The sequence below is a fragment of the Scyliorhinus canicula genome, chromosome 12, assembly GCF_902713615.1.
Source record: "Scyliorhinus canicula chromosome 12, sScyCan1.1, whole genome shotgun sequence".
NCBI classification, from domain to species: domain Eukaryota; kingdom Metazoa; phylum Chordata; class Chondrichthyes; order Carcharhiniformes; family Scyliorhinidae; genus Scyliorhinus; species Scyliorhinus canicula.
Window position 1 is genome coordinate 11,419,196 of NC_052157.1, and position 269,832 is coordinate 11,689,027.

At 45.6% G+C, this 269,832-nt stretch overlaps 1 protein-coding gene and 1 long non-coding RNA gene across 4 annotated transcripts; one reads left to right on the top strand and one right to left on the bottom strand.

Moving 5' to 3' along the window:
• Positions 1 to 123,338: 123,338 nt before the first annotated feature.
• LOC119975268 lies at positions 123,339 to 127,579 on the bottom strand. The gene is made up of 2 exons (XR_005462701.1): positions 127,469 to 127,579; positions 123,339 to 125,727 (listed from the first exon to the last, which is right to left on the bottom strand). It is a non-coding gene; the product is annotated as an uncharacterized LOC119975268 (long non-coding RNA).
• LOC119975267 (D-glucuronyl C5-epimerase-like) lies at positions 127,239 to 243,421 on the top strand. Of its 3 annotated transcripts, XM_038814972.1 has the most exons (6): positions 128,000 to 128,281; positions 174,821 to 174,860; positions 176,334 to 176,449; positions 208,958 to 209,583; positions 237,499 to 237,744; positions 239,138 to 243,421. In XM_038814972.1, the coding sequence occupies exons 4-6, from the start codon at positions 208,971 to 208,973 to the stop codon at positions 240,160 to 240,162; spliced, it is 1,884 nt and encodes a 627-aa protein (XP_038670900.1). In that variant the 5' UTR covers positions 128,000 to 128,281; positions 174,821 to 174,860; positions 176,334 to 176,449; positions 208,958 to 208,970; the 3' UTR covers positions 240,163 to 243,421. The 3 variants fall into 3 exon arrangements, with proteins under 3 accessions (XP_038670901.1, XP_038670900.1, XP_038670899.1); XM_038814973.1 differs by lacking the exons at positions 128,000 to 128,281; positions 174,821 to 174,860 and adding an exon at positions 127,239 to 127,479; XM_038814971.1 differs by lacking the exon at positions 174,821 to 174,860.
• The last annotated feature ends 26,411 nt before the right edge of the window (positions 243,422 to 269,832 follow it).

The following is a 269,832-nucleotide window of genomic DNA, read 5'->3' on the forward strand; positions in this document are numbered from 1 at the left end:
ATGATTGGCACATGAGAGTTTCCAAACTCCATTTTCAAAATCACACTTTAAAATATTATTTCAAAATAATGCTTTTCCTTAGCAGTTTGTATTCTGAAATCCTGTCCAGATTTTCCAAATTACACTTTTATACAAAGCTTTAGTTCCACTTTGAACAGAAAATCTAGTCCAGGATTTTACACCAACCCCTTTTTGGATGTCCTTGCCTTGACTGCTATATAAACTGTTCACAATTGCTTTAACTCAATTCACAGTATTCAAATGGCATCACCCTTTTGACTTACTATTGAGGTCTGCTGTCCCACTAAAATCTGGTCACTGAAATTTTCTCTTTAACTCCAAACCTTTTGTTTATTCTTCCTTAAATTCTTCTGAACAATACCTTGGTGTCTGTTCTCTTTACTCTAGTCATCTTAAACATTCTTTCCGTCCCAATTCCCTGGTTATCTGGATTGTAACTTGTTCCTTAGGAAGCTTGCAGCTTTTCAACTCCCTTGTCCTCTCCAGTTTCTTTTGGCAGAGTTTAGAGGTTCGCTCCTCAGTGTCCAGTCTCTGCCTGGCAACAAACTTAAAGCTTTTTTTATCCTTACAAGGGCCTCCAGTGGCTAAGCAACCCTGCTAATTCTATTTATTCTTCACGACATAACCCTCTCTAAGCACAATAAAATCACAGTTGGAATTGAAACCACGCATACATCCACTCTGACCTGTGTCTGGTAAAATTACGAGGAGCCAGCCTGACACCTTTTTTTGGCCATTTTCCCTTGCTTCAAAGGTGCTCTAAAAATCTCCCCCACACTGCCCAATGGCTGGGGTATAAATTTCAGCCAAGACTCCAGAACTCTCCCGCTTATCTTCAAAATTGGATGGGAATATTTTATACTTGCTTGATAGGCCATGCAGGGCCTCAGTGTGGTATTCTGGGTATTATGGTACCCAGGTTGAGGCTGTAAGATCATTAGTGTGGGAGGTACCTGAGACAGCAGGATCATCGGTGAAGCCTGCCTGCTGGTTCCGCCCAGTAAGGCAGGGTATAAGAGTCTGTGTCTCCCCAGCTGCTGCATTCTGTACCTGCGCTGCTGGGGGAAACATCTAGTTCAATAAAGCCTTTAATTGTACTCCAAACTCGCTTCGAGAGTTATCGATCATGCATCAATTTATTGGACTAGATTTTGAAGAATCGAGTTCCGCATCAAGCCGGAGTGTCTGCAACTTAGCCCCCATGCGGCAAACTCAGCGGCAACCTTTCAAACACTGGCTGGCGTGCTTCAATGGGTACCTCAGGACGGCCACGACCACACCCACGGAGGACCAGAAACTGCAAGTTCTCCACTCAAGGGTGAGTCCAGCAATCTACACCCTCATCGAGGATGCGGACGATTTCGAGGCCACAATGGCCCTGTTGAAAGGACACTACATTCGCCAAGTAAACCAGGTCTACGCCCGACATCTGCTAGTGACAAGGCGACAAATCCCAGGGGAATCGCTAGGCGAATTCTAGGTACTTCTGGTACTAGGTAGGAACTGTGACTGTCCGTAAGTTTCAGCCAACGACCACACAGAACGTTTAATCCGGGACGCATTCGTTGCAGGTATGCTGTCCTCCCAAATCTGCCAGCAGTTGCAAGAGAAAGGGTCGCCATCACAACTCTCTCCACGGGCTACATGCGGGCAGCGGGCGCTGCCATATTCATTTTCCCGAGCCACGTGCGGGCCCTAGGTGCCGCCATCTTGTTCCCCAGGGACCACGTGTGACGCGTGGGCTCCGCCATCTTGCACACCCCCAGCTATGTGCAACCCGTGGGCGCCGCCACCTTGGCTGGAATCTCAGGACCCCGATTCGATGACCACACACCGCCCGAGGAAAATCTTCAACTTTTACCACGACTCGCCTCGGTGACCCTGGACCAGTCTCGGCCCCAAACGCTCACGACCGCGATGACGACCGTGCTCATCAACGGACACAAAACACCCTGCCTGATCGACTCTGGGAGCACAGAGAGCTTCATACACCTCTACTCGGTAAGGCGCTGTTCTCTTCCCATACACCCAGTTAACCAAAGAATCTCCCTGGCCTCCGGGTCTCACTCTGCAGAGATCCAGGGGTACTGCATAGCTAACCTCACGGTCCAGGGAAGGGAATTTAAAAATTGCCGACTCTATGTCCTTCCTCACCTCTGCGCTGCCACGCTCCTAGGATTAGACTTCCAATGCAACCTCCAGAGCTTAACCTTTAAATTCGGCGGCCCTATACCCCCCTCTCACTGCCTGCAGCCTGGCGACCCTCAAGGTCGACCCGCCTTCCCTTTTTGCGAAACTCACCGCGGATTGCAAACCCGTCGCCACCAGGAGCAGACGGTACAGTGCCCAGGACCGGACCTTCAAAAGGTCGGAAGTCCAGCGGTTATTGAAAGAAGGTATTATCGAGGCTAACAACAGCCCCTGGAGGGCTCACGTAGTGGTTGTAAAGACCGGGGAGAAGCACAAGATGGTCATTGATTATAGTCAGACCATCAACAGGTATATGCAGCTCGACGCCTACCCTCTCCCCGCAGATCTGATTTGGTCAATCAGATTGCACAATACAAGGTCTTTTCCACGGTGGACCTCAAATCCGCCGACCACCAGCTCCCCATCCGCCCGGACGACCGCAAATACACTGCATTCGAAGCAGATGGGCAGCTCTACCACTTCCTGAGGGTTCCCTTTATGTGTTGGGAAGCTGGGTCTGCAAGGACTGTGTTTCCTGTAGCAGTGAGAGATACAGGCTTCCAACGCTTGAAGAAATGCAACTCGATTTTATTGAACTCTTAACTATCATACATACCTTAACTGTGGGTTGACACTATGCTGAGTTGACTGTAGACCTGAGGCTAACCTGACCAGACTATCTTGCTACAACATGCTGGATGTTCTAATTGTTGCTCACGAGCTCTGACTGTCTCAGAGGCTGCATCCCAACAGAGCAGGAAAACCAGTGCCCTCTGACTTTATAGTGGCTGTGTCCTGTCTGGTGATTGGCTGCTGTGTTCTGTGTGTTCATTGGTCATCCTGTGTGTCAATCAATGTCTGCCTGTGCACCATCATATACTTGTGTGTATATTATGACACCCTCGGTGTCACAAATTGAGTCTCGGTCTTCCAACAGTAGATGGACCGAATGGTTGACCGGTACGGTTTGCGAGCCACGTTTCCGTACCTCGACAATGTCACCATCTGCGGCCACGACCAGCAGGACCACAACATCGACCTCCATACCGCACAAATCCTTAATCTCACCTACAACAAGTTCAACACCGACCGTCTAGCCATCCTCGGCTACGTAGTGCATGATGGAGTTATAGGCCCAGATCCCGAACGCATGCGCCCCCTCATGGAGTTTGCCCTCCCCCACTGCTCCAAGGCCCTGAAACGATGCCTGGGATTTTTTTTCATATTACGCCCAGTGGGTCCCCAATTATGTGGACAAGGCCCGCCCACTAATCCAATCCACGGTTTTTGCCCTGTCGGCAGTGGCCCGCCAGGCCTTCAGCCGCATAAAAGCAGACATCGCAAAGGCCACGATGCACGCAATCGACGAATCCTTTCCATTCGAAGTCGAGAGCGACGCGTTCGACGTAGCATTGGCGGCCACCCTCAACCAAGCGGGCAGACCCATGGCCTTCTTCTCACGCACCCTCCATGCTTCAGAAATCCATCATTCCTCAATTGAAAAGGAGGCCCAGGCTATAGTAGAAGCTGTGCAGCACTGGAGGCATTACCTGGCCGGCAGGAGATTCACGCTCCTCACTGACCAACGGTCGGTAGCTTTCATGTTCAATAATGCACAGCGGGGCAAGATAAACAACGATAGGATATTACGGTGGAGGATCGAGCTCTCCACCTACAACTACGAGATCTTGTATCGTCCCGGGAAGCTAAACGAGCCTCCTGATGCCCTATCCCGCGGCACATGTGCCAACGTACAAGTGGACCGACTCCGGGCTCTCCATGAGGACCTCTGCTACCCGGGGGTCACTCGATCTTCCATTTTATCAAGACCCGCAACCTGCCCTACTCCATCGAGGAGGTAAAGACCTCCACCAAGATCTGCCAAATCTGCGCGGAGTGCAAGCCGCACTTCTACAGGCCAGAGAAAGCGCACCTGGTAAAGGCTTCCCGACCCTTTGAGCCTCAGTATGGACTTCAAAGGGCCCCTTCCATCCACCGACCGCAACACGTACTTCCACATGATTGACGGGTACTCCCGGTTCCCAATCGCCATCCCCGCAGCCACCGTCATAAAAGCCCTCCACAGTATCTTTACACTGTTTGGTTTCCCCACCTACATACATAGCGATAGGGGGTCTTCCTTTATGAGCGACGAACTGCGTCAATTCCTACTCAGCAAGGGCATTGCCTTGAGCAGGACGACCAGTTATAACCCCCGGGGAAATGGGCAGGTAGAGAGGGAGAACAGAATGGTCTGGAAGACCGTCCTGCTGGCCCTGCGGTCCAGAAATCTCCCAGTCTCCCGCTGGCAGGAGGTCCTCCCCGATGCACTCCACTCCATCCGATCACTGCTGTATACCATGGCAAACGAAACACCTCATGAACGTCTCCTTGTCTTCCCTAGGAAGTCCTCCTCCAGGACCTCGCTCCCAACCTGGCTGGCAGCTCCTGGACACATCCTGCTCCGCAAACATTTGCGGGCACACAAGTCGGACACATTGGTCGAGAGGGTCCACCTCCTTCACGCTAACCCTCAGTACGCCTACGTGGCGTACCCCGACGGCCGACAGGATATGGTCTCCCTACGGGACCTGCCGCCCGCTGGATCCCCCCCCCCCCCCCCCCCCCCCCCCCACCTACCCCACAGCCGCCCCCTTCCCAGGTGGATCAGTTCTCCCACTGGTCCCATCTAGGGGTGATGAAGCTGCCGAAGAAGCCAAAGTCACGCTCCCGGAGTCACGGATGCCCGAGCCGGCGCCTGCATCACCGCCAAAACTGCGACGTTCACAGAGGACGACCAGGGCCCCCGATCAACTAATTGCTTCATTTTGATATGTAAATAGTTGTGACATGTAACAAGGCAAAACACTATACCACCGACGGGTACCACCATAATCTCAATCTCCACCACTGTATAACGCGAGTCCACCACCCCCGCCGGACTCTTTTTTTAATAGGGGGTGAATGTGGTAGTCGGTATTAGGGGTATTATGGTACCCAGGTTGAGCCTGTAAGACCATTGGTGTTGGAGGTACCTGAGACAGCAAGATCATTGGTGAAGGCTGCCTGCTGGTTCCGCCCAGTAAGGCGGAGTATAAGAGTCTGTGTTTCCCTAGCTGCTGCATTCTGTACCTGCGCTGCTGGGGGAAACATCTAGTCCAATAAGGCCTTCAATTGTACTCCAATCTCGCTTTGAGAGTTATTGATCGTGCATCACTCAGTTCAATGTTTCATCTAAAAAACGGCATTGTTGATGGTGTAGCACTCCCACAGAATTGCGCTCGAGTGCCAGCCTGGATTGTACGCTCAAGTTTCTGCATTGAGACTTGGAATCAAACCGCTCATGGCTCACAAGTGAGAATGAACCTCACGTCTAGCATCATACCAGCTGTAAAACCATACTGTTATGACCTAATTGTATAAAGAGTAATACACAGATGTTGTTTCTTTTGATGCACATCTGGAAAACAGTAGGTAGGATTTTGTTCTCTGCTGACATTCTTAAATTAAAAACCCACTAGCCCACAGTGCTAGCAACAGGTTCCAAGCTATGCTTTTTTAAAATAAATTTAGAGTACCCAATTATTTTTTTTCCAATGAAGGGGCAATTTAGTGTGGCCAATCCACCTAACACGCACAGCTTTGGGTTGTGGGGGTGAAACCCACGCAGACAAATGTGCAAACTCCACACAGACAGTGGCCCGGGGGCCGGGATTCGAACCCGGGTCCTCAGCGCCGCAGTCCCCGTGCTAACCACTGTGCCACGCGCCGCCCCCCCACTTCCAAGTTATGTTGATGCCTGATTGACATGGGAGTCAAGGTTTGTGGGGGCTGGGCGAGAAAGCGGGGTTGAAGCCACAATTAGATTCACCATTATTTCACCAAATAGCAGAACAGGCTCGAGGGGCCAAATGGCCCACTCCTGCTCGAATTTCTTGTGTTCTGATAGAAACAGTGGGAAAAGAAAACTGACCAGGAAGAACGTGACCAGAATCTAAGAACTAAAACAGGCCTGCAGCATTTGGTTACAAGAAGGAACTCGAAAGGTTTGCAACAACCTTGATTACATCTGGGGAAGACAGAGGATATTTAGTATTGCGGTAATGCAATGGAATCCAATGATGTCATGAGGTAGAAGTACACAGTTTGTAAGTTCTCTGAAAACAATAATTCGCCAAGATGTTTCAGAATTTTGTTTCTCAAGGCATTGTTGAGGATATAGTGAGGTGAAATGAGACATACTTAGAATCATAGAATCCCCACAGTGCAGAAAGAGGTCACTCGGCCCATCGAATCTACATTGACACTTCGAAAGACCACCCAACCCAGGCCCAATACCCCACCCTGTAACGCCGTCCTAAGGGCAATTGAGCATGGCCAATCCACCTAACCTGCACATCTTTGGACTTTGGGAGGAAACCGGAGCACCCGGAGGAAACCCACACAGACAAGGGGAGAAAATGTCAATCCACCTAACCTGTACATCTTGGGACTGTGGGAGGAAACCGGAGCACCCGGAGGAAACACACGCAGATACGGGGACAGTCACCTGAGGCAGGAATTGAACCCAGGTCTATGGCACTCTGAGGCAGCAGTGCTAACCACTGTGCCACCGTGCCATCCTTCTTTACTTAAAGATATTTATAAAGTAAGAAAGTAGGTAGAGAGAGGATAGTACACGGCAAGGGTGGCACAGTGGTTAGCACTGCTGCCTCACAGTGCCAGGGACCTGGGTTCAATTTCGGTCTTCAGTGACTATCTGTGCAGAGTTTGTACTTTCTCCCTGTATCTGCGCGGATTTCCTCCAGGTGTTCCGGGAGTTGGCCGAAGTAGGGTACTCTTTCAGAGTTCGGTGCAGACTCGATGGGCTGAATGGCCTCCTTGTGCACTGTAGGGATTCAATGTTACAGGGGAATGGGACTGACTGGATTGCCCTACAGAGAGCTGATATGGACTTGATGGGCTGAATGGCCTTATTCTGTGTCGTAAAGCCTCTACGACTTTATGAGATTATGTCCTGTAACTCACTCCAGGGAATTATACACTTTGAGGCATGTTCCTGCTTGGGTCACTGTCTGTACGGAGTCTGCACGCTCTCTCCATATCTGCGTGGGTTCCCTCCGAGTGCTCCGGTTTCCTTCCACAAGTCCCAAAAGACTTGCTGTTCATTCTGAATTCTCCCTCAGTGTACCCGAACAGGCGCCGGAGTGTGGCGACTAGGGGATTTTCACAGTAACTTAATTGCGGTGTTAATGTAAGCCTACTTGTGACAATAATAAATATTATTGTTATGATTATTCTCGTTATTGTCCATCTCTCATGCATCTTTATCATAAATCTTCAATACCCGGATGCCGTGAAGCGCTCCATACATCAGAGGCATGGGATTATCTTTTCATTTTCTTTTCTGGCCACAATATATGCTGAGGCTGCACCTTGGAGACTGGCCATTAAACTCATTGTCTGTGTGAATTGTCTGATTCCAGAGCCAGACAAACAAAACAAATAGTTGCTGCAGAGGACATTGTGAGCGAACCTGAGAGGAGAGGGCAGGGAAGGAAATGAACAGGGAAGGCCCGGGCTTCATCTGTGACTCCCAACAATGCCGGCGGCTTACTTCATATTCAGCAGCCCAACTCTGATATTTATAGCCTTACTTGTGCTGGAGAGTGCGTGTCACTTTAAAGAAACAAAGACTTGCCTTAATATAGCGCGTTCCACAACCTCAGAATGTTTCAATGGACTAAGGGGCTGGTTTAGCTCACTCAGCTAAATCGCTGGATTTTAAAGCAGACCAAGCAGGCCAGCAGCACGGTTCGATTCCCGTACCAGCCTCCCCGGACAGGCACCGGAATGTGGCGACTAGGGGCTTTTCACAGTAACTTCATTTGAAGCCTACTCGTGACAATAAGCGATTTTCATTTTTCATTTTCATACAGCCAAAAAAGTACTTTTGAAGTGTAGTCACAGGCTCTGGTGTGCTTTCTTGGTCGTAGGGTCAATGTGGGTGGACCAGGACAGATTTTTGGTGATGTGCAGACCTCGGAATTTGAAGCTGTCAACCATCTCCACCTCGGCCCCGTTGATGCTGAAAGGGGTGTGCACGATACTTTGCTTCCTGAAGTCAATGACCAGCTCTTTAGTTTTGCTGAGGGAGAGATTGTTGCACCACTCCACTGGGTTCTCTATCTCCCTCCTGTACTTTGACTCGTCGTTGTTCGAGGTCTGACCCACTACAGTCGTGTCTTCAACAAACTTTGACATGGAGTTGTAACCAAATCTTGCCACGCAGTCGTGTGCGCATAGGGAGCAGAGTAGGGGTCCAAGTACACAGCCTTGTGGGGCCCCGGTATTGAGGACTATCGTGGAGGAGATGTTGTTGTTTATCCTTACTGATTGTGGTTTATGGGTCAGAAAGTCGAAGATCCAGTTACAGAGTGAGGATCCATGACATTTGCTTCTTTTGCAAATCTCTTTAAATCTGTACCCTTGCGTTCTAGATCCTTTTCCAAGGAGAAACAGTTTCTCCCTCTCTACTCTGTCTAGCCTCCTCATGATTTTGAACATCTTTATCAAATCTCCTCTCAGCCTTCTCCTCTCCAAGAAGAATAGATCCAACCTCTCCAATCTGTCCTCGTAACTGCCGAAGTGTGGTGAGAAACCAATTATCCCCACTTAAGCCGTATTTCCCTACAATTAATGGGAGCCACCCCATATCCAACGGCCTCCCGTCATTCAACCGCCTCCCCAGCAAGTGGTCACGCTGTCGCCGATTAGCATTCAACCTAGCGGACGGGCTTCTGTGGGGAGCTGAGGAGGTGAGTAGCCATCTTTGCTCACAGGTGAAGAGCCGGGGGCGCTGGGCTTGCCACTACACTGCTCGATGGGGGGGTAGGGGACCCTCGGCTGGGGGTAGGGGACCCTCGGCTGGGGATAGGGGACCCTCGGCTGGGGATGGGGGACTCTCGGCTGGGGATGGGGGACTCCCCCCCCCCCCCCCCCCCCCCCGCAGTGGTGGGCCATCATGGATGGATGGGGGGCAGGCACTGGGGTGGGGGGGGGGGGAACCGTGCCAACCCCTGGATCATGTGTACTCTCTCCGGAAGCAACCCCTGACCCTGCCCTTCTGCCCCACCGATCACCCATAACCCCCACCGACTGCCGAGGCCTCTGGCCATGGGGCTGAAGGTTATTGCTAATAGGGATTTGGCAACCGTGGTTACGTGAGCACTTCACACAGTCCAAGTGGATCCCTGTGTGTGGCTGGGCCATGTAGCATGTGGGAGTCACTGCCTAGCATTCTAATCAGACCACGATGCCCTGGACACTGTGCCTCAACACTGTGGGAGGCAACACTACACACGCACAGCAGCCAACATCTGAACACCCAGGAGACGGGACAAAGTCATGTCCATGGCTGGAGGGTGGTTGGGTGCCACGGGGAGGGGGGGCCTGAAGAGATGGGCCAAAGGTTTGGAGATCGGCCCGCATTGTGGAAGAAAGTGATAGAGGCATTATACTGGTTGTGCACAAACGGTGTTTATTTTGTGTTTAACAATTCCACACTCTCCCAATGGCGTCGCCCCCTTCACCCCCACCCCCCTACCTACTTCCCACCATCTTTCCCGGTGCTCTCAGTGATTCCTCGATGTGCTTTGCCTTCCTAGCTCTACCGCTAGGTCTAGTTGTGCCCCTAGGATACACATCAGAGGTGGAGGTAGCCAGCTGTGTCCCACGTCCCGTGGCCTTTGATGTCCCTGGCGGGTGTCCTCTGGGGGTTCTGGGGACGGAGGGTCCCGGCTCACTTGTGAGCGGCACGTGTGCAGCCGTGCCGTCCTGTCCCGTGTGCTGACTGTGAGATCCGGCCTCATCATAGATACGTAGATCAGAGGGGTGGGACTCGGGGGAACTGGTGGCCACTGTCACCACTCCATGGAATGAATCTGGGTTGGCACCCGGCGCCCCCTCCTCCCGGTTGGTACCTATAGGGCCCTGGGGTTCACCTTGGGGCGGAGGGGCAGCTGGTTCGAGCCCTGCCTGCCCCTGCATCACCTGGCTCTGCGAGCTCTGGTGGTTCCCTGATGTCTGCACCATCATGTCGATGCCCTCGCCGATGCTGCTCAGTGATTGGACCATGCTTTGCAGCGCCTCAGCAATGCCCACCTGCAACTGGGACAAGCTCTGCAGCACCTCGGCCATTCCCATCTGAGAGCTGGACATGTCCCGCAGAACCTCATCTAGGTCAGCCTGGTACTGGGTCACATCCCCCAGTGAGGCGGACATTATGTCGAGGCCCTCAGCCATGGCTGTCACCGACTGCGCGGCGCCTTGGACATTAATGGTGCTGACATCGTGCATCAGTTTCCCCACTGCGGTCACCACCTGAGTGCTGGCCTCGGTGCCACTTATTGCCGGCGACATCTCCTGCGCCCGTAGACTCTGGGACACCTCCAATCGGCTATGGACCTGATGGAGTGTCGCTGACATCTCCCTCTGAATGTCCTGGCAGCTCCCTAACATCGCCATCAGCTCCGGGATGACCTCTTCCACAGGCTCAGCATCAGGCTGGGACCCAGCTGGGTCCTGGGATCTAAGAGATCTCTGCCTGCTGTCTCACTTGGGGATTCCAGCCTCCACCTGATGTGCATCAACAGCTGTGCTGTGTTCACCAGATTGTGCCCCAGAAGCCTGACCACGAACATTTCTGCGCTGGTGGAGGGTGTCTTCCTCAGAGCTCCCCTCCGAGATGGTCGCCTGGGAGGCTGGAGTGAGTGCCACCCGGGATGGGCTGGCGCCGTTGGCTGGAGGACCTGCGGGAGAATCAGTGGGAGGGATGGGTCAGTCAGTCAGTAAGGCAGTAACAACTCACGTTTGACAGGTCCTCAGGATGGAGCCTGATGGTTCCTCACTTCTGTGACATCCACCAGCCTCCGTGTTGGTGACTGCCCTGTCCTTGCCCTTTCCAGTCACCTCCAGGACCCATTCCTCAAAGGAGGTGAGGGTTCTTAAGTCCGGCACCTCACCGTCCCGTCTGGGCCCTCTCCCGGCAGCTTCCCCTGAGGAGACACAGAGAGGGCATCATTTGCCACATGCGAGGTTCATAGTGGTGGTGGGGTGTGAAGGAAGGGTTGGGAGGGTTGGAGGGTCACATGGAGAGTTGGGGGATGGATGCTCGTGTGGGGGTAGAAAGGTCTCGGGGGTGGGGTGGGGGTGGTGGATGGTTTTGGTGTTGACTCACCCGTGCTGCCCGATGTAGATCGTTGACCTTTATCCGGCACTGGAGGTCAGGTCCCCTGGTCACACTCCCGGCGCTCACAGCCGCTGCCACCTTGTCGCAGGCAGCACTGGCTGCCCTGTGACTAACCCCCCCCCCCCTCCCCCCCCTCCCCCGGGACCCTCAAGGGAATGGGATATTCCTCCTGGCCTCCACTCGTACAGAAGACGCCCCCAGTCTGCATCCCTGAATCTTGGGGCCGGTCTGTTGAACAAAGAACAAAGAACAAAGAAAATTACAGCGCAGGAACAGGCCCTTCGGCCCTCCCAGCCTGCGCCGATCCAGATCCTTTATCTAAACCTGTCGCCTATTTTCCAAGGATCTACTTCCCTCTGTTCCGCCCGTTCATATATCTGTCTAGCTGCTTCTTAAATGATGCTATCATGCCCGCCTCTACCACCTCTGCTGGTAAAGCGTTCCAGGCACCCACCACCCTCTACGTAAAAAACTTTCCACGCACATCTCCCTTAAACTTTCCCCCTCTCACCTTGAAATCGTGACCCCCTTGTAATTGACAGCCCCACTCTTGGAAAAAGCTTGTTGCTATCCACCCTGTGCATAAAAGAACAAAAAAGAACTCTTGGGCACCATTGTTGCGAGCTGGCTGGGGTTCACTGAGCAAGTGCTGCTCGACCTTGTTAGCAAGGCGTTGAATCGGCTGGCGAGCCTTCATGTGGGGCAAGAAACACGTGGGGCCTCGTTGTACGTGAATTGCTTTGTGTACACTTTGGCAGTTTTGTGCTGTCGGACCATGCTCACTAACAATCAGGCTAAGTCTGTCCAATTATGCCTGGAATATAAATCATAGCAACAGGCTATCTGGCCCACCTGGCCTCTGCAGGTGCTTATGGCCCACATGAGCCTCCCCGGACCCAAACCTTTCCAACCCAATTCCTCTCTCCCTTGTCTGTTAATCAGTTTCCCCTTAAACAAATCAGTGTTATTTTCCTCAGCTGTTCCTTGTGGCAGTGAGTTCCACACTCACACCATTCTCAGACTAAAGGAGTTTCTCCTGAAATTTCTATCAAATTTATTTGAGACGATCATATCTATGACCTTTAGTTTTGAGATCCCTCGACAAGTGGACCCATTTTCTCTGCTGAGATAGAATCAATACAGTCAATATGCAGCAGGGACTTTGAGGTGACCCTGTAACTACTGTTGGCTCCTATTAGTAAATATAAGCATTACCAAGGCCCCCTTGATCGAGGGTTTAATATCAATTGCTCCATAAAGGAGATTGTAGCTGACAAATTGTTCACTTAACTCCTGTTACACATGAAAGTGCTGGGATTTATGTTACTATCGGTAATCATTAGCAATGTCCAGGCGCTTTAAGATTTGTAAACAATCTCTTCGTTTCACAAGCCGCTCTGGTGATGAAAGCACATGGTGCCCTATGCTTTGGGAATGGTAAGCAATATTTGAAAGGAGTAAATGGAATCCGATCGGAATAAATCCATTGGACCGAGATTAGCATGTACTCACTCAGCACCTGAGGACCTCAGAGGTACCTGCGACAGACTGTTCTGAAAAGCTCGTTCCGCAACCTGGCAACACAGCTTCCATTATCCGGATACTATTCCCTTTTTTAAATCTTAAATCCGTAACTCTTTCGTGGCAAAAAATAGAATTCAGTGAAAGAGTGGTTTCTTGCTCAACAAGTAATCAGTGAAAAAAGTAAGCGAAAGTTAAGTACTTTGGTAACTTTTCCACTGCTGCCCTTTCACGCTATTTTGAACAAGAAATACTTGCATTTTTGGAGCACTTATCAGGACCCCTGGACATTTCCGGGCCCGATGCAACTGACGTCTTTGAAGTGTAGTCACTGTTGTTAATCAGGAAATGCAGCAGACGATTTAAGCATAGCAAGCTCCCACATACAGCAATCTCACTTTTGTTTTTACAAATTTAGTGTACCCAATTACTTCTTTCCAAATTAAGGGGCGATTTAGCGTGTTCAATCCACCTACCCTCCACATCTTTAAGTTATGGGGGTGAGACCCACCTGACACGGGGAGAATGTGCAAACTCCACACAGACAGTGACCCGGGACAGGGTCGAACCGGGGTCCTCAGTGCCATGAGGCAGCAGTGCTAACTACTGCGCCACCGTGAGCAATCTGACATGACTGTGTATTTTCACGATGTTGGTGAAGGAACAAATATTGACCAGGACATCAGGAATCAACTCCCCTGCCCTTCTTCAAAATGTTGACTTTTATGTTCATTTGTGTGAGCAGGCAGGGCCACACTCAGTTTAGCATTTCATCTAAAAAGGTTCTGGGCAACTTTTAGGTCCGTCAGGGAAGACAGTTCTACTTTACAGGCTATTTACACCCCCCCCTCAGCACCTTCCCCACAACCCACTACCCATCCACGCATTCTTTAAATATTGCTGTCAGTCAGGGTTCGTGATTGGCTAGCTCAATAGGCCCGGGATTGCTTTTGGTGTACCTCATTTCCACAGTTAGATAAAAGACACATATTGATGAATCATTTTGTCTGTACCCACGATGAGGAAGTCATTGTTATTCACACACCGAGGTGGTGAATGCAGTGTGTAGTCTGGGGTCGAACCATCCAGAAGGTGCTGACCCCTATAGATGGGAATACCTTTCCAGAGAGACCTGTAGTGTGTACGGAATAGTGGTGATGGCTGCAGTACTGAAATGAAAATCGCTTATTGTCACGAGTAGGCTTCAAATGAAGTTACTGTGAAAAGCCCCTAGTCGCCACATTCCGGCGCCTGTCCGGGGAGGCTGGTACGGAAATTGAACCGTGCTGCTGGCCTGCCTTGGTCTGCTTTCAAAGCCAGCGAATTAGCCCTGTGCTAAACAGCCCCTGAATGATGGTCAGGGAGAATTTCTCTCAATCACCAATGTGCCAAATCGCTCATGTTTTGGAAGATTGAATGGGCAACTTTTCGGCATGAAGTTTACGCCCATTAAGACGAAAAATGTTGGTATATGGCAAATCGAACACCATCCATTTTGGGAACCATGAACCCTGGCGGGTGCGTTCATGGACATTTTCAACCTTTCCTCACTCCATTCCGAGGTTTCCACCTAATTCAAGAAGACCACCATTATACCGGTGCCAAAGAGGAACGAGACAACGTGCCTCAACAACTACCCTCCGGAGGCCTTGACATCGAACATTATGAAGTGCTTCGAGATGTTGGTCATGAGATACATCAACTCCACACTCCCAGAACGCCTTGATCCACAGCAATTTGCATACCGCCCCAACCGGTCCACAGCAGACGCCATCTCGTTGGTCCTACACTCATCCCTCGAACTTCTCGAAAACAAGGACCCCTACTTCAGATTCCTATTCATTGAGTACAGCTCCGCTTTTAACACCATAATCCCAGCCAAGCTCATATCAAAACTCCAAAACCTATGACTTAGCTCCTCCCTCTGCAACTGGATCCACGACTTCCTGACCCATAGACCACAATCAGTCAGGATAAACAGCACCTCCTCCACGATAGTCCTCAGTACTGGGGCCCCGCAATGCCGCGTACTTCGCCCCCTACTGTAGGATGTGGAGATATATCGGAGACAGGATATATCGCCCCCACAACTGTGCGGCAAAATGTGGCTCCAATACCATCTACAAGTTTGTTGATGACACGACCATAGTGGGTCAAGCACAAGAGGAGATAGAGAACGTAGTGGAGCGGTGTAATGACAATAATCTCTCCCTCAATGTCACCAAAACTAAGATGCTGGATATTGAAGCGAAGTATCGTACACATCCCTGTAAGTATCAGTGGTGCCGAGGTCGGGGTGGCTGACAGCTTAAAATTCCTTGGTGTGCATATCACCAACAACCTGTCCTGGTCCACCCACATCGACGCTATGACCAAGAAAGCACAACAGCGCCTATACTTCCTCAGGAAACTAAGGAAATTCGGCATGTCCGCATTGACTACAATTTTTACCGATGCACCATAGAAAGCATCCTATCTGGCTGCATGGCAACCTGGTATGGCAACTGCTTGGCCCAAGACCGTAAGAAACTTCAGAGAGTTGTGATTGGAGCCCAGTCCATCACCCGAACCTGCCTCCCATCCATTGACTCTATCTACACCTCCCGCTGCCTTGGGAAAGCGGGCAGCATAATCAAAGACCCCTCCCATCCGGGTTATTCTCTCTTCCAACCTCTTCCATCGGGCAGGAGATACAAAAGTCTGAGAACACGCACTAACAGGTTCAAAAACAACTTCTTCCTCGCTGTTACCAGACTCCTAATTGACCCTCTTGTGGACTGAATTTGTCTTTTAAATTTAAAGTACCCAATTCATTTCTTTCCTATTAAGGGGCAATTTAACGTGGCCAATCCAACTGCCCTGCACATCTTTTGGGTTGTGAGTGTGAGACTCATGCAGACAATATGCAAACTCCACATGGACAGTGACCTGGGGCCAGGATCAAACCTGGGTCCATGGCGCCGTAAGGAAACAGTGCTAACCACTGCACCACCATGCCGTCCTGGATTGAACTGATCTCTCTATGCATCTTCTCTACTGAGTAGCACTGTACTCTGTATGCTTCAACTGATGCCTGTCTCTGTGTATTTCCATTGTGTACCTATCCTAAGTCCTATGTTTTTCATGCATGGAATGATCTGTCTGGACTGTACGCAGAACAATACTTTTCCCTGTAGCTCGGTACACCTGACAATAAACCCAAATCCAAATCCAATTCAAATCGCCCTAATTTTCCAAGTCAGGTCAGAGAAAGGGGAGGGTAAAGTTCACTCTACATGAAAACACTGCTGTAATCTGGCTGCCATGGGTGTTTGTAGCCTCCCTGCCAAAGATTGCTAATAATAGTGGGCATGGGAATTAACATCCAACCCTGATCTGAGGTCACCTATAGCAACGGAGCATACTCAGTCGTACCCAAGTGCAGCAGCACTGGATTGGTTTCCGAGGTTTCTAAGGTCAAGTTGATTGACTTGGGCTCTCGCACTGGCTGAACAGATTTGAGCTATTTCATCATTATTAAGACTGCCACAGTCCTGGGGCTTTTGGTGGATTGTTAAGCTGTGGGGAAGCCAGCAGAGAATAAGGCAGGGGTCATGTTTGAGAAATGGTAGAGTCAGGTAATGGGGTATATCTATTTTTCAGAATCCACGACATTCCTGCAAAGCAGCATTTTCTCTCTGTCAAAGCACAGTCTGCATTGCGAGTTGTAGACTGGTTGGAGGAATGTGGTAGTATGGCTAGAGAGATCATATTACCGGAGAACCAAGCTGCCATTGGTACAGCAGCCTCGCTGCCCATTGGCCCAGGCACGTCATGTGCCTCTCTGCCAATTGGTTATGGCTGGTCATGTGACTCCCCGCCGATTGGCTGAGAGGTTGGTAGCTCCGCCTACAAGGTGGGTTATAAGAGCTCGTGTTGGCTGGCAGTCGGCCTTTCTCTATACGACCACTGCCAGGCTCACATCTAGCGTATTAAAGCCTGTTGTTTGGAACTTCACTACGACTCGAGTCCAATTGATGGTGCATCAGGGAATAAGTGTAAATGATGCTGTTTTAAAACTCACCGGGCAAGCAATCAATAATCCATTCAGAATTTTGGCAGTATGCGCCAGTACTGAATGAGATATGCATTGGGAGAAAAAAATGATTCAGTCATACATGCACATGCTGTCATGGTATGCAAACATGCAGATAATGAATACATACAATAGGACACGACCAATGAGCAGTCGGGACACTCAGGGGTGGTATCTCACTATAAAAGGGATGAGGCGCTCACACCCCGCCTCTTTCCACAGACCAACATCTACAGAGTGAGACAGGGTGTATCCTCAGCATCACACCCCAGCACGTGGCTTAGAGCAAGGCTGGTTCAGTTAGACTGAGTTACTACATTTAGATTAGCAGAGAGTCAAACTCATTGAGAACTGTGCTAATGGTTCAATAAAACACATTGAACTCACTTCAAAGTCTGGAGCTTCTTTTGCTCAAAACTGCATCGAGTGGCAGCTTGTGTTATTCCAAATTACATAACACAACACTTGCCAGCCATTTTAAGTGGGCTGTCAGCAGCTGGGCCTGATACTTGCTTGTCTATGGTTGCAGCTGAAAATGAAAGACCGAATGTTAGGCTGGGGCTGATTTTTCTCTCGAAAAGAAAAGGCTACAAGCTGACAAATGATGAAGTGGTTTGGTACAGTCGGTGCAGAGAAAATCCTTTCATTTGTGGGCGGTTTAAAACTTGGGCTCATAAGATAGACACCTAATCATTCCAGTGTGGGTTTCTGGAGAAATCTCTCTACCCAGGGAATGTTTGAGAACGTGGAGCTTGCTACAACATGGAATACCAGGTTAAAGTCCAACAGGTTTGTTTCGAATCACTAGCTTTCGGAGCGCAGCTCCTTCCTCGGGTGAATGTTTTAAGACTTCTTACTGTGTCCACCCCTGTCCAACGCCAGCATCTCCACATCCTACGACATGGAATAGTTGAGGTTTTAGCAAAGATGTATTTAAGGTGAAGCTAGATATGTAGACGAAGGAGAAAGGAATGGAGGGATTGCTGATGTAATGAGGTGAAATGGGCTTCAAGTGGAGCACAAAGGCCAACATGGCCCAACTAGGCTGAAAGGTTATAAATTGCACTGCACTTAAGTTTGCACCCTCCGTGGACAGTGCCTTATGAGTCACCAAGGTTCAGCTGTAAAGGTCCTGCTACAGTACCTGATTTGCCTCCCTGCCGCACCTTGCTCCACCCCTCACCTCCGCCTCCAGCTAGTATCGGATATCGCTTGGCTCCAGAGATCAAACTCTGTGTCCTCTGTGGGATGGGAGCAGCTGCCCGTACACTCTGCAGGACAGAGTATGGATCCTCGAAGAAAGCAGCAGCAGCATAGAGGATCCAAGTTGGACCAATTGGCAAAGCCTGAATTGAGGTGGAAGAAAGTGTCAGTGTGTAATTGAGGATGAGGGGGAGGAGAATGGGGGAGGAAGAAGAGCGAGACATCATGAATTCACCTTCCCAGCTGTCTTTGAGCTATCAGTACTTTGGTGATATGGAGACGCCGGTGCTGGACTGGGGTGGGCACAGTAAGAAGTCTCCCAACCCCAGGTTAAAGTCCAACAAGTTTATTTGAAATCACAAGCTTTCGGAGCGCTGCTCCTTCATCAGGTGAAGTGGAGGCAGGTTCACAAACACAGCATATATAGGAGACACAATTGCAAAATTAATACAGATTGGAATGTGAAAAATGGTTGGAATGAGAGTCTTTACAGGTAAATAAGTCTTCTTTTTTTAAATTTAGAGTACCCAATTATTTTTTTCCAATTAAGGAGTAATTTAGCGTGGCCAATCCACCTAGGCTGCACATCTTTGGATTGTGGGGACGTGACCCACGTAGACACGGGGAGAATGTGAAAACTCCCCACGGACAGTGACCCGGGACCGGGAACATGTAAACAAGTCTTTACAGTGAGAGTGGAGTGAGGGATAATCACAGGTAATCAAGGTGTGAATTGTCTCAAACCAGGATAGTTGATAGGATTTTGCAAACTGGGTGGTATGGTGGGTGTTACAAGTAATGTGACACGAACCTGAGATCCTGGTTGAGGCCGTCCTCATACGTGCTACCAGTTTCTGCTTGGCGATTCAGTTTTGTCATGTGTCTTGAAGGCCGCCTTGGAGAATGTTTACCCAAAGATCGGAGGCTGAATGTCCTTGACTCCAGTGTTCCCCGACTGGAATGGAACGTTCGTCCGTTGTCGTAGCATCTGCATGGTCTCACTGATGGATCACACCTAGGGCCATCCTTTCCTTAGACAAAGTTGCCCGAGCCACATGAGTATGTACCGTGTCCTTATGGTATGTACCAGGTACACAGGTCACATGCTCATGAGACTCGGCCAACATTGTTATGGTAGTATCCATGTCAATGATCCGGCATATCTTGCAGAGGTTGCCATGGCAGCGTTGTGTTGTGTTGTGGTCACTGTTCTCCTGAAGGCTGGGTAGATTGAGTTCCGACGCAGCACAGCGAAAAACCACACTGAAGAAGACACTGACCCCACCCAATACTAAGGGCAATCTTGGACACTGTGGGCAATTTATCATGGCCAATCCACCTAATCTGCACATCTTTGGACTGTGGGAGGAAACCGGAGCACCCGGAGGAAACCCACGCACACACGGGGAGGATGTGCAAACTCCGCACAGACTGTGACCCAAGCCGGAATCGAACCTGGGACCCTGGAGCTGTGAAGCGATTGTGCTATCCACAATGCTACCGTGCTGCCCCTATGTGGTAGAGGGAGTGACAATTTGTGGAAAGGGTGCCAATCAAGTGGGCTGCTTTGTCCTGAATGGTGTTGAGCTTCTTGAATGTTGTTGGAGCTGCACTCATCCAGGCAAGTGGAGATTATTCCATCACACTCCTAACTTGTGCCTTGTAGATGGTGGACAGGCTTTGGGGGATCAGGGGGTTAGCTACTTGCCGCAGGATTCCTAACCTCTTGTATCCGTGGGATTTATACATGGTGAGCCCAGTTCAGTTTCTGGTCAATGGTAACCCCCAGGATGTGAGATCCTTCCTGCACCTAGCAATCCTTGAGCTGTTCCCCCTACTGGAAACTTAGCTGAGGTCACCCAAGATCAAGCCAATTGCAAATGCCCAGAAAGTTCTTCAGCTTCAGTACAATTATTGATTCATTATCTTGTCAAAATATGTCATTAAACAGATTGGGCTGAATCTTAACTCCCAGAAACAGGGGTTGTGGTCGCGCCGGAGGTTAAAATGCAAACAATCTGGTACAGAAACCCTATTCTGGTTTTAACGGAGGTGGGAAAAGGGCGGCACAGTAGCAGAGCGGTTAGCACTGTTGCTTTAAAGCTCCAGGGTCCCAGATTCCCGGTTTGGGTCAGTGTCTGAGTGGGGGTCCTCCGGGTGCTCGGATTTCCTCCCAGAATCCACAGATGTGCAGGTTAGGTGGATTGGCCAAGCTAAATTGCCCCCTTAGTGTCCAAAAGGGTGAGGAGGGGTTACTGGGTTATGGGGGCAGGATGGAAGTGTGGGCTTAAGTAGGGTGCTCCTTTACAAGGGCCGGTGTAGACTCGATGGCCCGAATGGCCTCCTTCTGCACTGTAAATTCTATGATTCCATGGTAAGGGGTGGGGGCTAACCAGCTGGCCATTTTTTTTTGGAAAAAATTCAGAGTACACAATTCTTTTTTTTTCAATTAAGGGACAATTTAGCGTGGCCAATCAACCTACCCTGCATATCTTTCGGCTGTGAGGATGAAACCCATGCAAACATGGGGAGAATTTGCAAACTCCACACGGAGAGTGACCCAGAGCCAGGATCGAACCTGGGACCTCAGCGCGTGAGGCAACAGTGCTAACCACTGTGCCACCGTGCTGCCCCTAGTTGGCCATTTATAACAGTCTTTCCATTCTATAACAACAGGTGGCCAGTTTTCCCAGGCCTCAAGAAACTCAGAAGCTTAAAAGAGATGAGCAGGGCTTTAATACCTGTGGAAAGTGTCTTTACAGCACTGCTTGTGGGCCAGGAGGATCAGAGATTCTTTAGATATAGCAAACAATCACATAAATCACAAGTTTGCTGAAGATACGACCATAGTGGGCCTGATCTCGAATAACAATGAGTCAGAATACAGGAGGGAGGTAGAGAATCTAGTGGAGTGGTGCAGCAACAACAATCTCTCCCTCAATGCCAGAAAAACTAAAGAGCTGGTCATTGACTTCAGGAAGCAAAGTACTGTACACACCCCTGTCAGCATCAACGGGGCCGAGGTGGAGATGGTTAGCAGTTTCAAATTCCTAGAGATGCACATCTCCAAAAATCTGTCCTGTTCCACCCACGTTGACGCTACCACTAAAAAAGCACAACAACACCTATACTTCATCAGGAAACTAAGGAAATTTGGCATGTCCACATTGACCCTGATATACCTTCAATTCACCATGAGGCAGAGAGAGCAAGTGAACAGTAGGCTTTATCACTCATGAACCTGCCTAGCCAGAGTCAGTAGTACAGATGAATGCCGCCCACAAGAGGCCGGCTAAAATATTGCCCCAGTGTGGGCGGAGCCAGAGGCGGAGCCATGCCGGGGTTACAGTACAGTACCTGGAAGCAGTTCATATCACCACTTCCAGGTCACAGGTTACAGGTTATGGTATCATGCATATATTATGGTGAATACATTCACCACATTCACCCCCTGTTAAAAAAATCAAGTCCAGCGGGCGTGACGTGGGGTCGTTACATATTCAGTGTATCCGGATGGCGGATCGTTCTCTTCAACCTCCGCAGCTCTGGCGGTGCGGCGGGCACAGTTGTCGCAGGTGGTGACTCCAGGGGCGTTGTGTCTGGAGCTTGAGCCTCAGTCTGGGGTGTCGGAGATGGTTGGGGTGTGGGGGCAGGGTTGGGGGAGATGGGTGGTGGCAGTGTTGGCGCAGGACAATACAGGAGACCCAGGGAAGCATATGGGGCGCTGTGAGCGGCGGCGGGCAGCGGGAAGGGGGGGATGTAGGCAGTGGGGGCGCATTGGCAGGGGAACAAGCTGGCACCAGGTCCCGTAGGGAGACCGTGTCTTGCCGTCCGTCCTGGTGCGCGATGTAAGTGTACTGAGGGTTAGCATGGAGAAGCTGGACCGAAGTCGGTCACCTTGCGTGCTGGCGCATGTGCCGCAGGACAGGGCATCTGGGGGCTCATTGAGCTTCCCAGGACGATACTTGATATTGTAGTTGTAGGTGGAGAGTTCGATCCTCCACCTCAAGCTTTTATCATTTTTTATTTTGCCCCGTTGCACGTTGTCGAACATAAAGGCGATCGACCGCTGGTCGGTGATGAGGGTGAACCTCCTACCGGCTCGGTAGTGCCTCCAGTGCCGCACGGCTTCCACTATGGCTTGTGCTTCCTTCTCGAATGAGGGGTGTCAAATTTCGGAAGCGTGGAGGGTCCTAGAGAAAAATGCTGCTGGCCTGCCCACCTGGTTGAGTGTGGCGGCCAGTGTGACGTCTGACGTGTCTCTCTACTTGAAAAGGGATGGACTCATCCACCGCATACATTGCAGCCTTGGTGATATCGGCCTTGATGTGGTTGAAGGTCGCGCGGGCCTCATCCATCAGGGGAAAGGTGGTTGTTTGAATAAGTGGGCGGGCTTTGTCCACATAGTTGGGGACCCACTGGGCATAGTACAGGGAACAGCCCCAGGCATTGTTTTAGGGTCTTGAGGCTGTGGGGAGGGGGGAGTTCTGTGAGGGGGCGCATGGGTCGGGGTCGGGCCCTAGGACTCCGTTCTCTACAACATAGCCGAGAATGGCTCATCGGGTAGTAACGGAAGACGCATTTTCCTTTTTGTACATGAGATTGAGGGATTGGGCAACCTGGAGGAACCTCTGGAAGTTGGCGTCATGGTCCTGCTGGTCATGGCCGCAGATGGTCTCATTGTCCAAGTACGGGTATGTAGCTCACAAACCGTACTGGTCCACATTCGGTCCATCGTTCTCTGAAAGACCGAGACCCTGTTAGTGACGCCGAAGGGGACTCTGAGGAAGTGGAAGAGTCGGCCGGCTTCCTCGAAAGCAGTGTAGTGGCGCTCTTCCGGGCGGATTGGGAGTTGGTGGTAGGCCAACCTCAGATCGACCGTGGAAAACACACGGTACTGTGCGATCTGGTTGATCATCTCCGCTATGCGGGGGAGGGGGTACACATCGAGTTGCGCGAATCGGTTAATTGTCTGGCTGTAGTCCACAACCATCCGATTCTTTTCCATGGTGTGGTAGTATGACTAGGGGTATTACGGTACCTGGGAGTGTGAGCTGCCATTGGTGCAGATGGCTCGTTGCCCATTGGCCCAAGTATCGTGTCCTCTGTATTCTCATTGATCGAGAGGAAGGTAGCTCCGCCTATGAGGCGGGGTATAAGAACCCGTGTTCCCCAGCAGCCAGGTCATTTCTGTGCTCCTGCTGCTGGGCTCACTTCTTGCTGATTAAAGCCTTTCGTTTCGGACTATACCTACGATAAGTGTCCATTGATTGTGCATCACCCGGTACGGACGACCACCACTTGCGCTCTCCAGGGGCTTTGCTGGTCTCGATGATCCCTTCACTCAACAGTCGCTGGACCTCCGACTTGATAAACATCATGTCCAGCAGACTGTACCGTCTGCTCCTGGTGGCTATGGGCTTACAGTTAGGAGTGAGGTTCGCAAAGAGTGAAGGGGGGGAGACCTTGAGGGTCACGAGGCTGCACACCGTGACGGGGGGGGGGGGGGGGGGGGGGCAAGGGTCCGCCGAACTGTGGGGTTAGGCTTCGGTGGTTACATTGAAAGTCCAATCCAAGCAGTAGGGGGGCGCAGAGGTGGGGGAGGACGTAGAGCTTAAAACCCGCGTACTCTGCGCCCTGCATTGCGAGATTGGAGATACAGTATCCCCCGGATCTGAACCGAATGGGACCCGGAGGCAAGGGAGATTGTTTGGGAGGCTGGGTATGTGTGGAGGGAGCAGCGCCTTACCGTGTTGGGGTGGACAAAGCTCTCTGTACTCCCGGAGGCGAAAAGGCAGGGGGTCTCATGCCCGTTGACCCTGACGACCATCATGGAGTTCTTCAGCTGTTTTGGTTGCGACTGGTCGAGGATGACTGCGCCCAGCTGTGGGTAGTCTGTGTGGTCAGTGAGGTCACAAGATGGCGGCCCCCATGAGTCGCACGTGTCAGGCTGGGGTGAAGATGGCGATCAAGATGGCCGCCCCCATCGGTCGCACGTTTTGGTCAGTGCCGGGGCCGGCAGCCAAGATGGCCGCCCCCATCGGTCACACGTGTCAGTCGGTGTTGGGGCCGGTGACCAAGATGGCGGCCCCCACGAGTCGCACGCTGCCGATGACGCATCGGACCGGGGCATTCCGGGCAGGCACGCAGCCGCATTGCGGGGTCTGTGGGGCTGCGAGTCCATGGGTCGGGCCTGGAGTGCTTTCGATTTCTGGGCCTTAGGCTGGCACCAGACAGACCCTAGCGAAGTGCCCCTTTTTCCCAGAATCGCTACACGTTGATGTGCGGGCTGGGCAGCGTTGCTGGGGGTGTTGGCCCTGGCCGCAGAAGTAGCGCTGCAGTTCCCCGGGCTGGGCTAGCAGACGCGCAGCACAGGCCTGCGACGTAGTCGGGTCCGACGGGGGTCGCGACGAGGGCGTCCACGAGGGGTTCGGCAGGCCCGCGGGGAACGCGCTGAGGTTCTGGGAAGCCACCTCCAGTGAGGTCGCTAGCTTTACCGTTTCCCACAGGTCGGAGGTCCCATTTTCCAGCAGGCGCTGCCTGATATAGTTCGAGCGGATCCCCGCCATGTAGGAGTCCCGGATCTGTGAGTTCATATGTTCCTCCGCCGTCACATCTCGATAGCTGCAGTTCCTCGCGAGTAGAATCAGGGTTTCGAGGTACTTGTCCAGCGATTCTCCAGCGCGTTGACGGCGAGTAGTGAGGAGGTGTCTAGCGAACACCTCGTTTACGGGCTTCACGAAGTGTGCCTTGCGAGATGCGACTGCCGCCTCGTATGTGGCCGCTTTTTCAATCATTACATAGATTTGATGGCTCACCTGGGCGTGGAGGAGTCGCAGCTTGAGAGTCTCTGTGGGAGGTGCTGTGGAGGAGTCGAGGTAGGTCTCGAAGCATCGGAGCCAATGTTCGAATATTTCCTTGGCTTCGGACGTGCGGGCGTCAAGTTCGAGTCTGTCAGGCTTCAGAGCGACTTCCATAGTGCTGTCTATGACTAATAAATTGATATACCTTCAATTCACCGTGAGGCAGAGAGCATGTGAACAGTAGGCTTTATTAGTCATGAACTTGCCTAGCCACAGTCAGTAGTACAGATGAATGCCGCCCACAAGAGGCCGGCTTATATGTGGCCCCAGTGTGGGTGGTGCCAGAGGCGGAGCCATACCGGGGTTACAGTACAGTACCTGGAAGCAGTTCATAATCACCTCTTCCAGGTCACAGGTTACAGGTTATGGTATCGTGCATACATTATGGTGAATACATTCACCACAGACCCTTACCAACTTTTACAGATGCACCATAGGAAGCATCCTATCGGGCTGCATCACAGCCTGGTGTGGCAACTGCTCGGCCCAGACTGCAAGAAACTTCAGAGAGTCATGAACACCGCCCAGTCCATCACACGAACCGGCCCCCCATCCATTGACTCCATCTACACCTCCCGCTGCCTGGGGAAAGCGGGCAGCATAATCAAAGACCCCTCCCACCCGGCTTACTCACTCTTCCAACTTCTTCCATCGGGTAGGCGATAAAGAAGTCTGAGAACACGCACAAACAGATTCTAAAACAGCTTTGTCCCCACTGTTACCAAACTTCTATACGACCCTCTTATTGACTGACCTCATTAACACTACACCCTGAACGCTTCCTCCGATGCCGGTGCTTATATAGTTACATTGTATACCTTGTGTTGCCCGATTATGTATTTTCTTTTATTCCCTTTTCTTCCCATGTACTTAAGATCTGTTTGAGCTGCTCGCAGAAAAATACTTTTCACTGTGCCTCGGTACACGTGACAATAAACAAATCCAAATCCAATCCTAAATCATTACCTCCCCATCCAGTAATCTGCATCTCCCACCCAGTCAACGGCAAATTCACCCTGACCACTGTCTGCTCCCCAAACCACCATCCTATCACCGCCAAACCCCCCCCCCCTCCCCCCCCCCCCCTCCCCCCCCCCCCCCCCCCCCCCCACCGCCAATGATCACAATCACTGACACCATCATGCGATCCTCAACGGGCAACTTGGGGCAGCGGACCACCATTGGATGCTCTGCGAAATTGGAATCCTACCCTTATGCAAACAGGAACTCACCCCACTCCCTGATTGCCCTCACTCCCTGATACCCCTACCTCATCTCGCAGGCTAGATGCCCAAGAGGCCTCTGAGCCCTTCTAGGCAGGAATCCACAGGAAAAAAAACGAATGGAGTTCAATTCTGCGGGAGGTATGGGGGGGAAAATTCTTCTGAGGATTTTCCAACGTTACACAACGCCCCCCTCCCCCCCCCCCCCCCCCCTCTCCCCACCCCTCCCCTCCCCCAACCCTTGCACAGAAATCGCTGCCAGGCTAAAATCCCGGCCATAGTTTGGCCACTCTTTCCTTCCTTTAATTATTGACTCTAATAACTCACTGCAAGTTTTTAAAGCCGCTGATGATTGTCATCCACGCTGTAATATCCCCCCCCCCCCCCCCCGGGGTTCCGCTCATTCTGAAACTGGCTCATAATTGTTCACAGGCCCACCAGATCCTGCATTTCGGGATTTTTTTCATCTGGTCTGTCTGTCTCGTAATAGGCACTGAGCTGAGACCATCAACCGTTTTAAGTGCTGTAGCTCTTGATTCTAGGTTAGTCGTTAGGTTATTTTGTTGGGGTTTTTTTCCTGCTCCCAATGGAACAGATGCTGTAATTACCCAGCTTTGTTTGCAGTATTAGACAGAGCAAACCTGCCATTTACCCACCAATCATTGTTCCTAATACAGCAAAAGCACAACACCCAGCTTAACTGATAGCAGTGTCGGAGCAAGGCCTCACTGTTTTGAACAATCCTTTCTCCCTACGCCATGCAGATATAACTGCCAAGCTCAACACGTGAAGGAAAGAGAACTTTGAAACAAAAGCGCAGCACTGGTAAATCTGTTTAAAGAGTTGTTGTTGCCATGGTAATGCACCTTGTGAGACAACTTATATTTTTGTTCATAAGGGAAGATTGGAGCTGAATGCATAGGGCACCGCCCAGTTAGGGAAGAAAAGGATCAGGAGCTGAAGCAAATCAGGAAGGCAGTGTGCCAAATTAATTTCCTCAAAAACCTGTTGGGTGTAAAATGAAGGAAAGTATGGGCAGTGCTGAGGAGTTGAACAATTTTGAGTTGCTGGGAAAAACAAAACGTTTTTAAATGTCTTAACTGTCAGGCATCGTCAACTGGTGCATTTTCCATGGTAACACCTCTCTCAGTCAGAGTCCTTGCCAACCAATCAGCACCCACTTCTCATACAGTATAAAGTTGTCGTTTCCCCCTGACATTGGTATTCTTGGGATTGTCCTGATGAGTCCAAGGTGAAAAACTTCGACAAAATGTATTTTTTCAGCAATGCTCAAGAGTAATCTGGCCGAATGTGAGTGAATCTCCCTTCCACTCAGCTGCACCCTTGAGACTTGGCTGAGGTTACAGAGCTGTACTGAGGGGGTGCTGAGTTGTTTGGAGGTATCTCCCCTTCAGATGAGTTGTTGAACCAAAACCCAGTCTGTCCTCCCAGGTGGGCCATGAAAGATCCCGTGGAACTATTCGAAAAAGAGCAGTGATGTCTCTCGGTACCATGGCCAATGTTCATCCACGTGCCAAAATCATCGGAACAGAAATCGGTATGGCTGATCCCATTCCAGCGACAACTTAAGTTTAAAATTCCGAACCTTTGTTTTCAAATCTCCCCTTGGCTTTGTCCCTCCCCATGTCTGTAACTTCCTTTAGCCAGCCAACCCTCTTAGCTCTCTACATTTATCCAATCTTGGACTCTTGCACCTCAATTCGCTTTCCTGTACCATGCCTTCTGGGTGCGAGGATTTTGAATTTCCTTCCTATTTCAATCTTTAAGACACTCCTTAAAAGAACTCACAGCACAAATCCACAAGTAAGGTTATACAAACAACAACTTGCATTTATATAGGACCCTTAGCAAGGAAACACATCCCAAGGCAAAACACAGGGTCGTTTAGGGCAGCACGGTAGCATGGTGGTTAGCATAAATGCTTCACAGCTCCAGGGTCCCAGGTTCGATTCCCGGCTGGGTCACTGTCTGTGCGGAGTCTGCACGTCCTCCCCGTGTGTGCGTGGGTTTCCTCCGGGTGCTCCGGTTTCCTCCCACAGTCCAAAGATGTGCGGGTTAGGTGGATTGGCCATGCTAAATTGCCCGTAGTGTCCTAAAAAAGTAAGGTTAAGGGGGGGGGTTTTGGGGGTATAGGGTGGATACGTGGGTTTGAGTAGAGTGATCATGGCTCGGCACAACATCGAGGGCCTGTTCTGTGCTGTACTGTTCTATGTTCTATGTTATCAAAAACGTTTGACACTGAGCTACATGTGAGGTATTAAGGCAGGTGACTAAAAGCTTGGTCAGAGAAGCGGATTTTTAAGAGTGTATTTTTTTCCAATTAAGGGGCAATTGAGCATGGCCAATCCACCTACCCTGCACATCTTTGGGTCGTGGGGATGAGACCCACGCAGACACGGGGAGAATGTGCAAACTCCACAAGGACAGTGACCCGGGGTTGGGATCGAACCCGGGTCCTCGGCGCTGTGAGGCAGCAGCGCGAACCGCTGAGAATTTGACCAATAAAATCAAGGAGACCAGAACTGGAGGCAGACAGAGTTTTTTGAGGGGTTGTCAGGCTGGGGGATATTACAGACGAGGACATCTGGAGGAGGTGGGGGTGAGGACGGGGACAAGGATGAACATTTTAAAATTGAGGTATTGTCGGAATGGAGACCAAAGTAAACTTGCAAGCACAGGGCTGACAAAGTAATTAAACTATGAAGATATTTTAATCAAATGCGACAAAATAACAAAATGCAATAAATGTGTTTTGTAGGATTTCATAATAAATGATGATGAATCTCTCAGTAAACCTGCAAAAAGTGCATCACAGGTTTTAATCCTTCACTATGACTGTCATCACAGATCAATGTCACAGAGCAGATATGTTATCAGTTTCATAATCTGCAGCAAGGCACAAATAAAAGTGTACAATGCACGGAAAGAAATATTCTGGAGATAATTCAAAGCTTCTTTTTCATCTTGCTGGAACTTATCTGGAATTTATCAACCACTCAAGCTTCCGCTTCTTTTTTTCTCAATTCCCCTTTTTTGCCGATTTGTAAAACGAGACACTAAAAATCCCAAAGGCCTAACTACTGGGTGCACTGCCCAGAACAAAACTGCTCATTATGAAGCTGCAATGTCCAGATTTAATTTCTAGTTTTATTGTGCTGCCTTAGCTGACTTAATGGGCTGGAAATAATTTGGAGTCCGTGGACTAGGGAAATAAGAAAAGGAAGGGTCTGCATTTATGTCGGGCTTTTCACTACCATCGGACATACCAAAGCACCGGTTTCTCCCCAATGCATATTTGTGTTTTGCTGTAATATAATACTAGGAGACTTGAGGCGAGAACAGCAATTACCAGGAACATGTTGAAGCGTGGTTGCTACACTTCAAAGAGCATTTTGCATTCAGTTCTTCACCTGAAGCACACAGCAGACGTGCTGCTGCATGCAACACAGTTGTTGGCTTGCATCAGGTTCAGTTTTGTTTCCCCATTGCCTCTCCATCGAAAGCAAAGTGAGAGAATTCAATTAGTGTTATCAAGTTCAATTTCCTGCACCAGCGTGTTAAGGGCCCTGGAATGCCCTCTGATTTGTACTGTACATCAGATTACCTCAGCTAATCTCACTTTAGGCTCTTGCCAGCAGATAATGCAGCCTGGAACTCCAGCGCTGTGCATTGTTGGCCTTCATCGCGACAAGTCTGGAGTGCAGGAGTAAGGATGCCTTACTGCAGCTGTACAGGGCCTTGGTGAGGCCGCACCTGGAGGATGTGTTGTTCCTCGTGTCTTAATAAAGCTCGTAGTCTCAAATGTGGAGAAGATGCTTTATTGTGAATTTGTTCTCTGAGGCTGCTGCTACATCATTAGCTATGATATATAAATCGAACATTTGTTTAAACATTTTCCAGACATTTCTTACATTGCCGGTCGTGTCCAGCTGAGGTGGGGTTCCTTGAATAAGCGATGTCTTCCCAAGTCCAATGTCCAGTAGGAGATTTCCATGCCATTTTGTTCTTTCTGTATCTGCAGCTGAGTTGTCCTGTAGTAAGCGCCTGAAGCCACTCTTGGTACCATGTGTTGTTCCTCGTGTCTTAATAAAGCTCGTAGTCTCAAATGTGGAGAAGATGCTTTATTGTGAATTTGTTCTCTCTTCAGAGCTTAACATACGGCTACCTCAAATGCTGCCTTCCTGTGTCTGTGTCCTGCTAGGAGTTCTGCCTTCCGTGAAGTGTGTCGTCACTTCCTGTCCCTGTGTATATATAGTTCTCCCGTGCTCCCTCTAGTGCTTGCTCAGTTGTATTGCATCTACTCAGATCTACGATCACCACAGAGGATTATGTGCAGTTCTGGTCTCCTTATCCAAGAAAAGATAAACTTGTCATTGAGAGAATGCAGTGAAGGTTCACCAGGCTGATCCCTGGGTTGGCAGGATTGTTGTATGAGGAGAGATTGGGTTGACTGTGCCTGGATTCACTGGAATTTCGAAGAATAAGAGGGGATCCAATTGAAACATATAACATTCTGACAGGGTTGGGCAGACTGGATGCAGGGATGTTGTTTCCTCTGGCTGGGGTGAGGGGGGCCTGGGGGATTAGTCTAGAACAATGTGGGGGGGTGGTCACAGTCTCAGGATATAGGGTAGGCCATTTAGGACTCAGATAGGTGAGAAACCCCTTCATTCAGAGATAGAGGATCACAGAATTCACAGTGCAGAAGGAGGCCAATCGGCCCATCGAGTCTGCACCGGCCCTTGGAAATAGCACCCTACTTAAGCCCATGCCCCCCTCCTATCCTCGTAACCCAGTAACCCCACCCAGCCTTTTGGACACTAAGGGGGCGGTGAACCTGTGGAATTCCCTATCACAGAAATGAAATGAAATGAAAATCGCTTATTGTCACGAGTAGGCTTCAATGAAGTTACTGTGAAAAGCCCCTAGTCGCCACATTCCGGCGCCTGTCCGGGGAGGCTGGTACAGGAATCGAACCGTGTTGCTGGCCTGCTTGAAAAGCCAGTGATTTAGCTGAGTGAGCTAAACCAGCCCCCTGTGGACGTCAAATCACTGAATATATTTAAGAAGCAAATAGGTAGATTCTAAAGGTGTCAACGGGTATGGGGAGAGAGCTGGAGTGTGGTGCCGAGATAGAGGATCAGCCGAGATCATGTTCAATGGTGGAGAAAGCTTGAAGGCATGAATGGTCTATGCCTGCTCCTATTTTCTACATTTCTGTGTAATGATAAGGTTGGTCTCAACTGTCTGTTGTTGAGGCAGTATATCTCCACCAACTAATACCACCAAACAACCAGGCTGACTGGCCCTCAAACATCATCATTTTGTTGCAACATTATTGGCATAGAACATCTGATGCATTTGCCTACATAGCGGCAGTCACTGAACTCCACAAATAATATCTTGTTTGCTACATTTGGACATGATTTGGTGCCTTTAATTCCAGTGGACTGGTAATCCTATTCATAATCCTGACTCATGCTCTGACCTCAAAGAGCCTGAGTTGTGAAATAGGGGTAGTGTATTTGCCACCTGCTCCCCCCCCCCCCCCCCCCCCCAAAAAAAGAGGATGTATTCACACTCGGGTTCTGCTGCCGAGAAGTTTGATGAGGGTTTCTGTGGGAAAGCATGCATGGGTGAGCTGATTGCCAAGTGCAAAAGGGTGCTGGCTGCATTGTCTGCTTTGCTGCTGTCAATGAGCATGGAGGGGTCCAGCTCTACGTTGGCAGAGAGAATGGCATAGTGCTTGTCCATGCTGCTGACCACTACCTCCCCCAAACCCACCCCCCTACCACCTATTGCTGACTTTGTGTGAGCGGGTCATCTAGTCCTCTGCCCTCGCGCTGTTGATGCGGCCACACTCTGCAGCAGGTCCAGCCCCTCAACGAGCAAGAGCTCCAGAAACACGCCAGTGTATTTCCAGACACGATGCCACAGAGAAAGTGGTCAAACACTACATTACCTTCAATTCGGGTTCCCAGTCCTTTAAGGAACGCTAGTGCATGTCTGATCTTTGAAAGGTGTTGAACAAACACAGGAAGTACATGGTCCATGTTTGGAACCCTGCTGCATCAGCCAGTTGGGCTGTGTGATGTCAGGATAGTGCTGATATGCGACCTTCCAGTGTTGCCGACGACACCCTCGCATGTGTCCCTCTCCAACTGCAACGCAGTGCCAGCCATGCAGCCAGTGATTCATGGTTAGATTGCCCCCCCCCCCCACCCCACCCCGTGCATGACCAAGTATCCAGACCATAATTTCAGCAATGCTAGGAAATTAAACAAGAAAAAGAAACGTCGTTTCATTTTTTTTAAATCGAAGCAGGTGGTGAAATCTGACTACCTCCCACAGATTGTCACCGGATATGTAGAAATACAACTCATCAACAAATAGCAGCCGAGAGTAAGTGCTTTGGCCAACATCGAGAACATTTTAATTAATCATCTTTAAACATCATTAAAAGGGACAGTAAGTAGCTCAGAAATATCAGCTAGAGACCATTCTTTTTAAAAGAAATGCTGTGTTTGGAGCTGACGTTCGAAAAAGATGCAAAAATAATTAGCGTCAGGAAGACAAAACAGGCCATGAATGATTTTAAAACCGCGAGGTCAAGCAACACATTGAACGTTGAACAACAGCCATTGCTTTCCTCATCCCCACGGACAGTTCCTGGCAATTTCCCTCATCCACCATCTGTATTTTTCACACAGTCTGAGAGTTTCTAACCTCTTGTAACATCTTAATTGGCTGATTTAGTAACTTGAGGAAGTTGGTGATAAACTAACATTGATTAATGAACTGTTTACATAGTTCTGCTCAAAGCAGCGTATCACTCCCAGTACAGTCCTTGCTGGGAGGATTAACCTCACCAGGCCCTGTTTCGGGCCAGCTTTTAAATTAGTGCATAACAAGACCCATGCGGGTGGCCTCCACCCCCTACCTGGGGAGCTCTTACTCCATGGGTCCTATGGGGCGATCAGTGATAGTTTCCCCAGCCGCCAATGGTGGGGGCCTTCTGTGCCGCTTTGCCCGTGGCTGGGCCTCCACCTGTCGCGGCGCTGGGTCAAGTGGATTGTATCGATTTGTCGACCGTCATTTCCTGGCCGACCACCGAAGTGTTATCTCTGGGACCACCGGCCGCGAACCCCCCCCCCCCCCCTTCCTTCTTCTGCCGGGGTTGTTTCTTCTGCATCCATGTCGGATTCAGAGTCATCCTTCTCCTGCTGTATCGGGCGTTACGACCCGGATGGCTGAGACCCCAGGCTGAGGGCCCGGTTCCTGACACGGTGGAGAATCCAATACTGCCAGTCAGGTGTCGAGCTGTCCTGATTCCCGCCCCATCAGGTGGTCCACGTGTTTGCAGTGGACCTTGCCTTGAATCCGGACCTTATAAGAAGCTAGACCTTTTTGTTCCAGTACTACCCCTGGGAGTCACAACGCTCCAGCACCAAAATCACAAGCGTAGACCACATCTAGAGGGCAGCACCTTAGCACAGTGGTTAGCACTGTGGCTTCACAGCGCCAGGGTCCCAGGTTTGATTCCAGCTTGGGTCACTGTCTGTGCGGAGTCTGCACGTTCTCCTTGTGTCTGCGTCGGTTTCCTCCGGGTGCTCCGGTTTCCTCCCACAAGTCCAGAAAGATGTGCTGTTAGGTGAATTGGACATTCTGAACTCTCGCTCAGTGTAGCCGAACAGGCGCCGGAATGTGGCGACTAGGGGCTTTTCACAGTAACTTCATTGCAGTGTTAATGTAAGCCTACTTGTGTCAAAAAAAATTATGATTATTATCTCCAGAGTGAAATGTGCGCCCAGGCGTCCACAAGTCATGGTGGTGTTTCTGCATTTCCTGTTGTACCTCAATCTTCCTGCCAAGACTTGGAAACTCCAGACTCAGCCAGGTTTGTGACCCAGCAACAGGTCTGCCGGGTTCATTTCGGTTGTCACATGGGGTGTTGTTGGATAATTAAAAAGGAATCGCACTAGATGTATGTCCATCGACCCTGTGGATTGCCTATTTAAGCCCTTCTTGAGGGTCTGGACTGCTCTTTCTGCTAGATTACTGGAGGAGGGGTGCTAAGGAGCAATTCGAATTTGCCAAACGTCATTCCTCTTCTTAAATACGGCAAATTCTTTACTAGCGAATGGCGTCCCATTATCCATCACCAGGAGTTCAGGGATTCCATGGGTGCTAAAAATGCCCCAGAACTTCTCTAACATGGCCCTGGACATTGTGGAGGCCATCATATACACCTCTAGCCACTTTGGATGAGCATCAACAAGCATGAGGAACATGGAGCCCAGAAATGGTCCCGCAAAACGAAAGTGTAGGTGTACCCATGGCCGAGCCGGCCATTCCCAAGGGTGAAGGGACGCTGCCGGTGGACGTTTCTAATGCTCCTGGCATGCTGAGCAGCTGCACAGGACCCCCTCGATCTCCACAGCGATACCGGGCCACCAGACATAACTGCGGGCCAACTATTTCATTTCATTTATTTATTCTTTTCAATTAAGGGGCAATTCAGTGCAGTCAATCCACCTACCCTGCACATGTTTGGGTTGTGAGGGTGTGACTCACGCAGACATGGAGAGAATACACAAACTCCACACATTTGCATTTTAGATGCTCCTGGGTGGCCACTGTAAATGTCCTGTAACAGGCTCCTGGGTCCTGTGGAAGGACCCGGTCTCCACACAATGGGACGCCGTCTTCCACACTGAGCTCGACAAACCTCTGGGCGATAGGCTGTATGGTTATGGGAAGGACCTCCTTCTCCCCACTGCTCAGCAGCATGAGGTGAAACTTCGCCAATCCCAGGTCCCGCTGTGTCGACGTGCGCACCTGAGCAGCCGTCACCGGCAAGGAGTCCAGGAAATTGAGAGTCGCAATTACTTCACCCACCACATTGGGGGATGGGGTGTTCACAGGCAATGGCTGATGGAGGAGGACATCCACATGACTAATTTGCTTGCCTGGGCGGAGCTTAAATGAGTGCAGGTACACAGCGAGCAGGAGCGCCCAACGCTGGATCCTAGCCAATGCGATTGGAGGGATTCCTTTATCCTCCCTGAAGAGACCAAACAGCAGCTTGTGGTCGGTTACAATGACAAAAGATCAACGCCAAACCCCCTTTCTCTATCTGAGCGTAATGTCACTGGGTCCGCCAGAGTTCTCAAAGCGAATGCGGCGGGGCATTCCGCGCCATCGCCCCATCCGTGGGCCACACTGCCCCGATACCGTAGGGGGAAGCATCTCATGTCAAGATTAGGGGCCTAGCTGAATCGAATGTGCAAGAAGTGGAGGACAGATGCTTTTTAACAGCAACAAACGCTTTCTCCTGCGAAGGGCCCCAGCACCACTCCTGCTCCTTCCTCAATAGCACCATAGAGCGGAGCTATCAGAGTGACCAATGGGCAGCACGGTAGCATAGTGGTTAGCACTATGTTTTCACAGCGCCAGCGTCCCAGGTTCGATTGCCGGCTTGGGTCACTGTCTGTGCGGAGTCTGCACATTCTCCCCATGTCTGCGTAGGTTTCCTCCGGGTGCTCTGGTTTCCTCCCACAATCCCCGAAAGATGTGCTGTTAGATGAATTGGACATTCTGAATTCTCCCTCTGTGTACCCAAACAGGCGCCGGGCTGTGGTTACTAGAGGTTTTTCACAGTAACTTCATTGCAGTGTCAATGGAAGCCTACTTGTGACAATAAAGATTATTATTATGAACCCCCTTTGACTCGGCTTAAATATTACCAGAGCTCAGTGGGGTTCTTTGGGGTCAGGGCCCCTTTTATTGCGCAGACATCACCTTCCACTGGGTGTAGACCGTTACTGCCCATCCTGTAATGGAGATAGGTCCCTGCTCTAGAGCGGAATGCATGCTTGCTCCTCTTCAGCCCTGTGTCGACATGGGAAAAACACTGGAGTGCATTCTGTTGGTTATCCATGTGTTCCTGCTCTGTGGATCCTGTGATGAGCATGTCATCCAACTAGATGGCCACCATCGGTAAATCCTGCAAGATGTTCTCCATCACCCGCTGAAAGGTTACCGGGATCGTTGAAACCCTGAATGGTACGCAGGTGTACACAAACAAACCCTGATGGGTATTGATGGTGGCAAACTTTCTGGACTCCCAATTGAGTTCCACCTGCAGTTATGCCTGGCTCATAACCAACTTTGTGAAGGATCATCCTCGAACCAATTTGGCATATAAATTCTCAACTTGGGCCCCGGATAACGGTACAGTCGTGAGGCCCTGTTCCTGGAAGTTTAAATTCGCCAGGGTGATGGACTGTTTTCTCAGGTTTCATTACAGGCACCAGAGATGCAGCCAACTGAACTGGGTGTATGAACCCCCAGATCCTACAGGCGCTGAAGTTCCATGTCAAATATCGGGGTTGAGTCTCCGGATCCCTTTGGCCCCCTTTTTCCTAACCCGACCCTCCTGGAACACCTTGGGGTATTTAGCCATCACACCATACAGACTTCCGGTGCCCACGCCAGTCAAAACAGAGGACTCTTAACCAGTCTTGGCCCAATATGTTTGGCCCAGGCCCCTGCACCACAACCAACAGAAGGTGAACCGACTGCTTCCCATGTGTCACCGGAATCACGGAGGTCCCCACATCCTTTAAAGGCTCCCCAGTGTAGGTTTCCAATTGCACCTCGGTATTGCAAAGTGTCAGTAGCATGGTTCCTGCACGAAGCTGCAGTGGCCATTTCCAAAGTCACCAGATGACCATTAGCCTGTAGTGTGACCCGGATCAGTGCTACTTTTGGAGCAGTGGCATAGCCCTGGGTGCACAGTCATCCTCATCCAGGGTGCACAGCCCTGGTTAGCGGCGATCTAGGTGTTTGTCGTGGACGGCGTACTCTGCATCGAACCTGGTGGCCCTGATCGCCCCCCACACAATTGGTAATGTGGCTGGCTGTCCCCGTTGCCCTTGGGGGAGGTGTCCCACCGGTCAGAGGTAGCACCCGAGATCCTAACCCTGATGTGAAACTGCCTTTGAGGCTGCCCTTTTGGAGGAAGTCTGGCCAGACCAGCACCATCCCATGATGCCAAGGGGGTTCAGAAGGAAGGGCGAGTCAAACTATGGACACCATAGTCCATGGACCCCTGCAACTCCTGTATTCCTTTCTCCGCATGCTCTCAAGTGAAAAAATCAATGACCCATTTGAAATCAAAGTGGGTTCCGCTAATATCTTCCTCTATGTGGCCGTATTGTTGATGCCGCAGCATCCCAGAGAGGTACGGCCTGAACACACAATGTTCAGCCAAATGTCTTTAATGGGTCAAGAAGTCCTTAACTTATTCGCCCAGAGACCACACTGCTGTGATACTGCTGAATAATTATGGAAGGCTTTTGGTCAGAGCTTCCCAAAACCAATGCGATTAGCTCATCAACAGATTTGGAGTCAGGTGCCACCAGATAAGTCAGACTCTTTATGATTCCAAACGTCTGGGTCCCGCAAGCAGTCAGGAGGAGGACCTGGAAAAAATATCGCATGCGCTCCCCATACTGGTTCCAATCTTCCATGCCTGGATCTAAGGCTTCTAATTTTCAACGGCATCTCAAATGGTTACGGCGTGACCTTCCAATCAGCAACTCCAGCAGTCAGGCAGTTCTACAAGCGAGTCCAGAGTTTCCTTTATTCCTTGTCACCAGTTTAGTATCTTGAGGGCGCTGGTGATAAACTAACATTGATTTATTAACTAATTACATGGTTATGCTCAAAGCAGCATAACACTCCCAGCACAGTCCTCGCTGGGAGGGCTAATTCCCCGGCCCTGCTTTGGGCCGGTTCTTGTACGAGTACATAACCAACCCCAGCCGGGTGCCCCCCTCCCTCCTCACCCCTCTGGGGAGGTCGTGCTCCATGCGTCCCTCGGGGAGATCAATGATACCTTCCCCGTGGTCTTCGTGGGGGTTATGAGAGCCGAGAATAAAGATATAGGAGAGATGTTCAATGCTTTGCCAGTGATTCACATTGGGTTAATACTAATGCTACAAACCAAGATAAGTATAAAGTGCACTTTAACAATTGCAGCATGAATGCTCCATCATAGTCCATTCAGTTATGTGAAAGGAGTGTGTAATAACAAGTGTTCTTGGAAAATAGAACATTTCAAGTACCCAACACAGGTGTCCAGATCAAGTGCTACAAGGTTAGTCCCAAGATATGCCAGATCAAAATTCATACTAGTCACTTATACTTACTGCCAGAAACACTAGATGGTAATTTTAACAATGCGCCCAGGCGATAACGGAATAAATTTAGTTTCCTTTATTTCTCGTCACCAGTTTAGTAACTTGAGGGCACCGGTGTTAAACAAACATAAATTCATTCCACCTTGGATTTGGTGTTTGCTTAATGTCTGCATGGAGTTAAATGTCTGCTACCATGGTGGATTTGGTGAGGGAAGGGCTCAGGTGGGAATGTGGCAGGTAGGGACCCCATTGCCCCAAGTATGTCCATGGTATGAAGGTCCAGTCTGTCTTCCTGCCCCACCACCAATTGAGGCCTTTAAGCAGGCATTTAATACTCACTTAAGGGGTCATCCTGCCACCGCTGATATGCACTCAATGGCAGGTGGGCAACTCAACATGTAGGGAGCCTGAAATGCAGAACCTAACCTGTTTGCTTGTGGGCACCTGGCAGGGCTGGGGAGGGGGTGTTGTCAGGCATTCAGTGGCTGATCGAGGGAGCTGGCATCAAGAAGGGGGGCAGCCTGCTGAGAACCACCCTTCTGCCCTTGCAGCTCAACCTACCACTCCCCCCCTGCCATCACTCACCTGTGCCTGGAACCAAGGAGATCCTAAATCTCGGCTGCATGCAGTACCGGCAGCATGCACCTCATCCCTGGGTGGCGCTGCTAACCAATGAAGAGCTGCCAACCTCTGATTGGCTGGGAGCTCTTGATGGCTGGGACTTCTGCCCCATCCCACCCCCAGGGCCTTTAGTCCCAGGATAGGCCCCACCATTGCTGCGTATTAAATGATATTAATTTAGCAGGCCTTCCCAAAGAGTGACAGGGCTATCTTATCACCACCATTAAATACTGCCCTTTGTTTCAAGAAGCATTTCCTAATTTCCCTCATGAAAGGGCGGGTTCTAATTTCTGGACTATGCCCCCTATCCCAGACTCTGCAGCTAGCCGAGGAACATGGGGAATATCTTGGAAATTACATTTTGTACCAGACTGGAGAATTTTTAAAATTCTCCTTCACAGATTCAACAACACCTTCAGGACTTTTCCATTCACTTCAGCACTAAACAAGTTTCAGCATTTCTCCACCATACAGGTGTACAAGTCAACTCTTGTTAAATCACATCTTAGCGCACGGGAAAGGTTAGAGAACATCAAAATTAGATTTGCGTCCTATACTCCAGTGAGCCATCGAAAGGCACAAACAATCCTGCTTGTATAAACTATTAACATTGTCGTTGTATGATGTGTGTGACAATTCAATCACCAGTCGTCCTCAACACTTCCATACCTATTACGGTTTCTGTGATTGGGTACTGTGCTACGTTTGAACAGAGCAATACCGTTTAGCGTCATCCAACATTCAATCCCAGTTTTTAGCTGAGTCAAGGAGATTTTAGCTCAGCGGTTGTGAATCAGTACAAATGGCCTTATGCGGAGGGTAAAGGTCAGCCGGCGTTCCTTTTCCGGCTGACATCCAATTACTCTTGCTGGAAAGTGTGTTTCTGTGGATGAAAGGTGAAGCCAGGATTAGACCGAGTTCCGTGGTGATGCCCACTACAGTTGAATAGAACTCACTGTCTAGGCCAACGGACAAAGGGTGTGATTCTCGAGACTCGTTACGCTCTCGCTCAAGCAAAATGAGGCCGATGAATAGCAGGAGAAGCCAAAAACGAGATCTGCGGCAGGCACCAAACAGTTTGTGATGCAACTGGCCCGCTCGTGTAGGCAAAATCGGGATCTTGCCATAGCGTGGCGAGAAGCCATTCACTTAAGCCGTATTCCCATACAATTAACAGGAGCCACCCCATATCCAACGGCCTCCTGTCATTCAGCGGCCTCCCCAGCAGGTGGTCACGCTTGGGTTCCAGCAGCCCCCCGACTGCTGTCTCGCCTGGGGGGGGGTTCCTGCCACCAGCTGATGTGCATCAGCATTTGTGTGGTGCTCACTAGATTGTGCCCCAGAAGCCTGACCGCTAACATGTCCCACCGAGGTGTGTGTATCTGCGCTGGTGGAGGGTGGGGATGTGCCGTGACTATAACAGTTGCATCCTCGGAGCTCTCCTCCAAGGTGTTCTCCTCAGAGTCAGGAGAAGGGGCCGCCCGGGACAGGCCAGCGCAGTTGGCTGGAGGACCTGCAGGAGAATGGACATGTGGTCAGTGGGAAGGATGGGTCAGTCAGTAAGGCAATAACAACTCGCGTTTGACAGGTCCTCCGGGTGGAGCCTGGTGGTTCCTCACCTCTGCAACGTCCGCCAGCTTCTGCCTGGGTGACTGATCTGTCCTCGGCCACCCACTCACCTCCAGGGCCCGCTCCTCGAAGGAGGTGAGGATTCTTAGGTCCGGCACACCTCCACCAATCTGGGCCGTCTCCCCCGATGATTATGGGAGAGCTTATCCTGAGGAAACACAGAGAGGACATCGTTAGCCACACAGGTGGTTTACAATGCTGGGAGGGGGGTGTGGAGGGACGGTTGGGGTGGTGGGGTTGAAGATGGGGCTGAAGGGAGAGGGTGGAGGAAGGGTTGGGGACCACCTGGGGGGGGGGGGGTTGGGGATGTGGATGCTCCCTTTGTAATGGGTGTGGAGGGGGTGGGGGCATTGATGTCTACTCACACGTGCTGCCCGGTGTAGGTTGTTGATCTTTTTCCGACTGAAGCCAGTCGTCCTGGTCACAATCCCCGAGCTGACAGCTGCCGCCACCTCATCCTAGGCAGCATTGGCTGCCTTGTGCTTCACCCTCCGGGACCCTCGGGGGAACAGGGCATCCCTCCTGGCCTCCACCGTGTCTGGCAGGCTCCCCAGGCTGCAGGCCTCGCAGGGCTGAGCGCCGGGATGCTTGCGGCAACTCCCGCTCGTTACCTCACATAAAAATCTTTCTGGAGAATCATGCCCTAAGAGTGGCCATTTTAAGCATGAACAGGGCAGCGGATGCCTTTTGGACCAAACTTTAGCAATGGGGCAACATCATTACGAGAGAAGGGAAGAAAATGGGGGTAAAAGGGTGAAAAGAGCTTTTCTACAAATAACATTGTCAACATCAAAATAATCCCTTGAAGTTGACTTCTGACTCTTTCTCAACATGTTCCTTCAGTTAAATTGTAAAATTTCCACACAAAAAACGTGGCTCTCAAAAACCAAATTGAGTGCAGTATCAACACTCACAAATGGTGGCAACACATGTTTGAAGACAGTAACACATTAAATAGTTGCAACGGCTTTGTTCACTCAGGCAGCTTATGAACAGCATACTAAACATAAGGGGCTGGATTCTCTGCTCCCCGACGCTGAAATCGCATTCGGCGACAGGGCGGAGAATCCGTTTTGCCGTCGAAAGCGGAAGCGCTGCCGGTTTTCAAATTCTCCCCCCTGAAAATCAGCATACTCGTGGAGTACGCCGCACCGAGTGGTTAAGCAATGGGTTAAGGGACATTCCAATTAGATGTCTCATTGATGGTAAGTATCCAATAATTCAGTGTTTTTCGAACTTTTTTTCCGGGGACCCATTTTTACCAACAGGCCAACGTTCGGGACCCAACCTGGCCGACCTTCGCGACCCACGCCGGCCGACCTTCGCGACCCACGCCAGCTGACCTTCGCGACCCACGCCGGCCGACCTTCGCGACCCACGCCAGCTGACCTTCGCGACCCACGCCGGCCGACGTTCGCGACCCACGCCAGCCGACCTTCACGACCCACGCCGGCCGACCTGCGCGACCCACCATTTTCACTTACCTTGTTTGTTGCTGACAAAAATGGAGGAAATGGGTTTGGGTCCCTTTGGCCCCAATGGTCCCTTTGGCCGCCCCGAAATTGAAAAAAAAGGGCTGCGACCATATAAAAGAAATGTGGCCGCACTGCGCATGCGTGCCCGTGATCGATGCGCATGCGTAGTACAGCCGAATTTTTAAACCTGTTCCTGGCCATTTTGAAGGCCACTCGCAGCCGGCGTTATTAAAAGCCGGCTGCTGCGGCTGTTGCGCGCGGATTTGCGTGATCAGGAGCGCGGTGACAGATGGCTCCGCGACCCTCCTTACACCAGTCCGCGACCCACCCAACGGGTCGCGCCCCTGAGTTTGACAATGCCTGCAATAATTGACAGTAATATGTAAAGAGGCTGTAGGTGGCCTTTGGGACACGTGATGTGATGATAGAGTTTTTGTACAGGGTGTGTCAAAGGAAAATAAAGGTGTTGGTGAAAAGGAGCAGAACTCTTTACTCTTTACACAACAGCAGCCAGAGGCGAACAGTGGTAGCAGAGGACGGTTGCTGTGAAAATGTGAAGGGTTGAAAGATACAACTTTTCCAGACTCAACCAAGGAGTGAGTGAGAAGAAAAAAAAATATATGGCTGGACCTAGGATAAAGATGGCCGGATATGACTATCCGCCATTATTTTCTGAAAGGGAATCGTACGACCAATGGAGAAGGGCAGTTGTTATGTGGACTAAGGTAACTTGGGAAAGAGGAAACAAGGTATGGCATTGGCTCTTTCTCTACATTATGAGAGTAAAATCCGAAGCAAAGTGTTTTCTGAACTGGAATTGGAAGAATTAGATTCAGGAGGAGGTCTGGAGACTCTATTACGTATTATGGATAAGGTTTATCAAAGGATGACTTGTTAAGTGCATATGAAGCCTGGTCAGAATTTGATAGATTCCGGTAAACAGCGGATATCTCTATTGAGGACTATATAATGGAATTTAGCAGACTATACAGAAGGCTGCACAAACACCGTCTGGAATTTCCACAGTCTGTGTTGGCATTTAAGTTACTGGACTGTGCTAGAGTGATCAATATGGATAGGCTCCTGGTTTTGACAGGAGATAAATTTGCGGATAATGATACCTTATTCGATCAGATGACAGAGGCCTTAAAGAAGTTTCTGGGGAAACATTCAATTCTTATGGCTCTTATGAAACAAATGGGTCAGTCAGCAATACAGCAGACTATGGAAGATACACTACTGACAGGGTGGCGTTATTGTACGGCTACAAACAGGTTACGAGAGTATGGGAGGAGATCGGGACCCGGAGATTATGAGGACAGAAACCCATTTAAAATCTGTTGAAGAAATTACAAGTCAGCACTTCGAGATTTCGCCAAAGGTCCTTTATTTAACACGAAGTTCGTGGGGGGATTCGAGAGACCACAGATATTCCAAATGTCCCCGCTTTACAAAGGTAAGGCAAGCAATTTATATGACACAGTAAGCAATATCTAGAACAAAAGGCATTCTTTAGATTAGCAAAAAGCCAGAAAAGTGAGCAGGCTGGAGTTAGGGTTTAATAACAGGTCTTGAGTTTCTCGTCTAAGAAAAATAATAATTGTCTGCTGTCAGCAAAACAATGTGCAGCTGTATGCTTGTTTACATTGTATGGCCTTCTGACTGTTTCATACAGAACATCTTGACTAAAAATAAGGCTAAATATCCATCATGCTTTGCAAAAGCCTATTTCCATGAAATATAGGCAAGCAGCTGGTTAAAATGAATACAGTGTATTAAGGCAACTAATCCGCCAACTAAAGTCCCTTCTACAATTCCCTATGATCAACACATTGTTGGTACATTACAGTGTCCTCAGCAGCAAAGGCTGGGCTATAATGTAAGGGGAATGGGTGTATGACAGGCACCTGATTGTTAAGTGGCTGCGACCATGGAGGCAATGCTGACATACTCGCCCCCCCATGCCCTGACAACATGTAAAATGTAAATGTAAATCACTTATTGTCACAAGTAGGCTTCAATTAAGTTACTGTGAAAAGCCCCTAGTCGCCACATTCTGGCGCCTGTTTGGGGAGGCTGGTACAGGAATTGAACCGTGCTGCTGGTCTGCCTTGGTCTGCTTTAAAAGCCAGCGATTTAGCCCAGTGTGCTAAACCATCCCGAGCAACATTTAAACAGTAACCATTCGACAGTCAGGAGTACAACGATGATCATAATCCAAATCACAATCCTCTGTCCTAATGTTCCCAACCACCCAAAGCCAAAGTCCCATCCCCCATCCTCATGCAATCCTGCTACCTCTCTTCAACTGTGATCCACCAGGTTATCAATTTTCTCTGAGTTATCAGGGGTGTATGTGCAGCAGTCACTGCCAATCAGGGCACAGGTACCTCCCTTTTCAGCTAACAAGAAATAAAGGGCCATCCTATTCTGCAGGGCAACCGCTCTTATAGCAACCATCTCAGTTTCTATCTGGTTAACAGCTTCTGCAGTGTCATTAGCTGCCTGCTCAAGGCTGTCTCGTAGTTTGTGTAGTTCATATGCATTAGTGACTATTCCTAATGGTGGCATCATGATTCCCAGCATTTGTGCCCACGTCAGAATACTTCAGGTCGTCCTGTGATGGGGATGGTCCTGCAGTTGCTGAACGTGATGTTCATAAGAGACTACATATCCCAAATATCTGGAGCCCTCCCAATTTTCTGGTAACCACGGGTACGCCTTACGTCCACAGATAGAATATGTGCCATTATATGCAGTCAGGTTTCCTTTACTATCAGTCATCATTAGTCTAATTGGATCCCCTCCCCAGGGGCCTCTTCTAGTTCGATTTTCAACCACTGACCAGTCAAAGATGAATAGTCCTTTCACTGTAAGGCGGAGCATAGGAGGTTGCCAATTCAAGGTCAGGTCGCACTGACTCGTGCCGACTGAGTAGGTCCCATATGTTTTATGTTTCCTAAAGCATATACTACCCTTTGGACTCCAGTATAATTAGGAAGGATCAAACAGGGCGACTGGCATGTCACATTTAATCTAGGCAACCACCATCCTTTAAACCTATTTATATCGTATCCAGCTGATCTCCAATCTAACATATCCTGTGTATCTTCCCTATTCCCTGTATTATTCCGTCTTAGGGCCCATTCTGCTATCTCGTTACTGGTGAATGGGATGGGTCGCACGGGAATGCCCTCCCCCGAGCATGTGGTAACTTGTGTACAAACCCAACAATCGAATTTATATACCCTCTCTGCATATGAGTGAGACATGTATATCAAGGTGTTAGTCTTCAGTTTACCCTCCATATGATGCTGGAATAATATGATAATATGTAAAAACATCAGCGCTGTCATTCTCTTCAGGTCAGCGTTTCGCTAGTACTCTCAAAGTTGTGTATGATGTAGTTTGCACGAGTTGCGTGGATCGCATCTGGCTTTTCTTTTACTTTAACGGCTGTTCGGGTTGTTAGTAGCACTTGGTAGGGTCCTTTCCACCTAGGAGAAAAAGAATCTTTGTTTAGTGCTTTTTGTCTGATTTCTCATGAGTATGGTATCTGGCCATAGCAGCCCATTATGTTGACATACTTCTGTAACTGCAGTTTTATTATTCCATTCACCCATTTACCATACCTGAGGATTGTGGCTGATATGGGCTATGCAATTTCCAATCAAATCCCATGGCTTCTGTTGGGGCTTTGGTCAATTTGCTAGTGAAATGAGTTCCCCTGTCACTATTAATACCCATCGGTATTCCAAACCTAGGTATTATTTCCTTCAATAGAATATTTACCACTGTTCTAGCATCATCTCTTTTGGTCAGAAAAGCCTCTACCCACCGTGAAAACATGTCCACTATCACCAGCATGTATTTCAATCCCTTAGCCATTGGGATGTGCACAGAATCTATCTGCAAATTTTCAAAAGGCATTTTGGGCTGTGGGAGATGATCAAAGACAGCGGGTGTTTTGCCCCGATTATTCCTCTGACAAATCATACATGCGCGGGCTACTTTTTAAGTTGTTACCATAATACCTGGAGCATACCATTGTTGACATACGGCATGTGTCATCTCTCCTTTGCCCACATGAGCCTGCCCATGGGTAAGGCGACATAGTGGCAAAAACAGACTTCTGGGGCATACTGCGCGGGTATCTGGGTGGATCCAGATTTGATGATTGTCTTGGTAGCAACCGGATTTTAGCCAAGAGCGATGCTCCTGTGGGGAGGCTTGCTCCTGTGCCTGTTTTAACTCTGGTTCTGTTATGGTGGACGGAAGTTCTACTACAGCAGCTTACAGTTGTGGCTGCTGTTTGAGAGCCACTTCTTTTGCTATTTTATCAGCAAATCTATTACCACTGGAGACTTCATTGTCTGCAGCAGTATGCGCTTCACAATTTAAAACGGCTATCTTGCTGGGCGGCTGAACAGCATCTAGTAAACTTAAAACCAATTTAGCATGTTTAATAGGTTGGCCGGAGAAAGTTATGAACCCCCTGTTTTTCCATAATTGGCCAAAATCGTGTACTACCCCAAAAGCGTATTGAGAATCAGTATAAATATTGACTGTTTCATTATTAGCTAGAATACATAATACATAATAGAATACATACGTAAGGGCAAACTCTTTGGCTGCTTGAGCAGACTTTCCCGAAGGCAGAGCAAAAGCTTCCACTACCTTGAATGGAGTTACTATTGGATAGCCAGCCAGGAGGGTCATATTATTTGGGCGGTTTGCTGACCCATCGGTGAAAAAGATGATGTCTGGATTTTGGAGTGGGTAACTCAATAAATCAGGGTGAGGGGTTGTGGTGGCTTCAACCAATTGTACAGTCATGATGAAACAGATGTTCTGCTTCCGAGGGCGTGGGTAAGGGTGTAGTAGGGTTGATAGCTGGTGCTCGCTTGTAGGTAAAGTTAGTCTCAGAGAGAAGGATTACCTTGTACCCAGTGCGTTGAGCCGCAGTAAAATGCTGCTTTGTGGATGAATTAAGCCCAATGGGACAATTTCCATCCAGATGCCTTGCTATTTCTTCCTTGATGATAGATTCCAGCATCTTCCCTACTACCAAAGTTAAGCTCACTGGCCTATAATTACCCACTTTCTGCCTACCTCCTTTTTTAAACAGTGGTGTCACGTTGCTAATTTCCAATCCATCAGGACCACCCCAGAGTCTAGTGAATTATCACTAGTGCATTTGCAATTTCCCTAGCCATCTCTTTTAGCACTCTGAGATGCATTCCATCAGGGCCAGGAGACTTGTCTACCTTTAGCCCCATTAGCTTGCCTATCACTACCTCCTTAGTGATAACAATCCTCTCAAGGTCCTCACCTGTCATAGCTTCATTTCTATCAGTCACTGGCATGTTATTTGTGTCTTCCACTGTGAAGACCGACCCAAAAAACCTGTTCAGTTCCTCAGCCATTTCCTCATCTCCCATTATTAAATCTCCCTTCTCATCTTCTAAAGGACCAATGTTTACCTTAGCCACTCTTTTTTGTTTTATATATTTGTAGAAGCTTTTACTATCTGTTTTTATATTCGGAGCAAGTTTACTTTCATAATCTATCTTACTCTTCTTTATAGCTTTTTTAGTAGCTTTTTATTGCCCCCTAAAGATTTCCCAGTCCTCTTGTCTTCCATTAATCTTTGCCACTTTGTATGCTTTTTCCTTCAATTTGATACTATCCCTTATTTCCTTAGATATCCATGGTCGATTTTCCCTCTTCCTACCGTCCTTGCTTTTTGTTGGTATAAACCAGTGTTTTTCAAACTTTTTTTCCGGGGACCCATTTTTACCAACCGGCCAACGTTCAGGACCCAACCCAGCCGACCTTCGCGACGCATGCCGACCGAACTTTACAGCCCACGCCGGCCTACCTGCGTGACCCACCATTTTCTCTTACCTTGTTTGTTGCTGACAAAAATGGAGGAAATGGTTTTGGCCCCAATGGTCCCTTTGGCCCCCCGAACTTGAAAAATGCGGATGCACTGCACATGCGTGCCCGATGATTGGTGCGCATGCGCAGTGCGACCAAATTTTTTTATCTGCTCCTGGCCATTTTGAAGGCCACTCGCAGCCGGCATTATTAAAAGACGGCTGCTGCGGTGTTGCGCGCGGATTTGCACGATTGGGAGCGCTGCGACGGATGGCTCCGTGACCCTCCCGACACCTGCCTGGGAGCCACCCACGGGTAGCACTCCTGAGTTTGACAATGCCTGGTATAAACCTTTGCTGAGCACTGTGAAAAATCACTTGGATAGTTCTCCACTGTTCTTCAACTGTTTCACCATAAAGTCTTGCTCCCAGTCTACCTTAGCTAGTTCTTCTCTCATCCCATTGTAATCTCCTTTGTTTAGCACAAAACACTAGTGTTTGATTTTACCTTCTCACCCTCCATTTGTATTTTAAATTCCACCATATTGTGATCGCTCCTTCCGAGAGGATCTCTAACTATGAGATCATTAATTAATCCTGTCTCATTACACAGGACCAGATCTAGGACCGCTTGTTCCCTCATACGTTCCATTACATACTGTTCTAGGAAACTATCGCGGATACATTCTATAAACTCCTCCTCAAGACTGCCTTGACCGACCTGGTTAAACCAATCGACATGTCGATTAGAATCCCCCATGATAACTACTGTACCATTTCTACATGCATCAGTTATTTCTTGGTTTATTGCCTGCCCCACCATAATGTTACTATTTGGTGGCCTATAGACTACTCCTCTCAGTGACTTTTTCGCCTTACTATTCCTGATTTCCACCCAAATGGATTCAACCTTATCCTCCATAGCACCGATGTCATCCCTTACTATTGCCCAGATGTCATCCTTAAATAACAGAGCTACACCACATCCTTTACCATTAAATCTGTCCTTCCGAATAGTTTGATACCCTCGGATATTTAACTCCCAGTAGCAACCACCCTTTAACCATGTTTCAGTAATGGCCACTAAATCATAGTCATTCACGATGATTTGCGCCATCGTCTCATTTATCTTCTTCCGAATACTACGAGCATTCAGGTAAAATACACTTATGTTGGCTTTTATACCTCTATTTTGAATCTTAACACTTCGATCAGTAACCTCTCCTAAGTTATATTTCCTCTTAACCTTTCTTCTAATTTTCCTTGTCGTTGAACCCATTTCTTCATGTAACAACTTGCCGCGTTGCTTACTGTTTATGTTTTTACTTCCCATTTTATTCCTTTTAGTATTACTTGGCCTATTCACTGAGCTCCCCTCAGTCACTGTACCTTGTACTGTCGCCCTTTTTGATTTTTGACTCTGGCTCCCATTCTCCTGCCACATTAGTTTAAACCATCCCCAACAGCTCTAGCAACCCCCCCCCCCCCCCAGGACATCGGTTCCAGCCCTGCCCAGTTGCAGACCGTCCGGTTTGTACTGGTCCCACCTCCCCCAGAACCGATTCCAATGCCCCAGGAATTTGAATCCCTCCCTCTTGCACCATCTCTCGAGCCACGCATTCATCCTATCTATCCTGACATTCCTACTCTGACTAGCTCATGGCACTGGTAGAAATCCTGAGATTACTACCTTTGAGGTCCTACTTTTTAGTTTAACTCTTAACTCCCTGAATTCAGCTTGTCGGACCTCATCCAGTTTTTTACCTATATCGTTGGTGCCTATGTGCGCCACGACAGCTGGCTGTTCACCCTCCCCCCAGAACGTCCTGTAGCCGCTCCAAGACATCCTTGACCATTGCACCAGGGAGGCAACATACCATCCAGGAGTCTCGATTGCATTTGCAGAATCACCTGTCTATTCCCCTTACGATTGAGTCCCCTATCACTATAGCCCTGCCATTCTTCTTCCTGCCCTGCTGCGCAGCAGAGCCAGCCACGGTGCATTGAACCTGGCTGCTGCTGCCTTCCCCTGGTGAGCCATCTCCCTCAACAGTATCCAAAGCTGCATATCTGTTTTGGAGGGAGATGACCGCAGGGGACACCTGCACTGCCTTCCTACTCTTGCTATGTCTTTTGATCACCCATTTTCTATCTCCCTCAGTAACTTTCACATGCGGTGTGACCAACTCGCTAAACGTGCTATCCACGACGTCCTCAGCGTCGCGGATGCTCCAAAGTGAGTCCATCCGCAGCTCCAGAGCCATCGAGTGGTCTAACAGGAGCTGCAGCCGGACACATGTCTTGCACGTGAAGGAGCCAGGGACAGTGGACATGTCCCTGAGCTCCCACACTTCACACGAGGAGCATGACGTGGGTTTGGGATCTCCTGCCATGTCATAAACCTTTGGTTAACTTATAGAACTACAATTCCAAAAAAAAACAAAAGAAAAAATAAATACATAAATTAGACAATGAAAAGAAAGATAAAGGACAAACTACTTACCAGTCACTTACCAGGGATAAAAAGCACCTCCTCCCCACCCAGCTTTGAATTCCCAAACTCACTCTTGGTTGTGCTTCACTCTGGCTGTCTCTTCTCTGGCTCACTGGGAGTGAGTTACAAGTTTCTCTTTAAAATTGGCCTGAGTTGACTCCCCCCCATCCCCCCCCCCGCCCTGCTTTTAGATCAAAGTAGATTAAGGTGACTGACACTTAACTGCTCACCAGTTATGTGAGTGGGTGGGGCAGCCCTTATTAACCTTCACTGCACAATTCTAGATTAATTTAAACTCCTGAAATTTAAAAAGGAACAGTCTTACCGATTGGATTCAATTCCCACCCAGCTTCAAATTCCCAAACTCACTCTTGGTTGTGCCTCACTCTGGCTGTGTCTTCGCTGGCTCACTGGGAGAACTCCAGTACTGTACACGGGTGGAACCAATACTGTACACGGGTGGTCAAGTACAAGGGTAACTGATTTTTCTACTATGGCTGCCGTGGCTGCTACTGCTCTTAAGCAACTTGACATACCCTTTACCACTGCACATGGGGCGAACGAGTAATAGGCAAGGGGTCTTTTCCCTCCTTCATGCTCCTGCACCTGGACCCCTTTTGCAAATCCTCCTGCTTTATTCACATAAAGAATAATGGGCTTGGTGAAATTAGGAAGTCCCAAGGCAGGGGCGCTAATCATGGCTTGTTTCAAGTTACAAAATGCTTGCTCCCTCTCTGGGGTCCAGGTAACAACTGAAGGGGTGTCCTGTAGCGTAGCCTTGCGCAGTACTGCATCCGTCTCTCTATAGTCTGGTATCCACTGCCTGCAATAGCCCACCATGCCGAGGAAGGTAAGGGTTTCCTTTATCGTACGCGGAGTTGGAACCCTTGCCACAGCCTGTATCATTTCAGACCCAAGCCTTCGCTGTCCTTGCTGCAGCTCAATCCCAAATACTGAACTGTCTCCTGACAGAATTGCAGCTTGTCCATTGAGACCCTATGCCCTCTTTCTGCCAGATGTGATAATAACAAAAGGGTATTCTGTTGACAAACTGTCCCTCCCTCTGAGGCTATCAATAAATCATCATCATATTGAGGGAATGTGGAGCCTGTAGACAACTGGCACTCGTGCAAGTCTTTTTTAATACTGTTGATTCCGATTTGTAAAGGCAAATAGATATTGACTTTCTGGGTGCAATGGTATGGAGAAAAAGGCTGAGAAAGTATCCGTTGTTGGTTGTATAGAAGACAAAATGACATTTGTGTCTGGCACCAATGGAGCAATAGTGATAACAATTTTATTGATGGCTCTGACATTTTGTCTAAACCACCACTTGTTGGGTCTTCCTACCTTTGCAATGGGGAGTATAGGGGTGTTACAGGGGCTTTGTGTTCTCTTCAGCACCCCTTGCTGTAATAGTATATTGATCACTCCCTCTATCCCTTTTTCTGCTTCCAGTGCCAACCTGTATAGTTTTAAGCAGGGCAGGGCGACGTTCTTCTGTAACTGCACCCTATGCGCTGGGGCAGAATGTACTTTTCCAAAATGATTTTTATGTTGGGCCCATAGATGTGCCAGTATCTGGGCCAGGATTGAAGGGAGTAAATGATGGCTCTCTCGTGGAGGTTGTTGTCTTTCAAATGTAGCGGGCCCTTGCTCCTCTTTCCAGGTCACTTTGTCCTCCTGTTTGTCATAAAATTCTATCAGGCAATTTTGTCCGTCCATTTCAATATAAATCCCATGTCTTTCCTTTTTCTTTTGGCTTCTTTGAACAGTTCTCCTATTTGCTTTGCCTTTAGCCAATGTTGAATGGGGTTCCGAAGTTAAACCCATCCTAAAGAGGTCCCTCTGACTATCGGTCAAGTGTACTAACATTCCTAATCCCACAACACCGAAAAATAAAAATGGGGTGACATGCAATGTCTGCTTTCCGAGGTGACATTGCGCTTCTAAATTGTATGTGGGCTCATCCTCACGAGCATACCAAGCCGTGCAATGGGTCGCTATATTCTCTCGTCTGGACTCTATCAAATATTTTAATAGTTGTGCCCAAGGGTCATTAACCTTTTGTAAGACTTCCTGCAGTTTAAAATTTTTAAAATTTATTTTTTAACAGTGGTACTGTAAGGGTTAACGTTCAGCTGCCAGCATAAAACACAGACACAGAGCGATCGGGCGCAGGCTCAGAAGTTATTAAATTTTGCAGCTGGTGAGCTTGTATTTGAGACAGTTCGATAAACATTCCATTATCAATGCAATGTATGACCGCTCCTAATTTGCAGAGTGTCTGCCTAATAGGAGAAGGTGTCGCTAGGTGGGGTACATCCTTCTTGGGGGTTAAATGCTTCTTGGCCCCTTGCATGATAACCTCTTTCCCTCTATTTGCTAACCAGTGTGCGAGGGACTCATTTTCTTCATTCAAATGATTATCATTATTTGGAACCCAGCCCCCATTTATGCCGGGTGGGACTGCAATCCCATCCTTCAATCTGGCCAAGATGCGCCATAAGAGTATTTTAGAAGCAGCAAAACATTCCCTGGGAGGGGCTATAAATACCACACATTGAAGTCAATTTCCAATGACTGATTTTATAGGCATTAGCTATTCTTAGAGACGTATATTTTTCTTTGTCAATTCAGAAAAGGACAACTGTCTGCTGAAATGGTTAATGTTTCCTGCAGAACCTAAGGGGGCGGAGAACTTGGAATGATGCGATTTACGTCTTTTCACGTAATCTATAAATTTATTCATATGCAATTACTTTTATTCGTAAAGGCATTTTCTTTCTTTTAAACTGATTTTAATTTCCAATGTCTCAGTGCATTAGAGAAATCTCAACAAAAATCACTTAAGTTATAAGCTCAGACTCACAATGAAAGACGATAAAAAATACAACCCACTTAGCACTTCACGCTTTGAATAAAATTAATTGGTTAAACAAAACACACAGATTCTTACAGCTCACAAATATCACAGTTAACCGTTAGCCTTATCTCACGGCTACAGACACATCTGAATTCCCTTTAGATAGGAACCCATCTGTTACGCTTTTACCTTAATCTTCTATTTACTCCAGCTTTTTTGTTTCGAGAGGGGGTCAGCTTCATTAGATTCCTATGCATGACATATAGGTTTTCCTACCTCATTCCGTTGCTTTATGATTGTTTCTTTTCATTTTCTAACTCATTTTGACTCCCTTATCTGTCTTCTTTAAGGGGTTCACCTTCTTTCTCGCTCCGGATGTTTTTACCGAGGCTTCGGGACGAACTGTGAGGGGACATCGAGTTTATTGCTCATCGTTCCTTCTGAAAAATACTTTAGCGCATATACATATAACAATATCGACTGCGGAAATCATTTACAAATACTACAGGTACCGCACACTGGTGTTTGTCCTTTTGCGAATCTCGAAGCCTGTTGATTGTTCAGGTTTTTTTTTGGTCTCTAAGGCAACTTTGTTCTTCTCATGCAGCTATCAGTAATTATACTGCCGAGCGGCAGACCCCCCTTTCAGCTGGGGTCCCGCTATGGCTCTCTCCCTTTCAGCTGAGAGGGTCCTGTTTAGAGATTCGTTTCGGGGTTCACTTCCCGTTAAATTAGGGAAACTGCACGACTATACCGATTTGTTGAAGAAATTATAAGTCAGCATTTCGAGTTTTCGCCAAAGGTCCTTTAATAAACACGAAGTTCGTGGGGGGATTAGAGAGACCACAGTCATTCCAAATGTCCCCGCTTTACAAAGGTAAGGCATGCAATTTATATGACACACTAAGCAATATCTAGGACAAAAGGCATTCTTTAGATTAGCAAAAAGCCAGAAAAGTGAGCAGGCTGGAGTTAGGGTTTAATAACAGGTCTTGAGTTCCTCGCCTAAGAAAAATAATAATTGTCTGCTGTCAGCAAAACAATGTGCAGCTGTATGCTTGTTTACATTGTATGGCCTTCTGACTGTTTCAAGCAGAACGTCTTGACTAAAAATAAGGCTAAATATCCATCATGCTTTGCCAAAGCCTATTTCCATGAAATATAGGCAAGCAGCTGGTTAAAATGAATACAGTGTATTAAGGCAACTAATCCGCCAACTAAAGTCCCTTCTACAATTCCCTCCTTGTTGATCTTATGATCAACACATTGTTAGTAAATTAGAGTGTCCTCAGTAGCAAAGGCTGGGCTATAATGTAAGGGGAATGGGCGTATGACAGGCACCTGATTGTTAAGTGGCTGGGACCACGGAGGCAATGCTGACATACTCGCCCCCCCCCCCCCCCCCCATGCCCTGACAACATCCCGAGCAACATTTAAACAGTAACCATACAACAATCAGGATTACAACGATGATCATAATCCAAATCACAATCCTCTGTCCTAATGTTCCCAACCACCCAAAGCCAAAGTCCCATCCCCCATCCTCATGCAATCCTGCTACCACTCTACGAATGTGATCCACCAGGTTATCAATTTTCTCTGCGTTATCAGGGGTGTATGTGCAGCAGTCACTGCCAATCAGTGCACAAGTACCTCCCTTTTCAGCTAACAAGAAATCAAGGGCCATCCTATTCTGCAGGGCAACCGCTCTTATAGCAACCATCTCAGTTTCTATCTGGTTAACAGTTTCCACAGTGTCATTAGCTGCCTGCTCAAGGATGTCTCGTAGTTTGTGTAGTTCGTATGCATTAGTGGCTATTCCTAATGGTGGTATCATGATTCCCAGCATTTGTGCCCATGTCATAACACTTTGTGTCGTCCTGTGATGGGGATGGTCCTGCAGTTGCTGGACGTGATGTTCATAGGAGACTACATATCCCAAATAGCAGGAGCCCTCACAATGTTCTGGTAACCACGGGTATGCCTTACGTCCACAGATAAGGAACGCGGGATAATAGATGAAGACTATACTAAGCTGATAGACCAGGTTAGTAATCACTATGTGGTTTGTAGTGTCATGTGAGAGTACCTTTAAGAAATGGGTGTTTATCTGTGATGTCATAGTGTGGGTGGAGCTGGGCTGTCTGTCAGCTTTTTACTTTTGTTTTAGGCTGTTTGCTGCAGGGTGTTTTTTAGTTTCGTTTTCAGAGCTGGATAGCTGCAGTCACAGCCAGAAGGTGTATTAGAGTCTCTCTCTGTAATCTAAAGACTGTGAATCGATCCTTTGGTGATTTAAAACTAATAACTGCTCACAGTAGTAACTTTAACCTGATATGCTTCTGTTAAAAGTTATTTTTTAAGTCTGATGGATGTTAAAAGGACAGCTTGAGGATTACTTAGTGTTTTATTCTTTGGGGGTTGTATTTAAATTAATGGTTGCTAAGATGTTCACTGTATGTTTTAAAAATGTTAACTTGAGTTCATAGAATAAACATAGTTTTGCTTTAAAAATACTTTTCCGTTTCTGCTGTATCAGACCTGTAGAGTGGGCTGTGTGCTCCCCATACCACAATCTATTAAAAGTTGTGGGTCAGGTGAACTCCATGATACACTTTGGGGTTCTCTAAACCCTGGCCTATAACAGTAGGAAGTACAGAAGGACACCATCACGTCCAATAGTAACCGTACCTTTGGCCAAGGATTTTAATAACACTGTAGCCATGGACCTTAAGATCTGGGATAAAGCTAACAATGGGCGGCACAGTAGCACAGTGGTTAGCATAGTTGCTTCACAGCTCCACGGTCCCAGGTTCGATTCCTGGCTTGGGTCACTGTCTGTGAGGAGTCTGCATGTTCTCCCCATGTCTGCGTGGGTTTCCTCTGGGTGCTCCGGTTTCCTCCCACAGTCCAAAGATATGCAGGTTAGGTGGATTGGCTATGCTAAATTGCCCTCAGTGTCTAAAAAGGTTCGATGGGGTTACTGGGTTATGGGGATAGGGTGGATATGTGGGCTTAGTTAGGGTGATCTTTCCATGGGACTGTGTATACTCGATGGACGGAATGGCCTACTTCTGCACTGTAAATTCTATGATTCTATGATATTTATTTAGCATTTTGTAGATTTACCAACCATATTTAGTCAATCAACCATTGTATGAAGTAAAGAAAAGAGTAACCCTGGATCAGATCATGGAATAATGGATAGGGACAGGAATGGGCCGACCGCCAAAATTCCTTAAAGACAACGGGGGAGAATTTGCTAATGATGAGTTTAGGGAAATGTGTGAAAACGTGAATATCAGTTATGAATGCGGCTGCAGAAAGCCCATTTAGTAATGGTGTGTGTAAAAGAAACCATGCAGTAATAGATGACATGCTCCAGAAAATATTGGCAGATAGAACAAATTGCAAGTTAAATTCAGCCTTAGAATGGGTGGTACATGCGAAGAATTCGTTGCAGATGGTTGGGGGCTATAATCCCTATCAATTAATGTTTGGTTGAAATCCTAAAATTCCGTCCATTTTGGATGGCCAGCCTCCAACTTGGGAAGGGACTACAATCAGCTCTGTCTTTGTTGAGCATTTAAATGCATAACATAGCAGTAGAAAAGCCTTTTTGGAAGCAGAAGTCTCTGAAAGTATTCGCAGAGCATAATGTACGGTCATAAAATACCGTTTTTCAGCAAGGAGACATAGTATACTGTAAGGAAGACAATTTTAATAAATGGAAATGCCCAGGGAAGATCATAGGCATAGATGGCAAAACAATTATTTTGCAACATGGCAATCAGACTGTTAGGGTACATTCATCAAGGATAATGGGTACAGATTACAAATTTTCAAATTTAGACAAAGCAGACAGACATGATGAGGAACCAGGGTCATCATTACAGAATGTGTTGCAGAACTATGAGTACCAGTTAACTGATATAGACAGGGTTTCTGTCGAGGAACATAATACTATTGATGAATTAGAACAGGCCATTTTTCCTAAAGGCCAACTGCCAAAAGTTGGTACAAAAGTGACATACTTGCCTGAAGGGTCTAGTCAATGGAAGGAGCAACAGTTATTGGTAGAGCAGGGAAGGCCACTGGAAAGTATAAACACTGGTAGAATGTACAGCATACAGGGAGGGTGTCAAGACAATGGATTGGGAACACAAAGTTCAAAAATTGAGGGCACAGGAATGCAGTGCCAGTTCAGATAGTACATCAGATAGTGAACAGGTTCACAGGAAAAGGGCGAGAACCATTGAAAGGACATCCCACAGCAGAAGGGAAAGATCAAGCAGTAGCAGTACAGAACAAGATACCAAGCGGGATAGGGGACGTAATTTGTCAAGGTCTCGGAACATGAAATGAAATGAAATTCGCTTGTTGTCACAAGTAGGCTTCAAATGAAGTTACTGTGAAAAGCCCCTAGCCGCCACATTCCAGTGCCTGTTCGGGGAGGCTGGTACGGGAACATGGGCAAGACTATGAATGCCACTAGACATAGAAGCCCACATGCTCGTGAGATTTTGGTGGCCTCCAATAAATTAAATGAAAAAGTTATCAAAGACGCCAAACAGCAATAACTGCATAGTTGGAGTGAATTTGGGGTATACACGGAAGTACCGGATAGGGAACAAAGAGCTCTATCCCACAGATGGATTTGCACGGAAAAGGTTCTTCCAGGCTTGTGGCAAGGGGATTTGAAGAAAACTTAGAAGATCAGGATTTAAGGGTAGATTCAACTACGTTCTTGGTTCTATTAGCCATAAAGGCATGGGAATGCAAATCTATAGATATAAATGATGTGGAGATGCTGGCATTGGACTGGGATGAGCACAGTAAGTAGTCTTACAACACCAGGTTAAAGTCCAACAGGTTTGTTTCAAATCACTGGCTTTCAGAGCACAGCTCCTTCCTCAGGTGAATTCACCTGGGGAAGGAGCTGTGCTCCGAAAGCTAGTGATTCAAAACAAACCTGTTGACCGGACTTTAACCTGGTGTTGGAAAACTTACTGTCGGTATAAAAGCTGCCTTTTTGCAGAGGCATCAGCTTCAGAGAGACATTTTTCTCCGTCCTCCCAAAGAGGCAGTTAACACAGAAGGGATACTCTGGAAATTGAACAAATGTGTATATGGATTGAATGATGTGTCTAGAGTCTGGTATTTTTCGGTAACGTCAGTTTTGTTAAAGTTAGGCTGTTGCCAGTTGAAAGCAGATCCGGCAATGTTCTACTGGCACTATAAAGGAAATATTTCTGGCATCTTTTATGATGCATGTCGATTATTTTTTGTGTGTGGGGGGGGGGGGGGGGGGGGGGACTAGTGATTTTGAAGCTATTGTAATCTCTGCGTTGAGGAAAGAATTCAGGGTTGGAAGTCAGGTTTCCGGTGCATATAAATATATTGGACTGGAAATCAGACAGTTAGGGGCAACTTTATGTCAGCAATCTTTTTTGGAGACCATCATCCCAACAGCAATTAGTTGTGGTCGGGTTTCACAGAAAAACGCAGTGGTTTCAAAGATGGAAAAAGAGCAACTGCGAAGTTTAATTGGGCAACTGAATTGGTTAGGTAGACAGACTACACCGGACGTTAGTTTTTATGTCTTAGAGTTGAGTACAAACTGAATGATCCTGAAGTGGAAGACATAATGAGAGCATATAAAGCATTGGTCAAACTAAAAGTGCAGGAGTGTGTTTTGAGGTTCCCGGTTTAAGGTGATCTGAGGCACTTGAAACTCATAGTTTATAGTGATGTGTCGTATGCAAATTTATGTGATGGGGTTTCAAGCGAAGGAGGTTTTATAATTTTCCTTTTGGGGAACAATGGTAAATGTTGCCCTCTTGTGTGGGAAACAAAGAAAATAAAGAGAGTGGTCAAAAGCACTTTGGCTGGTGGGACGTTAAGCTTTGTAGAGGCAGTGGATATGGTCTTTTATATATCTCAGATATTAATAATAATAGCTTATTGTCACACGTAGGCTTCAATGAAGCTGTGAAAAGCCCCTAGTCGCCACATTCCGGCGCCTATTCGGGGAGTCCGGTACAGGAATTGAACCCGCGCTGCTGTCCTTGTTCTGCATTACAAGCCAGCTGTTTAGCCCACTGTGCTATATTGACAGACACTTTGGAATTAGGGGATTTGGGTAACATACCCATTGAGTGTCACATTGACAATAAATCCCTGTGGGAAAATGTGCACTCTACAAAAAGTGTCAATACGAAAAGATTAAGGGTAGACATCACAAGTTTGAGGCAGATGTTAGAGAGAGGGGAGATAGCAAAAATTAAATGGGTCGGCAGTAGCTATCAATTGTGCGACTATTTTACGAAAAGAGGGGTTAGTTCACAGAAACATTTGGATACTGTTAATGAAGGGCGCCTGTTTCTGTGACTTTTTTTTCTTTAAAAAAAAAGAAAAAAAGGGGCGGGAAATTGCAGGGTTTTTTTGAGTTTCTTGTAATTTTGTTGTCACCAAATTATTTTTTTCTCCAAGAAAGGGGATACTGTTACAGAATGGGTAAAGAGACAGTCCAATTAGATGTCTCATTGATGTTAAGTATTCAATAATTGACACTGATATGTAAAGAGGCTGCAGGTGGCCCTTGGGGAAGATGATGTTGTGATAGAGTTTTTGTACAGAGTGTGTCAAAGGGAATAAAGGTGATTGTGAAAAGGAGCAGAACTCTTGACTCTTTACACAACAGCAGCCAGAGGCTAACATTTTTTTTATAAATGTTTTTATTCAGTTTTCATATTTTATATTGAACAAATTACAAATTGTTAGGAGAGAAAAAAAAAACAAACACGCAAAAATTAACATACATATTTACAGGTAAGCATCTTCGTAGTAGTAACTGCGCCCCCCCCCCCCCCCCAACATGTTTATTTAGTTTGGTTTTGGGCCTTAGCTAGCCATCGAACCCCCGTAACGAACCTGTAGCCCCCCCCCCCCTCCCGCTACCTTCCCCCGACTATTCTTCCTCTTGTACATTGGCCACAAATAGGTCCCGGAACAGTTGCATGAATGGCTCCCACGTTCTGTGGAAGCCGTCGTCCGACCCTCGGATGGCAAATTTGATTTTCTCCATTTGGAGAGATTCCGAGAGGTCGGACAGCCAGTCCGCAGCTCTGGGCGGTGCTGCTGACCACCAGCCAAACAGGATTCTACGGCGGGCGATCAGGGAGGCAAAGGCAAGGGCGTCCGCCCTCCTCCCCAGGAATAGATCTGGCTGTTCTGAAACCCCGAAGACCGCCACTATCGGGCATGGCTCCACCCTCACTCCCACCACTTTGGACATAACCTCGAAGAAGGCTGTCCAGTACTCCACGAGTCTGGGGCAAGACCAGAACATGTGGGCGTGGTTGGCCGGGCCTCTTTGGCACCGCTCACATCTGTCTTCCACCTCCGGGAAGAACCTACTCATACGGGTTCTTGTTAAGTGGGCTCTATGTACCACTTTTAGTTGCGTCAGGCTGAGCCTTGCGCACGTGGAGGTGGAGTTGACCCTATGCAGTGCTTCGCTCCAGAGTCCCCACCCTATCTCCATCCCCAGGCCGTCCTCCCATTTCCTCCTTGTTGCGTCCAGTACGGTGTCGTCCCTATCTAACAGTCGGTCATACATGTCACTACAGTTCCCTTTCTCTAGGATACTTGCGTCCAGTAGGTCTTCCAGTAGTGTCTGTCGTGGCGGTTGTGGGTACGTCCTCGTCTCCTTTCGTAGGAAGTTTTTGAGCTGCAGGTACCGTAGCTCGTTCCCCCCAGCTAGCTGAAATTTCTCTGTCAGTTCGTCCAGTGTTGCGATCCTGTCGTCCATGTATAGGTCCCTGACTATCAGTGTCCCCCCGTCCTGCCTCCACCTTTTGAAGGTGGCGTCAGTCAGTGCTGGTGTGAACCTATGGTTGTTGCAGATGGGAGCCCTGTTCGACATTTTGGTCAGGCCAAGTTGCTGCCGCAGTTGGTTCCAGGATTGGAGGGTGGCTGTCACCACTGGGCTGCTGGAGTGTTTTTTGGGTGGGGATGGGAGTGCTGCCGTGGCGAGGGCCCGGAGGGAGGTTCCCATGCAGGAGGCCTCCTCCGCACGCACCCACTCAGCTTCTGGCTCCTGGATCCATCCCCTTACTCGCTCGGCTGTTGCTGCCCAGTGGTAGAATTGTAGATTCGGGAGGGCTAACCCTCCCCTGGTTTTTGTTTTTTGTAAGACCTTCTTTGGGATCTAGCATTTTTACCCCCCCATACGAACGCCATGATGAGTTTGTCCAGCGCTTTGAAAAAGGCCTTGGGGATGTAGATCGGAATGGATCTAAACAGGAAGAGGAACCTGGGCAGTACGTTCATTTTGATCGTCTGAACTCTCCCCGCGAGGGAGAGTGGGAGTGTGTTCCATCTTTGCAGGTCCTTTTTAACTTCCTCCGTCAGGCTGGTGAGGTTCCATTTGTGGATCCCTTTCCAGTCATGGGCTATTTGGATCCCCAGGTAGCGGAATTTATGTCGGGCTTGTTTGAACGGCAGCCCCTTTAGTGCTGCCCCCCCCCCCCCCCCCCCCCCCTTGCGGGTGTACTGGGAAGCCAGAGGCTAACATGAGTATCCACTACCTCAGGCCACTGCCTGAGACCCGCCTTTCGATGCTCCATTGCCGACCGGCCGAATTCCCAACAGCATGGTTCTGACATGGTCCCACCATCCGTGATCCTCGCATGGCGGCTGCGGACATAGTCCGCTGCCGCCACAGTTGGGGGAGGGCCGATCGGCGGGCAGGGTGGGGTGCTTCATTCAGGGCTGGGGGCAATGTGGGCGGGCGGTCCGGGGCGCGCAAACGGTCGGAGGGGGGCACTAATTTGCCGGTCCAGGTCCGCGGGTTGAGTCCGCCATGGAGCTTGCATGGCCGCTATAGGCTGATGCCGTGCGGATGCACGGCCTCTGACCTGGAAGTGCGGGGGCCGTACCAGCAGCTAGAACTGCGAGCCCTATGATGGCTGTCATAAGTTGTCCTGGCGTAAAAGACCACAGTTTTCCCGACAGCGTGGGGGCGTAGTCCCAAAAACGGAGAATCCAGCTTAAGATGTGTACAGTAACTGCCTTGAAGCAGCACTCTAACCTGTACATCTTTATTATCTCAAATACATGCCATAACATAGCCAATTCCTGAAAGTTTTCAATTCTTCCTTCCAACCTTGCTTCCCTTCTGAAGGTGCTCATGCAAAATACTACAGCAAAGAAATAGGCCATTCTGCTCTGCATGTCCACGTTGGCCTTCTGAAAGGTCTTTCTAATCTGTGTTGCTTCCTCCCCCTTGCTCCAAAGCCCTGCAAATGTCCCCAAATATCCAATTCCAGAATCATGGGATTATTAGACCACACCTGGAATACTGTGAACAGTTTTGGTCCCCTTGTCTAAGGAGAGATATACTGGTAATGGATGAAATCCAGAGAAGGTTCTCTGAGTTCACCCCGTGTATGGAGGGATTTTCTTATGAGGACAGGCTGGGCCTGTACTCATTGGAGCTTCAAAGAATGAGAGGTAACCTTATTGGGTCATACACTGCAGGATTCTCCGTCGGCGGGATCCTCCACTTCACCGGCAGCACACCCACGCCCGCAGGTTTCTCGCCGACTGCGAGAACGGAGAATCCCTCTGCCAGCGTGGGCGCGCCGGTAGCACGGTAGCATTGTGGATAGCACAATGGCTTCACAGCTCCAGGGTCCCAGGTTCGATTCCGGCTTGGGTCACTGTCTGTGCGGAATCTGCACATCCTCCCCGTGTGTGCGTGGGTTTCCTCTGGATGCTCCGGTTTCCTCCCACAGTCCAAAGATGTGCAGGTTAAGTGGATTGGCCATGATAAATTGCCCTTAGTGTCCAAAATTGACCTTAGTGTTGAGTGGGGTTACTGGGTTATGGGGATAGGGTGGAGGTGTTGACTTTGGGTAGGGTGCTCTTTCCAAGAGCCAGTGCAGACTCGATGGGCTGAATGGCCTCCTTCTGCACTGTAAATTCTATGATCTAAAATGGGGATGACGAGACGGAGAATCCCGCCCACAGGATTCTCAGGGGGTTTGACAGTGTAGACACATAGATTGTTTCCCCTTGTGGGAGAGTCTAGGGCCAAAGGGCATAAACTCAGAGTAAGGGGTCATCCATTTGAGACAGAGATGAGGAGGAATTTCTTCTCTCAGAGGGTAGTGAATCTGCGGAATTCTTTACCACAGAGGGCTCTAGTTTGGGACTTATTGCATCAAAAATATTTCTCCATACTTCCCCCACTGGAATTTTTCCCATTATCTTAAATCTGTAGGTTCTGGTTACTGGACCTCCCGCTGGTGAGATCAGTTTCTCCCTACTTTCTCTATCAAAACCCCGACCATGTAGCCATATGATTCACTTCTAGAGCCTTGCCCACACCATGTAGGGATGGGCATTTATTCTTTTGTATGAATTGTTAGGTCAGGAGCAAGCCACCTGTCTGACTTTTTCTCTCCTTAATTCCTTAAAGCTTGTTGTACCACCTGTGCCACTTATCTGACTAAAATCAGCTGAGGTGACACAAAGTCGAGATTGACCTAGGCATGAGATCCACATGGGTGGAGCCGTGGGCTCTAGCTAGTGTTGAGCCTGGAGGCAGGTAGGGCATGTACTTAGGTGGGATGCTGGCATACCCAAAGTCTGCCATCTTCCCGGCAGTCCCTTAGGGTTACACTATTACTGGATGGTGAATGGGGAGAAGGTGCGGGGCTGGAGTAAGGAGATGGAGGCTTTGTGGGTGCGGATGGAGGCGCGTTCTTATAAAGGGTCGGGGCTGCGGGCGCAGGTGCCGCAATAGCGCCACCTCCCTTTCGCCCCCAGGAATTATTTTGGTAATCCTGTAGTGGTAGCCATGCTGAAGATTTGGGGGAAATTCAAACAGTACTTCAAGTTGCGGGCAGATTCAAGGGTGACGCAAGTAGGAGGGAATCATGGGTTCAGGCCAGGGAGGATGGATGTGAAGTACAGGATGGGGGAAGAAAGGGGTAAAAGAGATGAAGGATCTGTTTCTGGAGGGGCGGTTCGCAGGTTTGGAGGAGCTGGGGGTGAAGTATGGGTTCAAGCGTGAGGAGGGCTTCAGGTATATGCAGGTGCGGAATTTTGCAAGAAAGATCTTCCCAAACATTCCGGTGACACTGCCCTCTTCCTTGTCGGAGGATTGGATTTGATTTGATTTATTGTCACGTGTACCAAGGCATAATGAAAAGTATTGTTCTGCATACAGTCCAGACAGATTATTCCAGTCATGAAAAAACATAGGACATACATAAAATACACAATATAAATACATAGACATAGACATCGGGTGAAACATACAGAGTGTAGTACTACTCAGTATAGAAGATGTACGAAAAGATCAGTTCAGTCCATAAGACGATCATTCAGGAGTCTAAACAGGAGGTGCTGTTGGTGGGGGGACGGGGGGACGGGGGGGCGTGCTGGAGAGTGGGGTAATTTCAGCGATCTACAGGGGATCATGGAGGAGGACAAGGAGTCTATGGAAGGGATTAGGGCCAAGTGGGAGGAAGAGTTGGGGATTGGGCTAGAAGAAGGATCATGGTGCGAAGTGCTGCAAAGGCTCAATGCCTTTTATAATAATCTTTTCTAATCTTAATTATTGTCACAAGGAGGGCAGCACGGTGGCCTAGTGGTTAGCACAACCGCCTCACGGCGCTGAGGTCCCAGGTTCGATCCCGGCTCTGGGTCACTGTCCGTGTGGAGTTTGCACATTCTCCCCGTGTCTCCGTGGGTTTCGCCCCCACAACCCAAAAATGTGCAGAGTAGGTGGATTGGCCACGCTAAATTGCCCCTTAATTGGAAAATCTAATTGGCTAATCTAAATTTAAAAAAAAAAAATTATTGTCACAAGTAGGCTTACATTAGCACTGCAATGAAGTTCCTGTGAAAATTCCCTAGTCGCCACACTCCGGCGCCTGTTCGGGTACACCGAGGGAGAATTCAGGATGTCCAAATGACCTAACAGCACATCTTTCAGGGACCTCGTGTACGAGGGTGGGGTTGATTCAGTTAAAAGTAGTGTATAGGGCACACTAAACAAAGGTGAGGATGAACTGGCTGTTTGAGGGGGTGGAGGATAGCTGCGAGCGGTGTGGGAGGGGCCCAGCCAATCATGTCCAATGTTCTGGTCCTGCCCGATGTTGGAGAAATATTGGGGATCATTTTTCAGCACCAAGTCCGAGGTTCTGCATGTGTACTTGGAGCCAGGTCCGCTGGAGGCCATATTCGGAGTGTCAGACCTGCCGGAGCTGCAGACTGGAGTGGGGGCAGACGTTTAGCTTTTGCATCATTGATTGCTCGCAGGAGGGTTCTTTTGGGGCCGGGGGTCAGCTTCTGCCCCCCCCCCCCCCCCTCAATGCCTCGGTGTGGCTGGGGGATCTAATGGAGTTCTTGTATTTGGATAAGGTGAAATGTGCTCTAAGGAGGTGGACGAGGGGTTCCACACGAGATAGCTTTAGTTTGTTTTACATTTAGGGGACCCTGGTCGCTGTCAAGAGGTGGGGGAGTGTGGGAAGGGGGGCCATTGAGGGAGAGAGGCTTTTGTATCGTTGTAAAAATGTTAAAATGCTGAAAATTTGAATTAAAATATTTTTCCAAAAAAAACATTATGCAGAGCCGATTTTCTCTCTGAGTCACCTGGCAAGCCGACAGCTGATTGGTCAGCCCACTGTCAGCCAGCGGGTTCACTGGAGGTGGGAATCTGGTTACATGGACCTCTACTCACTGTATCTGGAGTCTTTGCACATCCCTTCTTCCAGTAAACGATTTTTGTGAACTCTTCATGCAGCCTTCTCAGAGTCCAGTTTCCCTCCCCTCAGTCTTTTCCTTTATTCGCTCATCAGATGTGGGTGTCGCTGGCTGGAGCAGCACTTATTGTCCATCGCTAATTGCCCTTGAACTGAGGGGCTTGCTCGGGCATTTCAGAGGACAGTTAAGAGTCAACCACATGTAGGCCAGACCAGTTAAGGTGGGAGATTTCCTTCCCTGAAGGATTTTTACAACAATCGACAATAGTTTAATCGGTAGATTTTTGGCCTCCATCGCAAGGCCCCGTTGCACCCGACTGGGTGATGCGACGAGGCTGGTAAATCTCATGAGAGGCTTCTTGCGAGATTTACGATGCTCGCAGCGCCTCATGAGATCTAACGAGACCTCGTGAGACATCGCAAGCTGGATCCTTGCCCTCAAAGAGTGGGATTCAGATTTGCCTATTTAAGTGCGCTGTTAGGCTCCCTTAACAATGTTGGCATTGGAGTCTCCCAAAGCGTCTTGGAGACCTCACCAGGCGTAATGGCACTTGCTGGGGGGGGGGGGGGGGGGGAGAGCACTCCTCGGCATCTGATTAATTAATGTTGTCTTGTCTCCTCCTCTTCATAAACACGGTGACATCCTGTACTATACTGGCCTTGGCCCTTATTTTGACTTGTTTTAAGTGATTACATTGACAATAAACAACAATGCCAGCCTATTACTCTGCTTGTTTCCCTTTTGCATCATCACACATTTATTTATGAAGAAAATAAAAGTTTTGTAAGATACTAGCCTAACAAGTTGTTAATATTAGCCAAGGTCACATGTAGTTCAGATGTTAACCTATTTAATATGAATGGGATAATGCCTATGTTAAAACGGGAATATGGCACCAAAACTGTTAGGCATTCACCTACTGATGTTCTTGGTGTTTAAATGTGTCTCCTGGTGTTCTGATGAGATTGTGACTGCATCAAAATAGAGTCGATGGCGCGGAGGCAGGTGACCAGACTAAACTAGACTGCACTTTCAGAGACCCAGTGTACACCTGATGGGCTGAATGGCCTCTTTCTGCACTGTAAAGATTCTGCAATTCTGACTAACCAGCAGGTGGGACTGGGTCATGGGGCTTTAATCTCCGATCCCCCAGCCGGGTGTTTCTTGGTGGCGCGCCATTCGCTGGCGGCGGGAATCTCCACTCCCGCCACTTTCATTTCATAGAATTTACAGTGCAGAAGGAGGCCACTCGGCCCATCGAGTCTGCACCGGCTCTTTGAAAGAGCACCCTACCCAAGGTCAACACCTCCCCCATCCCAATAACCCAGTAACCCCACCCAACACTAAGGGCAATTTTGAACACTAAGGGCAATTTATCATGGCCAATCCACCTAACCTGCACATCTTTGGACTGTGGGAGGAAACTGGAGCACCCGGAGGAAACCCACGCACACACGGGGAGGATGTGCCGACTCCGCACAGACAGTGACCCAAGCCGGATTCGAACCTGGGACCCTGGAGCTGTGAAGCCATTGTGCTATCCACAATGCTACCGTGCTGCCCACTTGTCAATGGGATTTCCCTTTGAAGGCGTCCCACACCGCCGGGAAACCCAAGGGCGGGAGGTATGCTGTCGCGGGAACCAAGAATTGGATTGGATTTGTTTATTGTCACGTGTACCGAGGTACAGTGAAAAGTATTTTTCTGCAAGCAGCTCAACAGATCATTCAGTACATGGGAAGAAAAGGGAATTAAACAGAATTCAAGAAAATACATGAGAATACATAATAGGGCAACACAAGATATACAATGTAACTACATAAGCATTGGAATCGGTTGAAGCAGACAGGGTGTAGTGTTAATGAGGACAGTCCATAAGAGGGTCATTTAGGAGTCTGGTGACAGTGGGGAAGAAGCTGTTTTTGAGTCTGTTCGTGCGTGTTCTCAGACTTCTGAATCTCCTGCCCGATGGAAGAAGTTGGAAAAGTGAGTAAGCCAGGTGGGAGGGGTCTTTGATTATGCTGCCCGCTTTCCCCCGGCAGCGGGAGGTGTAAATGGAATCAATGGATAGGAGGCAGGTTCGTGTGATGGACTGGGCGATATTCACGACTCTCTGAAGTTCCTTGCGGTCCTGGGCCGAGCAGTTGCCATACCAGGCTGTGATGCAGCCCGAGAGGATGCTCTCTATAGTGCATCTGTAAAAGTTGGTAAGGGTTAATGTGGACATGCCGAATTTCCTTAGTTTCCTGAGGGAGTATAGGCGCGGTTGTGCTTTCTTGGTGATAGCGTCGACGTGAGTGGACCAGGATAGATTTTTGGTGATGTGCACCCCTAGGAATTTGAAACTGCTCACCATCTCCACCTCGGCTCCGTTGATGCTGACAGGGGTGTGTACAGTACTTTGCTTCCTGAAGTCGATGACCAGCTCTTTAGTTTTGCTGGCATTAAGGGAGAGATTGTTGTCGCGAATCCCAAAGGCCGTAAAATTCCGGCTCTTATCTAAAACAATGTTGTTCTTTCTTCCATATTTCATGAATCGCATCAGAGCTTTTTACCTAATACTGTGGCTGGGATTGTCCGAAATGGAGGCAGAGTGTCCGCGCCGTTGTGAACGCCGTTGCGATTCACGACGGTGCGAAACGGGCGCGGCCACTACCAATTCTGGCCCCCAGAGGGTTCACGCCGCTCCAACCACCCTTCCCAGCGCCAACTGGGCACTGCGCCAACCCGCGAATGCGCGAGGGACTTCCTCAACGTGCCGGCCCCGAAGCAACAGGGGGTTCAGGGGCCGGCCGCGTAACAAAATAGGGCCGGGGCTGGAGAGGCCTGCCCGCCGATCGGTGGGCCAGACCCCATTGGAGGACCCCCTCCCCCCCCCCCCCCCGGTGAAGGATCCCCCCCCCCCTCCCACGGGCCGCCCCCCGACCCTGCGTGCAGAGTTCCCGCTGGCTGTGAGCAGATGTGGACGGCGCCGGTGGGACTCTGCCGTTTCCGCAAAGCCGCTCGGACCATCAGGGCCAGAGTATCGGCGGCCAGGCCGCGGACAGTGGCCTGCGACGGGCGCCGTGCCAAACACTCCTCAGAGAATCGCGTGCCGGCACCGGGGTGGCGTGGCACGGTTGCGGCGATTCTCTGGCCCGCCTCTCGGCTCAGAGAATCCCGCCCAGAATCTTTCTTACATCTACATTCCAATCTCTCTTGTACTCTTTCTTCTCTCTCTTATTTTATTGACACTGGTGAATCCTTGCTCATCTGTGTTCCTCTGTTAAAGTGTGACAGTTCAGTAAGAATATGTGGAAATTTTAACACCACAATTAACCCAGTATTGTGTGCAGATCACTCTTCTCTATTGCTTATTGGGTAGCACAGTGGTTAGCCTTGTTGCTTCACAGCGTCAGAGACCTAGGTTCGATTCCTGGCTTGGGTCACCGTCTGTGTGGAGTCTGCACGTTCTCCCCGTGTCTGCGTGGGTTTCCTCCCACAAGTCCCGAAAGACGTGCTTGTTAGGTAATGTGGACATTCGGAATTCTCCCTCCGTGTACCCGAACAGGCACCGGAGTGTGGCGACTAGGGGCTTTTCACAGTAACTTCATTGCAGTGTTAATGTAAGCCTACTTGTGACAATAAAGATTATTATTATTATTTAAGTAATCTTAACTCTTTTGATGTAAATTGAATTCCATTATCACCTACAAATTGTTCCGAATTTTGCAAATATCACATCTAGTCTCTCAATGGTTTGTTCAGTCGCAGTGAATCTCACGATTGTGACTTCTGGCCATTTTGAGTGTGCATCGACCAAACTAGGAACATATGTTCCCCCAGCATAGTCTATATGTATTCTCTGCCATGGCTGTGTCGACCAATCCCACAGTTGGAAGGGATGCAGAGGTGGAATATTTCTTAGTTTGCTCAGGATTGTCATTACCCCAACTTCCTCTCAATTTGGGCATTTAATCCTGGCCACCAAAAATAACAGCGTGCCAATTACTTCATCTCACCACAAGGATGGGCTTCAAAATAAGCGATTTTCATTTTCATTTTCATGTAGCTGATCAAGGATTGTGTTCCACAGGCACGGAGGGATAATCACTCAAATTCCTCATAGCAGAACTCCACTCTGGAAGAACAAGGCCAGCGGCGCGGGTTCAATTCCCGTACCAGCTTACCCGAACAGGCGCCGGAATGTGGCGACGAAGGGCCTTTCACAGTAGCTTCATGCTTGTGACGATAAAAGGTTATTATTATTCTGGGAACCGAGTGCTGTGAAACAACAGTGCTAACCACTGTGCTACCATGTCAAATCTACTCCTTATCAACCTGTAACAAATAGATTGGCCAAATGATGTGTGAAATCACGCAAACGGTTGAGGTGTCTAAAGTTGTGTAGAAATTCTGCTCATGCAACAATGCAGAGCTCACCAACGATGCTATTCTTCAAGAGGAAATTGAAAATGACACCAACAAGCACAAATTACTAGGAGAGAGCAAAACTTAAAGAATAACGTCTTCAACCGTGGAGAACAAGTATCAGCTAGGAGCTATCCAGCGAGTGAAAAATGGACACCAGCCATCATTCTAGCAAAGACAGGCCCAATATCTTAAATCGCCCAGGTGGATGGTGAAAGAGTTTGGCGAGGTCGTGCTGACCAATTACTAGCTTCATGAAGTGAATGTGAGTCTTCACCAGAAGTACTCACATTGGAATGTATGGACAGTGATGTATCCGAATCGAGATCTACTACAGGGGAAATTACAGAATCTGACGCTGCAGAATCGTCACTACCAACAGAGACAGATACTGAGTTAATTTCTCAAGGTATACCCCCAACAAGTGAACAGGAAGGCACATCCGTGATCTCACTGATGCACCATCAATTATGACGAGATGAGAGTGGAGAATAATTGCGGCTTTATTAAGCAGAGGTGTTGCCTCCCGCAGCTGCTGCCGAAGTGGCTGAGCTCGGTGAACACACACATTTATACTCCGCCTACTGGGGGAAGCCAGCAGGCAGGGATCTACCCCCGTACCTGTAGTACAGGAGCCTTACCGTATTACTTTTCATATGCGTAATATATACAAACAGTGGTGACTACCACACTCACAAAGTCAAATTCCTGAATGTTGAATATTAGCTAAAAGAGACAAATGTCCTCCAAAGGGACTGTCTAACTAATGTATATATGTACAGATAACATAATGGTGTAATGTAAGGAATATTTAGTTGGGTCCTTTGCTGAACTGTTTAAAAGAAAAGTTGTTTGCACGAAAGGAGTAAAGTTACCATAGTCCCAGATGACCATAAACTGCTTTCCCCTTTCAGGGAGAGAGCTGACTGGTGATGATTTAATCTGAGGATCACCACACCTCAGGTGAGGACAAGGTTGAGAAGGCGGGGCCTTCTCTAAAGGAATAAATGGGGATTGGTGTCATGTATTCAAGTGATAAAGCCTGCTGGCGGAAGGTCTCATGATCTGCAGTGACATCAGCAGAGTATTTATGCGGGTTTTCAGTCCATCATTTTCCCCTGTTGAAGCAAAACCTCTTAATAAACCCGGCACTATGTTTTTTACGTGCCTGGAGCGTGACACCTCGACTTCTTTTCTCTTTGAAGCAAACAACAAAAATACAACAACAAATTTTCACCCTTTTGAATGATTGGTAACAAGCTCCTTCCGGACATGAATGCCAATGATGCCACATTTCAAAAAGAGCTTCTGAATGTCTTTGAAGCTTTTCCTTTGTCCTCCCCTAAACAGGGGCTGTTTAGCACAGGGCTAAATCGCTGGCCTTGAAAGCAGGCCAGCAGCACGGTTCGATTCCCGTAACAGCCTCCCCGAACAAGCGCCGGAATGTGGAGACTAGGGGCTTTTCACAGTAACTTCATTTGAAGCCTACTCGTGACAATAAGCGATTTTCATTTCATTTTCGTTTCATTTCATTCCCCTGGAACATTGGCCATTTGAGGGTTGAGAAAACAGGACCTGGCAGGAGAGATGGTTTTCAGCCATCCAGAGACCAAGTCCAGTGCATCCAAGTTGATTTTGTAGGAGTTTTTCCTGAATGCTTGGGTAGCTGGCTTCAAGGTGAACACTGCCACCTGTTTAACATCCTCCCATTGAATCAGGAAGACACGGTGAAGGCGTTGCTGAGAGATTTTCTCTCGAGTTATGTGCACAGTCCACTACAATACAGAATTGTGTTGTCGATAACTGTTCTTTGCAGTGGACGTTTTTGTTGACTTGGGAAGGTCTTTGTTGTCAAACATTCACTGCCATTACTTGCAGAAGGCTGAGCTGACACAGCTGATTCAGCATTGGATCTGCTTGTCAATAATGGTGGCCATTTGTGAGAGGTGGCTGGCAAGGTGTGGGAAGAGTTCAACTTTTTACACATTCTCTCCTCAACATAGATGGCTGACCAGATGTGCGTCTGCAGAATTCAAGGACAGGCTGAATTTCTTGCATGCAGAATTGAAGAAATTTAGAGCAGTTTGCAAGTTCACTGTCCTCAACCTCACTAACGTCATCAAGCCAGTGGTCACAATATCATCATTAACACTAAGTAACTCCCCAAAAAAGTGGAATAATTATCAATGGGGCGGCACAGAAAAGAGCATTAGAATTTTAAAGGTAATCATGATTCTTTGAGCAATTTTCTTTTTAAGGGGACTACTTTTGCTTCCAATTTTCTAGGTTTTCCTTTCCCGCTGAAGGTGACTGGGGTTATGGTAATATATGTGTCAACACCCTCTAGTATCTCATCAAGTGACCACCCTTCAGCTTTAAACTCAGGCAGTGAAAATTGTTGCTTAATTAGCTCAGGGAGATGGTTCCCTTTGAGCCTGCTGGCATTTGAAAGGTCAAGTGAGAGCTGGTGAATAATGAAATATTTAAAAACAGAACTGTTTAGGTAAACTGTTGATTGATTCACATTTGCAAAGGTCAGAACGGGAGAAATTAATCTGTTGCTTAAGCATCCATGGAAGAGCAATGCTGTTTGTTATGGAAGTAACCCTCGTTATTCGACAGTTCATAAGATAAAGAGTAAAGTGTGTTTAAAAATTCATTCACAGGATGTGGGTGTCGCCGGCTATGCCAGCATTAATTGCTCTTGAGAAAGTGGTGCTGAGCTGCCTTCTTGAATCGCTGCAGTCCTTGTGGTGTAGATACACCCACTGTGCTGTTAGGGAGGGGGTTCCAGGATTTGACCCGGTGACAGAGGAGGAACGGCAATAAGGTTCCAAATCAGGATGGTGAGTGACTTGGAGGGAAACTTCCAGGCGTTGGGATTTCCAGATATCTGCTGCCCTCATCCATCTATATGAAAGTGGTTGTGGGTTTGGAAGATGCAGTCTAAGGAGCCTTGGTGAGATGCTACTGTGCGTCGGTGGTGGAGGGAGTGAATGTTTGTGGATGGGGCGCTATTCAAGTGGGCTGTGCGGCACTGTGGCGCAGTGGTTAGCACTGCTAACTACGGCACTGAGAAGCCTGGTTCAATCCCGGCCCCAGGTCACTGTCGGTGTGACGTTTGCACAGTCTCCCCGTGTCTGAGTGGGCCTCACCCCCACAACCCAAAGATGTGCAGGCTAGGTGGATTGGCCACACTAAATTGTCCCTTAATTGGGAAAAAAAATAATTGGGTCCTCCAAATTTATAAAAAATATTTAAAAAAAAAAAAAATTCAAGTGGGCTGCTTTGTCATGGATGATGTAATGGTTCTTGAGTGTTCTTGGAGCTACACTCACCCAGGAAAGGGTAGAATATCCCAGCACACTCCTCACTTGTGCTTGTAGATGGTTGGAACCTCACCTGAGGAAGAAGCAGTGCTCCGAAAGCTAGTGTTTGAAACAAACCTGTTGGACTTTAACCTGGTGTTGTAAGACTTCTTACTGTGATCAAATAAAAATAGCTCTACAATTAACAGTTAAATAAACCAGGAAACACTTTAACTACTAAAGCACACCTTCTCTATTTCTAATTAACCACAGCCTATCACAGGTCAAAAGCCACTTGGAAATAAAGGTAGCAAACACAGGGATACATGCTGTGCTCTTGCATAGAGAGACCCTTTCAGGCACAACCCTGAAATCTTGCTGTCCTTGTCAGATTATAAAATCCTGCAGGCAAAACTGCTTGTTTCAGACCACGTTCTTCCAATTAATTACATCATCTCTATCCCACTCAGACCCCATGGCCATCATAACTAAGGCTAACCACAACCTTTCTAATTATCTACACCCCAGGGAATCGTCGGACAAAGTTCCATTAATCCCATATAGGTAAACAAGTACATGGTTGGACTGAATGATTATCTCATTGTTATGACATCTTAAATGGCAGACACATCATCTACCCTTATGTTCAACCAGGATTTTTAAAATCTACTGCAACGGATATATAATATAACCTGTGTAAAAATGTCCGACATTCATCACACTGGAGCTTGATGGTCATCAGACACGTAGGTATGGAGCTGCTTTCTGTGCACCAGTGCAACCTGAGCAAAGCATCTGCTTTGCTGGTTTTGGTGAAGGATAAACATGAGGCAGAACACCAGCAGAAGTCACATGCTCTTCTTCAATAATGGGCCTTTTACAATCAAGTTGGGGCTGTAGTCTAACGTCACAATCAAAAGGGCTTGAATCCTTTTGGGGCGGCATGGTGGCACAGTGGGTAGCACTGCTGCCTCACAGTGCCAGGGACCCAGGTTCAATTCCAACGTTAGGTGACTCTCCATGTGGAGCTTGCACTTTCTCCCCGTGTCTGTGTGGGTTTCCCCCGGGTGCTCCAGTTTCCTCCCACAGTCCAAAGATGTGCAGGTTAGATGGATTAGCCACACTGATATTAGCCAAAAGGTTAGGTAGGTTTATGGGGACAGGGGCGGGGGATTGAGCCTAGGTAGGGTGCTCTATCGGAGAAAGGGCCGGTGCAGACTCAATGGGCCCACTGACCTCCTTCTGCACTGTAGAGATTCAATGATAGCCCACAACAGAGGCAAGAGTTTAGGGCCAAGTCTGTGTCAGACCTTTCATAGTCAGCCTGCTGACACTCACTGCCTTTAGTCCGACATGAAGGATGGATTCTTCAAAGAGAGACTGGCTTCATGTGGAAACATGTTCGAGATTTTGGTAGAAGAGATAGGGTGGAGAAAAAGGGGGGATTGGTAATCTGAGGACACAGATTTGAAATCATTTAAGAAAAACATGCATTTTTTATGACGCTTTGCATGAGCACCAGATGTCTCAAAACACTTTACATCCCATTAAGTACTTGTACAGTGTAGCCACTATTGCCAACAGTTGAACCACTGCAGCCAATTTGTACATAGCAAGATCTCGCAAACAGTAATGTGACAGTGACCAGATCATCTGTTTTTGTGATGTTGACTGAGGGATAAGTATTGAGCTGGATACTGGGCATAACTCACCTGCTCTTCTTTAAAATAATGCCTAGGGATCTTTTACATTTGTCCAAGCAGGCACATGGGGCTTTGGTTGAATGGAACATCCGAAAGACAGCACCTTCCGCAGTATAAATGGTTAATATTAAACACGTAAATATATAGTCTGCATCATCAGTGACTTAAGACCACATGACAGGGGCAGCACGGTAGCATGGTGGTTAGCATAAATGCTTCACAGCTCCAGGGTCCCAGGTTCGGTTCCCGGCTGGGTCACTGTCTGTGCGGAGTCTGTACGTCCTCCCCGTGTGTGCATGGGTTTCCTCCGGGTGCTCCGGTTTCCTCCCACAGTCCAAAGATGTGCGGGTTAGGTGGATTGGCCATGCTAAATTGCCCATAGTGTCCTTAAAAGTAAGGTTGGGTGGGGGGGGTTGTTGGGTTACGGGTATAGGGTGGATACGTGGGTTTGAGTGGGGTGATCATTGCTCGGCACAGCATCGAGGGCCGAGGGGCCTGTTCTGTGCTGTACTGTTCTATGTTCTATGACAGCACAGCATAGAAAGTGATAGTGTCATGTGAGAGTATCTTTAAGAAATGGGTGTGTAAGAAATGTACCTTTAAGAAATGGGTGTTTATCAGTGATGTCAGAGTGTGGGTGGAGCTGGGCTGTCTGTCAGCTTTTTACTTTCATTTTAGGCTGTTTGCTGCAGCATGTGTTTAAGTTTCATTTTCAGTGTTGGAGCTGAGGCCAGATAAAGCAGGAGTACTGCTGTTCTCTCTGCCATGAAAAGACTATCTCTTGATCATTTGGTGAATTCAGAATTCTAAATGTTCTCCATAGTGAATGCAAACCTAATGTGCTTCTGTTAAAAGGTGTTTCTTTTGTCTTCTGGATGTTGTTTGGGAAGTTATTAAGGATTAATTAGTGTTGTATTCTTTGGGGGTTGTATTTGAGTTGATGGTTGCTAAGATGTTCACTGTATGTTTTAAAAAGGTTAACTTGAGTTCATAGAATAAACATTGTTTGCTTTAAAAACTACTTTTCCATTTCTGCTGTACCGCACCTGTCGTGTGGGCGTGTGCTCTCCATATCACAATTTATTAAAAGTTGTGGGTCAGGTGAACTCCATGATATACTTTGGGGTTCTCTAAACCTTGGCCCATAACAAATTGGGGGCTCGTCCAGGATAAAGGTCTACCTATTGGATTGGCTAAGTGAACTTAAAGAGAGTGAGGGGTGAGTATATTGTTGTTGCTTATCAGGTGTGGTATTCTAGTTTAAGTGGGGAGTGTGTTGTGGACAATGGCTCTTTTAGAGGCTCTGAAGTTGTTTAGGGTGGAGATAGTCACACGCAGTACCTTACGGACAGAGACTAAAACCAGACTGTTAGATTTGGCAAAGAATAGCCCTAGCAGAACAAAAAGAAAGAGAAAGGGAGATACAGATCATGGAAAAGGATAAAGAGAGAGAGTTTGAACTTCAGAAAATAGCCATGAAACATGACAGTCAGTTAAAATTGGCAGGCGTAAAGGGAAATGCACAGTTTGAAGATAGTGATGAGGATAGTGAGAAAGCGCGTCAGAGTCAAAGACTTGGTGGGAATCTATTTAAATATGTCCAAGCATTGCCAAGGTTTGATGAGAAGGAGGTAGAAGCCTTTTTCATTTCATTTGAGAAGGTAGCTATACAAATGAAATGGCCACAGGACATGTGGGTATTACTGATTCAAACAAAACTGGTAGGTAGGGCTAGTTAAGTGTTTGCATCACTACCAGAGGGGGTATCTCGGATGTATGAGGAGGTGAAAAAATCCATCTTAGGTGCTTAGGTAACAGAGTAATTTTGATAGGTGGATAAGGGCTTTAAAAATAGATCAAACATATGAAGCTTTCAGAGAAATTATGCTTTTGGAGGAGTTTAAAAATTCAATTCCTGATGTCGTGAGAACTCGTGTGGAAGAGCAGATGGTTAAAACTGCGAGGTTTGCAACAGACGATTGTGAATTTGTGCAGAAATCAAAATTTGGTTTCCGCCATCAGTTTCAACCGGTGAGGAATAGAAACTGGGGACATGAGAAATACTCAAGTGTTAAAGGTAAAGGTGATCTGATGGGAGATAATAAGGAGAGTGTACCTCAGATTGAAAAAGAAATCCAGGAGGGTGGAAGAGACTTGAAAAGTTTGAAATGTTTTCACTGTAATAAACTAGGCCATGTAAAGTCACAGTGTTGGTGGTTGAAGAAAAGCACTGGGAAGGCTGATATGGTAAAACAGGATAAGACAGTGGGGTTTGTGAAAGTGGTAAAGGAAAGCCCAAGTGAAGTGAAGGAGGTGCAAAAGATTGTACAGCCTGATCAAGAAATGATTGATAAGAAGGCGTCAGATTTCTTTAAAGAATTTACTTGTGTGGGGAAAGTTTACTCGTGTATCAGGAGGAGAAGGTAAAGAAGTCACAATTTTAGGAGTTACGGGAGCTAGTCAATCTTTAATGGTAAGAGATGAGGAGTTATGTAGTTTGGAAATATTATCAGAAAAGGTGGTAATATGTGGAATTCAGGGTGAGAGGAGTAGAGTTCCATTATATAAGGTACGGTTGAAAAGTCCAGTGAAGAATGGTGAAGTGGTAGTAGGAGTAATAGAGAAAATATCTTGTCCAGGAATACAGTTTATCTTGGGTAATGATATAGCTGGATCGCAGGTGGGAGTGATGCCTACTGTGGTTGATAAGCCAGTGCGAAATCAGACAACTGAAGTGTTGAAGGACGAATATCCTGGGATTTTTCCGGAATGTGTAGTAACCCAGTCGCAAAGTCATAGGTTAAGACAAGAGGAGAAATCAGAGAGTGAAGGTGAAGTTGAAGTGCAATTATCAGAAACGATTTTTGATCAGATGGTTGAAAAAGAATAAGAACAGGTGGCGGATGAGGCGGATATTTTTAGTTCAGGAAAATTGGCGGAGTTACAACAGAAAGATGTAGAAATAAAACGGATGTATCAGAAAGTATATCCGGAAGAGGAATCTGAGTGTATACCAGAGTGTTGTTACCTCAAAAGTAATGTCTTGATGAGAAAATGGAGACCCCTACATATGCAGGCGGATGAAAAGTGGGCAGAAATTCATCACGTGATATTGCCAGTAGGGTATAGAAAGGAAGTGTTGCGAGTAGCACATGAGGTACCAGTGGGAGGTCATTTGGGAATAAGGAAAACTCAAGCTAAAATCCGGAAACATTTTATTGGCCTGGACTACATAAAGATGTAGTTAAATTTTGTCAATCATGTCACACATGTCAAGTGATAGGGAAACATTAAGCAGTGATAAAACCAGCACCCTTAATACCCATTCCAGCATTTGAGGAGCCTTTACAAGGGTCCTAATTGATTGCGAGGACTGCTTCCTAAAACGAAAAGTGGAAATCAATATCTTTTGACTATAATGGATGTGTCTACTAGGTTTCCAGAGGCCATTCCAGTACGTAGTAATACAGCTAAAAAGATTGTGGAGGAGTTACTTAAATTCTTTACTAGATATGGACCACCCACAGAAATACAATTGGATCAAGGATCGCATTTTACCTCAAGGCTATTCAAAGAAGTTATGGATAGCTTAGGAATAAAACAATTTAAATCAACTGCGTACCATCCAGAATTGAAGGGAGTGTTAGAAAGGTGGCATCAGACATTAACGACGATGTTGAGGGCTTATTGTCACGATTATCCAGAGGATTGGGATAAAGGAATTCCATTCGTATTGTTTGCAATTAGGGATACACCTAATGAGTCAACAAAATTTAGTCCTTTTGAACTAATTTTTGGTCATGAGGTAAGAGGACCACTTAAATTGATGAAGGAAAAATTGGTGAATGAGAAATCAGAACTTACATTATTGGATTATGTGTCAAATTTTAGGGAATGATTAAATAGAGCAGGTGAATTGGCTCGGCAACATTTAAAAGTTGCACAAAATGTGATGAAACGGGTAGCGGACAAGAAATCCAAAGTTCGTAGTTTTGCCCGTGGAGATAAAGTTTTAGTATTGTTATCAGTGGTAGGTGAACCTTTAAAAGCTAGGTTTTGTGGGCATAATCAGATTGAAAGGAAATTAAGTGAGGTGAATTATGTGGTAAAAACTCCGGATAGAAGGAAAATTCACCGAGTGTATCATGTTAATATGCTTAAAAGGTACTTTGAAAGGGAAGGAGAGAAAAAGGAGGAGGTTTTAATGATTCTAACTCAAAGTGACGAACCAATCCAGATGACTGTGAATTTGACATACCTCAAATTAAATTGGAAAATGAGGATGTTCATTAAAAATTGGGATAAATTGTTGTTACCTTCCAGAGGAAAAACAAACTGACCTGAAAGAGTTATTGATATCACATGGGCAAGTTTGTGGAGATAAATTGGGAAGTACTAAAATGGCTATACATGATGTAGATGTGGGAAGAGCTGTTCCAATCTAAGAACATCCAAAGAACTTAACCCTTTAAAATTGTCACAGGTTAACAAAGAGATTGAGAGTATGCTTAAAAATGGCATAATTGAAGTGGGTTGCAGCCAATGGAGGTCACCCATAGTGATGGTACCTAAACCAGATAGTACCCAACGGTTGTATGTGGACTATAGAAAGGTTAATGCAGTTACAAGAATGGACTCTTATCCTGTCCCACATTTGGAGGATTGCATTGCGAAAGTGGGACAATCAGCTTATATTTCTAAACTGTATTTACTTAAAGGAAGGTACCTTTATCCGAAAGGGTGAAGGAGATTTCTGCTTTTGTGACTCCAGATGGTATGTACCAATTCAAAGTTATGCCATTTGGCATGAAAAACACACCAGCCACATTTCAACGGGTAACTAACAAAGTCGTTTTAGGATTACCCAATTGTGCGGTATACATCGACGATCTGGTAATTTTCAGCCAGACATGAAAAGAACATATAAAACATCTGATGGAGTTATTCGATCGACTTCAGGAGGCGAGGTTGGTGATAAACCTAGCCAAAAGTGAATTTGGAAAAGCCCAAGTCACTTTCCTTGACCATACAAATGGACAGGGTTGAATGGTCCATGGGATGTGAAGACAAGAGTTATTGAGGAGTTTCCGATACCCTCAAGACGACGGGAAATAATGCGATTTCTTGGCATGAGTGGATTTGATCAAACATTTGTGAAAAATTTTTATTGCATGGTTGCTCCACTGATGGACTTGCTGTAGAAGCGTCAAAAATTTCAGTGGACAGCGGACTTTCAACAGGCATTTGACTGCCTGAAAACGGTGATAACCAATGCTCATGTGTTGGAGAATTGCAAGGGTCTCTGTGATCAGATTGAACTAAAGTATCTGACTTTAAAGAGAAATGCCGAGACATAGAGAAATGAATGGATAGTGCAGTGATGTTCTTGTTCAAAGAGGCTGTCAATTGAGAAGGATTTCAGTTGCAGGAACAAAAAAAAAGGACTATATTATTATACCTTTTTGCGTGTGTTGTTTTTTGAAACTAAAGAGAATATTTACTGTGTGCATTTCTTAAAGGATAGTGAAAGGCTGGTTTAGCACACTGGGATAAATCGCTGGCTTTTCAAAGCAGACCAAGGCAGGCCAGCAGCACGGTTCAATTCCTGTACCAGCCTCCTCGAACAGGCGCCGGAATGTGGCGACTAGGGGCTTTTCACAGTAACTTCATTGAAGCCTACTCGTGACAATAAGCGATTTTCATTTCATAGAATTTACAGTGCAGAAGGAGGCTATTCGGCACATTAAGACCGCACCGGCTCTTGGAAAGAGCACCCTACCCAAGGTAAACACCTTCACCCTATCTCCATAACCGAGTAACCCCACCCAACACTACGGGCGATTTTGGACACTGAGGGCAATTTATCATGGCCAATCCACCTAACCTGCACATCTTTGGACTGTGGGAAGAAACCGGAGCACCCGGAGGAAACTCACGCACACATGGGGAGGATGTGAAGACTCCGCACAGACAGTGATCCAAGCCGGAATCGAACCTGGAACGCTGGAGCTGTGAAGCAGTAGTGCTATCCACAATACTACCGTGCTGCCCATTTCATTCAAAAGGTGAAAAATGAAACCATCTTGACTTTGATGGGGGGTTTTTTTCTTGAGGTACATGTGAGAGTACCTTTCAGAAATGGGTGTTTAAGAAATGTACCTTTTTTAAAAAATATTTTTTATTGAGTTTTCATATTTTATATACAACAAATTACAAATTATTAGATAAAAAGAAAAAAAAACAAAAAAAAAGCACGCAAAAATTAACATGTATATTTACAGGTAAGCATCTTCATAATAACAATTGTGGCCGCCCCCTTTAGCCGGCATACATATTTTACATTCCCCAATATGGCCGAGGCACATGTTTATAGGCAATTATTTACAGTTTGGTTTTGGGCCTTAGCTAGCCATCAAACCCCCATAACGAACCCGTAGCCCCCCCCCCCCCCCCCAACCCGGCTACCTTCCCCCGATTCCCATCCATTTTCCCCTGATTCTTGGCCACCCGACTATTCTTCCTCTTGTTCGTTGGCCACAAACAGGTCCTGGAACAATTGCATGAATGGCTCCCACGTTCTGTGGAAGCCGTCGTCCGACCCTCGGATGGCGAATTTGATTTTCTCCATTTGGAGAGAATCCGAGAGGTCGGACAGCCAGTTTGCAGCTCTGGGCGGTGCTGCTGACCGCCAGCCAAACAGGATTCTACGGCTGGCGATCAGGGAGGCAAAGGCAAGGGCGTCCGCCCTCCTCCCCAGGAATAGATCTGGCTGGTCTGAAACCCCGAAGACCGCCACTATCAGGCATGGCTCCACCCTCACCCCCACCACTTTGGACATAGCCTCGAAGAAGGCTGTCCAGTACTCCACAAGTCTGGGGCAAGACCAGAACACGTGGACGTGGTTGGCCGGGCCTCTTTGGCACTGTTCACATCTGTCCTCCACCTCCGGGAAGAACCTACTCATACGGTTTCTTGTTAAGTGGGCTCTATGTACCACTTTTAGTTGCGTCAGGCTGAGCCTTGTGCACGTGGAGGTGGAGTTGACCCTATGCAGTGCTTCGCTCCAGAGTCCCCACCCTATCTCAATCCCCAGGTCGTCCTCCCATTTCATTCTTGTTGCGTCCAGTACGGTGTCGTCCCTTTCTACCAGTCGGTCATACATGTCGCTACAGTTCCCTTTCTCTAGGATACTTGCGTCCAGTAGGTCTTCCAGTAGTGTCTGTCGTGGCAGTTGTGGGTACGTCCTTGTCTCGTTTCGTAGGAAGTTTTTGAGCTGCAGGTACCGTAGCTCGTTCCCCCCGGCTAGCCAAAATTTCTCTGTCAGTTCGTCCAGTGTTGCGATCCTGTCGTCCGTGTATAGGTCCCTGACTGTCAGTGTCTCCCCGTCCTGCCTCCACCTTTTGAAGGTGGCGTCAGTCAGTGCTGGTGTGAACCTATGGTTGTTGCAGATGGGAGCCTTGTCCGACATTTTGGTCAGGCCAAATTGCTGCCGCAGTTGGTTCCAGGATTGGAGGGTTGCTGTCACCACTGGGCTGCTGTAGTGTTTTCTGGGTGGGGATGGCAGTGCTGCCATGTCGAGGGCCCGGAGGGAGGTCCCCATGCAGGAGGCCTCCTCCGCACGCACCCACTCGGCTTCTGGCTCTTGGATCCATCCCCTTACTCGCTCGGCTGTTGCCGCCCAGTGGTAGAATTGTAGATTCGGGAGGGCTAGCCCCCCCCTGGATTTTGTTTTTTGTAGGACCTTCTTTGGGATCCTAGCATTTTTACCCCCCCCCATACGAACGCCATGATAAGTTTGTCCAGCACTTTGAAAAAGGCCTTGGGATGTAGGTCGGAATGGATCTAAACAGGAAGAGGAACCTGGGCAGTACGTTCATTTTGATCGTCTGGACTCTCCCCGCGAGGGAGAGTGGGAGTGTGTTCCATCTTTGCAGGTCCTTTTTTACTTCCTCCGTCAGGCTGGTGAGGTTCCATTTGTGGATCCCTTTCCAGTCATGGGCTATTTGGATCCCCAGGTAGCAGAATTTGTGTCGGGCTTGTTTGAACGGCAGCCCCTTTAGTGCTGCCCCCCCCCCCCCCCCCCCCCCCCCCCCCCCCCCCCACCCTTGCGGGTGTACTGGGAAGATCTCGCTTTTGCTCATGTTGAGTTTGTAGCCCGAGAAGGCTCCAAACTCTTTCAGGAGCGCGATGATTCCGTCCATGCTGCTTTGTGGGTCCGAAATGTAGAGGAGCAGATCATCTGCATAGGGTGAGTCTCTGTGCTCTCTGCCTCCCCTTCGGATCCCCCTCCAATTTTTTGCTGCCCTGAGCGCGATTACTAGCGGTTCGATTGCTAGTGCGAACAGCAGCAGGGACAGTGGGCATCCTTGTCTGGTGCCCCTGTGCAGCTGGAAGTATTGGGAGTTGGTATTGTTGGTCCGTACACTCGCCATGGGAGCGTTGTATAGGAGCTTTACCCAAGCGGTGAACCCTGTTCCAAGCCCGAACCGCTCCAGTACCTCTATGAGGTATTTCCATTCGACTCTGTCGAAGGCCTTTTCTGCGTCCAGGGAGACGATCACCTCTTGTGTTCTCTCCCCGGAGGGGGGTCATTATCACGTTCAGCAGGCGCCTGATGTTCGAGGTAAGCTGTCTACCTTTGACGAAGCCCATCTGGTCCTCTGTGACCATCTCAGGTACAAAGTCTTCTAGCCCTTTGGCTAGGATTTTGGCCAGTATTTTGGCATCTGCGTTCAGCAGAGATATGGGTCTGTATGACCCACATTCCGTTGGGTCTTTGTCTTTCTTAGGTATCAGCGAGATTGAGGCCTGTGCTAACGTGGGTGGCAGTGTGCCCCTAGCTAGCGAGTCTGTGAACATCTCCCGCAGGTGCGGGGCCAGCACTGTCGCGAATTTTTTGTAGAAGTCCGCCGGGAATCTGTCCGGTCCCGGCGCCTTCCCCGTCTGCATGGAGCTAATGCTCTCCATGATCTCTCCCAGTGCTAGTGGTGCTTCCAGGTCCCGTTTTCTGCCCTCTCCCATGACTGGTATGTCCAGTCCATCAAGGAACCAGTTCATCCCAGCCTTCCCCGTTGGGGGCTCTGAGGTGTACAGCTCTTGGTAGAAGGCCTTGAAGGTTTTGTTAATCCTCTCTGGTTCTGTTTCCAACGTGCCTCTGGTACCCCTGATTTGCGCATTTTCTCTGGTGGCTGCCTGCTTTCTCAGCTGGTGTGCCAACAGGCAGCTGGCTTTGTCTCCGTGTTCGTACAGGGTCCCACGCGCCTGGCGGAGTTGGTGCACTGCTTTCCTGGTGGAGAGCAGGTCAAAGTTCCTTTGTAGTTCTTTTCTCTCCGCCAGGAGTTCTACGATCGGGGCCTCGGACTACCTCCAGTATGGAGTTGACCAGCTTCTGCCTAGCCACCCTATCCTCCCTATCTCTTTGCGCTTTGAAGGCAATGATTTCCCCTCTTAGTACGGCCTTAAGCGCTTCCCAGAACGTGGAGGATGAGACCTCCCCATTTTAGTTGTTCTCCGTGTACTCCGCTATGGCCCGCGCTATCCTTTCGCTGAAGGCCTTGTCAACTAGTAAGGCACCGTCCAACCTCCATGTGGGGCGCTGGGCCCTTCCCGTCTCTAGCCGCACGTCCATGTAGTGTGGAGCGTGGTCTGATATTACAATTGCGGAGTATTCCACTTTGTCTATCCCTGGAAGCACCGTTTTCCCCACTACAAAGAAGTCAATTCTGGTGTACACGTTGTGTACTGGGGAGAAGAAGGAGAATTCTTTCTCCCCCGGGTGGGCGAACCTCCAGGGGTCCACTGCTCCCATCTGCTCCATAAAGTGACTGAGTTCCCTTGCCATGTTTGAGGTTTTCCCCGTTTTGGGGTTTGATCTGTCCGTCTTTGGGTCCTGTACACAGTTGAAGTCCCCCCCCATGATTAGTCGATGCGTCGCTATGTCCGGGATTTCTGCCATGGTCTTTTTGATGAAACTCGTGTCGTCCCAGCTGGGCGCGTACACGTTGACTAGAACTACCGGCGCCCCATCCAGGGCCCAGCTGACCATGACATACCGCCCCCCCTGGGTCTGTAACCGTCTTTGTCGCCCTAAACATTGTCCTCTTGCCGATCAGGATCGCCACCCCCCTGGCCCTTGTCCCATAGCAGGAATGGTAGGTTTGTCCCACCCAGCCCTTTCTCAGGGAGTGGTAGCTCTTTTAATGAGCCAGCAGAGGCATGATAGGATGAATGGCCTTCTTCAGTCTACTTGGGTTTATGAACGAGAAGGGGAAGAAAGGGTGAAAACGAGTGGAAAGTAAGGACTGAATATGTGATTGCCTGAGGCAGGTTGAAAAAAAAATACATTGGACAATAAGGATTTTTTTTTTAAAAACACTACAATGTCAGAATTTCCGACCAAGCACAAAACCAAATGTAGAACAAGGTATAAATCTACGTGCTGTCCAAAGTGCTGTTGCTTCCAGCTGAATGTTTTAGACGCAACACACTCTGCTAAAATGATTCCATCAGATTCTTTGTTTTCTTCATTCCAGTGGCTTCAAGCATGACAGAGAGGTTAATAACAGATACAGGACCTAATAAGTTAAAGCCTGGCACTGCAACACATCACAATGTGACAATTAGAAACCCGTTCTGAATACAAATCACCAGCAACCTGATAGACTTCAAACCAACCCACTGGATTTTTACATTCTCTCTCCCTGACTCATTTATCATTTTCCTGACAGCCTACAAAGCTCACACTGAACATTAGGATCACTTCCTAACTCCACTGTGAATGATCTATGCAATAAGAAAATGGGATAAAATCAGTTCTCCTCTATTGAATATTTATTACATGCTTTTTTTTTCTTGCAGCCTAAGGGCCTTTAAAGGAAGGAGGTTATGAGGGTTATGCTGTGGCTATCTGTCTTGCAGCTATGTCTACTGATTGTGTTATTAAGACCATCCATTTATTGTGAGTCATTTTGCAAATGCAGATAAAAGAACAGCCTGCTATGCGGGCGACTGTATGAAATTCTCCTGATTGTCAATAAAATAATACAAGAAGGAAATTATGAAAGTCAGGGAGATGTTTGGGGGAAGCAGAAGAATGAATTATAGATTTTTGAAAAATCGATCTGCGTTTAGGTGTGGCTTTCGGACATGGTTCTCCGAAATGCCATTTTTCACACCGCAGTGTTAAAAGTTGCTGTCGTGTCTGACGTTTGAACTGCCCACCGAGGAAATGATGAAAGAGTTGGCTCAGTCGGGGCAACAGCTGGGGCACTGACGTTGGCCTCAGGACCTCTGTGTTAACAAGGAGTGGGTGGCGTAGGAGTTGGGGAGGATAGGGGGGGGGGGGGGCGATGAGGCAGCGATGGAAATCAGCCAGCGTGCTTCTTTCTGACCTGCCTCAGGTATAATTAAAGATGGGGATCTTATCAATTGTGACCCTTTTTTAAAAAATGAGATGGTCATTCGATTCAGCATCTTCTTGGTTCTTTACCTGATTGTATGTGGTGTATGCTATTTTGCTGTTTAAAAGTAAGTTTTTAAAAATTAAATTTAGAGTACCCAATTTTTTTGTTTCTAATTAAGGGGCAATTTAGCGTGGCCAATCCACCTAACCTGCACGTTGTGGGGGTGAAACCCACGCAGATACGGGGAGAATGTGCAAACTTTACACAGACAGTGACCCAGGGTCGGGATCAAACCCGGGTCCTCAGCGCCGTAAACAGCAGTGCTAACCTCTGCACCACCGTGCCGCCCTTTTTAAAACCAAGTTGTTGTTAGGTCTTGAGTAAAGTGTGTGGTGTGTGGTGATGGGGGGGGGGGGGGGGGGGGGAGGGGGGTGTGGAGGTGGGGTGCGCAGTGAGGGGGCGACCTCATGATCCCAGTAACACGAGGGAGTCAAATTACCTTTACTCAATGTAGTCATTAAACTGGGGTGCTTCAGCATTCTTGTCATTTCAACTGTGTGCATGTTAATTCAGCTCCATCATGCTGTCACGCCTTAGGATACTGCTTTCAGCCTGTTTCCATGATGATAGGAGTGGTGCTCATGATTTACATTTAAATAATCTCTTGTTTTTTTAATGGCATTTAAGCAAGATTTGTAAAAAAAAATGAGGCCAGAAAGATTGGAAGATTGGATTGAAAGATGAGTTTTGGATCTGACTTTTTCAGTTATGTTCCCAACCCTCTCCTCGAAAATGTGCCTCTGCCCTAACGTTGTTATTTTACTGTCCCTCAGAGTAAGGCACGGAATGTGATATCAGACTATGTGCTCGAAACCCATTCCCACAAAGAGCCGGACTGGAGCTCCCTTTATGCCAATGTTCATGTCAATTCAGACGTGTTCATAATCTGTTTCACACAGTCAGTGCAGGCAATGAAATATTCCTTCGTTTTTATTCCCTGACTCCACAGTCTCCCTCTGCTACAGTCTCACCTGTATAAACTAACGACACATGTTTAGCATTGTTGGCCTGGATTTCCTTTCTGTCCACAGCGATTACTGTCATTTCGTGGGGATGCTGACCATGGGTCTTGCAGTGGATTCCTTTCGCAGAGAGTGATACAGCAAAGAAAGAGGCCATTCAACCCACTGTGTCTGTGCCAGCTCTAAACGAGTTATCCAGTTAGTTTCACTTCCTTGCCCTTTCCCCAATTGTCCATCTGATTTTCCCCTTCAATTCCATTTTGAAAATTACCATTGAACCTGCTAGCATCACCTTTTCGAGCAGTGCATTCAGTGGGATATGAACATCCTGAAATTCCCTCTCTGGCAGCACAGTGGGTGTACCTACACCTCAAGGACTGCAGCGGCTCAAGAAGGCAGTTCACCACCACCTTGTGAAGGGCAACTAGGACGGGGGCAATAAATGCTGACCTAACCAGCATTGCCCAGATCCCATAAATGAATTTGAAAAAAGAACATACTGGGTGACATATAGCCTTGATGCCTTCCATTGCTAAATAGCCATTTACTACTCAATGCCTGACATCGCTCATGGAGATTGACCACAATGTAAATATTGGAAATACTCTTTATCAGACAGCGCCTGTGGAGAGAAAAACAGTTTTATGTTTTAGATCAATGACTTTATCTGAACTGGAAAATGTCAGAGATGCAATAGGCTTTAACCAAGCACAGAAGCAAGGAAGGATGTTAAGTCTTGTGCAATTGAAGATTATCACATCAGATCGGTCATGGGAGTCATGATCTCATTGCATGGCAGTGCAAACTTGATGGGCCGCATGGCCTACTTCTGCTCCCATGTCTTATAGGTCTGTGATAGGGTGGAAGGCAGGAGAGATTGAACGAAAAATGGGAAGATGGTGCAAGGCAAAAGGAGAGCTAGTACAAGTAAAGAAACAAAAGATGGGTCCAGAGGAGCAGAATCATCATTAACACCTCCTGTCCAAAAACATAGGTGCGATGGTTCGGATCTGAACTTGTTAAATTCAAAAGCTGTCTCCATTTTTAGGCCTGTACGCGTCTCTGCTCAACTCAACACTGACTCTATCTCTGGGTCATGTGCCTTCTTACATCACAGTGTGGGTGGTGCTCTACTCAGTCCCACATTAACCCAAATGTGCCAGACGATGAAACTATACCTCCTGCCTAAGTCATTGTCGAATGCATTGGGAGTTATACCAGTTTACATCATGTCATTGTTATCAGCCTCACACATTTATATTGCTGTTACTACATTATTTCTCATATTAAATTATCACTATCCCATCTCTCCCATTGAAATCCTTCAATTTAAATGTGCAGGCAGTCCGGAGGCCTTACAGCCCTTCCATTTCTCGTATGTAGTTCTGTCGGACGATGGAGCTGTTGTCTAGAACTGGCATCTGGCTTCCATTCTTCTCTTCTATTCCTTGGTGTTGAAGTGCACTTGGTCAGTCCGGTTGTTGTATTGAATGGTGGTTCCTGCGACTCTAATCTGTCGATGCACAATGTGGTGTTTGTCTCCTTGTCGCTTCTTTCCATCATCGTGTGGGTTGCCTCAATGTCTTCTGTGGCTGAGAAAGATCATACCTGTGGATGAGGAGAGGGCTCAGTGGCATTATTTTCCTTGTCAGCCATAGCCGGCTGCTACCAAGTTCCAAAATCTCTTGTGCCGTTGGCATGCTAGCTAGGTGTTGCAGCGTACGCACGGTGATTGGAGCATTGACCATAAGGCCACAAGGCGCAGGAGCAGAATTAGGCTACTTGGCGCATCGAGTCTGCTCCACCATTCAATCATGACTGATATTTTTCTCATCCCCATTCTCCTGCCATCTCCCCATAACCCCGATCCCCTTATTAATCAAAAACCTATCTATCTCTGTCTTAAAGACACTCAGTGATTTGGCCTCCACAGTCTTCTGTGGCAAAGAGTTCCACAGATTGACCACCCTCTGGCTGAAAAAATTCCTCCTCATCTCTGTTTTAAAGGATCGTCCCTTTAGTCTGAGATTGTGTCCTCTGCTTCTAGTTTTTTCTACAAGTGGAAACATCCTCTCCACGTCCACTCTATCCAGGCCTTGCAGTATTCTGTAAGTTACAATAAGATTCCCCCTCATCCTTCTAAACTCCAACGCGTTTCAGGGATCATTCTTGCGAGCCTCCTCTGGACCCTTTCCAAGGCCAGCACATCCTTCCTTAGATACAGGGCCCAAAACTGCTCACAATACTCAAAATGGGGTCTGACCAGAGCCTTATCCAGCCTCAGAAGTACATCACTGGTCTTGAATTCTAGCCTTCTCGATATGAATGCTAACATTGCATTTGTCTTCCTAACTGCCGACTGAACCTGCACGTTAACCTTAAGAGAATCTTGAAAAAGGACTTCCAAGTCCCTTTGTGCTTCTGATTTCCTAAGCATTTCCCCATTTAGAAAATAGTCTATGCCTCCATTCCTCCTTCCAAAATGCATAACTTCATACTTTTTCACATTGTATTCTATCTGTCACTTCTTTGCCCACTCTCTTAGCCTGTCCAAGTCCTTCTGCAGCCCCCCTGCTTCCTCAATACTACTTGTCCCTCTACAGATCTGTATATCATCTGTAAACTTAGCAATAGTGCTTCAGTTCCTTCTTCCAGATCATTAATGTATATTGTGAAAAGTTGTGGTCTCAGCACCGACCCCTGAGGCACACCACTAGTCACCGGCTGCCATCCTGAAAAAGACCCCTTTATCCCTACTCTCTGCCTTCCTCCAGTCGGCCAATCCTCTATCCATGCCAGGAAGTTACCCTTAACACCATGGGCTCTTACCTTATTTAACAGTCACCTTGTCAAAGGCCTTCTGGAAATCTAGTTGGACTGTCACCGGGGCCGGAGGTTAAGGCTTCACAGTCTGCCAATCATTCTCTTCCACCTCTTCCACTACAGCCATCCTGATTACCTCCTGGCTGGTAAGTTAGTTTGACTGCTGAGGGTCCGGTGACAAACAATGAGTCAACTTGGACATTCAGCGTGGAAAGGATTTAGTTCAGATGTTTCCACTCCAAATCGTCGAGAGTGTGAAGGAAGTGTGATGGTTCAACTGAAGCATTCGAAAAGGAATTGGATTATTATCTGAAAAGGAAGCATGTGCAGGGTTACGGGGAGATGCCGGGTGAAGCTGACGCCAGATGAGGAGGGGATACGCAATGGGCTGAAAGGCCTCCTTCTGAGCTGTAACAATTCTGTAATACTGTGATTTTCTGTGGATGTTTGCTGTCTAGTTTCACGCATGAAGGATAACTACTGAGGTGAGGAGCTCTCTGAGGACTGCTGGCATCCTCGGGTTAAGGGGCACAATTCAGGATAGGTCAGGGAAATAAATGGGCAAAAAGTGCATTAATTTATTTCCAAAAAATATATATATTACGCAGCGTTGAAAATTATGGTGGTTGGGGGTTACGGTTGGAAACCGATATCAAAATTCACTGGTTTCATCTCATTTACTAGTTATATATTATTCAGAGGAACTTTTATTGAGGCCACATCAATCTTATGAAAATTATATGAGATGAAGGTTTTCAGACTGTACCAGATGCCATTCGCAGATGTTGGTAAAAGAGGTACATGGACCAGGTCTTATGACTTTCATAAGAAACAGGGTTCAGTGAAACCTTGTGTGTCCATAAATCTATCAATTTGCAAGTTAAATTATTAAAGGCTGATTAGGAGTGATTTAGAAGGGTAGGAGTTTACTGGTGGAAAGTGAAATGAATAACTGTAATCTTAAAGTTTTTTTGCAATGTTTCTGCTCACTGCTCTTTTTAACCTCATTGCATGGTCTTTCTGTTACAGGAAAACTGATAATTAGTCAGCCTTCTACTTCCCACAGCTTCCCACACCAGGTCTGCTTTGAAATCTGTTGGTTAGGGTGTGCTGACACAAGGAAAGAAAATAAAATGATTATTCTCTGTTCCTCCTCCACATCATGAGCACAGCTTGTTGTTCAGTTCTTGTACATTGAGTCAACCATCATAATTGGACGATGCTCCAAAAATACTTTAAATGATGGAAATCTGAAATAAAACACAAAAATGCTAGAAATGGACAGCAGACCTATCAGCGTCTGAAAGGAAAGTTAAGCTGGAATCAGATGATGATGTTCTGTCTGAAACATCAGTCTGCCTGCTCTGGTTCATATTACTTTGGTCTGCTTGCATTGGTTTTTTAAAAATTAAATTAGAGTAACTAATATTTCAATTAAGGGGCAATTTAGCAAAGCCAATTCACCTATTCTGCACATCTTTTTGGCTTGTGGGGGTGAAACTCACGCAGACATGGGGAGAATGTGCAAACTCCACACGGACAGTGACCTGTGGCTGGGATCGAACCTGGGTTCTCGGCGATGTGAGGCAGCAGTGCTAACCACTGCACCACCAGTGTACCCAAGTAGGCCCAATTCCACAGCACCAAATTGATTCTGACTGTTTAGCCCACGTTATTCCCTGTTTATTGTCATAGCATTGTCACTGAAGACATTAATACATTTATATCTGTTACAATGACGGGATTCCCTCCAGGTCCCTGACTACCCTAACCTCGTAGTGTTATTACGCTGGGATGGGCAAGGACTGGGATATGAAGCCCTCTTCTGACCAGCAACGTCCACCGCTTAAGGTTCAGTGACCTCTGGACTTCCTTCCCCCCCCTCATTTCCCCGGCCTATCCCTTGAGACACTGATTGCCCCCCTTGCCACCGCCCCCCCCCACCCAACCCACCCGCTCTCCCCAGGCCTTCCCTACCATCCCTGTCCTGGGGACTCCTTACACTTACCTTGGTGTCTGGTTCCTGGGACTTGTTCCAGACAGCTGTGTGCAGTTCCTCTTCTGGCCACTGCAGCGCCATTACTGGAGGGATTGGGGAGCTGCCAGCCAATTAGGTTGGTGCTTGTTAGGGCGGCATGGTAGTGCAGTGGTCAGCACTGCTGCCTCATGGCGTCGAGGACTCGGGTTTGATCCATGTGGAGTTTGCACATTCCCCCGTGTCTGCGTGTGCAAGGTAGGTGGATTGGCCATGCTAAAAAGATTGGGATACTTTTAAAAAATGATTGGTGCTTGTTGGCCGACGTTGGCTCCACATTTAGCCGCGCCGAGATGACAAAATTCTCATCCTGTTTTCAAATATCTCTATGTCCTCAAAGTTCCCTATCTCTGCAGTCTCCTCCAGCCCCACAACCCTCTGAGATCTCTGCACTCCACCAATTCAGGTCTCTTGCGCATCCCTGATTTTAATTCCTCCGCCACTGATCGCCTTCAGTTGCCAAAGCTCGAGTTTGGGAATTTACTCCCTAAACTTCTGCCTTCCTCCTCCTTTATGACGCTCCTTAAAATCCACCACTTTGACCAAGCCTTTGGTCATCTGACCTAACTATTCCTTTTGTGACTCAGCGTCATAACGCTTTTGTGAAATATCACGGGATGTTTTACTGCCTGAAATACTTTATAAACTCAAGTTGTTGTTGGGTCGCTGTGCAAAATCTGCTTGTTCAGCGAGAGTGATACGAACACCCACTAAAACAAGCATAAACTCAGCTGGTGTGGCAATAAGTCTGTAGTCAGCTGCTGGGAAGACTCATTTTAATTTCACTTAGTCCTGCTTGACCACATCCAGCAGGTGTGCTCTGGGTTTTCCCCCAGCTGAATAGAACCTGCGCACTGGGATTAGGCAGCACTGTCTTTGCAAAAACTAACATAAAAGCAGCTGGCTTCAATATTTTGTCCTGCTCTGTACTCTCTGATATTGTTCAGTATAAGAACGCAACGTAAGTGCTTAGGCGGTACCCCGGGTTCAATCCTGGCCCTGGGTCACTGCCCGTGTGGACTTTGCACATTCTCCCCGTGTCTGCGAGAGTCTCAACCCACAACCCAAAGATGCGCAGGGTAGATGAATAAACCCCCCAGAATGCCCCTTAATTGGAATACAAAATTGGGTACTCTAAATATATAATAAAAAATTTAAAAGAATGCAAATAATTGCAATAATGGACTGCAATGTGAGACTGATCTTTGCGCTCATTTGGCTGAAGATTGTCTAATTTTACAACTGTCTTAATTGTATTAAAGTCTCCAGTGCTAATGCTATGAAATTAAGCAGGAATTGACGAGCACTAAAACGACAGAATCAATTTGGCACTGTAGCAGTGGATCTGGTTGATTCACAACTCTTCAAATTAATCAATCAATTTTTTGTTCTGCATTTTAAGTTTTGCATTTCATGAAAATGGTGCAGTCAGCTGTCTTAAATCTCATTGATCTGACAGTCAGATCGGAAGAGCAAGTCTATGATAAAACAGATAATTTGAAGTTGCATCAATAGCTTGTACGCATAACTTATTTAATTCTGCAAGTTAGCTTAAATTAATGCAAGGAGAAAAATCTGAAATGAAGACCATGGTTAAACAGGTGGACTTATGGGCGCAATTTATTGGCGGCGTTACGCCCTTCGCGGATCTGGGCCTGCTGATTCAATCGCGGGAGGGGCCAAAATCAGGATCTGGGCCAGGCCCAAATTTGTTTATGATTTAATCGGCCCTCTCCCGTTCGCAAGTCCCAGATCCCATCCAGACAATTAACAGCAATCTCCATCTCATGAATGTGATAGAAGCCCAATCTAACAGCCTCACGGGAACTATCCAGTTCCCCAGCAGGAGGTCACGCAGGTACTATTAGCACTCCTATTTAAAAGTGGGAAGTTTATTTAAAAGTGGGAAGTTAGCTCAATGGCTGCTGAGGGGAGGTCAGTAGCTATTTCTAATCCCTGGCATGCTGCTCCAGAGTTCGGAGCTGGGGGGGGGGACACCTCAGGGTGGGATGAGCCTCTGCAAGGGGGTGGGTGCTATAGACCGGGGTCGCCCTTGGCCTGGCGGGTGAGGGCTCAGCATCTGCAGGGCCTAAAGGGCCGTCCTCCAATATGTGCATACCCATAACTGGGGCAACTACAGCTGCTACCTGTCTGTCCTACTGAACACTTCCAGGACAGAGCCTTGTTCATGGTTATATGCTGTTGGTCTGTGGTAGTCACCACTAGCAGTATCATATGTATTATGGTAAGACACGTATAGTAGAGCTACATGGGTAAATCCCTGCCTGCTGGTTCCGCCCAGTAGGTGGCGTATAAATGTGTGTCCTCGCCGGTACTGCAGCCATTCTGGTTCCAACTACAGGAGGCACAACATCTTTGCTCAATAAAGCCTCGATTATTCCACTACTCTCGTCTTTGTGGTAATTGATAGTGTATCAATTTATTGAGCAAAGATTTTTAAAATGATGGATTTTCGCATCAAGCGTGATCGCCTGCAGCTGAGCCCTCAAGCAGCCAACGCTATGTCCGCTTTAGACCACTGGCTAGCCTGCTTCGAAAGCTCCCTTTGAACATCCGCTGAGGAACCCTCGGACTCAGAGAAGCTTCAAGTCCTTTATTCATGGGTGAGCCCTGACATTTTTCCTCTCACCTGGGATGCGCCCACTTACTCCAAAGTGATGGAGCTCCTGAAGGGACATTACGCTCGACCAGTCAATCAACTATACGCCAGGCACCTCCTGTCCACGAGACAGCAACTCCCGGGGGAGTCTCTGGACGACTTCTGGCGTGCCCTGCACATCCTGGGAACTGTGACTGCCAAGCAGTTTTGGCAGTCCAGCACACAGAACTTTTAATTAGAGACGCTTTTGTTACAGGCATGAGGCCTGCGTACGTCCGCCAGCGGCTACTGGAAAGGGGTACGCTTGATTTTGTGGGAACTAGGCAGCTCGAGAACCCATTAGAAGTGGCCTCCCGTAGCGTCCAGTCGTACGCCCCCGATCGCACGGCACCCTCATGGGCATCGTAGGCCCCACCAGCTGCCGACTCCAGCTCACTGAAAGCCTGCACCGCGCGGCAGCCAGCCAGCCCTCGGGGGCCAAGTGCTATTTTTGCGGACAGAACAGACACCTCAGGCAGCGCTGCCCGGCACGGAGCGTGACCTGCAACAGTTGTGGAAAGAAGGGACACTTTGTTTCTGTTTGCCAGGCCCGGTCGGACGCCGCTGTTTCCAGGCCCAACGTTCCTGCACCCCCCACGTGCGACCCAGGGGCGGCTCCATTTTCCTCCTCGCAAGCCACGTGCGGCCCTTGGGTGCCGCCATCTTTGATGCCGCCGCCATCTTCGGCGCTATTTTGGATGGCGCCTCAGGACCCCTGCTTATCTGGCCATTCATCGCCTGCCGCTACCTCCACCACTGCTGACCAGCCCGGGACCTCCCAGCATCTGCTGCATCTCGCCTCGACCACCCTGGATCAGTCCCGGCCCCGCAACCTCACGACCGCAACGACGACAGTGAAGATCGATGGGCACGAGATGACCTGCCTTTTTGACTCCAGGAGCACAGAGGGCTTCATCCACCCCACGACGGTAAGGCGCTGCTCCCTCGCGGTACACCCCGCCATCCAGAAGATCTCCCTGGCCTCCGGATACCATTCTGTGGAAATCCGGGGGTACTGCATCACGACCGTCACCGTCCAAGGCGTAGAGTTTAGCAACTTCAGACTCTACGTCCTCCCCAACCTCTGCGCTGCCCTGTTACTCGGCCTGGACTTCCAGTGCCACCTCCAAAACTGAAGCTTAACATTCGGCGGACCCCTACCCCCCCCCCCCCCCCTCAGCGTATGCGGCCTCACGACCCTTAAGGGCGATCCTCCTTCCTTGATTGCGAACCTCATCCCAGGTTGCAAACCCGTCGCCACCAGGAGCGGACAGTACAGTGCCCAGGACAAGACCTTCAGCAGCTCGGAGGTCCAACGGCTTCTGTGGGAAGGGGTCATTGAGGCCAGCAATCGCCCCTGGAGAGATCAAGTGGTAGTAGTAAAGACTTGGGAGAAGCATAGGATGGTCATTGACTACAGTCAGACCATCAATCGGTACACGCAGCTCGACGTGTACCCCCTCCCACGCATATCTGACATGGTCAATCAGATTGCGCAGTATCAGGTCTTTTCCACAGTGGACTGAAGTCCGCCTACCACCAGCTTCACATCCGCCCGGAGGACCGCCGATACAGAAGGCTGCCTCTATCACCTCCTTAGGGTTCCCTTCAGCTTCACTAATGGGGTCTCGGTCTTCCAACGAGAAATGGACTGAAAGGTTGACCGGTACGGACTGCGGGCCACTTTACCGTACCTAGATAACGTCACCATCTGCGGCCATGATCAGCAGGACCACGATGCAAACCTCCAAAAATTCCTCCAGACCGCCAAGCTCCTTAACCTCACGTACAATAAGGAGAAATGCGTGTTCCGCATAAATCGCTTAGCCATACTGAATTTCATCGAATTTACAGTGCAGAAGGAGGCTATTCGGCCCATCGAGTCTGCACCGGCTGTTGGAAAGAGCACCGTACCCAAGCTGACACCTCCACCCTATCCCCATAACCCCGTACCCCACCCAACACTAAGGGCAATTTTGGACACGAAGGGCAATTTAGCATGGCCAATCCACCTAACCTGCACATCTTTGGACTGTGGGAGGAAACCGGAGCACCCGGAGGAAACCCACGCACACACGGGGAGAACGTGCAGACTCCACACAGACAGTGACCCAAGCTGGGAATCGAACCTGGGACCCTGGAGCTGTGAAGCAATTGTGCTCACCACAATGGTACAGTGCTGCCATCCTTGGCTATGTCGTAGAAAATGGAGTTCTAGGACCCGACCGCATGCGCCCCCTCATGGAACTCCCACTCCCCCACTGCCCCAATGCCCTGAAACGATGCCTGGGGTTTTTCTTCTACTATGCCAGTGGGTCCCTAATTATACGGACAAGGCCTGCCCACTCATTCAGTCCACAGCTTTTCCCCTGACGGCTGAGGCCCGCCAGGCCTTCAACTGCATCAAGGCAGACATCGCCAAGGCCATGATGCACGCAGTCGACGAGTCCCTCCCCTTTCAGGTCGAGAGCGGTGCATCAGACGTAGCTCTGGCCGCCACCCTCAACCAGGCGGGCAGGTCCGTCCCCCCCCGGTTGCCTCATTCACCCCTACGCCACTCACCCTCCCTCCAGCGATCCCCACCGCAGCCCCCACCCCAGGAGGATCCGTCCTCCCACTGGTTCCACTCAGGGGTGACAAAGACGAGGACAACACACTCCCGGAGTCACAGGTGACCAAGTCGGCGCCCACATCACCACCAGGACTGAGGCGATCGCAGAGGAGGGTCAAGGCCCCCGACAGACTGAATTTGTAAATTTTTTTCCACCACCCCCTCCAGACTCTTTTTTTTAAACAGGGGGTGCATGTGGTAGTCACCACTAGCAGTATTATATGTATTACGGTAAGACATGTATAGTAGAGGTACATGGGTAAATCCCTGCCTGCTGGCTCCGCCCAGTAGGCGGTGTATAAATGTGTGTGCTCGTCAGTACTGCAGCCATTCTGGTTCCAGCTACAGGAGGCAAAACATCTTTGCTCAATAAAGCCTCGATTATTCCACTACTCTCGTCTTTGCGGTAATTGATAGTGCATCAACGTCACTTTAACTCCCTTTGACTGAAGGAGCTGAAGGATATTGCTGATAAGGAACTGGCATTGTTAGTTGTGAGAGCACTTGTGAGAGCTCTTCACAGCTGCAGGTTGTTCTGGACGTGACGGCACATTCTCAGGCTTATCGTCTGTTTCTGTTGAAGAACCTGCGAGGGGTGATACTGTTTGTCTAGGGTATTTTGTGATATAGCTTTGTATGGTACCAGTACGGAACGGTAATGTTTCCTTGTTGTTTAATGGTTAGTGTGACATGTGGAATGTTACATAGTTGATTTTTACAACTTTGTTACCATTGACCATTTCATAAACAAAATATTTTTAAGTGCATTCTCGTGGGTACATGTGCCATGTCTCAGATGAGTGTTATTGCCTGACATTCCAATGAAACTGAGGCTAGGACATTTTGCCTGTTATCCAGCTGGGTGAGACTGTTCACACCTCGATCCATTCTTCTCTATTTAAGTAAAGCGGGAGAATCACGTGCCGTGGCTTCTCTTCATTCTTCTGCATTGTTACCTCTTGTGTCTTCCAAGGACATCTACTAGCACTTGGCGTCATCATCCAAAAGCACATTGTTAGTTTTTGTTTTTGCTGAAAACTAGCTTTACTTCACCACTAACACTGTCAACTCCTCTGCTACCTCTAAATGATCAACTTGTCTAGCACAGGTATCTTGGAGGGTTGTGGGGGGCTGGAAGAGTTTGCAGAGTTGGAGGATGGCAAGGCCATGGAGGAATTAAATCACATAGATGCATTTAAGGGGAAGCTAGTTAAGGACATGACGAAGAAAGGAATCGAGCGATATGTGATAGGAAGGTGTTGTGGAGCATAAACAATATGATGAGTCAAATGACTGTTTCTTGTTGGCGTTCTGTGTAGATCATCATAGAATTTACAGTGCAGAAGGAGACCATTCGGCCCATTGAGTCTGCACCGGTCCTTGGAAAGAGTGCCCTACCTAAGCCCACACCTCCACCTTATCCCCGTAACCCCACCTAACCTTTTTGGACATGAAGCGCAATTTAGCATGGCCAATCCACCTAACTCAATACTGTACTTACTGTGAAACATTAGTCTAAAGAAGGCATGCTCCAACCGTAGCTCCTTGATACTTACAGCACTTCAATCCTTATAATTCGACCCACAAAACCCAGGTGGTGGTCTTTTCTTTAATTGATTTTTTCTACAGGATGTGGGTGTCACTGGTTAGGCGAGCATTATTGCCCATCCCTAGTTGCCCTTCAGAAGGTGATGGTGAGCTGCTTTCTTGAACTGCTGCAGTCCATGTAGCGTAGGTACAAACATAGAAATGTAAAAAATAGAAGCAGGAGGAGGCCATTCGGCCCTTCGAGCCTGCCGCACCATTCATTATGATCATGGCTGATCATCGAGCTCAATACCCTGATCCCACATGTGTTGGCTAATCTTAACTCGTAGTCCAGGCATTCTGAGTCAGAGACAGGGCTTAAACATTATCCTTACATTGCTAAATAGTGACCATGTTTAAATTTCATGGGTTTTATAAAGCAGTTTTCTGAGAGTTGCTGCCTCAATTGGGTGGAGTAATCTTACATTAGGACACCAGTACCTGTTACTGTTAGTAATTTGAGAGACGTGAAAACTAATGGGAATATTGATTCAATTGATTTGTGGCCCTTGTAGTTCCACATAATGGGCCTACTGAAATGGCACACAAAGTCACAAAGTGGACACTTTTGGCCGAAGGCACTCTTGTATAACCCACCTTACTTTGAAGAATCGAGAACAGCTAGGAAGTAGCTGGAATATGGTATTGACTAATTCAATAGAACATTCGGATTTCTTGGAACAGAAAAACATTAGACCCAACTAATCTGTCCCTTTTGATAAATCAAAATAGCACGCCACTGAATGATGAAATTGGTCATGCTTTCCATTCATGACAAGGGCCTTGAAATTACAATCTACAATGTACACATAATGCATCTGTATGAAACCTGTATTTCTGCTGTTTGAACTGAGGTATTAAACCATTCAAAATTAACAAATTATTTCTTCCATTAAAATGGAGAAGCAATTACATACGAATGTATTAAGTATTCATGTACTAATATTGTGCAGTGTAATTTCAAGGTCATATAGCATTTCTAATTTAAGTGAAGCCATTGGGAGGGAGTGTACAATAGAGATAAGATTCTTCCATCAAAAGGAAGGGTGAAAATCAGAACGAGAGTCAATTCACTTTACTGTGGCATAGCAGGTAATTGCAAGCCAAATATTGTTGGTGAAGGACACAGAGTTGCCTGCCAACTTCTTGCATTACCAATGGTGTATCTGTTGAAGCATGTTCTAAAGAGATAATAGAAGACAAATAAAAGCTTTATTGGTGTAAAATTTATTTTGAAAACTGTGTTGGCCTCAACCAGAAACCAGAAATCACACTCCTAACTCTCTGAAAAAACATTTTGTCTCGCCATCAAACGTCCTGTAGTAAATGTGAAAATGTGTAATCAGGATGATTTTGTTTGATTCTTTCACAGGACAGGGACGTCGTTGCCGAGGGAGCATTTTTATTGTCCATCCCCTGATGCTAAGTTACTGTATTTGCTTTCATTGCCATCACAAATCTACAAAATAGATTATTGCTATGAATGTACAACTGACTCCTGTTAATTTCTATACATATTATTACTGGCTCACAAAGTGTCAACATGCTGGATTCAGCAGTAACATTTCAACCTTTAGCAGTAGTTGGACACCAGAAATGTTTAAATTTAGCACCTCACATTGTTATAATAAAGTATGTAAAACGACACAGATGTGAAGTGTAATTTTGTTCCTGTGCTCTAGTGTTTTAGCTGTAACAAATTTAGGAGATGTTTAGCCTCGCATTTTACAAAACCTTCATCCCAATAGTTCAGCTGACTAAAATATTCAGGAGCAGAGCTGTCGAAAGATCACAGGCTCAATCCCTTGTCTGGGCTGAGTTAGATTACTTTATTCAAGAAGCAGTTGGGGATACTTGATGGCCTTCAGGGATGGGAGAATAAGACACCGTTCCAATCCCTTATTGCTTTACAATCAGGAAATGTGTGTGACCGTGATCCAGTAAGAATCATCACCTTCAGAAAAGAAAAACAGAATTCAGAAAGTATTCACACAATTCCAAATGCTGATCTCAGTCAAAATAGCGCTACTGCACCCAACCTCCAAGAAGGGAGAGAGCATGGTGGCCAAATCTTCAATTATCACTAAATGTTATAAATAACACAGCAGGAGATGTATGGGGAATGCTGCTCTTCTGATACCCCAGGGGGGCAGATTCAGAGCAGCTTTGTTGAAGATTTGAGAGATTTTTGCGCAACACCCCCCCCCCCCTCCCTCCCCCACCTTGTCCAAGGATAGTATGTGATTCAGTGAAACAAATCTGTCAAGAGAAATCTTGCCCTCAAACAGCAACACTCCTGAAAAGAAACATTCAATGATTTTTTTTCCCCCTCCCTCAAAGTGTTAAGTCCCTCAACTGCAGCTCCGACTGAAATCAACTCATCCAGCAGAAACCAGGGATTTGTGATCTTCCTAATCTGTGCAGCTTTACTATTCACTGCCATAATCAGCTGAGCTATTTGAGGTAAGTGGTTGCAAAATGTCATCTTAGACACAGCTATAAGTACGAGGCACAAACAGGAACAAAATTGCACCTAATATCTGTGTAAATTATATATTTTCGCTATAGTGAGTTTTTGTCTAAGTGTGAACATTTTGGGCATCAAATGACTGTTTCCATTTAAATATTAGCATTATGAACTCAGCAAATTCACACTTTGTGAATGCAGAACATTACTATGGTGCACATTATACTACAGTAAGAATTAGAGTGCTGAGTTCCATCAGCGCCTCCTAATACCTGAAATACAGTATACTTCAAGTATAGCCAGCGACAGGAGGTTAACTAGCTTTAAACGGAACACTTTCATGTGCAGACCTTTCAAGGCATATAACAGGCAAATCATATTAGCACCAACACCCCCATATAAGTATGAGGACTGTATATAGAAAATAAAATCTCAAGTGCAAATGGATAGCATTGGTTTTGCAGTCTTCTGGAGGTGAATTAGTGTTAATGAATGTAAGTTAATAATTTAATCAAGTAGTTCAAATAACAAAAAGCATTCACCTGAATCTGTTAAGGTTCTGATCGATGATGTATAATTTGATTGCACTCAGCCAGTATTTATTGAATGTCTTGACTAACCAGGGTCTCAGTATTCAAAATAATGGCTAAAGTGTGATTTTAATTCCTGTTCTGTCCGAGGCAGATGTAGGACCTGCCTCCTTATCCTGTGCCAGAAAGTGGAAGGCAAATTCAAATCAACACCGACAAAACACAGCACGGTAGCACAGGTGGTGAGCACTGTTGCTTCACAGCGCCAGGGTCCAGGGTTCGATTCCTGCTTGGGCCACTGTCTGTGCGGAGTCTGCATGTTCTCCCCGTGTTTTTTTTTATAAATGTTTTTATTGGGGTTTTTTTTGAGCAAGGTATAATTACCGTTATGTACACAGAATAAGAAACACATATATATACACACATTTAGAGGGGAACGGCACACCCCAACATAAACAAAACCAATAACATATGCAATGGAATAACTGGTGGGGTATTGTGCACCAGCTCGACAGCGGCATCTCTGTACATCTGGCAGAAATTCCGCACCCACAGAAGTAGGCGACTGCCTGTGGGGGGGGGGGGGGGGGGGGGGGGGGGGGGACTGGGGGGGCAAGCACACCTTTGGGTGCCGGGGAGAAAATCACAGCATGCGATATTTGGCTGTGCTGTGTGCTGCTGTCGCCCGCCCTTCCTGGATGGGTCTCGCTGCCGTCCCACGCTCGCCCCCGCTTCTGCCGCTCCTCCGTCCTCCATCTCCAGTTTCCTCTTTTCCCGCTCCTGGAGATGTCATGCACGTTTTGGCATCTCGTGTCCTCCCTCCGGCTCCCACTTGCCTGCCCCCCCCCCCCCCCTCCACGGTTCGTCTCCCTCTCCCGAGGTTTAGCTGTCTTCCCCCCTCCCCCCCCATGGTTCACCCCTCCCTCCTCAGGTTTAGCCCCCCTCCCCCCCTCCCTCCCAGTCCATCTCTCCCCTCCATGCCCCGGCTACCTTCTCCCGACTCCCGACCATTTTCCCCTGATTCTTGGCCACCCGGCTATTCTTCCTCTTGTTCGTTGGCCACAAACAGGTCCCGGAACAATTGCATGAATGGCTCCCATGTTCTGTGGAAGCCGTCGTCCGACCCTCGGATGGCGAATTTGATTTTCTCCATTTGGAGAGATTCCGAGAAGTCGGGCAGTCAGTCTGCAGCTCTGGGCGGTGCTGCTGACCGCCAGCCAAACAGGATTCTACGGCGGGCGATCAGGGAGGCAAAGGCAAGGGCGTCCGCCCTCCTCCCCAGGAATAGATCTGGCTGGTCTGAAACGCCGAAGACCACCACTATCAGGCATGGCTCCACCCTCACCCCCACCACTTTGGACATAGCCTCGAAGAAGGCTGTCCAGTGCTCCACAAGTCTGGGGCAAGACCAGAACATGTGGGCGTGGTTGGCCGGGCCTCTTTGGCACCGTTCACATTTGACCTCCACCTCCAGGAAGAACCTACACATACGGGTTCTTGTTAAGTGGGCTCTATGTACCACTTTTAGTTGCGTCAGGCTGAGCCTTGCGCACGTGGCGGTGGAGTTGACCCTATGCAGTGCCTCGCTCCAGAGTCCCCACCCTATCTCAATCCCCAGGTCCTCCTCCCATTTCTTTCTTGTTGCGTCCAGTATGGTGTCGGCCCTTTCTGTCAGTCGGTCGTACATGTCACTACAGTTCCCTTTCTCTAGGATACTTGTGTCCAGTAGGTCTTCCAGTAGTGTCTGTCGTGGCGGTTGTGGATACGTCCTTGTCTCCTTTCGTAAGAAGTTTTTGAGCTGCAGATACCGTAGCTCGTTCCCCCTGGCTAGCCGAAGTTTCTCTGTCAGTTCGTCCAGTGTTGCAATCCTGCCGTCCGTGTATAGGTCCCTGACTGTCAGTGTCCCTCCGTCCTGCCTCCACCTTTTGAAGGTGGCGTCAGTCAGTGCTGGTGTGAACCTATGGTTGTTGCAGATGGGAGCCTTGTCCGACATTTTGGCCAGGCCAAATTGCTGCTGCAGTTGGTTCCAGGATTAGAGGGTGGCTGTCACCACTGGGCTGCTGGAGTGTTTTTTGGGTGGGGATGGGAGTGCTGCCGTGGCGAGGGCCCGGAGGGAGGTTCCCATGCAGGAGGCCTCCTCCGCGCGCACCCACTCGGCCTCTGGCTCCTGGATCCATCTCTTTACTCGCTTGGCTGTTGCCGCCCAGTGGTAGAATTGTAGGTCTGGGAGGGCTAGCCCCCCATTGGATTTTGTTTTTTGTAGGACCTTCTTTGGGATCCTAGCATTTTTACCCCCCCATACGAACGCCATGATTAGTTTGTCCAGCGCTTTGAAAAGGGCCTTGGGGATGTAGATCGGAATGGATCTAAACAGGAAGAGGAACCTGGGCAGTACGTTCATTTTGATCGTCTGGACTCTCCCCGCGAGGGAGAGCGGGAGTGTGTTCCATCTTTGCAGGTCCTTTTTAACTTCCTCCGTCAGACTGGTGAGGTTCCATTTGTGGATCCCTTTCCAGTCATGGGCTATTTGGATCCCCAGGTAACGGAATTTGTGTCGGGCTTGTTTGTGTTCTCCCCGTGTTTGCGTGGGTTTCCTCCGGGTGCTCCGGTTTGCTCCAACAAGTCCCAAAAGACATGCTGTTAGGTAATTTGGACATTCTAAATTCTCCCTCTGTGTACCCGAACAGGTGGCGGAATGTGGCAACTAGGGGCTTTTCACAGTAAATTCATTGCAGTGTTAATGTGAGCCTACTTGTGACAATAAAGATTGATGTATTAACACTCCATTGCCGTGCAGAGGGAGTGCTTCCTAGTCAAAATTCAGACAAGTTGTTAAACCAAAGCCTTGGCTGTCAGTAGTCCAGTGAATGTGGGACTATTCAAGGAAGAGTAAGGAGTTCCCAACAATCCTTTCTCAAAGAACACCAGCAAAAGAAATGATTGATAGGGCAGCACGGTGGCGCGGTGGTTAGTGCTGCTGCCTCACGGAGCCGAGGGCCCAGGTTCGATCCCTGCTCTGGGTCACTGTACGTGTGGGGTTTGCACATTCTCCCCGTGTTTGCGTGGGTTCCCCCCCCCCCCCCCCCCCCCCCACAACCCAAAGATGGGTTAGGTGGATTAGCCACACTAAATTGCTCCTTAATTGGAAAAAATAATTGGGTACTCTAAATTTATAATAATAAAAATAGGCCACTACTCTAATTTATGTTTGTGACACCGTGCTGTGTACAAATCCTTTTGCATTTGCCTAAGGTAACAATTGCATTATGCAATTAATTCTACATGAAGTATTCATGTTCATTGTTTCTAGTGATCACATTCTGTGCTGAGTTAGCTGATCTTCGCAAGAGCAGCAGTTGGTCATAAAACTAGGAGTACAAAAGAGGGCCTCAGGTCCATCGTGTCTGCACCACAAAAACTGGACTAAATCTACACTAATCCCACTTTTCAGCACTTGGCCCATAGCCTTGAACGTTATGACGTTTCATATGCTCATCCATGTACTTGTATTTTGTTTTTGAAAAACATTTTACTGAGGCATTTATAATTTTATAATAATGACAGTAAACAGGACAAATACAAATATAAACATAGTGCAAAGACCGTCTACCTCCCTCACAGGTCCCACCTCCTCTAAACAATAATCCAACTCCCCCCCCCCCCCCACCTTTGCTGACACTTAGCTTTCTCCAAAGAAGTCGACAAACGGCCGCCACCTCCGGACGAACCGTAGGATTGACCCTCTTAGGGTGAACTTTATTTTCTCAAGTCTGAGAAACCAAGCCATGTCACTGAGCCAGATCTCTGAATTTGGGGGCGTCGAGTCCCTCCACGCTAACAATATCCGTCTCCGGGCTACCAACGAGGCAAAGGCCAAGACGTCAGCCTCTCACCCCCTGGACTCCTGGATCTTCCGACACTCCGAAAATTGCCACCTCTGGATTCGGCACCACCCTTGTTTTTAACACTGTGGACATGACCTCCATAAAACCTTGCCAAAATTCTTAAGTTTCGGACATGCCCAAAACATATGGACATGGTTCGCTGGCCATCCCGCACACCTGTCCTCTACCCCCAAAAATGTGCTCATCGGGGCCACCGTCATGTGTGCCCGGTGGACCACCTTAAATTGTATCAGGCTAAGCCTGGCACATGATGAGGACGCGTTGACTCTGCTTAACGCATCCACCCAAAGACCTGCCTCTATCTCCCCCCCCCAGCTCATCTTCCCACTTTTGCTTTAGCCCTTCTGTCTGCGTTTCCTCCGACTCCATGAGTTCTTTATAAATATCTGAAACCTTCCCCTCTCCCACCCCCGTTCTGGAAACTACCCTGTCCTGTATCCCCCGTAGCGGTAGGAGCGGAAAGGGTGAAACCTGCCTTCGCTAAAAATCCCGCACCTGCAGATATCTGAATCCATTTCCTGCTGGCAGTTCAAATTTCCTCTAAATCCTTCAAACAGGGGAAGCTGCTATCTATAAATAGATCCCCCAATCCTCTCTCACTGCCATCTCCGAAACCCCCTATCCAGCCTTCCCGGTACAAATTGATGGTTACTGCAAATCGGGGCCCAGAGCGATGCTCCCTCCACTCTCATATGCTTCCTCCACTGCCCCCAGACTCTCAGGGCCGCCTGGTACAGGTACATGTGGAGTACCGGGCCAGCAAGAACAGTTTTGATCCCCTTACCTCAGAAGAATATTATTACCACAGAGGGGGTGCAACGAAGGTTCACCAGACTTGCTCCGGGGGTGGCAGGACTGCCTTATGAAGAGAGGTTGGGGAAACTGGGCTTGCATTCTCAAAAGTTTTGAAGAATGAGATGTGATCTAATTGAAATCTATAAAATATTTAAAGCAATAGAGAGGGTAGATGCAAGTAAGATGTTCCCCTTGTTTGGGGTGTCTGTAACCAAGGGTCACAATTCCAGAATAAGGGGGATGCTACATGGGATCAAGATGAGAAAACATTTCTTTCACAGAGGGCAGTGAATCCTTGGAATTCTCTAGCCTAGAAGGCTGTGTAAGCTCAGTCACTGAGTATGTTTGAAGCAGGGATTGATAGATTCCTGATTAGCAAATAACATAAAGGGTTATGGGAATAGTGGGTGTAAAAGGCATTGAAGTGATCGTATTGAATGGTGGAATAGATTCGACGGGCTGAATGGCCTACTCCTCTTCCTATATTCCTACATGAGGTACGGGTGGGCAAAGATGTGATGCTTCCTGTGACTAAGTATCCTTCTGAAAGTCACTCTCAAGGTTCACTTTGGAAAATTGACACTTGCTGTTGGCACCATTGTCGTAAGAGCAAAAACTCCCACTTGCACAGCGGCTTCAATGAAGTAAAGATGCTTCACAGGAATATTACCAAACAAAATCTGACACTGAACCACATAAGCAGATATCAGCTCAGGTAACCAAAAGCTTGGTCAAAGATGTAGGTTTAAGAAAACAGAGGGAGAAGTCGAGAGACAAGAGGTTTAGGAAGAATATTCCGAACTTAAGAGTGGAGGTGATTGAAGGCATGCCATTAATTATGGAGCGATGAAACTCAGGTTGGTGCATCAGGCCAGAACTGCAGGAACGAAGATATCTCAGAGTTGTGAAAGAATACATTTTGTACTATATGCTCAATAATGCCCTCAAGTATGGATGAAGGCTAATGTAAAGGCTTTTCCTGTTGATTCCCTTATTTCCTATTTCTTTTACTTTGTCATTATCATTTTTAATCCATGGATATTTAATGGACATATAACTTTCAATCAAGCAGAGGAAGTGAGGAACTCAAAAGTTGAAAAATAGTACATTGTGGCTTGAAGATTTAAAGTTTGAACAGAAGAGCTGCGACTTTCTAGCCACTGAGAGATCAGAGGGAATTGGTTCGATTGGTTGGCTGGTGGCCAATGGATTGGATAAGGACCATATCCTGCCTGGCGACAGGCGGTGATTGGGTTCAGCCAGGTGGGGGGTTTCAGAGGACCCAGAAAGAGGACGCTCCTGGATGCTCAGAGAAGAAGCTATGGGTTGCCCTTTCTCTTTATCTCCAAAAAGAGGTATCCTGTCTGCTGTTTCCGAGTCTGCAAAGAAGTTTTGTGATCTTGGTGAATCTACAGTAAAACCATTACCGACTGAAAGCAAGAACATCCAACTGAAGGCTTGGAATAAAAGAATCAAACTGGAAGATGTACATTTGAAACAGAGACTTTTATCCTTTTACATTTCGTATTATTCTTTTTGCACCCCTCTTTCCCCTCTGTGTTTGTCTGTATTGTGTATGTGTGTAGAGGGTCGGGTGAGTTAAAGAGGAGGGTTAGTTGTATTTGCTGCCTATTCAATTTAGTATTGCTATTAATAAAAATTAATTGTATTTAAATTTACAACCTGGGGCGAAATTCTCCGACCCTGCTCGCCTGGGGCCGCCGAAAATCCCGCCCCCGCCGTGGCAGAGATTCTCTGCCACCCGGGAAGTGGCAGCGGCGGGAATCACGCCACTCTGATCGGCGAGGCCCCTGCGGCGATTCTCCGGCCCGGATGGGCCGAAGTCCCGCCGCTGGGAGGCCTCTCCCGCCGCCGAGGTTTGAACCACCTCTGGTGGCGGCGGGATCGGCGGAGCGACCAGGCCCCCGGGGTCCTGGGGGGGGCACGGGGCGATCGGACCCCGGGGGGGTGCCCCCACGGTGGCCAGGCCCACGATCGGGGCCCCCCACTCAGACTCCGGGCCAGTGCCTGGGTGCACTCTTTCTCCACCGCGGCCGCCATGAAGCGGAAGATAAACCCACATCGCGCATGCGCCGACCGGCAAAAGCCTTTTCGGCCAGCCCCGCTGCCACTGGCGCTGGTTGTTTGCGCCAGTCTTCTGGTGCCAACAGCTTCCGCGCGGGGCTAGCCCCCAAAGATGCGGAGAATTCCCCACCTTTGGGGAGGTCCGACCCCGGAGTGGTTGGCGCCACTCCCCTACGCCGGGACCCCCCCGTCACGCCGGGTAGGGGAGAATGCCGCCCCTGGTTCCTGTAGTTATTGGTCAACCAAATTACAAAGACTTCAGGTACTTTCTAAAAATTAATAGTTCATTTTAATTGTGTTGCCACTCCGGGTCAAGTGGGGCTGGAATTGACTGTGCACTAGCTGATGGTGTTACAAAACTAAGCATTAGAAGTAACACATCTTGTGTGTTTTAGGAATGAAATATTGTTATGCATAAAATGCTGGTTCGGCAACAACGGTGTGCAGCTCTGGAATCCACATTATAGGAGGAATGTGATAGCACTTGAAAGGGTGCAGAGGAGATTTACCAGGATGTTTGCCTGGGTTGGAGAGTTTTAGCTATGGAGAGAGATTGGATATTCTGCGGTTGCTTTCCTTGGAGCAGAGGAGACTGAGGGGGGACATGATAGAGATATTTAAAAATTATGAGGGCATAGATAGAATTGACGGAACAAACATTTTCCTTTGGTAGAGGGATCAGTGACCAGGGGGCATAGATTTAAGATAAGGGGCAGGTGATTTGGTGGGAATGTGAGTAAACCTTTTTCACCAAAGGGTGGTATGGTGGCACAGTGGTTAGTACTTCCGCCTCCCTTGCGATGTCAAGACATACAAGGCTATGGGCCAAGTGCTGGAAAATGGGATTAGAATAGTCAAGTGGTTGTTTTTGACAGGCACAGACATGATGGGCTGAAGGACATTTTCTGTGCTGTAGATCTCTATGACTATGTAGGAGGACATGGGTCTCAATGTTACCTCCCAAGATGTGGGAAGAAAAATCAGGAGGGGGTTGGGGCGCAGTGGAGGGTGTGTTAAACTCTTTTTTAAAAAATAATTTTTATTCAAATTTTCACAAAAAAGAAACCAATAACAGAAAATTCTAAGAACAAAAAGAACAGAACCACCGACCCCCCCCCCCCCATATAAAAAAGCGAAACAATAAATTAATGCCCGTCGTTGGCAAAAAACAGATATTCAACCCAAAACAAAAACAAAGAGACAACCCCCCCCCCCCCCCGCCCCCCGGGTTGCTGCTGCTGCTGACCTTTTGTTTTTACCGTTCTGCCAGGAGATCTAGGAATGGTTGCCATCTCCTGAAAAACCCCTGCACTGGCCCTCTTAGGGCAAATTTCACTATCTTCAATTTAATAAACCCCGCCATATCGTTGACCCAGGTCTCCACGCTTGGGGGCCTCGCATCCTTCCACTGAAGAAGAATCCTCCGCCGGGCTACTAGGGACGCAAAGGTCAGAACACCGGCCTCTTTCGCCTCCTGCCCTCCGGCTCCACTGCAACCCCAAATATTGCGAGTCCCCAGCCTGGATTGACCCTGGATCCTACCACCCTCGATACCGTCCTTGCTACACCCTTCCAAAATTCCCCCAGCGCTGGGCATGCCCAGAACATGTGGACATGGTTTGCTGGGCTCCCTGAGCACCTAATACACCTGTCCTCGGTCTCAAAAAACCGGCTCATCCTTGACCCGGTCATATGAGCCCTATGCAGTACCTTAAACTGTATGAGGCTAAGCCTCGCACACGAAGAGGAGGAGTTCACCCCTTCTATGGCATCCGCCCACATCCCCTCCTCAATCTCCTTACCCCGCTCCTCCTCCCATTTATCTTTCAGCTCCTCCACCGAGGCCTCGTCTACCTCCTGCATCACCTGGTACACTTCCGAGATCCTCCCCTCTCCAACCCATACCCCCAAGAGCACCCTGTCCTGAACCCCACGCGGCGGCAGCTGAGGGAACCCCGCCACCTGCCGCCTGACAAATGCCCTTACTTGCATTTACCTAAAGGTGTTCCCCGGGGGAAGCCCAAACTTCCCCTCCAGCTCACCCAGGCTCGCAAACTTCCCATTTATGAACACGTCCCCCACCCTCCTGACACCTGCCCTGTGCCAACTCAGGAACCCGCCATCAATTCGCCCCAGAACAAACCGGTGGTTCCCCGTATCAGGGACCCCATTGAGGCCCCCACCTCCCCCATGTGCCGCCTCCATTGCCCCCAAATCTTGAAGGTAGCTGCCACCACCGGGCTCATGGTATACCTCGTTGGAGGGAACGGCAGCGGCACCGTTACCAGTGCTTCCAGGCTCGTGCCCACACAGGATGCCATCTCAATCCTCTTCCCTGCTGCCCCCTCCCCGTCCATTACCCACTTACGCACCATCGCTGCGTTGGCAGCCCAATAATACCCACAGAGGTTGGGCAATGCCAGCCCCCCCCCCCCCCCCCCCCCCCCCCCCCATCCCTACCCCGCTCCAAAAACACCCGTCTCACCTTTGGAGTCCCATGTGCCCACACAAACCCCATAATGCTCCTGTTAACCCGCCTGAAAAAGGCCTTCGGGATAAGGATGGGGAGGCACTGGAGCAGGAAACAGAACCTCGGGAGCACCATCATCTTGACTAACTGCACCCTACTCGCCAAAGACAGCGGCAGCATGTCCCACCTCTTAAACTCCTCCTCCATTTGCTCCACCAGCCTTGTGAGGTTTAGCTTATGCAAGGCCCCCCAGCTCCTGGCCACCTGAACTCCCACATACCTGAAGCTCCTCTCCGCCCTTTTCAGTGGGAGCCTCCCAATCCCCCCCTCCTGGTCCCCCGGGTGTACCACAAACAGCTCGCTTTTCCCAAAGTTAAGCTTATACCCTGAGAAATCCCCAAATTCCTGGAGAATCCCCATCACCACCGGCATTCCCCCCACCGGGTCCGCCACATACAACAATAGGTAGTCCGCATAGAGCGACACTCGGTGCTCCTCCCCACCCCGGACCAGCCCCCTCCAATCCCCCGACTCCCTCAGCGCCATAGCCAGGGGTTCAATTGCCAGCACAAAAAGTAGGGGGGACAGGGGACACCCCTGCCTCGTCCCTCGGTAGAGTCGAAAATACTCCGACCTCCTCGTATTCGTGGCCACACTCGCCATCGGGGCCTCATACAACAGCCTCACCCAACTGACAAACCCCTCCCCAAACCCAAACCTTTCCAGCACCTCCCACAAGTACCCCCACTCGACCCTATCAAAGGCCTTCTCCGCATCTAGCCGGGTGTGTTAACTCTAAACAACAGGGAACATATCCCCAATCTACACGTACACATGGTGGTGCATTTCGAACTGTGTGACTGTCTTGTTTTGGAAATGTGGTGCACTTCATTAGCATATTTAAATCATTGTGCAGTTGAGTACCCGATTTAAATTGGATTTAATAATATGGGAGTTTTGCAGTGAAAGGGAGAAGGGTATTGGCAACTCCAGAAGGCAAGTGCTTTTTATATACTCCTTGTGAGCTAAGGCTAGGAATGCTTCCCCTGGACATTTCACCCGATTTGTGGCCACACATTACCCTTGGTTTTCTCCAAATTATTAATTTGTGGTAAAATGTGTTAATTTTGAGAAATGTAACAGGCATGGAGGGTGGCGAAGTCTATCCAGTCAGGGGGCTGGGTCAGGGATGATCCAATTGTGGTGGAAGGGGTGTTGCGTTGGGAGGTCCCATGCGGGTGGGGAGAGCGTGGGGAGATCAGGGGGTGGGGAGTACCGTGGTGGGGTGGTTTGTCTGGGGGAATCCCCTGGAGGGGTATCGAAGGTGTGGAGGGAGTCTTGTACAGAGATCGGTTTGTGTGTTTAAAATAGTTAACTAGAGGCTGGAAGAGGTTCTGACTCTTTTACCTTTATCCAAGTAACTATTAGTGTAACCAAGACAGAACGTCGGTTTGCATTTTCCAATGCTTCCCAGCACAATTGCCCAGATGAAGTTAGCGCTTCTGGGCAATTGCCATGCAAATGTTTACTTGAAAAGTTCCAAGGGATTCCCCAGCACATGTTTGGGGTGCTTACCTCACCCACCACCCCCCTGCCCCTTCGATTCAACATTGGGGAACCCAGAAGTTACAATCCCATTGTTTTGGCTGGTCCAGTTAAGCTTCTGGTCAATGGCGAATCTGTGATGATGTGATATTGACAGTTCTGTGATTGTGAGGGGTGAGGATTGGTGATGTGGTGATTGGTTGGTTCATGTAGGAGCTACTCAATTTACCACTGATTTAAAATGATATTTTGTCACTTTATGTCACGTATGCTCAGCCCAAAGGCAGGTCCTTGGCTCACTATCTGTTTAGAGGAGATGTACGAGGCAAGTCTTTTCGCACAGAAGGTAGTGGGTGCCTGGAACGCGCTGCCAGGGATAGTGACGTTTAAGGGCATCTTGACAAATACATGAATAGGATGGGAATAGAGGAATACGGACCCCGGAAGTGTAGAAGATTTTAGTTTAGATGGGCAGCATGGTCGGTGCAGGCTTGGAGGGTCGAAGGGCCTGTTCCTGTGCTGTACTTTTCTTTGTTCTTTGTTTTGTGGATGCTGCACATGGAATTATCAGCAGCGTTTTTTTAATAATAATCTTTATTGTCACAAGTAGGCTTACATTAACACTGCAATCAAGTTACTGTGAAAATCCTCTAGTCGCCACATTCCGGTGCCTGTTCAGGTACACAGAGGGAGAATTCAGAATGTCCAATTCACCTGACAGCATGGCTTGCGGGACTTGTGGGAGGAAACTGGAGCACCCGGAGGAAACCAACACAGACACGGGGAGAACGTGCAGACTCCACACAGACAGTGACCCAAGCCGGGAATCGAACCTGGGACCATGGCGCTGTGAAGCAACAGTGCTAGCCACCTGTGCCTTGTTTTGTCTGTGTTGGTTTGACTTTGCCTTCCATTTTCTGGCACAGGATAAGGAGGCAGGTCCTACATCTGCCTTGGACAGAACAGGAATCAAAATCACACTTTAGCCATTATTTTGAATACCATGCCAGCCATCCAGCCACTGACCTAACCAGTCCCCTATTTAATCCCTTTCTTTGCCTTATCATGACTAGCTGTAAAAATAATTTGAAAACATAATCAAAATTTCAACCGTGTACCTGTCCTGCTTCTGAAGAAACTCTTCCTGATTGGATCCTCTGTTGTCATGTGGGTATTGTAAACTGAGCTGCACTGACAACCTCCAGGGTACAAATTTCCATTTCAAATGCTTGTCATTTCATGAATTTGTTTTTTATTTTGTATTCTCCAGTCTTCAGAATGAAGCATTAAGAAGTACTGTCTATATTATTGCAAATGACACCCTTGCTTTCTTTGAAGTTCTGCTGAATGTGTGATCATTACTCAAGACGAGATTTCAAAGTGACAGGATCAAAAATGGTCCAGGTAATTAGTACATCTGGATGGATGATATATTGTTGCCATGACATCTCCCACTTTGTTATATTTATTGAACACCCTTATGAACTTGACGGTTAAGAGGGGCAGTGTTGGGGGCTAAGGGGAGATAGATATCATGCCCTGCAAGCAATTTTTTTCTTTCCTAGACCTGTTGCATTGGCTAGCCGTTCATTGCCCTGGAAGGGTGAGTGAGAGAAACAAACTTGAAAAGGAAAGAGGGGCAGCACGGTGGCGCAATGGTTAGCATTGCTGCATCACGGCAACGAGGACGCGGGTTCGACCCCGGCCCCAGGTCACTGTTCATGTGGAGTTTTCACATTCTCCCCGTGTCTGCTTGGGCTCACCCCCACAACCCAAAGATGTGCAGGGTAGGTGAATTGGCCATGCTAAATTGCCTCTTAATTGGAAATGTTTGTTTTAAATTAGAAAAGGAGAGACAGCATGGGAAATGATAAGCATGAGAGACAATATGGCTCTCACTCCTGTCCCACTGTCTCGCACTCTCCCCCTTTTCAAATCGGTGTCTCTCGTTCTCCTGCCTTCCCACTGTGTCCCTCTCTCTATTTCTTTTCCCACTCCCCTTTCCCACTTTGTCTCCGTCTCTTCCCCATTATTCTTTCCCACTTTGGGCTAAATTCTCTGCCGCCAGTAGCGGTTTCCTGATGTGGTGGCGAATCGGACGTCCGGGGTAAAAACGGCGCTGATCCATTTGCGATGCTCTCGCCCCCACTGCCAGCAGGATCAGGGCTCATTGTCCTGCGTGTCAGCAAGACGATGCAAATGGATGTATACAGGTCTTAATGACTCCTTTGCATCCACTTAGTGGACCATATACAGGCCCACGTGATTCTCTGGTCATTTGGGCAGGAAATCATGTTGGTGCAAATCACTGCTGGTATTTCCCAGCATGGCCCTGAGGGGGTAACCCTTAAGAGAGTTACCCCCAATGTCCATCTGAGGGCCACCTCCCCGCAATGCCAGACCTGTCAACCCCACCCCCACGAGACTCCTAAATAAATAAACCCTCCCAGAGATCCCTTAATAGGGGGACACTGCAGAGACCCCCAAGATAGGGGTAACCCCCCCCCCCCCACAGAGACTCACTAGATAGGGGGACCCCCTAAATAGGGAAGTGCCCACAGAGAGCCCTTAGCTATGGGGGATGTCCCCCTACAAAACCCTCAGGAAAGAGACCTGTCAGGAAGCCCTCCAGAAAAGAAAAGTCCAAAGATGTGCAGGTTGGGTGGATTGGCCATGAAAAATTGCCCTTAGTGTCCAAAATTCTATGATTAACCTAGGACAAAAGTTTGGCGCAACATCGTGGGCCGAAGGGCCTGTTCTGTGCTGTGTTTCTCTATCAAACCTATCAGGAATCTCCCCAGAAAAGAGAAACCTGTTAAGAAGCCATACCACACCAGGAAAGAGAAACCTGTTGCTAAGCTGAAAATTGACAGCACTTAACTCTCTTTGAAGTGGTGACATTTGTAAAATTGTGGTCAGAGCACTTCAGCGTTACTGAACCATGAAGGAAAATGAATGAAGCAAGACTCACAGCTGTGTGTGTGGAAACTGTTAATCACTCAAGGTTCTGAAGGGTGTAAGACTGGTCTCGCTCTCAGGTTCTCAGCTCCATAGGCAACAGTGCTAACCACTGTGCTATTGTGCCACCCCAATGCCATGCAAATCTATGCATGGTGCAGAATACGAAGGATTCCCGTGGGAATCCTGATATTGGGCCACTATCTTGAGCGGTAGCCCAATAGTGGAGTTGCATGGCCAGCCATCCCCCCGACACACAAGTTGGCCCAACATCGCCCCACTGCGTGTCAGCCCCAACCCGCCATCACGTTCAGTGGCAAAAGTTTTGAAATCCAAATGTTTGTAAACATTGCCCACAGCAAAGAGATGAAAGTGCACTAAGTGCATTCCAATCACTCAAGCGTGTGATTTCACTGCACTTAACTCTCTTTGATGTAGTAAATGTTTACAAACATTGGGGTTTCACCACTCAGGCCACTGAAATGTAAGGGATATGAATGGATCAAAGCTGCAGATCGTTTTCATGAGCTATCAATCACAAACACGACAGAAAACCATGAATGGATTGCAGACAGTGAATCTGTGGGAACCAGACACAGGCACAGCTGTTATCAGTGGTGAAATGGATTCCTGGAGCTGCAAGGTAAGTATTACAGCTATAATGCTTCCCACAGCCCGTCTGGACTGCTCTCTAGCTATCAGTCAGGACTCCCTGGACTGCTCTCTAGCTTCCAGACTGGGGTCCCTTTTCTAGGGTGTGGGGGGTCTACTTGGGGGAGGTGTCTGTGTGTGGGGTTGGCTGTGGCGGGTGTTCCTTTTGGCAGGGTCTCCCCTGGGGGTCCCCATATTACATAAGAACATAAGAACTAGGAGCAGGAGTAGGCCATCTGGCCCCTCGAGCCTGCTCCGCCATTCAATGAGATCATGGCTGATCTTTTGTGGACTTAGCTCCACTTTCCGGCCCGAACACCATAACCCTTAATCCCTTTATTCTTCAAAAAACTATCTATCTTTACCTTAAAAACATTTAATGAAGGAGCCTCAACTGCTTCACTGGGCAAGGAATTCCATTGATTCACAACACTTTGGGTGAAGAAGTTCCTCCTAATCTCAGTCCTAAATCTACTTCCTTTTGAAACTATGTCCCCTAGTTCTGCTTTCACCCGCCAGTGGAAACAACCTGCCCGCATGTATCCTATCTATTCCCTTCATAATTTTAAATGTTTCTATAAGATCCTCCCTCATCCTTCTAAATTCCAACGAGTACAGTCCCAGTCTACTCAACCTCTCCTCATAATCCAACCCCTTCAGTTCTGGGATTAACCTAGTGAATCTCCTCTGCACACCCTCCAGTGCCAGTATGTCCTTTCTCAAGTAAGGAGACCAAAACTGAACACAATACCAGGCCTCACTAACACCTTATACAATTGCAGCATAACCTCCCTAGTCTTAAACTCCATCCCTCTAGCAATGAAGGACAAAATTCCATTTGCCTTCTTAATCACCTGTTGCACCTGTAAACCAACTTTCTGTGACTCATGCACTAGCACACCCTCTGCACAGCGGCATGCTTTAATATTTTATCGTTTAAATAATAATCCCGTTTGCTGTTATTCCTACCAAAATGGATAACCTCACATTTGTTGGGTCCCTATCGGGGTCCCCCTATTACAGGGGTTCGTAGGGGGGGTGCCCCATATCAGGTCCACGATGTAGCAACCACAAGTGTACTCGACCATGTGATTCCCGGTTGTGGGGACCAGAGGAATCATCAGAGGGTGCCGAGCTGACTAAATAGATGTCAATGGGTCATTACGACCCATTTACAATTTATTTCAATGCTCCCACTGGCGTGCAGCAGGAACCCGCTCACGCTGCCAGCCAGGGGTCGGAGCATGGCATTTGGGTCGGCGCCCGGTGCCAATCCCTATTTTGCCCCGACACCGGATTCTCTGACCCATCGGGGAACACTTTCTGGGACTGAGAATCCCACCCATAGTCTCCCAAATGGAGAATTTTGCCCAATTTCGTTTTAACTTCATTAACCACCCCCACTGCCCCTGAACAAAAGTGTGTTCAAATTTAGCGAAATTCCTGCAAACTCCGGATTATCCAAACTGAGCATTCTGACCTAATAGTCAGTCAGCGTATTGAAAGGCCAACCATTCAGGGTGGCAAAGAGACGTACTATGCCAAACAATCTGGGCAAGAAAAATATGCAGCCTGAAAACCTAAAATTCAGGTTTGTTGAAGCTTCTGCTGTAGTGAACCACAGGATCCAAATTAAATTGTTGAATGTTAAAATTGTTTTTAATTGTATTAAGATGGAGGGCATTTATGGTGGATTCACTTGAGCAGATATAGAGATGCAAATGCAGAAAAGGCTCAACGACTTCTTCTGGGGCACTGGGTCTATACCGAAATTCTGTATCTCCCCCTCAGGGAGGGTGGTCAGTCACTGGTGTTCCTTTGCACCCAGGTAATGACTTTCCGTCTCCAGACCCTGCAGTGATAACTTCACGTGAAGACCCATCCCCAATGGCGTGTCCTGGCAACGTATTTCTTTTGCCAGGTGCATGGCCTCAACTATGACCTGCAGCTCCTGTTTATAGATCTGGGATAGCTACATGCCTCCTTACAGGAGTTGTTTGTCTTCTCTAGGGAACCTATTAAGGTTTGGAACATGGTCACCTCATGCAGCAGCACTCTCTCGTCAGGAATAGGGGCTGTCATCAGAGAGCTGTGGCTCAGGAATGTACACCACCATCAATATGGATTTAGATGGCTGATGGAAGAGAATGCTCAGGCTGATAGGGTGACCAGAGTCAGGGACGTGCTGGGTGTTGGAGGAGCAGACTGGATGTCACCACAAGGCGTGCGTTGGTTAATGTCCAGCTCGTGACCAAAGCCATCTACAGCCTGAAAGCTGGTACTAGGCCCAGATGGCACATGTGATGTTGAGGCAGTTCAAGTGTGCGGTAGACTCCTCTCCGAACTGACCCTGTTTGGTCTCGTGCCCCGACATCTTTGTCAGGAGCTGCAACCTCACAATTTGAGCCGTCTCACAGAAATTCCCTCTGTGCCTTCCCATTCAATCTGGAAGGGTTTCCTGCTGCTGCACAACCTACTGATTCTTCCCTTCTTCTATTGTCAAGACACGCCTTGGCACTCTGTTTTATTATCTGGCAATGGGGAGGTCCCTTGTGGAAGGCTCTCTACATGGGTGTCCTCCCTTTTTCCATCTGGACCTGGGGTGGAGGTTGTAGCATTCAGCAGTGCCATTTACTTGTATGTTAAGGTGGTTCATGGACTTCCAGGCTGCATGCCTTTTCTGCAGCCATGGAGATTCCAGCTTCCATATTTATGTAAATTGCCCGAGGTTGCTGGCCCCCTTTTTTTTAAAGCTATTTAAAGGGGCTGCAGTCAACCTTTGGTAACACTTTGGCCCCATGCTTCTAATCTTCGGTCATCCGGTGCGGAGGGGGCAAGGAGGGTGGAGGCAAACGTCATGCTTTAGCAACCAGTGGGCGCTCTGGGGTGCATCACCTCCAGTAATGACACTTTGGCTGTATTCTGGTTTGATTTTATAAGTTTCCTCTGATGTTTTAATATCTTTTTGGTACAGTGACTCATCAGTGCCAATCTGTCATTTTTGGTTGATTTAGTTATTGTTTTATTAAAAAAAGAGTATAAAGAGTAAGCTAGGAAAAAAAAATGAGGAACTAAAGGACTGCGCAAGGAAGGTGAGGAAACCACAAGAGGAGAGGAATGGTGCTGAAGCTACTGGGGGGCAGGGGGTGGGCGGAGTATCATAGTCCGATCCAGAGGGTATCTAAATGTACATAGTTAGTTAAATGAAGGACAAAACAAACCTCTCTGTAGAATAAAGTAAATTAGCGGGGGCAAGCCAAATGTAATGTATATACACAACAACTGTTTATAAATATGAGAAAAGCTAATAAAAAGATTTTTTTTTTAAAGAGTATAAAGAGACCCAATGGCCATGTGGCCTAATGGTGTTTATGAAATTGTTGTAAAGAGATACTTACAAAAGCTGAATTGTGTTCCACGTTTGTAAATAAATGTAAGACTGAGTAAAGATGTGTCCGAGTATCATCGACTAACTGGCTTTCTGGAATAGAACTTTGGACACCGTTTCCTGGGCGGCAGACAGATGTTAGCATATATGCTCCACAAGAGCCTCCTCCTATCCTTCGTGTACCTCCATCAGCCTATCCTTCTAAAGATTCTTCCATTACAAAATAAATCTTAAAAATGAAATCAAATATTAAAATGAAAACTGCAGAGACGGGCAAAGCAATTGTTATGTTGTCACAATAGGGGCAGCTACAATTTTGTGTCTGTGTTGACAAGAGCACTGGACAATATGGCTCTAGGATCTCTCAAAACCAAGCCTAAGGGGAAGAATTGCGGTTCCTGGAGAAAAATAGCTTTAAAGAGTTTCGAGACGCTTGCAGACTGTAAGAGGAAAGGAAGGTTGACAGAGGTCAGAAGTTTCAATTTTGAGGGCCTGTGAACCAATGGTTTATATAAAAATGAGTCTTGAATTCCACAGTGAGGATCTAGGGAGTAGGAAGCTTCACATATGTGGAGATTAGGGTGCATGAGGGAATGCTCGAAGGAGCAATTACCATAATAGCATTACCATAATAGCATTGAGAAAATATAAAAAGGCTGCAAATGAGAGGTTGAGGGATAGCAGTACACAACAGACAACAAATCTTGTGCTGTTTTGTCAAGCTGAAAAGGTCACTCATTTGTTGAATAAATGGAGGAGAAACAGATTGGTTATTGATACCTATACTGACTTTTGAGCACTGGATATTTTGACAATTGTTTCACAGAAAAGGCACCTTTGTCCATTGCCTGAAGTTACCGTATCATTGCAACCTGTCATGTATAAACAAGTAGGTGAGATTTTAATGAGACTCGATGATAACCCTTGCACAGCAGCAACAACTGCCTCAGATGCAGAGGATAATAAAGATTCAAAGGAACCTCTGCTTCCTGCTCATGTTCCATCCACCTCTTCATTGCATGAGGTAGCCAAAACAGGAAAATGTATTTATTTTAATAAGGTGATGAACACAGCTGCTCAAACCTGTGTGCCTGCAACCCATCTTAACCCATTTTTCTTGTGAGCACTCTACTGCAGAGCTTGCAGCTTTAAATGTTTGCACCAGCTTTGCTGAATGTGTATGCTTGTGTCACTTGGGAGGCAACTGACGTTTTGCAGTAATTAAAATTAAGTAAGACTCAAGGACATGTTTTAAAAACAATTTAGTCTGGATGTTTATTCCCTTATTATTCTTTTGAGGTGATATTATTGGTCCATGGTTTTATCCCTCTCGATTTCGGCAGTCTCCTCCAACTCTACAATACTCTTTACTCGTCAAATTTCTGGCTTCTTGTGCAACCCTAATTTCATCACTCCATTTTGGAGGTCATGTCTTCAGCTGCCGAAGCCCTAAAGCACTACAATTCCTTCCCTTCCATCCCTCTACCTCTCTTCTTTGAAGTTATTCTTTAAAAAACGATTTGATCATGATCTTGATAGGTCATCTGCCCTAATATCCCATGTGGCTCAGTGAAAAAGTTATTTTGATAATATTCCTGTGCAGTGCATTGAGACAATTTAATATGTGAAAGGCACTTCATAAATGCAAGACGTGCTGCCACCATCACAATGAATACTATTTTTGTTTTGTGCAATTGTTTGCATACAGTTACATCAGACTCCTTCATAACTGCGGACCTTACCTCTATCAATCAATGCTACTGTCCAACAGAGCAAGAACCTTGTTTGATTGGAATCTGTTCCAACTGGTGTGTAGTCATTATGTAACAAGCACAGGGTGGGAAAATAAGGCTTGCTGAGAATTTTAGGTCTTTGCCTAAAATTTGTTCTCTGAGTGCATGGACATCCGTCATACTTAAATAATCTTGCTCCACGGAGTACAAAATTCTAGCAATTTCTGCATTAACTTTAACATTTTAAATGTGAAGCCAGAACATTATCAAGGCTGAAACCATCCTGTTCAACTCCTGGCACAAACCAATTTTGTTTCCCCTCCTAGCCACATGTTCATATAGAAACCAAAGGTTTGCAATGCTACCATTCCTTCAACCCTGATCTTAGTTTTAAAGTTCACATCTGGTTCCATGTCAGGGCTATTTGCCTCGAGCTCCAGAGTGATCACCCTTGAAATGTTTACACATCTTCACTGCAAAACCTAATGCTTCTCCTGGCTCAATCTTACACAAACCCCAACTCATCGAGTATTTTAGGGCCTTTATATTATCTGAACTCCTTCATCAACATCCATTAAATTTTGCATCCCCAGTGTATCAACTGTTCCAATACTCTGCTGGAGGTATAGGAAGGGAACACAAATCAGGGATTGTGTTTTGTGAAATGTGAACTACCGAATATGCCGGATGTGAATTATTCAGATCCAATTCACTGGGAGATTGCCAATCCAGTTCTTTCATGTGCCCCATAAATAAAACACGTGGACTTAGCATTATGGCAAACCTATTCATGCAGCTCAACACATATTTGCTGTGGTGTCATGTGTCCAAATGGCAATAGGGAGTTCTGGAAGCAGGCTGCCTTTTTCCTCGTCATGAAATGGCAGTAAACAGCGGTCAGTAAACAGCGGTCAGTAAACAGCAGTCAACATTTTCACTCTTTTCAAATAATGGCTTTAATCTTCAACAATTGGATGTTGCACCAAACATTAGACAATTAAGGCTGGTACAAAATGTTGGCACCAAAAGCAATAGTTTAAAAGACTGCCAAACTGGATATTCATGTGCGTATGTTGTTTCGTATGTTGTCTAATTTTAGAAGTTAATATTCAGTTCACATATGATGTAACACAAACATACTCTTTAAATCATTTCATTGTCTATTTATTGCAAGGAGGTTTCAAGTCTAAAATTGTTTCAAAAAATATAAATAAAAGCTAACTCCCTTGATGACATAATGATAAATGCAGATTGTTGTGTGGCACTGAGCCGCAGACCTGGAGGGTTGAAGATTCCATCCTGTTATGTGCTGATTTAATTGAATTTTTTCTGAACTGGGGCACTATAACTGATTTCAGCAACTCAGGGGTAGGATTGACAAAAAGAAAATCAACAAAAATCCTTTTCTCTGATTGTTAACCTGTGACCAAATGTTTCTGGGTGCTGAGTGATGACACGATTGGCTGAGATTCCCTCCACTGCCAAATACAACCATTATTTTGTTCTATTACTCATAGATAGCTACAGATACTAATTATCTGAATTCCCAAGAAGAATGGTCCCTCAGGAAAAGTACTTGGGATAATTGTACAGGTCAGTATCTTCAGGAGAGATGGGGCAAAATAATTTGTTTATTTAATTTAAAAGCGAAAAATAAGCTTATCAGATCCACCTTTAATGGGCACAATTTATAAACGTTAATCATTTTGGATTTTGTTAATCTAGGATATTCACATACATATTAGGACTACTTCTAATACCTTCTCATATGTGCTGACAATATCACAGATTAAAAAGCATAGAATATATTAATTTATTTCATTTGACTTTCAGTTTTAGTTCAGTGGTAGCAATAGGAGTCTTTGAGGCAGAAGATTGTTGGTTCAAGTCCCACAACAGAGGCTTTATCACATAATCCAGGTTGACATTCCAGTACATCACTCAGGGAGTACAGCATTGTTGAACATGCATTTTGTTTTGTGGATAAAATGTTAAACTGAGGGCCCAGTACATCATGACTGATCTGATTGTAGCTTTAAATCCACTTTCCTGCCTGCCTGATAATCCTTAACTGCCTTGTAAATTAAACACCGTCTAACTCAACCCTCAATATATCCAATGACCTGCTCTCGGGTGGTTTGTAGGGCTGGAGAAGATTAGAGAATGGCAAGAGCCAGACAATGGAGAGATTTGAAAAAAAGGAACATTTTTAAAGCGAGACTTTAACTGGGAGCTAGTGTAGGGCAGCAAACACTGGGATCATGGATGAATGGCATCTGGTTTGCGTTAGGATACAGACAAAGAGAGTTTTGGATGACCTCACATTTTCAGAGAATAAATGATTGAGCCTGGCTGGGTGCGCATTAGAAGGCATGGAAGAGGGTGCCAGCAGCAGTAAAGCTCCACTGATAATTATAATAATAATCGCTTATTGTCACAAGTAGGCCTCAATGAAGTTACTGTGAAAAGCCCCTAGTCGCCACATTCCGGCGCCTGTCCGGGGAGGCCAGTACAGGAATTGAACCCGCGCTGCTGGCCTTGTTCTGCATTACAAGCCAGCTGTTTAGCCCACTGTGCTAAACCAGCTCCATGTGATGAAAGGTCACAGGGCCCACCAAGCTCATCACTTCACAGTCAAGCATAAACAATAACATTGGAAAAGAAACTCTCCCTGGGGCAGCTTCTCTAGGACTGTCTGTGTTATTACAGATAAACAGTCATAAATAATAAAAATAATGCGCCTTCTTTACAAGGCTTCACTTCTTCCTTTCTTTAAAATCTCCTCCTGCCCTAATTTCAGTTTGAGAATCCCAATTTCAACCACTCCATCTTTGATGACCACACTTTCAGCCTCCTACATCCTCAGCTCTAGAATACAACCCATACACCTCTCTGCCTCACTACCCCACTTTCTTTCTGTAAAATCTACCTCTTTGACCAAGTTTTGGGAAGCTGCCCGAATATCTCCTTATATTTTGTCTTATAAAGCTCCTGCAAAGCACCTTAGGGCTTTTCAGCACCGCAAATCACTGATTGAATGAAAGTAAAATACTGTGGATGCTGAAAATCTGAAATTAAAAACAGAAAATGCTGGAAAAACTCAGCTTGTCTGATACTGGTTCAGGCTTCTGTAAACAACAAAGCAGATATTTCACTGTGATTTAACGAATGCCATCCCTCAGGCCAAACTTTCTTTTGCTACTTTGGAGAGCCAGCATAGGCACAAAAGACCGAACAGCCTCCTTCTGTGCTGCAACCAGTCCGTGATTCTGTTTCATTAAGACACGATGTACTTAGAAAAGCAAAATACTGCAGGCGCTGGAGATCTGAAATAAAAACAGAAAGCGCTGCAAAAATGCAGGTCTGGTAGCATCAGTGGAGAGAAGAACAGAGTTTTAAGTCCAATAAGACGTATAAGTCGAAACATAAGTCCAAAGATGTGCAGGTTAGCTGGTGATAGGGTGGGGGAGTGTGATTGGGTCAGGTGCATTTCAGAGGGTCGGTGCAGACTTGATGGGATGAATGGCTCCCTTCTGCACTGTAGGAATTCAACGGACTCTATGAAACATACAGCAGCAGTGATTAGCACTGCTGCCTCACAGCGCCAGGGACCCAGGTTCAATTCCAACCTTGGTGAGCATGTGGAGTTTGCACATTCTCCACATGTCTGCGTGGGTTTACTCTGGGTGCTCCAGTTCCTCCCACAGTCCAAAAATGTTAAGGTTAGGTGGATTGGCCATTCTAAATTGTCCCGAAGTGTGCAAAGGTTAGATGGGGTTACATGGATAGACTGGGCTGAGGGTGGGGTACCCTTTCAGAGGGTTCGTGTTTATTCTATGGGCCGAATGGCCTCCTTCTGCAATGTAATAATCTTTATTATTGTCACACATTAACACTGCAACATTTCTGTGAAAAGCCCCTCGTTGCGAAAGTGGGGCGTCTGCTCGGGTACACTGAGGGAGAATTCAGAATGTCCAATTCACCCGACAGCCACGTCTTTCGGGACTTGTGGGAGGAAATCGGAGCATCCGGAGGAAACCCACGCAGACACGGGGAGAACGTGCAGACTCCATCCGCACAGTCACTGACCCAAGCCGGGAATCAAACCTGGGACCCTGGTGCTGTGAGGCAACAGAGCTAACCATGCCGCCTAATATTCCTCTCTTCTTGCAGAGCTAACCATGCCGCCTAATATTCCTCTCTCCTTGCAGAGCTAACCATGCCGCCTAATATTCCTCTCTCCTTGTAGAGCTAACCATGCCGCCTAAGATTCCTCTCTCCTTGCAGACCAACTGTGCATTTCCAACGTTAGCTGTTTTTATTTCAGATTCCCAGCGCTGGCGCTGTTTTCTTTGCAAAGCCTGACCGCAATTTAAAGATGGAATGGCATCTTCTCACTCGCACAGACTGCAAGTGGGCATCATGAAGACGCCACCTTGTCTGTCTCATGTTGCTCTCTGCACTAACCAGCTGCTGCCGGGCCGCGCGCCTTCCCATTGGCCAGCCTGTCCGCACTTTCCCATTGGCCAGCCTGGCAGCCTGCCTTCCCATTGGCGAGCCAGGCCCTGCGCCTTCTCATTGGCCAGCCTGACCAGCGAATCAGCCGCCTCAGGTCCCAGACAGTGCCCTGCCTCCCGGCGGACGTGATGGACAGACCCCGCCCCCTACCCTGGCCACGCCTACGTCACACCCCCAGCCGCGCCAGCACCACCCACCGATTGGCTCGGTCCTTCCCCTCCTCCTCGCCAGTGCCCGCCTCCCGCCCGGGGTCACCTGTCAATCACATCTTCCCCGCGTGAAGGCGGCCGTTCGTCAAGTTAGGTTGAGCCGCGGCTTTCTCACACATACACAAAAACTAACAAAAACAGAAAACCCGCCGGGTTGTTGCGTCCGGCCACAGCTTCTTCCAGCCGAGTCTCACTCATAAAATCCACCTTTATAAACCGACGGGGGGGGGTAAAGAATGCGGTTTCGCCGCGATACACAAGCCTTTTATTTATATTTGAAGAGAAAAAAACATGACGTGAAAATCATTTTTTTAAAAAGAGGATTTGTTCTCCGGATTACCTTCGGTGCAGGTAGGCGGTTTGATTGGAAGGTGTTTTCCGTCCCATTACTTTTATTTAATCCCCGTTTTGGACGGAGGGTTGGCAACACTCACGCTCTGCAACGGTTGGTTTTCCCCCTCCCCCGCTGATTGGCTGGTTCGGGAAGGGGGGGGGTGGATGGGAGAGGTTGCTCCGCGGCCGCCGGTTGGTCGGCCTGGATGTCAATCAATGGGGCGGGGTTGGCTGCGCAGGCGCCGGTTGGTCGGCCTGGATGTCAATCAGTGGACCGGATGGGCGGGGTTGGCTCCTCAGGCGTCGGTTGGTCAGCCCTGGTGTCAATCAGTGAGAGAGGGGGCTGGCTCCGCGGTCGCCGGTTGGTCGGCCCGGCGATCAGGGAGGGGGTGGGAACTGTTCGCTCTCCGGTCACCGATTGGTCGGCTCGGGTGCCAATCAGTGGGTGGGAGCGGGCGTACGCGGTTGGCTGAGCGGCCGCCGGTTGGTCAGCCCGGGTGTCAATCAGGGCCGGCCGGCGCATGCGTAGCCGCTCCCCTCCTCCCCCTTCCGGGTGCCCGCCCGGGGATGTAGTTGGCGAGTGGCGCTTTCCTCCTGCTCTCGACCGGGCGAATAGGTGGCTAGCCAGGGAGCATTTGGAGTGCGGCCGCTGTCCGCTCACACACCCACATTCTGTCCCTGAACATCTTCCACGTTTGCTGGGCCAGGGGAGGGGAGGGGGGATAACATGTTGGGAGGTGCTTCAAGTCAAACAAAACCTGCCGGTGTCCAAACCGGTGCCTCTGTTGTGATGAGTGGAGCTGCCCCGCGGGACTGAAATGTAAGTCGCTTCCTTGTTGTTGCTGTTGTTAATCGCTGTGCCCATCGGCAGTAGTTCAAACCGCGATGTTGTCCCTATCCCTTTTTCTCCAGTGGATAACGTACGGTGAGCGATGCTCGGCTTTATCCAGTGCAGCAGTTAGATTTTTATTTTGTTGTGAGGCAGATGGTGCGTGTGGAATACCCAAACCTCAAGATCCGAAATCCTGCTCCAAACCAGCCAGCGACCCTTTTATCTTAGCGAGGGAGTAACAGGTATGCCAGCCCCAGCCATTGCACAATAACAATAAGGGTTCTTTTTTTTTGTTCGGTTCTGTTGAAAGTTCTCCGGGCCAACAGAGCCCCTTTTGCCCAGTCCTCAATCCGCACTCTGACCTTTCAAAAATTATCCCCCAGGTAACAGATGGAATGGGCAAAAAGGCTGAACTTGTTAGGTTAGTTGGTACATCTCGGGGTTGCAGTGCGTGGAAGATGCACCAACATTCATGGCACCAGTTTTTGTCTGTGTCTAAAACCCGTGGACAAATTTAAAGGTTGGGCACTTGGTAAGTTGCTGACAGTTTCCCTTAACAGTAACTACTCCATTACTTTGGTTTGTTTAAAATAGAATATACCAAAATGGTGTATTAAGGTCTGTGGAGTTATAACATTATCTAAGTTCCAACACACAGCCATTCGCATTTCATTAATACAGAATTAATTCTTTTGTACAATGGTCATTTGAGCAATGACAAAAATCCCAACAAATTCAACATTTTGACCTTGCAATGTTGTGATTTGAGATATGCATTTTGAAATGCGTTAGGGTAAGGTGTGATACATATTGATTACAACTTTCACTGGTTGTGGGAACAATTTGTGATGGTAAGGAGTGACGCATAAGAAGGTTATTCTTGCAACGTTTAATCATATTTGCTTAAGTGCATTTTGTCTTGTGTATTGCTGCTAAATACGCCTCTGGGTAATTCTGTTCGCAAAGTGATCATGGGCAGCTGTAATGTGGGGTATGTGAAGTATCCTCCGTATGGCAATTGTTCATTTAAATTTAGATCTGGCTAGAGAAGTGCAGATTAGTAAAGGAGGCATTCTCAACTTAATCATGGGCCATATTCTTCTTTCAAATTTGAAATGTAGTACATGCATTTATGTGCTCTACTTTGGGGATGAGTGATAAAGAAAGACAATATCATTTCTGATTGGGAAATGGATAATCAGGTATTCATATTCTTCGTGTGGGGAACGTGATTTTGTTCCACCTCTTCGTTGCACTGCATTCAATACTGCAACAGGGAGGTTGTCAGTTTAAAGTGAAGCTTCATACACTACATTGCACATTTTTCATCCGCTCATTTTATCATAATATAGCATTAATTGTATTGAAGGATTATCATGATTATTTGAAGGCAAGGCATTTGCCATAAGCATTTAAATGCTTTTTAAAAATATTTTTGGCTGAAGCTCTGGATGAATTGCATGATTTGAAAGATGTGGTTTAGACCATTACAACTCTCGCTGCATTGTGGTTTGCCTGACACAGTTTTTAGATAACTGATACCTAACACCAAATGTGTTTGGTTGATAGAATAACTTGAAAGGACAAATTGGTGAATCATTCTGTCCACTATGTATATTTATAAATGTAGTGATAATTAAGATTTTGCAAGCACTTGTTTAAAATGTGGGTCACTTTTTGTATAAATGAATGTTAATTTATTGAAATTAGAAAGTTGTGCTTGGATAGCATGAGCATGCAAATCTTAGTAACCAAACAATCAATATAATTTTATTCTGGAGTGGCATTAATGAGGTAATACATGTATCAATTCATTCCATCAATCCTTTTCACTTTCTTTATACCTTGGTTATGTTCAGTTGTATTTGGAATTTCTTGCTCCTTTTGAAGTAGTTGTTCCGTATGTTCACTGCAAAGGGGCTTATCAAAAAAAAGGAATTGTTAAAAATAGCTGTGTCATTGTCTATTTTCTTTCTCGTCTTCCTCTTGCAGTTTTTCAGAACTTGGTTTTGGATATGTATTTCTTTATGCAAGTCTGAAAATAAGCTTTGAATGTGGGGAGAAATTGATCACATACCTGCCTGGACAGGTTGTTAAAAATGTGTGTGTGTTGGCAGCTGTGCCTTAAATTTTTGTTCTGCTTATTTTTTCTGTGGATGTGGATGACACTGGAGCAATAAGTGTCGGTATATGCCCTGCGAACATTGTGTCCGCATGTAGGGGTGGCTGGACCCTTTCCCCAAAGGAGGTTGGTGAGCCACATCACTGATTTGTGCCAGTGCCAAGTCTCACGCACATCACAGTCAAAGCTCACACAAATTGTTGGAATTTTTTTTTCTTACTTTACATTGTTGGAATATTTTGCCGGGGTGGAGTCTAAACTCTTGTCCCCTGAGTTTCTAATCCAGTATTGTAACCATAACGCTACCATACTCTACCTCCAATTCTTCTCCCTTTTTTAAAGCACTTTAAACCCAGGTATATCCCAGGTAGCTTTTGTGAAGCAGTCAGAGTTTGATGCCAGGTAGACTGATGGTGGTCTCTGGTGATAGTTTTTCCCTAGCTCTCTGTAAAAGCTTTAGCATCTAATTTACTGTTTGAATGCATAAAACCAGCGCTTTTATGGCATTTACAGTTTTCTAAATGCCCCGAAAAGCCAAGTAAAATCAAAACTAATTACTTCTCTTTTTCTCTCACCTGCCCTCCTTCCCTTGCTCTGCATTAATTATTTAGATGGTTCTGCTTTCAACTAGTAAAAATTGCTGGAAGAGCCCTCAATCCAGGGTACAGTGTGCTTTCTAAATGTTTCCAAAGTCCCAAGATTGGAAGGGGCAGATTATTGTTTCTGCAAATGAAGAAGTTGAAGTTGTATAGTGTGTTTTGTGTTCTCAAGGCATCGGAGAAATGTTTCATAACCAGTTATTTTGAGGTGCAGTCACCGATGTGTAGATAAGCATTGCAATAAATGCTGTCCTTGGCAGCGACACCCACGCCCCAGGAGCAAATTCAATTAAATAACTATTCCTTCCGTTTAAAATGGAACTGTCCTGAATAGTGAGATTTAGTTTTACTTTTTTTTGAATAGGAAAATGGGGCCTCTATTCTGTGCTCACTGAAAACTGGAAAGGGGAAAAGTTATTTACAAAAAAATGTGGAAGCTGCTTCCAGTTAACTTAGTAGCATTTGAGAATGAATGCATTTTATGATTTTTTTTAATGACCTTAATCTTCTGTGGATAGGTGACTGATTGGTGCAAGGTCTTAAAGTAACTAGCCTTTTTCACTGTGTCTTTTAATTAGCTTATCCAATTATATCCATAGTGAACTGAAGCTTGTTCTATTCTGATTATTTTTCTCTTCACCCGAAAGGTTGCCTTTCATGGTAGTATGAGATGGCTTAACATTTTGTTTAGTCCTTTCTGCTAATCAAAAGATATGAATAATTGTTAAGTGCCAAATTGCAGTAACTTGATAGATTAAAGCGGCTTGTGATTTTGTTCGTAATTTTTTCTGTCACATGTTACATTGTAGGGCATGTTGTGAAGCCAGTACGGTATATTTTTCTTGTTGGTTTCAAGTACCGCTAATAAATTTCCACCATCACTAGCATGTGAAGTGCTGTTATTGAACGGCCTCGCCTCGTTGGCACTTCCCTTTTCTGTTTTCATTCCTGACAGTTCTAAGAGTAGCCAACATGTCACCAGAAATGCCTCCATGCTCCCACCACCATCTCCAGTATGTCCCACAATTCTTGTATTCCCTGATATACATTCTGCCACTTAGCAATTATCTGTAAGAATAGAGTTGGCTTCCGCATGCATCAATGAAACACAGTTTCGACTCCGACTGCACTCCCTTGATTTTGACCCTGAACTTGGCTTCCGATCTCCAATCCAAGCCATCACTAATTTCCAACATTATGATCAACATTTGTGAAAAGTAGCTTTTCTGCAAGAAAATTGTGAAAGCTCCCCTTTTGAATACAGCTAATGATATCACTGATTGAGCTGTTGCCCACACCTCATCTCATCAATTTTTTTCTGGATTATGTCATAATACATATTTTGGAGAATGGTGGTTTAACAAGGAGGAATTTTTATAATTCACTCATGGAATGTGGATGTTCCTGGCACGGGCAGCATTTATTGCCCATCCCCAATTGCCCCTGAGAAGGTGGCGATGAGTTGCCTTGAACTGTTGTAGTCTGTGTGGTGTAGGTACACCCATAGTGCTCTTAGGAAAGGAGTTCCAGGATTTTGACCCAGTGAAGGAATGGCGATATAAATGCTGGATGCTGGACCATTATGCCCGACTTAGTTGCCAGGGATTATTCACCGGACTATCGTATAAATTGTGTTGAAACATTACTGTTAAATACTAATGAGGACTGTTCTGGGCCAATTACAAGATTAAAAACAAAAATTGTAGTTTTTAAAAAACTGACCACAGTGTTTCATTTTTGCAATTCTAATCAAATACGTGAAGAACAGAACTAGAAGTAGGCAGTTGAGCCTCTTGAGCCTGCTCTGCCATTCAATATGATCATGGCTAATCTCATCTCGGCCCCGACCCCACTTTCCCACCTGTTCTCCATAACCTTTCAACCCATTACTAATTAAAAATCTGTCTTATCTAATCCTTGAATTTACTCAATGTACCACCATCCACTGTTCTCTGGGGTACTGAATTCCACAGATTCACGACCCTTAGAGAGAAGTAATTTATTCTCATCTCTGTTTTAAATCTGCGACCCCTTATCTTAAAACTGTAACCTCTTGGTTGCTTTACCCGTTTTCATCTATCCACTGTAAATTATCTTCGCCAGTTCTCGTTATTTTGAATACTAGTCACTTCCATACATGTTATGTTAGATGATGAGTGTAGTGCTTAGCACTGCTGCCTCACCCAGGTTCGATCCCAGCTCTGGGTCACTGTCTGTGTGGAGTTTGCACATTCTCCCCGTGTTTGCATGGGTTTCGCCCCCCCCACAACCCAGAAGATGTGCAGGATTGGCCACGCTAAATTGCCCCTTAATTGGAAAAACTGAATTGGGTACTTTAAATTTATTTTTAAAAATGTTAGATGATGAGGAAACAGACAGATGTGCAGGCTTTTGTATGGGATGTTTCCTTTAGGAAGTTTATCATGACTCTACCTGCTTTTTAAGTTGATCTGTGGAAAAGGTGCTTATTAACCCCCCCCCCCCAACCCAAGAACTTCAAAAACATTCAATCATTCAAACATGCAAGATCTCCCAATCAACTGTAGCTTTTGGAAAACAAATATCTGTAGCTATTTTGGCTTCGGGGCTGGAATATTTTAGAACATAGAACATCACAGTACCGGCCCTTCAGCCCACGATGTTGTGCCGATCATTTATCCTAATCTGAGATCAACCTAACCTACACCCCTTCAATTTACTGCTGTCCATGTGCTTGTCTAAGAGTCGCTTAAATGCCCGTAATGACTCTGACTCCACCACCTCTGCTGGCAGTGCATTCCACACACCAACCACTCTCAGTGTAAAGAACCTACCTCTGACATCTCCCCTATACCTTCCTCCAATCACCTTAAAATTATGTCCCCTCATGACAGCCATTTCCACCCTGGCGAAAAGTCTCTGGTTATCCACTCTATCCATGCCTCTCATCACCTTGTATACCTCTATCTAGTCACCTCTCTGCCTTCTTCCCTCCAGTGAGGAAAGCCCTAGCTCCCTCAGCCTTTCTTCAGTCCAGGCAGCGTCCTGGTAAATTTCCTCTGTACCCTCTCCAAAGCATCCACATCCTTCCTATAATGAGGCGACCAGAACTGGACACAATATTCCAAGTGTGGTCTCACTAGGGTTTTATAAAGCTGCAGCAAAACTCATTCCCCCGTTAATGAAAGCCAACACACCATATGCCTTCTTTTCTGGTTGATGTGCAAAGGATTACATCTGAGATCCAATAACAATTATGTATATTTAACTTATTTTATTGTAAACGTCCCTTGCAGTGTTCTGGGACAAATTTAATCTTGGGATATCCTTTTCAAACAATGTCACTTTTATTGTATAGGTAAGTTCCATTGTATTAGCAGACCAAGGCAGGCCGGCAGCACGGTTCAATTCCCGTACCAGCCTCCCCGGACAGGCGCCGGAATGTGGCGACTATGGGCTTTTCACAGTAACTTCATTGAAGCCTACTCGTGACAATAAGCGATTTTCATTTTCATTAAAATGGTTGACAGGTTGGAGGGTTCATTCGATGTGCATGACATGTACAAAGCTAAAACGTGAGGCTGCTCCTGAAATATCAAGTGTCTAACAATCGGGCATTTCATTTTTTTTTGAAAGGCCTTTCGAGTGGTTCTAAGCTTTGTGGAAGACCTGATGGCACTTGGCAAATACTCACTACTTATTTCCATAAACCACAGCAGTATAAAATATATCTGCCATGGAGAAACAATTAATTACAATGAAAAAACTACCTTCTGATTTCTCAAATATTTCAAACATATATTATTTTTTTAAATTTCGTGTACCCAATTCTATTTTTTCAATTAAGGGGCAATTTTAGCATGGCCAATTCACCTACCCTGCACATCTTTGGGTTGTGGGGGTGAGTTCCACACAGACACGGGGAGAATGTGCAAACTCCACAGGCCGGCATTGAACCCTGGTCCTCAATGCCATGCGGCAGAAGTGCTAACCACTGTGCCACCGTGCTGCCCTCTGTTCAAACATATCAATGCTAACTAAAAGAAGATCATTTGGCTATTTAGTGCTTGCAAATATTGAAAACCATGCAAGTAGAAAGGTCGTCTTCGATGGTTTCTATGGAAATGCTACATACTTTTAAATCCAGCCTTTGCATTTAACAATTTGGATAACTTTCATTATTTCAGTTATATGCATAAAGGTTTAGTTCAACTATGCTAGGGCAGAGACAGTGGTAATTGACGAATGAAAACCGCATTTGATGAATACTTGGGTAGTTTACATCCTACTGCACAACCTAGTTAACAATCATGTAAACTTTGTTTTTAGAGTTTTAGCTGGTGCTGGAAGTGAGCTACTTAAATGGTGTTAATGCAACATTCTTCACCAGAAAGTTGCAAATGTGAATATATGACACTCAAAATTGGTTTACCTCAATTGGCTGAAACTAGTAGATTGATTGTGTGCATTGTAATGTGCTGTTCAGGGGAATAGTGACATTACCTTTATCGTCAAATTGTTGGAACATTTTATGTAAAACAAAATATGGTGCAACATAGAAAAAGGTGGCTCCAATTAACTGATGCATACATGGTTTAGGTAATACAGCAGGTGGCTATATTTTAGAGTATAGCCCAAACAAAAGCTAGTATTTATAACAAACTGTAATGTGGTGCTTTTCATGTAAAGAAATATTTCAAAGCACTTTTACAGGAGGAAGCAGTGGAGACCAACCAACAGGAAGCAAGAGGAAGTTTATGGAAATGACTGAATGTGTTCTCAATAAAATATGTTTTTCTTAGCTTTAACAAAAAGCGTGAAAATAGGTCACAAGTTGAGACGTGGGGAAAATGATTGTACAAAGCTATGATGCCACAAGCTGCTTACTCCATGGTGGTGGAGTTGATGATCTCACCATAAGTCAGCTGTGAACAAATGCAGCTGAAATGAAGTGCTGCAGCAGGGCATGGAGGAATTTGAAACACGAGGCTGCGAGCCAGTGATCAATAGGACAGAGATGGTGGAAATTTGTATGTGTTGCCATGTGTAGGTGAAAGATGGGACTGGTCAGAGTAGCCTGAGAGAATTCAGGTTTTCTGGTCCCAAAGTTGGTGATTTAGGGTTGTAAGCGGAGTGCCATTGAGTTGGAAGTGAATGATTTTGCAAATGGACTCTGTCACATTTGAAGTTTAACTTGGAGTTGTATGGATGTCGAGTGAACACTTATGGATTTAATTTTAAGTGAACATTTGGAGAGGGTGAAGCAATCAGTCAGTGAGCTGGAGAACATATAACGTTTTAAACATTGCTGAATTTCAGAAAACACTTGTGTCTGAACTTGTTAGTGATTGATGCCAAAAATGTTTTCACAGTTTGATCAATCATGTTCCTCCAGATCTTGTCTTTCCCTTATTCATTTAAACTAGTTTAAATGTGTAAAACAAGTACTATAACATTTCAGAGATAAAACAAGTTTTTTTTAATGTACTTGTTGAATCACTGCATGTTTTAAAATGCGTGCAAGACTGCATATTGGTAGTTTGGATTTCCTTGGCAGAGTTGCAAGTGCTTGGTTGATATTGAAGAGGCAACAAGAAGGAACAAGAAGTTGTGAGTCTGTAGAAAGTGAGCACAGGTTATTACCTACTGTTTTCCAGCTCTACTTGTTCCTAAACTTCTTTCTGTTATGGTTTTCAACTGCACAGAAGAGTGAGATCCGGTCTAGATTTAGACAAACTGACTCCTGTTTGCTGTGCCTGTAAAATGAACTTGTGTCATAATGAGCATGGGCCTACAGAATACAACCAGTTGGCAATTCAGAGAAGGCTGATCTGTAAAGTACAGAATGTTCAGGTGAAGTAGAGACCTATCTTCTGAAACAGCAACAGAAGCACATGTGATGAGGACATATATAAAGGGGAAAGTCTTGTGATGCAGTGGGTAGTGCCCCTGACAGTGAATGAGAAGCTCTGAATTTGAGTCTTACCCAAGATCTTGTTGGCCAAGGAAGATGCATTCATAACCTGGCCAAACAAGTTGATTTTCAACCTGCAAACCCTTTGAACATATGCTGATGTCAGGAAGTGGGAGGGATTTCTGGTCAGCCTTGTGATGGAAATAAAGTCTCCATCATCACTATTTGTAGCTCCAGACTACAACGTGCATGTTAAGAAAACAAGGGTAGTTTTAAAGGATTTATATTTGTATTGGTAAACATTAGAAATGAGATATAGTTTTAAGTGAGTTTAATTTAATATTTGTGTGCCTGAAAAGGTGAAACATATTCAGATCGGATTTAGATGTATTGTCACGTGTACAGAGGTACAGTGGAAAAATATTGTTCTGTGTGCAGTCCAGATAGATCACTCCATACACAAAAAACATAAACATACGATAAATACATAATGCAAATACATAGACATCGGTTGAACCATACACAGTATAGTCCTACAATTGAACAGAAGATGCGTAGAAACAGTAGTTCAGTCCATAAGACGGCCATTCAGGAATCTGATAACAGCGGGGAAGAAGCTGTTGAATCTGTTGGTGTGTGTTCTCAAACCTTTGTACCTTCTGCCCAATGGAATAGGTTGGAAGAGCGAATAATCCGGGTGGGAGGGGTCTTTGATTATGCTGCTTGCTTTCCCAAGGCATTGGGAAGTGTAGCCAAAGTCAATGGATGGGAGACCGGTTCGGTGATGGACTGTGCTGTGTTCACGACTCTCTGTAGTTTCTTACGGTCTTGGGCTGAGCAGTTGCCATGCCAGGCTGTGATGCATCCAGATAGGATGCTTTCTATGGTGCATCTATGGAAATTGGTGGTCATTGTGGACATGCCAAATTTCCTGAGGAAGTATTAGATGCTGTTGTGCTTTCGTGGTTGTAGCGTTATTGTGGGTGGACCAGGACAGATTGTTGGTGATGTTTACAGCTTGGAATTTGAAGCTGTCGACCATCACCACTGCGGCACCATTGATGTAGACAGGAGCGTGTATGACTCTTTGCTTCCTGAAGTCGATGACCAGATCCTTAGTTTTGCTGACACTGAGGGAGATATTGTTGTCATTGCATCATGCCACTAAGTTCTCTAACTTCCTCCTGTACTCTGACTCATCGTTGTTTGAGATCTGACCCCAAAAGTGTGCTGTTAGGTAATTTGGATATTCTGAATTCTCCCTCTGTGTACCCAAACAGGCGCTGGAATGTGGCGACTAGGGGCTTTTCACAGTAACTTCATTGCAGTGTTAATGCAAGTCTGCTTGTGACAATAAAGATTATATTATACATACCCGTAACCCTACAACCCCACCTAACTTGCTCACTCCTGGACACCAAGGGGCAATTTAGCACAGCCAAGCCACTTAATCTGCATAGCTTTGTACTGTTGGAGGAAACCCACTCAACACAGGGAGAATGTCTGTATGGAGTTTGCACAGACATTCATCCGAGGTTGGAATCGAACCTGGGTCCCTGGTGCCTTGAAGCAATCTATATTTAAATTATTAATTTAATAAAAATATTTGCTTCCTTGGTATGGTCATTTTAGATGCTTGATGTCTTCTACTTTTACAAAATCTTTCAATGATGCTTTTTTGAAAAGATTCTCAATGTAATACTGGTGGTTAACATTTTGTAGTCAACTTGTGCAAGCCTGTTGCGTATTTATAAAATCCTAGCAAGACTGGACAGGGGAGATGTCTCCGATGGTGGGGTGTCCAGACCAGGGGTCACAGTCTGAGGATAGGGGATAGACCATTTGGGACTGTGATGAGGAAAAATTTCTTCACCCGGAGAATAGTTGGCCTGTGGAACTCACTACCATGGAAAGCAGCTGAGGCCAAAACATTGTATGTTTTCAAGGAGCAGTTAGATATGGCACTGCGGGCGAAGAGGATCAGAGAATATGGGGAAGGTGAGATCCGGCTGTTGAGTTGGATGATCAGCCAGGATCATAATGAATGACGAAGCAGGCTCAGAGGGTTGAATTGTCTCCTCCTATTTTCTGTTTCTATATGATTAAATAAATTAGGAATGTTCAGGATACTGATGAATATTCTTGGCGGACGTCTGCATTATTCTGAGGACATCTGAAATTTAAATGAAATTCTGTGGTGCACAGTAATTTTCCAATTTAATTGAATCCAAATAATCAATTATTCATTTTACAATTTGCACAAAAGTGGAACTTTTCTACACTTGAAATATCCTAAAATAGAGTAATGTGACTGGATGTTTCGGTAGACTTGTTTGGGACTGAACTGGTAACTGCACTCTGAAATTATCTGGATTGCTGCAAAGTACAAACAATGATGCAGTTGGGGACTTTGGGATGGAGTAGAGAGAGCTTTACTTAAATTCATTTAATCTATCAGTGTGCTTTGTTGTGACATGGGATACAAAAACCTGTTCAATTCACTCGTGCAAATGTCTTTCTTCAGTATATAATGGAAAATAAAGCTTTAGTTGTGCAACAATTATGAAAGTGCTCAATATCGGACAACATTGAAGTGCCGGGTTGGCATTGTCCAGGTTTCTGGGCTTCCAATCATTAAGACTGTCTACGTTCACCCCAGTACCGTTGCTGAACTTTGTCTGTGCCTCAGCACATCTGCTGCTGGAACCCACATGCCTTTGTTAGCTCTGCTTAACTGTTCAATACATTCCTGGCTGGCCTCCCATGTTCTGCCTTCTGTAAACTTGAGGCAACCTTAACTTGCGTCAGGTCCTATTCACCCGTCTGTACTCACTGACCTACGTTCGTTCCCAGTTAAGCAAAACCATAGTTTCAAAATTCTCATCCTTCTTTTCAATTCATCCACTGTCCCGACCACTTTCCCCAACTCTGATAATTTCTCCACTCTTCTGCAGGCCTACACCACCTCAGCGGTACCTGCGCTCCTCAAGTTCTGACCTCTTGAACATCCCGATTTTTAATCTCACCTCTTGACTCCCCTACGTGGCCTAAATCAGGAGCATAATGGGAAACACTCCACTTGACTCAACAACACTCAAGCTCAACACCATTCAGCATAAAACCGCTTGCTTGATTGACATCTCATCCACCACCGTAAGCATTTGTTCCCTGCACTGCTGGCTACACCATGGTTATAGTGTGTATCATCCACAAGATGCCTTGCAGCAATTTACCAAAGCGACTTGATAGTATTTCCCAAGCTCGTGACCAACATTGCCTAGAAGATCACATGTGACAGGTCCATGAGTATTCCACTGCCTCCAGATCGCACGCCTTCCTGACTTGGAAATGTGCTGCCATTCATTTATTGATGCTGGGTGAAAATCCTCATTTTAAAAATTGAAGACCCTCCTTGAAACCTACCTTGATCAAACCATTGATCATCAGCCCTAATATTTCCTTATGTAGCTCAATGTTAAATTCAGTTTTATAATGCTCTTATCAAGTACCATAGGATGTTTTTCTATATTAACACCAATTATTGGCCTTTTCTTTGTGAATTTAATGCATGAACAAAAGTATGTGTAGGAACTGATGACTCTGAAGTGATCAGGAGTAAACCGTGGGCAGCATGTTAGCACAGTTGCTTCACAGCTCCAGAGTCCCAGGTTCGATTCTCGGCTTGGGTCACTGTCTCTGCGGAGTCTGCACGTCCTCCCTGTGGCTGTGTAGGTTTCTTCCGGGTGTTCCGGTTTCCACCCACTGCCCAAAGATGTGCAGGTTAGGCGGATTGGCTATGCTAAATTGCCCTTGGTGCAGACTTGATGGGCCGTATGGCCTCCTGCACTGTAAATTCTATGATCAGAAGACAACTCAAAGGAAATCAATTAAGAATTTTATTTTTAAAAAGGGTGGCACGGTGGTGCAGTGGTTGACACTGCTGCCTCATGGGGCTGGGACCCGGATTCGATCCCGGCCCCGTGTTACTGTCCGTGTGGAGTTTGCGCATTCTCCCTGTGTCTGCATGGGTCTCGCCCTCACAACCCAAAAATGTGCAGGGTAGGTATTGGCCATGCTAAATTGCCCTTGATTGGAAAAAAAATTGGGTACTTTAAATTTATACAAAAAAACTAATTTTATTTTATAGCCTGTATGCCCATTTCTGATTTTATGGACTCGGAAATTAAGGACATCAGATGGCTAATTGCTTTCTACTCATAACCAAAATCTCAACCATCATTCCTCACTCAAATGCTAAAATTTGCCCTTGCACAAGTTGAACTTTAAAAAATTAACACATGGCTCTGTAAGTTCTTTCCCTAGCTTTTCATGCTCTGAGCTGAAGAATCTTAAGGAGGTAGAATTGAGAGTTCTGTCAGTGGTGGGGATGTTTATGGTCGGGTTCCATTTGAATTGTATAAATCTGAAATGAATATGTTTTGCAGGCTAGATCCGTTTCCTTTTTGATGTGCACTAAACCTTCATATTACAAATTTGATATTGAGGATAGAGCTGAGCAGGAATTAGACTGTGTGGGCGGCACGGAGGCTAGCACTGCTGCCTAGGACCCGGGTTCGATCCCGGCCCTCGGTCACTGTCCGTGTGGAGTATGCACATTCTCCCCGCATCTGCGTGGGTCTACCCAACAGCTCAAAAGATATGCAGATTAGGTGGATTGCCCACGCTAAATTGCTCCTTTTTAAAAACACAAATTAGACTATTTGCTGAATTGTAAATCTAGCCTGATATCTACATTCCCACATTTCAAAGGAACAGCATTTAAATGTAATGGATGACTTGTATGGGCTGCTGTCGCAGTCAAAACTCTGCAATGAAATGGCTTTTGCCCATCTGGTACAGATGCCTACATGATTGGCTGTACTGTATATATTTTTCTCATCTTTGTTTCACACATTCTCTGGTTTATTTTCTCCAGCTTGCACAGATCAACTTTGAAAACAACGTGCATTTACAGAGTGCTTGACGTGCAAAACAATGTGCAGTACTTTATACTGATCAGAAAAGTAATAGTGTGGTAGAAGGACTGGGGGCCCCAATCGGGTTGGCGGAGATGGTGGAGGGCTTGAGGCCATGCAGTTGGGTAAGGCCCCAGGAATGGACGGGTACCCAGTGGAGTTCTACAAAAAGTTCTCCGGGATAGTGAGACTGGTGCTGATGAAGGTGTTTAATGAGGCAAGGGAAAGAGGGGTTCTGCCCCAGCCGATGTCACAGGCCACGATTTCGCTTATCCTGAAACGGGACAAGATCCATGAGCTATGTGGGTCTTACAGGCCGATTTCCTTGTTGAACGTAGACGCCAAACTGCTGGCCAAAATTTTGTCCTCCAGGATTGAGGATTGTGTACCGAGCGTCATTGTGGAGGATCAGACGGGGTTCATTAAGGGCAGGCAGCTGGTGGCCAATGTAAGAAGGCTATTAAACGTGATCATGATGTCCCCGGAAAGTAGGCAGGTGGAGGTAGTGGTCGCGATGGATGCGGAAAAAGCTTTTGACCAGGTTGAGTGGGATTATTTATGGGAGGTTCTGGGGCGATTCGGATTTGGGAGGGGCTTTATCGACTGGGTCAGGTCGCTAGGCTTCTGTGGGAAGAGTACGGACGAACAGGACGACTTTGGACTATTTTAGACTGCACCGGGGGACGAGACAGGGATGCCCCCTCTCCGCACTGCGGTTTGCGCTGGCTGTAGAGCCGCTGGCAATTGCTCTTGAGGGCCTCAAGGGGCTGGTCGGTGGGGTGGGGGGGAGGGGAGAGCACAGAGCCTCGCTGTATGCGGACTACCTGCTATTGTATGTTTCAGATCCAATTGAGGGGATGGAAGAAATCATGGGAAGTTTTGGGGAATTCGGCCGGTTTTCGGGGTATAAGCTTAATATGGGGCCGAGCAAGATGTTTGCAGTCCAGGCGAGGGGTCACGAGAGGCAACTGGGGGAACTGCCGTTTAGATTGGTAGGGGACAGTTTCAGGTACCTAGGTATCCAAGTGGCGCGGGATTGGGACCGGCTATGTAAATTGAACTTGGCCCGGTTGGTGGATCAGATGAAAGATGATTTCCGGAGATGGGATGCGCTCCCGTTGTCTCTAGCTGGGAGAGTCCAAACGGTGAAAATGACGGTGAACTCCTCGCCTGGACTGCAAACCCGAGATTCCTGTTTGTATTTCAATGTCTCCCCATCTTCATTCTGCTGCCCTTTTTAAGCGGGTCAATAAAGTTAATGAGGGCTTCGTATGGGTGGGGGGGCAAGTCCCCGCGAGTGAGGAGGGTAATGCTGGAGCAGAGTTGGGGAGAGGGAGGGCTGACGCTGCCTAACGTTAGCAATTATTGCTGGGCGGCTAACATAGCCATGATTAGGAAGTGGTGGGAGGTCGGCATGGAGGCGGCTTCTTGCAAGGGCACATGTTTGGGGGCGCTGGTAACTGCGCCTTTGCCATTCCCGCCGGAACGGTACTCCACCAACCCTGTGGTGATTGGCGGCCTTGAGAGTCTGGAGGAAATGGAGGAGATATCACAGGTTTGTCCAGGGGAGGATGGAGGGGGGTTCCGACTATGGTGGAGTCCAGGGATTGAGAGGATGGGGGACTTGTTTATAGAGGGGAGCTTTCCGAGTATGAGGGCGCCGGAGGAGGTTTGCATTGGCGGGGGAAACAAATTTTGATATCTGCAGGTGCAGGACTTTCTGTGTAGACAGGTATCAACCTTCCCACTCCTGCCGCTAAGGGGGATTCAGGACAGGGTAGTTTCCAGAGTTTGGCTAGGAGAGGGGAGCGTTTCTGACCTTTTTATAAGGAACTTATGGGATCAGAGGAGACGCAGACCGAGGAGCTGAAGCGAAAGTGGGAGGGGGAGCTGGGGGGAGAGATAGAGGAGGGCCTTTGGGCAGATGCGTTGAGTAGAGTCAACATGTCTGCAACATGTGCCAGGCTCCCATGATTCAATTCAAGATCGTTCACCGGGCTCACATGACAGTGGCCCGGATGAGCAGATTCTTTGGGGTGGAAGACAGGTGTGTAAAATGCGGGAGGACCGGCGAACCATGTCCACATGTTCAGGACATGTCCAAAGCTGATGGGATTTTGGCAGGGGTTTGTGGACGTCATGTCCAAGGTATTAGAAACAAGGGTGGCATTGAGTCCAGAGGTGGCGATTTTCAGGGTGTCGCAGGATCCGGTAATCCAGGAGGAGAAAGAGGCAGACGTTCTGGCCTTTGCTTCCCTGGTAGCCCGGAGGCGGATATTACTAGCATGGAGGGACTCGAGGTCCCCGAAGTCGGAAGCTTGGCTATTGGAATTGACTAGCTTTCTGTGTCTGGAAAAAATTAAGTTTGCCTTGAGAGGGTCACTGTTAGGGTTCGCCCGGAGGTGGCAACCGTTCGTCGACTTCCTTGAGGAGAATTAATTGTCAGCAGGGTGGGGGGTTAGGTTAGCGTAGGTTAGGGGGTTAATTAATGGTGGGACTTGTTGAGGAGGGACGTGGTATTTGCACTATGTTTATACTTTCATGTACATTGTTTATATTGCTGCTGCTGTTACAATGCCAAAAAAATACCTCAATAAAATGTTTCTTAAAAAAAGAAAAGTAATAGTGGAGAGAAGGGATTTAATTCACAATTTATTTTTAAGGTAGCAAATAGAGCCTTTTGAGAGAATTCTAGAAGGTAAAGGCATAACTGCAGCAACGTCTAGAACATCAGTTTCCAGTGGCCAAGCAAAGGGAAGTTGGGAATTAACATGGGGGATCAGCAGAGTGAGGACTTATAGCTGTCAAACTATACTTCCAACAGGGGAGAGTAATCTTTTTAGTTTGATTTTTAGTGGCATCACAAGTCATGGAGCCCATTAAAAATTCAAAATAATTTGGGAAGGGCAATTTTAGAGGGATACTGCCAAGGACATTGATTTTTCAAAAAGTTTATGGAGTTACAAAAGTGGGAATTAAATTTTCAACATTTGTTTGCTTTGAAGGTGTGAGCAATATTTCGATTCTTTGTGTTGCTCGCCATTCCTCAATCAACCCATCTGCAGGCTCTTAGTTAGTGCTGATCTTTGGCTTTTGAGAAGCCTTGGGAGTTTTTTGTTTTCTATTTGCTTTGCTCTCTCCTGTGCTGTCACCTGTCACCTATTCCAGCCACACTTAATAACCTTTTAGTTTGGAAATATGTTCCCGTGAAGAATTGTACAGATGTACCCCATTATTGTTATCTGACATAATGGTTCATAGCATCATGAGCTGCTGGCTTCAATTTTTATGTTCACATTAAATGTTTTTGCCGGTTTGAAGCGATGTAGTTATCATAGAATTTACAGTGTAAAAGGAGGCCATTCGGCCCATTGAGTCTTCACCGGCCCGTGGAAAGAGCACCCCACTTAAGCCCACGCCTCCACCCAATCCCAGTAACCCCACCTAATCTTTGGGGCAATTTAGCTTGGCCAATCCACCTAACCTGCACCTCTTTAGACTGTGGGAGGAAACTGGAGTACCCGGAGGAAACCCATGCAGACACGGGGAGAAGGTGCAAACTCCACACAGTCACCCGAGGCTGAAATTGAGCCCGAGTCCCTGGAGCTGTGAGGCAGCAGTGCTAACCACTGTGCCACCGTGCCGTCCTAGTTGATTCCAACTAGCTGTACTAGTAATGTCTAAAGACTTGTGGAAATAAATTAAATATGTAGGATTGGTTTTATTTTTGCTCCTTGGACTATTTCAGACTGCTTGTGGCAGCGCAGTTTTGACTCACAATTCCACTCTGGTAAGTAGAATTATGGTCGCAGGGAAATCAAATAGATTTTACGGTACTGTCAGCCACCTTGAAGTAATCTCTGCCCACTGGACCTAATGCAGCTCCCCTGAATTATCAAGATAAAAAGAAAACCATGCTATCCACTCCTCTCGACTTACACCAAGGGCATGATTTTCAGCCCCTGCCAAGGCCAGGATCAGAGGCAGGCTGAGGCTGCTTCCGGACCTTTTTTGTGTGGGCGGTTAAGATTTAACGTTGAAGTACCCATCGCTTGCTTGCTTGCTGTCCAAAGCTTGCTGATTGGAACGGTGAGAAATTCTGTGGGTGGTGATTACTTAAGGTGGCTGACAGTTCCTTAAAATCTATTTTTTTTTCAACTGTAATCCTGTTTACCAGGTCGGAATTGTGAGAAAGAGCCTCATGGTTTAAAAAAAGCTGCTCTGCTGAAGCCCTTGCAAAAGATTTAAGCATTCTTCCATGAGCATGAGCAGTCTGGAATAGTCTAAGGAGCAAAGAAAAACAACAGATCTCCCCAAATCTTAGCATTTTAGCCGATTGAGATAAGGAATCCTTTAATATTACTGGAAATGCCTGATGTGCACTATCCATGATTTGTGGGTAAGTTTAAGAACTTTTTGCGGGTCAGTTTTTTACATCGCTACCTCTTCAGTTCAGAATATTACAAAATATTCTGATTTTAAACCCTGATATTTAAATTTTCAGTAGTAGAATTGCATTAAAAAATGCCAACATTTCTTGGCATAACAATACTGAGCAATGGATTTCTGATTTTGAAACTTCATGTTGATAGTGTCAGGAAGTACTGTGTCAGGGCCACCTAGTTTGAAACCTGTCTAAGTAGTTCCCTTTTAAAATTGGTGTGCATTGAAAGTAGTACTTTCAGATGGACTATTCCTGTGTCTGTTGCCTCCTTTTCAAATACATCTGAGCAAAACTAAAGCACTTTGGAGCAGAACAAAATGAGTGTGTGTGACATTGAACAAAGACAACTGTAAGATCTTGAAGTTAGAAGGAATAACAACTTGTCCGTCTAACATTTTCCCAGCTCCAGGCCCGATTAATGAACTGCTTTTCTTCATCGCGTGTTTTAATAAAAAGCATAACATTTAATAACGTTCTTTTTTGTGTGCACTGGTGAGACCACACAGTATGTAACAGCAACCATTTTTATACTGCGTGGAAGTAATTACATTAAAATAATTTTGATGGTCATTCATGTTTGCCTTTCTGAGGCAATGTGTTTTGTTTTTACTTTCTGTTGGAATTAGAGGGAAATGTGTGGGGAATGGAAAGGAGACAACGCAGTGCCACACTTCTCACACTTGCCATTGGGCTGGATTCTCCAGTCTTGCCAATGGGAGCCACCCCACACTGCCAGGAAACCCGTGGGTGGGGGTTGTGCAGGTCCAGAGAATCCTGACCAACATGTCATTTCAGCTGAAAAAATGAAATCTCTGGAATAGTTCATGCATATTGCAATGAAAAAGGATGTCTTTTTAGTGCTATTGAAGATATTTTAAGTTTCAAAACCACTTGGCTTACCAGTCTAACTTGTTACCAGTTTTTAGAATAAATTACTCTTATTTTGGGCTGAAAAATTTGGCAGACTTTATAACATCTTGTATATACAGAATTGAAAGTTCAATTAAAGCTCAAATTTTTTGGATTGCTTATGATTCAATGTTTTGAATGAATGTACTCAATGTACCTTTTATAAGAGTAAGAAAATGAAAGAGAACCAAATATAAGGTGATTTTTTAGTCTTTGTCTTCCTTTTCATTTCTCTCTAACATACATGGAAGATAAAACTGACACCAATTCTAATTCCGAACCGGTGCTATTGTTACCTTGGCTTGGATCACTGTACGATTGGAGAATTATATTGGTTTTAATTTGCAATCTTTAAAGCCAGCTATACCCATGATTAGAACCCACTGTATCATTGCAAATGTTTTATAAATTAGTCTTGTCTACTTTGCATTTGGAAGAGGAGATTTTATTTTGGAATATTCTGGGTAACTTGTGTTATGGAATCTTGTTCCTCAAAATTATCCTGTCTAAATTCGAAAGCGCACCATAATGTTTGTTTTATTTTATGCTGTCTTCCTAAATTTGCAGGTTTTTTATTTTGTGTAAGAGCACTCTATGCCTGTATCTTTTCTGCCTCTGGAAACTGTTCTGCAAAATTAGAGGCATGCATTTTTATGGTGTGGGAGTTTTCATAGTAGCCAGGACAATATTTTAAAAACCATGTCCACCAGTTCTAAATTTGTTATTTGTCTAGCTAGCATACCTTTCTAGTAAAATGTGGGAAAAAACTTGATAGTGCCAGCAATACTGCTTTGCTGGCTTGTGCAAGTATGTGCTGCTTAACACCCTAACTAGCAAATAACATGTCTCCTACAAGTGGCAAGTTTGATTCTTTGTACATTGTATAGAAAGAGACATTCTTTAGCTGGTTGAGAATAGTATTCAATTGCTGACCGAGGGTTTTGGGAATGCAAGGAATGTGAAAGAATTGACGTTTTCCTTAAGAAACCACTTCATATGTTGAGTGTGTGTGTACTTGCTTAGAAATACAGTACTGTTAGCTTTGCCAATGTGGTCAACTTGAGGCATATATTGATCAGGAAACTTTCCATGTTTTGCTACTTACAGTGACTGCTGCTGAAAATGTGTTGCCGATTGTTGCCCCTAAGCCCACTCCAATTCAGTTGAATGGTATCCTAGCACATGGTTGCTTGTGTACATGAGTGGCTGCCTCACATAAACCTTGGCAGAGGAAAAATAAAAGGCGAACACCACCAAAAAATTAATTTTGGCTTTATTTTCATATTTATATTTATTAAAAATGTAGGTGCAGAATTAGCTCAAAACTCCTGCTATGTTCAATATATCTATTGCAATGTTCCATGAGTGGACATTTTTCTTTCCAAGGCACATACATTTCTGCATACATTTCCATATGTTCCAAATGTTACTGAGTGCTGCCTGAATTGAATTTTATTTTTATAATATTTAACTAATATCCCACCTTCATGCATGTTTTTGGTAACTTCCTCAGGACCAGATTTTTCATTTATAAAAGCATATTTGCAACACTGCTTCTACACATTTTAAAAGTTGAATTTGGTGCACATTTTCTGCTTGGTTTAAAATGACTAATGCTATTGCGTTTCTCCACGTTATGAATGTACTGCCTTTTGGATGAAAGTAGCTTTGCTTTGTGCAAACCTTTGCATTTACTGTAGTAAAATATCAAAATGCTAAATATCCCCCTTTCATAACTAAAGTAGTGAAAAGGGTTAAAGTTTGTTTTTGTGGAGAGATTGCATCATGAAATTGGAATTTTAAAACTAAAACTGACAAATTGGATCCACCTTTATTGAAGTATTTGCTTCAATCACCAGGGCAGAGGCCAGAGACCAGCAGAGTCCTGGTGCAACAATGCTCACAGTACTACCTGACCTGTGATAGAACGGTACAGAGGCCACCTAAAGATGCAGTTCCACAGCTTTGACAGGTTCGGTGGGGTCCTCCAATACAGCTCCCAAAGGGTCTCCTGCATTGTGGTGGCCTTCTGTGCTCCACATTGTCTTGCTCTTCTGTTGGGGGGGGGGGGGGGGATAACCTCCCTGAGGGAAACCTGGAGGAACGGTCTGTTGTGGAGGGCATTCAAGAGGGAGTCGAGGAAGAGACTGTTGAGGGTCCGGAGAATGGAGGCAAGGGCAAGTATGGGCAGGAGGGCTAGCGATGCCCTCATCTCCTCCCGCTTTATGGACGAGAACTAGCATGTTGTCTGATAGCATTATCTCTCCGCTCCTGTCTGTTGCCAGCACGCTGCCTCCCCGGCTCATGTCTGAGTGAGGTTTTGTCCTACGTTTCATTGTCCATTTGCTCTATAGGAGTATTAGAGACGGGTGTCTATGTTTCACTGAATCATGCTAGAGTCCTACTGAATGGGTGTGACTGAGTGACAGACATTGAGGGCCAGTGAGAACAACTGTGTCCTGATTGGAGCATGCGCTATGCCAATGGGAGGAAGGTTAAGCAATGTGAAGCTTTAAGGTGGTGAAGAACAATGATATGCAGATTTAGCAAGTGATATGCCCTCCCATCTAACTGTGTTTAACTTCACCTGTGTCCACACCATGCCCCTACAATACCTTTGACTTCCGTACCCTCCACGACATCTATATGTGTTCCCAGGATGCACATGAAAGGTCAAGGTAGCCTGATGTCTTCCTCACCCTGTTGCCTGAGATGCCATTAGCAGGTGTCTTCTGGAGGAACGGCGCTACTCTCAGGTGGCACTGGGATCGAGGTAACGTTCCAGGAAGGCGATGGAAGGAGACAGTGCCGAGAGGAGACTGGGAGCACTTGGCCTGGCTGTGATTAGAGTCGGTCATCTTTTTTCTGCACTGCGCATCCGTCCTCTAGGTCAGGTTGCTGGCACAGTGCTGCGACCGTCTCCCAGACAGGATTCGTAATCTTTCTAAGCTAGATGGTCCCATGCCAGTCCGAGGGTATATTGTAGCCCACCTTACCTGAATACGGGTGTGGGCTCGCTCCGTAAATTGAGGAGTTGGTTTCCTCGCTTCTGACTTGAATGAGAGCAAGTGCTGTGAAGTCATTTAAATGCAGCCCCTCGTGAAGCGCTCAGATGACTCATGGACCAGGAAAATTAGATGCCTCATGCCTTTTTTCACGTGGGGGAATACATTTGATGAAGTCCCTGAAATGGCAGTCGGGTTGTGCTGCTGAAGCTGGCAGGAATGGCAGCCGCTTTCTCGCTGAAAAATGACACTCACTTTTTTTCGGAAAATTCCTGCCCTTTTGTTTTGGATAAAGTTTCAATTTGGAAACCACTGACTATTTGGTTTGATTCACCAGTAATCTTGTATGCACATTATGTTGCTCATTTTTCAATCGATAGAACGATTGAAGCCATTAGACTATGGCTCATTTGGAAGATTCACTTCATTACCTTCTACTGTTTCATTAGATACAAATTGAACAAAAGTGCATTTTAGCAAGATTCCTAGCAATTGTTAATTATGTATTCTAAGATTGTAAATCTTGTGTTCCATATTAGGAAAAAGCTTGAAATGACCCATTTATTCACTGACAGAAATAGAGAACACAAAAGTGGTCTTCCACACATTCTTGCACTCTAGTAAAAGCTGTGTCGCTCATTTCCGTACGGATTAAAACCAAACCATTGAAAAATTTATTTGGTATAAATTGCCCTGAAGTACATGGATCAGTGTTGACATACAATTATTAGATAAATATGATTACAATGCATTTGAATCACATGTTTTCCTCATTCAGTAGTGAGGGTGAATACAAAATACAGCACTTTTGAGGCATGACTTTATTTTCAAAAAATAATTTTATTTGTCACCATTCATGATATATGCATCTATGGGTAAGATACATTATAACTGAAAACATGGCATTTTCATAAAATGATCAGAATGAGAGTGAGTCAAGAGTAAGTAATTGGCATTCTGAATACTGCTATTAACAGTAACGTAGCAAAGTAGAATGCACGTAGCAGTGCCTACACTGGGAAATGTTAACAAACTTGGAGAATTTTTGTAAGGCATGCCAATAATTAATCACAACCAAAATCTTCTTTTGCACACGTGAACTTTCTGTTGGAACAGTAAATATAGGCCACTCGCCTTTAGTAAATTTAGCATTTTTGGTGAGAGGCAGAGTTTCTCCGTGAAAGTGCTTCAATCTAAATAGACTGCAGGGGTTGGTCAGGACATGATTATTTAGAGCAGTGTTTTTCAAACTATTTTTTTCCTCGGACCCACTTTTGCCAACTGGACGATCTTCGCGACCCACACTGGCCGACCTTCACGACACGCCGTGTCTGCTTATCTTTAATGCGAAAGAGGAGCCTGCTTGATCCTCTTGATCTCACCTCAGTCAGATTTACAAGAAGTGAGGGCAGTGCACATATTGGGTGCAGACCTCTGCCAGTTCCTTTGAGCCATTTTCATTGTGAGAATGCAAAAATCAAATCTCACATATTTAGGTCGTTGTGGAGGGCAATAGCAACAATGGCTTGTTTTACTCGGCACTGGTTACTCCTGGGAGACGCTACTCCAGAATGCTGACAGCCTTATGGACTTTTGGTGTGTATTTCATGTGCTGTCGCAGGACAGGTACAGCAGCTTAGTCTTTTCATTTAGTGTCAGCTGTAAGTTATAGGCCATTTCAGAGGGCATTTGAGAGTCAACCACATTGCTGTGGATCTGGAGTCACATGTAGGCCAGACCAGGTAAGGACCACAGATAAGCCAGATGAATTTTTAAACAATGGTTTAATTAAAATTTTAGTCCAGATTTTAAAAATTGAATTCAAATTTTATGATTACAAGTGGATTACTAGTCCAGTGACAATATTATGCCAAAACCTCTGGTATGTGTTTGTGCTTGTAGGTAGAAAAATACTTAGGAAAATTATCAAAATGTTGCAAAAATATAGCTGGCTGCTGATGTCTTTCATGGGGGAAACATTTTCGTCTCTTCAGTGACTTAATGTAGGTCTAAGTTCATTCCTACACTCTGTCGTTGAACCTTTGGTGCCCTCATGAGCAGAGAGTACTACTATGTTGATGTCACACAAGTTCCAAAAACAATATTCTTTTCAACCACAAAACATTACAGAGACAACAAAATAGGAATTGAGATAGAAACAAGAGAAATTATCTGGAAGATCGACTAATATCATGAAGATCTCCACCAAATACCGTAGAAAAATGAGGATTTTCCTTTAAGCTACTAAAATGCCATGTGGCTACTCGTTTTAAAAAAAAAAATTATAATTTCATGTGGCTTTATGCATCATTGGCCAAAGGAAAAGTCACGTGTTTTAGTTTTGTTTGTTGTGGGAGTTTGCAGCATCAAGATGGAGCAATCAAGAATAATAGTTAATAGCACCATCCCATGGAAGAATCAAGAACAGCAGTAGTTAATATTATGGCATTAACCATGGGGATTCAATTCAACCAATAACCAATTAGAATAACCAATTCAAAGATATTATTGAGTTGAATTAAAGGGCTGAAGTTGGGCTTTTTGTACAATAGTAAGGTTAAGATTACTATTGAACCAGTGTCAGTGCAGTTTGGCATTTTGGCCCAGGACCATTGTATTTTCCTCTCTGTATTCTCCACATTTCTGATTGAGGCTAAGCTCTGTATGCAACTCCATTTGCCTGACCCTTTGTTTTCCAACACTGGAATTTCTTGCAAATTGTTTTCAAGCATCCCTTCTACCTGGCTTGCTACCGCAGGAGAAGAAAGTGGTTGGGAATCTGCCTGTTTGAAACCAAAAATATCCTACTTTGTAAAAAAAAAAAAAAAATCTCGTAATGGGCACTTGTGCATGCCTGTGCTCAAAGTGCTTGTATAGGTTTCTTATCCAATTTTTGAACAAAGGCAGTCATCTCTGAATGCTAGACTTCGGGGCTAATAGTAGCCCAGGCAACCAGCATTTTAAACGTGCAGATGATACAGTTATTATGAAGGCAATCTTCCCTCATTTACAGTTTGTTAACATACACCTGCCAACAAATGGGGTAGTGCAATTTTCTCCAATGGGCCTCATCCCAGGAAACATTAAGGAGGCAGGAATACAATTAACTGTACCCGCTGGTTGCTTTCTACCAAAAGAGTTGATGAAGTGAGGTAGTTATATGTTCTAGGCCTTAATGTCATAAAGTGAAACGGCTTGGAAGTTGTAACACGTTGATTGCAAGAATCTTTACTTCCCATTGCCATAGTTACATAAGTTAGCAACATTTGATCAAATCCATTTTTTAAAAATCTTTCAGTAGAGAAATTTGAGATCTTCATTTTCGCATTTAAGTTGAAAATTTAATTTATTATGGTTTGATTATTGTTTCAGAAGCAATCTTTGAGACAGGGTCGAGGGAAGAATCTACTTGGAATAAGAGTCGCCAGTAGTTGCCAGTCTTATTTTTCCTATTTCTAGAACATAGAACAGTACAGCACAGAACAGGCCCTTCGGCCCTCAATGTTGTGCCGAGCCATGATCACCCTACTCAAACCCACGTATCCACCCTATACCCATAACCCAACAACCCCCCCCTTAACCTTACTTTTATTAGGACACTACGGGCAATTTATCATGGCCAATCCACCTAACCCGCACATCTTTGGACTGTGGGAGGAAACCGGAGCACCCGGAGGAAACCCACGCACACAGGGGGAGGACGTGCAGACTCCACACAGACAGTGACCCAGCCGGGAATCGAACCTGGGACCCTGGAGCTGTGAAGCATTTATGCAAACCACCATGCTACCCTGCTGCCCCGATATATTGCTGTCTTGCAATTTAATGTTATTGACCAAGACAGGACAACAGTGTAGCCTGTACAATGGCGCACAATAAGAATTATCAAAGGACAGTACAATTTCAACATCCTTGACGTGACAGCAATTGAGAAAATCATGACTGGCTTGAAGCTGGCCATGGACTTATCATCTCCACCACGCCACTGAAGGTGGATGAAGGTATTTCTTTCGCCCCTGTTGGGCTGTTTGACAGTGTGTCTGTAAATTATATATCTCCAAAATGATATTTGGTATTCAGATAGGATATGGTCCAGGAAGGACTGATTTAAATTTTGGTGAAGATCTGGATGCTGGAATTTCTTTTAAGAGGATCCATTAATATTGAGCAATAGGAGGAATAGATTTTATTTTTTAGAATATTGTGGGTTGTTTTATTTAAAATGTTATTGATTGTTTCTAAATGTTTTGGATTGTGTCAGCTGCTCTGCAGGAATTTGTTGCAGCTGTAAAAATGTGAGCAGTGTTTTCAGAGCAGGTTGTTGGGATGTGGATTGGCCTAACATCTCCTCAGTGAGATGGGGCTCATAATGTTTTTCAGTTTTGTAGTTTAAGAGCATCAGCCAAGCACGGAAAAACTCGAGGAACAGCTGCGTAATTGTAATAGTGTTGAGTTAACAGTGTGGCAGAGGAATGTGCCCTCTTCCCACTGTGATTACTTCCTAAGATTCAAATGTGCAGAATCCCTAAAATCTATCAATTTCTTTTTTAATTTGCTTATGTGATTACACATTAGGAGAGGGCCACTTGAGCATCCTCCGCCACTTCCCCAATAACCTTTCACCCTCTTGTTAATCAAAAATCTGCAAATGAAGGCACGCTTCTTGGTAATTCTGTATTCTGAGAATCTGTAAAATGCAAATACAGGATAAACACAAGGAGGGTTGGGCAAGGGGAGAGAAAAGCGTAGAACATGAAGTTTTGATCTGATGCTCTGCTCTAATCCATAGAAAATTATGACTTTGCATTTAAAAACCCATACAGTAAAATGATTTTACAGTCCAGAAAAGGAAGGCATGGGGAGAATTGGGTAACTACTGTTTTTGAAAAGCAAAACTTTATTCGTAAAGGTTTACTGTTGCCTACACTTTAATACCCAAGTCATATTGTTAATATAGTCTGTTTGGGATAGTCCATTTCTCATTTTCCTCTTTAACATTTGGCTGGATATATGGAAAAATGTTCAATACTAAGTTTCCCACTTAAAAAGGATCTTTTTTGTCAGACTTCTCGTTTGGTCAGGGGCTAGTTTAGCACAGGGCTACATCGCTGGCTTTGAAAGCAGACCGAGGCAGGCCAGCAGCACAGTTCAATTCCTGTGCCAGCCTCCCCGAACAGATGCCGGAATGTGGCGACTAGGGGCTTTTCACAGTAACTTCATTTGAAGCCTACTTGTGACAATAAACTATTTGCATTTTTCATTTCATTTGAGTGATTCTGTTGTCAACTAAAATAAATAGATTTGCCAAAAAGTGGCAGTTTTATATCATAACTTAACTTCTGCATTGGATGCCATTTTTTCTTTACCAGTAAAATACTTGGTTCCAATAGCGGAACCAGTAAATACTTGGTTCCAATAGCAGATACATTTCTGATTGTATCAGGACAGTTTTTAATAATTCAAGGGTTGTGGGCTTTGTTGGCTGAGCCAGCATTTATTACCCATCCCTAAATGCCCTTGAGAATGTGCCGGTAAGCAGCCTTCTTGAACCACTGCAGACTATTTGGTGTAGGTACCCCACAGGGAGGGAGTTCCACGATTTCTACCCAGTGACAGTGTTAAAACAACACACACATTCTTGAAGCCTAGAAAGGTGGGAGTGGGGACTGTTTGAAGAGAGAAGGCTTACATATTTGTACATATTTTTGTTTTGATTCTGGTTTATTAACCTTTTTATTACTTAAAATGTGTGGTTAGTGGAATTTGCTGACAATGGGTACTGATGGATTTATCTAAGAAAATTGTGTTTGAAACTTATTTAAGCAGCTTAATGTTTCCAAAAAGAGCACTGAAAAGAGGATCTGTGAACATTTAAATTCATGCAAAGCCTAAGTGAAGCTGCACCATTTACTGACTTGCTAGCTGAAAGCTTCTGACAAGCATATCGTCTTTGCCTAGTTACATCTGAATTATTAAAGCTGGCTTTGTTCATTACGTTGAACAACCAATAAGGTGGCTGCACATAAATTAGGGAAGGGGGCAGGAAGAAAACGTGGCTGTGTATTGTAGTAATCATTTGAGTACAAAGGATATCTTGCATTTACTTGATTATAGTGAAAAAAAACATTAGTTCGATGCAGGTGGGGAATGAAGCTGTATATAAGTTTTCATGCAATGTTTTTACAGCACTAATCTATTCAATATTCCAGCTGTACTATCCGTTACACCGTTACATTGTGACATTTCTCTTTTGCAATATAAATTATATTGCCACTTGTATGGTTAAATGACTTGTACATTCTGCTCTGTAATTTGGGTCAACCTTTTGCATTATCTGCTGCTACACAGGCTGTCTGAGCAATAAGAATATATTTATTTCTGGTAGAAATTATTTGATCATTATGTATGTTGAATTGGGCTTATGTACTAATATTTTGCTGTTTTCTCTTCCTTATTGCATTTTCCCTGCAAAATATTTATTTTGTAAATGTGTTACCGCAAGGACTCGTGCAGCATAAGCTTATTCATAGAATTTACAGTGCAGAAGGAGGCCATTCGGCCCATTGAGTCTGCACCGGTCCTTGGAAAGAGCACCCTGCTTAAGCCGATGCCTCCACCATATCCCCGTAACCCAACCTACCCTTTAGCATTTTAGCATGGCCAATTCACCTAACCACATCTTTTAACTGTGGGAGGAAACCCATGCTGACACTTGAGAGAAAGTGCAAACTCCACACAGTAACCCAAGGCCGGAATTGAAGCCGGGTCTCTGGCGCTGTGAGGCAGCAGTGCTAACCACTGTGCCACCGTGCCGCCCCTGGCTGGAGTAAAATATCAAACTACAGAATGTACGATGTCATTTGCCTTCTCTATTGGTTTTTCACATTAATCAGCTATGATCCTGGGCTCTCTTTCTTGTAATGGCTACGCTTGACGTGCTGCTTCCAGTTTTGGATTCCCTACATAACAGGAAATATCTAAACCATCGAGCAAGTACAAATGAGAGCAAGTTAAATTATATCTTGCTTTTAGTTATCACCACAGTTTCCAGGGATGGAAGTATTTTCTTCCAAAAAATACAAACTTAGTCATCCAAGCACAGTGTGATCACGTCTAAAATTTACCATGGCCAAATCCAAATTCATAACACTGCCCTTGTCCACATTAATACATGTGACTCAGTCACTTAACATATCTAAATTACACTGCAGACTTGTGTTACGACACCCTGGTCAGTTCCTGCCCCACAGACCCCAGAGTCCCAACATAAGTGAACTAACTGATGTGTTGGGTATGCTGGGTCTGCGAGGACTGCGTTTACCATAGCAGTGCGAGAGACAGGTTTCCAACACTTGGAGAAATGCAACTCTATTTTATTGAACTACCAACTGTTCAACATACTTAGACTGTGGGTTGACACTATGCTGAGTTGACTGGAGACCTGAGGCTAACCTGGCCAGACTACCTTACTACCACATGGTGGATGTTCGTGTTGTTGCTCACGGGCTCTGGCTGTCTCAGAGGCTGCATCCCAAGAGAGCGGGAAAACTAGTGCCCTCTGGCTTTATAGTGGCCGTGCCCTGTCTGGTGATTGGCTGCTGTGTTCTGTGTGTTCATTGGTCATCCTGTGTGTCAATCAATGTCTGTCTGTGCACCATCATATACTTGTGTGTATATTGTGACATCTCCCCCCTTTTAAACAAATGTGTGTATGTCAATAAATAGTGAGTATGTGAATGTGCCTGACTATGTACAAAGTATGTGAGCGTATTTACATGACTAGGAACCTGATTATATACAAAAAATATGAACTTATTTACATGGGAAGGTGTCTAGTGCAGATAGAGTGCATATAACAAATTATAAAGAACAAAATGTACAGGTGAGTAAACGAGGAATAAGGCAACAAAACATTCAGTCTATAAATTCAGTCTCTGTGGCGGGCGACGAATTCTGGTTCACCGCCTCAAGGGTGGGCCAGGGGCCACCTGCTCTGGAATGGGCGGAGCTGCAGCGACTGTAGAGGGTGGCAAAAGAAGAGGCAGACCAGTGACCTCTTGGAAGGGTGTGTCCTGAGGAATCATCAGGCGAGGCAGGGTATCACGTTCAGGTGGCGAGCGTGGAAGCAGCCGCAGTGCCCGCCTATTTCTCCGAAGTAAAGAGCCATCATGCATGTAAACTAGAAATGATCTGAGGGCCACTTGCTTGACCACCACAGCTGTGGCAGACCAGCCACCGTCAGGTAGCTGAACACGAAATTGGTCAGCAGGGATGAGAGCGGGGAGATCCGTGGCGTGGGTGTCATACGCCAACTTGCATTGGGCCCGAGACAGTTGCATTCTTTGCAGGACCGGAAAATTGTCAAGGTCCGGGATGTGGATTGCAGGCACCGTCGTCCGTAGTGTGCGGTTCATCAGCAGTTGTGCTGGGGACAGGCCAGCGGACAAGGGAGTCATCCTGTAGGCTAGCAGTAAGAGGTTAAAATCTGAACCCGAATCAGCCGCTTTACACAGGAGTTGTTTGATAATGTGTACCCCCTTTTCGGCTTTCCCATTTGACTGGGAATAGTGGGGGCTCGAGGTGACGTGCGTGAAATTGTACTGTTGGGCAAAATCTGTCCGCTCCTGACTGAAGAAACACGGGCCATTATCGGTCATGACCGTGAGTGGAATGCCATGACGGGCAAAGGTCTCTTTGCACGCCCTGATGACTGTTGCTGATGTGAGGTCATGCAGTCTGACCACCTCGGGGTAGTTAGAGAAATAATCCACAATGAGGACGTAGTCCCGGCCTTTTGCGTGGAAGAGATCAATGCCAACCTTGGTCCATGGGGACGACACCAGTTCACGCGGCTGCAAAGTCTCTTTCGGCTGAGCCGGCTCGAACCGTTGGCATGTTGGGCAATTTAGAACAGTGTTGGCGATGTCCTGATTGATGCCTGGCCAGTACACTGCCTCTCTGGCTCGCCGGCAACACTTTTCCACCCCCAGGTGACCCTCGTGGAGCTGGCCAAGGATGAGCTCTCGCATACTTTGAGGTATGACGATCCTGTCCAATTTCATCAGAATGCCATCGACCACTGCCAGATTATCTTTTATGTTGTAGAATTGTGGGCACTGGTTCCTTTTGCCACCTTTCTGTGAGATGACGCATGACCCGTTGGAGTAGAGGATCCTTGGCCGTTTCACGACGAATCTGCACGACCCTTTCGTAAGTGGCGGGAAAGTTGGATGCGCAGAACTCAACATGGGCATCGATCTGGCAGACGAAGTCCGACTGCTCGCACAGCGTGGTGATGGAGCAAGTGAGTTCATCTCCCACAATGAGCTCCTTGCCCGGGGTGTAGACCAGTTCAAAATCATAGCGTCTGAGTTTGAGGAGGGTGCGTTGTATGCGTGGCGTCATATCGTTGAGGTCCTTCTGTATGATGTGAACCAGTGAACTGTGGTCCGTTTCGAACGTAAATTTGGGGAGTCCATACACGTAGTCATGGAATTTGTCAATCCCCGTGAGGAGGCCCAGGCACTCTTTCTCGATTTGAGCATAGCGCTGCTCAGTAGGTGTCGTGGCTCTGGGTGCATATGCGACTGGGGCCCAGGAGGGGGATTTGTTGCGCTGGAGGAGTACTGCCCCAATGCCAGACTGGCTCGCATCAGTGGAGATCTTCGTCTCCTTGGCAGGGTCAAAGAATGCCAGTACCGGGGCCTTGGTGAGTTTCGCCCTGAGTTCACGCCACTCTCGCTCATGAGCGGGGAGCCACTGGAAGTCGGTGGTTTTCTTTACAAGATTGCAGAGAGCTATGGTGTGAGATGCAAGGTTGGGGATAAACTTCCCAAAGAAGTTGACCATCCCCAGGAAGCAGAAGACCGCCTTCTTGTCCTCGGGTGTCTTCATAGCATTGATCGCCGACACCTTATCTACATCTGGCTGCACATTGAACAGCGAAATATGGTCACCGAGGAACTTTATTTCTGCTTGACCGAACGAGCATTTAGCTCTGTTGAGTTGGAGGCCATGCTCGTGGATCCTCTGGAACACTTGCTTGAGTTGATCGATGTGTTCCTGCGGAGTCGTGGACCAGATAATGATGTAATCGACGTACACCCGCACCCCCTTAATGCCCTCCATCATTTGCTCCATTATTCGGTGGAACACCCCCGAGACGGAGATGATGCCAAAGGGCATCCGGTTGTAACAATACCAGCCAAACGGGATGTTAAAAGTGCAGAGCTTCCGACTGGATGCGTCAAGTTGTATCTGCTAAAACCGCTTGGAGGCATCCAACTTTGTGAAAAATTTGGCGTGAGCCATTTCACAGGTGAGCTCTTCGTGCTTTGGGATAGGGTAGTGTTCTCATGATGTTACGGTTCAAATCTTTGGGGTCGATGCAAATGCACAGTTCCCCTGACGGTTTTTTGACACAAACCATGGAGCTAACCCAGTCTGTGGGTTCCGTAACATTAGAAATGACGCCCTGGTCCTGGAGGTCCTGCAGCTGCTGCTTGAGGCGATCCTTAAGTGGCACCGGCACCCGAGGGGGTGCATGAACCACAGGCGTGGCATTCGGTTTCAAAATAATTTTGTATGTGTTGGGGAGTGTGCCCATACCCTCGAAGACGCTGTGGCATCGGGCAATGATGTCATTTAATTGTGTTTGGAAGTTGGCATCCGGCGAGGCTGATGCCTAGCGGGCGACATGGAGTGAACCTGCTGTACGAGATTCAGGATCTTGCAGGCCTGAGCACCGAGCAAGGAAGCTTTGTTGGACTATACAATTTCGAAACGCAGGGTGGCTCTTAAGGGACGGTGTGATACCACAAGCTGGCATGAGCCACTGGCAGCAATGGCATTGCCATTGTAGTCGAGAAACTGGCAGGCTGATGGAAGGATGTTCGGCTTGACGTGGATGTTATCCAGGTCAGACTGCGAAATGAGGTTGGCTGAAGCGCCGGTGTACAGCCTGAATCGTATACGAGATTTATTGACGGTCAGGATGGCACACCACTCGTCGTCCGGATCAATGCTCAGCACTGGGAGGGGCTTGGCCTTTCTTGAGGAAAGCATTGTATGCTTGGTGATGATGCCCACCCGGAATGGGGATGTGAGATCCTCGGTGTCGGGATCTGGAACATTTCGGAGTCGGAATCTGCAACGGGTTGCTGCACGGACCGGATATTCCTGCGCTGCTGCTGGGATCGATGTGAGGTGGGCAGTTGAGCAGATCTGCACAGGGCTGTGTAGTGTCCAAGCTTGCCACACTGGAGACGGCGTCGAGATTTTGCGGGACATTGCCGCTTTAAGTGGGAGGAGCCATGGTTGCACGTCATGGCGGCGATGTCAGGACGCTCCGTGCGCGCATGCGTGGTGCGGTCGAACGATGTGCGCACCTGCACAGTCCGGTCCTTGGCCTCGCCGTTCCCTCGGTCGTTGCGCGCAGGGTCCCGGGTTAAGCGCACAAAATGTCTGCCCTCATCCAGACTCGGTCCCTGTAGCTGTTTTACGGCCTGCACCCGCTCCGCATCATGGGGGCCTTGCCACGCCATTTCTGCCGCCTTAATATGGGGAGTACCGGTTAGTAGTATGCTCATGTAGGACGCAGGTCTCGATGGCGAGGGTGAGCTGCTTCACTTTAAGGAGCTGCTGGCGAAGGGGGTTGGAGTGGACCCCGAAAACGATTTGGTCGCGGATCATGGAGTCGGAGGTGGAGCCGTAGTTACAGGATTGTGCGAGGATACGGAGATGGGTTAAGAAGGATTGAAAAGGTTCATCCTTATCCCTGAAGCCTCTGTTGGAACACGTAACGTTCAAAGCTCTTGTTGACTTCGATGTCACAGTGGCTGTCGAACTTCAGCAGGACTGTTTTGAACTTGGACTTGTAATCACCTTCAGCAAAGGTGAGGGAGTTAAAAATGTGGATAGCGTGGTCCCCGACTGTAGCGAGGAAGAGAGCAATCTTTCTGGCATCTGATGCGGCTTCGAGGTCGGTGGTTTCGAGATACAGCTGAAACTTTTTCTTAAAACTCTTCCAGTTGGCACCGAGCTTCCCGGTGATGCGGAGCAGCAGGGGAGGGTGGACGCTGTCCATATTACCGGATGGCTGATCGCTGGTCAAAGGCGGACTATCTCAAGGTAGGTCCGTCAAACTCTAACATCACGCACTGGTACCATGATGTGTTGGGTATGCTGGGTCTGCGAGGACTGCGTTTACCATAGCAGTGAGAGAGACAGGCTTCCAACACTTGGAGAAATGCAACTCTATTTTATTGAACTACCAACAGTTAAACATACTTAGACTGTGGGTTGACACTATGCTGAGTTGACTGGAGACCTGAGGCTAACCTGACCAGACTATCTTGCTACCACATGGTGGATATTTGTGTTGTTGCTCATGGGCTCTGGCTGTCTCAGAGGCTGCAGCCCAAGAGAGCGGGAAAACTAGTGCCCTCTGGCTTTATAGTGGCTGTGTCCTGTCTGGTGATTGGCTGCTGTGTTATGTGTGTTCATTGGTCATCCTGTGTATCAATCAATGTCTGCCTGTGCACCATCATATACTTGTGTGTATGTTATGACACTAACCAATAATTTGTGTATTTTATGGAAATCTTCAACCCGTGATTGCTCCAATGAGGTACAGGCACCAAATTTAGAACTAAAACAGAAAGACACACAAGACGATAATGGAGTAGGAAGAGTTTTTAAAAAAAAAATACAGGGATTAGGAGGCATGAGCGATATGAGGATCTTTGCTGCTGGGGTTAATGACTTTGTGGAAGGTGATTCCCTTCAGAAGGCAAGATGTTGAATCGTCGGTTGGTTTTGGGTCTTCAGGCTGGACCACTCGGGCTGGTCTCTCAGTCTGTGGGATCCCCTCTAGGGCCACCCTCGAAGTTTGTTGCCCATGGATCAGGATTGCTCGGCTTCTGAGGTGTGGTCCCTTCAGCAAACTCAGCAACAGCTTGTCTCAGGAAAACAGAATATCAGAGCAGCAGTTTTCGCAAGACCTTTGAGTGGTCTGGTACCTTTTAAATAGGAGAGGAATCTGGAAAGTTCCCCTTCCCCCAGCTCTAGCTTCAGGCTTTGCGTACTCACAAACTGCTCTGCATACCCGAAGGGAGTTCCAGCTAAGATTTGAGAGAGAATTCCCCATTTCTGCGAGAGAGACTCTCAAAGAGTCAGCTTGGCTCTGGAGCACCAAAATGAAACTGAAAAACACAAAGACCACCCCGACAATCGACAATAATCCGGACCAATCCGCATGGAGAATCTGACATATCCTAGGAAATGAAAGAAGCCGATTGACTGTCAGCCAAGTCTTTCAAGTTGTGTCACCGCCGAAGTCGGCATCCTCTGCACTATTTTTAAAACTAAAGGTGAAGGCCCCAGCAATGCCCAAGTGCAGGAATTATAACAGCCAAAATTGAAGCAGAAGCAAGAGTCCAACGAAGATTAACAAGAGGGTTCCTTACATTTGTGAATGGTTCCCCTTATGACATTGATGATCAAACCAGTACTACAGCATTATTTCAGTAATTTGGTAATTGTTCTGTTTTCTAATTTAAAACTTACACCAGAGGAGGGGACATACTGATTGCTAGAGAACTGGTCCAGTACTAAATTGATGGGAAGCAGGAAAGAACTGGTTAATTCAACTACTTTAATTGCACTAACAATTAATTTACACCTGTGGTGACAGAATCACTACTTTGAGTTCTATTATAATCTAATGTGTCAACTGTAGGATTTTACAGTAGTTACCAATATATATATTTTTTTCTTTGAATTCTCTTTTGTGTAATGCAGTTGCTTATTAAGAACATAAGAACTAGGAGCAGGAATAAGTCATCTGGCCCCTCGAGCCTGCTCCACCATTCAACAAGATCATGGCTGATCTTTTGTGGACTCAGCTCCACTTTCCGGCCCGAACACCATAACCTTAATCCCTTTATTCTTCAAAAAACTATCTATCTTTACCTTAAAAACATTTAATGAAGGAGCCTCAACTGCTTCACTGTGCAAGGAATTCCATAGATTCACAACCCTTTGGGTGAAGAAGTTCCTCCTAAACTCAGTCCTAAATTTACTTCCCCTTATTTTGAGGCTATGCCCCCTAGTTCTGCTTTCACCCGCCAGTGGAAACAACCTGCCCGCATCTATCCTATCTATTCCCTTCATAATTTTATATGTTTCTGTAAGATCCCCCCTCATCCTTCTAAATTCCAACGAGTACAGTCCCAGTCTACTCAACCTCTCCTCGTAATCCAACCCCTTCAGCTCTGGGATTAACCTAGTGAATCTCCTCTGCACACCCTCCAGTGCCAGTACGTCCTTTCTCAAGTAAGGAGACCAAAACTGAACACAATACTCCAGCTGTGGCCTCACTAACACCTTATACAATTGCAGCATTTTCTCCCTAGTCTTAAACTCCATCCCTCTAGCAATGAAGGACAAAATTCCATTTGCCTTCTTAATCACCTGTTGCACCTGTAAATCAACTTTCTGTGACTCATGCACTAGCACTGCCAGCAGCATGCTTTAATATTTTATCGTTTAAATAATAATCCCGTTTGCTGTTATTCCTACCAAAATGGATAACCTCACATTTGTCAACATTGTATTCCATCTGCCAGACCCTAGCCCATTCACTTAACCTATCCAAATCCCTCTGCAGACTTCCAGTATCCTCTGAACTTTTCGCTTTACCACTCATCTTAGGTGTCATCTGCAAACTTGGACACATTGCCCTTGGTCCCCAACTCCAAATCATCTATGTAAATTGTGAACAATTGTGGGCCCAACGCAGATCCCTGAGGGACACCACTAGCTACTGATTGCCAACCAGAGAAACACCCATTAATCCCCACTCTTTACTTTCTATTAATTAACCAATCCTCTATCCATGCTACTACTTTACCCTTAATGCCATGCATCTTTATCTTATGCAGCAACCTTTTGTGTGGCACCTTGTCAAAGGCTTTCTGGAAATCCAGATATACCACATCCCCGTTATCTACTGCACTGGTAATGTCCTCAAAAAATTCCACTAAATGAGTTAGGCACGACCTGCCCTTTATGAACCCATGCTGCGTCTGCCCAATGGGACAATTTCTATCCAGATGCCTCGCTATTTCTTCCTTGATGATAGATTCCAGCATCTTCCCTACTACCGAGTTAAGCTCACTGGCCTATAATTTCCCGCTCTCTGCCTACCTCCTTTTTTAAACAGTGGTGTCACGTTTGCTAATTTCCAATCCACCGGGACCACCCCAGAGTCTAGTGAATTTTGGTAAATCATCACTTGCCCATCTGCAATTTCCCTAGCCATCTCTTTTAGCACTCTGGGATGCATTCCATCAGGGCCAGGAGACTTGTCTGCCTTTAGCCTCATTAGCTTGCCCATCACTACCTCCTTAGTGATAACAATCCTCTCAAGGTCCTCACCTGTCATAGCCTCATTTCTATCAGTCGCTGGCATGTTATTTGTGTCTTCCACTGTGAAGACCGACCCAAAAAACCTGTTCAGTTCCTCAGCCATTTCCTCATTTCCCATTATTAAGTCTCCCTTCTCATCCTCTAAAGGACCAATATTTACCTTAGCCACTCTTTTTTTATATATTTGTAAAAGCTTTTACTATCTGTTTTTATATTCTGAGCAAGTTTACTCTCATGCGCTATCTTACTCTTTATAGCTTTTTAAGTAGCTTTCTGTTGCCCCCTAAAGATTTCCCAGTTATCTAGTCTCCCACCAATCTTTGCCACTTTATATGCTTTTTCCTTCAATTTGATGCACACACTTATTTCCTTAGATATCCATGGTCGATTTTCCCTCTTTCTACCGTCCTTCCTTTTTGTTGGTATAAACCTTTGCTGAGCACTGTGAAAAATCGCTTGGAAGGTTCTCCACTGTTCCTCAACTGTTCCACCATAAAGTCTTTGCTTCCAGTCTACCTTAGCTAGTTCGTCTCTCATCCCATTGTAATCTCCTTTGTTTAAACACAAAACACTAGTATTTGATTTTACCTTCTCACTCTCCATATGTATTTTAAATTCCACCATATTGTGATCGCTCCTTCCGAGAGGATCCCTAACTATGAGATCATGAATCAATCCTGTCTCATTACACAGGACAAGATCTAGGACCGCTTGTTCCCTCGTAGGTTCCATTACATACTGTTCTAGGAAACTATCGCGGATACATTCTATAAACTCCTCCTCAAGGTTGCCTTGACCGACCTGGTTAAACCAATCGGCATGTAAATTTAAATCCCCCATGATAACTGCTGTACCATTTCTACATGCATCAGTTATTTCTTGGTTTATTGCCTGCCCCACCATAACGTTACTATTTGGTTGCCGATAGACTACTCCTATCAGTGACTCTTTCGCCTTACTATTCCTGATTTCCACCCAAATGGATTCAACCTTATCCTCCATAGCACCGATGTCATGCCTTACTATTGCCCGGATGTCATCCTTAAATAACAGAGCTACACCACCTCCCTTACCATCCACTCTGTCCTTCCGAATAGTTTAATACCCTCGGATATTTAACTCCCAGTCGTGACCATCCTTTAACCATGTTTCAGTAATGGCCACTAAATCATAGTCATTCACGATGATTTGCACCATCAACTCATTTACTTTATTCCGAATACTACGAGCATTCAATTAAAGTACACTTATGTTGGGTTTTTTACCTCTGTTTTGAATCTTAACATCTCCAGTTTTATTCCTTTTAGTATTACTGGGCCTATTCACTGAGCTCCCCTCAGTCACTGCACCTTGCACTGTCACCCTTTTTGATTTTTGACTATGTCTTCTCTGCCTTGCACTTTCCCCTTTACTTCCTTTTGCATCTGTCCCTGTTTTACTACCTTCCAACTTCCTGCATCGGTTCCCATCCCCCTGCCACATTGGTTTAAACCCTCCCCAACAGCTCTAGGACATCGGTTCCAGTCCTGCCCAGGTGCAGACCGTCAGGTTTGTGCTGGTCCCACCTCCCCCAGAACCGGTCCCAATGCCCCAGGAATTTGAATCCCTCCCTCTTGCACCATCTCTCGAGCCACGCATTCATCCTATCTATCCTGACATTCCTACTCTGGCTAGCTCGTGGCACTGGTAGCAATCCTGAGATTACTACCTTTGAGGTCCTACTTTTTAGTTTAACTCCTAACTCCCTGAATTCAGCTTGTAGGACCTCATCCTGTTTTTTACCTATATCGTTGGTGCCTATGTGAACCATGACAGCTGGCTGTTCACCCCCCCCCCCCCCTCCCCCCGAATGTCCTGCAGCCGCTCCGAGACATCCTTGACCCTTGCACCAGGGAGGCAACATATCATCCTGGAGTTTCGATTGCGTTCACAGAATTGCCTGTCTATTCCCCTTACGATCGAGTCCCCAATAGCCCTGCCATTATTTCTTCCTGTCCTGCTGCGTAGCAGCGCCAGCCACGGTGCCATGAACCTTGCTGCTGCTGCCTTCCCCTGGTGAGCCATCTCCCTCAACAGTATCCACAGCGGTTTATCTGTTTTTCAGGGAGATGACCGCAGGGGACACCTGCACTGCCTTCCTACTCTTGCTCGGTCTTTTGGTCACCCATTTTCTATCTCCCTCAGTAACTTTCACCTGCGGTGTGACCAACTCGCTAAACGTTCTATCCACGACCTCCTCAGCATCGCGGATGCTCCAAAGTGAGTCCATCCGCAGCTCCAGAGCCGGCAAGTGGTCTAACAGGAGCTGCAACTGAACAGACTGCTTGCACGTGAAAGAGCCAGGGACAGTGGACATGTCCCTGAGGTCCCACATCGCACACGAGGAGCACGACACGGGTCTGGGATCTCCTGCCATGTCTTAAACCTTAGGTAAACTTATACAACTACAATTTCAAAAAACCGAAAGAAAAATAAATAAATTAGACAACGAAAAGAAAAAAAAAAAGAAAAAACTACTTACCAGTCACTTACCAGGGTTAAAAAGCACCTCCTCCCCACCCAGCTTCGAATTCCCAAACTCCCTCTTGGTTGTGCCTCACTCTGGCTGTGTCTTCTCTGGCTCACTGGGCGAACTCACCCAGGGTCTCAGATGCTCTCTGGTTCTCTCCCTGCAGATTAAAAGTTACAGGCCAGAAGAAAGAGAGAGAACAAAACAGTAGAGAAAAAGCACCTTCTCCCACTCTGCACCGAATTACCTCACTGCACCAAATTACCAAGTTGCAATTCCCACTCTGGATGTGCATCACTCCGGCTGTGTGTCCTTGACTTGCGCAAGCTTACTGAGTGCGCCCTTATTGGATGTGTATAGCTGGTGATGAAGTTGAAAGAGCTATTATCTCTTTTTTTTTGAAACTTTATTACTGGCTTTGAGTAGGTAACTGAGAAAGGGATTAAATTGTCAATAACAATAACTGTTAATTCTGGAATACCTTGAGTGTTTTAGTTCAGCGCTCTCCCACTCTGTAGCTTAATAACGACACCAAGCTCATTTTCCCAATAATCAATACTTATGTAGGACATAAAGAAAAGGCTGTTAAACTTGCGTTTGTAATACAGATGCCCATGCTAGAGGATGAAACAGTTCTCTGCATCTGGTATCTGGGGAGTATATGTCATAGACTCAAACCCAGAAGCAACTTCTATTGAAGCTGCCCAAGCTCATTTCATTTGAGCCCCGAGACACTGTAGTTCGAATTTGACAGTGACATAATGGAGCAGACAGTGTTACAATCTAGTTGTCAAAGGCGTGAAGTTATTGCTGTTACTGCAAAAAAAATCAAAAGATTGATCTGTTGTGATGCAACCAGATCTTTTTTCCTTTAAATCGTTGAGATTTAATTTTCAAAAGATTTTTTTTTAACCCGAGGCTAAATTTTGACCCCATCATGAGGGGAAATTAAATAAGCTGTTTGTTTAAAATTCTTTTAAATACTTGTAGAAAGGTTTTAAAAATTGATTAACTTTGCTAGTGCCTTTTAAGCAGAATTTGGCTTGTTTAGAACTTCCAATTACTATTTTTTAGCTGTACAAAGTAACCTTTTTAAAAAGAAGTCACTACTAACTTCTGAACAATATGCTTAGGATTTGTTTCAGCGTCTTTGGTGCACTTGCTGTTGCTTATTGGATGCTGTCTCGAACTGTCTCATTCCCAAAGCTCCCTCCTGGTTGAAAGGGGCAAGATCTTAATTCATTAAAGATGCAACCATAGTTGAAATGGCAATGTTATATATCATTACTAGAGAGCTTTCTTCACTCAACTGTTGTATGAGAAATGAGCTAAGTAATGTGTTTACTAGAATTTAAACTGCATCCAGGCGAATCCACTTTTTGACCAGTGTCATGTAGAATGCTTAAAAATTGTTATACGTGTGCCAAATGCTACTTGGTATTTCACTTCATAACTGAGGAGCCGAAGATCTGTTGTGCTAGGTTGGAAATTGATCCTAATGGAGCTAATGCAATTCACACATTTTCTAAAGTAACAAATATTACTGATCAATATCTGAAAAAAGAGCAAACAGCGTCATGTTTCTGATGGATGCTTTTAATAAAAGTGCAAGTTTCACAATTCTTTATTTGGACAGCCCAGTCGGGATGGGGTGGGGGAGGGAAAGGATTGTGCGCCGACTGGAATTTAGGTAGGGGGGGAGCACGGGAAAGGTGACATGTTATATTTGATTATATGCTTTATTCTTCAGTAGAGCTGAATTTGCACCAGCATGCAAAACTGGCTCGCAGTGAATATAGTTTTTTCACCTTGCCAATTTTTATTTTTTGTTGACTTTGATAATATAGTCAAGCGACAGTAAGATGAGAGAACTTGTCTCCTAAATTAATTTAATATGGCCGGGGAAGCAGTTATAGTCAAGATTAACAATCCATTCAACTGCTTCAGCTCACAGTGAGAATGATTGTGATGGACCTATCAGGCTGTTGCAGGTGATGGTCTGACTTGGATGGGCAGTTCAGTCGTAGTTCAGTTCCTCCTGTCCAATTTGTGGTGAAAATGGCCATATCGTCGCTGGTCTGTGCTCAAATGGTTGAAGGTTGTCTTATTTTCAATGGAAGGTTGAAACCTGGGACGTAGCCACTTGGGTGAGTTACCAGTTTGGGGTTGCTGATCCTTGAACTAGGCTGTGGTGTTCTGCAGGTTTTGCCGTTGGTCAATGTGTGATCAAGAGTGTTAGCAAGATATTTTGATGGTCATAGGTGAGTGGTTGGACATGATGTTTTTCCCTAGCCTTTGAGTTGCTTCAGGTGGAAGGCAGAAACTGCAGTCTTGGCAGCATTTGGTTGAAGACTCTATTTTCTGAAGTCGGCTTCCAGTGAACATAGATCTTCAGTGAGTGTTTTCTCAATGTCCTGAAGTTTTTGTAACCTGTAAAGCCAAGTCATCAGTCTAGGGGAAAAGCCATGAATTTATTTGAGGGAGGCATATACATGAAATGAAAATGAAAATCACTTATTGTCACGAGTAGGATTCAATGAAGTTACTGTGAAAAGCCCCTAGTTGCCACATTCCGGCGCCTGTCCGGGGAGGCTGGTACGGGAATCGAACCGTGCTGCTGGCTTGGTCTGCTTTAAAAGCCAGCGATTTAGCCCAGTGAGCTAAACCAGCCCCATATTGTAGAGGGCTGATGCAAGGATTCATCCTTGGATGGAATGAAGCCCATTATTAGTTGTGTGTAGGTGGCTGCTTTGATTTCAAGGGCTTGGGAGGTCTGCCGGCTGTGGGATAGTCTTGAAAGCCTGCATCAGGGCTGTTTTTACCATCCGATTATCTTTCCAGCTGGATTCTATCTTTGACTTATTAGGAGTTGTGACACAACAGCATTCACATTGTTTCTAGGCCACAGTTGTTGCAGGAGTTTCTATGCTTTTTGGTTTGATTGTGTGGCATGGGGGAGGCCTCCACGTGGTCCCTCCTGTTCAAGCAAGTTTTTCTAACTTGAAAATCTGTGAACTAATGCTGTCCAGAAAGCAACCAAACTTGGGGCTTCAATCCAAGCAGTAAAAACCCACTGGAAAATGGATTCTCTTGGGGACAACAGAGCTGAAAAATCGGATCAGCAACAAGACTATACCTGCCTATCTTAGACAAAGCATTAATAACTTGTAAAAGAATGTTGACAACAATGTGGACATAATTACCCTGCAAGAAACCTACCTCAAACCACTCCAGCTATCAAACCTACATTCCCAGATACCAACTCGTTGCAAGCAGGGATAACAAGATAACAGTGACCTACATCAAGGAAAGCCTCCCAATGATGCACAAACCTAAAATCAAATGATTCCTACTCCATCTGCATCAAAGTAGGTAGGCTCATCATCACAAGGTCTACAAGCCACCAAATGACCTACAGCCCAGTATCTCGGTACACCCCACAATGTACTAAGCATCCATGTCGGTGAGCTCAATAACCAACATCACAGAAGGAGATATCCCAAGAATAACACTGCTGAAGAACAGCTGTTGGACTGGGACTCCATGTTCTAAAGCTTGTGTTTGCTGCAAAGCAGCCTGGCACATTCAATTCCACTAGTGGAAGAAAGGCTATTCATTTGATCTTTGCTTCACGACCCATGACAGTAACGGTCAACCACTGATATACTGCCCATCTTCCCCCACTCACAACATAGCCCAAGCCTCATTCACATTGACCTTGAAAGACAATACATAAACTCCAAGTCAATACCACACTGGAATCGGCAGAATGGAAATTGGGATGCCGACAGCAGATATGTGGAAACCCCGATTAACCGGATTCCAACACTCCCTGAAAATTATAACCACGTCACTCATATCGGCCACCATATTTGTTCCCCAGGGCGTCAGAAAATCTTTAGTCGCTTGTTATATTCTGGAAACTCAATAGGTCCAAGGAAGCCCGTGTCCAGCGGCGGGCGTACCACGGGGATCTGTGCTGTGTCCCCTAATGTTTGTCATTTATATAAATGGCATCGATGACTTGGCGGGGCGGGGTAGGATCTGTAAGTTTGCGATGACACAAAGATTAGTTGGTGGTTAACAGTGAAGTTGAATGTTTTGGGTTACAAATAGATATAGATGGGATGGTCAAATTGACAGAAGAGTGACGGATGGAATTTTACCCTGAAAAGTGTGAGGTGGAAGGAGCAGTAATGTGACGAGGAATGGCCTGATGCTGGGATGTTCCAAGGAATAAAGGGACCATGCCGTGTTTGTCTGCAGATCTCTGAAGGCAGAAGGGCAGGTTAATAAGACGGTGAAAAAGGCATATGGGACACTTGCCTTTATCATCGAGGCATAGATTACAAAAGCAGGGAGGGAGGTCATGTTGGAGTTATAGAACATTGGTGAGGCCAAACTGGAGTACTGTGTACAATTCTGGTCGCCACTTTATAGGAAGGATGTGATTGCACTGGAGGGTGTGCAGTGACGATTCACCAGGATATTGCCTGGGATGGAATATTCAAATTATGAAAAGAGGCTGGATAGATAGGCTTGGGTTATTTTCTCTGGAGCAGTCAGAGGGGCCACCTGATCGACCTGTGCAAGATTATGAGGGGCATGGACAGGGTGGATAGGGAACAGCTGTTCCCCTTAGTTGAAGGGTCAGTTACGAGGGGACACATGTTCAAGGCTAGGGGTAGGAGGTTTAGGGCGAGTTTGAGGTAAAACCTTTTTTTACCCAGAGAGTGGTGATGTTCTGGAATGCACTGCATCGGAGGGTGGTAGAGGCGGGTTGCCTCACATCCTTTAAAAAGTACCTGGATGAGCTCTTGTCATATCGGCCAAGTGCTGGAAATGGGATTAGCTAGGCAGGATTGGTGTTTTCCACGCGTCGGTGCAGACTCGATGGGCTGAAGGACCTCTTCTGTGCTGCGTTATTGTATGAAAATGAAGACTCCCATGTGGCAACCGTACTCCAATATCTTGATGATAAACTCTTCATAAAATGGCAGGAAACAGTGGAGAATATTGACTTGATGCACTCAAGCTGAAAGGCATGGAAAATCCTACGCCGCCTAGGAGAGGCCAAGCAACAACCACACCAGCAGCCCAAAGTCAACATTACTGCTGAGGTTTCACAACTCCAAATAAATTTAAAGTTTCTGGCCAGCAGGAAAGATAAATGGATGGCAAAAAGAGTCCTGATGCAACGTCTCATGCCAGTGTCTCAGAACAGTTGAATTTCTGAAGCCTTTATATTGTTCTATGACGTCAGTGAAATGAAGTTTGGGTGAAGAAACATTGCATACATATTTTCTCCAAGTCTGTTTTGCACTGCTGTTGTGGATCTATCTCTCATTCAGTAAGTCTGATATTTCTGAAACCTCCTGAAGGAAAATATACTTTTGATGTTGTAAACAGTATGTTTTTGTTTTAAAGCGATCCATCTCAAAACTCTGGTACTAATTAAATGAATGTGTTTCTACATATTTTGAAGCTGTCACAGTTTTCCCCTATGAATTCTGAAGGAAACCTGATTATCTTTTGCCTGGATAAATGGTGGAGGTTAGTGACATTGATGTGAACCAGCTTGTTACTGTGCTGCTTTATCACAGTTAAAAAGCCAGAGCTCAAAAAATCCAGCTCTTTGCCTGTTCCAAAAACCAATTCAAATTGAATCCAATTCATGGTCTCCACAAGAGCGACATACCAGATCCAGGCATTACACCTGATCCCACGCTCATCTTAGTCAAAGGGCCAAGAAGCACTACGCTTGATCTTAGCCAAAAAGCTGAGATCTTGCTAGATGGTGAGCTTCTGGAATAATCAGCAGTTGTGCCTTGCTGAAAGAGTGTGCAGAATAAATGGAGAGTTTTTCTATAGCTGTAAATCATGACAACCCTGAATGTTTTTAATGTGAGGAGCTTGTGAGGCATTCAGTTGGAAACTTGTACAGGGAGGTTGTCATGAAGAGTAGAAAGAGGAGAATTCCTTATGCTGCTTTAGCTAAACACTAAATTAGTAATTTTATTTGAAAACTACTTTCTGTAAATAATTTGATTACATATTTTCTCATCTCAATGATGCAACTGTTTTCCCTGACTTTGTCTAACATGTATTATTTTTGTATTTTCGCACAATGTGCTAGCAGTTGAATTTCTGTACAAGTGTTTCACTTCATGCCCTCCACCTCATGCTTTAATATCTGGTCAAGGTGGACTGAGGTAGAAATAAATTGAGGCACCCAAGTCTGGGTTTTACGAAATGTTATGGCGCAAAAAGCAATAATGCAATGACATTCAGCAAACTCGTATCTCCCAGTGATACCTCCAAGTGCTACTAAATGACTTTTACCCAAAAGTGGGGTTATAAATGGGGATCTGTGCACTCCTGGGAAGATACGGGTGGAGGTCCCAATCAGTCTTCAAATGGGCACTTAATTATGTGGATTGGCTACCAGGTATCGTCAGACGGGTAGCCTCTGCATGTGCTGACCCACCTCCAGACAAATTTTCCAGAGGCAGACTCAGAAATTCTTTCTGGACCTGCCTTGAAGCCATGGGACTGGAAAGATTATGTCTCATGAGAGCATATGACATTTGGTCCACAATTAAACATACGATAATTGCTATTTCATTGCTTCACTGCTGCAGGTGCCACTTTTCTGGTGAGATGATAAGCCAAGGCCCCCAGGTGAGCATAAAAGAATCCATGGCCCTATTATAAAAACTTATTGTCACAAGTAGGCTTCAATGAAGTTACTGTGAAAAGCCCCTAGTCGCCACATTCCGGCGCCTGTCCGGGGAGGCCGGTACAGGAATTGAACCCGCGCTGCTGGCCTTGTTCTGCATTACAAGCCAGCTGTTTAGCCCACTGTTTATTATGGGAGCTGACTGTGCACACGGGATCTTTTGTTTCCCTACATTAAACAATTGCTATTGTACAAGTAAAGTTTCTGGTAACTATTCCAATAAAACATTGTGAAAGTGATCGATAGAGTTCCATTTGTAGTTTGATTTAGCACGCACTTTGTCTTAATGACCATTATTGTTATTGCCAACCGTAACTTTCTTTTCAACGGATGGGAATTGTTAAACACGGCACAGCCCGTATCACTTCTGTTTTAGTATGGTTTCTATCAAATATATTACCGGTGGGAATGGTGTTTTGCTGGATTGATGCAACAGTGTTTTCAAGAATTTTAAATACATATTATCATTGCCTATTATTTATGGCCTTAATATTGAGAAGATAATTCCCATAACCACCCCATAATTTAACAACATATGAAGCCAATGCATATGTTTCTGCGTGGTCGCATGATGTATCAAATAACTTGCAATCTGTTGCTATGTTTTTTCTGTATTGACTATAATCAAATTACTATGTGAATTCACATTATGATGAATTAGTGGGCATGCTAGATTATAGTTCTGACAAATTGACTGCACAACTGAATTTATGAAATAATTACTCTTTGCAGTTTGTGTTTTTTTTAATTATAGGCACTAGTGTTTCATGCCATAAATGTTGTGGTATTCTGGTAATGACTAGGGAGGAAATAGAGATATGCGGACCGAGTAAGGGCAGAAGGTTTTGCTTTTAGTTAGGGCATCATGATCAGCACAGGCTTGGAGGGCCAAAGGGCCTGTTCCTGTGCTGTTCTTTATTCTTAATTATGGAGTTCATCAAAAGAACAAAGAACTATACAGCACAAGAACAGGCCCTTTAAGATACTTCTCAAAACTTACATATTTGGCCAATGTTTAGGTCACTTATCCTAATATATTCTGTGGTTTGGTGTTGAATTATTGTTTGATAATGTTCCTTTTTTGCACTTTGGAACCATTCACCTCATTAAAGATACTGTAGAAATACTAGTTATTGTACTGACCAATGTTCAGGAGACCAAGTGACCAAGAGATCCAAGTGACTTAGTGAAATAAGGACATTTTCATATGAAAATGTATCCTGTTATTAACTAATACATTCACATCAGTGAAGAGTTGAATATCGGAGATTTTGACTTGAAATTCTTGGAATTCTTTTTGGTTTAATGCAATTATTGGAAAGAAGGAAATGCAAAAGATGAAGGCTTTTCTCAATTTACATGTCAAAAGCAAAAATCTAGAATTATTTTTGACTTTTATCATTTTTCTATTCCAGTTTTATCTGTAGGCTCAAATTCAGAAATCCTTTTCTGCAGTAGAAGATGAATATTGCATTGGAGGTCATCAGTATAACTTGATTTATGGAGTTGATTTATCACTGAAGTGAAAAAGGTGAGTTCATGTTTCCTTTGATCTCTTGCATAAAGCAAACAAAGATTGGTAAAATATTGCATTTACAAATACTTGCCTTGTAATTTGAGAATAAACTGTTGATTCATGGTGGATTAAGAGAACTATACACTATGAAGATTACAGTATGATGGGCGGCATGGTAGCACGGGGTTAGTACTGTTGCTTCACAGCGCCAGCGACCCAGATTCGATTCCATGCCTGGGTCACTGCCTGTGCTGAGTCTGCACGTTCTTCCCTTGTCTGTGTCGGTTTCCTCCGGGTGCTCCAGTTTCCTCCCACAAGTCCCGAAAGACGTTCTTGTTAGGTGGATTTGACATTCTGAATTCTCCCTTCATGTACCCGAATAGGCGCCGTTGTGTGGCGACAAGGGGATTTTCACAGTAACTTAATTGCAGTATTAATGCAAGCCTATTTGAGACACTAGTAAAGATTATTATTAATTCATAGAATCATAACTACTCAGCATATTTTCATTCCTATTTCTATCTAATTTCTGCAGCCATTGAATATGTCAAAGATAACAGGGGTCACCGAAGAGAAGGAATTCTTTTGAAGTCTGGAGAAAGAGACTGCGCAGTATTTGGGAGAACATTAGTATGTGAAATTATTGCACAGTACTCAAATGATTGGTCTCCAGTGATAGAAAAATCAAGCTGTAACACAGTGGAATTTGTGGATGTGTGACTTGGAACAGTTGCTCAGCTAGGTTGGAGCAAAGCCATAGGAGAATTTGAACATGAAGATTAGGATTTAAGTCATTAGGAACTGAAGAGCAGAGGTGATGGTTTGTTGCAGGGTGCAATTGTTGCAAGGTTCGAGGGTCGCTGACAATTGGAGATGGGCAGGGTAGCTCAGAGACTGTTATTTTTTTTAAAAAGCAAACAAAATGCAGCCAAAGCAAGGAATGTGCAACGTTGGAAATGCTCAACAATCACGCAACATCTGTGGATGATGTTTCAAGCTTTTGGCTTTTTCTCAAGATTAGTATTAACAAAGGGTCAAATCCTGAAACGTTGATTGATGTTTTTCACCGAGTTGTTTCCAGTTTTTTCTGTTTTAAATGTGCGAATCTTGGGAAGTGAAGGTGGGATTTTAAGATTTCATCAGTGGAAGGGATGAGTATGGGTTTAGAGGATAATTGTGAAGTTTAAAAAAAAAACCTTGGGTCCAAGTGGATGTCAAGGTTGGCTATTAGGGTAGCCAGAAAGTTTAATGAAATCACGTCTAATGCACATAAACAATGGTAGCACAGTGGTTAGCACTGCATCACAGCACCAGGGACCTGGGTTTGGTTCCCGCTTGGGTCACTGTCTGTGCATAGCCTGTACGTTTTCTGTCTGCCTGGTTTTCCTCCGGTTTCCTCCCACAGTCGAAAGATGTGCAGGTTAGGTGGATTGGCCATGCAAAATTGCCCTTTGTGTTCAAAAATGTTAGGTGGTGTTACTGGGTTAAGAAGATAGGGTGGAGGCGTGGCCTTCAGTAGGTGTGCTTTCCAAGAGCCGGTGCAGACTCGATGGGCCTCATGGCCTCCTTCTGCACTGTAACTTCTATGATTCTAAGAATGGGTGTGATTGATAACAAAAGAGAGGGAATTTTGAATAATCAAGAATAGATTTTTGGGCGTGTTGTTTAATATTGGACAATTACAGGAGTTTCTGGCAGTAATTGAAGAGGAGTAAAGCTGGGTGTAAGTTGTAATGCATATGGAAACTGATTCCATGCTTGTAAATCATAGAATCCCTACAGTGCGGTAGGAGGCCATTTGGCCCATTGAGTCTGCACCGACCCTTTGAAGCAACACCATACCCTGACCCAATCTCCAGCCCTGTTCCCATAACCCCACCCAACCTTTGGACACTTGGGGGCAATTTATCATGGCCAATCCACCTAATCTGCACATCTTTGGATAATGGTGCATAGAAATTATCAATGGGATAAAAGTGACTGTCAACAGATGTACTTGCTGTGTTGGGACAAGGATGAATCCAAGCATGAGACCACACTATAGTAGAGATGGATTATGAAGGGGAAAGGAGTGATCAGTGGTGCTTCAGATGCCAGAAAAGGTAGAAGGAACCAGAATCAGTCTTTCAGGACGTTATTTGGTGTTTTGCGACCTGGTTTATATCTCCTCTGGGTGGGAATGATACCGTAGCTGCCTCAACCTCATAATCTGGAAATTCCTCCTTTTTAAAGCCTACTTTCCTGTATAAAATAAAACCTTCTCAAAACCATTGTCATGGTACAGTTTTCAGTCACCTACTATGTTGACATGATGGCCAGAATCTTCTGCCCTCCCCCATTGCTTGATTGGTGGCAGAAATATTTCATCAAATGGGAATGTGGCAGGTGGGGACTCTGCCATCTTCCTGCCTCCACCACGATTATGTCCATAGCAAGAAGACCTGTAGACTGCCTTCCACCTTATTGCAAATTGAGGCCTTTAGGTGGCCAATTAATGCCCACTTAAGGACCTCTGCTACTGCTGCTGGTATTAACTCAACAGTGGGCATGGGCTTGCAATGCAGGGACATGACAAGTAACCCTGTCTCTACCCATCTACAAACCCCACCCCTGGACCTCACTTGCCAACACTCACCTGTGTCCTGGGATCTATCAACGATTCGAGACCTTGAGCGGGTGTTGCGCTGGCATCAGCAGCTGCTACCTTCCCAGTGGCACTGTTGTTCATGGAACTTTGGCTGGCAGTTCTTGGTTTGCTGGACTCCACCCCCAGGACCATTGATTCTTTGTTCTTTCTCACTTCCCTGCCTTGCTCGCCTCAATATTAGATAAGTGCAAGTTTAATTGTACTTTTGGATCTTGTGGATGTAGATTTATGATGTGTATCCCATTATATCTGGAAGGTAAATGTGCTGCTACGAAAATTGTAGTTTTATAAATTACTTGCTTTGACTTGGGTTTTTACAGCTATTTGCAATACAGTTCTTCCAAGCCTATTTTTACAGTTTTGCTTTAATTTTTACCACTTGATAAGTAAACCATACAATTATCTTCTTGGTTGAACTGTTGTCTCAGGTTTTAAAAAAAACCTTTCTGAGTCTGATCGTCTGTTCAAAGAGTGAAATGTCAGTGAGCAATTCAATCTGGTCATGAATTGAAGTACAGAGGTCTACAATGGCAAAAAATAATGTTTTTTTCTGCAGGATGCTTTAACAGAGAATTCAATGCCTGCTTCACATAGCTTTTACTGTTGCTATTTACACAGTTTAATTTGTTCTCCGAATTCCTCCTTTTTAAAAAAAAACATAATTCCAGTTTGCTGATGCTGGACTCAATTCTTCCCACAATTGTAGAACAACAAAACTGAGCACGTTGTAAAACTGTAATCTGATTGAGGTGTTCAGGCTTCATCATAAAGCAAAAGAATAAAGCTATAACATTTCTTAATGTCACCTGAACCTAGATAAGATTACTATCTTGAAATCCTGCCCTTTTGATTTCATAGTATATGCTTGGCATTGCTTATCTCGATGCATGCCTACAGTTGGAAATGTTGAGATATTGTGAATTTTTCTTGTTGGCAAAATGAAAGCTCTGATGAAATTATATATTGGAGTTCCAGTTTTTGGATATATTCTTGGGTGCTTTTAATTGGAGGCCACGAGGAAAACATGAAGAATCATTCTGAAATTTATAAAAACACACATCAGTGCATGGATCTGATGATTCTATCTTTAAAAAAAATTTCCAATTAAGAGGCAATTTCATAGATATTTAATAGAATTTACAGTGCAGAAGGAGGCCATTCGGCCCATCGAGTCTGCACCGGCTCTTGGAAAGAGCACCCTACCCAAGGTCAACACCTCCACCCTATCCCCATAATCCAGTAACCCCACCCAACACTAAGGGCAATTTTAGACACTAAGGGCAATTTATCATGGCCAATCCACCTAACCTGCACATCTTTGTGACTGTGGGAGGAAACCGGAGCACCCGGAGGAAACCCACGCACACACGGGGAGGATATGCAGACTCCGCACAGACAGTGACCCAAGCCGGAATCGAACCTGGGACCCTGGAGCTGTGAAGCGATTGTGCTATCCACAATGCTACCGTGCTGCCCAATTTAGCATGGCCAATCCACCTACCCTGCACATCTATGGGTTGTAGGAGTGAGACCTACGCAGACACGGGAAGAATGTACGAACTCCACACAGAGTGACCCGGGGCTGGGATCGAACCTGGGTCCTCAGCACCGTGAGGCAGCAGTGCTAACCACTGTGCCAGCCTAATCTGATGATTCTAACCGTGCTTTGGTTGGCTCAGATGTTGCACGACCAGCTGAGTGCTTCCACCACTTCTTGATTTTCTGCATCTACCCTGTTTTAATTTTTGAAGAATTTTTAAGGCATGTTAAGCACTGAATCTAGCAATATCGAACATACAGTGCAGAAGGAGGCCATTCAGCCCATCGAGTCAGCACCGACCCACTTGAGCCCTCACTTCCACCTTATCCCCGTAACCCAATAACCCCTCCTAACCTTTTTGGTCACTATGGGCAATTTATCATGGCCAATCCACCTAACCTGCACGTCTTTGGATTGTGGGAGGAAACCGGAGCACCCGGAGAAAACCCACGCAGGCATGGGAGAATGTGCATACTCCGCACAGATAGTGACCCAGTGGGGAAGCGAACCTGCCGCTGTGAAGCCACAGTGCTATCCACTTGTGCTACCGTGCAACAAGAAGAGATGACTGCACTCAGCCACCAACCTACTGTCCTGAGAGGTAAAAGGGGACTCAAAAAGAGCAGGATCATCTATTTACCTCACCTGTGGATTAAAAATATGAGTAAAACTCTTTACTTCCTTCCTTTCCTCTGTTTGTTCATTGTTACGATCCCAGCTGATAATACTGGACAGGTCAGATTCCTGAGGGAAATCTGGCTTGATAGATCCTAACTTGTTTTTTGAAATTGTGGAGGAAAGTTACTGGACACATACACGAGTCTGATGCCCTGGTGGCTGCAGGAACCTTCCCTGGCACACAACCACTCTCAGTTTAACTCGTCAGGCTGTTAGAGTTAGCCGCCTAATGATCAGACGATTGCTCTAGGCCCTGCAGGTCAACCATGCCCCGTTGGTACACGTTTGGGTTCTGTGGCCACCCAGGAAACCTGGATAGCTCCATGCCACAACTTTTGTGTTACACCTAGGCTCATTGAATTTACAGTGTAGAAGGAGGCCATTCAGCCCATTGAGGCTGCAGCGGCCTTTGGAAAGAGCACCCTACTTAAGCCCACACCTCCACCCCCTCCCATTTACCCCGGTAACCCCACCTAAACATTTGCACACTAAGGAGAATTTAGAATGGCCAATCCACCTAACTTGCACATCTTTGGACTGTGGGAGGAAACTGGAGCACCCGGAGGAAACCCATGCGCGCACGGGGAGAGCGTGTAGACTCCACACAGACAGTGACCCAAGCCGGGAATCGAACCTGGGACCCTGGAGCTGTGAAGCAACTGTGCTAACCACTATGCTACCGTGCTCCACATATCCTGCAGCCAATCTCCCATTAACAGTATACATCCCTCAGTTACTCCCATCTGTACAAGGTGTTCACCAATCTCTTACCATAGAGCCACATGTCTGAACCACACAACCAGCTGCCACCGTCCTTGCAGTAAGGCACAAGGTTCACTCAATGGGAGCACCCACAGTAGACCCTACTGGGAGAACCAAGATAGGGGTCACAGAGCCCAACGCTGTCACCAGTTGTGTTACCATACCCCTGTTTGCAGGGATGGTGGTGAAGTTAGGCTTTGCACATCAAGGGCCGAGTGCAAGTCCCTGATGTAAACAGTGCTGCAGTGTCTACATGTAGAAGGGGTTGGGTCAGGGTGCGGGGGGTAGACTGGTTGAGGGTGGACTGGGTGTGGGTGGCAGAGCATTAATATCCAGGGTGACCATGTAGTTTGGGGGGTTTGGATGGTCAAGGGAAGTCTCACCTTGCTAACAGTCCCTGCCCGCACAGAAATTGAGTTTGGAACTTGGCTAAGAGTTTAAGACTGGGAGGTTATGCTGCAATTGTATAAGGTGTTAGTGAGGCCACACCTGGCGTATTGTGTTCAGTTTTGGTCTCCTTACTTGAGAAAGGATGTACTGGCACTGGAGGGTGTGCAGAGGAGATTCACAAGGTGAATCCCAGAGCTGAAGGGGTTGGATTATGAGTAGAGGTTGAGTAGACTGGGACTGTACTCATTGGAATTTAGAAGGATGAGGGGAGATCTTATAGAAACATATATAAAATGATGAAGGGAATAGATAGGATAGATGTGGGCAGGTTGTTTCCACTGGCGTGTGAAAGCAGAACTAGGAGGCATAGCCTCAAAATAAGGGGAAGTAGATTTAGGACTGAGTTTAGGAGGAACTTCTTCACCCAAAGGGTTGTGAATCTATGGAATTCCTTGCCCAGTGAAGCAGTTGAGGCTCCTTTATTAAATGTTTTTAAGATAAAGATAGATAGTTTTTTGAAGAATAAAGGAATAAAGGGTTATGGTATTTGGGCCGGAAAGTGGAGCTGAGTGCACAAAAGATCAGCCATGATCTCATTGAATGATGAAGCAGGCTCGAGTGGCCAGATGGCCTACTCCTGCTCCTAGTTCTTATATTTATACTACTTTCTGTCCAGATGATCCCTAGTGCGTGTGGGACTCTTCTCATGGGCCACAATATTTTGAGCGGGGGAGGCAGTGGGAGATGGAGCACAAACTGTGCTCCTTCACTGGGGACGCTGTGATAGTAGGTTGTCTCACCCTGGGAGAGAGGGTGTCCTTCCTCTCTTCAGTATGTCCAACATCCTGAGGATGCCCGCATCAAGGAAGAATGGTGCAGTTCTTTTAGCCACAATCTTCTTTGCTGGAATGAAAGTCTGGCGTGAATGGAGCGCTGAAAAGCTGCTTCAGCTTGTCAGTCATAGAATCCGTACAGTGCAGAAGTAGCACATTTGTCCTATTGAGTCTGCACTGGCCCTCTGAAAGAGCACTCCACCCAAGCCCACTTCCCCTTCCTACTCCTAAAACCCCTAACTGACACATCCCTGGGCAATTTAGCACGACCAGTCCACCTAGCCTGCACATCTTCGGACTGTGGGTGGAAACCGGAGCATCTGAAGGAAACCCAGGCAGACACTGGGAGAACATGCAAACTCAACACTAGACAATCATCCAAGGTTAGAATTGAACCCGGTCCCTGGCGCTGTGAGGCGGCAATCTTGACCCCAGCGAATCTTGCGCCTGGGGAACAGGGACTCGGGTGGGATGCACATGGACAGCATACAGGTCAATTTGCATAAATGGAATTCAGTTTCCCTGACCCTCCCCCTAGTGGCAGAATGAAAATCTGATTCTCAGCTGGCAGGCACACCTAGACCCTGGAACAGAGAATCACACCCTCCATCTTTCTCACAAGGGTTTCCAGGCTCCACATTTAAAGAACTCTCCTTGCAATCCACTCCAAATGACACTCCCACTCGGATAACTTCGACAAGGACCCACCTCCTGGGTTTCAATCTTGCCTTCTGAGGTTCCTTTCCTCTGGATGTCCACATATTCTCAAACATCACCGTACAAGTACCTATCTGCAGTGGATAGCACAATTGCTTCATAGCTCCAGGGTCCCTGTTTCGATTCCGGCTTGGATCACTGTCTGTGTGGAGTCTGAGCATCCTCCCCGTGTGTGCGTGGGTTTCCTCCAGGTGCTCCGGTTTCCTCCCACAGTCCAAAGATGTGCAGGTTAGGTGGATTGGCCATGATAAATTGCCCTTAGTGTCCAAAATTGGCCTTAGTGTTGGGTGGGGTTACTGGGTTATGGGGATAAGGTGGAGGTGTTGACCTTGGGTAGGGTGCTCTTTCCAAGAGCCGGTGCAGACTCGATGGGCCGAATGGCCTCCTGCACTGCAAATTCTATGATATCTATGATCCTCGGCCAACCCAAGTGGAACACCAATGCTCCATAGCCTGCAGTCAGGAATTACCAACCTTAGGCTGCCCCCTTGGTTCTTCTAGACTTCTCGAGCCCACTTTGCTTGAAGTCTGATCCCTGAAGCTGTCTTTCATTTTGGCCGCCTATTTCCTGGTTCCTTACTCTTGTCTTTACTTCAGGGACCTCATTTTCATCCCTGTCTTTGTCCTTCACCTGAGGTTTCCTTCAGGAACTTCTTCCTGCTCCATTCCCTGGTTTGAGACTCCTCTGAAATAGTGGGCCCCTTCAGGTCACCTGATCAGCTTTTTTTTCAGGACTTTTCACTTCTTTGCTTCCTTCTGCGCATGTGCGCAGTGCCAGTTCCCAGCCTGAAGAATAAAAAGTACCACTTGCTGCACAAATGTGTCCACTTTCCGGCCAGGCCATGAACAGAAGGCCCAAGGCCTCGGAGATTTGCAATTCCCAACCTGCAACTTCAATTAAGGTAAGTATTTTGAGTTTCGACACATTATCATGTTTCAGAGTGCAGGAAGATTCTGCGTTGATCTTGATTTCCAGTGTTTAACAATGCACAATGGGTAGGATGTCAACAATTGGATCTTTTTGGATCCTTTGCGTTGTTGAGGGAGATATAATCAGCTAAGCTTCCTGCTCCTGTTTGACATTTATCAAACCCCATTGAAAGTGCATTTTTGACGTTGGGTGCAAAGAGATGTAGACTACGTTCTGATGGGCTCAAGTCAAATAATCTGACTGCTACCTGACTTTGATAAATTTAAGGTGGGTCTTGTTCTTGAACCAATGCAGTCCATGTGATGAAGGCACACCTGCAGTACCATTGGGTAGGGTACAGATTAACTTGTGTGCTTTTTCCCATCCTAATTTCACATCAGGTACTTTCACCCAAATGACACGCTGCTCATCCTTCAGCCTTTATGAGTGAACCTTTGGTGGTCTTGCAGCTGATACCGATCCTGTTATCACCGAATGTCCAGAGAGTAACTCCTGGATGGTGATCAGCAGTGGGAACCCTTGTGGTACATCGGGTGCAATCTTTAAGCGCAGGAAGAAGAATCAGCCAAATAAATAATGTCTATGAAGGAACATATGTTAATTGAACTATGAGAGTGGACCATGCAGCTGGAAGAAAAGCTGTTTCAATAGAATCTGCAACAGTGCAGCAGGTCATTTTATCTTTTTGTGATCTTGAATAATGTAGTCTCAGTACTCCCAGCTGACCAGATAACTCAAACCAGAATGTTGGGAGATAGTTGAAGATGAGTTTGCCGAAGAGAAGATGGAGACGAATATTTAATCTTCTGATGAAAAGTCATAGACCTAAAATATTAATTCTGTTTCTTCCTGCAGACCTGCTGAGTATTTCTTATTTCCTCAGGCTTATGATGGGTAGAATGTGGGCAGCCAGACAGGAGTGCTTTGGGATAGTTGAATCTCGAGGTTACAAAGGCATGGATGCTTTCAGATCTTTTGGATGCTTTTGTGAATTTACAGTCAATCAAATCCACTCATACACAGAGCTTCAGACAAAATACAGTCCCTTGATATGTTGGGTTGCATTTTCTACTGTACATATCTTGCTCTCTTAGGATTCTAAATGGATTTAATTGAATTCTGGATCTATGAATGCTACAGCAAACAAGATCTATATATAATTATATATATATATATATATATATATATTCAGAAAGTGCATTTATATTCACAGAACATTCTGAAAAATAAAAAATTGATTCATTAAAATTAACGCTCGGATATAGTACAATTTTTCCAAATCACTTCCTTCCTTCTACTGGTATTGTTGAGGTAAGTTTCAAGGTCTTTGGCTGCCTTCCTTGCGTACTTTGTGTCAGCAAGCTATTCAATTGTGGAGAACACATCTGTTGAGCCAATAACCTATTTTCCTGGAGGAAAATGACCCCAGTTTGATAACCAAGGTGGTTCAAAATCGTGGCCCGTGTTCAATGACTTTTCACTCCAGAATGGATTTACCCCCTTCAGGCATTTTCCTGCCAGTAATTTTATTCTCGAGTTATCTGAAGGAAAGACTTTTTAAAACTCATTTGTGGGGCGTGGGCATCGCTGGTAAGGCAAAATTTGTTGCCACCCCTAGAAGGTAGTGCTGAACCGCCACCTTAAACCACTACAGTCCGTGTGCTTTGAGGTGGGGGGGAGGTTGCAGGATTTTAACCCAGCGACTGTGAAAGTGATATCGTTCCAAGTCAAGATGGTATGTGACTTGGAGGGGAACCTGCAGGTGTTGGCATTCGTACGCATCTGCTGCCTTCATCCTTTTAAATGCTATACGTCACTGGTTTGGAAGGTGGTGTTGACAGAACCTTGGTGAGTTTCTACGGTGCATCTTGTAACAGCAATACATCTTGCATGTCATTAGCTAAGGAAGTAGATGAGTTGTCATGTGATACTGGTCAAAGACATTTTAAGGAACTACCTTAACAGGGAAGCTTTTCTTGCGGACTCATAGTCATCTAGATCTGCTGTGAGATCTAACTCGCAGTGGTCACGTTGACTGCAAATTTAAGCGTATTGCTTTCCTCTGGCCAAGGTACCCTGTTGAGTCAATAAAAGCAACTCTCCCAGCACTGATGTCACCTGCCACCTACTCCTTTGCTAATATCCCTCATTTTTGATCCATCCAGTGGGAGGGGAGAGAATGCTTTGCTTTCTAAAACATGCCTCTAATTTTTCTTTATTTTTTTATTCAGCCGGAGTTTTGCTAGCCTTTGTTTTTGCATTCCTCATTCTTTTGACTGCCAATAATCTTTTACTTTTTGTGTCGTTTCTGCAAAACCCATTTAATGGACGTACTAGTGCCACATCTTTTTCTACTTCTCCCCACCACTATGATTCCCATAGTTTATACTGTAAATAATTGACCTGACCCTAATTTATAATGGGGTCAGCTGTTCTGAGAGCAGGCAGGTGCAAAGCACAGTTTGCTGTCTGTAGCCAGAACACGAATATGGAGCAAATATGTAACTGTGTATGGTGGTGAGGCTTCATGACATTAGTTGGTCAATCACCACCTGCTTCCATAGTGTGGCAGTTAACTTTGCAGAATTGAACTGAGCAAAAGTTACTCTTGGGATTAAAGATTTGTTTTAGAAAGAAATCCAAACTATTATCACCTATAACCATATGGCTTTGAATTTCAACTTTATCCCTGTGTATAAATGTATAATTTGAAGTCAAATGTATCCTCTCTTGAGACTGTAGTGGAGGTGTAAAGTACTTTTGGTGTGCAATACTTAAATACGTCTTTCCTCCACTTCACTTCTTCCTCTTAACCCCACCCCAACTCCCACAACCCTTCCCAGCTTACAAGAAACTGCAACATAATTTAACTCATGAGAAATATGTGGTTGGTCTCCTACATTCAAACAAGGAGCAGGAGTAGGCCTTTCCGTCTGTTGAGCCTGCTCTTCCATTTAATGAGATCATGGCTGATCTGATTGTAACCTCAAGTCTGCATCCCTTCTACCCCCAATAATCTGTTACCCCCTTTCTTACCAAGAGTCTGTCCACCTCTGCCATAAAAATATTCAAAGACTCTTCCTGAAAAGGTGTTGAAAGCAGAGTTCCAAAAACTCACGGCCCTGTGAACGAAAAGATCTTGCCTCATCTGTTTTAAATAGGTAACCCTGTATCCCTAGTTCTAGATTTTCCCACAAGAGAAAAGATCCTCTCCACATCCACCCTGTCAAGATCTCTCAATTTTGTATGTTTCAATCAAGTCACCTCTTACTCTTCTAACCCCCAGTGGATACAAGCCTAGCCTGTCTAACCTTTCCTCATAAGCCAACCCTCCCATTCCAGGTAATAGTCTTGCAAATGTTCTCTGAACTGCTTCCTTTTTACATCTTTATCTTAAGATTTACATCTTAAATAAGGTGACCAATACTATACAGTACTCCAAATGTGGTCTCACTATTGCCCTGTACAACTGAAGTATAACCTCCCTACTTTTGTATTCAATTTGTCTGACAAGAAGAAAAAATGAAATAATCAGACTGTGACTTGATAGGGTAGTAAATAATTATTGAAGTTTTATATATGAACAAGTACAATGCAGGAACAATAACGTAGTACCTTTTAACATAAATCTTCCCAAGTGCTTTGTGAGCATTTGAAGCACACTTAAATGTGAAACCTCTTAAACCAGCATTATGGCAGATGACCAATAGCCAGGTCAAAAGGTAGGTTTTAACAAGTGTCTTAAAGGAGAGAATCAGAGGGTTATGGAGGAAATTCTAGAGCTTGGAGCCTGGGCATCATCTACAGTAGTATAGCAAATAATATAGCAGTTATCTTGCAACGTTTTGGGGCTGAAGGAAATTGCATAGACCAGGAGGAAGCGAGGTCATGCAGAGATTTGAAACTAGAATTAAAGTTTTACAATCAGAATTTGCACTGCAAGTTCTCTCTTTTATATCTTCAATTCTCTTTTTAAATCTTTATATTATTGATGTTGGAACGTACGTATGTTCTTCTCATCTTTTTGAAATATTTTGGTTTGCATCTGTTTTTTTCATAGTTGGAAATCTATTGCCCCAAAATACCAATTTAAAAGCTGCAATTACTAAGCGAAAATGGTGTGTCATGGATGTTTGCCGACATGGGTTGCAAAGGTCGGCCGACTGGTTGGTAACAGTGAGTCCTGGGAAAAGAAGTTTTAAAAACACTGCTCTATAAAACCCTGGATGCAGAGGAACCCCAGATATCACCGCAAAATGTCATGCACTCTCCGCCTGGCTGCCTCAGTCTGTCTGGTAATAAATGAAAGTGCAGACATGTCTGAAGATGATATCTGCCACTAGCTTGACACAAGGAAGAGTCTGGAACTAGAGAGCATAGGTTTAAGGTGAGAGGAGAGCGATACAAAGTAGACTAGAGGGGAAATTTCTTCACAGAGGGTGATGAGCATCTGGAACGAGCTGCCAGAGGCAGTGATAGAGGCGGGTACAGTTTTTTCCTTTAAAAAACAGTTGCATGGGCAGGGTGGGTATAGAGGGATATGGGCCAAATGTGGGACTAGTGATAGAAACTGGGTGGCATGGACAAGCTGGGCTGAAGATCTTGTTTCCATGCTGTAAACATATATGACTCTATAACTACATGGCTGATTAAGAGACACTGCACAGATCACCCGCTGAGCCCCAAAATGAACCTGAGGCATAGAAGTTGAAGGCCGCTGTGACCTTCAAAGTTACCAGCAGCTGGAGACATTTTCAGGATCTACCATGTCGCTAATTGATGTCAGTGTATACCTGGGGAGGTGCAGTCTCCTGCAGCACTGGACCTCGGAGATCTGGAGGTAGTTGGTGTGCTTAGAGTATAGTGGTATCTTTGGCATCCCCTCCTGCCTTGGGCTCCCTACTGGCCCTAAACCTTGTCCTAATCCTTGTTGGATTAGATGCAGATGACCAGCGCCTTGCAAATGATGGAACACTGTCCTCCAATCCTTTTGGAAAATCTTCCAAGGTAGTCCTGTAATGTTGAAAATCACGCCCCAAATGCTAAGCAGTAACTAGGAAGCTCAAGCTGAACTCTGCTCACACAGTTATGAACTCCAGCCTAAAAAAACTGCTGCTCTGGGATCTTTTTATCCACCCTTGGATGAGGAAGTGCAAAAAAGGCAATGGGTTCCCACCCAGAGGCAGCGTGAATTCACTGTCGACAGGACTTTTAACAGCTTTAATTGGCTCTTTAATTGTCAGCAGGCATGCAGCCGATTCATGCATCCACCCTCAAAATTGTGGACATGCGCAATGACGTTGAGATATATCTCATAATATCTCATGAGATATGATGCCCTTCCGGTTGGCCACGCCCCTAGCCCAGACATGTAACATTCTGGCCCATGTATGTTAATGTCGGACAAGGGCAGAATGGGCTTTGTTATGATGCCCTTTATATTGACTATTCTGCTGCATGCTTTGCCAATACTCAAGCATGAATACTTGAGGAAGATGCCAGAAGACGACCTACAGCTTTCCAACTAGCAAGAAATCAATGCCTGCAGGATAAGACAGATGAAAAGTTTTTTAAATCCTGAAAGGCTGCTGTCGGGGCAACCTTTCAGCACCTAATGTAACACTATAAAGAAGTTCAAATGTCCACATTTGGAGCTCCTTAATCCATAATCATGACTAGGCTTCAGTCAGACATCAAACCCTTACTATTTGCTTGAAGTGACTAAAATGGAAACCATAACTGAAATGTTCACCATCCTTTCACCAAATTAATAACTTGAGTTATTAATAATCTTTATTCGTGTCGCAAGTAGGCTTACATTAACATTGCAATTAAGTTACTGAGAAAAGCCCCGAGTCGTCACATTCCGGCGCCTAATCAGGTACACTGAGAATTCGGAATGTCCAATTCACCTAACAAGCACATATTTCGGGCCTTGTGGGAAGAAATTGGAGCACCTGGAGGAAACGCATGCAGACACTGGGAGAACGTGCGGACTCAACACAAGACAGTCACCCAAGCCAGGAATCGAACCCGGATCCCTGGCGCTGTGAAGCAGCAGTGCTAACCACCGTGCCATAGGACTTCAATGTCAGTAATAAAAGACAGAATTAACATAAAATTACCAACTATCTTTAATAACTTCAGTGCACAAGATATTTAAGATTCTCATTCAAATTTCAAAGCTGAATTTTTCATTGTAAGATAACAAATTAGATGCATCAAAATGGAAAGAACTGTGCAGTAATGATATCCTGTCTCTAGAAATCCTCAGCATAATTTTTAACAGAATTAACATTTTCTAATTGCGCTGTTGATTTCCAGTGACTGAGCGTTTATATTACCTTTATTGTTTTGTTTAGGTATGGGATAATTTTCATTAATGAGCCAATAAATGAAATAAATCACATCATTATCATGCTACGGGCTCAACAATGAAGTATTTTTGTAATTTTGGTTCAAATGGATTGAATGTCTGAAATTAAGCTCTTGCATAATATATGCACTATTGTAAAACTACTCAATCATTTTTCTTCACATAGCTTACAACATTGTACTATGTATTATGACAAAGAACAAATCAGGAGCTTAAGAATTGGAAGAATTGCACAAAGAATTATAATTTGACATTTTGTTGGATGAGGCAAGCTTATCCAGCCTTTTTCTTTTGCACATAAGACTTCTGCACGTACCCATGCTCTTGTGACTTTACCTATTAAATTGGGTCATGAATAAGTACAATATTGTCAGCCTCAAAATAAACATTGTAATCATTCAGAAAATGCCAAAACTAAATGCATTGGCCTGCCACCATATGACTTTTACTGACAATTAAGAGTTCCAACAGTGAACAAATTTCATGGAATTGAGTTAGTTTCCCACAGCTAGTTACTTGGCACATCCCTCAAAACAGTGAACAGCCTCTATAAAAATTGCTGTCATAATTACAAGTCCATTTAAGGTATGGTCTAATAAATCTAACTAATGACCAGATGGATACTGTTATTAAAATCTTTGCTAATGGCACAAATAATAACTTCAAACTGTGGCAGCTGCTGACAAGTGTGCAATAACATTTTTCAGCCAGTGTCATGCAGTTAAGTAATAGTCATTGTGGGAGCCTCCTAGAGCACAGCCTACATAATGATTTTATTTACCACATAGAAACAGATAGCTTTTCACCGGTTCTCTTGCGATTTTGATCCCAAGGTATTGGGTGGGATTTTCTACGTCCGTTTTGTGGCGGCACGGCACTATTGGCCAGTGACAGGATCTTCTGAGCCCGCCAGTGGTAATGGGGTTTCATGCTCGATGCAACCGCTGTTCCTCTCCCCCCCCCCCCCCCCCCCCCCCCCCCCCACACACACACACACACACACACACACACACACGTATCACTAGGAAATCTGTGGTGGGAATTCGCCGCTGGCGGGACTGAAGATGCCACCGGCGAGAATGGCTGGGAAATTTCAGCCACTGATTACATGTGTCAACTATAAGCTTATAAATTATACTAATTATTGTTTAGCCTTGTGCTTATGCCAGTAACATAAACAGTGTCAGATAATCACAAATGAGCAAAGAAAACTAAATATTTCACAGTTTACCACCAAGTCAGTTGGACTCTTAATCAAATATCATTCATGAACCTAAAACTTTTTGAGATCGCTACACAATCTTTACCAGCATGGAAAACTCGTTAAGAGCAAGTCTTGCAAGCATGCCTATTCTAACAACCCTTGCCTGTGGTATGGGTCATTCTTAATTCAATTACAGTAACAACCAGAAATGAAATAACCAAACAAATCAAGACATGCATTCATGCATCGCCATCATTTTTTTTGAATGATTCAGAATCTCAGTTCTTGGACATCAGTGCAAGAGTTCCTCCAAGTAGTGCCCTAGGCACCACCATCTTCCGCTGTTTCATCAATGACTTTACTTTCAATATAAGGTCAGAGTGAGGATGTTCACTGATAGCTGCGCAATGTTCAGCACCATTCGCAACTCCTTGATTATTGAAGCAGTCCATGTCTAAATGCAGCAAGGCCAGGAGAATATTCGGGTTTGGGTTGACAAGTGACTAGAATAACATTCGCGTCACAAGTGCTAGTCAACAACCATCTGCAACAAGAGAAAATTGAACCATCACCCCCTGTAATTCAATGGTATTACCATTACTAAATCCCCCTCTATCAACACCTCGGAGGTTAGCATTTACCATAAACTGAACTGGAGTAGCCAAATAAATACTGTGACTACAATAGCAGGTCAGAGGTTTGGAATTCTATGGCGATGACTCCCCAAAGCAGGTCCACCATCTAAAAGGCACAAATTAAGTGTGTGATGGAATACTCTCCTCATGCCTAGATGAGTATTGTCCCAAAATGGTAGGATGCTATTAAACTGAATGCATGGTTTTTTTTGCACAAGTAAAATCAAACTGCCATGTATTTTGTCAACCATGTCTGGGCAGCAACTAAGAGAAAGGAAAGAACAGTAAATAATAGCGAACAGGGTCAGGGTGTTCTTTGCAATGATACATTTAGTAATCAGAGTGCTGTGAGCCAGAAACCAGGCTAGTCACAGAAGACGTGGTGAAGAAGCAACAGCAAGAGAGGGGCAGCCAATCTTGAAGCAGCTCAGCTAGAGATGAAGTGCTGACGGCTCATGAAAATAAAAAGATAAGTCTTTGTTTCAGATTGTTGTTTCTAGCACACCTTTCTTCAGTTCGTGATTTCTGTCTGCAGTCTTAACGGTTTCCACTGTAGGTTCATTCAGGTCTCTGCAGTTGCTGAAATACAGCATCTATACAGCCTTTTCTGGAGAAACAAAGGTGAGATGGCAGGTACTTTCCCCTGGGTGCCCAGGACTCAACTGCTTCCCCAGGCTCTCAGAAAATCATCCCACTGAGGCAGCAGGCACCAAGCAGAATATGGCATTTAGGCCAATTCATTGGCCACCAGTGAACCAATTGAGCAGAGTCAAACGAATCTCTCGGATGCCGAAAGTCTGAGTTCTGCAGTCCAAAGCTAGCGCGGTATACTATTTTGTAACTTTTGAGTTCCTCGTGGGGAAATAAGGAAATCAGCAGGAAGGGCCGCCACACGCAACACCTTCGGATGCTCCTCGAAGGTAAAATTCAGGCCATGCTGTCACCCAGCAAGCAAGCATGCCTCGGAATCTGGTTGTCTATTTTTATTCCCTAACCCAGAGATATTCGAGTTAGTTGCAGTGTTCCCACCAAATGTGAGTAAATTTATTATGGATCCAAGGCTGTACCTGGAGCCCTTTCTGATCTGTATGGCTCAACTACTTGCTGGTCCATCCGGGAAAATTGTGGGATGGTATAGATTAAAGTGAGAATAGAGCCCACCACTGCACAAAAGCAGAATACGGCCAGCATTTGCGTGACACCATTAGTTTAGCAGCTGTTGCCCAATAGGGTGTTTTTCAGCTAATGTGAGATGAAAATAAATGGTCTGCTCCACTAATTGCACCATGGTGTCTTCCAGAATCGGAATATCTTTTTTTTCAACTCTTCGAATGTCATCCCATCCAGGATAGATGATTTTAAATTATTGAAACATTGACAAACATGCTTATGTTACAGTATATTGGATTTTGACTAATATAGTACGGTAAATGTTTAAATTTCAACCAGTGTTAAGTAGAAAGTCTCAATGTTGGCGTTTTGGCTTTTGGCCTCTAGAGGCCTCACTCGGTAGCTTGGTGTGTAGCGTTTCCAATTGGTATTTTCTCATTTCTGCATTTCTGTCCAAATCCATGCAGATAGTGTACCAAAGATATAATGTGTTGAAAGCTGTAATGTGCCTTTTCTCTGCTTGCTGACACATTTTTATTGCTGTTTGATAATTATCTACTGTGATGGCAACATTTTGCTTTCGAATAGCTAAAATAGGGATGGAGAAGTGAGGTACTGCAGGTCCTGTCAATACCTGCAATAAATTCATCAGAACTATATTTGCCAAAAATGAAAATAGAAGTTCTGGTGCCTGAACTTCTCTACTCTCGTTGTTTGTTTGAGATCATTTTTAATTCTATCCTGATTTGCATTGTGTGGGTTGGAGAGTAGGTGGCAGTTATGCTATTTACTCATCATCATGTGAATTACGTAAATTAATGGGTTCCTGTTGTAAGTAAGGGTTCCTGTGTGAATCACCTTACTCAGTGATGCACATTCCCCCTGACTTTGCGTGGGTCTCACCCCCCCACAACCCAAAGATGTGCAGGTTAGGTGGATTGAGCGCACTAAAACAAATTGCCCTTTAATTTTAAAAAAACATATTACTCAGTGACGTAATTAGAACATAGAACATAGAACACTACAGCGCAGTACGGGCCCTTCGGCCCTCGATGTTGCGCCGACCTGTGAAACCATCTGAAGCCTATCTGACCTACACTATTCCATTTTCATCCATATGTCTATCCAGTGACCACTTAAATGCCCTTAAAGTTGGTGAGTCTACTACTGTTGCAGGCAGGGCGTTCCACACCCCTACTACTCTCTGAGTAAAGAAACTGCCTCTGACATCTGTCCTATATCTCTCACCCCTCAATTTAAAGCTATGTCCCCTCGTGTTGGTCATCACCATCCGAGGAAAAAGACTCTCACTGTCCACCCTATCTAACCCTCTGACTATCTTATATGTCTCTATTAAGTCACCTCTCAGCCTTCTCCTCTCTAACGAAAACAACCTCAATTCCCTGAGCCTTTCCTCGTAAGACCTTCCCTCCATACCAGGCAACATCCTAGTAAATCTCCTCTGAACCCTTTCCAAAGCTTCCACATCCTTCCTATAATGTGGTGACCAGAACTGCACGCAGTACTCCAGGTGTGGCCGCACCAGAGTTATGTACAGCTGCAGCATGACCCTGTGGTTCCGAAACTCAATCCCCCTGCTTATAAAGGCTAGCACACCATATGCCTTCTTAACAGCCCTATTAACCTGGGTGGCAACTTTCAGGGATTTATGTACCTGGATGCCGAGATCTCTCTGTTCATCTACACTACCAAGAATCTTGCCATTAGCCCAGTACTCTGCATTCCTGTTACTCCTTCCAAAGTGAACCACCTCACACTTTTCCGCATTAAACTCCATCTGCCACCTCTCAGCCCAGCTCTGCAGCTTATCTATGTCCCTCTGTATCCTATAACATCCTTCAGCACTATCCACAACTCCACCGACCTTCGTGTCATCTGCAAATTTACTAACCCATCCTTCTACACCCTCTTCCAGGTCATTTTTATAAATGACAAACAGCAGTGGCCCCAAAACAGATCCTTGCGGTACACCACTAGTAACTGAACTCCAGGATGAACATTTGCCATCAACCACCACCCTCTGTCTTCTTTCAGCTAGCCAATTACTGATCCAAACCGCTAAATCACCTTCAATTCCATACTTCCTTATTTTCTGCAATAGCCTACCGTGGGGAACCTTATCAAACGCCTTACTGAAATCCATATACACCACATCAACAGCTTTACCCTGATCCACCTGTTTGGTCACCTTCTCAAAAAACTCAATAAGGTTTGTGAGACATGACCTACCCTTCACAAAACCGTGTTGAGTATCGCTAATCAACTTGTTCTTTTCAAGATGATTATAAACCCTATCTCTTATAACCTTTTCCAACATTTTACCCACAACCGAAGTAAGGCTCACAGGTCTATAATTGCCAGGGTTGTCTCTACTCCCCTTCTTGAACAAGGGGACAACATTTGCTATCCTCCAGTCTTCCGGCACTATTCCTGTCGACAAAGACGACATAAAGATCAAGGACAAAGGCTCTGCAACCTCCTCCCTGGCTTCCCAGAGAATCCTAGGATAAATCCCATCTGGCCCAGGGGACTTATCTATTTTGACATTTTCTAAAATTGCTAACACCTCCTCCTTTTGAACCTCAATTCCATCTAGCCTGGTCGACTGAACCTGAGTGTTCTCCTCGACAACATTGTCTTTCTCCAGTGTAAACACTGACGAAAAATATCCATTTAATGCTTCCCCTATCTCCTCTGATTCCACACACAACTTTCCACTACTATCCTTGATTGGCCCTAATCTTACTCGAGTCATTCTTTTGTTCCTGATATACCTATAGAAAGCCTTAGGGTTTTCCTTGATCCTATCCGCCAACGACTTTTCGTGTCCTCTCCTCGCTCTTCTTAACTCTCCCTTTAGGTCCTTCCTGGCTAACTTGTAACTCTCAAGTGCCCTAACTGAGCCTTCATGTCTCATCCTAACATAAGCCTTCTTCTTCCTCCTGACAAGTGCTTCAACTTCCTTAGTAAACCACGGCTCCCTTGCTCGACAACTTCCCCCCCTGCCTGACAGGTACATACTTATCAAGGACACGCAGTAGCTGTTCCTTGAAAACGCTCCACATTTCGATTGTACCCATCCCCTGCAGTTTCCTTCCCCATCCAATACCTCCTAAATCTTGCCGAATAGCATCATAATTGCCTTTCCCCCAGCTATAATTCTTGCCTTGCGGTATATACCTATCCCTGCCCATTGCTAAAGTAAACATAACCGAGTTGTGATCACTATCACCAAAGTGCTCACCTACATCTAAATCTAACACCTGGCCGGGTTCATTACCCAGTACCAAATCCAATGTGGCCTCGCCCCTTGTTGGTCTGTCTACATACTGTGTCAGAAAACCCTCCTGCACACACTGCACAAAAACTGACCCATCTATAGTACTCGAACTATAGTATTTCCAGTCAATATTTGGAAAGTTAAAGTCCCCCATAACAACTACCCTGTTACTCTCGCTCCTGTCAAGAATCATCTTTGCAATCCTTTCCTCTACATCTCTGGGACTATTCGGAGGTCTATAGACAACTCCCAACAGGGTGACCTCTCCTCTACTGTTCCTAACCTCGGCCCATACTGCCTCAGTAGACGAGTCCTCAAGCGTCCTTTCTACCGCCGTAATACTTTCCTTGATTAACAATGCCACACCCCCCCCTCTTTTACCATCTTCTCTGTTCTTACAGAAACATCTAAATCCTGGAACCTGCAACAACCATTCCTGTCCCTGCTCTACCCATGTCTCCGAAATCGCCACAACATCGAGATCCCAGGTACCAACCCATGCTGCAAGCTCACCCACCTTATTCCGGATGCTCCTGGCGTTGAAGTAGACACACTTCAAACCAGCGTCCTGCTTGCCGGTGCCCTCTTTCGAACTTTTAACCCTATCCCTGACCTCACTACTCTCAACATCCTGTACACTGGGACTACAATTTAGGTTCCCATCCCCCTGCTGAATTAGTTTAAACCCCCCCGAAGAGCACTAGCAAATCTCCCCCCCAGGATATTGGTACCCCTCTGGTTCAGGTGAAGACCATCCTGTTTGTAGAGGTCCCACCTACCCCAGAATGAGCCCCAATTATCCAGGAAACCAAAACCCTCCCTCCTGCACCATCCCTGTAGCCACGTGTTCAACTCCTCTCTCTCCTTATTTCTCACTTCGCTAGCACGTGGCACGGGTAACAACCCAGAGATAACAACTCTGTTTGTTCTAGCTCTCAGCTTCCACCCTAGCTCCCTGAATTTCTGTCTCAAATCCCCATCTCTCTTCCGACCTATGTCGTTGGTACCTATGTGGACCACGACTTGGGGCTGCTCCCCCTCCCCCTTAAGGATCCCAAAAACACGATCAGAGACATCACGAACCCTGGCACCTGGGAGGCAACACACCAACCGTGAGTCTCTTTCGTTCCCACAGAACCTCCTGTCTGTTCCTCTAACTATGGAGTCCCCAATGACAAGTGCTCTGTTCCTCTTCTCCCTTCCCGTCTGAGCAACAGGGACAGACTCTGTGCCAGAGACCTGCGCCCTATTGCTTACCCCTGGTAAGTCGTCCCCCGCAACAGTATCCAAAACGGTATACTTGTTATAGAGGGGAACGACCACAGGGGATCCCTGCACTGCCTGCCGGTTCCCTCTCCCTCCCCTGACGGTAACCCATCTACTTTCTTCTTTTACCTGAGGTGTGACTACCTCCCTATAACTCCTCTCAATAACCTCTTCCGCCTCCCGAATGATCCGAAGTTCATCCAGCTCCAGCTCCAGGTCCCTAATGCGGTTCTCGAGGAGCTGGAGTTGGGTGCACTTCCCGCAGATGTAGTCAGAAGGGATACTAGAGGTGACCCTTTCCTCCCACATTCTGCAGGAGGAACATTCAACTGCCCTAGCCTCCATTCCCACTGAACTAACTTCCCAACTACTGAAAAATAAAAAAATAAAAAGCTTGTTAGTTTAGCAATCCAACGGACAGAGCTTTTTTTTTGGTTAGAGGAGGAGGATGGGTGGGAGACACTACGTAAGTAGTGTTTCGGGTAAAGCTGTCACTCGAGAACAGCCCCTTCACAAACCACCTTCAACTTACGCTGACCGCACTGCACATATGCAAATCTCCCCGGAACAGCCAATCAGAAGCTCTGCTCTGCTGCCCTCTGCTGGATGCTCACCTTCCGTCGAACTCCTCGGGTCACTGATGCAGTTGCACCTTCAACTTACGCTGACCGCACTGCACGTATGCAAATCTCCCCGGAACAGCCAATCAGAAGCTCTGCTCTGCTGCCCTCTGCTGGATGCTCACCTTCCGTCGAACTCCTCGGGTCACTGATGCAGGTGCACCTTCAACTTACGCTGACCGCACTGCACGTATGCAAATCTCCCCGGAACAGCCAATCAGAAGCTCTGCTCTGCTGCAGAGTATCCATTTAAAAAAACTTTCTTTCAATGGATGAGGCTGGGACAGCATTTATTGTCCATCCTTAATCGCTCTTGAACTGAGTGGTTTACGTGGCCGATCCAGAAGGCATTTAAGAGTCTGTGGATCCAGAGTTACATGTAGGCCAGACCAGGTAAGGATGGCAGATTTCTTTCCTTAAAGGACATTCGTGAACAAGATGTATTTTTCTGACAATCGACAATGGTTTCATGGTCTTCATTAAATTTTTTAATTCCAGATTTTTATTGTTGAACTAAAGTTTTGCCATCTGCCATGGCGGGATTCGAACCCAGATACAAAGATCATTACCCTGAGTCTCTGGCTTGCTGACCCAGTGACAATAGCACTACAGCATCTCCTGCCCCAAGATTTGTAAAACTTTGTAAACGTTTGTCTGACATGGATCTTCCTCTAAAACTTTTCTCTGCATTTTGTTTCTAGTGGGGCACATGTTGGTACGTGAAAAGCTAACCGTTTTATTTTAACCTTTTTTTTTCTTCCCCCCCCCCCCCCACATTTCCGAACAAAACGGATAAGAGACCAATGAAAGATGTAATAATCTTTATTGTCACAAGTAGGTTTACACTAACACTGCAACAAAGTTACTGTGAAAATCCCCTATTCGCTACATTCCGGCACCTGTTCGGATACACAGAGGGAGAATTCAGAATGTCCAATTCACCTAACAGCACGTCTTTCGGGACTTGTGGGAGGAAACCGGAGCACCCGGAGGAAGCCCATGCAGACACTGAGAACGTGCAGACTCCACACAGACAGTGACCCAAGACGCAAATCGAACCTGGGACCCTGGAGCTGTGAAGCAACAGTGCTAACCACTGCTACTGTACCGAAGAGTAAACTGATCCATACTAATTTCCAAAGAGGATGGAAAGTGATGCGGCTTGAAAGTGGGTAAAGAAGATGCAAGTGGACATGTATGTTGACTTTCAGGAGTTGGGTTGTACTTACTCCATGGATTTATATGATCAAAGAAAGAGTTAATCAATATAAATTGTGTACATATGGTACTGTAAGATGCTTGATATACATATCTCAGAAATGTGACCATTGCAGAATTACTGGGCAAAATCTCACTGGGAAAATAACAAGTTAACAGCGCAAACTGTTATTAATTTTGAAATTGGCCAGAAAACCCCAGAGACTGGAATATGCTGAGAATTGTTAACTTCCAGAATTTGCTGGTCGATTTAAGAGATGCTGTCTTTTGCAACTCACAGATAGTGTCTCTCCCTTAGCCTCCTTGTTACTTTTTAAAGAACTTGCTGGATTTGCACATTGGTTGCCTATTAAATTCACTGCAAAATTAAGTCTGGTAAGTAAGAGCACATATATCCCAAGCGGGTGGGAGTATCACATGAAATGCAAGCTGAACTACCCAGATAGATATGCTATCTCCAGATATGTGCAAAACCTGCCCTGCCATTGACTTTTTCCCCCACTTCTTGATATTCTACACGACTGCCTTTGAACCGTCGTTAAATTAGTCGTGTTTGGCTCCTGACTGCTCGTTGGGTGAATGCTGGTGTGGTACGTCGGTGTACAGATCAGAAAGATCATCTGCACTGCAAAGATAGGAACATAGTTGCAGGAGTAGGCCATTTGGCTCTTTGAGTCTGCTTCTCCAATCGATAACATCATGGCTGTTCTGATTGTCACCTCAATTTCACTTTCTTGTTTGTCCCTTAATGCCCCGATTCCCTTGTCTATTAGAAATCTATCTAACCCAACCTTGAATAAATTCACTTTCTCCGCCTCCACTACGTTCCAGAGAAGATAAATTTGTCCTCATCTCTGTCCTAAAAGGGTGATCACTTTTTAAACCATGTGTCTGTTTCTCGACCTTCCCCACAAGAGCGAGCGTCTTCCTGGTATCTACCCTATCAGGTCCCCTCGGGATTTTATAGATTTCCGTAAGATCACCTCATTCTTCTAAAGCTCCTATGGTTAAAGGCCCATCCTGTTCAACCCTTCTTCATAAGATAATCCCTTCGATCCAGGAATGAGTAGAGTAAACTTCGCTCAACTACTTCCTATAAAATTATATTCTTTTCCAAATGAGATGAAAATTGTACGTGGTACCCCAAAGAACAAATAAAATTACAGCACAGGAACAGGCCCTTCGGCCCTCCCAGCCTGCGCCGATCCAGATCCTTTATCTAAACCTGTCGCCTATTTTCCAAGGATCTACTTCCCTCTGTTCCCCGTCCATTCATATATCTGTCTAGATGCATCTTAAATGATGCTATTGTGCCCGCCTCTACCACCTCCGCTGGTAAAACATTCCAGGCACCCACCACCTTCTGCGTAAAAAACGTTCCCACGCACATCTCCCTTAAACTTTCCCCCTCTCACCTTGAAATCGTGACCCCTTGTAATTGACAGCCCCACTCTTGGAAAAAGCTTGTGCTATCCACCCTGTCCATAACTTTCATAATTTTGTAGACCTCAATCAGGTCCCCCCCCTTAACTACCAGTCTTTCCAACGAAAACAATCCTCATCTCCTCAACCTTTCTTAATAGCTAGCATCCTCCATACCAGGCAAAATCCTGGTGAACCTCCCCGCACCCTCTCTAAAGCATCCACATCCTTCTGGTAATGTGGAGACCAGAACTGCGCGCAGTATTCCAAATGTGGCCTTACCAAAGTCCTATACAACGGTAACAGACCTGCCAACTCTTGTACTCAATATCCCATCCAATGAAGGCGAGCATGCTGTATGCTCGACCTGCGTTGCCACCTTCGGAGTACAATGGACCTGAACTCCCAGATTTCTCTGTACATCAATTTTCCCCAGGACTCTTCCATTAACCGTATAGTCCGTTCTTGAATTGGATCTTCCAAAATGCATCACCTCGCATTTGCCTGGATTGAACTCCATCTGCCATTTCTCTGCCCAACTCTCCAATCTATCTATATTTTGCTGTATTCTCTGAAAATCCTCCTCACTATCTGCAACTTCACCAATCTTAGTATCATCTGCAAACTTGCTCATCAGACCACTTATACCGTCGTCCAGATCATTTATGTATATCACAAACAACAGTGGTCCGAGCACGGATCCCTGTGGAACACCACTAGTCACCTTTCTCCATTTTGAGACCTTCCCTTCCACCACTACTCTCTGTCTCCTGTTGATCAGCCAGTTCTTTATCCATCTAGCTAGTACACCCTAAACCCCATTCGACTTCACTTTTTCCTCTCCAAAATACTTCAAAACTTCTACGCGGGTTTAACGTTTTTGCTTTGCAACTCCATCGAAAAATAAGCAAGTGTTTCGTTTGCATTTTTAATGGGCTTATTTATTGTTCATCCAAGTTGTTCTATTGCAATTAAGGGAGTGATTCTCCCGCCACATTGCATCCGATGCAAATCCTGCTATAAGATGTCATCTCAACAAGGTCCTGTACAGCTACAGCAAAACTTCCCTACTTGTATATTTCACTTTATGACGATCATTGATTAATCCTGTCTCATTGCAGATCACCAGATCTAAAATAGCCTGGTTGGCACTGGAACATACTGCTCTAAGATATTGTGCAGCATGCACTCTATGAACTAATTTTCCCAAGCTTTACAATCTGATTTTCCCAATCTATATGTTGGTTAAAGACGCCCATAATTATTGCAGCACCTTACTTACTTGCTCTCTATTTTCTTTCTGTACATTCAGTCCTACAGTGTACCAACTGTTAGGGGGCCTATAAACTATTCCAGCAAGTGACCTCTTGCTTTGTTGTATCTCTACCTAAACTTATTTCATTATTGTACCAATGTCAGAGCTTAATTAACAGAGTTACCCATCACCTTTATCCAGCATTCTGTTGTTTCAAAAAATTCAGCACCTTTCCATATTCACATCCCAGCCTTGGTCACCTTGCAACCATGTCTCTAATGTCTAATGTCTATCTGGTCACATTTATTTCTATCTGTACTAACATTTCATCCACTTTGTTACGAATGCTGTGTGCATTCAGTTACAGAGCCTTTGACTCTTGTCCTTTTATGATTAAGATGACTTAATTACTGAAGCATTCTTGATTGAATCAATTTGATTTTTGAGAGGTTACATAACAAAGAATTGCATTCACAGCTTGATAGATTAATAATTTAGGTATAGACTCCAAATGATTAACCGGAGGACGGGAAGTGCCCTTAGTGTGCTATTAGAAGAAGGCTTTCTTAAACCACAAATAGCTTTTGAGATGGGGCCTTTTGGATAAGTGTTTGAAAAAGATTTGGGCTTGAGCAGGGAACTAGAATTGGAGTAGAAGGCGCAGTTAAGTGCTAACCATTGTGCAGGTTCATTGCCTGTCATTTCTCATTTTAATTGTGATTTGTGATGTAGATTGCTGTTTTTAATGTGGATTTCCGACTAACAAATAAATGCACAAATAAAAGGTTGGACAAACCTTTTTAAAGCTTTGAAACCAGGAAGGGATCAGAGCAGGTATTTGTCATTTTGTTAATGTTTAACTTTGAGCCATATGTACGCGAACTAAATAAGCTTACTGAATAATTTCATAAAGATCATGTTTTAAAGCACCAAATTCATCATATTCCATCTGTTTCAACTACTAGGGTTAGAGGCAGCAGGAAGAGGTCATTTTGGTGTAGGTTTATTGTGTTCAGTAAATGTAGATCAAAATGCTAAGTGTTCAAGCCTTATTAGTTGCGTAATTAGAAGCCCGAGTCTAACACTGTAATTAGCAGAATTACTGTTGGGCAGTGGCGTAAGAAGTGGCACTTCAATGTAAAAAAAAACTGGTTCAGAGAGGTGAACAGATGTATTGTAATTATTCCATTACGGTGTTTAACTAGCAATTTTAGAGGCAGTTTATTTCTGTTAGTCCGGTCCCTTTTGTCGAATGCAGTACTGTTCAGGGTAGCATATCCTTTATCATCTCTTGTACATGATAAATATATCGTTGTTAAATATATAATTGCCGTAGCAGCAAACTGTAGCTACATGGTTTTAACCTTAATTTTGGCACCATGGAAGAAGCATGTGTTCTTGTCTTTTGGCTCTAAGATGTTGGTAATAATCACACTTTAAACTCAATTTCTCTATCTTTAATTTGACATTCAGCCTTGCACAACAGAAGGACTGATTTGAACTTGGGTTACGCATCAGTCTCTAGTGAGGGGCTTGTTTAGCTCAGTGGGCTAGACAGCTGGTTTGTGATGCAGAACAAGCATTGCAGGTTCAATTCCAGCTTACCCGAACAAGCGCCGGAATGTGGCGACTAGGGGCTTTTCACAGTAACTTCATACTTGTGACAATAAAAGATTATTATTATTAGTGCAGCTGTGAAAGTGTTCCCCAGGAACACTTGCACATAAGTTAGTCCCTAGCTAATTATTCTAAGCTCTTTATAGATATTTACAGATTATGGGATAATATATAACACCTGCAGTTGCTGGAAATCTAAAATAAAAACAGAATTCTGGAAACATTCGGCGGGTCAGCCCTCTTTGGAGAGAGAGAGAAACAGTTAACAGAACAGTCCTGATGAAAAATCTTTGACCTGAAATGGTAACTCTGTTTCTCTCTCCATAGATGCTGGCTGACCTGCTGAGTTTTTCCAGCATTTTCTGTTTATATTTTAGACGTTTTCAGGTCCATATGGAGCAGTTCTAAACCCAGGCAGTACTTTTACCTACTGGGGCATCACAGGAGCCTTTCATTCCATTGATGCTGCCAAATATTTTTGTTTGCTACTGGACCAAAACGCAAGGGCTTTAAATTGGCTCTGGAATGCTGTTTGCAGCTGATGCTTTGAGGACTGCGGAAATGCACTAAAGTGGTTTAGTGCTTTTTTTTCATATATAATATAGTGCTTAAATGAATAATTGCTTGGACAAACATCTCCTATGGAATAAATAGATTTGTATGAAGCTTGTGGAGGCTGATTTCCAAATGATTATTTTTTGTGAGGATTGGGTGGAAGGAAACATTGTTGCTCTGAAACGAAGGTGTTGCTATGACAAATACATGAATAGGGTGGGAATAGAGGGATACGGACCCCAGAAGTGTAGAAGATTTCAGTTTAGACGGGCAGCATGGTCGGCGCAGGCTTGGAAGGCCGAAAGGCCTGCTCCTGTGCTGTACTTTTATTTGTTCTATATACTGCCTGGTGGTGGTGATGGGAGGCTGTTAAAATGAACTATTCTGGTACATTGTGTGATGTATTGGTGCCTTGATTTGATGTACTGTTCCAATTTAGCCAAGTGTTTTTGATAAAATGTACAGTTTAATGTGCTCTCTTGACTGAGATTCACTTTTTTTGTGTGCGTGCTTTGATCTTTACTGATGGGAATTTGCTTCCTTTGGAGTTTTTTTGTAGTTAACTTTGCTTTCTCGTCAGTGAATGTGGCCCAAAACAAGTTTGCATTACAAAACCTGTGTGTGGCTCAAACTGTGGAAATAGAGCTAGAAGAATGGGTTCAAACTAGTAAAATGTAATTTCACAGCGAATATCAAATTCTATACAAGGAATAAATTTCAAAATTCAAAAAATAGAGGCAAAAGTCTGAAATGATCAACAAAACAGCTGGATGCTGGGTGACCATAGGATCTGCTGGAAGAAATGGAATAGACTCCCTCAACTATAGTCGTCCAGTCATGGGAACTTTCATACTGAGAGAAGGATCCAGTATTTATGTATCTGACAAGCAAGCTAGAGGCAGAGAACTGTTGGTCATTACCATCACCTGATATTCAAGCCGAGGTGTTTGACACAGCAGCCTCTTATCTCTCAGTGGGTCAAAACTCTCAAAAGTTTATGCTGGTGACTTTTATTTAAAACATTTTTACTCGAGAAAAACAGTTAATTCTTGTAGAGATTCTGTAATTAGACATTACGAAAGAAAAAAATCCCACTGTTCACATGACCAAGAAAGAGATGATAGGAATTCTTGTTTAGGTCATGAGCGTATCACATTAAAATCTGTTTCTCCAGCCATTCAATAATCCAAGAGACTATCTAAACGATCAGCTACGTAGGCTCATGAAGAAATATTGGAAATAACTTTTGATTTTTAAAATATCTATCAAAGCGGAGTAAACCTGCTTATCATTTTGAGTCATTTCCTTCTTACAAACAATAAATTCCATTATATAGTGTTTAAACTAAATGGATTTGGATTTGTTTGTACCGTGCACCAAGGTACAGTGAAAAGTATTTTTCTGTGAACAGTTCAAACAGATTATTCAGTACATGAAAAGAAAAGGAAAATATATAAAAGGGCAACACAAGGCCCACAATGTAAATACAAAGACACCGGCATCGGGTGAAGCGTACGGAAGTGTAGTATTAATCAGGTCAATCCACAAGAGGATCGTTCAGGTGTCTGGTAAAAGCGGGGAAGAAGCTGTTTTTGAATCTGAGAGTGTTCTCGGACTTTTGTATCTCCTGCCGGATGGAAGAAGTTAGAAGAGTGAGTAAGCTGGGTGGGAGGGGTCTTCCATTATGCTGCCTGCTTTCCCCAAGCAGCGGGAGGTGTAGATGGAGTCAATGGATGAGAGGCAGGTTCTTGTGATGGACTGGGCTTGTTGTCTTGGGCCGTGCAGTTGCCATACCAGGCTGTGATGCAGCCAGATAGGATGCTTTCTATGGTGCATCTGTAAAAGTTGGTAAGAGTCAGTTTGGACCTGCTGAATTTCCTTAGTTTCCGGAGGAAGTATAGGCGTTGTTGTGCTTTCTGTTACACTAATGTTACACTATTATGAAGTATAATTTGGGGCGGCACGGTGGCGCAGCAGTAGGCACTGCTGCCATAGAGGACCCGGGTTCGATTCCTGCTCCGGGTCACTGTCCGTGTAGAGTTTGCACGTTCTCCCCGTGTCTACGTGGGTCTCACCCCCACAACCCAAAGATGTGCAGGGTAGGTGGATTGTTCAAGCTAAATTGCTCGTTAATTGGAAAAATGGTTCGAAAAAGTGTAATTTGCCATTTTTCACAGCTTGGGGGTGGTGTAAGCTGATAAAATTGTGACGCTTATTATGAAGAACCTTTTTTTAAATGCAAGGATTTTTATATGTTTCAGCCCACAGTGTATTTAGAGATGATTGTAAGCTTTAATCACAGTTAGCAGAAACTGTTCAAATTCATGCTTTTGTAATTCTAATTCTGGCATTCAGATATTTGAAGAAACTGTTTTAGTATTGTTCGCAACTGTAATTTGCATGTTTTGTGGCCGTTGAGGAAGAACATTTAATCAGGCTCCAGAAGAATAATTGCCAGTTGCCTACTATTTTGGTTTGAATTGTCAAAACCTGTGTGTTTGTATATGTTGAAACTGCTTTTAGATAATATTTGACAATTACCTACTGTGGAATTATCCTCTTATCTGTCTGGTGTGTACATATTGTATAAAATTTTACTGCAAGATTTTGGGCTCCTTGAATACACCAAGCTCTTAAGTGTCCAACATGAAATAAGATTTACCGAATCAGAGACTGATTACAGCACAGAAGGCCCAGCCCATCATATCTGTGCCACCTCTCCCAATCAGTAATGCACCGAGTGCATTGATTGAGGCCAAACAAGTGTGATATTATACAAATTTAATGTAACGTCATCAGTCTTAATCCTAGTTTCTTGTGAATATGGATATGATGCGGATCACTTCACATAAATTGGTAATCTTGCAAAAGAACCCTGAAGGATGGCAATGAGGAAAAAAGGTGGGCACTTCCCCAATGGATGGAAAACCGGTTGATCTGAGGGTACGGGGTTCGGGTGGGATATGAAGTATTTCTTATCGTACAAATGCAATGTCATATTTCATGTGGGGATTCTTGAAATGGAAGAAATCCCTTCCCAGCACTGAAAACTGTTACATTGAGTGCAAAGTGTCACCACAATCCTGTCATCTCATAGTAAGGTGATTAGGCTTCAGAAACGTAATGTTTCATTATTTGGTTAGGGGTCCGTTGCTCATTGTTTGTTTTCCATGGAGCTGTGCTGTGTTCACAAGTTCATGCAGTAATATTGTGTTTCTGTATCCAGTTTCTGAAAATGTGGAGATGATTTTGTAATGAATAGTTATGGTAGGATCTTATCCTTTTAAGGAAGTACAACGTCTAGATTACTGTAATTTGAAAGCAAATCTTGCATACTAAAATTCAGACCGTTTTTTAAAAAACGTTCCATCAAGGCGTTTTTAAATTCTGAAACACTAGCTGTTGATGTTGGATTAGCTGATTGTATTTTGTTTTATTTAATATAGGTATGATGTGAATATGCGGTGCTTGGCAGCTCGGGTTAACTACAAGACTCTTATTATCATCTGCGCTCTCTTTACGTTGGTCACTGTACTTTTGTGGAACAAGTGCTCCAGTGACAAGGCAATCCAATTCCCAAGAGACTTGGGTCATCTGGAGGACTTATTCCGAGGAGAAGGTTTGGAAAAGCGGGGAGTTGACTCTGAAAGTAACAATGATGTGAATAACCTTCTACAAGTGGGGAAGTCTGTACCAAAACAACCGCCAGCAGATGCATCTCATCAAGAACAGCAGAAAGCTCCGCCTGTAGCCAATGTTCTTAGTAACAATGCCAACAAACTGTTGGGTCTTAAATATGAGGAGATCGATTGCTTAATAAATGATGACTATACTGTAAAAGGACGGCAGGAAGGCAATGACGTTTATCTGCCTTTCACCTGGATTGAAAAATATTTTGACGTTTATGGAAAGATTGCGCAGTATGACGGCTATGACAGATTTGAGTTTTCCCACAGCTATTCAAAAGTATATACGCCGCGGGGTACTTACCGACCAGATGGGGTATTCATGTCCTTTGAAGGTTACAATGTGGAGGTTCGAGACCGTGTGAAGTGCATCAGCGGTGTTGAAGGTTGGTCTTGTACATTTTACACTAACCTTTACACTAACCTTTCTCCTCCCCAACCCTGAATAGGAATTCTACAGGTTTTTGTCATCAACGTTATGCCTCCAGTTCAGAGTGCTCTTCAGCATATATAAGACAAACCTTTTTTTGTATCATCCAGTTTGCTGAAGAAGCTAATCTGTTCTAATTTTTTTGTCTCCCTTTTGTTACTGCATCTATGTTACTGAGTACATTTTTGATCATCTTAAGAAAGGATGTAATTTCATTCGAAGCAGTTCAGAGAAGGTTCACTATCTGATTCCTGGAATAATGGGCTTACGTTATAAGGAAAGGTTGAGCTGATACCTATTGGAGTTTAGAAGATTAAGAGCTGATACTGAAATATAGAAGATCTCGGGGCTCTTGACAGGTGGATGTTGAGTGGATATTTCCCCTTGTTGCGGGCACACAGTTTAAAAATTATGGGTCTCCCATTTAAGACTGAGGTGTGCAGAAATGTTATCTTTGTGAGAGTCATTAGTCTGTGGAATTCTCTTTTCCCTGGGACCAAAAGAGGCTAGGTCATTGAATATATTCAAGGCTGGATTAGATTTTTGACCGACAAGGGGTCAAGGGTTGTTGGGAGACAGACGGGAGAGTAGAGTTGGGACCACAATCAGATAATCATGATCTTAATGAAAGGCAGAGCATGTTTAAGGGGCCAGATGGTCTACTCCTGCTCCTAATCCTTGTATTCTTGTGGAGATGGAGACAATAATTGCATCCACTGCTATTTCCTCAAAACATTGGACATTTTTGTGGTCAGGATCATAGTGTTGGAAGTAAACTTGGTTTTGACTTTGCCCAGTACTTCAAAACTCCAGAATTTTACATTTTCGAATGGTTAGCTCCAGCTCCATCCAATGCTTTGCTCTTTGAAAATATATTTGAACGTTTGTAAGCAATCAGTTGGTGTTGCACCTGAATATAGCTTCAAATGACTTCCTTATTGATGTGGTTACATTTGTGAATAAGTTCTATATTTGGCTGTCATTTATTTCTCGACAGTGCATGATGACTTCCATGCTGAGGAGAATCATTTTACATATCTAATAATGGATGGCTGGAATTGTATTGGAAATGTCTTAACAGAGTTTGGAGCTCAAGAAAAAGAAAGGACTTGCAAACTGTTTTGTATCCAATTAAGTATTTTTGAAGTGTGGTCAGCTGTTGTGATATAAGAAAACAAAGTCAATTTGTGCAGCCTCTGAAATGATGCTCATTTACAATATCAATAGCCAATCACTTGACATTTTGATGGAGTTTACAATTTGATTCCGAGGTGGAAAAGGTCTTTATCTAATAGAACAGGAAACTATTGTTGGCCTAAGTTGTTCATGCACAAATCCTACAACAAGATGTTTACACTTCAACAATTCAAATATTTTGATGATTGCACTTGTAATACAACAGGAAGGAAATGCATATTTTTCATTGCAATAATGCTGTCACTAAATATTTGTGGACGTTATTCTCTCTATGAGCATTGTGGTTCAGATTACCTGGGTAATTTCCCCACTTCCCCGCCTCCACTGTGATTTTCTACCCTCATTTTCTAAAAGTTAGTTGGTTGTGGTGCTCCAGCTGCCCTCCAACATCTTATCCATCCATCCCTTGGCAGAAACTGTCGATAAACTACTCTATTTAGTCGGACCTCGTTGGTTAGTATGATCCAGCTCTCACTTCCATCTCTACATGTATGCTTTCATTAAGGATCTCTGGATTGGAAGAATACAGAACAGGAATCCTTGCCAATTTACACCATTTAAACCAAGAGTACTTGGGCCTCCTGTAATTATTGTTACTTCCATCATGGCTAAGATCAGTAGTCCTGGCACTGTTTCAAGATGAAACCAAGGACCTCTTGGTCTAGATAAATGTAGTAAGTCATTAGTTATTTTAAAGATTTGCAATGTTCATCTTTATTTCCTAATGCACAAAAGGTAACCCTAAAATCTGGTTTCTGTATCTAAAATAACCAAACACCAAATGGTAGTCCACCTGAAATTATCAATTTTAACCCTACCATCCAGTGGAAACTGGACAGCTGGAGAATTCAGTTCACCCACACTCCTTTACCGCTGGGAAGCTGCCAGCCACCACTGTTTCGGATTTTAACCTCCACTGAGCAGCCAAGTAGGACACCTGCCCAGAGCTGGCCGAGTTCTTACGCATGTCAGGGCCTGATAACTTTGGGACCTGACTAAAATTTTAATTTGTGACCTGATATGGGGTGCTTCTGTGATTTTCCTGACTGATGAAGGCAGCAGGAAGAGAAGCCCAGGGCCAGAAGAACCCCAAACGTTTGAAGATTTAAAAAAAAAACTTTGTGGAGTAAGGAGGAGCAAAACAGTCTCCTCAGTAGGCAGCCTCTGTGCTATCTAATTACCACCATGTTCCATCCAGAATGAATGGGAAGTTATCCGGTGGCATTTAAATGACGTCCAGGAGTTCAAGTAGCCTGAACCTTGTTGCTGGAGCAGTACGTAAGTTTCCAACTCGCCTCTCCGCCCATCCAAGTTAAAGTAAGGGCTTTAATATGATGCCCTGATAAACTTGCAGATAATCAAATTTAGTGGGGACCTGTTGATATCTTTTGCAGCGATTTTCCACACCCATCTGTTTTCCTAATGCATGCTTCATTCATTCAATAATGGACAAGAATTTAGCTCAGTAACAGTTGGAACAGTTGGAACTGTTAAAGGGCCTTGATCCAAAATGTGAAGCAACCTTTGTTTCTTATTTTTTGATGTCAACTGAACTGTAGCTCCAGCATTTTTTGACTTTTTTCAGAAATCATTTATCTGTTCCCATTCGCAAAAGCTTTTGTAACTCTAAATCGTACTGCACTTTGTGACCGTGGCATTGTTATAGGGCATAGAGAACCATTGCAAAAAATGGAAATATGAAACTTAAACCGTGCAAGTTTTTCAAAGTGGTAATTAATTTACTTCAGGTTATATTTTACATAGATCAACCTGACCACTTTGCTCATAGAACTATGCAGTAACTGAAGAAAAGTGGGTAATATTTTGAAACAAAATATTATTTGCTACTAGTTTATAGAGATCATTGAAATCTGTATGGATGAAAATAATGTAAAGGGTAGTGAGACTATCCAAGCCCAAGAGGCAAATGGACAATGGTTTTGAAAACCAGGACGAACATTTAGAAGGCAGTTGGCTATACTCATGAAGAAAATATTCTGTACTGATAAATTTATGCATAAAGGGAAGTGAACAATACGGCAACTATATGTTTATAAAAGGGAAAACAAATCTGACCCATGCATGCTTATTAGCGTCACCATTATTGTATAAGTAAGATAATGGGAACTGTTGATTGGTGCTCTGGGGGAATGCTCCTACAACATAACTTGCTAAATAGTTCAGAAGGGGAAATTTATTCCTTGCAAACTTTTATAAACATTACAAATGAGGTAGGTAGCAGAACTCCTCATGATGCAATTTATTTGAGAATTGCAAAAATCTTCTAACTAAATTCCTGATTAAAGGCACTAATTATACAGAGTGATAAAGACACTAATTATACAGAAAGTGACATTAAACCAAAATTAGTTGATTGAAAAAATTAGGATATCAAGTAATAATGAAATATAATAATAGATTGTGCAGGAGGTTTTTGAGTCCATGAGGCATCAGTGTTTTTGAGCACCATTTTTGTTCTAAATTAACGACTCGGGTACTGAAACCAACAGAAACTTGCCAACGTTGTCGACACCATTTGTGTTGGAAAAGTAGTGGAGACTGAGGATGCAGCAAAACATATTGAAGATTTGGACATGTATGTGCATTGAAATGGCAGTGCCAACCTGTGCCGGGGCACTACCCAAACATGTCCCTCGATACAGTGGAGGATGCAGTGGCACAGTGGTATTACATAGATTACATAGAATTTACAGTGCAGAAGGAGGCCATTCGGCCCATCGGGTCTGCACCGGCTCTTGGAAAGAGCACCCTACCCAAGGTCAACACCTCCACCCTATCCCCATAACCCAGTAACCCCACCCAACACTAAGGGCAATTTTGGACACTAGGGACAATTTATCATGGCCAATCCACCTAACCTGCACATCTTTGGACTGTGGGAGGAAACCGGAGCACCCGGAGGAAACCCACGCGCACACGGGGAGGATGTGCAGACTCCGCACAGACAGTGACCCAAGCCGGAATCGAACCTGGGACCCTGGAGCTGTGAAGCGATTGTGCTATCCACAATGCTACCGTGCTGCCCTCTAAAACATTTTTGGCAATGGTGCTGTGCATTTGCAATGTGCTGAACTGAGATATTAACAAAGTGATATGAAATGAAACCACGTGCCCATGTGAGTGAACGAGGTGACACAGTGCCCTGCACTTATGAATGCTCCTACATAGTGCTGCTTTTGTTGCCTCTGAGTCCCCTATTATTTTTTTTTCCCAATTAAGGAGCAATTTAGCATGGCCAATCTACCTAATCTGCACATCTTTGGGTTGTGCAGACATGGGGAGAATGTCCAAACTCCACACGGACAGTGGCCCAGGGTTGGGATTCGAACCCGGGTCCTCAGCACTGTAGTCCCAGATCTAACCACTGTGCCACATGCCGCCCTTCACTGTCACTGGACTGGTAATCCAGAAACCCAGGAGACTCGGTTCTGGAGCCCTGGGTTCGAATCCCACCATGGCAGATAGTGGAATTTGAATTCAATAAAAAAATTTGGAATTAGAATTCTAATGATGACCATGAAACCATTGTTGATTGTTGTAAAAACCCATCTGGATCACTCATGTCCTTTAGAGAAGGAAATCTACCTTCCTTACCTGGCCTACATGTGACTCCAGACCCACAGCAATGTGACTGACTCTTGGGGGCAGCACGGTAGCATTGTGGATAGCACAATTGGTTCACAGCTCAAGGATCCCAGGTTCGATTGGGTCACTGTCTGTGTGGAGTCTGCACATCCTCCCCGTGTGTGCGTGGGTTTCCTCCGGGTGCTCCGGTTTCCTCCCACAGTCCAACGATGTGAAGGTTAGGTGGATTGGCCATGATAAATTGCCCTTAGTGTCCAAAATTGCCCTTAGTGTTGGGTGGGGTTACTGGGTTATGGGGATAGGGTGGCGGTGTTGACCCTGGTTAGGGTGCTCTTTCCAAGAGCCGGTGCAGACTCGATGGGCCGAATGGCCTCCTTCTGCACTGTAAATTCTATGAATTCTATGATACATCTGGGGGCTATATACTTATCTCTGCGCACCTGGAAGGATCCATCAACTGCCTAATGCCTAGCCAGACCTGTTGTCATGAATCTCATGATGCTACTGGCGAAGGCAAGTCCGCCCATCACCCCACCTCTTATGGGCAAGGCCTCCCCAGGCTCGACCCCTGGCACAGGAAACCTGGGCCATCTTCGTACTACTGCCATAGCAGTGCCACCCTTGCACTACCAGGGGGTCCATGTGGCAGTGTCAAGGTGCGCAGCAGGCAGTGCCAAAGTGCCCAGATGTTGAGGGAGTGCTAGAGTACCACCCCACCCTGTCCTCAACCACCTGGGGGCCTCAACGCTCCAATGGGACTCTTCCTCCCTCCCCCCAGGAGATGCCATCAGACTGGTTCACGACTTGTAAATCAATGTCAATTGGTGCCAGGTTGAGGCCTTGCTGGTGAAGCTCAAACCTTGGGTGAATTCGGCAAGCGCATATTTAAATTATGCACCGAACCTCACAAGATGTTTTGAGTGTCATAATTCCCAATGAAGGCCTCATGAGATTTAACAGCCTCATCCCAACATCAAGTCAGGAATTGTAATAATGATCTTTATTAGTGTCACAAGTTGGCTTACATTAACACTGCAGCAAAGTTACTGTGAAAATCCCCCAGTCGACACGCTCTGGCCCCTGTTTGGGTACACTGAGGGAGAATTCAGAATGTCCAAATTATCTAAAAACCATGTCTTTTAGGACTATATCCCCTAAATATGTGCTACTTTAATCAATTTCTCAAAAAACAGATTAGCTGGTCATGACCACATTAATCTAAGTTGAATTATGATGTACTTAGTTTACATTTAACTGAACTAAGATCAAGCATTGTAAGAGTCATCGCAGTTTATATTGAATATGCAAATATGGAATCAAATGGTCAAACTGAAGCAATGTGGTCTATTTCCTCTCACTTTTTTTACACTACCCTGAGGAACTTCTGCAGCAGTGTCCTGGGGCTGAGATGATTGGTCCCTAAGCAACTACCATAATCTTCCTTTCTGTACAAAATATGACTGTAGCCAGTGGCAAGTTTCCCCTTTGGTTCCATCAATTTTGTTTGATTCCTTGATGCCACACTTGGTCAAACACTGCCTGTTTGAGAGCGGGGGTGTATTTGGAACCTCCTGCCCTGGGCCACTGTCCATGTGAAGTTTACATATTCTTCCCGTGTCTGCATGGGTCTCACACCCCCAACCCAAAGATGTGCCGAGTAGGTGGATTGGCCACGCTAAATTGCCCCTTATTTTAAAAAAAAGTATTTGGAACCTCCTCTGCTTAGTGTTTAATTGTCCACCACCATGCACAACTGAATGTGACAGAACTTCACAACTTGGATGTGATCAGTTGGTTGCAGGATCACAGCACTGACCATACATGTTCCTTCTGCTGTTCAGCATGCATGTAGTCCTGTGGTGTGACATCACATGGTTTGCACCTCATTTTTAAGGTGCTGCCCCTAGCAATCTCTCCTGAACGCCTTAGTGCATCAAGATTGGTGCCCTGATGATGGTAGAGTGGGGAATATGTCCATAGAATCCCTATAGTGCAGAAGGAGGACATTTGGCTCATCGCGTCTGTATCGACCCTCCAAAAGAACACCCTACCCAGAACCACCACAAATATCTCTGTAACCCTCTCTAACCTGCACATCTTTGGACACTAAGGGGAATTTTAGCATGGCCAATCTACCTAACCTGCACATCTTTGGACTGTGGGAGGAAACCAGACCACCCGGAGACAACCCACGCAAACCTGGGGAGAATGTGCAAACTCCCCAGGTTTAGGGGCAGCAGGGTAGCATGGTGGTTAGCATAAATGCTTCACAGCTCCAGGGTCCCAGGTTCGATTCCCGGCTGGGTCACTGTCTGTGTGGAGTCTGCACGTCCTCCCCCTGTGTGCGTGGGTTTCCTCCGGGTGCTCCGGTTTCCTCCCACAGTCTAAAGATGTGCGGGTTAGGTGGATTGGCCATGCTAAATTGCCCGTAGTGTCCTAATAAATGTAAGGTTAAGGGGGGGGGGGTGTTGTTGGGTTACGGGTATAGGGTGGATATGTGGGTTTGAGTAGGGTGATCATGGCTCGGCACAACATTGAGGGCCGAAGGGCCTGTTCTGTGCTGTACTGTTCTATGTTCTATGTTCTATGTTCCACACATTCACCCAAGGCTGGAATGAAACCCGGGTCCCTGGCGCTGTGTGGCAGCAGTGCTAACCATTTTGCCACCGTGTCGGACCATGAGGTTGCGAATTGTGGTACAGGTATATTTAAAGTACCTTATTTGGGAAATTTGTTGAATGGTATAGCAAAGTTGAGCAATAATAGCCAAGAAATATGAAATAATCAGGCCCTTCAAAATTTACTTTTAACAATTTAATTTTCAAAACTATTTCTTTTGAATTAATTTATTCCATGTCCAGCAGACTCAAGTTAAAATGAAAAGAAAATGGGGCCTCCTTGAAAATTGTACAGTGAGATCCTGAATTGTCAGTGTCCAAACTCTGTCCCCCTGTCACCATTCCAAAGCAGCCTTGCTTGCAGGCAACAAGTTCAAATTCTTATCATAAATCAAGAGAGAAGACATGCTATTAATTTGAAATTACTTTGAAAAAGCTTAATGTTTTTGCAACAGACTTTAGGGGAAATGTTAACTCACGAGGTGGGAAGCCAGTGCAATGCACAGGTCACCTGCCCAGGAGGTAAATGGAGGTTGTTTGGTGTCAATTTTAACATTTGAGCCTCATTTGCATTTTGTCGCCTAGTTGCCCAGTAAAACAGACATCCAGAGGCTGCCCGATTGGTTACAGCTTGAAAAGATTGGGTATCTACCAGCCAGCTGTAAACTACATTGCTGGAGTAGAAGTTGGGACAGTTTCGCTGGAGTGGGGGTCTGGTCTGCAGCACTCGTAGCCCAGACTTTCTCTATGGGGCTCCGAGGAACACTCCTATTCCTGCATTCTCAAATCAGTTTTCAACTTACCTGATTGACTTTCTGATCCAGAAAATTGGTATCTGTCAGATGATTGCTCAGAAGATGAGGCTTCTTGTAAGTCGGTGCTATTTTTGTAATGGGTAATGTTTTCTTTCCATGTTGGTGAAATAATTAGTAGATAGTGTTTACAAATACTATTTGCAGGTTAGTTTGTGCAAATTGGGAACTTATTGTCAATTGAAAAATATTGTACTATTCTTATTCCAAAAAACCCACAAGTGGAGGACATTCATGCTGCACGTCTAGTGTATGCCACAAAAAAGTCTTACTAAGTTAGCTTCTGATCATGGAGTTTAGCAGTTTTTGTAGGGTGTGAGGAGTCATTTAGAAGTGCTTTTTGATTGCAATACTATATTTAATTATTAAAAATCTATTTAGTTTCCACTTTTCTAAATGCATTTCTCTCTTACACCCCCCACCTCCCAGTCATTGCACCACCATTCTTTAGTTGCAAGAGCAAGTTTTGCTGCAATAATGTTGGTGGATGCTTTATTTTGTGGTTGAAATGGGCTCAGTGTTGTTTGTTTCTGTTCCAAAGTGAACAGTGATTTTGCAAGTTTTAAAATGGATTATATTGACTGGAATACGACTTTGTCTAATGCTGATATAATGAATTTTCCCATTCTAAGAATAATGTGGAATACACTTTCCTTCGTACATTTGAGTGAATGAACTTTGCATACTGAACAATTCACTGTTCTAATGAATCAATTACAACTACAGTAAAGACCATGCTCTTAAAATGGCAATGAGATTTTCTTTGCGCAGTGTATACTTGATAATAAAAATGAATGTTAAGAGGAAGTTGTAAATTTCAATTTGTAATGGTGTCAACTAATTTTGTTGGCATTGATTCAAAAATATATGAAGTGAGCCTGTGTATTTCGACGGGTTTCACCAGTATTTCTTCTTTACAGGACTCCCTGAGGTACCATTTATTTCTGAAGTGGTAATATGATTTAGGTAAATCGAAAATTGCCGAACACTGTCTATAATCTCTTCAGTTAAGGATTGTCTTCAGGTCGTTATGTGTGATGACACCGCTGCCTTAATTAGAAAATATGAACATTCATTATTTTGAATAAATTAGCATGTTGGGCTCTATGAAAAGTACTGCTTGTTCTGAAATGTTGGTAGTTTTGTTTATGGTGCATAGCCTAAACCATGGCTTCACAGCCTTTTAATTCTACTGCTTCCTGAAATCTGCGAGAATGTAAGGGGACTGATTCATAATTTAAATTTTTATCAGCTTCAGCTTGCTGCATTGTGAAATATTGTACACATAAAGTAACACTGGATCATAGTGACAAGGGCTTCCTTCATTGAGTATTCTTTGGCATTAGTGCAAGAGTTTTTTTCGTGGAATGACCTTGAGCATCATGCATTAAAATAGTTCCCACTTATAAAGCAAAACGTGTGATTGCCTGTTATAATGAGTGCAACTTAGCAAATATAGTGGGGAGAGAAAAGTATCTAATATATCTTTGATTCGTATTTCAAAAGCAGCCAGCTAAAGACAGTATATTTGAATGCTTGAAAACAATTATTAATATCAGTTGTTATAAAAAGGATATTAGGGCCAAGGAAAGGACCATTGAGGTTTGCTGGGATGATGGAAGGAATTAATGATCGTAGTTACAGTATTAGAAAAAACTTGATAAATTATGTTATTTCACTGGGCTGGTGGCGTGAGAGAACATAGCATAATAAATAGCAGGAATAGGCCATTTAGCCCTTCAAGCTCACTCCACCAATCAATGCGATCATGGCTAACCTTCTACTTCACTATTTCTATCCCACTATGTTTTTAATATGTAGAAATCTGTTAAAAGCATCAAAGAGGTAAAGAGGGAGCTACAATTTTTAGAATGTATAAAGATATGGGGAAATGAGCTTCTAGGTAGCTGGCTCCGATTACAGAGTTGGAATAGATACTTTATACTCTTTATGCTGTAATTTGTATGACTACAAATCCAGATTTATTGGAATAGTAAGAATGACATCCATCACTGCAATATTAGAATCTGGTATTGATCTCTGATATCCCTTTATAATTTTGTAGTTTAGGAACAATTTAAATTTTAACTGTAGTTATTCTAACAACTCATTAAATTAGGAAGAATCACAATCCTCTGAACTAATGGCTTTGTAAAGCTTTTGCACGTTGAACTAAATGGTGTTACCTTGTTCCATACATGCATAGACGGGCAATGCTGCTAATTTTACTACCAGCAATTTAAAAGATACTTGGGAAGACTCATTTTCATATTTCCTAGCTTCTGAATAGTTAACTTTAAAAATTGTGAAAGAGGGCAGTGATTGCTGTTGATTGAACAATGGGGCTTTAATGGTTTGGAAATGGAAACTGCCACTGGAAAAATCATGCTGGTCCAAATATGGATTGAGTTCCTGTGTAACATTATACAACCATCCTGCTCGTCTCTGCCAGCTCCATTATATTGGTTAATGACCGCTTTTCCTGCTAAGTTTATTTTTGTAGTTGACAATAAACTTGAACATTGATATCTGCATATATTCAGTAACAGAACTTGTTTTTCTTTGGAACTGCACTTAAAATCCCAGCAACTCTTCTTCTTAGTTGCAAAATATGATGTACCGTTGTGAATTTGAATTCCCCCAACAATTTATCAGCCTCAATTGTGCCTGATATGACCATATTTAAGGTGAAAATCACTTTTTGGTTCAGGATGCATAAAGTTCAGCTCAGTCAAGTCTGACTATTCAGTAAATCAACTGAACAGGTAAGTTTTGGTGAGTTTAAATGTTTATTTTTAGTCTTTGGTGGAGAGACTGTTGGTGTTTCCACTTTCTATATTTAAAAAAAACCAAAATCAACAAAATCCACTTTCACCTAGTTCATGTGGAATGTGATTACTGCAAAAAGCCAGTATACATTTTCATGGAGTAATACATTCCTCTTTAGATGTGAAGTAAAGTTTTCCCCCATGCTGCTTCCACACATTTTGCACCTCTGGCCATATGTGCTCTTCATAGTTTCAATCAGTATATACAAGACCTGCCTAATGCTGCTGATGCTTCCTTATTGGTTACATGTAATTTATGCAGTTAATATGCTAATTTTTAAACAACCCTGTTATAATTCCCATAGAGAAAGTTATTTATTTACAAGATAGTAATTTATCCCTTCCCACCACAACGCCAATGAAAAGAAAACCGATACACAAGATTTACTGTAAAGAATAAAAATCTACATAATTCAAACATAAGCAACTAACATTTTAAAATAATACAGCAAATTTCACTCCAAATAGTTGATACAATAACGGTACGCCTCACGTAGTTACAAGCAATCGCATCACTTCCGCACAAGTAGGACACCATGTGCAATCTCAGTCTTTCCAACTCTGCCTCCAGTATGTAGGACGTCTCACTGCACACTCAGTGGATTTGGCCCTCGAGTCACTTTCACTGGCAACCGTATACCATTGGAGGTTCTCTGATACAGCCAAAACCCAAACAGCATACTCCTCCGAACCTCCTTAGCTACATTTACGACAGTCCTGATGGCACACATTCCCAAGAGACTCCTCTAATCTGTTTGGCTCTGGCAAAACTGAAGCAGCAGCAGAAGACTTGTCCGATTGACAATTACTGCTCTCTGTATCTTCATCCTTCTGTCCTTTTTAGCTGTATTACACACACAAGACTTCTTGTAAATGTGCCTTCTCTGGTCCCTGCCCCTGAACTGAACATGCACCAAGATTTATGGCTCCGTGTGTTCTTAAACTGCATATTCTGAGGCCAGCTGGAATTCAATCAACTAATTAGCTGCCTATTTACCTTTGCCTTTTAACTTTCGTTCCCATAGCAACCTCTGATCGCATGGACATTTCTTGGAACTAAAATGCTTGCAATGACGTCTAATTACTCTGCTTTCACCATACTCTTCAGTTTTACTTTGGAATTAGAGAGACATTCCCAAAAGAAAAGTCAGGCTTCCCCCACCCCCCAAAGCTCAAGGGTCATCACACCTGTAACTATTCTTAAAAGCTCCTGAATGACTCATGCTGTTGTTCTAAATTTGTGTGAGCAACTTCACTGTGCTTTCACTCAGTTATTTGAGGTTACTTTTTTTATTTGTAAATGAGTCAAACTGTTGACTTTCCTCTTTTTAACTAGATTATCTGCCTGACTCAGCTGATAGCATTCACAGCTTAAATCAGGATAGTTCTGATCCCAAAGCAGGACCCGAGTACAAAATCTAGACTGGCACTCCAGAACTAAAAGTGCTGCATTGTTCAGGTGCTGTCTGCATAAGATTTAAAATTGAGGTATTGTCTAAGTAAATTTTGAAAAAAAACTATAATGAGAAGAATGTTGGATTGGTGTTTTGGAAGGACATATAATGTCCTTAATTGCAATCAATATTCTCCTGCAAATATCAAATTCAGCTGAAGTAACAATATACCCAAAGATAATGCCAGATTGTGCAAAATATAATCACTGGTTCGGAAGATTAGCTACATTTTAATTTCATCCTCTTTTAAAACGGTAGTTTCTCTCATCAAATATTACTGTGTAAACAAAACAAATAGAATCTACTGAGCCTGTTCCATACCGCTAAGCCGAATGATATACAGTTTCATTTCTGCCATTGTGCATTCAAATCGTGTTGTGATTATCACGTTTGAAGATAAATGACTGCATTGACCATGGACAGGGTTTCATTTATTCTTCTTTTCATTGCTCTGAGTACTTACCTTGAGCTGTCTTGTAGATAAATGACAGTGGAGTCCTGTAACTTAAAAGTTGAAATATTTTACAACACAGTACTATGCTGAAAGCCAAGGTTCAACAGTAGGATGAAAGACTGAAATTAGGATGTTTATCCAACATGTTCATTGTTTCACCTGACTCTTGTATATGGCATAAATTGCTGTCTATATTTTATGAAGGCGGTCACCCCTGAAGGTAATCGGATAAAATACCCACTTTTTTGATGGAGAGTTTCCAAAAACCAATTTTTTAAAAACACGAGTACTGGTCCGGTGAAGTTTGGATGAGCCTGTCGCCATGATGATGTGACTTGTGCATGAGTGATATTAATCTGAAATTTCACCGGCTGACCAAACAGACTGAACTGTTTAAAAATTATTTTAAAGAGCAGAAAAGACACGACCAACATGGCTGCCACAAGTCATCTGACATCTGGTATTGCAAGTTGACCAGCTTCTGAAGTGTTCCACTGCAAATTGAAATTCAGACAAGCCACAATATCCTTCTCTGGAATTTCATAGCTGAGGATGTCAAGTACCACCTTTAGAGGGAATTACTGAAATGTGCCTGACATATCGCCTGCATTTCTATAAGAGTACCTCTCTGGCAGAGACAAAGTCTGCTAGACCGATGGTTATATGGAAATATGTCTACCTATCTCAAATCCATAATGATTCAGCGGTTAATGGCTGGGACATTACCGAATCTACTCATCCCCCAGCCATGAAACAAAAGTAACCATCAGTTCATATTTCTAAAAAAATAAACCCCTCCTGAAATCATTATTGGGGGGGGGGGTGGGAGGAGAGGTCATGTGACAACAATCATTTTGAACTCTCTTTAATACAAGCTACTAAAGTAGTCTGGATAACCTTCCAACAGAACAATAGGAAGAATCTTTCTCTCCTATTCAAAGTTAAGACCCTATCTCTTGCAGTTTAAAAATCCAAGCAGAGTGAGTATTTTCCATCAAGAGGAACTCGGGTGCAAAACTAATTGACTTCTGGAAGAGACAGATTATGGATTAAAAATAAATTGTGTCTGGTAATTGCAGTTAAATGGGCTTCAACTCAACGTCAACTCTTGGAACCTAAAGAAATTTGGACACGTTTCTGCCACAGCCACAGTGACGAGCCAAGGACTCCGAAACCATGAACTCTCAAGTTTTTTTAAAAAATCTTTTGTACTGAAGTTTAATTAGACAAAGAAATTAACTATCTACAATCAAAATTTTGTGTGATTGTGGGTTGCAAAAGTCTGAGAAGTGCAACTTTACCTTTTTTAAATGTATTGCCATCTTTACCTGGCTCGATAAAAGCTAACCCCTTTTTGGTTTAGACCTGAAGAGAACCTGTCAGATGTGTTTCTTTGCAATCCGTACATGAATGGTTAAACACAGACATTGAGTAAAATTCCTTCATTCTTCTAAATACACAATAAAACTTGTTATGGTCAGACTAGGAATGGTATGATAGGTGAGTCGTTTCCAAGGCTCTTTATGTGGCTGTATCACACAGAAAATACCATTATTTTATATTACGCTCGGATTTGGAGTGCATGTGTTATTTAAGACTTTCTTTATCTGGACTATCTAATCGTGCTAAGTTGGAACATACGTGCTTTTAGAACTGATGTTATGCCTTTTAATGCCCAAAGCATTATAAGGTTCATGGAGTTTATTGTGAATGAACAAAGTTGTTTTTTTTATTTGCATGGTATTTCACTGGTATTTTGGGGATTGAATTCAGTGATTGCCAACCATTTATTTCTTAGAAAATTTAAGTTAGTGGATTTTATATTATGGCAGAGGAATTTGTTGAGTACCGCAGCTGGGCTAAGCTTCTACTTGGATGCTTTGATTGAAAACCATTCTTGCATTAAAGGTGCAAACTTCTCTTAAGTATGACTATTGACTTTCTATTGCCTCAAAAATAATCTGCATCTAACAGCTTTAATGTTTAAAAACCTCAACTGATATGCCACATCATATTAACTAGATTGTGTTACATTTATCAAGAGAGTGGATTACCACTGCATTAAGGAAAATAAATTAATTTGTAGGTGCTGAGAAAGTATATTAATATATTCATCACTTGGCCAAGAGAATTTTGCTCATCTTCCACTTGGATTTTATTTTACTGGGAACTCAACCAGAGTGACAAATTATGTCACATAGTGTTACAAAAGCGTACATTTATAAAGTACCTTTAATATATAAAGATAGGCTCTTAAGAGATAGAATCAAAACAAATGGGCACCAACTTAAAACAATATTAGGTGGGGTGGCCAAAGGACTAGTCAGAGGTAAGTTTCAGGGCCCCTCATGAAGGAAAAAGTAACATGAAAGTGAAGAGGTTTTGGTAAAGAATTCCAGCGCACGAGACCTGAATGGTTGCAGACATTGCTGTCTTGACTGAACAAAAGGAGTAAATACAAAGACAATGGAACAGAATTCCGGCACATTGTAAAACTAGAGGAGTTTAGGGATAGAAGGAGTGGATTGAGGCTATGAAGGGACTTAAACACAAGGATAACATTGGGATCATTGGAAGTCAGCGTGCACATTGGTGATGGGTGAGTTTTGAATGTGTTGAAGTCAGTAGAATGTGGAAAATAACCAGGAAAAAATGGGAATTGTTGAATTTGGTGGTGGATTTCTTTTTGTGTGTGTTTTTTAAAAATTTCCAATTAAGGGGCAATCTAACGTGGCCAATCCATCTACGGGTTTTGGATGCAGGCAGGTGAGAATGTGCAAACTCCACCTGGGGCAAAGGGTGAATGTTAGCAACAGATGAGTTGATGTATGTGTAGAAGCAGACATTGCAACAGAGATGAATACAGGCGCACTTTGACGGAGAATGAGGTTGGTAGAACAAAGCAAATAGGGTAGCACAATCTTGGCCAGTTTAGTTCAGTCTCAGACTATGGCCAGGGTCAAGAATATAATTGGTGGCATGGACAGAGTTTGTGGCAAAGACTGCAGACTATGACTTTGGTATTTTCAATCTATTAATAGGAGAAAATTGAACTTCATCTCAGGCTGGACATTAGATATCCAGTCTGATGGGAGAGGAAGTGGCACTGTTCGTGCATACTTAGACACTGACTCCATGTTTTTAGATGATGTTGTCAAGGGACAGCATGTGGATTAGAAGGAGGAGAGGGCCGAATACCTTTCTGGGGGACTAGAGTTAAGGTTGAAATACAATACAGCAGGAAGATTGTAATGTTCTTGTTGGATGCCCTTATTTCTTACAAGAACACTTGTAGTTAGTTATAAACAATTTATTAACATTAACTTGGGATAAACTATATACAAGACAACAGATGAACAACAGCAAGATCATGCACATGCAAGCTCTCTTTTACTTCCTCCAGCCAGTCTGGTCAGCTGACTGTACATTCATTTATATACTAGTGAGACACCTAGTGGTCAGTCGGTGAATTACAACACAACCATGATATCACTACAAAGATCATTGTGGTTCAGTTTATCTGCAAGTTCATGTAGTTTTTGGACGGGCTTGAGCGTTTATATGCGGGGTGGCCTTTGGGCATATCGGGGCTGTAAGCCAATGCTCCCTTTTACAATGCATTTATGTTGCTTATTGTACAAATGTTTTGAAACTTACTTTCTCCATCGTGAGGATCTACATGAAGACGACATTTTTGACAGGACACTAGCAATGTGCTGTGTCCATATCAGAGATTAAGGATACAAATAAGATGATTTTAAAAAAAATTTAGAGTACCAAATTATTTTTTTCCAATTAAGGGACAATTTAGCGTGGCCAGTCCACCTACCCTGCACATCTTTGGGTTGTGGGGGCGAAACCCATGCAAACACAGGGAGAATGTGCAAACTCCACACGGACAGTGGCCCAGAGCCGGGATCGAACCTGGGACCTCGGCGCGGTGAGGTTGCAGTGCTAACCACTGCGCTACTATGCTGCCCTACAAATGAGATAATTTTAACTGATTAAATTGAACTTAAATTACAAAATCCAATTTTTAGGTTGCGTGGCATTAAAGTGGAGTCTGACTATCTGTTGGCAGATTGTTGATACTTATTGTGTGTGGTCATGGGAGTGCATTTAAAAAAAAATGATCCTAGCAAAGAAACAAAACACATCAATTTTCTTCAAACCAAACCAAATTTTCTGCCCAAATCGATCTGCACTGCTGTAAAAAGTGTGCTGTCCTTTGCTCATTGTCTGCTGAAGCTGCTTTCTGAGCGGTTTTCTTGGGCAGTTTTTGTTAGTGGTGCTTTACCATTGCCTTCCACTTGGGCAGAGAGAAAAGACAGGTCCCAAATCTATCTCCTTTAGAATAGGAATCAAACCCAGTTATTGGCGTTATCCTGAACTACTACAAGCTAGTCAACTGAGCTACCTAGCCTCCCTGTTGTAACATAGGGCATGACAAAAATATTCAACATCTAGGATTCACATTCGTCTTTTTCTGAAGAATGCTGAGATTGTACTATTGCAATAACCGGTTCTCTAAAGGGTCTCCAATAGAGGTCCAATGGCATCCAAGCTCAAAAATCTCTTTCCTACTTCAGCTGAATTGTTCAAATCTAATTTAGAACTTAAAGCTTTGTTGCATATGGTTCTATTCAATTTGATTAATGATTTTGCGCACAGGGACTTGACTGAACAATAAAATTATTAAACTAAATTGTTCCAGCTTGTTTCTCATAAATGCGGATAACATCAAAACAATTCTCAGTTGTTCACAATTCAAGTACCTTCACTAAATGGCCCCATGGAATTATTTTTTTGTTCCTTCAGAAAATCAAAGTAAATTTGTTTTGGTTGTATATTCTTCATGCAAAGTTTAAACAGAAGCCTGCAGATTAACATGCTGTGCCTTATATAAACCTTCATGCGAGAATTTTATCGCAGAAACATTTTTTATTCATTGTTAATTGTCTGATGCTGTGATGCAGGACACCATAGTTCGCTTGAATGTCGTAGTAAGCATTTTTATAGATTTCAGTTGCTAATCAAGAATTGGTGCATTTGTCAGGAAGTAATTGGTATTTTCAGGCAAAGAGGCTGCCCTTTTGTTTTGCTTAATGTACCTCATCACGTTAATGACATTTTGATATGCGATGAACATAAGAAAAGTCAGGGTTGAGAAAAGACCACTCCCCCAGAACGTGTCCTTCATTTTACTTCTGGCTCCGATCCTGTAGTATTGTCAAAGCAATGGATTAATCAGTTAATGCCCAATTCTCAAAACTACAAAACCTTCAATAGGCAAAAATGCACACCACAAATGTTTATTTCAAAGTCAAATCCGGCACATTGAAATCTGAACTAAGTCATTGGAACTGTTTTGTAAGCCTTGTGATAGAACATAGAACATAGAACAGTACAGCACAGATATGGTGTATGTGATGGTGTATACCTCGTAGTTCAGGTTGCTGGATTCCAAATTGCATATAATCTCTTTAGAATGCTATAATATAATTTGCTGTGCAAACATTCTTGTATCGTGGGCGCTGTAGCAATTTTTTACGTCAGTAGAGGTTGATGTACTAATTGTCTTGAAACGAATCCATCAAATTTCTGCTGAACGTATGTTAGGAGCTTGGCCTTTTTTAAATTTCTGGTTGTGCACTTTGTGAAGATTAGAGCTCCAAACCTCTCAAAATTTTAAAATAATAAATTACCATTAATTTTGGGCCCGGTTGACCTAGTAATGCAATAAAAATATCTGTCTTTGTTCAGCAAGAAAGGTGTTATGTAGACTTTTATCATTCATATGAAAGATAGCGCAAATAATTACCTCAATTCATTTTAAGGTGATGACATATATAGTTGTAGCTCCTGGTCATAAGATCAGCATATACAGAAGTCAAGATCTTGATTTGTAATAAGTTGTACTTTCCATCATTGCTGTCCATGTTGTTTTTGATCATGTAAGCTATAGGGTAGCCCATAATCTTATACCATGCACATAGTACTGTCTTGCTTTTTAAAAAACATTTGTTCTGTAAATTTATGCAGATCTGCCATTCATCAAAGGAAAAGTCCAGTGGAACACTGTCTCTGTAATCTTTCAAGAGTTGTGTTCCTCCTATCGTGGACATCGTTGGTTTCACATTTGGTCCTTTGTCCATATCATCTCTGCCTTCCAAACCTGCTACACTTATCATATTCTATGAACTCTATGCTTAGGTGGGCTTTTTGGTTGGTATGAACCAGTTTGGGCCGAAGGGCCTGTCTCCGTGCCTTTGATTCTATTCTATATGGCATGTCTCAAATTATTCATAGATTTCTTTCAGAAAATGTATATTGTGTCACCAAAAACTTATGATCAGCCATCTCAATTTTTCTAAATCCCTCATTTGTTCTAGTATAAATCCCTCTGGCCTTATAGTAGCCCTTTCTGTGAGTTCTAACACCAAGATTGTCATCAAACCTGCTGGCAAGGGGTAGTGCTCATCTTGTGGAGGCTGAACACCAACTCTCTAACATCTCTTCCTCTCTTCCCACTAAAACATGACCATCACTCCCCAGACCATCCCTACTTCATCTCCTTTGGAAATCTTATTTTACCTATCCCCACTGCTTGGCTTCCAAACTCGTCGCCCCAACCCTGTAAATCTTGCTTCTACTTCCCTTCCAAGATCCAGAAACAGAACTACCTTGTAGATGTATTTTTTCAGCCTGTATGTAACCTACAGAATCTGTTGCTTTCCAACTACCTCGATTATACCTCCTCCCACCCTGCTTAATGTAAGAACTCTCTTCCATTCTCCCAGTTTCTCCATCATCACATCTGTTTGAATAATACAGCCTCTGGAATCCATTTTCCATAGTGTATTAGTGTTGGCAGTGATTGATGGACATCTGGGTCTCCAGTTGGACAGGGAGTCACTCCCTGACTATGGAAGCTAGTAAAGAATGTAGGGGACTATTGGCATTCATTGCAGGATGTTTCGGGGTCATAGGGGGGGTGAAACAAGATTGGCCACAGTGAGTACGATGAAGGGACATTGAAGGCTGAGGTTGGGAATTGTGTTCTTTTTAATTTAGTGTACCGAATTATTTTTTTCCAATTAAGGAGCAATTTAGCATAGACAATCCGCCTACTCTGCACATCTTTTGGGTTGTGGGAGTGAGACCCATGCAGACACAGGGAGAATGTGCAAACTCCAAACAGACAGTGACCCAGGGCCAGGATCAAAGCTGGGACCTTGGTGTGGTGAGGCAGCAGTGCTAACCACTGTGCCACCCAGGGGTTGTGATTTTCACAGAGTGATTGGGGCCTCTGGGAGGGTGGGAGGCCGGGCGGTGCTGGAGAGGGTTGGATGAAAGGATTGGGGGCCACTGTTGTTGGGGATGTAGCTGCTCACCGAGCCTCCTCAAGCAGGTACTGGAACCAGGAAGTAATTGATGTCTTTTTACTCTGAATCTGCTTCCTCACCTTGGGGGAACCTGAGGTTGTCCAGGAAACCCAGCCAACATTAATAATTTACAAAAACTGCATGCCGATGAGTCTTGCATACTCATCAACATGTTTAAAGCTGCAACGCACCTCCTTAGATCAGGTCAATTGCCTGTTCAACACCTGGCTGGAAATGAGTGAATTAAAGGTGAATTTGGGTAAAAACAGGGGTGCAATAGCTTTACAACGCCAGGGACCCTGGTTCAGTTCCTGGCTTGGGTCACTGTCTGTGCGGAGTCTGCACGATCTCCCCGTGTCTGCGTGGGTTTCCTCCAGGTGCACCCGTTTCCTCCCACAAGTCCCAAAAGACGAGCTGTTAGGTGAATTGGACAGTCTAAATTCTCCCTCCGTGTACCTGAACAGGATTCGGAGTGTGGCAACTAGGGGATTTTCACAGTAACTTCATTGCAGTGTAAATAGAAACCTATTTGTGACAATAATAAAGATTATTATTACAATTCAGAGTTGCGTTAAAGTCCGTTGAACGGTGACTCTCAGCAACAGCAGCAGCGAGAAACATCTCGCTATTCAACGGCACTTTGAAATTTGTTTTGGCCTCAGGGAGATTCTCTCCACCAAGGCAGCACTTGGGAGGGATTTCTAGCAGGAAAGGCTGCTCGCAGATCAGGGCATCATTTTGTCTGGCTGTCCCAATTTCTTCCCCCCACCCCTTTTGGCCTCGCCCCCCAAACCTTGCAGAGACCCACAGGACCCTCTCCCATCTGGCAAGATCCCCGGGCCCAACCCCTGGCACTGTCAGCCTGGTGGCTTTGTCATGCCACCTGGGAACCATGGCAATGTCAGGGTGGCACAGAGTGCCAGGCCAGCAATGTCAAGGTATCCGGGTGCCAGGGGGAGAGCCAGGGTGCCATCCTACCCAGACCACCCGGGGGTCTCCAATGGCCTGGGAACACCACCCCATCCCAGGTTCCCGTTATGCCTGGTCCACGTTTTTGGGGACCAATACTAAACGGTGCCCAGGCAGGGCTGTTGAGTCCCAGGCGCTGTTGAATCCTAATGCCTCCTTTAAATATGCTAATCTGGATCATGCTCAGCAATGGAGAGATCCAGATCGAGATGTTTTGAGTGTCGTGAAACTCGTGAGAGGCGTCTCGAGAGATTCAATGACCTCGTCCTAACATCAAGTCGGGAGCGACGAAGGCGCTGAATCGTGTCCCAGATTTCTGACGCATTAGCTGCATTTTCTTTCAGATAAAATTCAGTTCGTCAGCTCTTTTTGGCTTTCCACAGATACTGCCTGCCCTACTGAGTACTTTCTCTTATTATTTCTGATTTCCAACAGCCTGAGTATTTTGCCTTTGAACCAAAAACTGATATTAACTGGCCTTTCGTTAGTTGTTTTTGGGTGGTTTTATATTACCAAATTTGCTACCAACTTTCCCGGCATGGTTGCAGTTCAAGATAATTCTTTGGCTGTGACTTTGGGATGGAGGAAGGAGTTACATTAATGCAAATATAAATTGCAATATTATTGAATATGAACTTGAGTTAATTCTAATAGAGTAGTATCTTGTGTCCAATCTTACGTGGATGATTAATTTGCCACTCTGATGCATCCTCAATATGGTATATCCTGAGACACAGCACCAACATTTGCGGATTTTTCTCCCATCAGATAATGTTCAAATTCTGCTGGTATGCTTCTATGTCCCTGAGATGAGATGATAGACCATCCTAAAATAATAAAAAACCTGTTCCTGTGTAAACCGTTTCAACGCACAGGGAAAATACAGTGAGGATCAGGAAATACGATTCTCCCTGGTTTTCTGAGTGGAGCCAACACTTTGGAAAAAATACCATATGATTCCATCCTGTGACATCAGACTCACTAAATTTTATATAACTGGATTTGAAAATAATAGTGCAATTTTTTTAATAATTAAAGCAATATACAGTAATAAACTATTTTTCAATCCATTTCCCATTCCATTTTAATGGATCTAGTTAATACTCCATAGAACTCAATGTTGCACATTCCAGAATGCAATCTTTAAAACCTTGAAGGAGTATTTTGGCATTAACTAATGAAGTGATAGGGATAATGAGAATTGATGTAAAAATGCTATAATTTTGCTCAGCAGGTTGAAAGTTGTATTAGCGAGTCCCAAAAGTCAAGAGCAACATAAGTTACTGAGGGAAATTCTCTGTGCCAACATCTTGAATGTAATTACTGGTTAGCTATTTCAGCAAATAAACCTGAATAATCAACTGAAGATATCTCAAAGCTTAGATTTTGAAATTGACTTGCTTTACTGCATAAATATTGCTACAAAAAAAGACATGCTGTGTGTTATGACTTCCTGGGAACTAGGGGAGTGTGCACCATCTGATTCATATTAATTCGTAACTGGTATGAACTCCCCTGGTAATTGGGGGCGGAGCTACGCCCTTAACAGGGAAGGCTCCGCAGTGTAAAAAACCCTGGTCTGAGTGCATGTCGGGGAGGGTGACTCTTCGGGGCGTGGGTCTTTCTTTGTATCCTGTGAGTGTCCTATGAGTGTTTCTCGCCTGTTAGACTCTACACTGCGATGAGGCTGAAGTAGAGTTGCTGCCGACACCGGGTGTTCCATACCCGGACCCACTTTGTCGAGGACACAAGAGGCCTTGCCTAAACCGAGCGAGGTGCCTCATATATTGGAAAGTTGGAGGTCTTTGATGTGAGTAATGATAATTGGGCTTAATATGTGGAGTGTATGCAATTTTCTTTCAGACCAACATCATAATTGGAAATGAACGGCAGACTGTAACTCTACTAATGGCAGTTGGCAGTCCAACGGATGCACACAATGCTTGACACACCCAGGCGTGCCTGACTCTCTTTGACAAAGTGTTATCGGACTCGAAATGTTGGCTCTTTTCTCTCACTACAGATGCAACCAGACCTGCCGAGATTTTCCAGCATTTTCTCTTTCGTTTCAGATCCAGCATCCGCAGTAATTTGCTTTTATCCCATGCCTGACTCTCTGTCTTTTGCAGCCTTGGTAGCAAACCGCTTAAATCCAAATCCGCCACTCATCGTTCGCCGATCGTCCGTTTCCACGACCACCCAAGCCCAAAATGAATCAATTTTGTGGTGCGTTTAAGGAAGCTGGCAGAGACTTGCAAGTTCGGGCCTGCCCTGAGCTAATTCATTTGTGACCGTTTTGTCTATGGGATCTGGGATGCCACCACGCAGAGGAGTTGCTGACCAAAACCCATCGGACCTTCCAGCAGGCAATTGAGATTGCCGTCCCCCACGAAAGCACGGAGCTAGGAATCCAAGAGCTGCAAGGGATGGCGCACTGGGACATATCTGGGGCATTCCGTAAGATTCCGCCAAGCTCCATCCTGGCTGGAGGACTGGGAGACCCAGCAGTGGGGTGCCACCCAAAAGATGGTGGCAGCCGCCACGGAGCAACCGTGGAGCACGGGCTGAATCCGCATGGCAGGGGTGTCAAGACCCAGAGGGCCACGCGATAACAGCCCATTCGCCGCCCTTGGTCCCGCCACCCTCGTGACAGGGCATACTATGTCGACGACTCCAAGCTTTGTCAAAGCTTTGACAAAGAGTCATCGGACTCAAAACGTTAGCTCTTTTCTCCCCCTGCAGATGCTGCCAGACTTGCTGAGATTTTCCGGCATTTTCTCTTTTTTGTTTCAGATTCCAGCTTCCGCAGTAATTTGCTTATATCTACAGTTAATACCGAACCCGGACTTCCGCCTGTTCGTCACCGTGAACACCCACCGAGATTTATAATAATCTTTATTAGTGTCACAAGTAAGCTTACATTAACACTGCAATGAAATTACTATGAAAATTCCACATTCCGGCGCCTGTTCGAGTACACAGAGAGGGAGAATTCAGAATGTCCAATTCACCTAACAACACGTCTTTCGGCACTTGTGGGAGGAAACTGGAGCACCCGAAGGAAACCCTCGCATTCAAGGGGAGAACGTGCAGACTCCGCACAGTGACACAAGCCGGGAATCGAACCAGGGACCTGTTAACATTGTTATCACAACCTGGGCTAGTGTGCAGTCAATTCCAGCGCCCTTTGACCTAGAGTTGCAATGCAATTCAAATTAACCATTTGTTCTTGGAAAATATCCAAAGTCTTTGGCTCCCCAGTAACTACAGTCACCAGTTTGTAAATTTGAACAAAAGTTTGGTTAATAACGATAACTATAATTGAAAAGGAAGCAAATACAACTGGTTAACTATTATCGATTTCCTAACACCCCTTTTTTAAACTCGCCCCACCCTCTGCACACACTGACAAACACATAGGGGAAAGAGGGGTGCAAAAAATAATAATGGGAGAAGTAAAAGGATAAAGGTCTCTGTTCCAAGATGGATATCTTCCAGTTAGACTCTGTCTAGTCCTCCAGTTGGATGTTCTTGCTTTCTATCTGTAATGGTTTTCACTAGATTCATCAGGATCTCAAGACTTCCCTGCAACGTCAAAATCAGCAGGCAGGAAGCATTTTTGGAGAAAGAAAGAGAGCAACTCACAGCAGGGCAGAATACAATCTTTTGCCATTGGCCACCAGCCAACCAGGCGAACCGAATCCCTCCAAACTAAGTGCCAGAAAGTTCTTCTGTTCAAAATCTAAATCTTCGTAGCACAGTACTATTTTGCAACTTTTGAGTTTCCTTAAAAGTGCTTGACTTAAAAACTTTATGTCCATTAAGTGTACATGGATCAAAAATGCTAGAAACAAAGTAAAAGAAATGGGAAATAAGGGAATCAACAGGAAGGTCTCCTAACATCTTTAATTAAATAAGGAGACCTGTACTCTCGATGTGGTCTCCCCAATGCCCTTTACAACTGAAGTATAACCTCCCTTTTTTTGGTAATCAATTCCCCTCACAATAAATGATATTCTATTAGCTTTCCTAATTACTTGCTGTACCAGTATATTAGCCTTATGTGATTCATGCACTAGGACACCCAGATCCCTCTGCACCTCAGAGCTCTGCAATCTCTCGCCATTTAGATAATAAGCTTTTTTATTCTTTATGCCAAAATGGACAATTTCACATTTCCCAAAGTTTTGTCCACTTAACCTATTTGTGTCCCAGCGTAGTCTGATTACATCCTCTGCACAATCTACTTTCCTGCCTATCTATATATGTCATCAGCAAATTTAGCAGCTATGTCTTCATTTATATAAATAGTAAAAAGTTGAGGCCCCAGCACTGGTCCCTATGATACACCACTTCTCACATCCTGCCAACAAGAAAAAGACCCATTTATGCCAATTTGGTTTCCTGTTAGCTAGCCAATCTTCAATCCATGCCAATATATGAACCTTCCTCCCCCCACACACACCATGAGCTTTTGTTTTCTACAATAACCTTTGATGTGGCACCTTATCAAATGGCTTCTGAAAGTTTTCCATACAGTACATCCAAAGGTGCCCCTTTATCAACAGCACATGTAACTCCTTCAAGAACTCAGTTGAATAAATTAAACATGATTTCCCTTTCACAAAACCATGTGATTCTGCCTGATTGCCTTGACTTTTTCCAAGTGCTCTGCTACAATGGACGCGATTCAGCCACCAACTTGCGTCTGCACCGGGTCAATGGGTGGATTCTACGAGAGCTCCAAATTGGGTGTCGGACCGTTCGTAAGTCACCCGACACACTCTTCCTCGCGCAATCTGGATCACACCTTCGCTCGACATGATTCAGATAATTATATTTAAATGAGCTATTCGGCACTGTCCGGGTCTGGGGGTGCCTTGCCCATTAGAGGGAGGTGTCGGAGGCTTCCAGTGGCGTTTGGGTGGGTTCCCAGAAGGTGAGAAAGGTGCAGAGATTGAGACTGCTGATCAAATTGGCACCCAGATCTGCGAGGAGCTTGCCAGAAGGAAATTGACTAAAGTGTAGCCTCGCTGGGGAGAAACTCCCCAATGCCCAAAAAATAGTGAATAATAGGGTGAATCTCGGCAATGCAGCTGCATCACATATGCCCAAAATGGGACTTCCGCTGAATCAGGCCCGAAATCTTTAATAATGGCTTCTAACACTTTTCCTATGACAGGTGTTATGCTATCTGGCCTATAGTTGTTAAAATTGAACTGGGCAGGTTAAGTATCTTTTTGAAACCTTTCACTACCTACCTCGCCTCACTCACCTGTTTTGTTTGCCCGGGGGGGGGGGGGGGGGGGGGGGGAGTGGTTATAATTCCATCCCCCCCACCCTTGCCCGCCTACCTGATATTTGGCAATTCTTTAGTCTGGAAAAAGTGAAAAGGCTAGTTCAATTATCCTCAGGGATGTTCAAAAGTTTTTTAAAAATCTACAATTCCTGTTCATATTTTAATCGTGTTTTTGCCCTTACTTTGTTAAGCTCCTGTAAGGCAGTACCCCGAATTACTCAGTGCAATAATGAAACTAAGAGAATTTACTGAAAGAAAAAAGATTAACAAGTGTTTAAGAGCTAAATTAACTGCACAAATGCAGATGCATGTTTGTTGGTGACCTCCTAAATTGGTGTGATTTCTTGTATTCAAATTTTCTACATGTCTAAATGACTTCCCAGAATTTTGTGAATAATGTTTATTAAATCAAACTGATCCAGCAGTATATTTTAAACTGGATTTCAACTATTTTCTACTTTTGTAATTGGGTGACAGTGCTGCATATTGAGAGTACTTGCAGCTGTTGGCTCTGGTGGTTCGTGTAAATATTGGTGTTTTACTAATGACGCAGTGTGCATTTACAATATGGTCTACATTGCCCACTTACCATGAAACTGCAGAATAGTGAGAGATTGTATTGCTTTAGGTATTTTGTTTAGTTCTGCATTGGTGGAAAGTGGGTTGGTTTGTTATAAAGAGCATCTTAACTTGGTTCTAAAACATCTGCCCATGACATTCAGCAAGAATGGTTAAAAGGGCTTCTAAATGGTATACAATTGGATCTTCGTTCTGCGCAGTTTAATGTGATTGCTCCCAACCATTTATTCTATAAAATTAAGGATTTTTATAAACTAAATCTGAGATTTGTCGATAGAAAATTGTGATGATAATGGGAACTGTTCAATGGGGTGATTTTTCACCAGCAAACTAATTTGCTTGTGTGAATTAACCACCAATTTCAAAACTAAATCAACTGTGCAATGGTTGGCAAATTTGTTGACCATTGAAGTATTTTGGAACTAATTGGTGGCAACAATTGAGAAAAATTGCACTCCTGCCATCTTATTCCTTCCTTTTGAATTAATGTCAACCTGCTTTTAATTCGTGTGTATAAATGTGTTCCACTTCAAGCAGTTGATATATCTGTAATGGCCAGGCCCTTTCTGACGTGCCTCCTTCAGAAAGTATTTTTAAAAAACTATATTTAATTGTTCTGGAGTTATTTTAAACTTTGTCCTAATTTTTTTTCCCCCCCTCTCTTCTTTAGGTGTTCCTTTGTCCACCCAGTGGGGACCTCAGGGTTATTTCTACCCTATTCAGATAGCACAATATGGGCTAAGTCACTACAGTAAAAACCTCACTGAAAAACCACCACATGCCGAAGTGTATGAAATCGCAGAGAAGAGAGACAAAGGCACAAGGCAAAATGACTGGACTGTGCCAAAGGGTTGTACAGTCTCTACAGTCTTTGACAAAACTAGATCCAGCAATGTAAAACAGTTCACCACTGCAGGTATTTTATCTCACTGATTAATACGTGTTCATGCATTGTTACTGGAGAAAGACAAATGAAGTAATTATTGTAGCCATGATGTGGAGATGCCTGCATTGGAGTGGGGTGGGCACAGTAAGAAGTCTTACATCACCAGGTTAAGAACTTTAACCTGGTGTTGTAAGACTTCTTACTGTAATTATTGTCAGCACAGAAACCTCAGGTCTTCGCAGAAAAACTGAAAAAGTTTCCAGCTTTTGATATTGTAAAAAGGGAGGACAAACTGTGTTATGAAGTCGAATGTTTCTAAGACTCCCCTTTTATTGATGGCAAAGTAATTTCAAGATCCCATAGGCCACAGACGAATCAATTTAGAGTGTCTTAACTAATGGATTTTCAAATGATTTATACATTGATTTTTTTTAAACAAAAATTTTAAAATAAAATTTTAGATCTATTCCCTTGTTGGCTGAGATCTCAAAGCTATCTGACCTGAAAAATCCAAGCTTTTAAAACAATGCAAATGGCTTCCATCTGCGTGCATTGAATCTAGTGAATGTGCAGCAATGGTTGAGTTCCGACCTGTTAAAAGACTGAATTGCATATGTAGGTTATTTTCATTGGTCTAATTCATGAAACTTGATAATTAAAGTTCGATAATTATAGGATTTTGCACAGTACTTAGGAGATTTGGATAATCTGTATTGAAATTGGAATCCCTGACTTTGAAAATTGCCTAGGTGTTTGAGAGAAGTAATTTTAAATACCAGACATCTGCAAAATCCTATGCTAAATCTAGAGAAATCCCTGAGATTAAAATTAAACCTTCCACCACATTCCAACCTGTATGCTGTAATATAAAGTTCAATGATTCAACCAAGGATATTGTAAAGTTATGGGGTAAGATATGGCATAGGTATGGCATCCACTGCGATGATTTTCTGAAATTTGGAGTGATTGTCAAGAATAGAACTGGTAGTATAAATATACATGTTTTCACAAATCTAATTTTACATTCCAATAGAAACTGTACACTATCACAGTTCGGGGCGGCACAGTGGTTAGCACTGCTGCCTCACAGCCAGAGACCTGGGTTCAATTCTGGCCTTGGATGACTGTCTGTGTCGTGTTTACCCATTCTCCTGGTATCTGATTCCTGCAGTTTCCTTCCACAGTACAAAGATGGTTAGATGGACTGGCCATGCTAAATTGCCCCTTGGTGTCCAGGGATGTGTTTGTTAGGTTAAGGGATTATTGGGATGGGGCAGAGAAGTAGGCTTGGGTTGAGTGCTCATTCAGGGGGTCGGGGCAGATTCGATGGGCTGAATGGCGGCCTCCTGCACTGTAGGGATTCTATGATTCAAGTATTATACAAAAGCTTCAGTTTAATAATAATCATTTCTTTTCTTTTCAGAATCTTCGGATGGCGTTTATCTGATGTTAGGAAATGGAAAGGATTTCATCATTTCATTTGATATTAAATTCTTAACAAATGGGAGCATTTCAGTGGTGCTGGAGACAACTGAAAAGAACCAGCTGTTTACAATTCACTATGTCACAAACACACAACTTATAGCCTTCAAAGATAAAGATATTTACTATGGCATAGGCCCCCGAACTGGTTGGAATACTATTACTCGAGATCTGATAACTGACCTGAAGAAAGGAGTTGGCTTATCCAACACCAAGGCTGTAAAGCAGACTAAAATAATGCCCAAGAAAGTCATAAAGCTGGTTGCCAAGGGAAAAGGCTTCATTGACAACATCACAATAGCAACCACGGCACACATGCCTGCCTTCTTTGCTGCCAGCGATTGGTTGGTAAGAAATCAGGATGAAAAGGGTGGCTGGCCAATTATGGTCACGCGTAAACTAGGTGAGGGCTTTAAGTCTTTGGAGCCTGGCTGGTATTCGGCTATGGCACAAGGTCAAGCCATGTCAACACTTGTAAGGGCCTATTTGCTTACAAAGGAGCAGGTGTACCTCAATTCAGCATTGCGGGCAATAGTGCCCTATACCCTCAAATCCGAGGATCATGGGGTAAAAGCTGTGTTTATGAATAAATATGATTGGTATGAAGAATACCCAACTTTTCCCAGCTCTTTTGTTCTGAATGGTTTCATATACTCTCTACTGGGTCTATACGACCTCAAAGAAACTGCAGGTGAGAAACTAGGACAAGAAGCTAAGAAACTGTATGAACGAGGCATGGAATCTTTGAAAGCTATGCTTCCACTGTATGACACTGGCTCAGGTACAATCTATGATCTCCGCCATTTCATGCTTGGTACAGCTCCAAACTTGGCACGCTGGGACTACCACACCACCCACATCAACCAGCTGCAACTGCTGAGCACAGTTGACGATGCACCAATCTTTAAGGAATTTTTAAAGAGGTGGAAGTCCTATTTAAAAGGAGGGAGGGCAAAGCACAATTAGAGCTGAAAGCCAAATTATAATCTTATGAATCATACATATAATATATAAGGAAAAGCTCCTTAATTTAAACATTTTTATAAGTGTGCAAATAGTACCTTTTGTATCCTTGCCATCTTCCTCATCGCACACTAAGAGTGTAACAATCAGAGGCTCTATGGGGGGGGTGGAAAACAAATGGTTAGAAAAATTACCCCTGACTAAACATCCTTTTGTTTGTCTTTGCCTTTCTGTAAGTGAAACACTCATTAATTGGGGGTGGTTTAAGCTTTCAGTTCTGCATGCTCATTCATCTTAACACTTTCAAACCCTTTCTGGCACTCATGTCATCAGCACTGTCTGCTTTGCAGCTATATGCTTTTCTTTCTGCCTTTCTTGTTTTTATAATTGTTTTCCTCAGCATGGACTTTGTTTGTGCAGCCATTTGATTATATCATCAAATCATTTACCATTTTGGCAGCGGATGAAATACTGCTTCTTGCTTTTTTAAAATAGTTAAGATCCGTTTAAATTTTCCAGGTATGACAGCAGTCTCCACACTGCTTTTCTGTTTAGAGACTTTGTCACCTTGTCTATGTTCCTAGCCCCAACACTGAACTAATGCATTAATTTTTCTGCTTAATGAAATGTTCAAAATTGTGACTGACCCCTAAGGTGGTTTGTTGGCACGTTTTCATTTTATTTTCTGTTTGGGGTGGAGGCTGCTCTTATAAACTATATTGAGTAGCATGAGCTTTGTACAAATGTATCCTTTAAATGTTCATCCAACTGGCACAGAATATTTTTCCATTGTATATTTTTAAAAATGATCCTTCAAAGCTTATTGCTCATTTAGTTTTTGATGCACATGGCAAAGCACAATACAACAAGTTAATATGTAACTGCACAAGTATAGTAGAGAGGTATAGTGGATCTTGTATACAGTGCAAGGGGTGAATTTGGTTTCCAATCGAATCAATAAGTTCCAAATGGTGGTTGGTGCCATTTCCACTCTCTATTTTTGCACCACCACTTTTAAACCCTCTCCCTTCATTCACTCTTGTCTCCATTTGATTTGTGTAGCCGTATCCTACAATTAAATTTATATTTGAGGGCGCGTTGTAATACAGTCATTTCTTTATGATTATGTTCGTACAATTAGACTATTTTATTTTTTAAAGTCTCGTTTGAATGCAGTGAAGTTGTCCGTGTGATTTAAGGCATTGTTTCCCTCCCATTTTGTGAAAAGCAGTGTGACATGAATCTTGGCAAGGGAATGTTGATATAAGGAGCCAACTGTGTGGAACGTAGTCCACTTTAAGCATTCACAGTCTGGGTTAAAAACAGAATTCAGGAAATGCACAAGTGGGTCAGCGACCATAAAGTGAAATGGCAGGTTACTGACGAGGACATTTCAGGTGCGGCCCTTTCATTGGTTTCGATGAACAATACCTAAAAGTAGCCATCAACCGAACTTTGCAGGTGCTGACTGACCTGTTTGTATTTCTAGTATACTATGTATTTCAGATTTGCCTGCCTGTTCTCTCTGTTTGTTTTATTTCTAGGCTTGAGCTGCTAAACTATTAATCAGCAAATGTCTGGATGGATCAGGGGAAGAGGTGGATGTTGAAGCTATATTAGTGTATTTTAAAGGTCGTGTGCACTTAATAAAATATATCACCAGCCCAGAAATGGATTTGAATGCCAAAATAATTTGGATACTGTAAATGTGAACTGAGAATATTTTCGTAACTTTCCATTGCCAGAGCATCACCCAAGTTCAAAACATGTATTCCTTTTCTGGTATTTGTCATTTGCTTTAGTCTTCACCAAATAAATCCAAAACAGTTACTGAGGAGTGGGAGAAATGCATTGTGTCAAGTACACTTAGAATCAGGAAACAGCTTCACTTGGGTTTTCTTATCATGTTGCCGTTCTTTAGCAAAGGAAACAGGACTAAACAATGGTGAAGGAAATCTTGTCCAGTTCCTCTTATTTAAACCTTATTTTCCCAGTGATTTTTTTTTTGTATACATGGAACCAAACCAATGTTTTGATGTTACGAGCATTGATGCATAGAATTGAGGGGCTTGCTTTGGTGTTGATGTGGCCATTTGGTTTAATTATGGATAAGATCTGATTCCTAAATAATTATAGTTAATTCAAATCCGTGAACCAACGTGTAATAAAATTCTTAATGATCGAATTAAAAGGAACTAGATCATCTCTCCTCTCCTTTTATTGAGCTATCCCTACCTCCTGGCAGAAGTACGAAAGTCAATGTGTAGTGGTTGATACAGGTATTAATACGGTCGGTCTGCAATATTTATAGGTATAATGCTCAAATCAGATTATAAAGCTAATTAGCAAATCAAGTGGCAGGTTATGTTGGATGTTTTGTTGTCCCAACAGTGTATTGTTTTATTTTCTCTGCAATTTAACTAACTGGTGTATATTTGAGGTGTTCGCTATGGCAGTTAGATGGGGAAAGAAATATTTGGCATTTACTATTATCCAAGCTTTTCCATTACTACAAGGTTTTCTGTATGCCGAATCACATTTTCTTTTTTCTTCCACCACCCCATGGTTCATTTCCCTATTTGTAAAGAAATCGGTGATGGGTGTTGTATTAAAAATGTATTGTGTTTCTTTTCCTCTTCAATTTAGGGAATTCTGTTCTTAGCTCTAAATCATATTGTCTTCTGAGCTTAAGTGTTGTCAATACCAAAGCATTATATATTTTTAAAAAATCATCCAAACTGCTCTGCACCTGAGAAGGTCCTGTAGGTAACTCTTAATATTACAAATCATTCTGGTCGTGGATGTATTAGAATACAAGGTGTAGGTGGGTTTATGCAAGCAGATGACACACAAGCACAATAGTAGACTTTGTGCCGATATACTCTGTCTGGACAATGTGCAAGACTTTCACTGAAAGCTGCTATTTTCATCCACACTGTATTTTTTATCATTTTAACTTGTATTTTTACACGTGGATTTGAACCATATGTTGGATATGCAATAAACTGTTTACTGAACACTGTTGCCTGTTGAAGGGGCAAGGCAGTGTTATAGAGCTGTACTGATTTGCATTTGTTAAGCACAATGTGCACAGAGTTGTACAGCTTTGCCATTTTGTACACGGCAAGAATTCATAATTTTTTCAAATAAAGTGACTATATACAACTATGTTTATATAAAAATATTGATTGGATCAATCTTTGCTGTGCTGAGTATCTTTGCTTACTGAAGTTGTACAATAAAACATTTTCTTAAAAAGAAACTTCCGAGTTTGGTTTCTTTTTGTTAATACACCGTTGTGTGAATGCCGAACGTTCACATGAAATCTCAGGTTACAGATGCAGTTTTAATTTTCCTGAACAGAGACTGCTTAGGTCCCATGTGTCTAACATTCAATTCTCACTTGGCAATAATGTTCAGTTTCTTAAAATGTCACTAACAACACTGTTACTTAAGCAAAATGCCACCTTCAGCATTGCCACTTTCTAGAAATGATCTATAAGTAGGTCACAGGATAATTACTGGTCTTAAGATCCTTTTGCATGAACATGAATTAAGAAATCTTGAATCACATTCCCAGGCAAGGAAAATAGCACAAAAATGGTTCATAGAATTCCTACAATTCAGAAAGGGGCTATTCAGCCCATCGAGTCTGCACAGGCCCTTGGAAAGAGCACCCTATGTAAGCCTATTCCCATAACCCAGCAACCCCACTAACTTTTTTTGGACACTTAAGGTGCAATTTAACGTTGCCAATTCACCGACCTGCAAATGTTGGACTGTAGGAGGAAACCGGAGCACCCAGAGGAAACCCACGCAGAGGGAGAACATACAAACTCCACACAGTCACGCAAGGCCGGTATTGAACCCGGGTCCCTGGATCTGTGAGGCAATAGTGCTAACAACTGTGCCACCGTTCTGCCCATAAATGGAGAACGGTAATGTACATGTCATCAGTATATTTGGAAAGATGAACTGTTCAGAGAAACCAATATGTGTGTATTTTAACGTTCTTGATTTGGATAGACCATGTTCTGCCTGATTGGTCTAGATGAATAACATTTGTCACTGGAGCCCACTATGTTTAAAATGATCAAAGCACTCCTGTAGTTGAAAGTAGAATGGTGTACTAAAACTAGTGCAAAGTGGTCTCAGTCTCACTACAAAGGATTGTTTTCTGGTTATATTGACGGGGCATGTGAAATACTCGGCATTCCTGATGGTTGCCTCCACCCTGAGGACATGGAGACAGTTTTAAATTCGGGGTGGTATCGAAACTCGCCCTGATCTGCGTGAATCGGATGTTTGAACCTGTGAGGCTGGATGCCACATTTGGGAGGAGTGGGAAGAGTTGGGGTTGGAAGGAATCTTCTTTGCATAGTTTGTTAGTTCGGAGAAATTTGGGCTCTTGCAGTCTGACTCGTTCAGACACCTGACTTTCCCTGTGGTGCCGCCAACTTTGATGGAGGGGGTTCTTTCGCTTGCACAGTCGGAGGAGGAAGGGCGTACCTCGGGTATCCATGGAAGGCCAAGTTGGAGGAGGAGTTGGGGCTGGTGTTGGACAATGGGGTGTGGAGTGAGTCCTTGTGGTGGGAGAACCCTACCCCCTTGTGTGTAAAGCTTGGCTTAATGCAGCTTAAAGTAGTGTATAGGGCTCATTTAACTAGGTCCAGGATGAGTAGGTTTTTTGCGGGAGTGGAGAACAAATGTGAGAGTTGTGGGAAAAGTCCGGCCAACCATGTCTTCTGGCCATGTTCGAAGCTAGTGGGGTTTTGAATATCCTCGAGCACCATGTCGGCGATTCTGAAAAATGAACTGGAATCCTGCCCCTTAGTGGCCATATTTGGGGTGTCAGACTTGCCAGAGCTGTAAGAGGGTGCGGGAGCCAATGTCCTGGCCTTCTCTTCGCTGATTTCTCTTAGGTTAATGCTGATGGGATGGAGGTCAGCTTCTCCACCCAGTGCCGCAGCGGCTGAGAGATCTGATGGAGTTCCTATACCTCGAGAAAGTAGAGTAAACTGAGGAAAGCAATTGGGTTCTACTGAAGATGGCAGCCGGTTATTCTGTATTTCAAAGAGCTGGTCACCATTAGTTGCTGAAGGAAGGGGGAGTGGAGGGATCTATGGGGTTGTTTTTTTCAGTAGGGCTGAGGTTTCGGTGGGATGTGTTTTGATGTTACATACAAAATGGAAAATGTTTGAATAAAAATGTATTTTTAAAATATATATTGACATCGTGCGAGTTATTTTTCCTTTGCACATCATGGTTTCCACAGCCTGCCCCAGCTCCATGGTTGATTCCTATTCCATACATAATGGAATAGGCTAAAAATCATTTTTGTAAAAGTTGGGGAAAATTTTCATTTGTTTAATGTGATGCACTACTATAAACATCATTGAATGTAACACTGCCACTGTGTTTTAATGATCATAGAATCCCTCTAGTGCAGAAAGAAGCCATTCGGCCCATCGGGTCTGCACCAAAATTTCGAAAGACTACCCTACCTCTGCCTAATCTCCGGCCCTGTAACCCCACCCTAAGGGGCAATTGGTCATGGTCAATCCACCTAACCTGCACATCTTTGGAATGTGGGAGGAAACGAGCACCCGGAGGAAACCAATGCAGGCACTGGGAGAATGTGCAAACTCCACGCAGTTTCCATCTCCCGGCATACAAGCAGAAACTCGAGTGGGGGAATCCAGCTAAGAAGGTCATGCAGTGCTGATTCGAGGAAACAGAAAAGCTCCTGCGTGACTGCTTAGAGACAGTGGACTGGTCCATATTCAAGAACTCAGCGACCAAATGAAATGAGTATGCCACCACCGTCACAGACATCATCAGCAAATGTGTGGATGACTGCGTGCCAAAGAAAGTCCATACGTTCCCCAACCGGAAACCATGGCTCAATCACGAGATTGACTCCCTACTGAAGGACAGATCTGAGGCGTTCAAGTCAGACGACCCTGACCTATACAAGAAATCCAGGTACGACCTCCGCAAAGCCATCCGAGATGCCAAGAGAGAATATCAAACCAAGCTAAAGTCACAGACACTTTCGGTGGTTGTGGCAAGGACTAAATGAAATAACGGGCTACAAAGCGAAGCCGAGCAGTATCTCCGGCAGCAGCGCACCCCTCCCCGTTGACCTCAAGGCATTCAATGCTCTGTTCGAGCAGGTAACGGGCAACACGGTAACATTGTGGTTAGCACAATTGCTTCACAGCTCCAGGGTCCCAGGTTCGATTCCGGCTTGGGTCACTGTCTGTGCGGAGTCTGCACATCTTCCTCATGTCTGCGTGGGTTTCCTCCGGGTGCTCCGGTTTCCTCCCACAGTCCAAAGATGTGTAGGTTCGGTGGATTGGCCACGCTAAATTGCCCTTGGTGTCCAAAATTGCCCTTAGTGTTGGGTGGGGTTACTGGTTGTGGGGATAGGGTGGAGGTGTTGACCTTGGGTAGGGTGCTCTTTCCAAAAGCCGGTGCAGACTCGAAGGGCTGAATGGCCTCCTTCTGCACTGTAAATTCTATAACGTAAAATTCTATAAGGTAACCAACAATCCGCTGTCGAATGCCCCAGCAGCCCATAACTCACCCAAACCCACCATCACAGCTTCCGAAGTCAGATCGGCCTTCCTGAAAGTGAACCCTCGGAAGGCGACGAGCCTGGATGGGATCCCTGGTCGTGCACTCAGAGCCTGCGCGGACCAGCTGGCAAGGTGTTTTCAGACATCTTTAACCTGTCCCTACTCCACTCCGATGTCCCCACCTGTTTCATGAAGACCACCATCATACCGGTGCCAAAGAAGAACCAGGAAATGTGCCTCGATGACTACCGTCCGGTGGCCCTGACTTCAGTCCTAATGCAGTGCTTCGAGAGGTTGATCATGAAGCGCATCATCTCTATACTCCCAGAACGCCTTGATCCACAGCAATTTGCATACTGTCGCAACCGGTCCACAGCAGACACCATTTCCCTGGCCCTACAGTCATCCCTAGAGCATCTCGACAACAAGGACTCCTACATCAGACTCCTATTTATTGACTACAGCTCCACCTTCAACACCATAATCACAGCCAAGCTCATATCAAAGCTCCAAAACCTAGGACTTGGCTCCCCACTGGATCCTCGATTTTCTGACTAACAGACCACAATTAGTTAGAATGAACAATAACACCTCCTCCACTATAGTCCTCAATACCGGGGCCCCGCAAGGCTGCGTACTTAGCCCCCTACTCTACTCCCTGTACACAGATGACTGCGTGGCAAAATCTGGTTCCAACTCCATCTACAAGTTTTCTGACGATATGACCATAGTGGGCTGGATCTCGAACAACGACGTGTCAGAATACAGGAGGGAGATAGAGAACCTGGTGGAGTGGTGAAGCGACAACAATCTCTCCCTCTATGCCAGCAAAACTAAAGAGCTGGTCATTGACTTCAGGAAGCAAAGTACTGTACACACCCCTGTCAGCATCAACAGGGCTGAGGTGGAGATGGTTAGCAGTTTCAAATTCCTAGGGGTGCACATCACCAAAAATCTGTCCTGGTCCACCCACGTCAACGCTACAACCAAGAAAGCTCAACAGCGCCTATACTTCCTCAGGAAACTAAGGAAATTCAGCATGTCCACATTAACCCTTACCAAGTTTTACAGATGCACCATAGAAAGCATCCTATCGGGCTGCATCACAGCCTGGTATGGAAACTGCTCAGCCCAGGACCGCACGAAACTTGAGTCGTGAACACTGCCCAGTCCATCACAACCTGCCAGCCATCCATTGACTCCATCTACACCTCCCGCTGCCTGGGGAAAGTGGGCAGCATAATCAAAGACCCCTCCCACCTGGCTTAATCACTCTTCCAATTCCTTCCATCGGACAGGAGATACAGAAGCCTGAGAACACGCCAAGCTGGGAATTGAACCTTGGACCCTGGAGGTGTGAAGGAATTGTGCTAACCACCATGCTATCGTGCCGCCCAAGTAAGCAAACCTGTTATGTTCTGTGAGCAGTGCAGATTCCCGTCAGTACTGCACTAAATTGTGTTGCAAGACTGGAGTCCACAATGAGATTTCAGGTTAATCTAGCACTTGCAGGTTTAAGAGATTTAATTTTTCAATCTATTTAATTTTGTTAGACAAAATAATGGTTGCTGGTGGAAAGCTCTATCCCCTCTCCAGAGACTGTCAGAACTGACTAACGGCACCTAAATGTGTGCTGGAGATAAAAGCAACTTCAGCAAAGCCCTGAAGTGTAAAAGGACAAGCTGTGAACAGATGGGACGGTGGTGGTGAGGGCTTTCAACCCCGAGGAGAGGATGTACTATTAAGTCATAAAACTGCAACTTTTGATGATTCTGGAAAGTGACTAGCAGCAGCTCAGCTCTCTGCAAGGAAAAATTGATTTACTTAATATCTGCAAAATGGTTACATTTATGTTGCTGTGATGCCAGGACAAAAATGAGGGCTGCACTGTGTTTTCTGCTGCCAGATGTCTTTTGGCGACCAAGAACAAATGTTGATTTGCTCACATTTCCTTTCCTACTGCAACGGCATTTATTTACAATCTTGAGTCAGGCCAGGAAAAAAAATTGTACGTGCGTTGTCTTGGTAACAAATTTGAATTTTCAGCTGCATGATTTGTGACCTATCAGAATTTGTGATGTCTTTTAAGACCCATCATTGGATTTAAATGGAAATTCTTACAGCAAAGGAGGATTTGACTTGCAGAATCTTTCTGAATGTTTGCATTGTGTATTAGTTGTACAAAGCTCTTCAATCAAAGAACACGCTTGGTTCAATTTAAAATGTTCTATATTTAATGGCTGATTTTTTTTTTCCAGCTACAATTCCCATTGCTTTTGACATTTTAGTTCTCCAACAAATAGCCTGCAAAGCTTCAGATAACAACTTCAGTACTGATACCGAGATCATAAATCCCTCGTATGGCATTCTCATACTGAAGGGAAGCATTAATCAACCCATTATTTCCTTTTGGTTGGGTGCAGATGCAAATTGGACACCAAGTGACCATCTTGTGTCAATACCCAATTTATTTTTCCCTGGTCCAATGCAAAACATCGTCAATTTGGCTGAAATTACAATTTGCTTGTGCCAGGAAAGAGTGAATAAGTGAACATTCGAAAGATCGTAGGGCTATTTATGCTCCTGCCTACTTCTGTGCACGTTATTTACACAACTATAAGGTTTGAACTTCAGATCAGCAAACATGCATTTTGTTTGTTACACGTCTGCAAGAACATTACACGTCTGCAAGAACAATTCCCTAACAGACAACCATCTATCTGATATCCAGAACTGTTCAACAAGAAATGGGTCTTCAATGCTGAGGACTAGAATACTCAGTTACGCAATATGCATTTAGAGCAGGCATTTTCAAAATGGGGGTCGCGACCAGCAGGTTGGTCGCGGGTGGGTGTCGGTAGGATCGTGGAGCCAGCAACATATCCAATCGCAGGAATTCACGCGCAGCAGCCAGCTTTTAACAATGCCGGCTGCGAGCGGCTTTGAAAATGGCGGCCACGACCAGCTACAAAAATGCGGGGACACTGCGCATTCGTGTCCATGCATCAGTGCGCATGCGGCCCAAGAGTGTTGGGACCTGAACCTGGGATCAAAGTGCAATCGCGGCATGCTGGCGGCTGATTGCGTGGTGATCAACGATGATGAACAAGTTTATGACCTCAATCTGTTTTGTATTCCTAAACATTACTGAGAGAATCTGGAGAGAGTATATATTCCTCATGGTTTAATCATGGACAGAATTGAACGTTTGGCAAGGGATATAATGAAAGCCATGGGACACCATCACATCGTCGCCCTCTGTGTACTAAAGGGTGGCCATAAGTCTTTTTGCTGACCTTTTAGACGACATCAAAGCATTGAATCGAAACAGGTGGACCAGTCAATCCCAATAACGGTGGACTTCATCCGCTTGAAGATTTACTGAAATGAGCAGTCAACAGGGGAGTTACTCAGAGTTTACGAACTGAGGTATGAAATCCATGCTCTCCTGTGAACCTGATTGGAGTCAGATCATGAGGACCAAGCAGGCTCACCTCGCGCATTTAATGTAAGAGAAAATAGTGGGTTACGAATGTCAATTGACGTGGGTCGCGCAGGTCGACTGGCGTGGGTCGTGAAGTTTGGCTGGCGTGGGTTGCAAAGTTCGGCCGGCATTGGTCGCCAAGGTGGACTGGCATACGTCGTGTCGACTGGCATGGGTCGCGAAGTTTGGCAGGTGTGGGTCGCGAAGGTTGGCCACTTGGTAAAAATGGTCCCTGGAAAAAACGTTTGAAAACACTGATTTAAGAGGACACCCAAGTCAGATATATTGAACTGCACACCAAAGTACTGCTGTCTGGAAAACCTCAGACACTTCAACCAGTTTATTATTCAAAACATTTTACCCAGGTCGTGTACTCAGATCCTCCATGGACTAACGGATGAGTGTGTTCGCGAACATCCTCCACCACTCCCTACATCTCCGAGGTTCCCACCTGCTTCAAGAAGACCACCATCATGCCAGTGCCAAAGAAGAACCAGGCAATGTGCCTCAACGACTACCGTCTGGTGGCCTTGACATCTATCATTATGATGTACTTTGAGAGGTTGGTCATAAGACACATCAACTCCATACTCCCAATTCGCATACCGCCACAACCAGTCCACAGCAGCCACCATCTCCTTGGCCCTATACTCATCCCTGGTGCATCGCAACAACAAGGACTCCTACATCAGACTCCTATTTATTGACTACAGTTCCGCCTTCAACACCATAATCCCAGCCAAGCTCATGTCAAAACTCCAAAACCTAGGACTTGGCTCCTCCCTCTGCAACTGGACCCTCAACTTCCTGACCCATAGACCACAATCAGTAAGGATAAACAACAGCACCTTCTCCACAATAGTCCTCAGTACCGCAAGGCTGCATACTTGGCTTCAACTTGATCAACAGATTTGCTGATGAAACGACCGTTGACCGATGAGTCGGAGTGCAGGAGGGAGATAGAGAACATAGTAGCATGGTGTAATGTCCACAATCTCTCCCTCAACGCCAGAAAAACTAAAGAGCTGCTCATTGACTTCAGGAAGTGAAGTATCGTACACACACCTGTCAGCATCAATGGTGGAGATGGTTGACAGCTTCACATTCCTGGATGTGCAAATCACAAACAATCTGTCCTCGTCCACTCATGTTGATGCTATACCCAAGAAAGCACAACAGTGCCTCTGCTTCCTCAGGAAACTAAGGAAATTTGGCATGTTCACATTGTCTCTTACCAATTTTTACAGGTGCACCACAGAAAGCATCCTATCTGGTTGCATCACAGCCTGTCATGGCAACTGCTCAGCCCAAGACTGTAAGAAACTACAGAGAGTCGTGAACACAGCCCAGTCCATCACACCTCCCATCCATTGACTCTGTCTACACCTCCCGCTGTGTTGGGAAAGCGGGCAACATAATCAAAGACACCTCCCACCGGGGTTAATCTCTCTACCAACCTCTTCCATTGGGCAGGAGATGCAAAAGTCTGAGAACCCACACTAACAGGTTCAAAAAATGCTTCAAAAAATGCTTCACAGCTCCAGGGTCCCAGGTTTGAATCCCGGCTTGGATCACTCTGTGTGGAGTCTGCACGTTCTCCCCGTGTGTGCGTGGGTTTCCTCCGGGTGCTCTGGTTTCCTCCCACAGTCCAAAGATGTGAAGGTTAGGTGAATTGGCCAGGCTAAATTGCCCTCGGGGTCCAAATTTCTCTGAGTGTTAGGTGGGATTACTGGGTTATGGGGATAGGGTGCAGGTGTGGGCTTGGGTAAGGTGCTCTTTCCAGGGGCCAGTGCGGACACGATGGGCTGAGTGGCCTCCTTCTGCCCTGTAAATTCTATGAAATCTATGAAAAACAGTTTCTTCCCCACTGTTACCAGCCTGCTGAATGACCCTCTTAAGGACTGAACTGATCTCTCCACGCATCTTCTCTACTGAGTAGTACTACACTCCGTATGCTTCACCCGACGTCTGTGTATTTACATTGTTCATTCCTATGTCCTCGTTGTTCATGTATGGAACAATCTGCCTGAACTGTACATAGAACAATACTTTTCGCTGTACCTCGGTACACGTGACAATAAATCAAATCCAAATCTGAAGGTGCCTTTATGTGCGAGATGGACAAATTTATTATTAAACACAGTAAATTCCCCCCTTAAATTATCCCATCTACAATAATTGCAAGATTCCTATTGCTACCCGTGCCGATGAACTCAAACAAGCTGCGGGTTAAATTCTGAGTCTCGACCTCAGTCTGGGAAGGTGGGTTTCACACACTTCTTCCTTCTATCCTCTGCTACGCTGTAAAATCTCCTCTGTTGCCTCTGCACCAATTCTTTGCTGGGGCGGGTCCTTTCTGGAAAGTTCACTGACCTTCAGCCAATGAGGTCTCTGGACAGAGGTCACAACATCCAATGGAGTTGCCAATTGCAATTCATTTTTAAAAAAATTTAGAGTACCCAATTCTTTTTTTTTCCCAATTAAGGGGCAATTTAGCATGTCCAATCCATCTAACCTGCACATCTTTGGGTTGTGGGGGTGAAACCCACGCAAACACGGGGAGAATGTGCAAACTCCACACGGACAGTGACCCAGAGCCAGGATCGAACCTGGCAACAGGGCTAACCCACTGCGCCAGTGTGCTGCCTACCAATTGCAATTCTGCAGGACACCAGGAACCCACCTCCAAGGGTCCATCTCCAGGTACGCTGTTCACATGTAACCTTTCTGGGGCTGTTTAGCACACTGGGCTAAATCACTGGCTTTGAAAGCAGACTAAACAGGCCAGCAGTACGGTTCGATTCCCATAACAGCCTCCCCAAACAGGCGCCGGAATGTGGCGTCTAGGGGCTTTTCACAGTAACTTAATCTGAAGCCTACTCATGATAATAAGCAATTTTCATATCATTTTATTTCATTACTCCATATACAGTAATGGCAGGAAATCTGGGCGTCAGAAAATCTAGCTTCATTTGGGCAACCCACGACAATCGAGCCGTTTGAATGGACCAAATTATCTCCTGATGTCTTGTGTCGCAGACGACACAAGGATTGGCCAATTGTTGGACAGTGTAGAGGCCAGCTACAATCTACAGAATGATATATATGGATTGGTGGAGTGGCCGATAAAGTGGCAGATGAAATTTAACACAGGGAAGTGTGTGATGCATTTAGGTCAAACAGTTATAAGGGTGGACAGGGAGCGCGCAGCGTCTTACCGTGTCAGGGTGTACGAAGCTTTCCGTGCTCCCGGAGTCCAGCAATTCGGTCGCTGCTGCGCGGCACAGCAGCGACCGATTTGGTCTGGCAGACCGTCGAAAAATGGCCCCCCTTCCCGCAGCTCTTACAAAGGGCGGAGCGAGCTGGGCAGCGCGGGCGGGGGTGTTTGGCAAGCCCACAGAAATAGCAGCGGGGCCCCGTGGACTTGTCGGGGCGTCCCACAGCGCAGGCCTGAGGGGGGTCGGGAGTGGCGGATGGCAGTGGGGAAGCGTGCCAGGAGGCCCAGGGCGCTGCAGTGCGGCTGGGGACATAGGCGCGGGCGTTTAAGTTGGCGACCTCCAGGGAGGTGGAGAGAGTCCGTGCCTCAGTTAGGCTGCGGTCGTCTTTTTCCAGCAGCCGCTGGCAGATAGCGGCGGACTGCATCCCAGCCACGTAAGCATCTCTGATTAAAAGTTCCATGTGCTCAGTGGCTGAAACTTGGAGGCAGGCGCAATTCCTCCCCAGGACAGCGAGGGCCCGGTAAAAATCATCTAAGGACTCACGGGTGTACACTAGGTTTACCGGCTTAAGAAATTGTCCTTTTAGCGTATCCATGGCCACGTCATATTCCTTTTCTTCCTCTATCATCGCGTAGGCCGCCATGCCCACGCTGGAATGGAGAATATGAAGTTTCTGTGCCATGGTGGGGGGGCTGCTTGCGGTCGCCAGGTAGCTATCGAAACACGCCAGCCAATGCTTGAAGATTGCCGATGCGTTCGGAGTTTGCGGGCTGATGCGGAGGCAGTCAGGCTTGATCCGGAGCTCCATCTTCAAATTTCTAGTATATTAAATTGATGTACCATCAATTGAACGTGAGACGAGTTGCTGAACAAAGGTATGGCTTTAATATACTAGATGTTAAGCCCTGCGGTCGATTACAGTAGAAGGACGACCGCCGGGAGTACTGGGTATTTATACCCCGCCCTGGAGGCGGGGTTAACCCAGCCTCTCGATCAATCGGGGAGCCGTCATATGACTGGTCTCAACCAACCGGTCGAGAGGCACATGACCGACCAGGGCCAATGGTAAGCCGGTGTTCTGCACCAATGGCAGGCAGCTATGCTAATCATACCACCACAAGGAGAAAATTGTTTACCTTGTGGAGAATTCTAGAACCAGGGACATAGATTCAAGATAAGTGACAGAAGGTGGTAGAGGGGACACGACAAATAACTTTTTTACACAGAAGGTAGTGGGAGTCTGGAATTCGCTGCCTGAGTTGGTGGTGGAGGCAGAGACCCTAAACTAGTTTCAAAAAGTACCTGGATCTGCACCTTAAGTGCTGTAAGATACAGGGTTATGGATCAGGTGCAGGAAGGTGGGGTTAGAAAGGGCACCTGAGTGTCCCGGGCAGGTGTGGACAAGATGGGCTGAATGGCCTCCTTCTGTGATTCTATGACACAGGGCAGGCCCAGACTGGTCCTGTCTGCTCAGTGCCTTCAAACTTGGCTGTTCAAAATCCCATGAGGCCTGCCTGTGGGCGTGATTTAAAATGTCCAATTTTTCATATAAAGTAGTATTGTTCTCTCCTTTTCCACATTTTCTCCCAAATTTACACCCACCAACAATAAACAATAAGCAGTAACGAATATAATCTCAATCCCTTTATCAATAACATCGATCCCATCCTCCCACCAACCCCCCAAACATTTGCCTGCATGTTAACATAAACAAATAACAAAAAGGAATCACCCATAGTCACCATTAACACATACAGTCGCCCTCCTCCCACCCCCCCCCAACTAATGTTTGATCTCCAATTCTCAAAAGTGCATAATGAATAATGCCCATGAATTGTAGAACCCCTCCATCCTTCCCCTCTGTTCAAATTTGACCTTTTCAAGAGTCAAGAATTCCAGCAGGTTTCCCCCCTCCCCCCCCCCCCCCCCCCCCTCCACACCAGGGTACAGGGTGGGGAGGTTGATCTCCTTCCCAACAGGATCCGCCTTCGGGCGATCAACGAGGCGAAGGCTACAACATCTGCCTCCGCACCCGTTTCCAACCCCGGCTGGTCCGACATCCCGAATATGGCCTCCCGAGGGCCCGGGTCCAGTGTCACGTGCACCACTTTAGAGATGACCCAAAACACCTCCTTCCAGTAATCCTCCAGCTTTGGACAGGACCAAACCATATGAATGTGGTTTGCGGGGGGCCCCCTGCAACGTTCACACACATATTCTTCCCCCCTCAAAGAATCCGCTCATCCTCGCCCTCGTGAGGTGTGCTCTGTATTCCACCTTCAGCTGGATCAGCCCCAACCTCGCGCACAAGGTGGCGGTGTTCACTCTCAGGAGCACCTCACCTGAATTGCAGAACCTCTATTGCATTTGGCGGAGCACCTCACACCAGACCCCCTCCTCTATACCCTCCCCCAACTCTTCCTCCCACTTTGCTTTGATCCCTTCCAGTGGTCCCGTCTCCTCTTCCAAAATAGTCCCGTAAACCACCAACGCTACCCCCTTCTCCAGTCCCCCTGTCATCAGCACTTCCTCCAGCAATATGGAGGCCGGCTCCACCGGGAAGCTTTGTATCTCCTTCCTGGCAAAATCTCGAACCTGCATGTATCTAAACATTTCCCCCTGCTCCGGCCCATACTTCGCTCCCAGGTCCTTCAATACTGCAAACCGACCCCAAAGAAACAAATTTTATTAGTGTCTTGATCCCCTTCTCCTCCCATGTCTGAAAATTTCCATCCCACTTCCCTGGCTCAAATCTATGGTTCCCCCAAATCGGCATTTCCCTTGACCCTGCCCCCAACCCGAAGTGCTGGCGAAACTGCCTCCACATTCTCAATGAAGCTATTACTACCGGACTCCCTGAGTATTTCCCCGGGGCCGTCGGGAGCAGCGCTGTTGCTAGCGCCTTCAATCCCGACCCCCTCCATTCTGACCCATTGGGAGTCATCCCCTCTGACCCAGCACCGTACCTTCTCCACATTCACCGCCCAGTAATGATACATCAGATTCGGAAGACCCAAACCCCCTGCCTGCCTGCCTTCATCTCTGTAGTAGCACCTTTCTAATTCTGGCCGCCTCCCCCTCCCCCGCCCCCCATATGAACGAGGTAATCATTCCTTCAATCTCTCTAAAAAATGCATTTGGCAAGAAAATCGGAAGGCATTGGAAAATAAACCGAAATCCCATTTATAAAAATTAATTCATTTTTTTCTCCCCCTCCAACTTCCCGTAGTCCCATCAGACCATTCTCTCCATAATCCCTCTATTCCATTGCCCCCTTCAGCATATCAACTGTCTGCCCTACTCCCCATCCTCTTCCATCTCCTGGTCCTCTGCATCTCTCCCTTTTCCCCATCACCCTACTACCTCACGGGGCCTCACGGTAGCATGGTGGTTAGCATCAATGCTTCACAGCTCCAGGGTCCCAGGTTCGATTCCCGGCTGGGTCACTGTCTGTGTGGAGTCTGCACGTCCTCCCCGTGTGTGCGTGGGTTTCCTCCAGGTGCTCCGGTTTCCTCCCACAGTCCAAAGATGTGCGGGTTAGGTGGATTGGCCATGCTAAATTGCCCGTAGTGTAAGGTTAATGGGGGGATTGTTGGGTTACGGGTATAAGGGTTACGTGGGGTTAAGTAGGGTGATCATTGCTCGGCACAACATCGAGGGCCGAAGGGCCTGTTCTGTGCTGTACTGTTCTATGTACCCATCATCCTGTCATCTGCATCAACAGCAGTCCTCCTCCATCTCCAATTCTTCATTTAAAGTGTACAATTATAGATCAGGCCTAAAATGCAGGCCGTTGTCCATTTTACCACAGTACCCGGTGCTATTCTGGTGTGCATTAGCCTCGAGCAATATCGTCTATTCCCTACTATATTAGTGTAATGTTTCCATTTTCCACTGGAGTCATCGTACAGCCCGAGTGAGTTTGTATAAAATTATGGATAATTTTATGCTGAGAATCTTTTTGGCAAGAACCAAGAAGGCAGCCCATCTACATATGTTTGATAGCCAGTAAAAAAGGAAACTTTCCGCCTAGATCAATGGGATTAAAGAAAAACCAAGTTTGTGGCTCTCGATTCAGTATAGCCGCCATTCCTTTTGATAAATTTAACATTTCTGTTGCAGAGCAGCTTTCGTCAAAGAAATATAGGAAATGTTGGAAGGAATTGTTGGTAAGAAGGCAGAAGTCCAGATGGTTCTCTTTCTACAATCTTGATGGCCGCATGATACAATGATTATGGAGTTGTTAACAATCACAGTAAGGGCAGCACGGTGAAACAGTGGTTAGCATTGCTGCCGACGGCGCTGAAGACCCGGGTTCAAATCCCGGCCCTGGGTCACTCTCCGTGAGGAGTTTGCACATTCACACCCCAAAAATTGTGCAGGATAGGTGGATTGGCCATGCTAAATTGCCCCTTAATTGGATAAAGTAATTGGGTACTCTAAATTTATATTTAAAAAAAACAATCGCAGCAATGAATATCAATTAGTCTGCATTAAACCCAGACATGGCGTGCCAAAAACACAGTGGTTTGGGGGCTTTGGGAGCCATGCAGATCCAAAGGCACCTGTTCTTCCCAAGCATGCTACACTTCCATCACATGGCATGTCTCAAATTACTCATGCACTGCATCCCAGGGCATCATGGTAGCACAGTGGTTAGCACTGTTTCTTCACAGCATCAGGAACCCCGCTTCAATTCCCAGATTGTGCCACTCTGTGGGGAGTCTGCACGTTCTCCCCATGTCTTCTTGGGCTTCCTCCAGGTGCTCCGGTTTCCTCCCACAAGTTCCGAAAGACGTGCTTGTTAGGTGAATTTGACATTCTGAATTCTCCCTCCGTGTACCAGAACAGTTGCAACCTGCCTCCGTGCAAAGTTCCTCACCTGCAGATAGCGGAGCCCATTCCACCTGGCAGCTCAAACACCTCCTCCAAGCACGGAAAGCTGCCGTCCTCTAACCGCTCAATCCCAGCTCGCAGCCACCTCCAAAACCTGGGGCTGGTTTAGCTCAGTGGGCTTGATAGCTGGTTTATGATGCAGAACAAGGCCAGCAGCGTGGGTTCAATTCCCGTACCAGCTTACCCGAACAGGTGCCAGAATGTGGTGACTAGGGGCTTTTCACAGTAACTTCATACTTGTGACAATAAAAGATTATTATTATTAACCACCCATCTTGCTCCCCCGGAATATACCGGTGATTGCCACAAATTGGAGTCCATACTGATGTTCTCTCCACTCCCTTGTGCTTCCACCACTGTTCCCATACCCTCAAAGCCGCCACCACCTCAGAGCTTGTGGAGTACCGAGCCAGCAAAATAGGCTAGCGTTTATTGCCCATCCCCAGTTGCCTTCAGAAGGTGGTGGTGTGTTACCTTCTTGAACTGTTGCAGTCCCTAAGGTGTATGTACACCCACTGTGCTATTAGGGAGGGAGTTCCAGGATTTCGACCCAGTGACAGTGAAGGAACTGCGATATAGTTCCAAGTGAGGGTGGTGAGTGACTTGGAGGGGAACGTCTAGTTGGTGTAGTTCCAGGTACATGCTGCTCTTGTCCTTCTAGATGGTACTGGCCATGGATTTGGAAGGTGCTGCCTAAGGAACCTTGGTGAGTTACTGCGGTGCATCTTGTGGATGGTACACACGGCTGCCACTGTTCATCTGGTGAAGGATTTGAATGTGGAAGGGTCAGCAATCAAGCGGGCTGCTTTGTCCTAGGTGGTGTTGAGCTTTTTGAGTGTTGTTGGAGCTGCACTCATCCAGGCAAGTGGAATGTACTCCATTACACTCCTGACTTGTAGATGGTGGACAGGCTTTGGGGAGGTCAGGAGATGAGTTACTCGCCAAAGGATTCCTAGCCTTTGACCTGCCGTTGTAGCCACAGTATTATTTGTGGCTAGTCCAGTTCAGTTTCTGATCAATGGTAATCCCCAAGATGTTGATTGTGGGAGATTCAGCGATGGTAATGCCATTGAATGTCAAGGGCGATGCTTAGATCTTCTCTTGTAGGAGACGGTCATTTTGTGCCGATTTTGATGAGTGGAATACTATCCCACCAGAGTCGGCAATAATGTTGCTATATTTACTAGCTGTAAATATGGCAGTCAATAAGGTTGCCCTTCTTTTGCCTAGATATTGATATTATATTGCTTTCCGAGTCGCCAGGTATCAAATGATACCACCACAAGGTTCAACCGGATATCGATCAAAGACCCAACAACCAGTTAGTTAGTTCAAGTTCAATAATACTTTATTTACACACAAGACTAACTTATACATGCAACATAAACACTATGAGCTAAATTACACTGAACGCTATGACAACCTGTACTTAACTTCAGGCACCCGGCTTAGGTCAGAGGCCTTGGTTCCAATCTGGAGCGGCTGGGTCTGGAGAAGTAACTGCGGTTCAGCTAGGTTCATCCATCTGGTAGCGAGCGTTGAACATAGACTTGCTTCTGGTCATGGTGCTACAGTTGGAGATAGACGTTGCCGGAGCGCAAGGTCCAAAAGAGCTCGAACACATGGCAGTGTCTCTCTTTATCCTTGGGGAATTCCGTCAGACTTCGATCACTGCCTTCGATCTGCGCCAATATAGGGGCGAGTGCCTTGATGGCTAGGCGTGTCCTAAGCGGTCATTGACCTTGGCTGTTTATGCTTCCTGAGTAAAGGGACTGGCACCTGTGTGTCTGGAATTGTATCGGATACCTGAGTACCAGTCTTTTGTCTTAGGGAATTGGGTCATTAGAATGCAGATCGGCTGGGGGTTTCAATGCTGTCTGGTTCTCTGCTTACAAATATACATTTAGGTTCTGAACCTGCCTGAATCTTGTATTGGGCTTATTTCCCATTTTGCAAATGTCCATGTTTCTTTGTAAGTGGCCAACCCAGATGGCTACACATTGCCTGGCACTTGTGGGGCATAAATGTAACTTGCCACCTGTCAGCCCAAGCTTGGATATTGTCCAGGTCTTGCTGTATTTGGACATTGACAGGGCAGCACGGTGGCACAGTGGTTAGCATTGCTGCCTCCCGGCACCGAGGTCCCAGGTTCGATCTCGGCTCTGGATCACTGACCATGTGGAGTTTGCGCATTCTCCCCGTGTTCATGTGGGTTTCGCCCCCACAACCCAAAGATGTGCAGGCTAGGTGGATTGGCCATGCTAAATTGCTCCTTAATTGGAAAAAATATGAATTGGGTACTCTAAATTTATAAAAAGAAAAGTATTTGGACATTGACTGCTTAATTATCTGAGGAGTCATGAATGGTGCTGAACATTGTGCAGTCATCCGCAAACATTCCCACTTCTGACCTTATGATGGAAGGAAGGTCATTGATGAAGCAGCTGAAGATGGGCCCAAGACACTACACTGATGAACTCCTGCAGTGATGTCCTGGAGCTGAGATGATTGACCTCCAACCACCACAACCATCTTCCTTTGTGCCAGGTATGACTCCAACCAGTGGAGTGTTTTCCCCCTGATTCCCATTGACTCCAGTTTAGCTCGGGCTCCTTGATGCCGTACTCGGTCAAATGCTGCCTCGATGTCAAAGGCAGTCACTCTCACCTCACCTCTGGCATTCAGCTCTTTTATCCATGTTTGAACCAAGGCTGTAATGAGGTCAGGAGCTGAGTGTACCTGACGGAACCCAAACTGAGCATCTGTGAGCAGGTTATTGCTGAGTAAGTGCTGCTTGATAGCACTGTTGATGACTCCTTACATCACTTTGTTGATGATGGAGAGTAGACTGATAGGGCTTTAATTGGCTGGGTGGATTTGTCCTTTTTCTGGTGTACAATTTTCCACATTTTGTTTTGGAGAAGTTTGGATTTTTTAATGGCTGCATTGTGTAACATTAAGAGCTTCTGAAATCAGTGAACTCTTGGAGACATCAGGGGCGGAATTCTCCGACCCCCCGCAGGGTTGGTGAATCGCCCGGGGCCTTCGTAAATCCCGCCCCCGCCGTGGCCGGAATTCTCCGCCACCCGGGAATCGGCGGGGGCGGGAATCGCCCCCCGCCAGTCGGCGGGCCCCCCGCGGCGATTCTACGGCCCGCGATGGACCAAAGTCCCGCCGCTGTCAAACCTCTCCCACCGATGTGGTTTAAACCACCTCTGTGCCGGCGGGAGCAGGCGGCGTGGGCGAGCCCCGGGGTCCGGGGGGGGGGGGTGATTGGACCCCGGGGGGGGGGACCTCACAGTGGCCTGGCCCGCGATCGGGGCCCACTGATCGGCGGGTGGGCCTGTGCCGTGGAGGCACTCTTTTTCTTCTGCCGCGCCACAGCCTCCACCATGGCGGAGGTGGGAGAGACCCCCTCCACTGCGCATGCGCCGGTGATGACATCAGCAGCCACTGATGCTCCGGCGCATGCGCGGCATCAAGCCGACCGGCGAAGGCCTTTCGGCCCGGCTGGCGTGGCGCCAAAGGCTGTTGACGCCAGTTGACGGAGCGGGAGCCACTCTGGTGCAGGCCTAGCCCCTAAAGGTGCGGAGAATTCCACACCTTTGGGGAGGCCCGACGCCGGAGTGGTTGGCGCCACTCCGCTACGCCGGGACCCCCCGCCCCGCCGGGTAGGGGAGAATACCGCCCCAGAATACAGTACAATGTCAAAATCAAGCTAGAGCAGCAAAGAAACTGCCTTGAAACAATTGAGTGAAAGGTGACAGAAGGCATTCTTGTTAATCTCACAGTGGACACTTAAAATCCCATTTTTCTAAAAAAAAACGCATCTTGAATGACCACGATTGGAAATCAAACTTAACTGTGTTATAAAAAGACCCTGAAAATAAAACATCCATTTTGTCCACCATCTCAACTGCAACGTGTATTCTGTCACCCCATTCTTAATCCCTACAATTCAAGGAGCCGTACTAACACGGTGAACAGCATAGTTCCCTCCCAGTACAGACCAGTAATGTTGACTCTCCTGCGAGTTTCACCTTGTAAGTTTCTCATGTAAGTTTCACCTTGCTAAATGCAGCAGGTTTCAATTACAAACACACAAACACACAGTCAAAGGATTTTTTTTTTTGCCCTTCATGAAAGGCCAGAGGGATATCTACCAGGGGGAAAAATGGCCTCTTCAAACTGTCAAAAGGCAAATATGCATTATTTCTCCCAATGTTGCAGGCATTAATCAGCGTTCGGCATAACATTCATCTCAGTACAGTTGTGGAATGGAACAAACATATTAACGGATGACAGCAAGAGAAAATAACAGCAGCCCATGGAATGAACAACTAAACTGAACGCAATTCACTGAAGCCAACCAGGCCTGGTCTTGGGAGAGAAAATGTGCTGAATTCCCTGAGCCCCCGTCACAAAGGAAATCCAAAGTTTTTTTTAAAAATCTTTTTCTTTGTATTTTCAACAATTATACACATTGCCATTCATTTTCATTTACTGTACGCCATGAGGCAGCAGTGCTAACCATTGCGCCACCGTGCATTAATCTTCATGAACAACATTTGTACCATGGACACACGGCGCCGAAGACCCAGGTTCAGTCCCGGGACACTGTCCGTGTGGAGTTTGCACATTCTCCCCGTGTCTGTGTGGGTCTCACCCCCAACAACCCAAAGATGTGCAGGGGGGGGCGGGGTGGATTGGCGACGCTAAATTTCCCCTTAATTACAATTTTTTAAAAGCATTTATACCTGCATAGTGCTTTTAACGTAATAAAACCTTTGACCAAGCCCTCAGTCATCTGACCTAATAACATCTAATGTGGCTCGGTGAATATTTTGTGAAGCACTGTAGGACGTTTTATCACGTGACAGGTGCTATATAAATTTAACTTGTTGATGATCAATACATTGGTGCATCAATTGGCATAAAGACCACTTCTTTCTCCTTGGCAGCCTCATTAATGTAGCTATCTGTTTATTGCTGTCTGAACATTCTTCACACAAATGTCCTTCACAACCTTCACTTCCTTTATCTCCTTGAGATATTTTATTGCACAGGAGCACATTCTCCGTTCACACACTTCTCCTCATTCCCAGACACTCCGGCACTTTTCCAGCAATTAGTATTCCAATCTCGCATTAGCCAGGACCTCACTGCTGGGTCTGCGTCTTGGGAGTGTCTGGACTTTGATTTAATCCAATTTATGGATGACTCCTATTCTGGTCTAACCATCTTTATGATGCCAGAAATTCCACCTACCTTAGAAGTACCACTGTACAAGCACAATGAAATTATTAAAAGTGGCACTGTGTGGGTTTCCTCTCTGAACCTCTCTGCTCCAGCGATGGTTCTGGGTCTGCATCATATCTTCATGACGGGATCAGTGAAGTGAAGAACTGACTATGTAATGAATCATGGACTGAAACGCATGTCATGCTGCGGTCCAGTGAACCATGAATCATAGAAGAATCATAGAATCCCTACAGTGCAGAAGGAGGCCATTCAGCCCATCATGTCTGCACCGCTCCTCTGAAAGGGCACCCTACCTAGGGCCACTCCCCTCCCTCCTCCCCCTCCCTGTCATCCCACCTCACCTTTGGACATTTAAGGGGCAATAGATAAAAGCAAATTATTGCGGATGCTGGAATCTGAAACGAAAGGGAAAATGCTGGAAAATCTCAGCAGCTCTGGCAGCATCTGTAGGGAGAGAAAAGAGCTAACGTTTCGAGTCCAATGACTTTGACAAAGAGTCATCGGACTCAAAACGTTAGCTCTTTTCTCTCCCTATAGATGCTGCCAGACTTGTTGAGATTTTCCAGCATTTTCCCTTTCGTTTAGGGGCAATAGATCATGGCCAATCCACCTAACCTGCACATCTTTGGACTGTGGGAGGAAACCGGAGCACCCGGAGGAAAGCCAAGCCGGCAGGGAGAGAAAGTGCAAACTCCACACACACAGTTGCCCAAGGCCGGAATCGATCCTGGGGTTCCAGGAGCTGCGAGGCAGCAGTACTTTAAAAAAAAAATTTAGAGTACCCAATTCATTTTTTCCAATTAATGGGCAATTTAGTGTGTTTAATCCACCTACCCTGCACATCTTTGGGTTGTGGGGGCGAAACCCACACAAACACGGGGAGAATGTGCAAACTCCACACACACACAGCCAGGATCGAACCAGTGCTAACCACTGTGCCGCCGTGCCGCCTTCTGCTGTACTATAAAAAAAAACACGGACTGGATTCTCCGCTGCCCTAGTCGCGTGTTTCGCGGCAGCGCATCGTTCCGTGGCACCAGCAATCACTACTCCTGCTGCTTGGCAATTTCCCATTGATGGCGCCCCACTCCGCTGGGAAGACCCACGGGCAGGTATGTGCTGCTGACGGGATCAGAGAATCCCAATGGACGGAAAATTCTGGTGCACACCTTTCACAGATTTGAAATCAATCCATCCTCTATAGTCATTTCTAAAAGACTGTGCATCACACAGATATCTTTAATAAGCCAGGTAAAACCTTCCTGCCATTGGTTTATCACGAAAACCCTGCCTTATAATATGCCTGACATAACCCATGGCTTGTTTATGCATTTTTAACAGGATAAATTAAAGGGTAGCATCATGGACTATGGCTCTGAAGCCCAGACGTTTCGAGGGGGGGGGGGGGGGGGGGGGGGGGTTGAATTTTTATCCAACCCAAGCCTTCCCAAAGCCCCCACTCCACCCAATGCCACTCCCCTCTAACCTCAGCTCCTCTGGCCCATCATCGTAGATGCCCTCACTCACTCACGCACACACACTCACAAATACATACACACACTCACTCAGTCTCACACTCACAAACGCACACACTCTCACTCACAAACACTCATAGGAATTAAGAGCAGAGGTAGGCAATTCAGCCCCTCGAGCCTGCTCCGCCATTTAATCAGATCATGGCTGATCTCTTCCTGATCTCAAAACCACCTCCCTACCTGTTCCCCATATCTCTTTAAACCATTTTTAATCAGAAATATATCTATCTCCCTCTTGAAACCACTTAATGATATGGACTCCACTGCACTGTGAGGCAGCGAGTTCCACAAATTCACGACCCTCTGCAAGAGGTAGTTCCTCCTCATCTCAGTTTTAAATCTACCTCCTCTCAACCTATATCTGTGACCTCTCATTGTAGATTGTCCCACAAGGGAATATTTGGTCCACATTTATTTTATCAATCCCTTTTAGTATTTTATACACCTTAATCAGTTCCCCTCTCATCCTTCTAAACTCCAGCGAGTATAAGCCATAGCTGTTCAATCTCTCCTCATATGTCATATGGGAAAGTGGTGGCGTAATGGTATTATCACTGGACCAGAAACCCAGAATGATGCGCTGAGGACCCTGGTTCAAATCCCATCACTGCAGATGGTGACATTTGAATGCAATAAAAATCTGAAATAAAAAATTGAAAGGAGACCCTGAAATCATTGTTGATCCCATCTGGTTCCCTTTAGGGAAGGAAATATGTCACCCTTACCTGGTCTGGCCTACACGTGACTCCAGACTCACAGCAATGTGGTTGACTCTTAACTGCCCCCTCAAGGGCAATTAAGGATGGGCAATAAATGCCAGCGACGCCTAAAATTAAAAAAAAACCTTCATCCCTGGAATCAATCTGGTGAACCTCCTCTGAACTGCTTCCAATGCCACCACATCCCTCCTCAAATAAGGAGACCAAAACTGGACGCAATACTCCAGATGTGGTCTCACCAACACCCTATACAGTTGCAACAACTTCTCTACTTTTATACTCCAGTCCTTTTGCAATAAACGCTAACATTCTATTTGCCTTTCTTATTTCATTTTGTACCTGCGCTCACACACGCAAATATCCACACACTGGCATAAGCACATACACACTCACATATGCACACACACACATATATACACACACACATACATACACTCAAACACATGCGTACACACACACATTGACACAAAGACACACTCATGCACATACAGGTACACACCCACCCACACACTCACAAACACGCTTATGCACACACACGCATGCGTGCACACACATACACACAAACACACAAGCTCACAATATACGCAAATATACACACGTACATGCAGACAACATGCAAATACAGACATACACGTACACTCAGACTCACACATATACACAAAACACACACACATATACACACATACAGGCTGCCGTGGGTGTTGGGGCTGGCCACAAAAATGGCACGCTGGCGCTCCATAGTGAGTGGGTGGCCGCGGGGCGCAGGCCTGGGGCAGTCGCTGGTCGGGGGTCCACGATGGGGTCGCTTGGTCCGCGGGGAATGAGTTTAGACTCCTGAACATGATCTCCATAGTAGTTGCTAGCTCTACCGTGTCCTCCAAGTTCTGGGCCCCTTTCTTGAGTAGTCGCTGGCGCACATAGTTAGAACGGAGCCCCGCAACGTATACATCACGGACAACGAGTTCCATATGCTGGGAGGCCGTTACAGCCTGAAAGTTGCAGTCCCGAGCAAGGGCTTTTAAATCGCGCAGGAAGTCCTCTAGCGACTCTGCGGGGCGCTGGCGGCGGGTAGTGAAAATGTGCCGCGCATAGACCTCGTTTCTCGGTCGCACGTACAATCAGTCGAGCATAGCGAGGGCCTCAGTATAGGAGGTGGTACAATTGAGTTGCGTAGAGATGCGATGGCTCACCCGTGCGTGCAGTAGGCTGAGTTTCTGCTCCTCTGTAGCCTCGGAGGTGCTCGATTCAGCCAGGTAGGCCTTGAAACACCGAAGCCAGTGTAGGAAGATTTCCTTTGCCTCTGCAGCCTGCGGGTTGAGTTCTAGTCGATCAGGCTTGAGGGCTAATTCCATAGTAGTTTTCTTCAAGTTTTCTAAGACTATTAAATTTATGTGACCATCAATTCACTCGGAACACGATTGGAAGTAAACTGTGGTTTTAATAGTCTTACAACTAAGCCTGCCTGCGACCAGAAGAACTGAGGGCAGGCTCACACGGCTGCAGCACTTTCTGGAAGTAAACTGTGGTTTTAATAGTCTTACAACTGAGCCTGCCTGCGACCAGAAGAACTGAGGGCAGGCTCACACGGCTGCAGCAGTTTATACTTCCGGTAGTGGGAGGGACCATGGGCGGAGCCAAGGGTGGAGCCCTGTACAAGCTCCTCATCTCCCCCTATGGGCAGAGCCACACAACGGCTCACAGACAGATCCCACAAGGACATAATACTATACAATACAATACAGTGTGAATTACATTCACCACACTAATGTCCTTTAGTAAAGGATGTTTAGTTCGCTGACCTTACCCTATATTATAATTATAAACCTACAGCAATGAGATTGATTCTTACCTGCCCTCTGAAATGGCCTAATAATTCATTCACTTGTGTTGAAAATGTCAGCTCACCACCACTTTCTCAAGAGCAGATTGGGGACAGGTAATGCTGGCCTCACCAGTGATTCCCACATCAGATGAATGAACTTTTAAACTACCAAAATGGTATCCATCATCAGAGAATAACTGGAACATTGTTCAGAGAATTTGCTTTGATGTGTATTTAACAGATTGCAGATTACTAATTGCTACTGTCTGCTGCAGTATAAATATCTTTGTCACTATTAGATTGGTTAAGTGCCTATTTGATTGGTATCCATCTGAGTCCTTTGTCAATTGAATTAACTTCAGTATATTTTGGCTGTTGCAAGGGTAAATTCTGTCCGTCAGATGATGGAAGTAAGGTCTGAGAGAGAATTTTAATAACGACTTCATTATGAGGGCGGCATGCGGCGCAGTGGTTAGCACTGGGACTAGGGTGCTGAGGACCCGGGTTCGAATCCCGGCCCTGGGTCACTGTCCGTGTGTAGTTTGCACATTCTCCCCGTGCCTGTGTGGGTTTCACCCCCACAGCCCAAAAGATGTGCAAGTTACGTGGATTGGCCAGGCTAAATTGTCCCTTAATTAAATAATTGGGTGCTCTAAATTTATATTAAAAAACAATTTCATTCTATTTGGCTTTAAAACAAAGAACAATACAGCACAGGAACAGGCCCTTCGGCCCTCCAAGACTGCGGCGATCACGTATCCTATCTAGACCAACCGCCTGTATCCTTCTCAGCGCCGGCTCTAGGGTTGCTGGTGCCCCGGGCAAGCTGAACTTCGGCGCCCTTGGGGGGGGGGGGGGGCGAGGGGGGGCCGAGGCCGAGGGGGGGGCGAGGAGGGGCGGGGCCGAGGAGGGGCGGGGGGGCGGACCCGAGGGGGGGGCGGACCCGAGGGGGGGGCGGGGGGGCGGACCGCGGGGGGGGCGGACGCGCGGGGGGGCGGACGCGGGGGGCGGACCCGAGGGCGGGGCGGGGGGGCGGACACGAGGGGGGGCGGACCCGAGGGGGGGCGGGGGGACTGAGCGGGGGGGCGGACCGCGCATGCGCTGGTTGGCACCGGCCTAACTGCGCATGCGCGGGACCCGAGTCTCTGGCGCCCCCGAGCACATGGCGCCCCGGGCGACTGCCCGTGTTGCCGGTGCCTTGAGCCGGCCCTGATCCTTCTATACCCTGTCTGTTCATGTGCCTATCCAGATAAGTCTTAAAGGTCGCTAATGTATCTGCCCCAACCACCTCACTTGACAGTGCATTCCAGGCCATCACCATCCTCTGTGTAAAAAACATCCCCCCTCCCCCGCTCATCTCTACTGAACCTTTCCCCCCTCACCGTGCACTTGTTTATCCCTCGTAATTGTCATTTTGGGGAAAAGCCTCCAACTGCTCACCCTATCTATACCCCTAATAATTTTATAACCTTCTACCAGGTTTCTGCTCCGCCTCTGTCACTCTAGGGAGAACAATCCAAGTTTATTCAATCTCTCCTCAGAGCTAAAACCCTCCATACCAGGCAACATCCTGGTAAACCTTTTCTGTATTCTCTCCAAAGCCTCCACATCCTTCTGATAGTGGGGTGTTTGTCATAATTTTATTTTTTTTAATACATTTTAGAGTACCCAATTCTTTTTTCCAATTAAGAGGCAATTTAGAGTGGCCAATCCACCTACGCTATGCAACACATCTTTTTGGGTTGTGGGGGTGAGACCCATGCATGACATGGGGAGAAATGTGCAAATTCCACATGGACAGTGACCCGGGGCCGTGATCGAACCTGGGTCCTCGGCGCCGTGATAGTCGTAATTTTAATGTTGAATTCATCAAACTGACTTCAAAGTAAACGTTCGCAAGCAGCAATCCTTGATTTGGAATCTGAGAGGACTCACCTGAGATTCCAGTAAACCTCTTTTGTAACTTCTCCAGTGCCTCTGTATGTTCATTCTTACTCTTTCTGAATGTAGGTCCTTGCTTCATTCTGTAGCCACCTGGGGTGGCCACGTCCCGATTACAAAATGGACACTTTGCAAAGAATGCAGGGAAAATGGACAATGCTGAGAAAGCAAGCAGGTGCAAGGTTTGTCTGTTGATTGGAGCTGTAGCTCTCAGA

Coding starts and splice junctions, on each gene's coding strand:
- LOC119975267 (XM_038814973.1), top strand. CDS start 208,971: ATGCGGTGCTTGGCAGCTCGGGTTAACTACAAGACTCTTATTATCATC. Junction 209,584..237,498: donor GTGCATCAGCGGTGTTGAAG/GTTGGTCTTGTA, acceptor TCTCTTCTTTAG/GTGTTCCTTTGTCCACCCAG. Junction 237,745..239,137: donor AAAACAGTTCACCACTGCAG/GTATTTTATCTC, acceptor TTTTCTTTTCAG/AATCTTCGGATGGCGTTTAT.